Source organism: Anomaloglossus baeobatrachus, chromosome 9 (assembly GCF_048569485.1).
Source record: "Anomaloglossus baeobatrachus isolate aAnoBae1 chromosome 9, aAnoBae1.hap1, whole genome shotgun sequence".
Classification (NCBI taxonomy): Eukaryota; Metazoa; Chordata; class Amphibia; order Anura; family Aromobatidae; genus Anomaloglossus; species Anomaloglossus baeobatrachus.
Genome location: NC_134361.1, coordinates 47,225,472 through 47,489,460, shown reverse-complemented (window position 1 = coordinate 47,489,460; position 263,989 = coordinate 47,225,472). Strand labels below are relative to the sequence as shown.

Here is a 263,989-nt window from a genome sequence, read left to right as displayed (position 1 = left end):
AAAGGGACATGGATGGTCTTTTCCAAAAAAAAAAAACCACTGGACTGTTACTGGTTCTAGGGAAATCTGCAAATGAGGGCTGCTGCGGACTAATAAAGTGACCCTCCCGATTGCCCACACTCAGCGGAACGTCCATTCGTCTACATTATACATCATATTAAGGATTTTCAGCCTTCTAAACATCCCACTGCTTGAGTTACACGTATGGATACAGAATTCACTACATTACTCACGGCACAATAGCCCCCTCCGGGGAATCAAACAGGCGGACTGTATTAAAAAAATACAAAAACAAAAAAAAATCATTATGGCCGGGACATTCTAGGGTGATATAGGGGTTTATGCATATAGGGGTGGAAGCTTCCGAACTAATGACTATCCGGTCTGCTTGCTTCAAGCCATGTGATGTTACTAGGGCCGAATCAGTGACTGATGGAACCAATCTCCTATTTATTCCATTCGATTGAGGTTTGTTTTTTTTAGTACTTTTCCCCTTACAATCCTCTGGTCGGTTTTGCTTTCGACCCCCAAAGCATGTTCTGTCCTCCATCCTCTTTCTATGGACCATAACCACCATCCTCCACCAGATGTACAATGATAAAATCTTTGTATTACTTGTTTGCCTCCAGCCCTGGTACAGTCTTGGTCACCTTTTTTCTTTTCTTTTTTTTTCCATGTTGTCAGTCAGTCCCATTCCCTGAAAATAAAAACACTTCGACCTCCTGGATCTTGAATCATTTAAAGGGATTGTCCAGAATTAGAAAAACAAAACCGCACCACACTTGTCTACAGGTTGTGCGCGGTATTGCAGCTCCACAACGTTCTCTTCTATGGAATTTGGCTGCAATACCAGACGTAACCCATGACCACAGGTGGCGCTGTATTTGGAACAAAGTAGAAGTCCTTTTTTATTTTTTATTTTTTTTTTCTATCTCTGAACAGTCCCTTTAATATATCTGTGAATGTGAGGTCCTTTTTTACAAAAAAACAAATACAGCACCATTCCTTTTATTCTTGGGGGAAACAAAATGTAATGTTTTAGCCAGAATCCTTGTAAATCCGGGAGAAAACGCCTCAATGAAGGATCAGCTATCGACATGAATGCGTCCTGATGTTTTCTCATTACACTTTTTACTTTTTAGGATTTTAGGGGTTTTGTTTTTTGTTTTTTTTTTACTTTTTCTATTTATTTTTTTTGTCAATTTTGTTTTTTTATGTTGGTAATTAAAAAGGAAAAAAAAGGTTTTGGAGAACAGAAGTAACCAGTGACATCTACCGTTTGGCATGCTGGGAGTTGTAGTTTTGCAGTGCGAGAGCATATATAAATGGAGAGGAGTTTTTAGTTGCAAATTCTGAATTTTTCCCACCGTTGGAATATGAGGAGTGACTCGATGTCACATCTTGGGCTTTGCATTCGGCAAACACCGCGGCGGCTAAAGTGTCATTGTGTTCCATGGACTGGTTTGCAAATTGGAGAATTTATATGAAGAATATGAAGAACTGGGCAACGCGCTGCGATGCCACCCATCAGGGCTGAATTATTCTCCATGCTCACTGGTTTTGTTTCATATGTCTGTGTAATGTGTGTTTGTTTTGTTTTTTTGTTTTGTGGGGGGTTTTTTGTTTTTGTTTTTTTTTTTTTTTTTTTCTTTTATGCAATGTTCCGGAGCCAGCGGATGAGTGTGTCCCCACTTGCTCCATTCCCGGCCAGGTAAGATGAATAATGCACTTCTGTGGTTTGTCCTGTCCGGCCCCGTCATGTCTGCAGACGAGTCGCATACACACCCGGATGGTTCGGCCTCCACAGTATATTGTCGTGATGTCGCCTACGTCCTTAGATTTGTGTCGGCACAATACACATTTTGTGTTGAAACTTTGCAGATTTTTTTTTTTCTTCATCCGGCATTAGATGAGAACATTATTATTCCAAACTGAGGCAGATTGACATTTATTATAGCTGGTGGGTACAGATGCATGCACCGGATAAAGGGCATTTCCAGCTTTTCAGCAAATATCAAACGCTCAGGTGCTGTGTACTCGTAACTAGTGATGAGCGGGCACTACCATGCTCGGGTGCTCAGTACTCGTAACTAGTGATGAGCGGGCACTACCATGCTCGGGTGCTCAGTACTCGTAACTAGTGATGAGCGGGCACTACCATGCTCGGGTGCTCTGTACTCGTAACTAGTGATGAGCGGGCACTACAATGCTCGGGTGCTCAGTACTCGTAACTAGTGATGAGCGGGCACTACCATGCTCGGGTGCTCTGTACTCGTAACTAGTGATGAGCGGGCACTACCATGCTCGGTTGCTCAGTACTCGTAGCTAGTGATGAGAGGGCACTGCCATGCTCGGGGGCTCTGTACTCGTAACTAGTGATGAGCGGGCACTGCCATGCTCGGGTGCTCAGTACTGGTTACTAGTGATGAGTGGGCACTGCCATGCTCGGGGGCTCTGTACTCGTAACTAGTGATGAGCGGGCACTACCATGCTCGGGTACCCGTAACTAGTGATGAGCGGGCACTACCATGCTCGGGTGCTCAGTACTCGTAACTAGTGATGAGTGGGCACTGCCATGCTCGGGGGCTCTGTACTCGTAACTAGTGATGAGCGGGCACTACCATGCTCGGGTGTTCGTTACTCGTAACTAGTGATGAGCGGACACTACCATGCTCGGGTGCTCTGTACTCGTAACTAGTGATGAGAGGGCACTGCCATGCTCGGGGGCTCTGTACTCGTAACTAGTGATGAGCGGGCACTGCCATGCTCGGGTGCTCAGTACTGGTTACTAGTGATGAGTGGGCACTGCCATGCTCGGGGGCTCTGTACTCGTAACTAGTGATGAGCGGGCACTACCATGCTCGGGTGCTCTGTACTCGTAACTAGTGATGAGCGGGCACTACCATGCTCGGGTGTTCGTTACTCGTAACTAGTGATGAGCGGACACTACCATGCTCGGGTGCTCTGTACTCGTAACTAGTGATGAGCGGGTACTACCATGCTCGGGTGCTCAGTACTCGTAACTAGTGATGAGTGGGCACTACCATGCTCGGGTGCTCAGTACTCGTAACTAGTGATGAGCAGGCACTACCATGCTCGGGTACCCGTAACTAGTGATGAGCGGGCACTACCATGCTCGGGTGCTCAGTACTCGTAACTAGTGATGAGCGGGCACTACCATGCTCGGGTGCTCAGTACTCGTAACTAGTGATGAGCGGGCACTACCATGCTCGGGTGCTCAGTACTCGTAACTAGTGATGAGCGGGCACTACCATGCTCGGGTGCTCAGTACTCGTAACTAGTGATGAGCGGGCACTACCATGCTCGGATGCTCAGTACTCGTAACTAGTGATGAGCGGGCACTACCATGCTCGGATGCTCAGTACTCGTAACTAGTGATGAGCGGGCACTACCATGCTCGGGTGCTCAGTACTCGTAACTAGTGATGAGCGGGCACTACCATGCTCGGATGCTCAGTACTCGTAACTAGTGATGAGCGGGCACTACCATGCTCGGGTGCTCTGTACTCGTAACTAGTGATGAGCGGGCACTACCATGCTCGGTTGCTCAGTACTCGTAGCTAGTGATGAGAGGGCACTGCCATGCTCGGGTGCTCAGTACTCGTAACTAGTGATGAGCGGGCACTACCATGCTCGGGTACCCGTAACTAGTGATGAGCGGGCACTACCATGCTCGGGTGCTCAGTACTCGTAACTAGTGATGAGCGGGCACTACCATGCTCGGGTGCTCAGTACTCGTAACTAGTGATGAGCGAGCACTGCCATGCTCGGGTGCTCAGTACTTGTTACTAGTGATGAGTGGGCACTGCCATGCTCGGGGGCTCTGTACTCGTAACTAGTGATGAGTGGGCACTGCCATGCTCGGTTGCTCAGTACTCGTAGCTAGTGATGAGAGGGCACTGCCATGCTCGGGTGCTCAGTACTCGTAACTAGTGATGAGCGGGCACTACCATGCTCGGGTACCCGTAACTAGTGATGAGCGGGCACTACCATGCTCGGGTGCTCAGTACTCGTAACTAGTGATGAGCGGGCACTACCATGCTCGGGTACCCGTAACTAGTGATGAGCGAGCACTGCCATGCTCGGGTGCTCAGTACTTGTTACTAGTGATGAGTGGGCACTGCCATGCTCGGGGGCTCTGTACTCGTAACTAGTGATGAGCGGGCACTACCATGCTCGGGTGCTCAGTACTCGTAACTAGTGATGAGTGAGCACTACCATGCTCGGGTGCTCAGTACTCGTAACTAGTGATGAGCGGGCACTACCATGCTCGGGTGCTCGGTACTCGTAACTAGTGATGAGCGGGCACTACCATGCTCGGGTGCTCAGTACTCGTAACTAGTGATGAGCGGGCACTACCATGCTCAGGTGCTCAGTACTCGTAACTAGTGATGAGCGGGCACTGCCAATTCCCAAATGCTCTAGTTCCCCATGACTTCCATTATACTCGTGTACTTGAGTTGCGCCCATCCGAGTGTGCGACTGCTGGTTATGAGTATTGAACACCCCAGCATGGTAATGCTCGCTCATCACTAATAACTATATGATCCAGCGTCTGAGTCAACCCGTCCCCCACCCTTACCAAAAGCTGGGAGGCCAACAATGTCTCCTCGATAATGAGCACGTGCGACCACCATTCCTATAAACCGTGAATGGACGCACACGCTCCTTATTATTGCATATATACAGCAGTTACTAAGACCCCCTATTCTCGCGGCTGGTGGGTGTCCCTGCAATTCTTACATCCTGTGAAGTTATCTTTATAATATCTTAAGATGGATGTTTAAGAAACCGTGCCACTTGTGTCTGGTATTGCAGATCATCCCTATAAAAGGGTTATTCCCAGTTTCATAAAGGAGTAATAGTGGTTATTTGCTAGCAATTTACTGCTTAAAATATCAGTCTGAGCTATTAACACTTTTGTTTATAGCTCGTTGCCTTGGAGACCGACCACTGCTGCCAAACAGCAAAACATTCTCATTGCTCACAGGCTGTTTTCTGCTGACAGTGTAAGGACAGTTCTGCAGCTGCCGGTATGTGCAGTGCACCGTTACCTCCTAATCTCGGCCCGCTTCATTACATTGCTTGCTTGCTAGACAACGTTAGTGGTCGGTCTCCAAGGCAACGAGCTGTAAACAATTTAATATCTCAAGAACATCTGCAAATTTTAATAATTTAGTAAATTGCAAAAGTGCTTGTAAAAACCAGCACAGATGACAATATCCATCTATGAAAATGGCAGTACCCCTTTAAGTAAGTTGGTGGTGACCTGCAAGACATAACGTAAGCACTGCGGATTCTGAAAATAAGCATCAATTTTTTGTTTCCTTTATCTCTTACATCCCCATTTTTAAAGGGTTTTCACCTATGTGATTGGTAGGAGTCTGACTGATGCCATGGGTTGAGGCTCTGCATGGCTTTGAATGGAGTCCTGGCCAGTCGTGCACACCTCCGCTCCATTCATTGTCTATGGGACTGTTGGACGTTAGAATGCAGCATTCGGATTTATTCGGCTCTCCCATAGGAATGGAATGGAGGCTACTACCCCATTCACACTGGGCTATGTTGAGCCCCATTCTTGGCATCTGTCAGGGTAACAGCATTCTGCTACCCATGAATAGTCAAGGTTTCCCCTACCCAAGGATAGAGGATACCTTTAAAGTCTGGAATATCTTTATCTTTTTTTAAGGCTGGATATACACATCCATCTTTTCAAAGAAAAGAAGGGATCTCAGTGCTAAAAAGATGGCAAATCTTTTATTTTTGGGAGATGTTTCCCAATAGAAGTTTTTGGGGATACATTGTACTGGAGATCAAAAAAAACCACATACGGGAGAACAGATGCAACCTGACGTTTGGACCCTGGGAGAAGTCTGTGGAATGGGGGCCATTACTCCCGTCTCTTATTACTTTCGTGTATTTTTATGTTCTTTTAAGCAGCGGTTCTCTGACATTGATCGGGTTCGGTTTCCATCGATCTGGATATAGATATTTAATTTTTGTACAAAGTGAAGTCCCCTGCGCTCTCCGAAGTGAACCCTCAAGGAATCGGCGTTGTCTACACTGGGTAGAAGCTGCCCTTTCCTTGCACTGTATCTAAGACTCCGGCCCCGTCTTCTCCGGCATCACTCTGTACTCGATCCCGTACAGGCTCCATCCACACACGCATGGTCCGAGAATGGCGTCTTCCGTCCGGCGTAACGGTCAGGTACATGGGAGAAGCCGGCATGTTTACACAAAGTAATTTTATTCCTAATTTATTGTAAAGAATTTATGCAAAGCCTACGTGTACGAATCGATTAAAGAACGCACACGTTCATCTGTTTTTATCCATCTCCTTTTATTACCGGCCAACATATTGGAAATGCGAAATAATCTGATCCTAAAGGTGCGATATGAGAAATGCAAACCAAAAAATGATGTGCAATACAGCTCCCTCCGAATCCTGAACACTACATGTTGCTTTGCACACCTCTTCTTACCTATATGGTCACCCCTTATATACACCCTACAATTATGTGCTGTGTTTTAAAAGGGTTTTCTTCCTATTGTCAAATAAACTGATTTCTTATATGTGTCATTGCTTCTCTTTAATCCTGGAGCTGGATTGGCGTAAACCATAATTAGTGATGGTGGATCATGGTCCAAGGAGGTAAGAGGGGGAGGGGGTAATTACACTGTTTATGCTAAATTGTGACTTATCAGCCACCACTAGAGGGAGCTCACTGCATTTGTATTTATTCAGGTCTCATAGTCATTAGGAGCTACCGGTCTATGGAATAAGTGAGCCTAACTTAGTGATTTCTCCTGTTGCTTTTCAATTTGGATTATACAGGCAAAACCCCATACACTGCTCTTCAGTTCCTTTTCAGTAGTTCCTAATTTTTCTTGTAATTTCAGCAGAAACAACACTGAGGTCTAAACCCAAAACAACCAGCGCCCCAATCCTTCATACAAAGATTAGTGTACAAATGCTGCAGTTTTTGTCTTGAATATTCCAGTGTGGGGGCCTTCAGAAAAAATATTCCACCCTTAAACCCCCATTGTTACTTCTTTTTTTTCTTCTTCACTTTCGCACCAATTCTACCCTATAGGCATGGTTACAAGTCTATGATTTTTTTTTTTTTGCAAACTACATTGGGGGGGGGGACTGTTTTGATCTTGACCCAATTAATGTATCATATTCGCCAATGGGCCTCTAAAGGAAAACTGCATGGATGGAATTGGAGTTTCCTGCAGGTGCTGTTTGTGGTTTAATGAGTAGGAGAAACTTGGTAATGTTTTTTTTTTCCTTCTTTTTCCATTTAAGAAAAATATGCCACAACACGATGGTAAAAAATGGATGAAAATACCATGCGGCACAGATGAAAACTTTTTTTTCTCGTGAAAAAAAAAAATTGGCACCTGAATGATTCTTTAATGAAGCTGCAGGCCTTGAAGAAGCTGACCTTAGGGGTATATTAACTTTTGACTCTAGGTGGCAGCATCATCTACCCAAAAGATATGATGCACAAATGAGTCTGACACATGCTTCACCCTGCAGTAGGCCATCTTCTTGTCAGTATGGGAGTCCTTCCCTGTCCTCCAGTCACGTGTCCGACAGCGATTGATGGGAGCTATGGTCCATGGATTCTGACTGGTGGCATATTATTGATCCAAAATGAACAATGTTCATTACTTCTCTAGACACCTACTGGTTCTATGGGGCCAGGTCATTTGTTTTTCCCAAAACTGTTTGAAACGTCACAATTTTTTATATTTTTTTGTTTTGTTCAACTCTGCTAAAAAGAAAAAGTACGATTTTTTTCATTTTTACGGAGTACATTTCTTGCACATGGCAGCTAAACGATGTTCTGAATTCATTAAGAGGTGCACCCTTCATCAAGACTGGTGTGCAAAAGGCTGGTCTTGATGAATGGGGCACCATTTATGTGCAAATAGTTAAAAGTGATCTAAATGTCCCCGGAATAAGCAGCCTGGTACCATATGGAGTACAGGAGAGCGTAAACCTGTGGGAAATAGTCACTGCTGTCTCCTGAACTGTGTACAGCAGCATCAGCCGGTCACAATGGAGCGTGTAACACCAGCATCTGCTCCCTGGAGTGGGGTCTGGTGCCTATTATTTCAGCTGATTAGGTCTTAACTGAAATCTAGCTTTATTCAATGAGACCTAATGAGGCTTGAAGCTGCCGTACAGAGCGCTCTTGGCTCATACTCCTCTCATATTTTATTTCATTACAGGTTGCTGCTTGGCTGCAGTTTACCTCGGCTTGATTAGGATGCAGCTATAATCACTGATTGCATTGTTTATAGGGCACCTAAACTGGGGAGTCTTAAAAGGGTACCTTCAATCAATCACCCCGTCCTGTCTGACACAGCATATACCCAAACTTCGCCAGGAGACGCGGTTTATTTTTCTTAGCCTGGTTTCACACATCCGGTTTTTGCCGTCAGGCACAATCCGGTGAAAAAACTGATGCGACGGATCCAGCACATCAGTTTTCCATTCGGACCTTCCGTTTTTGACGGATCAGTTGTGATACTGAGCATGCGCAGTTCAAAAAAACGGGTCTGCCGTTGGGTTCCGTCATATGACGGATCTGGTGACCATTGACTTCCATTATACAACATTCCGGATCCGATGTGGTCCGGTTTTTTGCCACAGACAAAAAACGCTGCATGCTGCGTCTTTTCCAGCAGACGGATGAAGACATTTCGCCAGATCCGGCAGACTCCGTATGCAAACAAAGCCATCGGGCACAATCCGGTGCTAATACAAGTCTATGGGGAATAAAACTAATCTGACGCCGGATCTGTTTTATCCATTTTGTTTGCTGGATTGTGCCTGACGGCAAAAAACGGATGTGTGAAAGCCTTAGGAAGTATCCAAACATTTAAGAAAAAGACTAATGGCACATCTTATCTTTCTAATGTGAACAGGTGCAAACTGAATATGAAACATAGTAACACAAAGGAGACAGTTGCACTCTGTAATGCTAAGATATGTGGAACAATGAATATGGGAATATAGACATCAATTACTGCTATGAAAAACATGCAAAAATTGAGATACTTAGCACACAAAAATGGCCAGTTTAATGTGAGCCCAACAGCCAACGGCAAGGCAACCTCTTTTGTTGGGTCACTACCAAACTAATGCCTCTCTTTGGATTAAAAAAACCCTACCATTTCAGAGTCAGACCTTTTAGAAAAAGAAAAAAAAATGGTTCCGTTCCTCTTGTGTGGTAGCACATAGACAGACATGTTCTGGTGACTCTAAAGAGGACCTGTCACCAGGTCAAAAGTGACCAGCTTTTGCATTTATTTTACTCCTGCTGTTCCCCTTAGTATTCTGCTATTTTTAAATCTGCCAAATGATTGAAAAGATATGGGTTTTTTCATTTAGAACTTTTTTTGATGGTCTTTTTCAAGAGGGTGGTGCTCACAGGGTAATAATGGAAAGCATCCTAAAGACATGCCCCCGAGGATCCTGTTAACCACACCCTCTTGTAAAGTCAGTAAAAATTATCACCTAACAAAAAGGCCCATATCTTTGGAACCATATGTTAGATTTACATAAAACAGTAATCAGAATGCTCTGGAGCAGTGGGAGGAAAAGCTGGTCATGTTTAACATGCTGATACGTCCTTTTTTAGGACAAGTCCAAATGTAACAAAGCAGAAAACGAGATGTTTGCTGCACCTCAGTTGAAATCCTTCATAAGGAAAAATAGACGCAGGTCTATAAACCAAGGGATCCTCTTGGCAATCAGCATATAATACAGTGTGTCCACCCATATCCTGTCCACCGCCATTAACTTGAAAACGGCAGTAGCTATAGGCATAGAAATGGTATCTAGGTATAGTAAAGTAGCCATGCACTATGCAATGAAACCACCTATAGCGCCACCTGGTGGAAAACAACGGAGTTAGGATTTTTATCTCAAACGGAATGAGATAGAGAAAAAAAGTGAATTACAAAGTTGTAGGGCATCATCAATTCAATACGAATCGACACCTTGCATACAGAAATGCTATGATTAGAATGTGTAAAACTCACAAGGCTGCGGACGTGAAGCGATGCCTCATGGAGACCTTCCTACAAGTCATTGGGTATGGTGGCTGCGTGGAGTGGCCTCCACACTCACCTGACCTGACCCCATTGGACTTCTTTCTGTGAGGTCACATCAAACAGCAGGTGTATGCGACCCCTCCACCAACATTGTAGGACCTACGACGACGTATCACAGATGCTTGTGCAAACATGTCACCTACCATATTGCACAACGTGCAGCAAGATACAGTATGCTGTGCAGAGTCCAGATGTGCATTGCAGCTGACGATAGCCACTTTGAGCATTAAAGTTAAATGAGCACCATATGTGTGACCAGCATTCAATGTTTGTTTGGGTTTTTTTTTTTGGGGGGGGGGGTGTCATGGGTTTCATATAGTATTTCTGTATGCAAGGTGTAGATTTGTATTGAATTGATGTTGCCCTACAATTTTTTAATTCACTTTTTTTCTCTAGCTCGCTCCGTTTTCGAGATAAAAATGCTAACTCCGTTGTTTTCCACCAGGTGGCGCTATAGGTGCTTTAATTGTGTAGCACATGGCTACTTTACTATACCTAGACACCACTTCTATGCCTATAGCTGCCACCGTTCTCAAGTTAATGGCAGTGGACAGGATATGGGTGGACACTATATTGAAAGACAGCGTTCCAGGGGTAATCTTCAAAAGAATATTTATTCCATCCAGACAGAAGACAGCAACGTTTCACCCTACAGTAGGGCTTTATCAATCAAGTCCAAATAATTCGTCGTCCTGATAGCACCGTTGCCTGAGGTCACACAGCATAGAGGCTGTCAGTGAAGCAGAAGGAAGAGGCGGCGCTGGGCCAGGAATAGAGCTGGAGTGACGGAGGCTTCAGATCTACGAATAGCTCTTCAGTCTCATTTGCATATCAATTCAATCGCTGATTTCTCAGTAATGGAGGATCAGACCGGCCATGTAAAGGTATCGCTGAACTTTCCTTATAATATAATAGTTTGGCCAGTAATATTCTGCTGACAGATTCCCTGTAAACTTTTGATCTCTTGTACATCATGTGCTGGCACGGTAATGTAGACATTGTACTATTCTCACATCACTTCTTGTTCAGCTGTACTCATGTGATACCAGGTTATGTACAGTGTCATACTGAATACTCCAGGGTCAGAGAACTAAAGTATGTATGGTAGATGTCTAATGTGCACGGGGCTTAACAAAGCGTTACTCCCGTGTTCTTGCATGGAAATGAGAGGAAAAAAAAAAAAAAGAATGCAAAGTGCTGGTAAAAACAAGCATCTTCGCAATTTACTTGTTATATAAACTCTTCATTCCAGACAGATTTTTAATTTTGTTTATTGCTCATTGTTTTGGTTACTGAACATGCACTATTCTTTTCAGGAGTTAAAAAAATGTATCATTTTCAAGCAGAAATTGCTTCAGGAAACTTTTTTATTTTTGCAGACTTTTTTTTGCCTCATGGTTTTTGTTTGTTTTTTTTATCCCTTGAAGCCTATCAGATTGGAAAGTAAGTAGTTTGGATGCCATTACTGTCAGGATACATCTTAAAAAGATTCCTGCACATCTGCAGGTTTTTCCCTCCGCTCTCTATAGACACACATCTGCAGGTTTTCCCCTCTGCTCTCTATATAGACACATTTGCAGGTTTTTCCTTCCGCTCTCTATAAAGCCATCTGCAGTTTTTTCCTTCCGCTCTCTATAAAGACACATCTGCAGGTTTTTCCTTCCGCTCTCTATATAGACAAATCTGCAGGTTTTTCTCACTATCTGACATGAAATCAGAATAAACCTTTCCCGTTTTAGGTCAATTGGGAACCAAAATTATTTATATTTGCCAAATGCCAGAATAATGAGAGAGAGAATGTTTTAAAGCATTTTTATTACTTTTTGCAATGCCAAAGGTGTACATTAACTAAGAGTACTATACCTTTAAACAATATGGTACAGCCCATATGATGATGTCATGTCTTTGGAAGCTTCTGATAGGTTTATTGCCAACATCTGAGTTAATTAGAGGCACACCTGTGGATGTATTTTAATGCACACTTGAAACACACTGCTTCTTTGTGCAGCATCATGGAAAAGTCAAAAGAAATCTGCCAAGATCTCAGGAAGAGAATTGTGGACTTGCACAAGTCTGGTTCATCCTTGGGTGCAATTTCCAGATACCTGAAGGTGCCTTGTTCATCTGTACAAACAATTATATGCAAGAACAAACAAGATGGGAATGTCCAGCCATCATACTGCTCAGGAAGGAGACAGGTTCTGTGTACCAGAGATGAACGTTTTTTGGTCAGACGTGTATATCAACCAAAGAACAAAAGCAAAAGACCTTGTGAAGATGCTGGCGGAAGAAGGTAAAGTTGTCATTATTCACAGTGAAACGAGTACTGTATTAACATGGGCTGAAAGGTCACTTTGCCAGGAAGAAGTCATTACTCCAAAAGAAACATAAAAAAAGCCAGATTCATGTTTGAAAAATGCACACAGGAACAAATCATAATTTTTGGAGACATGTGATGTGGTCTGATGAAACTAAAATTGAGCTGTTTGGACATAATGACCATTGTTCTGTTTGGAAGAAAAAGGGAGAAGCTTTGAAACCTAAGAACACCATCCCGACTGTGAAACACGGGGGTGGCAGCATCATGTTGTGGGGTTGCTTTGCTGCAGGAGGGTCTGGTGCGCTTCACAAAGGAGATGGCATCACGAGGAAAGAAGATGATGTGGCAATACTGAAGAAACATCTCAAGACATCAGCCAGGAACTTAAAGCTTGGGTGCAAATGGGACTTCCAAATGGACAATGACCCAAAGCTACTGCCAAACTGGTTGCAAAGTGGCTTAAGGATAACAGTCAATGTTTTGGAGTGGCCATCATAAAACCCTGATCTCAATCCTATTGACAATTTATGGACAAAGCTGAAAAGGCCGGTGCAAGCAAGACGACCAACAAACATGGCTCAGTTACACCAATTCTGTCAGGAGGAATGGGCCCAAATTCCTACCAACTATTATGAGAAGCTTGTGGAAGGAGATCAAAAATGTTTCACCCAAGTCATACGGTGTAAGGGCAATGCCACCAAATACTAATGAAATGGACGGAGACTTTTGACTTTGTAGAATGTTATATAAATGCCTTGAAGCATTCTCTCTCGCGCGCACCCCCCCCCCCCCCCTCGCACCTCCTCTCTCCTGTCCTGGGTTTTTCTTATCCTGTGCTCCAAACCCCCCTGCATAGCCATACCTTCAAAAATATATCCCACAGCCTACCACTAGAGGGAGCGTTGGACTCAATAATGACACCGTATACAGTGAGCTCCCCCTAGTGGTGACTACTGGCAGACAAAACTTTATTTTTTAACTTTTTGGATTTGCTCTTGATTTGGAGCTTTACGGTTTTATTAATGAACACAGAATATTGTGGACTTATACAATCTCTACTGATAAAAGTTGGAAATTCACATTAAGGACAGAACACTTTCTACAGCTGGCTTTACTAGTTTACTCGTCATGTATATAACTTTTCAAAACGTTTGACATTTTTTTTCCTCTATTTTTTGTATGTTGTACGGCTGGGTGCTGTAATATTACAGCAATGTGTGCATTATGCGGCTATGGTAAATGATTAAATCAAGCAGGAATAGAAGTGCTTCTAATACCACGAGCACAAAGCTCCAAGGTGACATGAAATACCCCGATAATCTCACAGCGGGGGGCACTTTAATCTTCACAATGCACAACTTCATTTATAAAAAAAACGCAGAATTATTACAGGAAGGGTCATTATATAGGAATGCTTAGAAGGATTTTGGTGGGAAAAAAAGGACCTTTTCATCTCCAAAGTAAGATCCACATAGAATAATTTCAGAACTTTTTAAGGTTTTAATGTCACCCATAGCCCATTGTGAATAAACTGAAATTATTTTAAGGGGGAAAATAAAACTAAAACAATAAAATAATGAGGTTGCATAAGTCTGAACACCCTCTTATAATTGATAATGTGGTTGTGTTCAAATTAGCTAGTCATGTTACATAGGAGTCCGTGTACGGCCACCATCATTTTCATGATTCGGATTAGTCTCATATAAAGTTTAGCTGTGCTAGTTGGATTTTCCTGATGTTATATGCATGTTATAGAAATAGCCACGGTCTGTAAACAGCTGACAATACAGCAAAGGGATCTCATTGCTGAAACCTATCATTCAGGGAAAATTTCCCAAGTATTAGATAAACCATGGAACACTGTGAAGACAAATCAAGACACAACAGTGACATTATCTAGAACTGGACATCCCTCAGAATTTGATGAAACTACAAGAAGAAAATTGGTCCAAGAGACCTACAACAACATTAAAGGAGCTGCAGGAATTTCTAGTAAGTACTGGTTGTGTATTGCATGTGATAATCTCCCGTTTTCTTCATATGCCTGTTCTGCTGGGTAAGGGCAGTAGACTGAAACCTTTTCATACACAGAATAAAAAACCAAGTCCGGCTATGTTTTGCTAAATCCTACATCAAGTCTGCCACAAGCATGTGTGAAAACATGTTATGGTCTGATGAAAGCAAGGTGGAACTTTTTGGTTATAATTCCAAAAGATATGTGTCACGTGAGGTACGGGAAAGTACCAAGCGCACGGCAAAAGGGAAGGGAAACCCTGTGTCTAAGGAGAGGGAAGTTGGTGATCCCTGACCGAGCCTACTGCTGGTCTCTGAGGTCCCTCACCACCCTAGATAGGTTCTGCACCCATGCAGCTGGATACCTGATCCTAGGTGTCACTATTGCTCGGCCCTAAATAGGGAACGGATGGGATGAGCTCTTCGTTAACCCCACTAAACACACATAGAAGACACAGGGGGAAAAGCATGAACTACTTATCATTAGATGACTTGAGTAGAAGTTCAGCAGAGCTATCAGCAACGATACCACAGAGTACAAGCCACCTGCTTGCAACTTGCTTGAAGGAATGGAAAATATCACCAGCACCAGTCAAAAAAGAAGGAAGGGGTATTTAAACATCAAGGGAATACTGACGATCAACAGCTGGGTGGAAGTCGAGCTCATGCTGGGTCCAAAAGAGGGAGAGATGAATCCAGCAGGAAAGCTACCTATACCAATGAATACTGACAACAGGAACAATGAAAAGTCAAAGAGCATTCTGTGCAGCCAAACGCTGTGACCTTCAATGCCCAGAAACCACATGACTGTCTGTCACACGTGACAATATGTTTGGCACAAAGTCAATACTGCGCATCACCAAAAGAACACCATACCCACAGTGAAGCATGATGGAGGCTGCTGTTTTTCAGCAGCTGGAATTGGGGCATTAGTCAAGATGGAGGGAAATATGTACACTTCCAAATATCAGTCAAGTTTGCAAACCTCTGTTAAAAAGATGGAAATTCACCTCACAGAACGACAATCACCCTCCCTATGCATATCTCCAAAGCAACAAAAGCATGGCTTCAATAGAAGATCAAAGTTTTGGAATGGCCAGGCAGACCCCAGACCTGAATCCAACTAAAAATCTGTGGGTGACCTGAAGAGGGGGCTGTACTCAAAAGATGCCCTGACAGGTGTGGAGCTCCTGCAGGGACGGGTGGGCCAATTATAGATGTGCAAAGCTGATAAACCCCTACCTAAAAAGACTAAATTTAAAGGATACATCAACAAAAGTATTACTTTAAGGGTGTGCAGTTTTATGCAACCAAGGCATTTTGTTCATTTTTTTTTTCCACCCTAAAATATTTATTTTTCAATTGCATTGTACAGGTTATGGGTGACATTAAAGGTGGAAAAAGCTCTGAAATGATCCTTCTTGACATAATAACTACATTCAGTATGTAATGTACATTCTGCATTCTCCCTGGATCTCCCCACACAAATGGTATCTCCCAACTCACAAACAGGAAGTCTCACACAGCTGTCAAATAGTGAGACAGCCAACTTCAGTCTCTTCTTAAAGGGCCAGATATTTTATCACTAAATTTTGTAAGGAAATACTTTAATTTTTCAAATTGTATATATTTAGAGAAAAAGTGTATATTTGGTCTTCTTTAACTTTATGAGTGTTTCCTGTAAGGTGGCGGATCCCCTTTTAGCAGGTCATCACTTTACATTGCTGTGTACAATACAATGACTGGTAAGAAGGGCTGACGAGACAGAAATCGGTGTCCTAGAACAGCTGAAGGTCGATAAGACGCAACTCCTGGTAATTTATCAATCATGCAGACACAGGGAAGGAAACTTTATGGCTAGTATGAGGTGCTAGAGTTCATTTTATGCTTCGGCACCAGGTCATTAGATATTCTTCCCCTCCGCATCGCGGTGTATAAATGGCCATTGTTGTAGGTCAGTGTCAGCTGAGCAAGGGATTGCATGGACTGGGAGGGGGGGGGAGAAGGGGCTTAAAGAGGGGGAGATATGATTGAAAAAGCAACTAATGGACTAGGAGGGAACCAGGCACATGGTCAGCTACAGCTGGGAGGAAAGACCCAAGAAGTGAGGGGTGGAGGAACCCCACAGACAGCGACCCAGAGACATCACGCCAAAGGGGAGTGTGACCAGCACATGATCCATGGAGGGGGGCGCCGCAGACTCAAGGAAGAAGCAGACACTGGAAGAAGGTGGGAAAGGTAAGAGAATGCAAGACATGGGACAGGTGAGGGGCTCCCAGCAATCCTGGGAGACAGCAGTGCATGGAGGACACAGACGTGACAGCAATGAGAAGAAGGATCAGCTGCTGTAAAGCCCCCTGTGTCTCCCCTCACTCAGGAATGTGCCTCCATTCTTTTCACTGAGATCCTAGCAACCAGCGATTCTCTGCCCGCTGTAGTACTACAAATTGCAGCAAGCCTTGCAGTAATTAGTAAAGCACTGGTTGCATTCTGCTGGATTTGCCACATCTGCAGTATTCTGCTTCCTTTCCTCAGTATGCCCCAGACAAGCATTATGTGGCTTATAAGTCTCCTTACACAGACTTAGAGCTCCTTACCCATTAGTCTTCCCTCAGACAGGCAAGTAGCAGCCATGGGACCTTCCAGGAGGAGATATGGAAATGGAATATTCAGTGTTAATATATAGAACTTGCCAAAGGCATTACTGAGGATGTCCCAGAGGAGCATTGCGGGGCTCGTAAGTCTCCTTACACTTACTTTGAGTTTTGACTAATAGGTAAACAGCTCTAACAGGCATGTAGCGGTCATTGGACCTTCCAGGAGGAGCAGCTGAGGTTTCACTGTATTTGGAAATGGAATGTTCAGTGTTAATATATAGAACTTGTCAAGTCACAAGCTGCAAAATCCTGGCGTTACTGGGAATGCCCCAGAGGAGCATTGTATGGCTTATATGTCTCCTTAGAGCTCTTTAGATATTAGTCTTCCCTCAGACAGGAATGTAGCAGCCATTGGACCTTCAAGGAGGAGCAGCTGAGGGTTCAATGTATTTGGAAATGGAATATTCAGTGTTAATATATAGAACTTCTCAAGTCACAAGCTGCACCGTCCTGGCATTACTGGGGATGTCCCAGAGGAGCATTGTGTGGCTTATAAGTCCTCTTACACTTACTTAGAGCTCTTTACCTATTAGTCAAAACTCAAACAGACATGTAGTGGCCATTGGACCTTCCAGGAGGAGCAGCTGAGGGTTCACTGTATTTGGAAATGGAAAGTTGTTAATATATAGAGTGTTAATATATAGTTAATATACAGTGTATACTAATATATAGTTAATATAATAACTAATATATAGTTAATATACAGTGTTAATATATAGAACTTCTCAAGTCACAATCTGACACTGTCCTGGTGATACTGGGTTCCTGCCGTCATGTCTCCCGTAATTCCCTGTGTAGCAAATGGCATTTACTCATTGATGCAGATTTCCAAACTGAAATCTGTGGCATTTCTGCATAGAAAATCTGTGCTTATTTCTGCGCTTATTTATGCACTTTTTTGGAAAAGGAAAGAAAAAAAAAATGTCAGGAAGTTTTTAAAACTGCAGACTTAGGGTCCTCATTGAAATTAATGAATACAATTTACAACTTAAAAGGTTTCACTTTTTCTAACAGAAATTGACATCTTGGAATTAAAAAAAAAAAAATAAATAAATAATGGAAACAAAATCCAATTTATGCTGTGATTTTGCAACAAAAATAACACGAAATGTGGGTTAAAGTGTTAAAACTCCAACTTTGCTGATATTGTAAAATGCTTACGGTTGTAAAATCCACACCAGATACACAGGGTGTGAACACATTCCACATATTTACTCAACTTTCCCAAACCCTGAATGACAAAAGTCCCTTGTAGCGTAGTAATCCCCTCCACATTCTGGAGTTCAGAAAAAAGAAAATTCATGGTGCTGGGTAAGCGCTGCTCAAAGAGGTGATGAATGTATATGTAAGTGAAGATTTAATATAATTTTTCATATAAAGATAGAAGCCACAACGCGTTTCGGGGGCATTCCCTCCCCCTTCCTCAGGTAGCCCTCTTTTCTTTTCCCTCCACATTCTGGAACGGAATATTAAAGCGCAATTTGTATGGAATAATGTCGTCACAGCTATGAAGTATACCAATATGAGTCGCCCAAAAATACTGTGACCATAAAAAAAAGACACGGCTGCAGACGCACAGCACATAAAAAGGTCGTACAACTCTTCCTTGTAAGCTGAGAGTACTGTTAATTCCTTATAAGCATAGCTCAGCTGCTGCAGAACCTCTTTATAAATCTTTATTCACATCTGTGATTTTTCACATACAAAAAAAAAAAAAAAAAGCAAAAATCATTTTGGGTAATCAGTGCTGCATCTGATTTCCACCCATTTTTGGTCCGACCCTTGTGCCATCGGTTTTACTGGTATGTAAAAAAAAAAAAACAAAAAACAAAAAACTGAGGTTTTCCAAGCTTCTCTAAGAAATGGGCATAAGGATATGTTCACACAAGGCAATTTTTTTTCTGCAGTAAAACTGTAGCAAAACCTCAACTCGCAGGAAATAACGTGGTTTTAGTGCCGATTTTCTGTTTTTGTTTTTTTTTTTGCTGCGTTTTTACAGCATTTTTGCACTTTCTCATTGTTTTGTATGGGTGAAAACAAAAACGCTGAAAGAATGGACATGCTGATTCTTTCAAAAACGCTGATCACTATGTAAATTGCTTTGTTACCCTATATAACCCTATATAACCATGACCCTTTTTTTCCTACTGTTACCCCATTCAGACCTCCTGATTTTAACTTGCAAATTAATACAAACAATTGCAACAAATGCAGCAACAACCAGGAAAAAAATTGCAAGTGTTTGTGTATGAGATTTGTTTAATGATGAAAAAAATATGCAAAAAAATGCTGTGTGCGAACAGAGCTCTAAACTGCTTAAAAAGTTGCAAAGGTTTTGCATCTTTTGGCGTTTTGCCATCTTTTAGAAAAGTTGGCTGAGCTTGATTAAGAATGGTCAGCTGCGCCAGGTTTGATGCCACCAACTGGCGTATATTCGCACAGAGGTGCGCTCAGAGCCCCTGATGCTGCACGGCCGGCGAAACATGCACTGCATGAGCTTCTTAGTTCAGTTTTGCTTTTGGCTGTTATTTGCATCAAATTTATAAGTGTTTGATATATTGGCATACCTGATACTACTCTTCTCTCTAAAAAATATTACTTTTTTATTGTGTCTTGTCTCTCTTTTCATGACTTTTTGTTGACTCTTCCTCCTCCCCCGGCTTTCCGCGCAGCTGCCGCCATGGTGTCACACGTCCTGCTCTTTGCAGTCTCGTTCGCGGTCTTCCTTACGCAGATCGTACTTAGCAGACTGTCAGACTCGCTGCTGACGCTGGCGGACGCCGCTCACACACTCGCTCTTCTCATTGCTCTTTGTCCCAGTTTCATCCTTACTCACTTACCCTCATCCTTACCCGCACACGCCAGGGTCCGGCTCCCCGCTCTCTTCTCGCTACTCTCCCCGCTATTTCTTTCTTCCTTTTGTCTGTCTCTCACTCTAGGGTCGCTCGGACATCTCGTGAATCCGCACCACTCTCACCGTCCCGCTCTCATCTTTGTGGCCGGAGTCCTCGGTCTGTTGTTCAACTTTACTTATATGGCCGTTACTGGAACTTTCCAAGGTAAGGTTGGTTCTAGGAGATCATAATTGGGTGGGTATGGTACCTCGGTACAGTAGAGCCCCCCTGTACACACCAGACAGACGATAGTCTCCCCGGACTCACCTATAGGCTGGTGTCACACTTGCGAGTGACTCGTGCAAGGATCGCATCACATCACCCGGGCTGGCCGCCAGCTCTCCTGACAGGAGCATGCAGCTTCATGTATTTCTTTGCAGCCGACCTGCTCCTGTCCAGAGAGCCGGTGGCCGGTCCGGGCAGTGTAATTCGATCCTTGCGTGAGTCACTCGCAAGTGTCACTCCAGCTATAGCAGAGTGTTCCTGTGTTCTCTGAGAGTCGCTGCGAAAATCATCTGATGGGTCAAATTCAACATGCCACATCCATCTGTCCCTGACATCATGTGTCAGAAGCCACCATACACATTGGCCCGTTAGTCAATCCCCATTATATCAGCTGGTTTGGCCGAACTGTGGTGTAATATTTATGGGGGCCTTTATTTGTAGGATTTGAGACACTAAATGGCCAGATATACTCTGCTGAGCCTATACACCTTCAAAGCAGATCTGGCCCAAACATCATAGTACAAACTGTGCACATTATTAAATATATCTTAGACCTGTTGAGACTGGTGTGCTTACTTTGAAAATCCAAGTCAAAATGGTTCCGTAATCCAAAGGCTTGTCCACTTCATAATAACGTGAGCAAAGCGAAGCTCTAGCAACCATTTCAACTTGGATTATTAACGGAAGTACATCCGCCTCAACAGGACTAAGATGTATTAAAAAAATATTTTTGCAATTTGTCGTGCGAGAGCTGGTGACAGACTTGCTTTTACACCATTTGCTTCTGGAGTATCTGATTAGTTTCTGTGTTGATTTATCTAGTATATTTTTATAGAGGTGCTGTTTAGATACAGTGGTTAATTTTTTTTTTATCTGCCTCAGCCACCACTGGAGGGCGCTTACTGTATACTAGTATACATTTTAAAGGGAATCTGGCAGCAAGATCAACCCTCCTAAGCCGGCTATATGGGCATGTAGATCATAGGAAGCTGAATAAAATTATTTCTTGATATTTGGGATCCGATGTCTCATTCCAAAGAAATCCACTGTAATTATATAATCACACATAAAAACACACACAGTGTTTTTTCCAAAAATAACACACTGTCTTAAGCTATGTGCCCACGGGCGCTCGTACCTGCGGATGTATCTGCAGGTACGGCCGCATATTTCCCGCAGCTGCCCGCCGGCGCTGCGAGATTCCAGTGGAATAACTGCGGGAAACATGCGGACTTTCACGCGATTTACCTGCGGACGTCCTGGCCTCTATCTCCATAGTGGAGGGCCAGGATCTCCGCAAGTAAATCCGCATGAATAATTGACATGCAGTTAGGTGCGGCTGCGGGATTTCCGCAGCGTGGACACCGCACTCCCCATGTCCCATAGGATAACATGGGGAGTGAATTTACATGCTAAAACCTGCAGATTTATCTGTAAAATCCAGAAAAGTCCGCAGGTTTTCCACGGCAAAATCTGCAGTAAAAAGCTCCCGTGGGCACATAGTCTAATACTTTTTTTGCTCCCCCCAAAAAAAGCATTTCTTAATTTTGTAGGTCTTACTTTTGGAGAAACATGGTTGAGGGGTAAGTTCCCCCCCCCCCCAAAAAAAAACAGCCCCTCCCCCACTTCCCAGGAGACTCATACTTACCAGACCCAGACGTCTGTGTGGCTCCCAGGTCCTCCCTGTGATCTCCGGTGGGTGGTGCACACCACCCTCCCCTGCTGCTGGCTGAAATAAACACACACACACACACACACATACAGGGAATGATGGGAGGAATCACGTGTGTCCGCAGGTCCTGTTGCGGCAGGTCCTTGCACTCCACCACACAGCCTCTCAGGATTCTGCCAGCCAGAAGAGATCTGTGTCACTGGATGTGGGTGGTATGTGTGCGATCCGGTGTGTGTGTGTGTGTGTGTGTGAGATATCTGATTGTGTGATATCGGATGTGTGTGGGATGCCATCATGACAGGTCCTCTGCTGGGCGTCGGGTGAGTGTGATTGTGGGGTCTCCGCTGTCTATAATGAAGTGTCCTTCAGTATCTTTAATTTTTTTAGCTGTACGGACACTTCATTATTGATCCGCGTCTAGGGCTTATTTTCGGGGGAGGGCTTATAATTTAAGCCTTGCTCCAAAAATTGTGAAAATCCCTGCTAGGTCTTATTTTTGGAAAAACACGGTATATTAATTCTCAGGCAAATATATGTCCGGCCCATAGATCTTAACAACACATTTACACACATTTTATTTATTTATTTATATATAAATTGTGTATATATAAATATATATACACATATATACATACATAGTGTGCGTGTGCGTGTGCGTGTGTGAATATCTATGGGCCGGACATATATCTCCCTGAGAATCTGCTTCAGGGCTTGAAAAGATGAAACCAGTGCGAGACATGTAATGACTGATAGTCTGCATTTTAATCTTTTATGCATACATATGCTAACCATTTTGACTAGTCATTGTGGCGTGTACTTTTACTGAGAAGTCCAGCCTAGCCAGCATGTTTGCCAGGTTCCCTTTAGGCTGCTTTCACACCTCCGGTTTCTGCAATGCGGCACAATACGGCACTTTGCAGGAAAATCGCAACCGTTTTTTTTTGCTGCCGGTTGCTTTTTTTCTGCATAGACTTTAATTAGTGCCGCATGGGCTCGCGTTCGGTCCGGTTTTTGCCGCATGAGGCAGATTTAGCCGATGCGGCGGCCGGATGGAACGTTGCCTGGCACGTTTTTTCGTGCGGCAAAAAAAACCGCATCGCGCCGCATTCGGCCAATGCGGCGCAATTTTCAATGCATGCCTATGGCGGCCGGATGCGGCGCGATGCGGCAAAAACCGCATCCGGCCGCCGCATGCGGTTTTTGCCACTGCGCATGCTCAGTAGCATGCCGCAAGCGGCAAAAACCGGACGGGCCGCATGGGAAGAACTTATGCAAAGGATGCGGTGTTTTCACCGCATCCGTTGCATAGCTTGCACAGCCGGATTGAGCCGCAGAGCTCAAGCCGGATGTGTGAAAGTAGCCTTAGGCTTTCTCTAGGCTTGACCGCAGGCAGCTAGAGTTTGAGTCCGAGGCCAGATTTTCTGATACAACGCTCTACTTGCTATATAGTCTAGGGATTCACGCTCTTAGGTAGGCATTAGGTAGTGTTCACACAGGGAAAGGAAGTTTGCTCCAAACGTGCCGTTTTATTGCTTTCATAAAACCTCAAGGAATTCAAGACAAAACACAGTCTCCTCTGGGCACAGGGGGATAACCGCAAATAAACAGTTAATTCAGCAGGTACATTTATCAGTGCGGGCTCAGTCAGTTTTCCTAGAGCAGACTTTCCATCAAAAAGGGGGTACGGTCCTACCAGTCTCTGTGTCCCCGGCAGCTTCCAGCACCAAACAGGAGAATCCAAAACTGCCCACACACTGCGCTCTGCTCAATCTCCGTAGAAGAGTGAGAGGCCCAAAGTGAACACATGCCCTGGCCTTTAGTTAAAGCTAGCAGGTGTGTGTAATCAGCCCTGCAGTACTAGGATTTAACCCAGTCCTACCTGACGTTTCAACAAAAGATATATTATGAGAAAATATGGGCGAACCCGCAGATGTTCTGGTTTGGAGACTATAGCCCAACTTTGACACCGAACCCCTAATAAGTCTAAGGGACCCAAACCTTTAGGTGTTATAGAATGGTGTTAGTAAGGGCTAGGGAGATGTAAAAGGAATCAAAATGAGGATTAAAGCAGGACAATTACACTTATCGAGCTACCACACATAGCTGTCACACTGTTTCCGGGTCCACTCATTAAATCTCATGAATATTCACTGCTTCCCCGCCCACCCTCTGACAGTGTCTGTGATTGGTTGTCCTCACAGAAGGTGTCTGGGGCCTGAAGTGGAGTATAAAAATAAATGAAAAATTGGAAAAGCGGGGTAGGGTTCCCCGTATTTTGATACCTAGAGCAGATAAAGCAGACCGCTGATGACTGCAGCCTTCTTATAGCCTCGGCCATCTTTATGTAGAGCAACAATTCTTTTTTTCAGATCCTCAGGGAATTCTTTGCCATGAGGAGCCATGTTGAATTTCCAGTGACCAGTATGAGAGAGTGTGAGAGGGATAACACCAAATGTAACACACTGGCTCCCCATTCACACCTGAGACCTTGTAACGATTATATGTTACATGGCCCTGTACATTGCGGACCAGTTACATCTCTGAATGTTACATGTAAAGTCGTTGTCTGTGTTGTCACTTGCTTGTGTTCAATCATGTGACCGTATTTTCTCTTTTCTAAAACCAGGTCTGTGCCTAGCGGGACTGCAACGCTATCAGCCCCAGTGGTATCTGGTCCTACGGATGCTCTGCTCCCTTGCACCATCATCGCTCCTCCTCGCCAGCAGCTTGCTGCTTCACCTATTCAGTCACCCGGCCGTGCACTACCTGGATCCCGCTCTCTCCTTGCTTTCTATAGCAATCATGATTGCTTCAGTCTACTCCGACATCATCCAAAATAGCTGCATTCTCCTCCAAGCTGTGCCTCCCTCCGCTAAATTACAGAGGCTGAAGCAAGATCTAGACTCAATCTGTGGCCACTGTGGACATCATGAGCTTCATGTTTGGTCTCTTGCCCCAGACCATGGAGTGGCATCTCTTCACGTTCATTGTTCGGGGTTGGAGGAATACAAGACCATTGTAGCCCAGGCCAAAGTACTGTTTAAACATCATGGCATAAGAGAGCTGACCTTACAACCAGAGTTTGGTAGCCCAGGAACATGCTCTCTGGCTTGTGGTCCTACTTGTGCCCACCACTCCTGCTGCAGTTCTCCACATACATTATGTAATGATTTAGTCTTGGCCAACATCTGCACCTGAATGTAACGGCTGAGGTTCCCAGCTTGGTAATAGACGTTTGTGGAAACCTATGGAATGTGAAAAACTTGAACCCATAGAGTTGAGCATTAAGATTCGCAAGACACTGGATCAGTGGCCATGTCGGTAGTCTAATGGCCTCCAAAGACCTACAAACCTCCTACTAACTACAGCATTCATCACGCCTCTTTAGATTAGAAGGTCCCTGCAACGTAATGTGATGTCAATCATAACGTAAAGATGTTGCAAAGCTCTTGTCTGGTGAACCCTGGACCAGAACCATATGAAGCTACTACTTTTGGCATCCCCAGCACCTCTTCTGATTAGTAGTCCCCAGTCATTATGTTTGGGTGCAATGAACACATTGTCTAATAATCAGACATGGCGCTGGGGATGTGTAATGCTGGCGTCCCTGCGCTCCCCTCCTCCCGCAGGGTTGCGTGCTACTCACTGCCGCGGCCAGCTCTCACGTGTCCCAGTGTCTCTTCACTCCTCCACATGTACACTCCCTGCTTCCTCCTCCCAGGGCCTGAGAGGCACTGCGTACATAAGGCTCTCTCCCACTAGGGAAGGAGCCTGATCAACATGGTTAGTTAGCTAGTGTTTCTGTGCCCTAGCCAGCTAGTTTGTCAGGTCCCCTTGTACACTGTGCTTTTCTTGCAGTGCATTATTTCCCTGCCTGTTCATCCCGGCCATGCCTTCAGTCTCAGCTACCCTGGTAGTCCTTGCTACACCAGAGACTGTGCCTGTCTATCCCGACCATGCCTTCAGCCTCAGCTACCCCGGTCGTCCTTACTACACCACAAACTGTGCCTGTATCACGGCCATGCCTTCAGCCTCAGCTACCCCGGTAGTCCTTGCTACACCAGAGACTGTGCCTGTCTATCCCGGCCATGCCTTCAGCCTCAGCTACCCCGGTAGTCCTTGCTACACCAGAGACTGTGCCTGTCTATCCCGGCCGTGCCTTCAGCCTCAGCTACCTTGGTAGTCCTTGCTACACCAGAGACTGTGCCTGTCCAACCCAGCTGTACCTTCAGCCTCAGCTACCTTGGTAGTCCTTGCTACACCAGAGACTGTGCCTGTCTATCCCGGCCATGCCTTCAGCCTCAGCTACCCTGGTAGTCCTTGCTACACCAGAGACTGTGCAGGTCTATCCCGGCCGTGCCTTCAGCCTCAGCTACCTTGGTAGTCCTTGCTACACCAGAGACTGTGCCTGTCCAACCCAGCTGTACCTTCAGCCTCAACTACCTTGGTAGTCCTTGCTACACCAGAGACTGTGCCTGTCTATCCCGGCCATGCCTTCAGCCTCAGCTACCCTGGTAGTCCTTGTTACACCAGAGACTGTGCAGGTCTATCCCGGCCGTGCCTTCAGCCTCAGCTACCTTGGTAGTCCTTGCTACACCAGAGACTGTGCCTGTCCAACCCAGCTGTACCTTCAGCCTCAGCTACCTTGGTAGTCCTTGCTACACCAGAGACTGTGCCTGTCTATCCCGGCCATGCCTTCAGCCTCAGCTACCCTGGTAGTCCTTGCTACACCAGAGACTGTGCAGGTCTATCCCGGCCGTGCCTTCAGCCTCAGCTACTCCGGTAGTCCTTGCTAACCAGAGACTGTGCCAGTCCAACCCAGCTGTGCCTTAACTCTCAGCCACCCTGTGACCCTTGCTATACCAGTGACTGTGCCGGTCCATCCTGGCCGTGCCACCAGCCTTAACCGGTCTACTCTTGAGTCTGCCCTTGCCCTGGGCATCAGCTGCCACAATCCCGGTCTCTCTCCTCCCACGTAAAGGGTAAGCCTGGGGTCCCCCCTAAGGTCCAGTGGGTCGACTTTATCTTGCCACTTTACCATCTCCAGTACTGAGCGCGACAGGATGACACAGTAAGTAGGAAGTTCACCGTGCTCTAATCTAACAGCCATGAACTACCGGACATAGCTCAAACTTTTTTCCCCCCTAATCTGGAGTTTGCCGTCTGCCGCATGGGGTTTTTTTTTGCCTTCCTCTGGACCAACATCTTCAGTTCGGTCATGGGTTGAACTTGATAGACCCAAGTCAACCTTCAACCTTAAACACTAAGAAATTCTAATAACCAACCTTAACAAGGTCTGAAGAGCGACGTCCATTTTTCACAAGGACAATAGATCTTCACCCTCAAACCACACGCGTGTAACACAAAATGTTTTTTAAAAAATATGATTTTTAATATCTACATTAAAATTTAGTGCATTATCTGCTGCTTTTTTCCCCATTTTCAATTGCTACTTACAAGATCTCCGATATAAAACCCCATTTCCCAACACAAAACCACTTTGCAGCCATATTGTTAGATAGCATAGGGTAAATGAATAAAGTGCACCCCCATCATCCTCCCTCACCATGACCCCAGCATTGTACTGTGGTTTAGACTCGCCCAGTCCAATTTTTTTTGCCCAAAGGAAAGCTGTAGTGGGATGTTAATGCCATTACGATGGTGGATATACCATTATCTACATTATGATAAAAAATATATAATCTTCTAAGACCAAGCCAAGGTTGTCCAAAGCTCCTTCAGAATATCTCAAGTCAGATCTCAATTGGGGGTCCAAAATTCGAGTCCATTCATGAAAATTTAGTGTCTCCCGAGAGGTCAACACCCACCCATTCTGGAGTCTTCTGGGTATGCAACATCTGGGAAATGTCGCCCATGTTCCCCGGTGAGGGCAAGGCTGACACCCACCAGGCTGGCTGTGGCATCGTCGTCATGATCAGGCTGCACATTTTCAAAGTCGATTGATTCATTGTATCCTCCAGGAATCCACGACATCATGGTATTGAAGTTGCTAGTAGTATCTTCAATAAATGTCTCATGGAGCATGGGTTCATTGGTGCCCATCAGGTTCAAATGCATATAATCGAGCTCAGAGAAGGGTTCATGAATGGGAAATAAATCTTAAAAATACAATGAAAACAGACAAAAATATTAATAAAGTATATAAAATATATTCTGCAATAATATATACAGTTATATTGGCCTTACCATGTGAAGATCACTATAATAAAGAGTTATTCCCAACGTCAAAAGTTATCACCTATCAACACCTTGCAGATCCGTGGGGGCCTGACAGCTGAGACGCCAGAGATTTGAAAAACTGAACTCCAAAATACCCGATCAGAATGGAGAGAGGGCCACACATCTAAACCTTTATAGAGGACCTTTCACGGTTTATTTTTTTTCCTCCAATTGTTGCTGTTCCACTGATTTTGGAACAGTTTTTCTTTTTCTTCTACGACCCTCCGTTCCAAAGTTATGTCCCCTGGTAATAAAAGTGTAAATTTTCCCTTTAGCCGACTGGGCGTGTACCACAGAACTTTTGTTTTTTTTGATTGGCCAGAAGAAAAATCCCACGCCCACTGAGAAGTTTTGTGGTCTACGCCCAGTTGGTTGAAGGGAAAATTGGTCACTATTTCTGGAACAGAGGGGCACAGAAGAAAAAGAAAAAAACTGTTCCATAATCAATGGAGCAGAAGCAACTGGAAGAGGTGCTAAAATATCCAGTGAATGGTCTTCTTCAAGCGCTGTTCACATTTGTTCCACTGCAGCTTTCATCATATTTTTACAAAGCAGTGGGTAGTGCTATTTTATTTTTTTGTATAATGAGATGCCATGAAGGATGCTGGAGAACCCTATTGAAAGTCAACAGGGTCCATTGGGTGGGGTTGGTGTCTGCCATGTGGTGGATGTACAGTGTTACTGAACTAAGTTCCAAAACTGTAACCTCCTCAGCCCCCTCTAGTGGTGGCTGTAGGCAGAAAGAATAGGAATTAAAATGCTTGTCTTAATTTTCATCTGCAGGAGTGCACCGCTCCTCTTCCTACCGGCTTCGTGCTTGCCAGGAAGTGCTCTTGAAGATTGACTGTCCAGACCAAACAGCACGATTGCCCATCTGGTCTGAGCTCTGCGCTGCTGCGAGCAGATGCAGCTTTGTTTCTGCAGCATCGATGGTGTACAAAACTAAAGCTACATCTGAACCTGCCTGGATCGTGTGCTGCGGGGATGTATGCAGGGCTTACAAGCTCTCTAGAAAAGATTAGTGCTCATGATTATCTACCGCTGCAACGCTGCGAAAGTAACCGCTAACCAGGGACGTAACAGGGTGCAGGGGTTGTATTTGCACCAAGTCCATGGAGCCTAGAGGGTCCAAAAAATCCCTTTACCCTATATGAAAAGGCCAATGCTACTGAAGACTTGCCTTCATTAGGGCCCTGTTGGAGATTTTGCATTGAAGCCACTGCCGATAACCTAGACAATGAACATTCTAAAATAAAATCCCTTTATTCTGGAGAACAGAGAGGATTTTTATTCTTAATAATAATAATTAATTATTAATTATTAATTATTATTATTATTATTATTATTATTAATAATAATAATAATAATAATAATAATAATAATAAAAACTAATTAAAAAAAAAATTGCTTATATTCACAATACAAAAATGGCGCTTCAAACTTCCAAATATCAGGTGTCACCCACGGATAAGTTCTTACAACAAATGCCACATGACAAACACATAATGCCCCATTTCTGCCATAAAGTGAAATAAGATCTAACGGTTCGAAAAATTACATCAAAGTCAGTATGACTTCACAATAAAAGATAGAAAGGACAGAAAGGATTCCGTTATTTGCCAATCCTTCCATTTCTTTAACCTCTAGGTGGCAGTGCTCATGCATGTAATGTGAAAACCTGTGCCATTACCATAGGCTTTAGGACAAGGTCTGGATGAGGCTTTCATATCACAGCCGAAAGCTGCAGCAATTATTTGATTTTTATTATTTAGAATTATGAACTAATAGATGAAAAGAAGGGAATTTTGTTTACTTACCGTAAATTCCTTTTCTTCTAGCTCCAATTGGGAGACCCAGACAATTGGGTGTATAGCTATTGCCTCTGGAGGCCACACAAAGTATTACACTTAAAAGTGTAAGGCCCCTCCCCTTCTGGCTATACACCCCCAGTGGGATCACTGGCTCACCAGTTTTAGTGCCAAAGCAAGAAGGAGGAAAGCCAATAACTGGTTTAAAGACCAATTCAATCCGAGGAAACATCGGAGAACTGAACCATACCACATGAACAACATGTGTACCCGAAAAAACAGAAAAACCCCGAGAAAACAGGGCGGGTGCTGGGTCTCCCAATTGGAGCTAGAAGAAAAGGAATTTACGGTAAGTAAACAAAATTCCCTTCTTCTTTGTCGCTCCATTGGGAGACCCAGACAATTGGGATGTCCAAAAGCAATCCCTGGGTGGGTAAAAGAATACCTCATGATAGGGCCGTCAAACGGCCCTCTCCTACAGGTGGCCAACCGCCGCCTGAATGACTTATCTACCTAGGCTGGCGTCTGCCGAAGCGTAGGTATGCATCTGATAATGCTTGGTAAAAGTAAGTAGACTCGACCAGGTGGGTGCCTGACACACCTGCTGAGCCGTAGCCTGGTGCCGTAATGCCCAGGATGCACCCACGGCTCTGGTAGAATGGGCCTTCGGCCTTGAGAGAACCAGAAGCCCAGTAGAACTGTAGGTTTCAAGAATTGGTTCCTCGAGCCCCCGAGCAAGGGTGGATCTGGAAGCTTGCGACTGTTTACGCCGACCAGCGACAAGGACAAAGAGTGCATCCGGGTGGCGCAGGAGCGCCATGCGGGAAGTAGAACCTGAGTGCTCTCACCAGAACCAACAGATGCAAATCTTTCTGAAATTGATGGACTGGACGAGGACACAAAGAAGGTGAGGTGATATCCTGATTGATATGAAAATGGGATACCACCTTAGGGAGAAATTCCGGAACCGGACGCAGAACTACCCTGTCCTGGTGAAGGACCAGGAAGGGAGTTTGTATGAGAGCGTTGCTAGCTCGGAAACTCTCCTAAGAGAAGGCCACTTCCCGTGAAAAACGGGAAGGGAGACATCCTTCAAAGGCTCGAAAGGCGGCATCTGGAGAGCAATTAGAACCTTGTTCAGATCTCAGGGCTCAAACGGCCGCTTGTACGGAGTGCTGAGAAGACAAACTCCCCGTAGGAACGTGCGTACCTGAGGAAGTCGTCGTTTCTGAAAAAATACAGATAGCGCTGAGACTTGTCCCTAAAGGGAACTGAGCGACAACCCATTTTCCTACCTAGATTGCAGGAAGGAAGGAAACATAGACGATGCAACCGGCCAGGGAGAAACACCCTGCGCCGAGCACCGAGATAAGAACATCTTCCACGTCCTGTGGTCAATCTTGGCGGACGTTGGTATGCTAGCCTGTCTCATGGTGGCAACCACGTCCTGAGGTAATCCTGACGACACTAGGTTCCAGGACTCAATGCCACACCATCCGGTTGAGGGCCGTAGAATTCAAATGGAAGAATGGCCCTTGAGACAGCTAGTCTGATTGGTCTGGTAGTGCCCCCGGTTAGCCTACCGTGAGGCACCACAGAACCGAGTACCACAACATCCTCGGCCAATTTGTAGCGACGAGGATGGCGCGGCCGCAGTCGGTCTTGATCTAGCGCAGTACTCTGGGCAACAATGCCAGAGGTGGCACCTAAGGTAGCTGGAACTGCGACCAATGCTGAACTAAGGCGTTTGCCGCCAGAGCTCGATGATTGTGAAACCGTGCCATGAAGCTGGCACATTGTTGTTGTGCCGTGACGCCATTAGATCGACGTCCGGCCTCTGTCAGCGGCGCCAGATCTCCTGAAACCCGTCCGGGTGAGGAGACCATACTCTTTCGGCCACACCTCAGCGACTTAGGAAGTCAGCTTCCTAGTTTCCACACTTGGGATGTGAATTGTGGATATGGTGGATGCCGTGTCTTCCACCCACATCAGAACCTGCCGGACTTCCTGGAAGGCTTGCCGGTTGCGCGTTCTTCCTTGGTGGTTGATGTATGCCACCGCTGTGGAGCTGTCCGACTGAAGTCGGATATGCTTGCTTTCCAGCCGCTGTTGGAAGGATTGTAGGGCAAGATACACTGCTCTGTGTTCAAGAACATTGATCTGAAGAGTGGACTCTTGCTGAGTCCACGTACCCTGAGCGCTGTAGTGGAGAAAAACTGCTCCCCACCCTGATAGACTCGCGTCTGTCGTAACTATCGCCCAGGACGGGGATAGGAAGGATCTTCTTTTTGACCAAGAGGTGAGAAGAAGCCACCACCGTAGAGATTCCTTGGCCGCCTGAGAAAGAACGACGACTCTGTTGAGGGACGTCGACTCCTCGTCCCATTGGCGGAGAATGTCCCATTGTAGTGGACGCAGTAAAACTGCGCGAAAGGAACTGCCTCCATTGCTACCATCTTACGTAGGAAGTGCATGAGGCGTCTCAATGTGTGCGACTGGTTCTTAAAGAAGAGCTTGCAGCCCGTAGTGAATGCTGTTTGTCTAGCGGCAGCTTCACTATCGCTGAGAGAGTAAGAAACTCTATGCCTAGATATGTTATCGATAGGGTCGGGGTCGGATCTGACTTTAAAAAGTTGATGATCCACCCAAAACTCTAGAGAGTCTCCAGCGCAACGTTCGGGCAGTGTTGGCATGTTTCCTAAGAGAGTGCCTTGACAAGTAGATCGTCTAAATACGGGACCACAGAGTGACCCTGAGAGTGCAGGACTGTGACTACTGCTGCCCTGACCTTGGCGAAGACCAGTTGGACTGTCGCTAGCCGGAAGGTAGAGCTACGAACAGAGGGTGTTCGTCTCCTATAACGAAGCGTAGAAACGCTAGTGCTCTGGATCAATCGGCACGTGTGGATAAGCATCCTTGATGCCTAATGATGCTAGGAAAAATCCTTGGGACCTTGAGGCGATGACATGGCGGAGGGATTCCATCCGGAACCGCCTGGTGTCCACGAGCTTGCTGAGCATTTTTAGATCCAGAACGGGACGGAACGGCCCGTTGTTATAGGTACCGCAAAGAATTTGGGGTAAAAACCCGTGACCTTGTTCCTGAAGAGGAACGGGGGTCATCACTCTTTCTGCCTATAGAGTGCACCCTGTTTGCAGAAGAGCAGCGGCCCGGCCGGGAGGTGAGAAATTCTGAAGAATCGAGTTGGAGGACGAGAAGTGAGCTCTATCCTGTACCCGTGAGACAGAATGTCTCACACTCAATGGTCATTGACCTATGGCAGCTAAATATCGCCAAGGCGGGAGAGCCTGCTACCGACCGAGGCCGCAAGTCATGAGGAAGCCGCCTTGGAAGCGGGTTTTCAGACTGTCGCTTTTTTGGGCGAGACTGAGCCCGCTAAGAATCTTAGCTCCTCTGATCCTTTTGAGTCCACATTGGACGAGGAAAAATGGGACCTGCCCGAGCCTCGAAAAGGCCGAAAACCCCGACTGCCTCTTGCTCTGTTGGGGTTTGTTGTGTCCGGGCTGAGGAAAGGATGAATCCTTACCCCTGGACTGTTTGATGGTTACATCCAACGCTCACCAAACAGTCGGTCAGCAGAAAAAGGCAACTGGTTAGGCAACCTTTTTTGGAAGCAGAATCAGCCTTCCATTCACTTAACGAGCAGACCAGGCTCTGCTTAAAAACACGGAGTAGCGGAGGCTACCGCCGCACGGTTCGCAGAGTCCAGGACAACCTGAATCGCGTAAGAAACAAATGCAGACATTTGAGAGGTTAAGGATGCCACCTGCGGCACAGATGTACGTGTAACCGTGTCAATCTGTGTAAGACAAGCTGAAATAGCTTGGAGTGCCCCAAGGGAGAGAATGCCGGAGCCAACGGTGCGCCGACAGCCTCATAGATGGCTTTCGACCAGAGATCCATCTGTCTGTCAGTGGCATCTTTGAGTTTGCAGTTCCATCTCCCACTGCAACTATGGATCTAGCTACAAGCCTGGAGATTGGAGGATGCCGCTCGGGACATTGGGTCCAGTCCTTGACCAAGTCAGGGGACAGGGATAACGTGTATCCTAAGCCGTTTGGAGAAGCGTATATCTGGATAAGCGTGGTGTTCCTGGACTGCCTCTCTGAAGGCAGAGTGGTCCAGAAAAATACGTGAAGCTGACTCCTCCACTGGAGGAGCTGTGAGAAATAACCCACATTCTATAGATGGACGCTATAAGATTATTTACTATGGCGTCACAATCAGGTGTATCCAGATTGAGAGCGGTCTCAGGATCAGAATCCTGAGCCGCTACTTCCGCCTCATTACACAGCGAGTCCTTCTGTTAGGACCCTGATGAAACCGAGGCCGCTCATAGCGAGCCCACCACAGCGAGTCCTGTCTGGGACTGACGTCCGTGCAGAGCCGTGACTCTGGGATGCGTGTGACATTCCCGGAGCTGTTAGTTATTCACACTGAGGGGGGCCATGGATCAATGATTCAACAGTGCCCATATTGTGAGAGACATGTCCGGACTGCTAGGCTTCTAGTATCATAGCCATAGTCTCAGAAAAACTGTCAGTAAATACTGCAGACACCGTCCTCATCCCCTGGCCATTAGTGCATACAATGGGAGTCTATGTACCTGCCGGCCTTATAGCCGTACATGCTGTACCAGCTGTATAGAAAAACATGTGGTTCTGCACCTTTGTTTTACACAGAGAATATGCTGATAACTCCTCCGCATAATCCAGGAGGGTATATACAACGTGCGACCAAACAGTGCAATGTATATAGTACAAGCATATCTATAAGTGCACTTCTGCACTAGTGGGGTTAGCACCACAGGTGCTGCTTAACGCCTGTTACAGCGATTGTGTGACTATCAGAATGCCAGGGTCTTCCACACTTGTCTCTGTATCGTACAGAAACTGACACTAATGGCTGCCGGTGTCCTTGTAGAGAAGGAAGCCGTGGGCGTGCCTGAGAAAGTGCGGGAATCCGGATTCACAGTGCACACAGTGAGAGGGGTGGAGTATGCAAAACATACTCCAGCTCTCAGCTCTGCTCTATGCAGCGTCACGCCCCTACCCTGACTGTCAGGGCTGTGGGCGGTAACGAAGGGAGACTAGGCCCAGAAGCCGGGGACTCGAGTTAACAGCGCGGCCGCCGTAAAAGCGCGGGCCGCGCTGAAGTCCCCGGCGCACCACAAGTGCCAGCCGCGCCGCAGTTCCAGCGGCCGGCGCGACCGATTCATAGAAGTGGCTAGCGTCCCGCCCCTCTCCTGACTGGCAGGTCTGGGGGCGGGAACGAACGGAAGCAGGCCGCAAAAGCCGGGGACTCTAGTTATCAGCGCGGCCGCCGTAAAAGCGCGGGCCGCGCTGAAGTCCCCGGCGCACCACAAGTGCCAGCCGCGCCGCTGCCAGCGGCCGGCGCGACCGATTCCTGGAAGTGGCCAGCGTCCCGCCCCTCTCCTGACTGGCAGGTCTGGGGGCGGGAACGAACGGAAGCAGGCCGCAAAAGCCGGGGACTCTAGTTATCAGCGCGGCCGCCGTAAAAGCGCAGGCCGCGCTGAAGTCCCCGGCGCACTACAAGTGCCAGCCGCGCCGCAGTCCCAGCGGCCGGCGCGACCAATTCCCATAAGTGAGCCTGCTTCAGCAAGGCTGAATGAGGCCATGGCACAGGCGCCGCAGCGCTGATGTCCCCCGGCGCACTACAACACCCAGCATGCTGCGGTGTGAGCGCCAAATGCACGGGGACACAGAGTACCTTGAGGAAGCAGGGCCATGTCCCTGATGTACTCCGCTCCATCCAGCATCTTCTCCAGGGGCTGTAGATGGAGCACGGTCTCAGTGCCTGGAGACCGGTAAATCCCACTTCACCCAGAGCCCTGTAAAAAGGGATGGGGAAGGAATCAGCATGTGGGCTCCTGCCGCCGTACCCGCAATGGGTACCTCAACCTTACAAACACCTCCGACATACAGTGGGGTGAGAAGGGAGCATGCTGGGGACACTATATGTGTCCTCTTTTCTTCCATCCGACATAGTCAGCAGCTGCTGCTGACTAAAAAGTGGAGCTATGCGTGGATGTGTTGCCTCCTTCGCACAAAGCACAAAACTGGTGAGCCAGTGATCCCACTGGGGGTGTATAGCCAGAAGGGGAGGGGCCTTACACTTTTAAGTGTAATACTTTGTGTGGCCTCCAGAGGCAATAGCTATACACCCAATTGTCTGGGTCTCCCAATGGAGCGACAAAGAAATTAAACTATTCTCCTCATTAAATTATTATCTGTCCCCAGTTTATTGCTGGGGGCTCAGGCAGGGAATCTTCATATTGTCAAGAAACCCTTCCAAAAGACACATTAGACATTTGTGGTCACTAACAAATTGGCCACATGGAAATTTCTGGTGTGTGTGTGTGTGTGTGTGTGTGTGTGTGTGTGTGTGTGATGGCACAAAAGGGGACCAGGATGGGACATTGCTACAAGAGGATCAGTACAGGGGACATTACTACAAGATGGGTACCTGCTTGAGCACATTAGTAAAAGAAGTCGAGTATGAGTACATTACTACAGGATGGGGACAAAGGTGGGGCACATTAGTAAAAGGGGACAAGGAGGGGGCACATGACTACAGGATGGGGTTAAGGAGGGGGCACATTACAATAGGATGGGAAGATTACTACAAGAAGGGGACAAGGATGAGGCACATTAGTTAAAGGGGACAAGGCTGGGGCACGTTACTATAGGATGGGGACAAGACTGGGGCACGTTACTACAGGATGAGCACATTACTATAGGATGGGGACAAGGATGGGGCACATTAGTTAAAGGGGACAAGGCTGGGGCACGATACTACAGGATGAGCACATTACTACAGGATGGGGACAAGGATGGTTCACATTAGTAAAAGGGGACAAGGCTGGGCACATTACTACAGGAGGGGGCACATGACTACAGGTTAGGGATAAGTATGGGATACATCTGTAAAAAGGGACAAGGATGGGCACATTACTTCAACAAGGGGAACATTACTAAAAGATGTTGGCCAAAATTACTATATGGTGCGAATTGGAAAACTATATTACTTACAAGAAAAGGATAAAATGTAAACAAAAATAACAGAAACAACAATAAAAAACATGGTACCAATAAAAATGTCACTTTCTCCTGCAATCAATGCGGCCCCTCAAATTATTTTTTTCTATGTGCGACCTATACACCCAGCCGTGTTTGAGATGCCTGGTCTATATGGTAGAACGTACCTGCCATGGGGTTGCAGTGGTCCGTATACTCTGGTATGACCTGCTGCTTCCTTTTACTCTCAATCCCATGTGGATCTGCAAATAGAAAATTCTGTCATTTCCCTGTGCCATCGCTCCGACTTGTCGCCTTGCCAATAAATCCCCCACGATGATACACACCCGGGCCGATGAGATCCTCAAAGGGAGGCGAGAGCCGTTGACGCTTTTTGCCTAATCCATATGAGTCTGTAGAAAAGATTAGTAGCTATGAGGAGATGCACAAACGGTCTGCGAGACTTGGACGTTTAAAAGGGATTAAAAAAAATTAAGACATTTTTAATATTTGCCTGCAGTGCTGATGTCATGTCGTCAGTGCTGCAGCCAATCAGGGAGCTCAGCGGCTCTGCACAGGTTGGCGTCGCGAGCCGTTGAGTTCATCGATTGGCTACGGCGCTGTCGATGTGACCAACTAAAGTGAATTTTAGCCTTGTATTAATAAAGTCTGTCGTCTTAAAAGGAATAACAGATTCACTCTCATCAACAATAACAAGAAAAAATTCCTGCACAAAATCTACAGGAAAAATTGACAAATCTACCTACAAATGGTGCAGAATTTGGGGTGGATCCTGCCTTATATTAAATTGCAGGGAATCGAGAAAGTCAAAATTCGACATCAAACCTCAATTGTAGATTTTCATTTTCTCGTTAAACTGATGGGAAAAAAAATATGCACCACCCCCGCCACCGCTCCACAACAAACTGACAAGCTGCAAATTTAAAATATACTCTGCATGTCAATTTACAGGAGGGTGTGTATATGTATATATACAGTACAGACCAAAAGTTTGGACACACCTTTTCATCTCTAGAACAACTATTAAGAGGAGACTATGTGCAGCAGCCTTCATGGTAAAATAGCTGCTAGGAAACCACAGGCAACAAGCAGAAGAGACTTGTTTGGGCCAAAGAACACAAGGAATGGACATTAGACCAGTGGAAATCCGTGCTTTGGTCTGATGAGTCCAAATTTGAGATCTTTGGATCCAGCCACCGTGTCTTTGTAGAAAAGGTGAACGGATGGATTCTACATGGCTGGTTCCCACCGTGAAGCATGGAGGAGGAGGTGTGATGGTGTGGGGGGGCTTTGCTGGTGACACTATTGGGGATTTATTCAACATTGAAGGCATACAGAACCAGCATGACTACCACAGCATCTTGCAGCGGCGTGCTATTCCATCTGGTTTGCGTTTAGTTGGACCATCATTTATTTTCAACAGGACAATGACCCCAAACACACCTCCAGGCTGTGTAAGGGCTATTTGACTATGAAGGAGAGTGATGGGGTGCTACGCCAGATGACCTGGCCTCCACAGTCACCAGACCTGAACCCAATCGAGATGGATTGGGGTGAGCTGGTCCGCAGAGTGAAGGCAAAAGGGCCAACAAGTGCTAAGCATTTCTGGGAACTCCTTCAAGACTGTTGGAAAACCATTTCCGGTGACTACCTCTTGAAGCTCATCAAGAGAATGCCAAGAGTGTGCAAAGCAGTAATCAAAGCAAAAGGTGGCTACTTTGAAGAATGTAGAATATAAGACTTAAAAAAGTGTGAAACAACTGAAAATAAGTATTTCATTCCACATGTGTTAATTCATAGTTTTGATGCCTTCAATGTGAATCTACACTTTTTAAGAGTCCTGAAAATAAAGAAAACTCTTTGAATGCGAATGTGTGTGTCCAAACTTCCAAACTTTTGGTCTGTACTGTGTGTGTATATATAATATATATATATATATATATATATATATATATATATATATATATATATATATATATATATATATATATATATATATATATATATATATATATATATATATATATATATACATACACACATATATATACACATATATACACACACCTACACATTCATTTATTATTTTTTGCCGCTACTTTAATCCGCTGTGGAGCTTAGGTGGTGGAATAAATGGAGATATAATACAAATTGCTCAACGTTACTTACTGATTTCTCGGGGCATGTATGTGAAGATCATCGCCTCGCTGCGGATCTTGTCTCCCATCCTCTCCAGACACACATGGACAGGAGCCGGGTTCTTTATGTGCAGATCACGGTACGGCGGCGTCTTCAGGACAATGGCGATCTGTCTGTGAACATCGGCTTGAGAGAAATCTGCAAAAGCCTGCCATTCCCCTTCCAAGAACACAACCTTGATATCCTCTGGAGGAAGACACCAAACGTTACTGCAATATACACGAGCACCATATTGGACACAACAGCTACTGATCATCGGTTTGTTAGAGCTCCAGGCATAGAAATCTATGGACAAAGTCAAATGGGCCCAGGATCACAGATCTTATTACATGGACATAGAAGAGACCAGATCGGTCAGAACTGAAAATGTCAAGCAGCTTAAGAAACCCATACTGACAACCCAAGGATCTTCTGGGATCTGTGGTGATCTCTCACCTTTCTGCACTTTGTCGCATAGGATATAAAGCTCATCTCCGCCATCACAACGGCCGTGATCTTTATTCATCCGGCAGATCTTCAGCTCCGAAGTGTTAGTGGATTCTGTGATGATGAATGGAAGAGTTTAGCTCAGATACAAGATCGCATTTAATGACCTTCCCACCCTTATCCTTAGGATAGGTCATCAATGTCTGATCGCTAAGGGTCTGACACCCAGTACCCACCCCCGCTGATCAGCTATAACCAGTGACCGCGGCAGGAAATTATCAGTTCCGGAGCTCATCCATCTTCTGACAGTGGCCACGACTGGGTACTGCACATCCCCCTCCCATTCAAATCAACAGGAGGTGGATGTGCAGTATCCGGCCGCTATTAGAAGATAGAGCAACTCCGGAACGGAGCCGTCAATATCTGAGCAATGAGAAAACGAACACTTTTCTTTACATATAGTTGCCTAGGAGACCGACCACCACTGCTGCTGTGTATTGTGTGAGCACTGCACTGAAGCGGTCTGGGATTAGGAGGTAACCGGGCGCTCCAGCGATCCTGGCCAGCTTCAAAACAGCGCTCAATAGAATAGAGCTAACAAGCATTGAGCACATTCTACTGTCCAGCAGCAGTGGTCGGTCTCCAAGGCAACGATCTGTAAACAAAGGAAAAGTGTTAATATCTCAAGAATGGCTCAAAATTTTAATAAGCAGTAAATTGAAAAACTACTTATTTTTACAAGCTCTATCTGACGATCAACATGTATGAAGAAGGGAATAGCCCCTTTAATTATCAGGATACTTACTTTTATCATACACCGATTCTGACAGCACAGGCCCGATACATATTCGTTGTCCGGCTAGGGTAGTATACCAAGCCTGGAAGCAGAGCCTGACAACATTCAGATCCACCTCTTCATGGTGCCGCCACATGCCGGCTATTGGGAAGGAAAAAGTCGCCATGATACTATTCACTCAATATACAGTATATAGAGGCTACATGTACATATACTCCACATATATACATACATATATACATATATATACACATATATACATATAGATACATATATACACATATATACATATAGATACATATATATACACACATATACATATATACACATATATACACATACATATATATACACACATATACATATACACATATATACATATATATATACATATATACATATATATATACATATATATACATACATACATATATATACATACACTATATATATATACACTAATATATATATATATATATATATATACACACACACATACATACACATACACTGTTCATGCATTACCACAATATAACGTCACCTCTAGTCCAGACTCGGCAGTCAGCACTCACCATTGTATGGATCTATTCCCAAACTCAGCCTTTTCTTGACAGCCGACTCAATTTCCTTTTTGCGGACGCACTGGATCCCCAGATTACTGAAGCTGGAAAATAAAAAAAAAAAGCATAGTTCCGGGATCTGATCACACAAATACTCAACAACAATAATACCGTAGGGTTAAAGGGTAACTCCAACCCAAGGGCACAGATCCACCACTACTTAATATCTCCTGCTGCAGGGGGAAAGGGGAATAAACCTGCCTTTGGAGCGAATGGTTGGAGATGGGATGTTTTTTTTATTTAAAGGGGTTGTCCATTCAAAAAACGTACAATGCTACTAAGTAGTAAAAAAAAAAGTAATTAAAGGGATTTTCTATTGAAGTGTGGGAACCCCTTTAATGTTGGAATTTCTCTGCAGTTACAGATTTAGATTTATTAATAAATTAAATGGATTGTACCGTATTTTTCGTTTTATAAGATGCACTGGATTATAAGACGCACCCCAAATTTAGAGGAGAATAAAGGAAAAAAATTTAATGTTAAAATGAGGGTCCATCTTATAATCCTAGTGCCTCTTATATTGACTCACCAGGAGGGGAGCGGTGGTGGTGGAGAGGCTCAGGAAGATCACAGGAGGCAAAGTTGGTGAGGTTGCAGGATCGGAGGATAAGGTGTCGCGGTTCTGGATAGTCAGTGATACTGCAGGCTTGGGGTGTTGCGGCGGCGGGCGCCACTGATCTGCCGGTGGGCTCCATTGAAAATTGCCCGCAGTTGACGCGATGGACTTCAAGAAAATGGCCAAGTGTGCAGATTGGCCTCTATGGCCATTTTCTTGAAGTCCATTGTGTCAACTGTAGGTAATTCAATGGAGCCCACTGTCAGATCAATGGCACCCGCTACATCGCCAATCCTCCGTCCTGTGACCCTCCTGAGCCGCTCCACTGCAGTGACACCCCCTTTCCGAGCCCTCAGTGTAGCCGACCCTGCCTCCTGTGACCTTGCTCCACCACAGTCGCTCCGGTAAGCCATATCCGGATTATAAGATGCAGCCCCATTTTACCTCTAGTTTTGGGGGAAAAAAAGTGTGTCAAATAATCCGGAAAATAGGGTAAGTTCCTAATAAAAACTTTAACAAGGGCATTGATGGTATAACAGTAACAAACGGAGGTATACTCACCTTCCATCACCCCTGGGGATCAAACAGAGGCCAATCCGGTGGTCAGTAACATGGCATAACCGCTCTACTGTCACAAGACTGTTGAGGCTTATGATTGGCTGGAGCAATCAGGTGACTAGGAGAGCATCACATGTTTCAAGTCACAAGACTGCTGCAGCCAATCACAGGCTTGTGACAGAAGAACAGTAACATTGTGAACTCCAGTCCAGAGAAGCTTGTGCTGGACCCTCAGAAGGTAAAAAGCAAGAGACTACGGCTCAGTTTGTAAGTTTTCAGCCATTAATGCTCAAATTTAAAGTTTTTATTATGTCAACAGAATCCCTTTAAATTAACTACAGTCTAAATTTCCCTAATTTCTTAGTTACACATACAGTATAAGATCTGACCATGTTGCTCAGACCGTTCTATCATTATTACGTTGCCCCCTCTTCCTCGTCGCCGGCTCACCTATGCTGGGCTTGGCCTTTATCATCAGGATGCAGCGTAATCTCACAAATTCCTTTACTGCAGTCCTTGCCCACCAGTCCGTGAGGGTGGATCCGAAAAGGGGCATCCTTCCAAACAAGGCACACTTTGACTTCGACCTCGTGAATTCCTCCGCAGTTTAATAGCTGCAGGTGACAAGACCAGAAAGGTGACGGATCTGCTGAGGCGGGAAGGTGGAGAAATCTTAGGTACTTTCCACAGGAGGGTCAACGGTAAATATAATTACAGCACAATCCAAGCGAGTAACTGTGTACCCAAGAAATATAAACCAACCCTGCACGTGGCAACAACCTTAATAATACAACCTCTGGGACCATAAATCCAGAATGCTGGGACAAAAAAGGTCTGTGCCAGCTGTAAATGACTGCCGACACTGCTGGGGTAAGTGTACAGAGGAAGCATGACTGGCACCAAGGAGCCACCAGGGTGCCGAGGAGACACCGAGGTTCCGGGAAGCCAACGGGGTGTCGGGGAGACACAGAGGTGCCGGGAAGCCAACGGGGTGTCGGAGAGACACAGAAGTGCCGGGAAGCCAACAGGGTGTCGGGAAGCCAACGGGGTGTCGGGGAGACACAGAGGTGTCGGGAAGCCAACGGGGTGTCGGGGAGACACAGAGGTGCCGGGAAGACAACAAGGTGTCGGAGAGACACAGAGGTGCCGGGAAGCCAACGGGGTGTCGGGGAGACACAGAAGTGCCGGAGAGCCAACGGGGTGTCGGGGAGACACAGAAGTGCCGGAGAGCCAAAGGGGTGTCGGGGAGACACAGAGGTGCTGGGAAGCCAACGGGGTGTCGGGAAACCAGGTCAACATTCAAGCATTAACATGGTGGAAGTGAAAAACCAAGCTAAATCGGTGCTCAGACGTCTCCAACCTGACTCTGCAACTGTGTAAACACAATGCGTTTTTATAACGTTTTTTTTTTTATGCGTTTGAGTGCCAAAAAAACCGAAAGGTTTCATGATGGCAGAGAAGACAATGAGAATCCTGAAATCCCATGCACAAATTGAGTATTTGCTTCTTAAATTTGGTGAAGAAATAAATCTGCAGCAGGTCAATTCTTTCAGCCTTTTGCGGCCGTTTTCTGTGGCAGCCTCAATACAACAACATCTGGGACCAAAAATTCTTTCAGCATTTTTTGCGGCAGTTTATCCTGAAAACATGGCAAAAAGGCACAAAAATGTGGCAAAAAAAAAAAAAAATTAAATAAATAAAAAATGGTGGCAAAAAGGGTGGCACAAAAAAGGGTGGCACAAAAAAGGTACCGAAGATGTGGCAATAAGGCACAAAAAAGGTGGTAAAAAAAAGTGCCAAAATCGCACAGAAAACGCACCAAAAATATGGCAAAAAAGGCACCGAAAACATGGCAAAAACGCACGTTTTTTACAACTGTGATTCCTGCCAAGAGGTGCAGAAATTTCTGCACCAAATATTAACCGTACGCATATACCGCTGTTTTTATTCATACCATTATCCAGACACTGTTCATGACTTTCCTTAATGACATCAATAAACGCCGCACATATGCTCAGCCAACTGTGATGTAAGTCACACTGTAACCCTTAAATTTTTAATTTTTCCATGTTTTTAAATGGATAAAATTGCACAGTTCTTGTAAAAAATATATAAATGTTTATAATATATATATATTATATATATATATATATATATATATATATATATATATATATATATATAAATATAATGAACTTTGCAATTTATTTGTTAAAAAAAAACTCTTGTTTCTTATTGTTTATGGCTCATATGCACCATGCTTACAAGGTCTTATCCATTGAGCTTGTAAGGGCTGCTCTGCTCCCGGCTGGATTGCTAGTCTTCAATGTTAGCTTCTTATCCGGCAGGTTAACCCTTAAAATGATAAAACTTACTGAAATTCAGAAATATTATCCTAGTCTGTAAAGTATTTCACTTGTTAAGGCAGAAGTTTGTTCTCCAGAGCTGCTCTTCCTTCAGTAACTGAGACAAGAAGTTGCTTGGTTTTGTTTTTTCAGTCTCCGCTTTTTCCTCGTCACTGATTTTTGGGACTTTGAGGCAACATTGGCTGCACAATATGAAGATCACAAGATAACATCATGACTAACGACTGCCCAAATGGTCGCACCGCAGCACCAAACATAATGGGACCGTTGTAAAAACCCTCAATTTTGCTGGATTTTTGGTTCCAGGTCGGATGCAGCTTTTTCATTAGAGAGCACATATAAATCCCGAGCCACCGAGACTTGTTTACGATTCAGTTGAGGGTTGTTTTTTTTTCGTATCTACATGTCTGAGATTTGATGTTGCATAACCAAAATCGCCTGGTGCCTGATCGGATTAATGACAAAGCCGGGACACCAACTACACCCATATTGGTGATATTAATTTCAATGGAAGAGCAGCCACGAATCTGGGAAGAAAACTGCTCTAATATTTCATTTGAATGCAAAAAAGCAAAAACAAAAAACAAAACACAGCAGTAATAACAACAACACAATAGTAATAATAATATTTCATTACATCATTTTGATAAAATAATGGAAAATGTGTCTACAAACACAGGAGCAATGTCCTCACCGCAATAGCAGGAAGCGTCTTGCTGTTTTCGGTGCTGCCTTCCCCGAGGATACTGCCCGCTGACCTCCCCTCGCACTGGTACCGGAACCGCATCCCTCGCTGTTTTGGCTGCTCCGTAATAATTAATTGTGGTGCAGGAGTGTTCTGGCATGGGTTCCAGTTTGGGGTGACCGGCTCCACTGTGGATGTCCCTGGGGCAACAGTGACTGTGTTGAGGATGGAATCACACGCCCATGTGGGTCTGGATTCATCATAAATGAACTCCATGACGTCTTCTATGAAAATAGAGAGAAATAAAAAAAAAGAAATGCGCAAAAATTGGATGACGGGTTTAGAGGTGAGATCATACTACTTGGTACATTGGCTGGGAAATCCCATTTTCTCTGTTTTGTCACAGCTCGAAAACATTGTTGCCTGCGTGTAACAACTTATGACTCACAATGTCCAGGTGGCACACAACTTAATGCTCGCGAGCACCAACAGACAAGAGGACGTCACCGACCAGTAGTGCACGGCGCTGCACCTTCTATCATCTCCGCAGCAATGGCGGCCCACCTCCGAGTGTCATGTAATCAGAGGTTATACATATTTATTGTTATAGGAATTTTAGTCTCATATTAATAACTCAATATTATAAGTAAATTCTCTGTACTCATTCTGTATCTACTGATGTATGGAGAGAAGGAGAGTAAGCCATACCTGCAAACTCTGCTTATCTATGCTTCTCCTGTTTGGACAATATTGCAGGAGATGAAAAATGTATCCAAGGACAAACAACATAGTTTCTAAAGTAAATTATTGTTACAAGTTCCTTTTCTGGTGGGCTGGAAATTAACCCCTTCAACCCCAGGCGATTTTCCGTTTTTGCTCCCCTTCTTCCGAGAGCTGTATCTTTTTTTATTTTTTGTCAATCTTGCCACATGATGGCTTGTTTTTTTGCGGCACGAATTCTACTTTTAAATTAAACCATGGGTTGTACCATATAGTGTACTGGAAAACGGCAAAATAAAATTCCAAGTGCAGAAAAATTGCAAAAAAAAAGTGGGACTGCACGATTGTTTTGGGAGAATTTTATTCATGGTGTTCACTTTATGATAAAAGTGATGTGTCAGTGTGATGCCTCAGGTCGGTACGAGTTCATAGATACCAAACATGTATAGGTTTACTTTTAGCTAAGAGGTTAAAAAAAATTCAGACATTTGTCCAAAAAAGTGGCACATTTTTTGCGCCATTTTCCGCGACCCGAAGCGCTCTCATTTTTCGGGATGTAGGGCTCATTGTTGGCTTATTTTTTGCGTCTCAAGCTGACCTTTTTAACAGTACCATTTTTGCGCAAATGCTACGTTTTGATCGCCAGTTATTGCATTTTATGGTGACCAAAAAACTTAATTTTGGCGTTTGGAATTTTTTTTTTTACCACTACGCCATTTATCGATCATATTAATTGATTTTATATTTCCATACATCGGGCATTTCTGAACACGGCGATACCAAATGTGTTTATTTTTTTAACCCTTTCATTTTCAATGGGGGGCGATTTGAACTTTTAGGTTTTTTTCTTTTAGATTTATTAAAAATAATTTTTTAAAATTTTATTTTACTAGTTCCCCTAGGGGACTATAAGGATAAGCAGTCTGATCACTGATTCATTTCTCCTGATCAAAGCAGCACAGCAGAAATGCTGCTCTCCTATTACAGTTGCTGCTCTGCCAGCTGTAACAGGAATTGAGTCATCATAGTGAAAGGAGTCATCACATGACCCTGTGCTACCATGACAACCATCGGCTTCCCCATGACCGCGTCACGAGGCCTCCGATGGCAGTGAGGAAAGGCGATTTCCCTGCTACAGTGCTTTAAATCACGCTCATATTTGACAGCGCGATTTAAGGGGTTAACAGGCGCGGGTGAATCGCGGATCCACCTGCACCTGCGAGGCACACGTCTGCTGTTCAAATCAGCAGACATGTGCGAAGATCATCACCGGCTCAGCGCAGCAGCCGGGTGTGATCACCCCATCATGATTTAGGACGTACCGTTACGCCCTAGGTTGTGAAGGGGTAAAGAGACATTTTCAAGGTTAAGATGATACGTGATTTTTGCAGCTATTGCTTTGAAATATTACCATAAAAATAACAGATGTAATCCTAAAAGGTCAGACATTCTTGCATTTTGCTCCCGGGAGGTGCTTTTGAGCTGTCTCCTCATATATGAGAATAAAGTCTTCACGAGAGCAGATGTCTACAGCTTCCTTGATTGATAAATAATAAATTTCCCTGTCATTTATATGCAACGGAGCAAGCCCAAACGCTATGGGGTTCATAAACATATCCAGTGGGTCACCATTACGAAGTGCAGCGGTCATCACCATTTTCTATGGAAGTCCGAATGGACCAGGGATTTTGAACCGCAAGCACCCGGTTTGTTATTCTGCTGAATTTGCTTTGTGCACTACCAATTAAACCCTCTGCACAGTATTTGTAGAAAGCGTAGAAAGGGTTCATGAGAATATGAAAATAATCATTAAGGGTGTTGCCCTGGACAGTTATATCGATGATGTATTCTGAGGATTATGCGGGCGTCACACGAAACGATCTATCGTGTGATGCATCGTCGGGGTCACGGTTTTCGTGACGCACATCCGGCATCGTTTGTGACGTCGTTTCGTGCGACACCTCCGAGCGACGCAGAATCGCTCACAAATCGTAAGTCGTGTACTCGTTACTTATTTTAAAAAAATTGTTTATTTTTAATGGCGCCGATTGTTCATCGTACCCAAGGCAGCACACATTGCTCCGTGTGGCACCCCGGGAACAATGAACAGAGCTTACCTGCGTCCCGCAGCTCCCGCCGGCTTTGCGAAAGGAAGGAGGTGGGCGGAATGTTTACGTCCCGCTCATCTCCGCCCCTCCGCTTCTATTGGCCGGCCTCTGTGCGACATCGCTGTGACGCCGCCCTTCAGGAAGTGGATGTTCGCCGCCCACAGCGAGGTCGCACAGCAGGTAAGTACGTGTGACGGGGGGTTAATGACTTTGTGCGCCACGGGCAACTAATTACCCGTGACGCACAAACGACGGGGGTGGGTACAATCACTTGTGCAATCACACGATAGATCGTACCGTGTGAAGCCCGCATTAGTCATCAATATCACATCAGTGGGGCTCTGACATCCGGCAACTCTACCGATCAGCTGTAATCAGCAGGCAGATATAAGAATGTACGGTGCAGAAAAGCGCGTCTGTACACGGTGTAGAGATCATTCCTGGGTACTGCAGTTCAGAAAGTAATGGAAGCTCAGCTGCTGCGCCTGCGAACAGCCATTACACGATTTACAGAGCTGTGCTGTTCCAGCTCTACAAATGGTGCACCTTCAGTTGCAAACCTGAGTGGTGTTACACCTTCACTGATAGGAAACTGTCCTGGAAAACCTCTTTAAAGAGAACCTGTCATGCTGGTTAACACTCTTTACTTGCAGATACAGGATTCATTTGCATGAAAAAAGATCAAATCAATACTGGAGCAGCAGCCGCAGGGAGAAAATTAACTTCTATCCTCCCTTCAGCTGCTCGCTTTCAGTCATCAGGGAGCGGTAACAGTAACCGCTCATTATACATTGAGCGCTGCTGTAATCACTCATCAGTACATTGATTGACAACCTGGGTAGGCTATCAATCAATGTACCAGAATGGAATTACGGTCACACTCACAGTATAAAGAGAGGTTCCTGCACCGTCCCAACGACTAAGTGAGTGGCTGCCTGCGGGGATAAAAGTTAATTTCCTCCTAGTTACCACTGCTCCAATAATGAAGACACAGTTGTATCACCATTAACCCATAGAATAAACCTATATCTGCAGAGAAAGATCAAGTTCCTCTTCACTTGCTTGTTGCAGTACCTTGCAATGTGACCCCAATGAATTGCACTCTGCAGTAATGGAGCAGTGGCATACAGTGATCTTTGGGCTCGCATCCTATACTATGGCGTAAGTCGCCGTGTAGCCCCAACCTAAAATTTGCCTATAAATCTGGACTGTCCTGTACTCCAGAGCTGCATTCACACTTCTACTGACTCTAGAACTGGCATTTCCCAGCATAGCTTACCCACTCACACCACAGTTATTTGCATTCTGTGTAGTCTTTACTCTAAAAATCAACTTTACAAGTAATAGAAGTTCATATAGATCATTAGGGGGGGTATTTTGGAAACCTTGTCAACAGTTTTCAATTGCAATGCAGCTGTGAGAATACAGCTCTGGGGTATATTACAGCAAAACTCCGGAGAAGTACAAGTAATGCGATGGATTTGCAAAGTTACTCAACTTTTTGAATATAATTAGATGGAAAGGTGGACATGCTCTCCATTGAAGTCTATGGGAATTATGGAGTGACCTGTGCATGCAGCCAGGGCTTCAGTGACGGACAGGGTCCCTTAGGTGGCCCTTATGACATACCATGACATTTTAGTTTGGGAATACCCCTTTTCTTTACTTTCTATTCCCTTTTTCTAAAAGTGAGAAGTGAGAGTGGTGCAGAACTCGCAAGGATTTATTGACCAGATAATTCTCATGAACTCGTATCCTCTAACGAGAAGAAAAAGAGAATTCCCCTTTATTCCGACTCCATTCCAGATCTGCACACATCCGACTGCAGCCGTCATCTCTGCTAAAGTAATTTTACTTTTTCCACTGAGTCAGGATCGCCCTTCCAGGGACGGAGACATTTCCAGGACTCATATGGCTTTTACTGCGACTTAAGCCAGTAATGGAGATGATGTATATCACTAGAAGGGTGCCAAATCTGAAAAGAGGGGTTTCAGTAACACAAAAAGAATGCAGAACGTCCATTAAGTTAATCCAGTCACCAATCATACATAAGGGACCACTGATCAGCTTGTACAATGTTGTACTACAGCGCCACACCCGTGCGCAGGTGGTGTGTGGTATAGCAGCCTAGCTTCATTCACTGAACTGCGATACCATTCACATACTGTGGTCAGGTGTAGTGCTGTATTTGGGGGGGGAAAAAAATAAAAAATAAAAAAAAATTAACCATTCTGTACAACCCCTTTAAATTTAAAGTTTCCCCCCACAAACAAAGTATATTTTAAATTAATAAATCTTGGAATAATAATAATTTCCACAATTGGATGCGTTTAAAAAATATGTTCCTGTGCTGAGATATTCTGGAGACAAAGCCAAAATACTGACTCCTGTGATAAAACAGGCAGGGAAATATGTTAAGCAACACCTTCGAACCCCTGCTGCCCACAAAGTAGATTTTAATGAATAGATCTTGGAATAATAATAATTTTATTCATTTATATAGCGCTATTAATTCCACAGCGCTTTACATACATTGGCAACACTGTCCCCATTGGGGCTCACAATCTAGAGTCCCTATCTGTATGTCTTTGGAGTGCGGGAGGAAACCGGAGAACCCGGAGGAAACCCACGCAAACACGGGGAGAACATACAAACTCCTTGCAGACGGTGTCCTTGGTGGGATTTGAACCCAGGACCCCAGCGCTGTAAGGTTGCAGTGCTAACCACTGAGCCACCGTGAATAATAAGACGTTCAACAATTGGATGTGTTTAAAAAAATATGTCCTTGTTGTGAGATAATCTGGAGACAAAGCAGAAATATTCACTCCTGTGATAAAACAGGCAGGGAAAAGTGGGAGCTCAAAAAGCAGCCGCTGCAAATCCCTGCAGCCCACGAAGTACAATTTAATCACTAGATCTTGGAATAATAATAATTTCCACAATTGGATGTGTTTTTAATAAAAATGTTCTTGTGCTGAGATAATCTGGAGGCAAAGCCGAAACACTCACTCCTGTGATAACACAGGCAAGGAAATATGGTAGCTCAGAAAGCAGCACCTGTGAATCCCTGCTGCCCACAAAGTACAGTTTAATTAATACATCTTGGAATAATAAGTTCACCAATTGGATGTATTTAAAACAATTGTTCCTGTGCTGAGATAATCTGGAGACAAAGCAGAAACACTCACTCCTGTGATAAAACAGGTAGGGAAAAAGTGGTAGCTCAGACAGCAGCAGCTACGAATCCCTGCTGTCTTCTTCTCTGCAATCATAAGTGACTTCTGCTTTCTGTCTTGGCCAGAAACTGCGGTATGTGACCACCATGAATTGGATCTATTCATTAAAATGTACTTTGTGAATAATCCCTTTAAAAGTTATTCCCATCTTCATAGATGTTAACACTTTTCTTTTGTTTACAGATGGTTGCTTTGGAGACCGACCACCCTTACTATCTAATATGTAAGAACAGCTCTGAAGCCGGCCAGGATCAGGAAGCAACCGTGCGCTCCAGCGATGCTGGTCAGCTTCTAAACAGCGCTTACAAGCGCAATAGAAAAAAAAAGCTTGTATGGACTCAGCGTGTCTAGCAATGGTGGTCGGTTTCCAAGGCAACAAGGTGTAAGCAGACAAGAAAAGTGCCAATATCTAAAGAAGGGATGAAAATTTTAACAAGTAGTAAATGGCAAACTTGCTTGTATTTACACATATTATCCTAAACATATTTGATTATGAAGATGGGAATAACCCCTTTAACCCCTTGAAAATGTATATCTGAAGGCGTCTGCTGTTCAGTGATAATCCAGTCATGTGGCGAACAACAGTATCATTTAATATTGAAGCATCTTTTCTTAAAGCTCTAGGTTCTGTTGTTCCTCAGTTGTTCCTCCTGGAAATATCTGATAAGTGGGTAATTCCAAATTCCCTTTGTTTAAAGGGTTATGCGGAACTACACCATCCTTAGGATAGGTCATGAGTTTCAGATTAGTGGGGGTTCAACAGCCAGCACCCCAGCCTCCCCCTCAATCAGCTGTGTGCATATCCCATGGATACCGGAAACAGCATCGCTCCATACTCTACACTGATAATGCAGCTCATCTCCTATTGAAGTGAATGAGAGCTGAGCTGCAGTACCCAAGAATGGCCACTACACAGTGTGTGGCGCTGTGGTCTCCTCGCGCCATAAACTGTGTATTCCCAGCGGCTGCTGGAGCTGAAAACAGTGGGTGTCATGTATCGGACCCTCGGTGATCTGATATTGGTGACCCATCCTAATATCAGAGTTCTGGACGACCACCTTAAAGGATTTATAGAGGCCACAAGTGTCCAAAGATCAAAATATAAAGGGTTGTCCAGTGAAGGCTTACTGATTAGTGGCGTCTTCGCGTTGTATATGGTGTGTTCCCGGCAGCTGCAGGAACTGAAAACAGCGGGTGTCAAGTATCGGACCCCCCCGATCCGATATTGGTGGCTTATCCTAATATCATAGTTCTGGACGACCCCCTTAAAGGATTTATAATGGCCACAGGTGTCCAAAGATCCATATTTAAAGGGTTGTCCAGTGAAGGCTTACTGATTAGTAGGGTCCGACCGCTGGGACTTGTGTATTCCCGGCGGCTGCAGGAGCTGAAAACAGCGGGTGTCAAGTATCGGACCACTACTGATCGGATATTGGTGACCCAACCTTATATCATAGTTCTGGACGACCCCCTTAAAGGATCTATTATGGCCACAGGTGTTCAAAGATCAACATTTAAAGGGTTGTCCATAATGTCTTACTGATTAGTAGGGTCTGACCGCTTGGACCTGACGAACAGGGAATTTTTACCCCCGGTGGGGAACTTTTTTTTTCTCCCTTGCATTGCATTCCAGTCTCCAGGTCCCAGCGATCGGACCACCACTGATCAATAAGTTATCACTTATCCATCGGATAGGAAGTTACGCGCTTTCAGTAGACAACCCCTTCAAGAAGCATCACACCAAAAACCCATAATAAAAAAAAAACAAAAAAAAACAACACATCTGATACCACACGATCATTAAGTCCGTGGGCTACACCTTCCCAGTATCCGGGACCTTTGCCAGATCCCATGTACAGAAAATCCCCTTCCTGGCCTTCAGTAGCTATGTGACAAGTCAAGAACATACGAAGATCTGTGTTGTGTAGATGGTAAGTGCCGAAATCCCCTTTAATTATGTAACTGGAGCTTGTGACACAGAGTAATGGTCTGGAACGTAGGAAAGTCCCCCGGAGGTTCAGGTGCAGGTGAGGTGGATCTCCGCTCGTCATACATGAGAAAAGGCTGCAAAGAGCAGAACTAAGACACCACGGATGGGAGAAGTGATGCCGAGGTTTACATTTTTTGCCACTTTTGAAACAAATCAGGTAAAATTGGAAAAGTGGGAAAAGTTCCTTTCCAACTGCAAACTCAAAACTGGTGACCCAAAGAAGACCTCTGAAGGTAGATGGTGTATTCTGGATCAGAATACAGAGATGTTGATAATAGAAAAATCCGGCGTGGAATCAGATATCCTAAAGTTAAGAAAATCTGAACTATTATTTATCCATAAAAATACAAGGATAAGCAATGCCTGGCAAGACACCAGTTGGCGGTACAGACTACGCGTATCAGCTAAGGCGGCTTCACCATGGTCTAGATCAGGGGTCTCAAACACGCGGCCCGCGTGCCGCATGTGGCCCCTGAGGCTGTTTGTTGCGGCCCGCAGACCCCGTGACAAATCGCGGCTCTATGCTGAGGGTCGGCGCCGGCAGGAACTTTACTGCATTTGAATCCATCTGCGGTGCCGCGCAAGGAGCGGTCAGTTCTATCCCAGTTGCTGCTGCTGTCTGCCCATCAGATGCAAGGAGGTGACGTCATACAGCGACGTCACTTCCTTTCATCTGATTGGCAGGCAGCAGTCATTGGTCCAGACACAGCTCCTCTGTGCTGCACCGCCGTGAAGTTCCTGCCGGCGCCGACCCTCAGCACAGAGCCGCGATAAGCAGGTAAGGTACGTGCTCAAGTTCAGGACCCGCTGCGTGCTGGACACAGCGCGTCCTGATCGGCGGGGCCGCAAGTCTACTCCTTAGGAGACCGCAGCTGCCCGTGCCTGCGATGAGGGGTTCGGGCCGCTGCGGTCTCCTCGCTGTGCTCTGCCTAGGGAGGACGCTTCAGACGCCGCCAAGAAGGGTAATCCCGGCACACAGCATATGAAAAAATGGTAAGTCCAGGTATGGTATGCTTGAACAAAATTTCTTTATTTTTCAACAATTATTGTACTGCCCGCCCAACGTTTTGGCTCACGCAGGAGCCTTCATCAGGGGTCAAGAGCACCTAGTTATTACACTACCATGCCACTCTAGGCCTTTTCTTGGTGCTCTCACCCTTATCCAGAGGCCCCTAGTATCACGGATGTCATATTGCCCATCCATTTGTCATATTGCATATGATTGATAATCGCAGCACACATATGACTATGTCCCTTTGCATTCACCTTATATCCTATACTACAGTGTGAGCCCCTTCTCATTATATGCCTACCTCACCCTCCCTTTTTGGGTTTTCCTTGCCTACCTTATCGGTAGCAACCAATTCCTCCTGTTGGACTAATCCATCTGCTGACTTTACTAAGTCCTGCTGTACCTACATGATTCTTCATTATAACCATTATAACCATTTTCACGGTGCTCTTGACCCCTGATGAAGGCTCCTGCGTGAGCCAAAACGTTGGGCGGGCAGTACAATAATTGTTGAAAAATAAAGAAATTTTGTTCAAGCATACCATACCTGGACTTACCATTTTTTCATATGCTGTGTGCCGGGATTACCCTTCTTGATTGACTTATTTTTTTTCCCGAGCACCAGGTCATTGCAGTGAGCACAACTTATTCTTCATTGCTTCAGACGCCGCAGCATAAATTCACATGCTGCGGCCTCTGGAAGCGACACCGCAGTTCCGTTTTCACTGCGGGCTGTACACGCACAGTGGGCATGGGGTTTTTAGAAATCCCATGCCCACTGTGCTTTTACCATACATAGCAGGGTTTTGGATGCAGCTGAAGCATGCTGCATCCAAAACTCTGCAAGTACTGATCGTGGGCACACAGGGAACGAAGGAAAGGTGAGGAGAAATTTTTTTTTTGTTTGCGTATTACTAAAGGATGGGCAGAATACTACAGGGATGGCCACAATACTACAAGGGTGGGCAGAATACTACAGGGATGGCCACAATACTATAAGGGTGGGCAGAATACTACAGGGATAGGCAGAATACTACAGGGATGGCCACAATACTACAAGGGTGGGCAGAATATTACAGGGATGGCCACAATACTACAAGGGTGGGCAGAATACTACAGGGATGGCCACAATACTACAGGGATGGGCAGAATACTACAGGGATGGGCACAATACTACAAGGATGGGCAGAATACTACAGGGATGGCCACAATACTACAGGGATGGCCACAATACTACAGGGATGGCCACAATACTACAGGGATGGCCACAATACTACAGGGATGGGCACAATACTACAGGGATGGGCACAATACTACAGGGATGGGCACAATACTACAGGGATGGGCACAATACTACAGGGATGGGCACAATACTACAGGGATGGGCACAATACTACAGGGATGGGCACAATACTACAGGGATGGGCACAATACTACAGGGATGGGCACAATACTACAGGGATGGGCACAATACTACAGGGATGGGCACAATACTACAGGGATGGGCAGAATACTACAGGGATGGGCAGAATACTACAGGGATGGGCAGAATACTACAGGGATGGGCAGAATACTACAGGGATGGGCAGAATACTACAGGGATGGGCAGAATACTACAGGGATGGGCAGAATACTACAGGGATGGGCAGAATACTACAGGGATGGGCAGAATACTACAGGGATGGGCAGAATACTACAGGGATGGGCAGAATACTACAGGGATGGGCAGAATACTACAGGGATGGGCAGAATACTACAGGGATGGGCAGAATACTACAGGGATGGGCAGAATACTACAGGGATGGGCAGAATACTACAGGGATGGGCAGAATACTACAGGGATGGGCAGAATACTACAGGGATGGGCAGAATACTACAAGGATGGGCACAATACTACAAGGATGGGCAGAATATTAAGGGATTGCCACAATACTACAAGGGTGGGCAGAATACTACAGGGATGGCCACAATACTACAGGGATAGGCAGAATACTACAGGGATGGGCAGAATACTACAGGGATGGGCACAATACTACAAGGATGGGCAGAATATTACAGGGATTGCCACAATACTACAAGGGTGGGCAGAATACTACAGGGATGGCCACAATACTACAGGGATAGGCAGAATACTACAGGGATGGCCACAATACTACAAGGATGGGCAGAATATTACAGGGATGGCCACAATACTACAAGGGTGGGCAGAATATTACAGGGATGGCCACAATACTACAAGGGTGGGCAGAATACTACAGGGATAGGCAGAATACTACAGGGATGGCCACAATACTACAAGGGTGGGCAGAATATTACAGGGATGGCCACAATACTACAAGGGTGGGCAGAATACTACAGGGATGGCCACAATACTACAGGGATGGGCAGAATACTACAGGGATGGGCACAATACTACAAGGATGGGCAGAATACTACAGGGATGGCCACAATACTACAGGGATGGCCACAATACTACAGGGATGGCCACAATACTACAGGGATGGGCACAATACTACAGGGATGGGCACAATACTACAGGGATGGGCACAATACTACAGGGATGGGCACAATACTACAGGGATGGGCACAATACTACAGGGATGGGCACAATACTACAGGGATGGGCACAATACTACAGGGATGGGCACAATACTACAGGGATGGGCACAATACTACAGGGATGGGCACAATACTACAGGGATGGGCACAATACTACAGGGATGGGCAGAATACTACAGGGATGGGCAGAATACTACAGGGATGGGCAGAATACTACAGGGATGGGCAGAATACTACAGGGATGGGCAGAATACTACAGGGATGGGCAGAATACTACAGGGATGGGCAGAATACTACAGGGATGGGCAGAATACTACAGGGATGGGCAGAATACTACAGGGATGGGCAGAATACTACAGGGATGGGCAGAATACTACAGGGATGGGCAGAATACTACAGGGATGGGCAGAATACTACAGGGATGGGCAGAATACTACAGGGATGGGCAGAATACTACAGGGATGGGCAGAATACTACAGGGATGGGCAGAATACTACAGGGATGGGCAGAATACTACAGGGATGGGCAGAATACTACAAGGATGGGCACAATACTACAAGGATGGGCAGAATATTAAGGGATTGCCACAATACTACAAGGGTGGGCAGAATACTACAGGGATGGCCACAATACTACAGGGATAGGCAGAATACTACAGGGATGGGCAGAATACTACAGGGATGGGCACAATACTACAAGGATGGGCAGAATATTACAGGGATTGCCACAATACTACAAGGGTGGGCAGAATACTACAGGGATGGCCACAATACTACAGGGATAGGCAGAATACTACAGGGATGGCCACAATACTACAAGGATGGGCAGAATATTACAGGGATGGCCACAATACTACAAGGGTGGGCAGAATATTACAGGGATGGCCACAATACTACAAGGGTGGGCAGAATACTACAGGGATGGCCACAATACTACAGGGATGGGCAGAATACTACAGGGATGGGCACAATACTACACGAATGGGCACAATACTACAAGGATGGGCAGAATATTAAGGGATTGCCACAATACTACAAGGGTGGGCAGAATACTACAGGGATGGCCACAATACTACAGGGATAGGCAGAATACTACAGGGATGGGCAGAATACTACAGGGATGGGCACAATACTACAAGGATGGGCAGAATATTACAGGGATTGCCACAATACTACAAGGGTGGGCAGAATACTACAGGGATGGCCACAATACTACAGGGATAGGCAGAATACTACAGGGATGGCCACAATACTACAAGGATGGGCAGAATATTACAGGGATGGGCAGAATATTACAGGGATGGCCACAATACTACAAGGGTGGGCAGAATACTACAGGGATGGCCACAATACTACAGGGATGGCCACAATACTACAGGGATGGCCACAATACTACAGGGATGGCCACAATACTACAGGGATGGCCACAATACTACAGGGATGGCCACAATACTACAGGGATGGCCACAATACTACAGGGATGGCCACAATACTACAGGGATGGCCACAATACTACAGGGATGGCCACAATACTACAGGGATGGCCACAATACTACAGGGATGGCCACAATACTACAGGGATGGCCACAATACTACAGGGATGGGCCACAATACTACAGGGATGGCCACAATACTACAGGGATGGGCAGAATACTACAGGGATGGGCAGAATACTACAGGGATGGGCAGAATACTACAGGGATGGGCAGAATACTACAGGGATGGGCAGAATACTACAGGGATGGGCAGAATACTACAGGGATGGGCAGAATACTACAGGGATGGGCAGAATACTACAGGGATGGGCAGAATACTACAGGGATGGGCAGAATACTACAGGGATGGGCAGAATACTACAGGGATGGGCAGAATACTACAGGGATGGGCAGAATACTACAGGGATGGGCAGAATACTACAGGGATGGGCAGAATACTACAGGGATGGGCAGAATACTACAGGGATGGGCAGAATACTACAGGGATGGGCAGAATACTACAGGGATGGGCAGAATACTACAGGGATGGGCAGAATACTACAGGGATGGGCAGAATACTACAGGGATGGGCAGAATACTACAGGGATGGGCAGAATACTACAGGGATGGGCAGAATACTACAGGGATGGGCAGAATACTACAGGGATGGGCAGAATACTACAGGGATGGGCAGAATACTACAGGGATGGGCAGAATACTACAGGGATGGGCAGAATACTACAGGGATGGGCAGAATACTACAGGGATGGGCAGAATACTACAGGGATGGGCAGAATACTACAGGGATGGGCAGAATACTACAGGGATGGGCAGAATACTACAGGGATGGGCAGAATACTACAGGGATGGGCAGAATACTACAGGGATGGGCAGAATACTACAGGGATGGGCAGAATACTACAGGGATGGGCAGAATACTACAGGGATGGGCAGAATACTACAGGGATGGGCAGAATACTACAGGGATGGGCAGAATACTACAGGGATGGCCACAATACTACGGGGATGGCCACAATACTACGGGACTTGGCAGAATACTACAGAGCACAATACTACCAGGATGAGCACAATACTACAAGGATGGGCACAATACTACAAGGATGGGCACAATACTACAAGGATGGGCACAATACTACAAGGATTGGAACAATATTACTGGGCACAATACTACAGAGCACAAGGATGGGCACTATACTACTGGGCACTACCACAAGGATGAGCACCTTACTACAGGGCACACGGATGGGGACATTACTGCAGCATGGGCACATTACTACAAGATTTTGGCTAAGATTACTATATGATGCTGCTAATTGTAAAACAATTACAAGAAGGTGATAAAATGTAAAAAAACTATATATATATATATAAACTTAACAAAAAAAGTGCACGTTTGTTATAATAAACAAGCGAAAAATGTTTACAAAAGTGATCCAAGATATATAGAAAAAGAAACATGGATTCATTAAAAATGTTCACTTTGTCCTGCAAATAATGCGGCCCCCCTCATTTTTTTTTTTCTATATGCGGCCCATACACCCAGCTGAGTTTGAGACCCCTGGTCTAGATGTTGGTGACCATGATGAAGCCTTCTTAGCTGAAACGTGTAGTCTGTTCCGCCGACTGTTTTTTTTGTGCTTGTCCTTGTATTTTTATGGATAAATAATAAAGGTTATCTTTAAACTTTGGAATATGTGGTTCCACACTGGATTTTTCTATAATTAGGGCATCACAGTGACTCAGAGCTATGGTCCTGGGTTCAAATCCCACCAAGGACAACATCGGCAGGGAGTTTGAATGTTTTCCTCTGGGTTCTCCGGTTTCCTCCCACACTCCAGAGACATAATGATAGGGAATTTAGATTGTGAGCCCCAATGGGGACAGGGTTTCTGATGTATGTAAAGTGCTGTGGAATTAATGCGCTTGTATAAAAAAAGTGCTAAAAAAACAAAAAAAACTACGCAAAAAATAGACAATGCACAGCAAAGTCAAAATGACTCACTGTGGACATTTTCCACCATTTGTCGCTTTTTTTAACAGTTTTTCAGGCTTTAAAAGTCGGAAAGAAATGATGGATCCATGAAGCCAACACTATTTTATATATAGAATGTAGGAAAGAAAAAAAAAAAAAAAAGTCACAAAATACACTCAAGGAAAATTACCACCATCGTTTTCCCCAAGCGTCTTCTGCTTCAAAACTAATGCCGGTAAGCCAACATCGAAAACCCGCGGTGTCCACATACCTATTGCTTACACAGAATGAGTTTTTGGAAAAAAAACAAACATTCTCAAGAACTTGAGTGTTTCTGCTCAGTTTTTATTCCACAAACGCAGCAAAAAGACCTAGTCCCATATGACTTTTGCGGTGACACCGGTCTCACTAGCGATGACTGTGGTATACCCCTATCACGTTGCAGCATCATACAAGTGAATGCAGTGATATTGCAATTTGCAAGATTCCAAGACAAGAATGTCACAAAAATTTAGAAAGTCACCAAAGTAATTGTCAACAGATTTCCATTGAAAGTAAAAAAGAAAAAAAATAATTATATATATATATTATATATATATATATATATATATATATATATATATATATATATATATATATATATATATATATATATATATATATATATATACATATATATATATATATACATATATATATACATACACACACACACACACACACACACACACATGTACACACATACACACACACACACACTCTCTATATATGTTAAATTGGAAATTAAGCTTTACACTTCATTAAAAAAATGTTGAGACTCTAATATCAATAACTGTCACGATTCTCATGCTCTAACTTGCCATCTATACTTTTATAGGGTGGTGCCTCTCCAGTATTCTGCCAGTACTATAGGTGCAGGAACACATTTGAGAATGGTTTGCGCCTGTTATTATTTAATGGCTTGCCTGCTTCTACTTGTTAAAAAAAGGATCTTTTGTTCTACAGAACAAAATTGTTTGAGGTTCAACAACTAGAACCCCACTGATCACCTGATTGAGGATGCCATAGAGCACTGGTAGCGGCACAGCTCCGCTTATTGTGTAGTGGTTATGGGTGGTACTCCATATATGTAAAGTGGAGAGAGCTGCAGTACCAATTGCGGCCACTACACAACGTGTAGATCTTTGCCAGTTCCGATGCAACGAAACCCTAAAAATCAGCTGATCGTGGGGTTTCCAGAACTGGGACCACCACCAGGGCTGTGGAGTCGGTAAGCCAAACCTTCGACTCAGACTCCTTAATTTCCCTTGCACCGATTCCGACTCCTACATATATTGCTTATATTTAAGTGAAAACTTTATTGTAGTACAATGTGACCATCAGACATTTAATCATTGTTATGATACAATAAATCAAGGTATTTAGATAGAACACAAAAGATAGAACATAAAATATATTTATTGGAATACAACTTTAGAACACAAAAAACTGTAATAAATTGTAAATATGTAATACAATATGTAATATATATATATATATATCATACACACACAAGATATACAGTATATGTAATCTATGTTACATATTTACAATTTATTACAGTTTTTTTATGTTCTAAAGTTGTATTCCAATAAATATATTTTATGTTCTAAATATCGTGATTATTGTATCATAAAAATTATTAAATGTCTGATGTTCAAATTGTGCCACAATACATTTTTCACTTAAATATAAGCAATATACTAAATGTTATTTAGTATGTTTTTGTTGAAAACTGTTGTTTGCCACTTACATAGTGTATATATATATATATATATATATATATATATATATATATATATATATATATATATATATATATATATATATATATATATATATATATATATATATATATATATATACACACACACACACACACACACACTATGTAAATATATATATATGTAATAAACTATGTAAGTGGCAAACAACAGTTTGCAACAAAAACCTACTAAATTACATTTGTGCAGTCTATGAATTTGTTGTAAGAAATAGAATTGCTTCCATCAGATCCTCCTTCGCAGATGACCTCAAATCTGACCTAATAATTTTAAGGCTGGAGAACAACCTCTCTACAGTAACTTGGGTTGGAGGCAATGCCGTAACCACATGGGCAACATCTCTAACAATTTCCGGGTATAAAGGAATGGCCTCATGCACACTCAGTTTTGATGAACGGTTGAATTTTTCTATTATTTGAGAGCAAGTGAAAAATGTTACTGAAATCTGGTCAATCTGCTGCTATAGGAGACGGAGTGAAATCTTTTTCCTTGCGGCAACGCTTTGCCTGCTCCATGTCATCCAACTACTTGTCAAAGTTAAACTCCTCATCTGATGAGGATGAAGATGCGGCAGCAGTAGCACTGTCAGGACCCAAGTCCTCTTGCGCCTGGCAGTCCTGTAGCCGCTCATCCTAACTGCTACCTCACTCAAAGCTTCTTTTCCTTTAGTAAGCTGTTGATCATCAAGCAGTATAGATGACTTGGGTCCACATAAACAGCTGCCAGAAAAATTTTATTTTCCAATAGCTGTGTCTCTCTCCGTTTCATTGAAGCAGAAATGCCATCTGCGATTAAACCTCCTCTTTGGGACAGGCAAAACAGCAAGTTCTTCCACTCCCTTATGAAAATGCCAGGAGTTAAATCCTCAGCTTGTAATTTTTTAGTCACGGTAAATGGGTGATAAAGCAATTCCTTCAATTCAGCCACCTGTGTCCATTGACCTTCATTTAGGGTTACCTGAGGGTTCACCATATCTATAAGAAACGATTTTAGTTCAAGCAATCGCTCAATCATTAAAGAAGTGATCCACCACCGAGTGGCTTGATCAACAATTGCCCCTTTCCCAGCACGTCTCTTCAAGATGGAATCAATTTTAAGGGTTCTGGCGGCAATAACCAATTTCCTCACTTTTCCAAACAGATTTCCAGCATGTCCCTCTTGCAGACTATCTCTTATTGCTAGCTGCAGCGTGTGCACAACACAGCGCATGTGATGAATATGAAAGTGTTTTGAAGCAGCTTCAACAAGATCATCTAATTCTAAAGTAGCATTTTGCTGTTCTTCTGTTGTAATATCTGTTTGTTCCTCAGTTACATGAACAGCGCTGTGGTCTTCTCTCTCTAACATACTGAATCCTAAATTTTCTTCTAGCTGTTGTTCATTACTCTTATTCATGAGTTTAATTGTACTTATGTATGAAGCATTGTCCGTTACAATAGCAAGGACCTGTTCTTTTTTGAGTTCGTAATCTTGCAGAACTTTTTCCACTAAGTCCTGGAGAAACTGGCTGCTGTGATGAGCTTTAGTATCTTTTACTGCCAGTGTCTTGGTAACAATTTCTTGTCACAAACATATTGAACATTGATGGCAAAATAATTCAGTGAAATGCAGTGACTCTTGGCATCCAGCAAAGGCAATGGGTGAAAAGATAGGACATTCAGACACAGCGTTCTGTGAGGATCCTCACAAAGAATGAGCAGTCAGTTTGTGGTGTTTTTCTAATCTGCTTTTGCTATTGAAAGCATTATTTATGAGCTCAATAACCTTTCAGGTGATGCGGTTTTTTAAAAAGCTGATCTGCTTTTGCAGCTGACAAACGTATCCTCAAAAAAACGCAGCAAAAACGCAGTGTGTGAATGTAGCCTTAGATCAGACATTTATAGGACATTTCATAACTTTCCCAAATTCTTATGAAAAAATATTCAGCACATTCTGCTTTGCACTCCTGTCCCCAATTTATTATATATTTTAGGAGTCGGTGCATTTTATACCGACTGACTCCACAGCCCTGACCACCACTTAACCGATACTGATGGCTTATCAATATTAACCCCTTCTTAACCCCCACGGTCTAGGGAATAGTTTATTGAGCTACATGCCTCTGCAGTCTGCAGAATGAGGATGTCTTTCCCTTTTGTGTTGCAATCACTTTTGGCTCAGACCTCTCCGTCCTCTGAGGGTAACTCCCCGGCTAATTTAAGCAGCGCACACTATTGCTTTCCCAACAGGTTGTTATGTTTTGATTCCTGCCATATCACATAGCTAAATCTTTCCATCATGGCCGTCTCTGATGCGTCATCTGTCCGTCATCGGCAGGTCTCATATGGCCGGCTGTGTGATCTAGCGGAGACCCAAAGAATTAGCCGGGCATTGATTTCCAGTGCCGTGGTTGTGGCACCCATCTTAGCCAGCCACGGTTAATAAGCCAGAAACGCGGCCCACTGTTAGGGTTGTATCTGTCAACAAATGATGGACTGCTTCCAGCAGATTTCTGAATTTACCTCTAGAAGTACCTGTCCTTTCACAAAAAACCTGTAGCAAAGCATAATCGTGTCTTCATCAATCACATCAAGTTAAATCTGCTTTAAGTGCACATACCAGTCTAACATGTTCAAAAACTGCCCCGATCATCATGCCCTATAACCTGTCATCATCTCTTTTTTGAGTAACCGGTTCTTACACATCAGTATTCTACCAGCACTATATGTGCAGGAATCACCTTTTCCTCCTCAAGTCCCAACATTTGCCGGCCACTGTCTACTGTCCCATGTATTTAAATGGGAGTCAACTGCAATACCAAATATCGCCACTACAGAATGTACAGAGCTGGACTTCTTAAGAAACAAAGTCCTATCTCGGAGTTCATCATGAAACCACAGGTAGAACCCTCCACTAATCTGATAGTCATGATTCATCATAAATAGTGATGAGTGAGTACTAAAAAGCTCGGGTGCTCGAAGCTTGGGCCGAGCCTCCCAAGATACTCGTGTACTCGGCCCGAGCAACAAGCCCAATGTTATCCTATGGGAGACCCGAGTATTTTTGTGAAATGACCCCCCGGCAGCATGGAGAAACCCTAAAAATGTCACAAAAGTCTCAGAAGAGTGCTCAAATGACATGGCAACAGCATGGGGAAGACCCCTTGAAGCATTTATCACTCAAAAGTCACAGCTGTGAACAATTTTGTCCGCGTTTCACGCCATTTTTACGGACTCACCAGAAAACCTTCCAAAATGACCCCAAAATGATTTTTCATGGCAGAAATGTTAAGGGCACATACCCAATAGTGAGATAGAGCTGGTGTATGTTACTTTTTGAGATTAATACATGAAAGATTTTACGTGAAAACATTGTGTGGCACTCCGATGTCCCTGAGAAGAGACGTACATGAAGGCCTCTTGAGTCTAATGTGCCCATTTTGAGGAAGTGAGTCTTTGTAGTATTTTCCTTTGCCAGGGCAGCCAAAAATTGGGAGGCTCCACGTTGTCCCTGGATAGAGACGTGCATGAGGGCCTGTAAACCTGAAGTGCCCATTGGAAGGAAGTGGGTCTATTGTAGTATAGCCCTTAGGCAGGGCAGCCAAAAATTGGGAGGCTCCACGTTGTCCCTGGATAGAGACGTGCATGAGGGCCTGTAAACCTGAAGTGCCCATTGGAAGGAAGTGGGTCTATTGTAGTATAGCCCTTAGGCAGGGCAGCCAAAAATTGGGAGGCTCAACGTTGTCCCTGGATAGAGACGTGCATGATGGCCTGTAAACCTGAAGTGCCCATTGGAAGGAAGTGGGTCTATTGTAGTATAGCCCTTAGGCAGGGCAGCCAAAAATTGGGAGGCTCCACGTTGTCCCTGGATAGAGACCTGTTAGGTTCTTAGTGCCTCCGTGCTTGCATTTAAAAACCGCACGTGTGTGCCTGTTGGTGGCAGCTTTCCGCTGCATTTGTGTGAGTTTTGCAAAAACTTGGATATAACGCACAAGTCTAGTGAATACACATCAGCACAGCATTGCAAAATGCGCAAGGGCGTTGTCAACTAACAAGGAAGTGGACGTGATGGTGGTGCAGGCAGAGACCGAGGTTGTGTGCAAGCTCTAATTTCGCCACAACAAAGGGCCACATCTAGTCGCTCGCACGTCCTGTCCCAAATTCTTGGGGACCGCAGCAGTACACTGCTCTTGAACCAAGACCAGTGTCAACAGGTTGTTAGTTGGATAGCGGATAATGCTTCCAGTCAGATTGGCACCACCACAAACACTCTGTCTTCCACACGGTCAAGTGTCAGTAGCCGTGATACTGCACCGCACATTTCAGAACCTGATCCTCCTTCCTACCACCAGGCCGAGTACACGTCCACGGACATTACTGATCCCACACTTGGACACTCGGAAGAGCTGTTCGTTCACGTTTCCATTCACAAATTCTGGCCTCTCGCCAGCTCCTGTTGAAGTGGGCCATGACGAGATTGTATGTACAGATGCCCAAATATTTGAGCAGCCACGTTCTCACGAAGTTGGCAACGTGTCTCAACAAGGGGTGGACGATGATGAGACACAATTGTCAGGAAGTCAGGAGGAGGAGCAGGGTGCGGAAGAGGAAGACGACGTGGTGGATGATCCAGTAACTGACCCAACCTGGCAGGAGGATATGCAGAGCGAGGACAGCAGTGCACAGGGGGAGGGAGGCGTAGCATCACAACAGGCAGTAAGAAGCAGAGTGGTGGCCCCAGGCAGACGTCAGGCAACTGTTCCCCGGAACAACACGACACAAGGTGCCTGTACAAATGTTAGGTCTTCCCGAGTCTGGCTGTAATACTATTGTATGTATTGAGGATTTCGATTGCGTTAGGGCAATGACAACCAGAGACGAGTTCTTGGTGCAAGACATTTATAATATGCAACCATCAAATATGTACATAAACGGAACAAAAACACAGTAGAACATAAATACAGGAAATACCTTCCAGGGACTGAGCGAAAGGGAATTCCCAGGACCGCGCACCGGACTCCCCCAGGGAGACCACCAAGAGCGAACCCCTATACAGGGACTGTCTGGCAATCACCCCAGAAGCCCTAAATGCGCAGCAGCCGGGACACAAAAGGGCAATAGGTAAGTCGAAAAATGTCCGTACGTGATGTGAGTCCAGAGTGGTATTAAACGGAAGGAACCGGGCAGAAGTGCCGACCAAAGACGGCAAATGGAGTCCAGGCACAGCTAGATGATACCAGATGAAGTCCAGAGTCGGTGTCGGTTGTTTTCCAAGAGGATCCGAATAACAATCAGGAACCAAAAGCAGCAGGGCAGGAGCACACAGGAAGCAGTATACTCAGGCACTGGACTAAGCTTTAGGGGCGGCTTTTAAACAGATGGACAGGAAGTAGGGCAACAGAACAGAAAACTCCATGTTAACAAAGGGCAAGCTCTTTCAAAAGAAAACTGGAAAACCCGGAACTCTGACACTGGCAGTTTTTTAAGTTGGCTCCAGATGATTCTAAAAAGGCCATTTGCAACACCTGCCGTGCCAGCATCAGCAGGGGTACCAAAACTAGCAGCCAACCACCACCAGCATGATCAGGCACATGTCAGCCAAGCACCCGACTTTGTGGGAAGTACAACAGAGTCGAGGAGCAGTGCTTGCTGATGTCACTGCTACGTCTTCGCTGGTTGTGCATGCGAGCCAATCCCCTGTCCATGCTGCCTGCGAACAAGCCTCCTCCACTCCTGCACCTGCAGTTGCCTACGCAGAAAGAACACCATCATCAAGCACGTCCTTGTCCCAGCGCAACGTTCAGTTATCCATTCAGCAAACCTTTGAACGCAGGCGCAAATACACTGCCAACACCCCACATGCCACAGTTCTAAATGCTAACATTTCGCGACTGCTTGCGCTGGAAATGTTGCCTTTTAGGCTGGTTGAGACAGAAGCATTCCGCGACCTGATGGTGGCAGCTGTCCCACGTTACTCGGTCCACAGCCGCCACTATTTCTCCCGGTGTGCCGTCCCCGCATTGCATAACTAACCACGTGTCACAAAACATCACACGTGCCCTGAACAACGCTGTTTCAGCCAAAGTCCACCTAACCACAGACACGTGGACAAGTGCATGTGGGCAAGGCCGCTACATCTCGTTGACGTCACACTGGGTTAATATTGTGCAAGCTGGGACCCAGTCTGAGCGAGGGACGGAACACGTCCTTCACACACCAAGTTTTGCAGGCCCTACCTCAGTCAGGGTTTCACACACACTCTACAGCTCCGGAATGTCATGCTCCTCAGCCTCCTCCTCCTCCTGCGCATCCTGATCCACTTTACCCTCCACACCAGTCCCAAGCTGGAAGTGTCGCGGGCGGAGGAGGGGACGGTGCGCTCTCCCACTGCTCGGGTCCGGCTGACGCAGCTCTACGGCTGCTGCTGCTCGTTGGCTCGAGCGATGGCCGGATCCCGGGGACTCGAGCGGCGCTACTCGCCCGTGAGTGAAAAGGGGTGGTTTGGGTTTTGGGGATATTGTCCGTGACGCCACCCACGGTTGTGGTGATTGTGTGGACACCACCGCTGCTCTGGACGGGGATCCCGGGAGCCTGTGACAGGGAGCAGCTTTGTTGTTATTTCTCCCCTCCGTGGGTAGGGGGGTTGGTTGTCCCGGGGCCTGGTGATGGGGTAGAGATGGATGACAGGCGGGTTGCGGGGCCTGATGAAGTGCAGGGTCGCAGGGGCAGCGCTGTGCCGCACGGCACGGAGGTACTCACTCAGCCCAATGATGATGAAACAGTTCACGGTAAAACAAGTGGCTGGATGGACGGGTCACTCGGACGGCTGCGGTTGTTCCTCCCTGCAGGTTAGTGATGACTGTCTCTCCCTGCACCTAAGTTAAGTGTTGGTAGTGATGGTTTCCCAACGGTAACCCGCTCCCTGACCTGGATATGGGCCGGAGGAGCCCCTTTTGCCCACAGGCGATGGCACTGGGAGACGGTTGCCCTTGGCGGTGGCTGTGTCTCCCCTTCACGGTTGTACGGTTGCCTTCTATCTGGACTTGGCTGTTTGGAAACCCTGAGGTCCCCTTCACTAACGGATTTGGCAAATTCACGGCGACACCAAGCCTTGCCGGGATCCGAAAGTCCTCTGCCAATGGTGCTGGCTTCTCTTTGTATACCGGGCCGGTACGGCCGGGTCACCACCCGTCCACGGTCCTTACGGCAGACTCCAATCGGCCTCCACTGCAGACGGTCACCACATCCTGCCAACCTTGCTGTCCTGTCCAGGCCACACACCCGGACCAACTTCAGGCTCTTTGCTGTCACTTTTCTCCTCTCTACTACTTTCCTCCTTCCACTTCCTTAGCTTAACTCTCACTGCCTGTGTTTTCCCTCCTCCTCGGTGGGTGGAGACCAACCGCCTGGCTCCACACCCTGGTGTGGACAACAGCCCCTGGGGAAGGCAACAAGGATTTTGTGTTTTGACTATGATATGCCTGCAGGGAGTGTGGGGTGTTTAAGTGTTGTGCTCTGTGGCCCCTGGCTTGTCCAGGGCGACACAGAAGCACTGCAGCACTGCCTCGGCGAAGCGGCAACAGGCAGTGCTGAAGCTAATCTGCATAGGTGACAAACCCCATAATGCAGAAGAGGTGTGGACAGCTCTGAAACAGCAGGCAGATCACTGGCTCACAACTCTGAACCTAAAGCCAGGAAAGGTCGTGTGTGACAATGGCCGGAACCTGGTGGCGGCTTTGAGGCGAGGCCAGCTGACACATGTTCCATGCGTGGCCCATGTGCTCAACCTCGTGGTTCAGCGGTTTCTAAAGTCATACTCAGAGCTGTCTGATCTGCTGGTAAAAGTTCGCCGCCTGTCTGCACATTTTCGAAAGTCACCTACTGCTTCAGCCGGCCTTGCCGGCTTAAGACGCCGTTTGCATCTTCCGGCACACAGACTGGTGTGTGATGTCCCCACGCGTTGGAATTCAACTCTGCACATGTTGGTCAGGATATGTGAGCAGAAGAGGGCAGTTGTTGAGTACCTGCATCACCTAAGCCGTAGGGAAATGGGTCAAACTCCACACATAACACCTGAGGAGTGGAGATGGATGTCCGACCTATGCACCATCCGCCAAAACTTTGAGGACTCCACCAAGATGGTGAGCGGCGATGACGACATTATTAGCGTCACCATACCGCTTCTCTGCCTTCTAAAATGGTCTCTGCTCAAAAAACAACCATGATGCATTGCAGGCGGAGCGCGATGAGTTTGAGCAAGAAACAGTAGTGGGTGTGGGTGATGATAACACACAGCCCAGCCTCGTCTCATCACAACGTGCAGTGGAGGACTATGACGAGGAGGAGGATGAAGACATGGAGCAACTCTCTGGCCAAATTGAGGATATGACATGCAGTCATATCCTCGGTTCAGCGTGGCTGGCCAGAGGACAGGGTAGATGATGAGGAGGAGGAGGAGGAGGACAGCATGTTCAGTCATCGTGTTGGTCAGGATACTGAAGTGATGGCTGTTAAGAGTCTGGCACACATGGCTGACTTTATGGTAAGCTGCCTGTCTCGTGACCCTCGCGTTAAGAACATCTTGGCCGACAATCATTACTGGTTGGTAACACTGTTAGACCCACGCTAAAAGGAGAACTTTATGTCTCTTATTTCCGAGGCGGAGAGTTCAGGCAAAATGCAGCAGTTCCAGAAGGCCATAGTCACGGAAGTAGGCAAAGCATTCCCCTCACAAAACGCTAGCGGCATAGGTCATGAATCAGTGGACAACCGAGGCGTACAGCCGAGAGAGGCACAAGTCCAATCCGCCAGAGGTAGGGGAACAGTCTTTAAGATGTGGGACAGTTTTCTCAGCCCCTCACGTACCACAGCCCCTGAGGTGCGAGGTAGTGCCACAAGAAATCCTAAGTTTGCCCAGATGCTCAAGGAGTACCTTGCAGATCGAACAACTGTACTCCGACATTCCTCTGTGCCTTACAATTATTGGGTATCCAAGCTGGACACGTGGCATGAATTGGCTCTCTACGCCTTGGAAGTCCTGGCCTGCCCTGCTGCTAGCGTTTTGTCAGAGCGTGTTTTTAGTGCCGCAGGTGGAATCATTACAGATAAACGCACCCGCCTGTCAACTGAAAATGCTGACAGGCTGACTCTGATCAAGATGAACAAGGGTTGGATTGGGCCAGACTTCACCACACACCAACAGCAAATGAGAGCGGAATTTAAAGTTTGCCATGTACCTCCACTCACCCATGGGTACACACTTCTGGACTTTGGATAATCGCTGGACTGCTCCTCCTTCTCCTCATGCGCCACCATGATGATGACCGTTACAAATTGCAATACTTAGGCCTTTGTTTCAGGTATACCCCCAGTGGTAAATTTTTTCGCCCATTCTTTGCAGAATGGACATTACAACGACAGGAGACCCGCTCCTTTGCAATGGGAACAATGTTTTGAGGCCCTCATGCACGTCTCTACCCAGGGACAACGTGGAGCCTCCCAATTTTTGGCTGCCCTGCCTAAGGGCTATACTACAATAGACCCACTTCCTTCCAATGGGCACTTCATGTTTACAGGCCATCATGCACGTCTCTATCCAGGGACAATATGGAGCCTGACGCTGCCACCGACTGCCACACACGTGCTGTTTTTAAATGCAAGCACGGACGCAATAAGAACCTAACAGGTTTTTAGGAGCGACAATTACTGAGAAGTCTGACACTATCAGGCACTGCTGACTGACGTGTATTATACACTAGACTTGTGCGTTATATAATAGTTTGTGCAAAACGCGCACCTGTACGCTGCCACTGACTGCCACACACGTGCTGTTTTTAAATGCAAGCACGGACGCAATAAGAACCTAACTGGTTTTTAGGAGCGACAATTACTGAGAAGTCTGACACTATCTGGACTGTTTTACACTGTGTACACCAGCCCCAGATATGATGAAGGCTGGTATACGGTCACCACTAGGAATGGCTATATACCCTGCCTGCCTGCCTGTATACTGCTACAATAGTCCTGACAAGGACTCTTCTGGTCACTAGCCTGTATTCCGACCTGGCTATACCCTGCCTGTATATAGCAACAATAGTCTTGAGAAGGACTCTGCTACTGTACTCCGACCTGGCTATTCCCTGCCTGCCTGTATACAACTAGAATAGTCCTGAGAAGGACTTCTGGTCACACTGTTTGCAGCCCTGCTCCGGAACTAACTATAAAGGGCCGCAAAGCTTTCCCTGAATCAGCGACACTCTCCCTGCACTGACTGTCTGGATAGTTGTGAGCAGAGCACAGCGCGCCGGCCTATATAAAGGCTCGGTCACGCTGTGCAGGCCGGCCAATCACTGCAATTCCACAACTAACAGGGCTGTGGCATTGCAGTGGTCTGCCAGCCAATCCCTGCATGAGGGCTGGCTCTCAAAAGAGCGCCAACATGCAGAAATGAAGACCACGAGTACAGCACGAGTATCGCGAGATTACTCGGTCCCCGCCGAGCAGCCCGAGTACAGCGATACTCGTGCGAGTACCGAGTAGTGACAAGCATACTCGCTCATCACTAATCATAAACCATCCCTGCATCCATTTACCATAAACAGGACATCAGATTTACATAGTCTCAATTTGCCGGTCCTGTTGGAAAAAACATACAGCTCCTGACTAGTGATGAGCGGGCACTACCATGCTCAGGTGCTCAGTACTCGTAACTAGTGATGAGCGGGCACTACCATGCTCAGTACTCGTAACTAGTGATGAGCGGGCACTACCATGCTCAGGTGCTCAGTACTCGTAACTAGTGATGAGCGGGCACTACCATGCTCAGTACTCGTAACTAGTGATGAGCGGGCACTACCATGCTCGGGTGCTCTGTACTCGTAACTAGTGATGAGCGGGCACTACCATGCTCGGGTGCTCTGTACTTGTAACTAGTGATGAGCGGGCACTACCATGCTCAGGTGCTCAGTACTCGTAACTAATGATGAGCGGGCACTACCATGCTCAGGTGCTCAGTATTCATAACTAGTGATGAGCGAGCACTACCATGCTCGGGTGCTCGTAACTAGGGATGAGTGGGCACTACCATGCTCGGGTGCTCAGTACTCGTAACTAGTGATGAGCGGGCACTACCATGCTCGGGTACTCGTAACTAGGGATGAGCGGGCACTACCATGCTCGGGTGCTCAGTACTCGTAACTAGTGATGAGCAGGCACTACCATGCTCGGGTACCCGTAACTAGTGATGAGCGGGCACTACCATGCTCGGGTGCTCAGTACTCGTAACTAGTGATGAGTGGGCACTACCATGCTCAGGTGCTCAGTACTCGTAACTAGTGATGAGCGGGCACTACCATGGTCAGGTGCTCAGTACTCGTAACTAGTGATGAGCGGGCACTACCATGCTCAGTACTCGTAACTAGTGATGAGCGGGCACTACCATGCTCGGGTGCTCTGTACTTGTAACTAGTGATGAGCGGGCACTACCATGCTCAGGTGCTCAGTACTCGTAACTAATGATGAGCGGGCACTACCATGCTCAGGTGCTCAGTATTCATAACTAGTGATGAGCGAGCACTACCATGCTCGGGTGCTCGTAACTAGGGATGAGTGGGCACTACCATGCTCGGGTGCTCAGTACTCGTAACTAGTGATGAGCGGGCACTACCATGCTCGGGTACTCGTAACTAGGGATGAGCGGGCACTACCATGCTCGGGTGCTCAGTACTCGTAACTAGTGATGAGCAGGCACTACCATGCTCGGGTACCCGTAACTAGTGATGAGCGGGCACTACCATGCTCGGGTGCTCAGTACTCGTAACTAGTGATGAGCGGGCACTGCCATGCTCGGTACTCGTAACTAGTGATGAGCGGGCACTACCATGCTTGGGTGCTCTGTACTCACAACAAGCAATTTGATGCTCAAATGGGCTCAACTTGAGTGTAATGAAAGTCATTAGGAAACCTGAGCATTTTTCCAGAATTTTTTCTCAAAAAAAATGTTGGAGTTTCCCATTGATTTCCATTATACTCAGTGATTGGGCTGCGCTCGTCTGAGCATCCAACTGTTCATTACGAGTACTGAGCACCCGAGCATGGTAGTGCCCGCTCATCACTAGTTACGAGTACTGAGCACCCGAGCATGGTAGTGCCCGCTCATCACTAGTTACGAATACTGAGCACCCGAGCATGGTAGTGCCTGCTCATCACTAGTTACGAGAACTGAGCATCCGAGCATGGTAGTGCCCGCTCATCACTAGTTACGAGTACAGAGCACCCGAGCATGGTAGTGCCCGCTCATCACTAGTTACGAGACCTGAGCATCCGAGCATGGTAGTGCCCGCTCATCACTAGTTACGAGTACAGAGCACCCGAGCATGGTAGTGCCCGCTCATCACTAGTTACGAGCACCCGAGCATGGTAGTGCCCGCTCATCACTAGTTACGAGCACCCGAGCATGGTAGTGCCTGCTCATCACTTGTTACGAGTACTGAGCACCCGAGCATGGTAGTGCCCGCTCATCACTTGTTACGAGTACTGAGCACCTGAGCATGGTAGTGCCCGCTCATCACTAGTTACGAGTACTGAGCACCTGAGCATGGTAGTGCCCGCTCATCACTAGTTACGAGTACTGAGCACCTGAGCATGGTAGTGCCCGCTCATCACTTGTTACGAGTACTGAGCACCCGAGCATGGTACTGCCCGCTCATCACTAGTTACGAGTACAGAGCACCCGAGCATTGTAGTGCCCGCTCATCACTAGTTACGAGTACCGAGCACCCGAGCATGGTAGTGCCCGCTCATCACTAGTTACGAGCACCCGAGCATGGTAGTGCTCGCTCATCACTAGTTACAAGTATAGAGCACCCGAGCATGGTAGTGCCCGCTCATCACTAGTTACGAGCACCCGAGCATGGTAGTGCCTGCTCATCACTTGTTACGAGTACTGAGCACCCGAGCATGGTAGTGCCTGCTCATCACTTGTTACGAGTACTGAGCACCCGAGCATGGTAGTGCCCGCTCATCACTAGTTACGAGTATTGAGCACCCGAGCATGGTAGTGCCCGCTCATCACTAGTTACGAGTACAGAGCACCCGAGCATGGTAGTGCCCGCTCATCACTAGTTACGAGTACCGAGCACCCGAGCATGGTAGTGCCCGCTCATCACTAGTTACGAGCACCCGAGCATGGTAGTGCTCGCTCATCACTAGTTACAAATATAGAGCACCCGATCATGGTAGTGCCCGCTCATCACTAGTTACGAGCACCCGAGCATGGTAGTGCCTGCTCATCACTTGTTACGAGTACTGAGCACCCGAGCATGGTAGTGCCCGCTCATCACTAGTTACGAGTATTGAGCACCCGAGCATGGTAGTGCCCGCTCATCACTAGTTACGAGTACAGAGCACCCGAGCATGGTAGTGCCCGCTCATCACTAGTTACGAGTACCGAGCACCCGAGCATGGTAGTGCCCGCTCATCACTAGTTACGAGTACCGAGCACCCGAGCATGGTAGTGCCCGCTCATCACTAGTTACGAGTATTGAGCACCCGAGCATGGTAGTGCCCGCTCATCACTAGTTACGAGTACAGAGCACCCGAGCATGGTAGTGCCCGCTCATCACTAGTTACGAGTACCGAGCACCCGAGCATGGTAGTGCCCGCTCATCACTAGTTACGAGTACCGAGCACCCGAGCATGGTAGTGCCCGCTCATCACTAGTTACGAGCACCCGAGCATGGTAGTGCTCGCTCATCACTAGTTACGAGCACCCGAGCATGGTAGTGCCTGCTCATCACTTGTTACGAGTACTGAGCACCCGAGCATGGTAGTGCCTGCTCATCACTTGTTACGAGTATTGAGCACCCGAGCATGGTAGTGCCTGCTCATCACTTGTTACCAGTACTGAGCACCCGAGCATGGTAGTGCCCGCTCATCACTAGTTACGAGCACCCGAGCATGGTAGTGCCTGCTCATCAATTGTTACAAGTACTGAGCACCCGAGCATGGTAGTGCCCGCTCATCACTAGTTACGAGTACTGAGCACCTGAGCATGGTAGTGCTCGCTCATCACTAGTTACGAGTACTGAGCACCTGAGCATGGTAGTGCCCGCTCATCACTAGTTACGAGTACTGAGCACCCGAGCATGGTAGTGCCCGCTCATCACTAGTTATGAGTACTGAGCACCTGAGCATGGTAGTGCTCGCTCATCACTAGTTACGAGTACTGAGCACCCGAGCATGGTAGTGCCCGCTCATCACTAGTTACGAGTACTGAGCACCCGAGCATGGTAGTGCCCACTCATCACTAGTTACAAGTACTGAGCACCCGAGCATGGTAGTGCCCACTCATCACTAGTTACGAGTACTGAGCACCTGAGCATGGTAGTGCCCACTCATCACTAGTTACAAGTACTGAACACACAAGCATGGTAGTGCCCGCTCATCACTATTCCTGACAAAAAGATACTTGATGGAAGCCGCACCGGAAAAAAATGTTTTGTGAACACAGCCTAGGTTCCCCAAGTACCCACTAGGGATACGGCGTGTACCTCCTGGGATACATGTCCAACAGATTGGACATTGGGGGCCCAGACCTAAGACATTACCTTACAATCATGGTAGGACAGATATATATATACAGAGTGAATATATAGGGTCATATGACACTTACCTAGTGTTGTGGATTGTTGGGTGAGGCCATTAGAGCCTGAAATAAATGGAGAATATTAGCAATGAATATTAATAATGTGCAGAAAATAAATCATTATATTTATGTCCCTGGTCCTGAAACTTGAATATGGGGCCTGGTGGATACATCACAGCGCAAAGTATAAAGACAGGCCTCAGGAGATCCCACCTATTCTGACAAGAATCTCCCTGATAATGGCCATGACACCCAATATAGGATGGCTCCAGGGCGGCTTCGGTCATGTGTCTGACAACCACTGATCTCTTATGTCTGATGGATCCAATGGTCTGATACGCGGCACTTTGGGGTCAATTTACCTTGAAAAATAAATTCCTATTAATGGAGAAGCAGCAGGATATCATCATTTAGGGCTGTAGATAATTCCATGAATCAGTAACTTTGGTGAGAAGACCCCAGGGGCTGAGAAGTTGTGGCCCCAGTGTGTCCGAAAACCAGTTTTGTGGTTTGCCTCCCAAAATTGTGCGATCTTCAACAATTAATAATCAGTATGAAGACTGTAGGGGCTATAAACATATTGGTTTACGGCCCCCTTTGGGTGGTTTTACACACAATACTTTTAGGAAACACAATATTTTTTTCTGTTTTTTTTCGTAGCATATTTTTTTCTGGCGTTTTTTGCAGCATTTATTAACAAAAACTAAATACTGAAATCAGATGTTAGTTGTTAGTCAGGAAAAAAAAAAAAATACATATATATACATATATATATATATATATATATACACACACACACACACACACACACATTGCAGACCAAACGTTTGGATACACCTCCTCATTCAAAGAGTTCTCTTTATTTTCATGACTCTAAAAATTGTAGATTCACATTGAAGGCATCAAAACTATGAATTATCACATGTGGAATGAAATACTTAAAAAAAAAAAAAAAAAAAAAAAAAGAGTGAGACATCTGAAAATATGTCTTATATTCTAGGTTCTTCAAAGTAGCCACCTTTTGCTTTGATTACTGCTTTGCACACTCTTGGCATTCTCTTGATGAGCTTCAAGAGGAAGTCACCGGAAATGGTTTTCCAACAGTCTTTAAGAGTTCCCAGAGATGCTTAGCACTTGTTGGCCCTTTTGCCTTCACTCTGCGGTCCAGCTCACCCCAAACCATCTCGATTGGGTTCAGGTCTGGTGACTGTGGAGGACAGGTCATCTGGCGTAGCACCCCATCACTCTCCTTCTTAGTCAAATAGCCCTTACACAGCCTGGAGGTGTGTTTGGGGTCAATGTCCTGTTGAAAAATAAATGATGGTCCAACTAAATGCAAACCGGATGGAATAGCACGCCGCTGCAAGATGCTGTGGTTGCCATGCTGGTTCTGTATGCCTTCAATTTTGAATAAATCCCCAACAGTGTCACTAGCAAAGCACCCCCACACCATCTCCTCCATGCTTCACGGTGGGAACCAGCCATGTAGAGTCCATCCGTTCACCTTTTCTACAAAGACACGGTGGTTGGATCCAAAGATCTCAAATTTGGACTCATCAGACCAAAGCACGGATTTCCACTGGTCTAATGTCCATTCTTTGTGTTCTTTAGCCCAAACACGTATCTTCTGCTTGTTGCTTGTCCTTAGCAGGGGTTTCCTAGCAGCTATTTTACCATGAAGGCCTGCTGCACAAAGTCTCATCTTAACAATTGTTCTAGAGATGAAGTGTGTCCAAACTTTTGGTCTGTACTGTGTGTGTATTATAATATATTATATATATAAAAAAAAAATAGGTCTCACTCACATGTTCGTTTTCATCAATTGAACATGTGCATATTGCCTGAGGGATCGTCATCATCTCCGTGTTTTTCTCTTTTCGTGGGGTGAGAAAAGAGAAGAAAAAAAAAAAAAGACTGCCTTCATTTTTGGTTTGAGTCATGGATCAAAGAAGCCCATTCAAATCAATGGGTCCGTAAAAAAAGGACATTATACAAATACCATCCATGTGTCATCCAAGTGCTGTTAATTTTACATTTAATGGGGATTTTGGATTTTTTTTTTTTCAAAAGAGAAAATAGGAGTTAAACTACTACCACTACCACTACCAATAATAATAATAATAATTTTATTCATTTATATAGCGCTATTAATTCCACAGCGCTTTACATACATTGACTGATGGTCATAATGGACCAAAAATAGTGATAATTGGATCCAGAACACTGATGTGAACCTAGGTTTCTTTATCATATGAATAAAAAAAATCTCCAACGTCTGAACGAGGCCTTACAGAATTTTTGGGTAATTTAAATTTTTTTTTTTTTTATTCAACTTTATGATCTTGGAGTTGAATTTTTATAGCATTTTCTCAGTTCTATAGGACTGGCAACTTTGCTTGTAATGAAAAAAAAAATGCATGTGTATAAAAAAATTAAAAAAAAAAACATTTGTAAAAGACAAAAAAAATAAAACAAATATGAAACTAGTCTTGCCAAATAGCTTGCAAAAAACCTCTGAAGAAAGCTTGAAGCTCTTTGATGACTTGTACTTTGGAGTTCCCCCTTTTCCTAAGTACAGGAACGTTCCTCCCGATTCTTGTAAGAACACACGTGTGTAGAATCATCCGGCCCTTGATATTGGAGCTTGCACTGGGTTTCTGTCCACCAGATGGACCGGGAGCAGCAATATGGACCCCTATGTGTCCCCCCCCCTTATTGCTCTGTACAGACTCATTCAGTTGTTAGTAATTTTTCTGGTACGCAAAAAAAACCCTGAAACAATTTCCATCAGTTTTAATCATTAGTGGAGAATCAGCTTTTCCTGTAAGAGCTAAAAATAAGCGTATATTCAGTATCCTGGAGAATAACCCTAAATTAAATCATATACCGCCATTATTGGTGAAGAAAGCTCTGGCCAACCATGTAATAAATGGACGGCTGGGTCCCTGAGAGCAGACCGCATTCTCACTATCCTTGGAGGGTCACAAGCAGAAAATGCCGCTATTGGATCCAATCCCTGTAAAGAGGTTGCCCACTACTTGGATATCCCCTTTATTTGGCAGTCAGCCGCTAATTGTCATGCCACACGAGCACTGCGCCAAAAGGGTGCTTGTTTTTATTTTACATAGTGGACAACTGCATTAAGAGGAGGTTTTCTAAAATGTGAACATCCCCTTTAAATTATTTTTTAATATATATTTTTGGATTATGACAAAGTTGAGGGGTTGCCCACTACTCGGAAAACCAATTCCCAATCACTCTGTTCCCCCCTTAAAAAATACTAACCCCTAATACTCCCCCTCCAGTGCCAGCATCATTGCAGCATTGTCAGCACTGGCTCTCCTATGGCTTGTGTGACATTATATCGCGAGAGCCCTGCAGCCAAACAGTGGCCACTTCCCTCGCTTCTTCGGACAAATTTGACATACAGAGGAAGGGAGAGGGAAGCTCTGACTTCCTCCAGATATTAGTTGTATTCGGAAGGGGAGAGAGGGAAGTGCTCATTGATTGGCTGCAGGGTTCCCACAACATCATGTCACACAAGCCACAGGAGAGCCAGTGCCGACACTGCTGGAATGACGCCAACCCTTGCGGCTGAGTATAGGCATTATTTTATAAAGGGAGGGGGGACACAAAGATGTCCAAGTAGTGGACAACCCCTTTAAAAGGTTCAGCACTCGTCTGTGTTAAAGGAAACTTGACAGGTGATATATGCTGCCTGTGTATCAGGCTGCATGTATGGGAAGCTGGGTGTCTGATTTCAGCCTGAAACGCTGCGCTGCTTCCTAGATAAAGTTTAAAATCCGTTCCCCGCCCCCTGCCGGTGACTGACAGGTCTCTCTCTGCGTATAAACAATATCTGACTGAAGTCATGAGCCAGTGTCTGATACATGCTGCCCCTGTATCACCTTGGAAGTTCCCTTTAAATACTGGCAATGTTTATGAAACAGCCAAAAAACTCATTTCCCACAATCTGGGCATCACATTCCTAACAGTACTGAAAGGTCTCTGCCTGTGGAACATAGGTAAATATGTAACTTTAAAGGGAATCTGTCACCAGGTTTTTGCCACCAAATCTGAGACGAGCATAGAGTCGGGGCAGAGATCCTGATTCCAGTGATGTGTCACTTACTGGGCATCTTAGTATAGTTTTTATAAAATCACTGTTTAATCAGCAGGAGATTATCATTACAGGACTACTTGTCGTGCTGCAGGTAGTCCAGCATATTCATGCTAGATCTGCAGCACACAAAACACTGACTTTATCAAAAGGACAGCAAACAGCTCAGTAAGTGACACATCGCCGGAATCAGGGTCTCTGTTTCTATAGATGGGGGGGGGGAGCAAAAACCTGCTGACAGATTCCCTTTAATAATAATAACCCTTGTATGTATACATTGGCTTTACCCTCTTTGCAGTTTCAGATGTTTGTAACATTTACATATACAACGTGTCTCTCACAAATAAGAAACAGCTGCTGCTTCTCAAGGGAAACCTGGAGTCTCAGTTACAACCACAAACACAGCAAGCGTCTTGACATGAAGGGGCGGACAGACATTGTGCAGGGGCGGACAGACATTGTGCAGGAGAATCAGAGTCACCAGGAGACTGCACGGACGATCCGGTCTAGGAACAGACACATGGAATAAGATCTGTTGCTTCACTTGTGCAAACGGAAGCAGAGGGGCCCCCATTGATTATTAGGGGGGTCCATTTCCAATATATTATATCATAATTACACATTTGTGTCCAAACTTTTGGTCTGTACTGTATATATATATATATATATATATAACTCATCACATGCAGAACTTTTTTAATACATTCCAAATACAGAATCTAGATGGTCCCCATAGTAATCCCTGGGGCAAATCTGCTTCCATACGCCCGACTGATGCAATGTATCACTCATTCCGCTCCTGAAACTGACCAAAGAAATAAAACGTCTGAACACCGGAGCGATCATTCTAAAAAGAGCAGAATACATTGTGTACACAGGCCGCCATAAAATACTATATTTTGCAGGAGGATCTGCGGGTCATCAGTTCTATGCAGTGACATCCGCAACTGGAAAAACCACACCAAACTGATCACTTATTTTTGAGAGCTTTTGATGCAGATTTGCCCGGTTTTCACCCTTGGAGGATCTAAAATCCACTCCGCAGATCAGATTATATTTTTTGGGGCAGTTTGTAAATTAGGTTTTCCGTTTGCAGGTATTGTATTAGATCCGACTCAAGGGGCCTATAACATGCAGCCGGCATAAGGAGCCGGGTTAGGGTATGTCCGCAAGTTGCAGTTTTGTCATAACCCCAAAAAAATGCACCCTGTGGCCAAAAAAAAAAAAAATAAAAAAAAATATATACAATACAGACTAATTTTATAAGTATGAGCAATGGTTCATAATTTTCCTAAAAAAATAAGATATATATATATATATATATATATATATATATATATATATATATATATATATATATATATATACACATACATACACACACATACATACAGTACAGACCAAAGTTTTGGACACACCTTCTCATCTCTAGAACAACTGTTAAGAGGAGACTTTGTGCAGCAGCCTTCATGGTAAAATAGCTGCTAGGAAACCACTGCTAAGGACAGGCAACAAGCAGAAGAGACTTGTTTGGGCTAAAGAACACAAGGAATGGACATTAGACCAGTGGAAATCTGTGCTTTGGTCTGATGAGTCCAAATTTGAGATCTTTGGATCCAACCACCGTGTCTTTATAGAAAAGGTGAACGGATGGACTCTACATGGCTGGTTCCCACCGTGAAGCATGGAGGAGGAGGTGTGATGGTGTGGGGGGGGCTTTGCTGGTGACACTGTTGGGGATTTATTCAACATTGAAGGCATACAGAACCAGCATGGCTACCACAGCATCTTGCAGCAGCGTGCTATTCCATCTGGTTTGCGTTTAGTTGGACCATCATTTATTTTTCAACAGGACAATGGCCCCAAACACCTCCAGGCTGTGTAAGGGCTATTTGACTAAGAAGGAGAGTGATGGGGTGCTACGCCAGATGACCTGGCCTCCACAGTCACCAGACCTGAACCCAATCGAGATGGTTTGGGGTGAGCTGGACCGCAGAGTGAAGGCAAAAGACCAACAAGTGCTAAGCATCTCTGGGAACTCCTTCAAGACTGTTGGAAAACCATTTCCGGTGACTACCTCTTGAAGCTCATCAAGAGAATGCCAAGAGTGTGCAAAGCAGTAATCAAAGCAAAAGGTGGCTACTTTGAAGAACCTAGAATATAAGACATATTTTCAGTTGTGTCACACTTTTTGTTAAGTATTTCATTCCACATGTGTTAATTCATAGCTTTGATGCCTTCAATGTGAATCTACAATTTTCAGAGTCCTGAAAATAAAGAAAACTCTTTGAATGAGAAGGTGTGTCCAAACTTTGTGTTTTTTGCAAGTTTTTCTGCCACAAGGCGAGTTTTTGGTGCAATTTCTGCACTAAAACTGCAGCGTGTGCACATATCCTTAATGAGGGATTCAGTCTGGGATACGATTTTTTACGCACCCATAATCTCATCCGATATATGGCAGAGAATGCGCATGCTCCGATCATTTTCACATGGACTCGCAACCCCATAAGATTACATTGTCTGCAGCAGCGGCTGATTGTTACTCAGATTGCACAGGTCTGTAGGAGACACTGGACCGAGTGAGCCCTAAACAATTAAATGTATGGTTTGGGGGGGGGGGGGGTTTGGGGTTTTTTTTTTTTTTTACAAAACAGAAAAAAAAAAAAAGAAGAAGATGTAAAGTAACCTCGGCATAGCTTCCCATGAGACCTTTATGTTGTATATTTAGTGGAAAACTGCAAACAGAGACGACTTTCCAACAGGATTTTCCCCACTGAAATTCCTCTGGTATCTGCGATCTGCTGATCAACTACAACTCCCAGCATTGCCATAACATCTGCAGACCCTCGGGACCCTTAACCCTTCATCATGTCTATTTTCTCACATGCGATCCTTGTTTATATCATCACGGATGGCACGCCGTCACCTTACAGCCCGCAGCGCTCCTCACACATCCTTTTTTTGTTGCTTGCTGCATAAAGACATATAGGTCCTGGAGCCTAGAGGGTCCAAAAAGTGCCTATATAAAAAGTCCAATGCAGTAATTGGGGGTCCCGCTGGGGATTTTGCATTGGGGCCCATGAGTGTTAGGTTACACCACTTTCTGCTACAAATGCGTTCAGATATTGAGGATTTGCCGGGGACAAATCACACATTTTGTGGGCAGAAATAGTCCCATTGGGGGGCTGCGCCGTGGATCCACTTATCTCTAGAGGAGCTGTTTTTGTGAATAATCCACTACAATAATGGACGCTCATTACGTATTCTATTCTCTATTTACTTGCACTGGATGCACCATGTCGGCAAATTTAAGTCTGAACTGGGAGATGAATCCCGCTAGTGGTCCCCGGCCCCCCCCAGTCTCACATTGCTGTCTGTCCTAGGAGATCAGTTTTCAGTCCCCAATGCAAAATCTGCAACAGGTCCCCATCCTCCCCCGACTATCACAGGAGTCCTCCCCACCAAGGGCAACATCAGCAAGGAGTTTGTATGTCCTCCCCATGTTTGCGTGGGTTTCCTCCGGGTTCTCCGGTTTCCTCCCACACTCCAAAGACATCATACAGATAGGGACTCTAGATTGTGAGCCCCAATGGGGACAGTGTTGCCGATGTATGTAAAGCGCTGTGGAATTAATAACCTTTTGGCCCCCAGGCTCCAGGTGCAATGACAACTCCGGCCTCCAGTATAGTAACACCGTGTATGGATTATTCTGAAGCCTGATGACTCCTCCGTCTACAGGAACGCACTGGATCTATAAGAATAGGGCTACACAAGAAGACGGGAGCACCATAATGGGGGGGGGTATGTCTGGTGTGGTCATGGCCGGAGATCTGCATCCAAGAGAACCTGAATCCCCCAAACAAATACTACTGAGGATGATAGAAATGTTCTGGGATCAGCAACTAAAGGTCAATATTTATACAATGAAAAGTGACAATTTTCCAATATACTCCATAGAGCAATTCCTCACAGTTATCAGATCTCTGCTTGCTGGCAACTTATAAGGTGACCCACAGACACAGACGACGCGCAGATGACTCAAACACGGATGACGCACGAGCGCAGGTGATCCACAGACACAGACGACGCACGGGCGCAAATGACCCGCAGACACAGACGACGCACGGGCGCAAATGACCCACAGACACAGACGACGCACGGGCGCAAATGACATGCAGACACAGACGACGCACAGGCGCAAATGACCCACAGACACAGACGACGCACAGGCGCAGGTAACCCACGGACACGGACGACGCACGGGCGCAAATGACGTGCAGACACAGACGACGCACGGGCGCAGATGCACAGACGATGCACCTGCTGTCATCACACTCCTTCGTCTATTACACGACACGTTCACAGAAAGTCAGCCATGACAGTTCTCGGATCCCAGCAGCAGAGATTGTGAAAATATTCAAGGAATTGAACGATAAAATACACAGGAGAATTATAACTTTCCATTCTACACAGACTCGGCTGCAGAGAGAAGCCGCCTCCCCCCACACAGGGGCTCCTGCAGGTGACGCCATTACCTCGCTGGGACTTGTAGTTGTACAGTAGAAGACATTGCCTGCACTGACCCCCGGTGTGTCTGCGCTGCCGTATGGCGCCTCCTACCTGTCCTGTCCGGGTGCCTCATGCTGCGCGGTGTCGGGGCGCTGGGTGCGGGCAGTGGGGGCAGAGGGCGCGGCGCCCCCGGAGCACAAGCCACAACTCCAACAAAACTTCTCTCGATTTCTTCCTCTCCGAAGCCTGGAATTCCCCGGTTCCGTGGCCAAGGCTCGGATTGGTGGAGATTCCAGGAGACGTCACCGAAAAGGGGAGGAGGAGGCGGAGCCAGGAATTCCCCCTCCGAGTGCGGGAGACCACGTGACTTCCCGTATTTGTTACCACATGGGATAAAAGATGTGAAGTGCGGACGGGACAGCGCATTGGGGGCGGGGCACGGGGCGGAGCCTGCAGCTGAGCACTCCGGAGTCCGGACCTGTCTGCCCCTGAGTAGATAGCAATCATTTTTTTCCCCCATTCACTTTTCTATAGATATACTCATATAAGTATTTTGGTTTTTTTTTTTTTTTTAGGGAGGTGGATTTGAGGCTTTGTGAGCAGTGTAACTAGTGTTTGATGGGCCCCAGTGCAAAGTGTGGACATTGCCCTCCTCCTCAGCTCCACAGACACTCGGGATACAGGATAGTCTCGGTGACACTTGGCTCTTTCCCTCAGCAGCCAGGTTTCCCATGATCTGAAGTCCCTCTTTCTATAGGCACCCAGCTTTCCTATGCTCTGATATTCAAATTGTCTCTCCAGTAAAGGAGACAAACTCTAGCACAGCGCCACCTATTGGAAGTAGCGATCCTAAAAGTCACAAGTGGATTTTTGACAATCCTTTGCAATATGACTCAGGATATATAAGCCAGATCAGAATCCCAATTTGCAGACACGGTGTTTCGGGGTGCTTGCCCCTCGTCACTTTCCCTCAGCACCCAACTTTCCCATCTCAGAGCATAGGAAAGCTGGGAACTGAGGGAAAGAGCCTCTTTTCATCAGCACAAAACGTTCCCATCCCATGCTTGTATCTTTGTCCCCCCTCGTATATAGCTCTCCAAATACTATAATGGCCCCCACATAGCCTTCCATATAAAGGGTCCCACAATTTCTATATATTAAAATGTACCCCCCATAGTCCTCCATGTATTATAATGCAGTTCCCATAGTCCTACATGTATAAAGTAGCCCTCCAATTATTAAATCAACTCTCAGATAATATAATGCACCCCATAGTCCTCCATATAGTATATACTGCAACCCATAGTCCTCCATATATTATAATGAAGCCCCAAAAACCTTCATATTGTATTATGCAGCCCCATACTCCTCCATGTATAATGCAGCCCTATATTCCATGTATAAGGTGTCCTTCATATTGTATTATGCAGCCCCATACTCCTCCATGTATAATGCAGCCCTATATTCCATGCATAAGGTGTCCTTCATATTGTATTATGCAGCCCCACACTCCTCCATGTATAATGCAGCCCTATATTCCATGTATAAGGTGTCCTTCATATTGTATTATGCAGCCCCACACTCCTCCATGTATAATGCAGCCCTATATTCCATGTATAAGGTGTCCTTCATATTGTATTATGCAGCCCCATACTTCTCCATGTATAATGCAGCCCTATATTCCATGTATAAGGTGTCCTTCATATTGTATTATGCAGCCCCGTACTCCTCCATGTATAATGCAGCCCTATATTCCATGTATAAGGTGTCCTTCATATTGTATTATGCAGCCCCATACTCCTCCATGTATAATGCAGCCCTATATTCCATGTATAAGGTGTCCTTCATATTGTATTATGCAGCCCCATACTCCTCCATGTATAATGCAGCCCTATATTCCATGTATAAGGTGTCCTTCATATTGTATTATGCAGCCCCCATACTCCTCCATGTATAATGCAGCCCTATATTCCATGTATAAGGTGTCCTTCATATTGTATTATGCAGCCCCATACTCCTCCATGTATAATGCAGCCCTATATTCCATGTATAAGGTGTCCTTCATATTGTATTATGCAGCTGCATACTCCTCCATGTATAATGCAGCCCTATATTCCATGTATAAGGTGTCCTTCATATTGTATTATGCAGCCCCATACTCCTCCATGTATAATGCAGCCCTATATTCCATGTATAAGGTGTCCTTCATATTGTATTATGCAGCCCCCATACTCCTCCATGTATAATGCAGCCCTATATTCCATGTATAAGGTGTCCTTCATATTGTATTATGCAGCCCCATACTCCTCCATGTATAATGCAGCCCTATATTCCATGTATAAGGTGTCCTTCATATTGTATTATGCAGCTGCATACTCCTCCATGTATAATGCAGCCCTATATTCCATGTATAAGGTGTCCTTCATATTGTATTATGCAGCCCCATACTCCTCCATGTATAATGCAGCCCTATATTCCATGTATAAGGTGTCCTTCATATTGTATTATGCAGCCCCATACTCCTCCATGTATAATGCAGCCCTATATTCCATGTATAAGGTGTCCTTCATATTGTATTATGCAGCCCCATACTCCTCCATGTATAATGCAGCCCTATATTCCATGCATAAGGTGTCCTTCATATTGTATTATGCAGCCCCACACTCCTCCATGTATAATGCAGCCCTATATTCCATGTATAAGGTGTCCTTCATATTGTATTATGCAGCCCCACACTCCTCCATGTATAATGCAGCCCTATATTCCATGTATAAGGTGTCCTTCATATTGTATTATGCAGCCCCATACTTCTCCATGTATAATGCAGCCCTATATTCCATGTATAAGGTGTCCTTCATATTGTATTATGCAGCCCCGTACTCCTCCATGTATAATGCAGCCCTATATTCCATGTATAAGGTGTCCTTCATATTGTATTATGCAGCCCCATACTCCTCCATGTATAATGCAGCCCTATATTCCATGTATAAGGTGTCCTTCATATTGTATTATGCAGCCCCATACTCCTCCATGTATAATGCAGCCCTATATTCCATGTATAAGGTGTCCTTCATATTGTATTATGCAGCCCCCATACTCCTCCATGTATAATGCAGCCCTATATTCCATGTATAAGGTGTCCTTCATATTGTATTATGCAGCCCCATACTCCTCCATGTATAATGCAGCCCTATATTCCATGTATAAGGTGTCCTTCATATTGTATTATGCAGCTGCATACTCCTCCATGTATAATGCAGCCCTATATTCCATGTATAAGGTGTCCTTCATATTGTATTATGCAGCCCCATACTCCTCCATGTATAATGCAGCCCTATATTCCATGTATAAGGTGTCCTTCATATTGTATTATGCAGCCCCCATACTCCTCCATGTATAATGCAGCCCTATATTCCATGTATAAGGTGTCCTTCATATTGTATTATGCAGCCCCATACTCCTCCATGTATAATGCAGCCCTATATTCCATGTATAAGGTGTCCTTCATATTGTATTATGCAGCTGCATACTCCTCCATGTATAATGCAGCCCTATATTCCATGTATAAGGTGTCCTTCATATTGTATTATGCAGCCCCATACTCCTCCATGTATAATGCAGCCCTATATTCCATGTATAAGGTGTCCTTCATATTGTATTATGCAGCCCCATACTCCTCCATGTATAATGCAGCCCTATATTCCATGTATAAGGTGTCCTTCATATTGTATTATGCAGCCCCATACTCCTCCATGTATAATGCAGCCCTATATTCCATGTATAAGGTGTCCTTCATATTGTATTATGCAGCCCCATAGACCCCCATGTATAATGCAGCCCTATAGGTCTCTGGCCACTGTGTACTCACTGATTAAATAAAAAAAAAAAACGCTCTGCTGCACTGAGAAGTCAAGCGCAGGCACAGGGGGGAGAATGACGAAGCATGGAGCGGAGCGCACCACTCCATGCTTCATCATTGCTGTGTGTGATGACAGGTGAGGGGTGCCCGGTGCCGCGGCTGACAGCGGGCCCTCCGAGACTCACGGGTCCCATAGCAGCCGCCTGGTCCACCACAGAACAGCGCAGAGAGGAGCCGGTTGCTTCTCTGCAGGATGGATACAATGACGACCTCCGCGACCGTGGTCGTTACGTCCCTGTATGTGAGGTCTTATCTTTTGTGCCCTGAGCTGACATTTTTACTGACACCATTTTGGGGTAAATATGTATTGATTGGATCTTCTTGTATCTTATTGTAATGTTGCAGTCACCAAAAGAACGTATTTCTGGCGTTAATTTTTTTCTCCTCATTACACTGTTTGCCAATCAGATTACGTTATTTTATATTTTGATAGGTTGGACATTTCTGAACCCAGCGATATCAAATACGTTTTTTTTTTAATTATTGTTTTATTTTCAATGTGGCAAAAGGGGGGCGATTTTAAATTTTGTATTCTTTATTTCCCATATTTTAAAACATTTTCCACTTTTTATTGTATTTACAAATCCTCTTAAAGGGAATCCGTCACCAGGTTTTTGCTCCCCCCTCTGAGACAGAGACTCTGATTCCAGTGATGTGTCATTTACTGAGCTGTTTGCTGTCATTTTGATACAAACAATGTTTTCTCTGCTGCAGATCTAGCAGTTATACAGAGCTCATGAATATGCTGGACTACCTGCAGCACACCAAGTAGTCCTGTAATGATAATCTACTGCTGATTAAACAATGATTTTATCAAAACTATACTAAGCAGCCCAGTAAGTGACATATCGCTGGAACCAGGATCTCTGCACCTGCATTATACTGCTATCAGATTAGGTGGCAAAAAACCTGGTGAAAGATTCTCTTAGAGGCACATGATGGCTAATAAGATCAGCCGATATGTGCCAGGGAAGATGCAGGCTCAGCGAGCAAGCCCGCATCAAAGGCAGGGACACAACCTAGGACATACCAGTACATTCTAGGCCAGTAAGAGGTTAATGTACAGAATGTTTTTTCATTTTTTTTAAGTTTTGATTTTACATACTGCATTTTCCGGTTTGTAAAACACACATTTTTCCCCAAAAAACTAGGAGAAAAATGGGGATATGTCTTATAATCCCAATATGGCTTACAGGGGCGGCAGTGGTGGCGCAGGGTCGGCTGTAGGAGGTGTCACTGCAGTGGATCAACTCAGGCGGGTCAGTGTGCAGCAGCGAAGGGTCAGCGATACTGCGGGCTCCTGCAGTGTTGTGGCGGCGGGCGCCATTGATCTGCAGGCTGCTTTGAATCGCCGTCAGTTGATGCAATGGACTTCAAGAAAATGGCCGCAGAGGCCAATCTGCGCACGCTCCGCCTTCGAGACCATTCTCTTGAAGTCCATCGCGTCAACGGCTGGCGATTCAATGGAGCGCACAGCCCACCGGCAGTTCAATAGCTATCGCCACTGTGACAGCACACGAGCCCACAGTATCAGAGTCCCTCCACTGCCGCACACTCACCCTGTTGAGCCATGACACCCCCTCCTCAGAGCCCAACGGCAGATCAATGGCACCCGCCGCCATGACACCCCACGAGCCCACAGTATTACTGACCCTCCGCACACTGACTCTCTTGAGCCGCGACACCCCCTCCTCCGTGCCAGCAGCATCGCTGAACCTCCTGAGCCGCGACACAGTTTCCTCCTAGTCCGCAGCGTCGCTGACCCTCCTTAGCCACGACACCCTCTCTTCCAAGCCCTTAGCATCACTGACCTGCAACACCCTCTCCTCCAAGCCTGCAGCATTGCTTACCCTCCTGATCCGTGACACCTTCTCCTCCAAGCCGGCAGCATTGCTGACCCTCCTGAGCCACGACACCTTCTCCTCCAAGCCCGCAGCATCGCTGACCCTCCTGAGCCGCGACACCCTCTCCTCCAAACCCACAGCATTGCTGACCCTCCTGAGCCGCGACACCTTCTCCTTCAAGCCCGCAGCATCGCTGACCCTCCTGAGCTGCGACACCCTCTCCTCCAAACCCACAGCATTGCTGACCCTCCTGAGCTGCGACACCCTCTCCTCCAAGCCCGCAGCATTGCTGACCCTCCTGAGCCACGACACCCTCTCCTCCAAGCCCGCAGCATTGCTGACCCTCCTGAGCCACGACACCCTCTCCTCCAAGCCCGCAGCATTGCTGACCCTCCTGAGCAGCGACACCCTCTCCTCAAAACCCACAGTATTGCTGACCCTCCTGAGCCGCGACACCCTCTCCTCCAAGCCCGCAGCATTGCTGGCCCTCCTGAGCCGCGACACCCTCTCCTCCAAGCCCGCAGCATTGCTGGCCCTCCTGAGCCGCGACACCCTCTCCTCCAAGCCCGCAGCATTGCTGGCCCTCCTGAGCCGCGACACCCTCTCCTCCAAGCCCGCAACATTGCTGGCCCTCCTGAGCCGTGATACCCTCTCCTCCAAGCCCGCAGTATTGCTGGCCCTCCTGAGCCGGTACGCCCTCTCCTCCAAGCCCGCAGCATAGCTGGGCCTCCTGAGCCGTGACACCATCTCCTCCAAGCCAGCAACATTGCTGACCTTCCTGAGCCACGACACCCTCTCCTCCAAGCCCGCAGTATTGCTGGCCCTCCTGAGCCGGTACGCCCTCTCCTCCAAGCCCGCAGCATAGCTGGGCCTCCTGAGCCGTGACACCATCTCCTCCAAGCCAGCAACATTGCTGACCTTCCTGAGCCACGACACCCTCTCCTCCAAGCCCGCAGCATTGCTGGCCCTCCTGAGCCGCGACACCCTCTCCTCCAAGCCCGCAGCATTGATGGCCCTCCTGAACCTCGACACTCTCTCCTCCAAGCCCGCAGCATTGCTGGCCCTCCTGAACCTCGACACCCTCTCCTCCAAGCCCGCAGCATTGCTGGCCCTCCTGAGCCGCGACACCCTCTCTTCCAAGCCCACAGCATTGCTGGCCCTCCTGAGCCTCAACACCCTCTCCTCCAAGCCCGCAGCATTGCTGGCCCTCCTGAGCCGCGACACCCTCTCCTCCAAGCCCGCAGCATAGTACTCTGCGGATCAGTACAGTAATATTTATACCAATTATGTTTTTGTTTTTTTCTATTTTATGTTTGCATAATTTTTTTTTTTTATTTAAATATTCACACTAGGCTTGCCATGTACAGTACATCGTAGCACTGTGTACTCGTGTTTCGAGGCAGCATGCTTCTTAAACATAATTATAGTTATGACAAAGATGCATGCTGCCTCGAAACGTGTAAACCGTAATCACGGTGGAATTTTATTCGTCCACTTGCTTTTATTTTTGTAATTTTTTAAAAAATGAAAAAAGTTTTTATAGCGCTGGATTCTTACTTGAACTTTTTTGTACTTGTTGGAATTTTGGACCCGAGCAATCGACAGACAGGGGAGCCGGATTTTCTTTTTTTTTTTTTTTTTAAATACGCGTGTGAAATTTCCAGATTTTAGTGGAACGTGAAACTTTTTGTGGTAAACAGTTACAGAACTGATTAAAGCCAAAAATAAGAAGCATTTTTATTTTGTGCAAAATTCATAAACCGCGTGAAATATGGTAAAGAATACAAACCATAAATAAATAAAAAAATGTGGCTTTGAAAGGTCGCAAATAATGAAGCGGAGCCATAGCCCTTAAAGGGAACCTGTCACCAGATTTTTCATTATTAAACTAAAAGTCTCCCCTTCTGCAGCTCCTGGGCTGCATTCTATAAAGGTGCACCTTGGCTCTGACTCCCCTTCCAGACCCCAAAAATAACTGCATAAATCCTGGCCGTTAGGTATGCTAATTACCTGTGTGGCTCAGATGGGCGGGGTCATTTTCTGCTCCTGTCCCCCCTCCTGCCGCTGATCGCCGTCCTCCTTTCTTGATTGACGTGATGACACCTCCGTCATCATCCTCGTTGCATTTTCACATCTTGCGCCTGTGCAGTTATATCCGCTCCCGCAGGTGCAGTTCGCTCTGCCATATCGCGGACAGAGCAGAAACATAGGTGCCCTCGCACACGCTGGTAGAGCTAGATGTGCAGGCGCGAGCTTATGGTCGGGTGTGAGGATGACGTAGTGACGCCATGCACAGCGCCGACGCCATGCACAGCGCCGACCATAATCTCGCGCCTGCGCATTTAGCTCACCGGTGCGTGCAAGGGCAGCTATGTTTTCTGTTTTGCCCATGATATGGCAGCGCGAACAGCACCTGCGCGAGCGGACATAACTGCACGGGCGCGGGTTTTGAAAATGCAACGAGAATGATGACGGAGTCATCATCACGTCAATCAAGAAAGGAGGACGGCGAACAGCAGCAGGAGGGGGAGACAGGAGCAGAAAATGAGGACACCCATCTGGGCCAACCAAGGTAATTAGCATACCTAACGGCCAGGTTTTATAAAGTTATTTTGGGGTCTGGAAGGAGAGTCAGAGCCAAGGTGCACCTTCATAGAATGCAGCCCAGGAGCTGCAGAAGGGGAGACTTTTAGTTTAATAGTGAAAAATTTGGTGACAGGTTCCCTTTAAAATCTTTTGGTTTTTGAGAACGGAGCAGATTTTTAATAACAGGGATATTTCAAAGTTGTTTGCTTTTACTAGCACTTTGTAATTTCACCCATTTAAATGGATTGTCTAGCTTTGGGACACAAGTCTGCTGTCATACTATATGACTGCTGGACAACTCATTTAGGAAGATGACACAATCCCTTTAAAGGGGATGTCTGACGACCTGGATGGATCAGCCGACACATTCACAGATCAGCTCATTTCTGCAGCTGGATTTAAAGTGCACCAATCCCCTCCCCCTGTTATGTATGCTAATTCTATTATAGAATTGATTTACTTTGTGACTAAAAGGACCTGTACTGATGTCATACCCATGTGACCAGAAAGGGAGGGGCCTCAGCCAACAGAAAAATGTTGCTTCCTGGTATCAGCTATGTCGGCTGAGCCTCCGCCCCTTGTGGTCACATGGGTATGACATCAGCACAGGTCCTTTTAGTCACAAAGTAAATCAATTCTATAATAGAATTAGCATACATAACAGGGGGAAGGGATAACTATGAATACCCACCCCAGCTATCAGCTGATCGGCAGCTGCTGTCATTCAAAAAGCTGCTGATTTTACAAACTTTACTTGCTTGTGTCTCAGAATCTATACATCCGCGCTGACAAATAAAGGTATGTATAGAATCAGTCTGATAGTGCCAGTATAGCACTGCTTTAGAGTATATAGGAAAATCCTGGTAATTGGTGCGCTTTAAGCTTGGAATGGAGCTGAACTCCACAGCTGCTGCCAAAATCTGCAGATCAGCTCCTGTTCAAAGCAGCCGATTGGTGTCAGACCTCCTAATGTGATAGTGATGACCTATTGTAAGGGTTCACTCACACAAGAGTATATATTGTATGAGTGCAACGCAAGAAAAAATATATATTGCACTTGGGCCAATGTTATTCAATGAGGCAGAGCACTTGGACCGCTGCTGTCAGCGATGTGGTACATGATGGTGGGTCTGACTCACTTGTTAGTGGACAGAGCACTTGGACCGCTACTGTGGTCAGCAATGTTGTTCGTGCTAGGAGATGGTAGTGACTCACTTTGGCTAGTGGACAAGCTACCAGGCGGTTGTCAGATAGGTAGACACTCTACAGTTGTGGTCCAGACGCCATGGATAGAGGAGACCCAGCTCTGAATAGAGTAGTGGGCCGAGAAGGAAGGGATACTTCAGAACCTGGCTGCAGAATCTCCCGAGTTAGAGGCGAGGGAGTGGGGTAGGAGCACGCAGAAATGTATAAGATGGAGGATCCAATTGGCTCCGGGATGCGAATGGAGCCCCAGGGGCGGATCGAGAAATAGGCAGACGCTCCATGACCAAGACCAAGGTCTTAGAAACCTTGTTTAGGTCCATCACCCACTGTGATAGCGCTGCGGCCCACTCAGGAGGCGCCAGGGGGGCTCCTGTGTGTCCAACATAGAGGGATTGTTACAAACGGAGCAGGGTGACGTGTGCTGACCTGATGGCAAACGTTTCTTACAAGATGACCAGATATAATGCAAAACTACTGGAGCGGAGGGATGAGAGCATTCTCCCTAAGCAAAGGTAAATGGGGAGGGCCAATGAGAACCCCAAAATGACAGAGCCTACCCCATTCCTGAAGTGTAGAGGCAATCCTTAAATCAAACCGGAGCCCACTGCGGATGCTGGAGCCGGAGGAATGAAGCTGCACACATGGGGGTCAGATTGGTGAGTCAACAACTCTACACCCAGCGAGAGCTGCGCACAGTAATTGCTGGGCGTTGTTTAATTCCCTCCACACTCCGACCACCCAGGGTGCAGATATGTCTTTCCACACCCAATATCATATTGAGTCAAAGAGTATGCCCCTTTAACTTACCTGCTGCTTCGGCTATCTCGGTCCTGGGAGCCCTCACTCATCTATGGTCTGTTTCCAATGACCTGCCATACATGCAGTCAGCGCAGCTGCAGTCAGTGATTGGTTGCAGCGGTGACATGACAGCGCAGCACCTCCTTATTAATATAACGATGTAAACAGAGATCACAGGACTGGAGAGAGAATTACAATGCGAGTACTTGCCCTGTTCTTATTTTAGCCCATAAGCAACTGCCAGATTTTTCTTTTTTTTTTTCCCCAAGCTGGAAAACCCCTTTAAGATAAAAGATAAAGCAATAAGTTCTATGCAATGGACTGGAAGGAAAGGCCTATCCTGGGCATGCTCCTACTACATTCCCGTTCCGTAGGTGGTTTCCACTCCTCTCTGGCCTCAATTAATTGACATTTGCAGTATGCTCCCTGTATCAAATGTCAGTGAAAACTGCCGACGTTGCTAGATTGTAGAAGAGGCCATATCTCGGATGGCTCGAATGTCTTGCAAAATGACAACTGGGCCCATCGATTGATCCCTGAGCAATTGTCCTTATCTTAAAAGCTTAGAACCCTCTTTAAGGTGCACAGCTGAGGTCCGGCGACCTCATTCCCAGCTGGAGGTCCGACGACCTCATCCCAGCTGAAGGACCGGCGACCTCATCCCAGCTGAAGGACCGGCGACCTCATCCCAGCTGAAGGTTCGGAGACCTCATCCCAGCTGAAAGACCGGCGACCTCATCCCAGCTGAAGGTTCGGAGACCTCATCCCAGCTGAAGGCCCGGCGACCTCATCCCAGCTGAAGGTTCGGAGACCTCATCCCAGCTGAAGGTTCGGAGACCTCATCCCAGCTGAAGGTTCGGAGACCTCATCCCAGCTGAAGGTTCGGAGACCTCATCCCAGCTGAAGGTTCGGAGACCTCATCCCAGCTGAAGGTTCGGTGATATCATCAAGGCTGCATGTTGTGATGTCACTAGCCATCATTTACAAGCTTATAGCCAATTATCATCATGGTTTTACTGCTTTTTTTTGTTTATCTTCCCATTATCTTCCCATGTATTCGCATAAGTGATGGCGCATAATGGAAATGGAAAACAGATGTGACTGCAAAAGTGATCTGCAGGTTGAGATACAAAGTACAGCTGTCATTCTGCTCCAGACGGTGCACAATTACATTTGCCATTGCTGCTGACATTATATACCAAGGCCAGAAACTGGTGGCAAAGTGTCACTGTGTTCAGCCTCATCCAGACGTTGTTCTCGTACGTGTTGTATTCATATTTTTTCACGGCTCGAACACGTACCCGTTACATTCTATGGAATGTCCGATATTTTTTATTAATCCGATTGTCCATTTTTGATCTACAGTGGAACCTTGGATTACGAATAACACAGTTTGCAAACATTTTGAAAGACTAGCAAAACTTTACAAATTTGTAACTTGGTTTACCAGCAGTAATTTGGAATACGAGCAAATGCTCAGCGTGCACACTTCCTGTTCTGTACTTTCACCGCGCTCTGACCCCCTCTGGCTGCTTCTTTCGGCCCGCAAGCATGTGGACCCGGTACCAATTGCAGGTGGTGCAGGGATAACTGCCATCTTTGCTCTATTACAGATAAACGTCTTGCCGGCGCTGCGTAGAGTCAAGCTCTCTCTGCAACACTGCTGTATACCCAAAGGCAGTAACTGGCCAATCAGAGGCAAGCAGCTAATGCGTATGACGTCAGCTGCTGAAGCGCTGCATCGGCCGTGATAGTTACCAGATCCACATGCCTGCTGACTGCAAGCAGGGAAGAGGACGCTGAGGAACCGGAGGACAGGTGAGAAAAGTGTGTGTGTCCGTGTGTGTAAAGAATGGCACAATTGGGGACCAGGATGGGACATTACAGGGACCTGCATGGGCACATTAGTAAAAGGGGACAAGGATGGGCACATTACTACAGGATAAGGACAAGGATGGGGTATACAGTAAACATTTTTGGTTTGTGCAATGGATTGTCTATATTTCAATTATTTCCTATGGGAAAATTTGCTTTGATATAAGAGTAACTTAGAATACGAGCACACTCACAGAACTAATTATGCTCGGAATCCAAGGTTATATTGTAATTGAAAATCAAGGTCATCCATTCAAGTAAATGGGTGCATGAAAAACTAAAGGCCACGTCTCACTAAGCAACATCGCTGCTGAGGCACGACGTTTGTGACGTAGCAGCGATGTTGCTTAGTGTGACATCCAGCAACAACCTAGCCCCTGCTGTGAGGTCGCTGGTTGTTGCTGAATGTCATGGGCCATTTTTTAGTTGTTGCTGTCCCGCTGTGAAGCGCACATCGCTGTGTGTGACAGCGAAAGAGCAACAACTGAATGTGCAGGCAGCAGGAGCCGGCTTCTGCGGACACTGGTAACCAATGTAAATATCGGGTAACCAAGAAGCCCTTTCCTTGGTTACCCGATATTTACCTTCGTTACCAGCGTCCACCGCTCTCACGCTGTCAGTGCCGGCTCCTTGCTCCCTGCACACATAGCCAGACTACACATCGGGTAATTAACCCGATGTGTACTCTGGCTAGGAGTGCAGGGAGCCAGCGCTAAGCGGTGTGCGCTGGTAACCAAGGTAAATATCGGGTTGGTTACCCGATATTTACCTTAGTTACCAAGCGCAGCATGCTTCCACGTGTCGCTGGGGGCTGGTCACTGGTTGCTGGTGAGATCTGCCTGTGTGACAGCTCACCAGCAACCCATGTAGCGACGCTCCAGCGATCCCTGCCAGGTCAGGTTGCTGGTGGGATCGCTGGAGCGTCGCTTAGTGTGACGGTACCTTAACGTATGAGGGAAAAACAAATTGTAAAAGTTGACAAGTGGACCAAAAATGGAACCAGCACCCTAAAACCAAAATGCACAGGTGTGAAATCCTCATGTGATGACATTACAGTTCTGCGACATGAGAGGGTACAGCGTGTGGCATATGGACCAGAATGGTATTTCCCGATGGCTGCTCATGTGGTCATTTTCCTATTCCATTACGGTTAGATCATAGCAAGTAAATAGAAATGTACTGTGTCAGGAAGATGTAGATGATGGACATTACATGTAGTGACACCAGAGATTGTAACTTGTGCCTATGTGTGGTGCAAGCCTTTCCCATCCATTTTACAATGCATACATTTTTCTTTTTGCTAATCCTTGCACTTTCTCCCCTCTCACAGCATGCAATCTTAGCATATAGCAGATAATGCTACTAATACTCAATCTATATTTGCAGGTGGAAAATCTGTGGAATACGGAAATCCAATAGTGCATGAAATGTTATCAAATCTCATCCATGTTCATTTAACAAAAAAAATCAGGAGTAGAAAAGAAAATCTTGAGTTCTCACGTAGAATGTTTTTCTCAGAGCCTCAATTGGAGGACATGGAAACTATGGGTGTATGCTGCCACTATGCTAGAAAGAAAGAAAAAAAGGTTATCTCCTTTTCACTTGTATACACCCACCAACCATTGACAAGCTGATTAGTTAGTGTGAAAACAGTAGGAGATATAACTGGAGATAAAATACAGACTGGCCCAACGGAGAATCCACAAAGGGCGGGTGCGGTGTCCCCCAATGAAGGCTCCAAGAGATTGTACGGTGCATACTCAAAATGTTCTTCTCTCTCTTGCTTCGTTGGGGTATTCTGGAAACCATGGGACGTCCCAAAACAAGCCCAAGTGTTGGAATAGAAAGGAGTAGAAGAATGAAAGTAGAGGTGAGATTTTCGGGATAGAAACCGGCCACTGTAATTTGCAAGATCTAACTGAACAGGCTCGAACCTGCCAAGACAAATGGGTAAGGTGTGTACTCTCTAGAATTTGGAAAGGGTAAGTAGAGATACGCTAGAAAAACTGCCTACAGGGCTGCATAATAGAGCCCTGACAACGAATGGTCCTGGAGGCTCCAGTCACAGGTGAAGAGAGCTGGAACCCCAGAGAAGGCCCTCTGCCCCTTGCCCAATATGCGCCCATGATGGTGGAGCGGAACCAAATCGGAAGATCAGTAAGATGAATCTCCAGGTCACCGGGCATCTAAGGAAGTTGTCCTAGACATATCAAGATGCTGAGACACTCTGACCAGGAACAATGTATCTTAGAGGTCAGTCAGAAGGACGAGAAGAAAAGAAAAACTGAACGAGGGGAGACTATTTCACAAAAGGGTAGAAACAAGTAAACCTTCTCTTAGGAGCATGGTGAAACTCAGAAGCAGTACAACCTTGTTCAGGTGAAGATCAGGTAGGAAGTGCAACAAGACGGGACTGCTAGTTCTGAGACTCGCCCCCAAAAGAGATCATTGACACAAACATTTCCGCGGAGCAAGGAAAATAAGACTATAGTGGATGCAAACAAAGAGGCTCTAGAGCGTTCAACACCAGATGATATCCCAGAGATGCACGGGAGGGGTTTACCAAGCATGCTTGCCTTACGGGACTCTACATCCGAGAACGGGAATTATATTCCTTCAAAAAGGATTAAGGGCAGAGACCTGACCTAGAAAAAAAATAAAACAACTGAGGAACAGAGCAGACTCAAGGCCGGACAGCAAGAAAGAAAGGGAAGAAGAGGGCTTCCCGCTTTGACAAACATCTGTTTGGAGAAACTGAAAACTCTTGGGGAAAAAAGGGAGGGCCCAGGAAAACATATGGAAGTTTCCACAAGGTGTCTTCGAGAAAGTGGACTACCTCCTTGTGATGGGAGGCTACCTTGAAAGACGCAAATTATTTAATCATTCCAGATCTAGAGGATGGACAGAAAAGGGGAGGATGAGTACTCCAGGGGATTGCCAGTGTCTGAACCAATCGATGAGTGATGCATGATCTAGAAACAAACGGGGGGACTGTCATGCACTTTGGATGCCATCAGACCAATCAGAATGGTTCTCCACCATAAATTAATAAGGATGAAAACAGTCTGATGGGGCATTCACTTCCTGTGTCGAAGGTCTCTCGCAGGTTAGGAAGATTGCAGTACAGAGCTTATTCCGGGGATGGAAACTGCTGAAAGCATCTGCACACACTGTTAGTCCAGATCAGACACCTTTGCCATAACTGATTGGGACAGGGTTCCTCCTTGGTAAATGAGGAATGTCTTGGTGATGTCAATAGATGCGGAGGATAGCTGACAGAAGATCCTACCAAGGCAGGAGATGCAAACGAATAGTTGTAAGTTCCAGATGCAGAAGGGGGAGAAGGCTTGCTGAGCCCAGCAATTGTCCTGAACAGCGACATTTGTATAAAATTCCCCAATTAGTATCCAGCCTTATGAGCCTCCAACGACCGAAAGGGTTTCATATATAAAAAGCAAGGTCTTCGACAAAGCGCAGAATGGTGTCAGAGTGATTGAATTCCAAAAAGAAGAATAGCGGATTGGAAAAGGAGACGACTTCAACCTGTAGAAGGTCAACCCCGAATGACAAGTGTGCTCCGAGAAGCATGGAACACACTCCGAGAGAGCGAAGAGTGGAGCCTTGAACCATATGGGATACAGGTAAGGCAAACCATGATCTCTCTAGAGCAAAAGAAGAAAGTCTACGCCACTGATTTGATCCTCGTTGGGGCACTGCGGAGTGGCTAAGTCAAAGGAAACTCTGTGAGCCAACGGAAAGAAAACTAGAACTCTGGCAATCCGGAAAAGTCTGCAGAGGGGACAAAACCTGTAAGTTCCATGAATCCCCAGTAGTGAAGATTCCATCCTAGAGGGCGTAGTGGAACCTACCGATATGTGAGCTTGAGAACCATGCAAGAGCCGCCCTACAATAGACCTAAAAGAGATCCAAAGACAAAAACCCTGAGGAATTGGTCTTAGCCAGGCATTCTGTATGCTGGTATGAGCTCATCGGAATAAACATCGCTAAATAAGAGAGTTGTGATCTAGTCACCATGAGGAAGAAACTAGAATATGACTAGAAATACTGAAAAGAATACAATTATTGTAGGAGAGGTTCGACTTCCAAGTTGGACTAGATGACCCAGTTCTAGATGACTAGAAGTTGAGCAGGGGGTTGGACTAGATGACCCAGGAGGTCCATTCCAACGCTACCATTCTATGATTCTATGAAGTTCAGGAAATGGTTATTGGGCTGAAGAAGCTGTCAAACCTTGTAGATGGCGAAGGACATGCTATAGTCCAAATTCTGTAAGAAAGAAAAGGTAAGTGCCAAATAATAGACATGGAGGCTGAGGCAATGACATTCCCTAAGGCCACTGTAACCACACTGCCATCAGCCATGTTGTTCATGGTAGGTGGTGGCTCTGAGTCCCTCCATAGTGGACAGATCGCATGGATCACTTTTGCAATCAGACATATGGTTTGCGGTAGATTGTGAGACTGATATAGTGGACCATGCCCTTGAACCGTTGCTACGGTCTTTCATGTGGTAGATGGTGAGTCTGACTTACTAGGTAGTGGACAAAACACTTTAACTTTTGCTATGATCAGTCAAGGGTTCATGGTAGCTTGGTCTGACTCACTGGATAGTTGGCAGAGAACGGACCGCTGCTGTAATGAGTCATACGGTAGTTTAAGGGTCTGACTCTCCTGTTAGTGGATTGAGCACATGGCCCGCTGTTGTTCTCAACGATGTGGTTAATAGTAGGTGATGTGACTGACTCACTCTAGAGAGGACAGGGTACCAAGGCGGTTGTCAGATTAGGTAGACACTCCATAGTTGCGTTCGAGGTCTGGATAGCATGGACGGATCAGACATAGATCTGAATAATGTAGGAGCCTGATAGGGAAGGGACATACTCCAGAATCTGTCTGCAGAAGCTCCTGAGCTAGAGGTGAGAGAGCAGGGTAGTGTAGGAGCATGTGGGAGTGTATGACCTGGAGCGTCAGATTCACCCTGGGAAGCAAATGGAGCCCCAGGGACAGATGGAAAAACAGGCAGATGCTCCATGACAGACCAAGGGTTGAGAAACCTTGGTTAGGTCCACCACCAACTGCGATAGCGCTACAGCCCATTTAGGAAGCGCAGGGAGGCTCTCGTTGTGGTAGATGATGGGCTCCTGTATGTCCAATAGGGAGGTGTTCCTACAAATGGAGCAGAGTGCTGTGGGCTTATTTTATGGCAATCTTTTCTTACAGGAGGAGCAGATATAATGCAAAACTTCAGGAACGTTGGGACGAAAGCGATTCTCCCTAAAATTAGGCATTAATTGCAGAGGTAAATGGAGAGGGCTAGTGAAATCTACCACAATGACAGAGCCTCCCCCGTTCCTGAAGTGTAGAGGCAATACTGAAAGCAATAGTAGGCCAAGAAACCGGAGCTCACTGCAGATGCTAGAACTGAAGGAAAGATCCCGAGTGCAGTTATTCGCTTGGAGAGAGGGAGGCCATAAATCGAGGAGAGGTGAGCGTATTGTGGGTGCCTAACGTAACGACTAGGCCTCAATGAAGCTGGGATTAAATTTAGGATAGGGTCGCCAGTGGTAGCGGGTCAGGATGGAGGGAACTGAAAAGAAGGGAATTTTGTTTACTTACCGTAAATTCCTTTTCTTCTAGCTCCAATTGGGAGACCCAGACAATTGGGTGTATAGCTTATGCCTCCGGAGGCCACACAAAGTATTACACTAAAAGTGTAAAGCCCCTCCCCTTCAGCCTATACACCCCCCGTACTGCTACGGGCTCATCAGTTTTGGTGCAAAAGCCCGAAGGAGGAAAAAATTATAAACTGGTTTAAAGTAAATTCAATCCGAAGGAATATCGGAGAACTGAAACCATTTAACATGAACAACATGTGTTATACAAAAACAGGGGCGGGTGCTGGGTCTCCCAATTGGAGCTAGAAGAAAAGGAATTTACGGTAAGTAAACAAAATTCCCTTCTTCTTTGTCGCTCCTTATTGGGAGACCCAGACAATTGGGACGTCCAAAAGCAGTCCCTGGGTGGGTAAATAATACCTCATAATAGAGCCGTAACGGCTCCGTCCTACAGGTGGGCAACTGCCGCCTGAAGGACTCGCCTACCTAGGCTGGCATCTGCCGAAGCATAGGTATGCACCTGATAGTGCTTCGTGAAAGTGTGCAGGCTCGACCAGGTAGCTGCCTGACACACCTGCTGAGCCGTAGCCTGGTGTCGCAAGGCCCAGGACGCTCCCACGGCCCTGGTAGAATGGGCCTTCAGTCCTGAGGGAACCGGAAGCCCCGAGGAACGGTAAGCTTCGAGAATTGGTTCCTTGATCCACCGAGCCAGGGTTGACTTGGAAGCTTGTGTCCCTTTACGCTGACCAGCGACAAGGACAAAGAGTGCATCCGAGCGGCGCAGTGGCGCCGTTCGAGAAATGTAGATCTTGGCGGACGTAGGTTTCCTAGCCTGTCTCATAGTGGCAATGACCTCTTGAGATAATCCTGAAGACGCTAGGATCCAGGACTCAATGGCCACACAGTCAGGTTGAGGGCCGCAGAATTCAGATGGAAAAACGGCCCTTGAGACAGCAAATCTGGTCGGTCTGGCAGTGCCCACGGTTGGCCGACCGTGAGATGCCACAGATCCGGGTACCACGACCTCCTCGGCCAGTCTGGAGCGACGAGGATGACGCGGCGGCAGTCGGCCCTGATCTTGCGTAACACTCTGGGCAACAGTGCCAGAGGAGGAAACACATAAGGAAGCCGAAACTGCGACCAATCCTGAAGTAAGGCGTCTGCCGCCAGAGCTCTGTGATCTTGAGATCGAGCCATGAATGTTGGGACCTTGTTGTGCCGTGACGCCATTAGGTCGACGTCCGGCATCCCCCAGCGGCAACAGATCTCCTGAAACACGTCCGGGTGAAGGGACCATTCCCCTGCGTCCATGCCCTGGCGACTGAGAAAGTCTGCTTCCCAGTTTTCTACGCCCGGGATGTGAACTGCGGATATGGTGGATGCTGTGGCTTCCACCCACAGCAGAATCCGCCGGACTTCCTGAAAGGCTTGCCGACTGCGTGTCCCACCTTGGTGGTTGATGTAAGCCACCGCTGTGGAGTTGTCCGACTGAATTCGGATCTGTTTGCCTTCCAGCCACTGCTGGAACGCTTTTAGGGCAAGATACACTGCCCTGATCTCCAGAACATTGATCTGAAGTGAGGACTCTTGCTGAGTCCACGTACCCTGAGCCCTGTGGTGGAGAAAAACTGCTCCCCACCCTGACAGACTCACGTCCGTCGTGACCACCGCCCAGGATGGGGGTAGGAAGGATTTCCCCTTCGATAATGAAGTGGGAAGAAGCCACCACCGAAGGGAAGCTTTGGTTGCCTGAGAGAGGGAAACGTTCCTGTCTAGGGACGTCGGCCTGTCCCACTTGCGTAGGATGTCCCATTGAAGTGGACGCAGGTGAAACTGCGCGAAAGGGACTGCTTCCATTGCTGCCACCATCTTCCCCAGGAAGTGCATGAGGCGCCTCAAGGGGTGTGACCGACCTTGAAGGAGAGATTGCACCCCTGTCTGTAGTGAACGCTGTTTGTCCAGCGGAAGCTTCACTATTGCTGGAAGAGTATGAAACTCCATGCCAAGATATGTCAGCGATTGGACCGGTGTCAGATTTGACTTTGGAAAATTGATGATCCACCCGAAACTCTGGAGAATCTCCAGAGTAACGTTGAGGCTGTGTTGGCATGCCTCTTGAGAGGGTGCCTTGACCAGCAGATCGTCTAAGTAAGGTATCACTGAGTGACCCTGAGAGTGGAGGACCGCAACTACTGTAGCAATGACCTTGGTGAAAACCCTTGGGGCTGTCGCCAGGCCGAACGGCAGTGCCGCGAACTGAAGGTGTTCGTCTCCTATGGCGAAGCGCAAGAAGCGCTGATGCTCTGGAGCAATTGGTACGTGGAGATAAGCATCCTTGATATCGATCGATGCTAGGAAATCTCCTTGGGACATTGAGGCGATGACGGAGCGGAGGGATTCCATCCGGAACCGCCTGGTCCTTACGTGTTTGTTGAGCAGTTTTAGGTCCAAAACAGGACGGAAGGACCCGTCCTTCTTTGGAACCACAAACAGGTTGGAGTAGAAACTGTGGCCCTGTTGCTGAAGAGGAACCGGGACCACCACTCCTTCTGCCTTCAGAATGCCCACTGCCTGCAGAAGAGCCTCGGCTTGCTCGGGAGGCGGAGATGTTCTGAAGAATCGAGACGGAGGACGAGAGCTGAACTCTATCCTGTAACCGTGAGACAAAATGTCTCTCACCCAACGGTCTTTTACTTGTGGCAGCCAGGTGTCGCAAAAGCGGGAGAGCCTGCCACCGACCGAGGATGCGGTGTGAGGAGGCCGTAAGTCATGAGGAAGCCGCCTTAGTAGCGGCACCTCCGGCGGTCTTTTTAGGGCGTGATTTAGACCGCCATGCGTCGGAGTTCCTCTGATCCTTCTGAGGCCTTTTGGACGAGGAGAATTGGGACCTGCCCGCACCCCGAAAGGACCGAAACCTCGACTGTCCCCTCCTCTGTTGGGGTGTTTTTGGTTTGGCCTGGGGTAAGGATGTTTCCTTTCCCTTGGATTGTTTGATGATTTCATCCAATCTCTCACCAAACAAACGGTTGCCAGAAAATGGCAATCCAGTTAAGCACTTTTTGGAAGCCGAATCTGCCTTCCATTCCCGCAGCCACAAGGTCCTGCGTATTGCCACCGAATTGTCGGCTGCAACCGCCGTACGGCTCGCAGAGTCCAGGACAGCATTAATAGCGTAGGACGCAAATGCCGACGTTTGAGAGGTTATAGACGCCACCTGCGGCGCAGACGTACGTGTGAGTGCGTCAATTTGCGCCTGACCAGCTGAGATAGCTTGGAGTGCCCATACGGCTGCGAATGCTGGAGCAAAAGACGCGCCGATAGCTTCATAGATGGATTTCAACCAGAGCTCCATCTGTCTGTCAGTGGCATCCTTGAGTGAAGCTCCATCTTCCACTGCAACTATGGATCTAGCCGCAAGTCTGGAGATTGGAGGATCCACCTTGGGACACTGAGTCCAGCCCTTGACCACGTCAGGGGGGAAAGGGTAACGTGTATCCTTAAGGCGCTTGGAAAAACGCTTATCTGGACAAGCTCGGTGTTTCTGGACTGCCTCTCTGAAGTCAGAGTGGTCCAGAAACATACTCTTTGTACGCTTGGGAAACCTGAAACGGAATTTCTCCTGCTGAGAAGCTGACTCCTCCACTGGAGGAGCTGAGGGAGAAATATCCAACATTTCATTGATGGACGCAATAAGATCATTCACTATGGCGTCCCCATCAGGAGTATCAAGGTTGAGAGCGGCTTCAGGATCAGAATCCTGATCAGCTACCTCCGCTTCATCATACAGAGAGTCCTCTCGCTGAGACCCTGAACATTGTGATGATGTCGAGGGGATATCATAGCGAGCTCGCTTAATCGGTCTGGGACTGCGGTCCGTGTCAGAGACCTCACCCTGGGATCCATGAGACACCCCGGGAGGACATTGCTGTTCCAACTGAGGGGGACCAGGGGGCAATGATTACACAGTGCCCCTGGCTTGAGATGCCGGCCTGGACTGCAAGGCTTCTAATATCTTAGCCATAGTCTCAGAAAGTCTTTCAGTAAAAACTGCAAACTCCGTCCCTGTCACCTGGACAGTGTTAACAGGTGGTTCTCCCTGGGCCGCCCTTAGCAGAGGCTCCGGCTGAGAAAGTGCCACAGAGGCCGAGCATTGCACACAATGAGGGTCAGTGGAACCTGCCGGCAGTATAGCCGTACATGCTGCACAGGCAGCATAGTAAGTCTGTGCTTTGGCACCCTTGCTATTTGTGGACGACATGCTGTTGTCTCCTCTGAGCAATACAGGAGGGTATATAGACAAAAATCAACAGTGCACCATACAGTGTAAAGTATAGTCTATAATCATGTAATCTATAAGTACACTTCTGCACTAGTGGGGCCAGCACCACAGGTGCTGCTTACCGCCTTCGCAAAGCGGTTGTGTGGGCACCAGAAATCCTGCCTGGGTCTCCCTGAGCTTGTCTCTCCTCTCCAGCGTTAGCAGAGGAATGGCTGCCGGCGTCCTGAGGAGAGGAGGGAGCCGTGGGCGTGACCCAGAAAAGTGCGGGAACTGGTGCCCCACTGTGCAGAGTGAGGGGGGTGGAGTATGCAAAGCATGCTCCAGCCCTCAGTGCTGCCGTCCTGTACAGCATCCCGCCCTTCCCCTGACTGGCAGGGCTGGGGGCGGGAAGAAAACGAGACTAGGCCGCAAAAGCCGGGGACTCGAGTTATAAGCGCGGCCGCCGTATAAGCACGGTCGGCGCGGAAGTCCCCGGCGCACTAACAGTCCCAGCCGCGCCGTAGTGATAACCATGGCAGCGGCGGTCATCGCGGCAGTCTCCCTACACGAACACACTCAGCGACGCTGAAGTGTGTAATGGCACAAACGCAGTCAGCGCTGCTGTCCCCGGTGCACTAGCACACCCAGCAATGCTGGAGTGTTGCTGTGCGCGGTCCCCACGGGGACACAGAGTACCTCAAAGTAGCAGGGCCATGTCCCTGAACGATACTCGGCTCCTATCCAGCATGGTCCTCAGGAGCTGTGGATGGAGCACGGTCTCCTGTGCCTGGAGACCGAAAGGATCCCACTTCACCCAGAGCCCTAATTGAGGGATGGGGAAGGAAAGCAGCATGTGGGCTCCAGACTCCGTACCCGCAATGGATACCTCAACCTTAACAACACCGCCGACAAGAGTGGGGTGAGAAGGGAGCATGCTGGGGGCCCTGTTATGGGCCCTCTTTTCTTCCATCCGACATAGTCAGCAGCTGCTGCTGACTAAGCTGTGGAGCTATGCGTGCATGTCTGACCTCCTTCGCACAAAGCATAAAAACTGATGAGCCCGTAGCAGTACGGGGGGTGTATAGGCTGAAGGGGAGGGGCTTTACACTTTTAGTGTAATACTTTGTGTGGCCTCCGGAGGCAGAAGCTATACACCCAATTGTCTGGGTCTCCCAATAAGGAGCGACAAAGAAAAGGTCAAAAAGTCCTGAAAACGCAGCCTGCTTGTCTATAGCCATAACGAGAGCCTCCACTGCCAAAAGTGACCTGGTAGAAGAGCACAAGTACCTTTTCCTGGAGATGAAACCGGCTCCTTCTTCAGATTTGGAAGATGGTCTTCAGGACTGTGGAGAGGAGTCACTGGTACAGGTCCATCCTCCCTCCCTGCACCATCTCACTCCGGTAGTGAAGAGTGCTGGAGATGGATGGTACACCTGGATGCTGCTGCCCACTGAAGTGTTAGGACAGTGGGTCCTGCCATACAGACCAGAGAGGGTACAATGTAGATCAGACCACACCGTTCTATTGGTCTCTTATAGGGTGACAGAGTGGCTCTCCCATTCGGTCTACCCAATAACAGGCTGAGCCTGAAAGACTAAAAAGCGAGAAACTAAACGAAAACAAAACTTAAGGTAGAAACGGGTCCAAGGGCAACCAGTGTCTGCCTCCTACGGACACTAAGCTAAAACTGACCAGCTAGGCTCTGGTTGTTGAGTGTATACTACTGAGGAGGAGCAAACGTTTATTTTTTTCTTGCTTAATTGCAAACTCCAAGTGGTTACAGCATACATCCCATGTTTACCAGTGTCACCCAAATGAAGCGATAGTGATATATTCAGTGCAAATCTTACCCTGTGCAATCTGCAGTCAGTGTGCCAAGTGTGTATGTCCCCTTAGATTATATTCAAATTTATTTTGGACTGTAACTTGCAGATCTTCTATCATTCATGCCATTGTATATAAATCAGTGACCCAAAAGTTGATGTGTTTTGTTTTTTTGAGTGGGAGGATGTCTCTAGATAGTATAACCCCATACAACAATGTATTCTAAAGGGGGCTTTACACGCAGCGGTGTCGCTGGTGAAAGCACCCGCCCCCGTTGGTTGTCCATCACGAGCAAATCGCTGCCCGTGGCGCACAACATCGCTCACACCTGCCACACGGACTTACCTGCTGAGCAATGTCGCGGTTGCCAGCAAACCGCCTCATTTCTCAGGGGGCGGTTCGTGCGGCGTCACAAAGCGGCCGCCCAATAGAAGTGGAGGGGTGGAGATGAGCGGGACATAACATCCCGCCCACCTCCTTCCTTCCGCATTGCCGGCGGCCGCAGGTAAGCTGTAGTTCATCGTTCCCGAGGTGTCACACATAGCGATGTGTGCTGCCTTGGGAACGACGAACAACCTGCGAGCTCAACAATCAACGATTTTTTGAAAAGGAACGACGTGTCAATGATGGACGATAAGGTGAGTATTTTCCATCGTTAATATTAGAAGCCTTGCTGTCACACGCAACGACGACGCTAACGATGCCGGATATGCGTCACGGAATCCGTGACCCTGGCGATATATCGTTAGATACATTGTTGCGTGTAACGGGGCCTTAAGACTGGTTTCACACATCCATGCTTTGTGGACTCCGTATGGACCAGCCACAGGTAGACACATACGAGTTCAGGTCAGGAGACCTGCGGCCGGTTGATACCAAGACCACAAAGCACAGATGTGTGAAACTAACCAAAAGGATAGTAAACCGCTGAAAGTTAAACCCCCTCCCCCCTCCAAAAAAAATACCCCAAAAACAATACGTTGCAGCATTTTTAGATGACCTGGACCCAAGGGAAAACTTTCACCATATACCCACAAAATAAAATTAGGGAAAGTGTACCATCTTCCTCCTATGTTACAATGCACAGCATATTTCTGCTGAGTTATTTTGTTGGGGGGAGGAGGTTAATTTTGCAAATTACAGAATGTCTGCAAGGAAAGGGGAAGTACAGGTTAACTAAGTAATCCTAAAAAAAAAAAGTGCATGAATACAAGTCAGAAATCCGCCATGCCTAGAGTAGGGGGTCATTTAGAGGTGCAGAATAGTAAATTTGTGAACACACACATACAGGACAGCGGCACATCCTACTAGGTGTAGTCTTCATACTCCACAGACTCAGGTGTGACATTAAATCTGAAATTTACTCCAGTTTTTTACAAATCAAATGAGTCCGGGTTAAAAGAAAGAAAAGTCCACCGTATGATATGGTACAACCTGTGACGTCATCTGGAATCAGTGCAATGAAAGACATTTTTGTTTGTCGTTTCTAGTTAATTTAAAATACTTTTTTTTTTCTTCATTTAAATTTAATCTCTTTTTTTTTTATTTTATTTTATTTTTTTTTTTTTTTTAAGCGGGTTGTTCACTTTTGACAATTCCTAAGATTTTCTACAAAGGTTTACAAATATCTTAAAAGGAGTATAATATGTTACAGCTCATCTCTCCACCATCTTTTTTCCCATCATCGTGCTCCGTATCTCCATACTCTTAACTCTCGGAGGTCACTGCCTGTCGTAAGGTCACAACATCAAGGCATACATCAAGACCTTATCATTCACCATGACATCCAGGGATCAGATGCAGACCACAGTAAAGAGGCAGGAGATGTGGCGTGCAACAGCGTAAAGGAGAGGACCGCACAGCAGAGATCGAGGCAGCCGGAGAGGAAAGCAATGAAGTATAAAGGGGGGGGGGGGGGGAACCCAAAAAAACCACCTCTCTAGCCGCTTTGCTGCTCTCTGACCACCATCCAGTCCTTGTTACCACCATTGTAAGGAACATCTCCGGCCTCTTCATTATAGGTCAGAACTTCTTGGCGGTCACCGCTTTCTATAAGGACGTGGTGAATGTCTTGAATTCACGATGTTGCAATTTTACAACACAGTGACCTTAGATGCCTGGACGCCATCGGAAATCCCGGCCTACAAAGAGGAGGGAGGCTGGAGATGAAGCAGAAAGAGAAGGACTGGACGGCAGGCGGAGAGGTTTTTGGTGGCCCCATTCCAAATTAGATACAAATTCAGGTTGCAAACCAGTCTACAGAATTTCTCGTTTGTAGCCTTGGCACTGTCTAGCCCTGTATTTAAAGGGGGAAAAAAAAGTACCATAAGCAAATTTTCAGGTTTCTTCTGCGTAAATTTACAGTGCTAATGCAATACATTATAGACTGACGTCAGGTATGGATATTAGGGAGCTGTCGGCTGATCGATCATTCAGCTCAGTTCTCTCTCCCGACATCCCCATATAGAGGCAGATTCCCTTTATTCTCTAAGAATCAAGGAGAACCAAAGGATCGGACTATTGAATTACAACTATCCTTATGTTCTCAAACATCTGTCTGGGGAAAAAATTGGAAGGCCCTCATACCCATTAGATGGTTGGCCGATCCCATCGAACTATATGTGCACGGATGACTTTTTTCCTACCATGGATGGTTGCTTCCATTGTTGAAGATTATCCAAGACTAAGGGGTACTTCACACACAGCGAGATCGCTGCTGAGATCGCTGCTGAGTCACGGTTTTTGTGACCTCATTAGCGATCTCGCTGTGTGTGACACTGAGCAGCGATCTGGCCCCTGCTGTGAGATCGCTGCTCGTTACACACAGTGCTGGTTCGTTTTTTTATTGTTGCTCTCCCGCTGATAAGCACACATCGCTGTGTGTGACAGCGAGAGAGCAACAATCCTGAACGTGCAGGGAGCAGGAGCCGGCGTCTGACAGCCTGCGGTAAGCTGTAACCAAGGTAAACATCGGGTAAGCAAGGTGGTTACCCGATATTTACCTTCGTTACCAGCCTCCGCAGCTCTCACGCTGCCAGTGCCGGCTCCTGCTCCCTGCACACGTTAAGCTAAGCGGTGTGCGCTGGTAACTAAGGTAAACATCGGGTAACCATACCCGATGTTTACCTTAGCTACCAGTGTGCGCAGCTTCCAGACGCCAGCTCCGTGCAAGCGCAGCGTCACTTGCACGTGGCTGCTGGCTGGTCACTGGTGAGATCTGCCTGTTTGACAGCTCACCAGCAACCATGTAGCGACGCAGCAGCGATCCTGACCAGGTCAGATCGCTGGTGGGATTGCTGCTGCGTCGCTAAAGTGTGAAGGTACCCCCCTAAGGGAACAAGGCTTTAATAATCTCACACAGAGTCAAGATCAGCAGCATTGGTCAAAAAGTTAACAACCCAAATAAAAAAAAAATATATATGTATATATTGCAATAGACTATTACTATGCTTCTGAACATCCTTGCAGGCATTACACCGGTCGTGCAGCGCTGGATGTTATGGGTCTACAACAGTGCATTATTATTACAGAACTTGATTTTTTTTTTTTTTCGACCTAATACAACAAGATTAAAAAACGAAACAAAGGAAAACCATATAGTACAACAGGAGAGATAACATCGCCTTCCTCCATCTTTTAACAGGATGAATGTGATCAGTAAAACAGACAAGAGAAGAATCGGAGAAGCCACTATCGCTCGGGACGAGTCACCCTCACCCCCTGTAGGTGTCTCATTAATATCAATGCAAACAGATCTGAATTTCTAAAAATAAAAAGCATTAATCCTAAAATAAGGGGAAAAAAGGCAACCTCAAGTGGTCCTCCAGCTGCTACGAGTGGAAAAAGTGGGGTAACAACCAATATAGCCGACACTTAAAGGGGTATTCCCGTCTTAGGGGTCAGTATTTGCAGCAGAAAAGTCTACTACAAATACAGGAGTGTTGGCAGGAAAAATGATGTGTAAAATATTTTTGGATGTGGTTTTTTTTTTCCCTTCTTCACTTGAAGGACTGTAAAACACTGCAAAAAATGCTGAAAGAATTGAAAGGAAAATATGAACACGAGAATTCAGAAATCTCACTTTGCTGGTACTGTATAACATCATGTATAAAACATGTAAAAGAGCATGTGAACAAGGCTTTAGGGCCCTCTGACACTGCATTATTACCTATGTTCACCGGTCCTGTCAGGGCCTCTGTCAGAACCCCCTTTCCCCTACAAAACGGGTTTCGGAAGCATGCACTGACGTGGCCATCGAGTTTAATGGAGCAGACTGAGTCACACTGTCTTGCACCATTTTCGGGAGTATACGCTTTCTGCAGGCGAACACCCAGATGCAGGCTACTACCTGCAGAAATCTTATGTGCCCGAATATGGTGCAAGACAGCACATAACAGGGACTCCGTCTGCTCCATTACAGTCAATAGCCCCGACGGCGCATGTGTCCGAAACTCATTTTGTTGGGGGGTTTGGACGGAAGCCTCAACGAGACCACTGAACGCAAGGAAAAAAGCAATGTGAAGCAGCCTTAGACATTTCTGGCATATGCACAGATCAAGTCATAACTATGTAATGTAGATGCCGCACCTGGCACAAAAACAGGGTCTCGGTCTCACTTTTGCAGGTGGAGCGGTAAGCTCTGCCCATGAGGTTCTCTCCATTCACTTCTATGGGAGTTTAGAAAATACCCATGTAAAAGGTGCACGCTATTGACTTCTTCTATCGGAGTACAGAAAATACCCAAGCAACTGTGAATAACTAATTTTTGCTCTTCTAATAACGAATCACATGTGCAGCCACAGTAATGTAAGACAGAAGGATGCGTTCCCACCTCTGTGACTTAAGACATTTATGGCATATCTGAAGAATATGCAATGTCTCAGATGGGAATATCCCTTTAAGCCCCCACAACAGTCATTTCTTGAGATTGGCCATCCAGGACTTTAAGAAAACTGTCTAATAACCCTATACTGGCAGACGTCGACCATTACATTTTGACGTCACATAATGGGGACATATAAGAAATGCTCCTTAGGTTTGAGCTTTAGCGGGACTACCATCACATAGCACTGACTGGTCAGAGAAAACCCACCCGTCCCACAATCGCGTACAAGATTTCTCCCGTGCATCCCCCATACTCTGGAACGCTCTACCTCAGCACATCAGACTCTCCCCTACCGTGGAAAGCTTCAAGAGGAACCTCAAGACCCAACTCCTCCAACAAGCCTACAACCTGCAGTCACCCTCAGTCCAGTAGACCACTGCGCAACCAGCTCTGTCCTCACCTATTGTACCATCACCCATTCCCTGTAGACTGTGAGCCCTCGCGGGCAGGGTCCTCTCTTCTCCTGTACCAGTCTGTCTTGTACTGTTAATGATTGTTGTACGTATACCCTCTTTCACTTGTAAAGCGCCATGGAATAAATGGCGCTATAATAATAAATAATAATAATAATACAGCTCAGTCTGACACTATGATCTAGAATGGCTCCATTGGTGTAAAACAAGCTTGAAACATCTTGAACTATACTGCCGCACAAACCGCAGGAAGATAAGGAGCGGCCATATTTATTAAACCCAATTTGAGCATGTTGATCCCACGGAGGAGTCATAATTAAAGAGGCAGAAGAAAGGGGCACAGCACAATGGAAATATATCAGAGAGAGGGGAGAAAGGAGGGCGAGTGGGCGAGACAAGAGGGGCGAGGGACAGCGAGTGAAAGAGAGAGAACAGACCGGACAGAAAGACGGACAGGATGACCGAATACGACAGGGTGGGCAGAGAAAGACCAACTTCACCAGTCCCATATACATAATAACAGACGGGGAAACGCCGTCTCAACAAAAGGGGGGGGGGTCAGGGACAGAGGGGATTTATATATAAAACAGCAGCCGATCTCCCCCCTGCGGGGGCTTAACAGTTCATGTACAATGGGAACAAGAAAAAAAAAATAAAAATAAAATAATAATCAGTCTTTCTTTTTGTCTTCTGCTGGTTTTGGTGGGGATGTGTCTTCGGGGTTGGAGGAATTGAGTGCTGGCTGATCCTGGCCCGGAAGAGGAGCGGGGGTCTCTCCGCTGGTCCCAAACTCATTCATCCGCGTGGGGTCCACTCTGTAAATCCAGCGCTGATACAGATAGATGAAGAATACCACGTCTGGAAAAGTAAAAGGAAGCAAATAAGAAACTGCAGCTCGTATTTAACCCTTTATGACCAGGCTTTTTATTTTGCTGTTAGAGGCATATGCTGGCTGTATAAAACAGCCAGCTCCCAGCAAAAAAGGTCCTGAGCAGGGTGCCGTTTCTCTAAAATGTCCGAAAATGCAAAATGTAAATTGGAACAATAAAGCCCCCCCCATAAACAATAAACAGCGGTCGTTCGGCTGACACCCCATCATTTTTCAGTGAAAAGTAGGAAGGCCCCCCCATACACATTAAACTGTAGACCAATCCCGCAAAATTAGTCAGGATCGGCTGACGTTAGGCTAACGTGTATGGTGGCCGTAAAGGAGGCAACCCCTTAAAATAAGAAAACGCAGGCCTTACCATCTCGCAGACACCCGATCCTATACATCATGGGCATCTTGATGACAAAAGCGAACAGGTCATCGATGAAGGTGTTCAGAGCTTTATAGGTCAACATCCTCCATGGGAGGTGAGCAACTGACTTCAGTTTATAGTTAATGAACAGCTGTGGAGTCATTGTGATAAATCCTGCAAAATAACACAAAGCGTTAAACAGTTTGGCCGTTGAGGAAACTATTTAGCCTAGAAAATAGCAAAAAGTTCTCCTTTTAAAGCGAAGTATAAATGCTGCACATCTAGAGGAGATTTTGCAGCACAGTAGCTGCAGTAAAAACATGTGCACGTTCCATCCGGATTTTGCACAGATTTCACTTTTTCTATTGTAAAAAAGAATCTGCACGAAAAATGGATGTGGTGTGGACTTAGACATTTGCAAGTCAATGTGCGCACAGAAAATATTCACGATGTGTACTGTATTACATAGTGGATTTTCTGCATGCAAATCCACGCAGAAAATCCTCACCAGCTCACAAACTGAATTTTCCCTAATGCTTACCGAATGTGAGGAGGAAGCCATATAACATGCTCAGTACCCAGGAATACCAGCCCTTGTGCTCCATGTACAACAAGCTGTATACTGCGTAACATCCGAGCAATGGGAAGAGGATCCAGGACAGGTACCGGAAAGCCATCTGAAAAACAGGAATCATACAGGTGTTTAATTCCCAGGATCACAGGACGACGTCCTCAATGCAATGTAATTTACATTATAATATATACCGTATTTTCCAGATTATAAGACGCATGTTTTTACCCCAAAAGTGGGGAGAAAAAAAATGGGGGTGCGTTATACAATCCGGATAAGGCTAGCCAGGGTGGAGGTGGTGGAGTGGGAACACAGAAGGCATGGTTGGCGATACTGTGGACTCAGAGGAGGGGTGTCACTGCAGTGGAGTGGGTTCGGAGGTGTCGCGGCAGCAGGCGCCATTAATCTACCAGCAGGCTATGGGCTCCATTGAACCACGGTCTGCTGCTGACACGATTGACTTCAAGAAAATGGCCTCCACGACCAAACACCGCCTCTGCAGCCATTTTCTTGAAGTCCATCACATCAACCATCGGCAATTCAATGGAGCCCGTAGCACGCCGGCAGATCAATACCCTCGAATCTACAGTATCGCCAACCCTCCTAAGGCCGTGACACCCCCTCCTGAGTCCACAGAATTGCGGACCCTCGGTCCACTGACCCTCCTACGCTGTCACACCCCCTCCTCTGACCCAGCAGCATCGCGGACCCTGCCTCCTGTGACCTTCCAGGGCCGCTCCACCACCGCCGCTCCCACCTGGTGAGATATTTTAGATACACTAGGATTATAAGCCGATTTTCCTGCAGAAAACCTGCGGATTTATTTGGATTTTCTAGATAAATCCGCAGGTTTTAGCAAGTATAGACACTCCCCATGTTACCCTATGGGACATGGGAAGTGCTGTGTCCATGCTGCAGTATATGCGGCTGCAGAATATGCTGCGGATGTCCCGCAGCCGCACGTAACTGCATGACAATTATTCCTGCAGAAATCCCGGCCCTCCACTATGGAGATAGAGGCAGAGACTTCCGCAGGTAAGTCGCATGAATGTCCGCAGGTTTACCGCAGATATTTCGCTGGAATCCCGCAGTAATGGATAGCTGCGGAAAACCTGCGGACGTACCTGCGGATATATCCACGGGTACACAGCCTAAGACTGACTCTCATTTTAACATTAAAAATTGTTTTCTTCATCGTTCCTATGGGAGACCCAGACCATGGGTGTATAGCTTCTGCCTCCGGAGGACACACAAAGTACTACACTAAAAAGTGTAGCTCCTCCCTCCGAGCATATACACCCCCTGGATAACCAAATATAGCCAGTTTAATGCTTTGTGTTCAGGAGGCACACATCCACACATGCATTCTCATCTGATTTTTGGAAAGAGTTTGAAGAAAAGTGGGTCCAAGCCTGGACCCCCGGCATGTCCCTTCTCACCCCACTGTGTCGGCGGTGTTGTTAAGGTTGATTTCAGGGCTGGAGCCTTACATGCCGCGCTCCTTCACCATCCCTCGGGCTCTGGCTTGAAGTGGGAGCCAGCACGGTTTTCACTGCCTTGCAGGAGACCGGTCTCCATCCGCAGCCCTTTCAGGACCCTGCCGGACGGAGCACTCATCCCTCAGGGACCTGGCCCTGCGTATCACAAGCTAAGTATCTGAGACGTTATTGTCGGGGGGTCCCTTGTACTTTATTGTTGGGGAGAGTGTGCTGTGTAACTTTTGTGACATTTCCGGCCGGTTCTCTGGTTTTCACTGGAGAACCGCGCTGATGGTGCCTGCGCGCCAGCCGCATCGTTAAATTTAGGCCCCGGCTTCGCCTGAGGCCTAGTTTCGATTTCACTGCCCCTGCATGTCAGTCATGCAGAGGGACAGTGCGGCTCCGCCCAGCGGCCGTTCGGCACAGGGGAGGGACACTCCTCTCTGAGGCAATATTCCCTCCCCTGTAAATCTCCTTGGCCCTCCGGATCCCGCTCTTAGAGTAGGCCCCGCCCCCTCTCCTCGCTCCGGCGCCATTTTATCGGCGTTCCTATGCCATGTCTGCACAGCGATCGGCGCTGGCTGCAGCATCTCTCAGGGGATCCGGGCTGTGGGATCTGTAGGGCACAGAGACGTCCCAATGTCAAACGGTCTGGCAAGCCAGAACCTCCGGTTGTGGACCTGCTTATATACCCTGCTTATATACCCTGCTTATATACCCTGCTTATATACCCTGCTTATATACCCTGCTTATATACCCTGCTTATATACCCTGCTTATATACCCTGCTTATATACCCTGCTTATATACCCTGCTTATATACTCTGCTTATATACTCTGCTTATATACTCTGCTTATATACTCTGCTGCGGGTCATTCCGGCTCAGAGCCTCCACTTCAGCAGCATGTCTCACAAAAAGAGGAGCAAGGCTGCAAGCCTGTACTATGCACTGCATGTAGGCTCGTACTGCCTGTACCGAGCACATAACCACATTGTGATGTCTGCTCTAACATGGGGTGCCTCAGCCTGGAGGCTCATCCCCAGTGGTCCCTCCGGCTGCTCCGGCTCCGGTGGCTGAACCCCCGGCTTGGGCAGAGTCCTTCTCTCTATGGGACAGCTGTCCCGGACTCCGCTGAGCATGCATCAGCCCCCTCCTCAGGGCGCTTCTGCTGCTACGGCTCGCTCAGCAAAGTTCACAGAGGATTCTTCATCTGGTCTCAGACCCCGTCCTCCTAAAAGGAGACGCAGGGTCCCCTCTCCTTCCTCGTCCCGCGGCTCTGATTCACGAGCTGACTTGCACGACGAGGAGGATGCCTTCACTGGGGGCTCGGACGCTACCTCCATGTACCCCATTGATCTGTCCGAAAGTGACGCAGATGCTAGGGTTTTGTTTGTGTCCATTAATTTTGTACTGGACCTCAATCCGCCTGTATCAGGGGAGCAACCCTCTCTGGCAGAAAAGCAGAGATGGTCAAGGACCAGTTTACCTTGCCTAAGAGAACAAGGAGTGTGTTTCTTAACCACTCCAGTTTTCAGGCCACTGTGACCAAGCCTAGGGCCTGTCCTGACAGACGCTTCCACAAAGCGTGGTTCTGATGACCGTTTTCCGTTTCCACCAGAGGTGGAAAAGGAGTGGGCTCATTCACAGCCCGGACAGTTGTATCAGTGGCTGCTGGCACCTCACTTAAGGGTTCCACTGACCGCCATCTGTATATGAGGCGGCAGGGGCCTCGTTCGCCCCACCTTTTGCAGCAGTGTGGGCTCTCAAAGCCATCTCTGTTTCTCTAGGGAGATGCATTCCCTCACCAGGGATTCTATGCCCGAAATGGTTGCCTTAACTTCCAGGCTTCAGCCTTTTCATCCTATGCCATGTCTGCCATGCTGGAGGCTTTTCACCGCACTGCGGTGACTTCGGCTAATTCTCTCGCTTTCCGCAGGATCTTGTGGCTTCGAGAGTGGAAGGCAGACTGTTCTGTCTCCTATTCATTAAATAGGATAAGGGTAATATCGTTTGTTGCCCACAAGAGGTCACTGTTGGCTTTCTTATGTTTTCCTTATACATCTCCATAGTATTTCTGTGGTTGGAGCCTGTTGCTTTAAGGAAGAGATACTTCCTTGGACCACCCTTTTTTCCCTGCCCTTCCTGAGTTGGAGACCAGATGTCTTGGTGCCTCCATAGGATTCAGAGGTGCTATTAGCTGGCTCCAGTTCCTTCTCTTCAATCGTTCCTCCTGACTAGTGGATCCCGGTAGGAATCATTGTACTAAACTACATATTTATGTTAGAATATGTGTACAGTTGTTATGTAGGTACTGTGAAGTAACAGTGGCTCTACTCAGATTACATAGGCCGTGATACATGCAGAGCAGGTGTAGGGCAGCTTCAGCAGTGTAAATGTTGTGTTCAGTCATATGCATTGCTCTCTATGTTATGCAGATTCTGTAAATACCAGTACTACTATGTATGTCATTCTGTTATTTGTGATATGCCTGTACTGATGTGGATTTGTATCTTTTGTTATAGTTTTTACCAATCAATCATCCATTTCTTATGATCATCCACCTATCCATCATCATTTAATAAATAAAGACTTAAAGGCAACACAGTCTGTTTATTGAAACAGTGGATGAAGGTTAGCTGTATGCCGGAGTCCACACAGCTCACACGTGGACGAAGGCAGAACAGTAAAAACGGGCTGCTGGTCGCAGGCAGCGATTGTACGAACTGTACGGGACAGCTAACACCCACGCTACACGGCACACGGGTATTACAGCAGCCGCCATACAGCTACATAGAACAAGAGCGCAGTCCAGCTCCAGTAAAGATAGCCGGTCGCAGGCTGTAGTACGGGACCGCTAACATCCACGCTGTACCGCATATGAATGTCGCAGCAGCCACCATACACCCGCAGTGACTAGACCGCAGTACGCCAGAAACCACCATTACACTCTCCACCACGCGGAAGGCCGTCCGCAAATAGACTCTGTTTCCCGCTAAAGTAGTCTGCAGCCAAGTGCACAATGTCTGTCAGCCGAGCGTCTTCCCTGAAGACAAGGTCACGGGCAAGCTCTACTAAGTCCTCAATTAGGGAGCTTGCTGCCGTCGCACGCGCTGAGGCCGAAGCAGCTAAAGTGAGGTCCTCCTTCGCTGAACGGGAAATGCAACTCAAACTAAAACAGACAGAGTGCACGTCTGCAAGCGGAGCTAGAAGCAGAGAGTGCGCGTCTGCAAGCGGAACAAGAAGCAGAGAATGCACGTCTGCAACTGACTCTAGAAAGACTTGCCGTAGAAAAGGAGACAGCGGCCGCAATAGCCAAGGCAGAGTTCCTGTAAGCAGCAGAGCAACCCGAAGAAAGACGTAGCGATGTTCTTGGGCCGGACCTAAACCAGCAGGATCCAGCACAGGGCGTCGCAGAATACGTCTACCAATACTCCAGGATAGATGACAGCTCAGATGTGCTTCACCGAACAGACTACGCAGACGGCCAGCCATCCAACCTCGAATTACACCGCTTCAAGCAAGAGAGTGTACAGCACGAGGAGGTTCACCAAAACTACTATTCCACAGAGCGGAAGGTACAACCACCATCTTACCACAAAGAGACACCTTCCTCTCCGGGGAGGTACTATGCTGACTTTCCGAAGGTGGAAACACCCTACAGGTATGGTGATACACCACACAATAGACACGACCATACACCGGCTCGCACCAGCACTGACCAAGCCACCATGGACTTTGCAAAGTTCTTTGCTCGTCAAGATCTGGTCACAAAAGGACTTGTAAAGTTCAATGATCGTGCCGAGAATTATAGGTCGTGGTGAGCCTCGTTCCAGAACACCATAAGAGGTTTGGACCTTTCTTGTAATGAGGAGTTAGACCTCCTGGTAAAATGGCTTGGTAGTGAATCGGTAGAACACGCCAAAAGATTAAGAGACATTAACATTAAAAACCCACCCAAAGGTCTACACTTGGCGTGGAAGAGACTTGATGAATGCTATGGGTCCATAGAAGTTATTGAAAATGCTTTGTTTAAAAGAATTGATGACTTCCCTAAGACCCAAAGGCTTTCAAAGGCTAAGAGAGCTAAGTGATCTGTTAGTAGAGTTACGGGTTGCCCAAGAGGAAGGAGATTTGCCCGGATTGGCATTCTTGGATACCGCTAGGGGTGTCAATCCGATAGTGCAAAAACTTCCTTACAATCTACAAGAAAAGTGGGTCTCACACGGTTCACGGTATAAGCAAACACATAACGTGCCATTCCCTCCTTTTGTTGTATTTGTAGATTTTGTAGCTGGGCAAGCTAAAATCAGAAATGACCCTAGTTTTGATTTTACTCTGTCGTGTACCACTGCCCCCGGTGTCAAACCCAGTAGGACACCCGTGGCGGTCCACAAAACTAACATTGTCTCCTCAGGTCCTGCTCACAAAGAGTAAGCATCCTCCAGAAGAGAACAAACCCCAGGATATCAGTAAACAGTGTCCTTTACACCGGAAACCACATCCTCTACTAAAATGCAGAGTCTTCAGGGAGAAGTCTCTAGAGGATCGCAAAGGCTTCCTCAAGGAACACAACATCTGCTTCAAATGCTGTGCTGCAACATCGCACATGGCCAGGAACTGCGAAGCTAGCGTGAAATGTGCAGAATGTGACAGCACGGATCACAATACAGCCTTACACCCTGGACCACCTACACGAGTGTTGCCGCAAGCAGAAGAACACGATGGAAAACAGAAGAACACTGATGAAGACACCACGGTGGTTACCTCTCAATGTACGGAGATCTGTAAAGGACTCACAGGAGGAAGGTCCTGTTCGAAAATCTGCCTTGTCAGAGTCTACCCAGCAGGCCGTAGGGACAAAGCAATTAAGGTCTATGCGATCTTGGACGACCAGAGCAACAGATCTCTTGCCAAGTCCATCTTCTTCAGCAGTTTCAACATTGCGGGCCCCGGTTCTCCCTACTCCTTGAAGACCTGTTCAGGCACCGTTGAGACGGCGGGGAGGAAGGCAACCGGATACAAGGTGGAATCCATAGATGGCCAGGCCTGCCTATCATTACCTACCATACTGGAGTGCAACCAGATTCCTGACAACAGGTCCGAGATACCTTCACCAGAGGTAGCAGCTCATCACCCCCATCTGAAGCGTATAGCTCACCTGATTCCAGAACTGGACTCAGAAGCTCCAATAGCCTTACTCCTTGGAAGAGACATGCTACGCGTGCATAAGGCTAGAGAGTCCATTAACGGCTTCCAGAACGCTCCATATGCGCAGAGACTTGACCTAGGATGGGTCAAAGTAGGAGATGTCTGTCTAGGAGGAGCACACAAGCCAGCCTCAGTCAATAGTATGCTCACCAACACACTAGAAAATGGACGTCCGTCTTTCTTCCGACCATGTCACAACAGTCTGTTGGTAAAGGAATTACCAAGCAGTACTCCTCTGCCATGTCGTTTCGCAGTTCCTTCCAACGAAGACCACGCTTGTGAGGGCGAACAAGACCACATAGGCTGTACAGTCTTCCACAGGACCAAAGAGGACAACAAAACAGCAATGTCCATAGAAGACAGGATGTTCTTGGATATCATGGACCAAGAAATAACCAAAGACAAGTCGAACAGCTGGGTGGCACCCTTACCATTCCGACCACGAAGACAACGCCTACCCAACAACAGGGAACAGGTCTACAGTCGATTTGTCTCCCTCAGACACAAGCTCAAGAAGTCTCCAGAGATGAGAGAACATTTCTTTACCTTCATGGAGAAGATATTCCGAAATAACCATGCAGAGATCGCACCTACACTACGGGACTCTGAGGAACGCTGGTACTTACCCATCTTCGGAGTGTACCATCCTAAAAAGCCAGGCCAAATAAGAGTGGTGTTCGACTCAAGTGCCAAGTGCGAAGACGTCTCGTTGAATGATGTCCTACTATCTGGCCCAAACCTCAACAACAGACTCCTAGAAGTTCTACTCTGTTTCCGCAGAGATACGGTGGCATTTATGGCTGACATCCAACAGATGTTTCACTGCTTTCTCGTCAAAAAGGAACACAGAAACTACCTGAGGTTCTTCTGGTACCGTGACAACGACCCAGATAAAGACATCATAGAGTACCGGATGAGGGTACACATCTTCGGGAATAGTCCTTCCCCCGCAGTGGCTATCTACGGTCTCAGGAATTCCGCCAAAGAAGGTGAAGAGAAGTACGGGTCGGATGTCAGATCCTTTGTGGAAAAGGATTTCTACGTAGACGACTGCTTAAAATCCACACCCACAAACGAGGCAGCAATCAGTTTTCTAAAAAGAGCTCAAGAAATGCTCGCTCAGTCCAACTTAAGGTTGCATAAGATTGCATCCAATAGCCGAGAACTGATGGAAGCCTTTCCCTCTTAAGACTATTCCAGTGATCTGAAGGGCATAGACCTGAGCATCGACTCTCTTCCCATGCAACGGAGCCTAGGACTACTTTGGGACTTGAAGACAGATGCCTTCACCTTTCAGATCAACAAAGAAGAAAAATCATTCACACGTAGAGGTGTCCTTTCCTTTGTGAATAGTTTGTACGATCCTCTGGGATTCGTAGCTCCAGTTACCGTCCAAGGTAAAATGATGCTAAGAGACTTCACCCAAGAGACATCCGATTGGGATGATCCACTTCCGGCAGAAAAAGCAGACCTGTGGGCAGAGTGGAGGAAGTCTCTCGAGGCCTTGACCGATCTTCATGTGAACCAACCATACGCTCCTGTGCCATCCACAGAAGTCAAATCTCAAAGACTTTGTATCTTCTGCGATGCATCAGTCAAAGCAATCGCAGCAGTAGTATACCTTAAAACCACCGATGTGAATGAACAGATCCATATTGGGTTCGTCATGAGTCGGACAAAATTGGCGCCACTCCGTGAACACACGATACCTAGACTGGAACTCTGTGCTGCCGTCCTTGCAATAGAGCTGGCTGAACTTAGCTCAGGTGGAATGAATCAGGAGATCAAAGATGCAGAGTTCTACACTGACAGCAAGGTGGTACTAGGATACATCTGCAACGAAACACGACGCTTCTATGTCTACGTCAGCAACCGGGTATTGAGAATAAGAAAATCAACTTGCCCTGATCAGTGGCATTACGTATCTACTCATCACAATCCCGCCGACCATGCGACTAGATCCGTTGCACCAAGTCACCTTAAGGACACTACATGGTTCACAGGTCCTGCCTTCCTGTACCGAACAACATCCTACATCAGCAGGCCCGATACATTCGAACTGGTGGATCCAAATGTCGATGAAGACCTTCGTCCTCAAGTGTCAGCTCTTCATACAGTGGTTTCAGGACGTCACCTCGGATCTCATCGGTTCAGTAGATTCTCAGCCTGGAACTCACTTGTTAGGGCCATCGCCTTTTTACTACACGTGACTCAGTTTTACAAGTCCAAACTACCAACAAATCAGAGATGCAGTAAAGGTTGGCATCACTGCAAGCATGCGTTTACTGCTCCCAACCTAGAGAAAGCCAAGATTACAATACTCCATGTTGTACAAAATGAAGCCTACAACAAGGAGATAGACAATCTCGACAAAGGACTACCCATTCCTAGAGACAGTGCGTTGAGGAAACTCGACCCGTTCATTGACAAAGATGGGCTGCTGAGAATAGGTGGCCGCATTCAAGAAGCTAAGGTAGAAGTCTCAGAGAAACACCCGGTAATAATTCCCGGACGTCATCACGTCACAACCTTGCTCATTCAACATCATCACATCTTGGTGAGACATCAAGGTCGTTTGTTTACCGAAGGGAGTCTACGAGCGGCTGGACTATGGATAGTCGGAGCGAAGAGAAGCGTGAGCAAACTCATCTTCAACTGCGTTACGCGTCGCAAACTTCGTGGCATGTTTCAAAACCAGAAGATGGCCAATCTTCCACCTGACAGGCTCAGTACTGAACCCCCCTTCACCAACATTGGACTGGATGTGTTCGGCCCCTGGTCCGTAGCTACAAGACGCACTAGGAAGGTCCATGTCGAAGCAAAGTGTTGGGCAGTTCTATTCACCTGTTTGTCTGTCAGAGCTGTTCATATCGAAGTAATAGAATCTATGGACACTTCAAGTTTCATAAATGCACTTCGACGCTTCATCGCTATCAGAGGCCCTGTGAAGCACATTCGTTCTGATAGAGGCACAAACTTTATTGGAGCAGCAAGAGAACTCCAAATCCCTTCCAATCTAGACATTACAAATGTAGAGAGGTGCCTAGGTGAGCAAGGATGCACCTGGACCTTAAACCCGCCACACGCTTCGCACATGGGAGGCACCTGGGAAAGAATGATAGGAATTGCATGCAAGATTCTAGATTCTATCCTCTTGCAAGCAAACACCAGACTTTCCCACGAAAGCTTGACTACGTTCTTGGCCGAAGTTACAGCTATCATGAATGCTAGGCCATTGACAGCTCTTTCTGGAGATTCTGGAGACTCAACAGTTCTTACTCCTGCCATGTTACTTACACAGAAAACCTGTGTCCCAGGAGCTCCACCTGGAGAATTCACTGAGAAAGACCTCTACAGAAGACAATGGAGGCAAGTACAAAACGTGTCCAATGCCTTTTGGGACAGATGGAGGAAACAATATCTCTCCACTCTGCAAACCAGAACAAAATGGCAGAAAGACCATCCAAACATCAGACTTGGCGATGTGGTACTTGTAAAGGACAGTCAATCACACCGAAATGAGTGGCCACTTGGCCTAGTCACCAAACCCTTTCCCAGCAAGGATGGGAGAGTACGCAAGGTAGAGGTCAGAGTGAGCAAGCTCGGAGAGAACAAACTGTTCACCAGACCAGTCACTGAACTTGTGTTGTTGTTATCCCCTCAGGAGTCCAATAGTGGCATTGGTTAACGCCAAGCGGGGAGTGTTCTGTCTCCTATTCATTAAATAGGATGAGGGTAATATCGTTTGTTGCCCACAAGAGGTCACTGTTGGCTTTCTTATGTTTTCCTTATACATCTCCATAGTATTTCGGTGGTTGGAGCCTGTTGCTTTAAGGAAGAGATACTTCCTTGGACCGCCCTTTTTTCCCTGCCCTTCCTGAGTTGGAGACGCAGATGTCTTGGTGTCTCCATAGGATTCAGAGGTGCTATTAGCTGGCTCCAGTTCCTTCTCTTCAATCGTTCCTCCTGACTAGTGGATCCCGGTAGGAATCATTGTACTAAACTACATATTTATGTTAGAATATGTGTACAGTTGTTATGTAGGTACTGTGAAGTAACAGTGGCTCTACTCAGATTACATAGGCCGTGATACATGCAGAGCAGGTGTAGGGCAGCTTCAGCAGTGTAAATGTTGTGTTCAGTCATATGCATTGCTCTCTATGTTATGCAGATTCTGTAAATACCAGTACTACTATGTATGTCATTCTGTTATTTGTGATATGCCTGTACTGATGTGGATTTGTATCTTTTGTTATAGTTTTTACCAATCAATCATCCATTTCTTATGATCATCCACCTATCCATCATCATTTAATAAATAAAGACTTAAAGGCAACACAGTCTGTTTATTGAAACAGTGGATGAAGGTTAGCTGTATGCCGGAGTCCACACAGCTCACACGTGGACGAAGGCAGAACACAGACACTTCTTCAAAGAAGTACCTTGCTGGGCTCCCATTTGCTGGGCCCAGGCTGTTCGGTGAACAACTGGATGAAATTATTCAGCTACTGGCGGGAAGAGTACTTCCATGCCACAAACCAAAACCAGAATCCTGTCCAGGGCAGGAACCAGTCGAGGTTTCGTTCCTTTCGTTCCTCCAACTGGTCGTCCTCTAAGCCCTCGGCCTCGTCCTCTAGCTCAGCCAAGGACCAAAAACCCAACTGGCGCACGAAGTCGCGTCCTAGACCGCAGGAGCTGCTGCCTCTAAGGCAGCCTCCTCTTGACTATCTGGCCCCGCCAGAAACGTCCTTGGTCGGTGGCAGGCTCTTCCACTTTGGCGACGTGCGGTTTCAACACGCCTCCGATCAGTGGGGGCGGGATATCATCTCCCACGGCTACAAGATAGAATTCTATCCAGCCCGCCAAACAGATTTTTTTCTGTCAACTCCCCCCTGCTCCAAGGCCGCCGCCTTCTCACAGGCCGTGGCATCCTTGCAGGCCAACGGAGTAAGGGTACCAGTTCCCGCCTGGGAACGGTTCAGAGGTTTCTACAAAAACTCTCTTCCTAGTCCCCGAAAAGGACTGTTCCTTCCGGCCCATCCTGGATCTCAAGCTTCTCAAAAAGCATGTTCGGGTGCGGCATTTTCGCATGGAGTCTCTGCGATCAGTCATGGCCTCAATGACCCAAGGAGATTTCCTAGCATCCATCGACATCAGTGATGCCTATCTGCATGTACCAATTGCAGTTTCACACCAGTGTTGGCTACGTTTTGCAATCGGAGAGGAACATTTCCAATTCGTAGCTCTTCCCTTCGGGTTAGCCACGGTCCCTCGAGTATTCACCAAGGTCATGGCAGCAGTGGTTGCGGTTCTGCACCTCCAGGGGTTGGCAGTGATCCCTTTTCCTGGTCGGCCTTCTAGTCAAGGCTTCATCCAGTGCAGACTGTCAGCGGAGTGCCTCGCTCACTCTCGCCACTCTAGTCCAATTCGGGTGGCTTGTCATTCTGCCCAAGTCCACTCTGACTCCGACCCAGAAGCTCACGTACCTAGGGATGCAATTCGAGACTCTGCCGGCACTTATGAAGCTGCCCTTAGTCAAACAGCAGTCCCTCCATTGGCGGTGCGCTCTTTGCTGAGGCCCCGCCGTCATTCCATCAGGCGTCTGATGCAGGTGCTGGGTCAGATGGTGGTGTCAATGGAAGCGGTTCCCTTTGCCCAGTTCCATCTGCGTCCTCTGCAGCTGGACATACTCCGCTGTTGGGACAAGCGGACTTCCTCCTTGCACAGATTAGTGGCTCTGTCGCCACAGACCAGGGGCTCCCTTCAGAGGTGGCTTCGGCCCCTCTCTCTTCAGGGACGCTCCTTCCTGGCCCCGTCTTGGGTGATCCTCACCACGGATGCCAGTCTATCCGGCTGGGGAGCAGTATATCTCTACCACTGAGCGCAGGGCACTTGGACTCCGTCCGAATCAGCCCTCTCGATCAATGTGCTGGAAATCAGAGCTGTCCTTCTAGCTCTCTTAGCCTTTCACCACCTGTTGGCGGGCAAGCACATTCGAGTTCAGTCAGACAACGCGACAGCGGTTGCCTACATCAACCACCAGGGCGGGACACTCACCGCCTGGCAATGTTGGAGGTTCAACGCATCCTTCAGTGGACGGAGGACTCCAAGTCCACCATTTCCGCAGTCCACAGCCCAGGCGTGGAAAGCTGGGAGGCAGATTATCTCAGCCGTCATACCGTGGACAGCGGCAAGTGGATTCTGCATTCGGCAGTGTTTCGGTCACTCTGCCGCAAGTGGGGCACCCCGGAAGTGGATCTACGCTCCCACGATCCTCAGGTCTTTGCAGCGGACGCGCTGGTTCAAGATTGGCCCCAGTTTCGTCTCTCTTACGTGTTTCCCCCTCTAGTTCTTGCCCAGAGTCCTGCGCAAGATCAGTATGGAGGGCCGTCGGGTCATTCTCATTGCTCCAGACTGGCCCAGACGAGCTTGGTACCCAGACCTGCTCCATCTGTCCGTGGAGGCGCCGTGGCATCTCCCGGACCGTCCAGACCTTCTCTCACAAGGTCTGTTTTTCCGCCAGAATTCTGCGGCTCTCAGATTGACGGGGTGGTTCTTGAGTCCTGGATCTTGACGACTTCTGGTATCCCTCCTGAAGTCATCTCCACTATGACTCGGGCTCGGAAGTATTCCTTGGCCAAGATCTATCACAGGACCTGGAGAATTTTCCTGTCCTGGTGTCGCTCTTCCGGCCATGTTTCTTGCCGACCCTCCTGTCCTTTCTACAGTCCGGTCTACAGCTAGGACTATCCCTCAAGGGACAGGTCTCGGCTCTGTCAGTGTTGTTCCAGCGGCGTATCGCCCGGCTGGCTCAGGTGCGCTCCTTCATGCAGGGCGCATCCCACGTCATTCCGCCTTACCGGTGGCCTTTGGATCCCTGGGACCTTAATCTGGTCCTCACGGCTTTCCAGAAACCCCCCTTTGAGCCTCTTAGGGAGGTTTCTTTGTCTCGTCTTTCACAGAAAGTAGTCTTTCTAGTGGCCATAGCTTTCCTCAGGAGAGTCTCTGATTTGACTGCGCTCTCTTCGGAGTCACCTTTTTTGGTTTTTCATCAAGACAAGGTGGTTCTCCGTCCGACTCCGGACTTTCTCCCTAAGGTGGTTTCTCCTTTCCACCTTAACCAGGACATTTCCCTGCCTTCCTTTTGTCCGGCTCCTATTCATCGCTTTGTAAAAGCGTTGCATACTCTGGATCTGGTGCGGGCGCTCCGGATCTATGTGTCTCGCACCGCTGTTCTTAGGCGGTGCACCTCTCTTTTTGTGCTGACCACAGGTCGGCGTAAGGGCCTCTCGGTTTCTAAGCCGACCCTAGCTCGTTGGATTAGGTCGGCCATTTTCTGATGCCTACCAGTGTACTCAAGTGCCTCCCCCGCCGGGGATCAAGGCACACTCGACCAGAGCTATCGGTGCCTCTTGGGCTTTCAGGCACCAGGCTACGGCTCAGTAGGTCGGTCAGGCTGCCACTTGGACTAGTCTACATACCTTTTCGAAGCACTACCAAGTGCATGCTCATGCTTTGGCAGATGCGAGCTTGGGCAGACGCACCCTTCAGGCGGCTGTCACCCATTTGTGAAGTTAGGTTTCGCCTACTTCTCAATTTTCTGTTTATTCCCACCCATGGACTGCTTTGAGACGTCCCATGGTCTGGGTCTCACATAGGAACGATGAAGAAAAAGAGAATTTTGTTTACTTACCGTAAATTCTTTTTCTTATAGTTCCGACATGTAAGACCCAGCACCCTCCCTGTTGCCTGTTGGCAGTTTCTTGTTCCGCGTGTTATCACCGGCTATTGTTGTAGACAGAGGCTCCGGTTGTTCCGGTTCTTGCTCTCTCTCTACTTGTGGGTGGCTACTCTCCTTCAGCTTTTGCACTAAACTGGCTATATTTGGTTATCCAGGGGGTGTATATGCTCGGAGGGAGGAGCTACACTTTTTAGTGTAGTACTTTGTGTGTCCTCCGGAGGCAGAAGCTATACACCCATGGTCTGGGTCTCCCATTACGGAACTATAAGAAAAAGAATTTACGGTAAGTAAACAAAATTCTCTTTTTTTCCTATTTTCCTCCTTCAAATGTGGGGTGCTGCTTATAATCCAGTGTGTCTTCTAAAACAAAAAATACGGTATATAAAATGTATTATTATTAAATTGCACAGCATTGAGTATGTCGCCTTGTGACCTTCGCCTCCTGTGCTCACCTACCAGTAAGGCAGCAAGGAATGTATGTCATTTCAAGAACGCAAAACTTACATCATCATACACCTTTGTAGCAGATTCAACGTATGTGGACTTATCCTTCACGGTCACTCTGGGGAAGATACCAGCCACTTTATTCTCTCTGTCCAACTGCAAAGCAAAAACAACAAAGGGTTAAAAATCTTAAAGGCCATTTCCACAGAGCAAATATTCACCCAAAGCTGCAATAACAATCAAAAGTTTACGACACCAAACTTTAATACATATTACAAATGAGCAAAATGCTGTTTTTTTTAACCTGGTCCCGATGTTTAGTAAGGCTAGTTTCACACTTGCGTTGGACTGGATCCGTAGCATTGCGTTGTGTGACGCATGCAACGGATGCGTTGCATATAGTGGCACAACGCAATGCTATGGATCGTACAAAATAACGCTATTAGTTTTCCTTGACTTTACACATCTGGGCATGCGCAGTTGTGTAAAAACAGCTGCGTTAACGGAATCCGTCAAATGACGCATTCTAACGGAATCCGCCACCATAGGCGTCCATTATAAAAACAACGGACGCCAAACGGATTCCTGCAGGTTGCGGTTTTTTTTACAATCCGCCAAGCGCAGAAAAGAAGGGAATTTTGTTTACTTACCGTAAATTCCTTTTCTTCTAGCTCCTATTGGGAGACCCAGACAATTGGGTGTATAGCTTCTGCCTCCGGAGGCAACACAAAGTATTACACTTAAAAGTGTAAACCCCTCCCCTCTGCCTATACACCCCCCGTGCATCACGGGCTCCTCAGTTTTGGTGCAAAAGCAGGAAGGAGGAAACTTATAAATTGGTCTAAGGTAAATTCAATCCGAAGGATGTTCGGAGAACTGAAACCATGAACCCAGAACAATTCAACATGAACAACATGTGTACACAAAAGAACAACAGCCCGAAGGGAACAGGGGCGGGTGCTGGGTCTCCCAATAGGAGCTAGAAGAAAAGGAATTTACGGTAAGTAAACAAAATTCCCTTCTTCTTTGTCGCTCCATTGGGAGACCCAGACAATTGGGACGTCCAAAAGCAGTCCCTGGGTGGGTAAAAGAATACCTCGGTAATAGAGCCGTAAAACGGCCCCTTCCTACAGGTGGGCAACCGCCGCCTGAAGGACTCGCCTACCTAGGCTGGCATCTGCCGAAGCGTAGGTATGCACCTGATAGTGTTTCGTGAAAGTGTGCAGACTCGACCAGGTAGCCGCCTGACACACCTGCTGAGCCGTAGCCTGGTGCCGCAATGCCCAGGACGCACCCACGGCTCTGATAGAATGGGCTTTCAGCCCTGAAGGAACCTGAAGCCCAGAAGAACGGTAGGCTTCAAGAATTGGTTCCTTGATCCACCGAGCCAAAATTGACTTGGAAGCCTGCGACCCTTTACGCTGGCCAGCGACAAGGACAAAGAGCGCATCCGAGCGGCGCAGGGGCGCCGTACGAGAAATGTAGAGTCTAAGTGCTCTCACAAGATCTAACAAGTGCAAATCCTTTTCACATTGGTGAACTGGATGAGGGCAAAAAGAAGGTAAGGAGATATCCTGATTGAGATGAAAAGGGGATACCACCTTAGGGAGAAATTCCGGAACCGGACGCAGAACCACCTTATCCTGGTGAAACACCAGGAAGGGGGCTTTGCATGACAATGCAGCTAGCTCAGACACTCTCCGAAGTGATGTGACTGCCACTAGGAAGACCACCTTCTGCGAAAGGCGTGAAAGAGAAGAAGGGAATTTTGTTTACTTACCGTAAATTCCTTTTCTTCTAGCTCTAATTGGGAGACCCAGACAATTGGGTGTATAGGCTATGCCTCCGGAGGCTGCACAAAGTATTACACTCAAAAGTGTTAAGCCCCTCCCCTTCTGCCTATACACCCCCCGTGCTCTCACGGGATTCCCAGTTTTGGTGCAAAAGCAAGAAGGAGGAAAAAATTATAAACTGGTTTAAAGTAGTTTCAATCCGAAGGAATATCGGAGAACTGAAACCATTCAACATGAACAACATGTGTACACAAAAAAACAGGGGCGGGTGCTGGGTCTCCCAATTAGAGCTAGAAGAAAAGGAATTTACGGTAAGTAAACAAAATTCCCTTCTTCTTTGTCGCTCTATTGGGAGACCCAGACAATTGGGATGTCCAAAAGCAATCCCTGGGTGGGTAAAATAATACCTCGTAATAGAGCCGAAAAAACGGCCCCTTCCTACAGGTGGGCAACCGCCGCCTGAAGGACACGTCTGCCTATGCTGGCATCCGCCGAAGCATAGGTATGAACCTGATAGTGTTTCGTGAAAGTGTGCAGGCTCGACCAGGTAGCCGCCTGACACACCTGCTGAGCCGTAGCCTGGTGCCTCAAAGCCCAGGACGCGTCCACGGCTCTGGTAGAATGGGCCTTCAGCCCTGAGAGAACCGGAAGCCCAGCCGAACGGTAGGCTTCGAAAATTGGCTCTTTGATCCACCGAGTCAAGGTTGATTTGGAAGCCTGTGACCCTTTACGCTGGCCAGCGACAAGGACAAAGAGTGCATCCGAGCGGCGCAGAGGCGCCGTACGAGAAATGTAGGGTCTGAGTGCTCTCACCAGATCTAACAAGTGCAAATCCTTTTCACATTGGTGAACTGGATGAGGACAAAAAGAAGGTAAGGAGATATCCTGATTGAGATGAAAGGGGGATACCACCTTAGGGAGAAATTCCGGAACCGGACGCAGAACCACCTTGTCCTGGTGAAAACCAGGAAAGGGGCCTTGCATGACAGCGCTGCTAGCTCAGACACTCTCCGAAGTGAAGTGACTGGTACTAGAAAAAACCACTTTCTGCGAAAGGCGTGAGAGAGAGAAATATCTCTCATTGGCTCGAATGGTGATTTCTAAAGAACCAGCAGCACCCTGTTCAGAATCCAGGGTTCTAACGTCAGCTTGTAAGAAAGAACGATGTGACAAACCCCCTGCAGGAACGTGCGTACCTGTGGAAGTCTGGCTAGGCGCTTCTGGAAAAAACACAGAGAGCGCTGAGACTTGTCCCTTAAGGGAGTTGAGCGACAAACCCTTTTCCAGTCCAGATTGAAGAAAGGACAGAAAAAATGGGCAAGGCAAAGTGCTAGGGAGAAGAACCCTGAGCAGAGCACCACGACAGGAAAATTTTCCACGTCCTGTAGTAGATCTTGGCGGACGTTGGTTTCCTAGCCTGTCTCATAGTGGCAATGACGTCTTGAGATAATCCTGAAGACGCTAGGATCCAGGACTCAATGGTCACACAGTCAGGTTGAGTGCCACAGAATTGAGATGGAAAAAACGGCCCTTGAGATAACAAGTCTGGTCGGTCTGGTAGTGCCCACGGTTGGCCGACCGTGAGATGCCACAGATCCGGGTACCACGACCTCCTCGGCCAGACTGGAGCGACGAGGATGACGCGGCGGCAGTCGGCCCTGATCTTGCGTAACACACTGGGCAACAGTGCCAGCGGAGGAACACATAAGGGAGCTGAAACTGCGACCAATCCTGAACTAAGGCGTCTGCCGCCAGAGCTCTGGGATCTTGAGACCGTGCCATGAACGTCGGTACCTTGTTATTGTGCCGGGACGCCATGAAGTCGACGTCCGGCACCCCCCAGCGGCAACAGATCTCCTGAAACACGCCCGGGTGAAGGGACCATTCCCCTGTGTCCATGCCCTGGCGACTGAGATAATCCGCTTCCCAGTTTTCCACGCCTGGAATGTGAACTGCAGAGATGGTGGAGGCCGTGGCTTCCACCCACATCAAAATCCGCCGGACTTCCTGGGAGGCTTGCCGACTGCGTGTGCCGCCTTGGTGGTTGATGTATGCCACCACTGTGGAATTGTCCGACTGAATTCGGATCTGCTTGCCTTCCAGCCACTGCTGGAACGCTTTCAGGGCAAGGTACACTGCCCGTATTTCCAGAACATTGATCTGAAGCGATGACTCTTGCTGGGTCCACGTACCCGAAGCCCTGTGGTGGAGAAAAACCGCTCCCCACCCTGACAGACTCTCGTCCGTCGTGACTACTTCCCAGGATGGGGGAAGGAAAGATTTCCCCTTTGCTAATGAAGTGGGAATAAGCCACCACCGAAGGGAAGCTTTGGTCGTCTGAGAGAGGGAGACGGTCCTGACGAGGGACGTCGGCTTCCTGTCCCATTTGCATAGGATGTCCCATTGAAGGGGACGCAGGTGAAATTGCGCGAAAGGGACTGCCTCCATTGCTGTCACCCTCTTCCCCAGGAAGTGCGTGAGGCGCCTCCCGGGATGTGACTGGCCTTGAAGGAGAGATTGTACCCCTTTCCGTAGTGACTGCTGTTTGATCAGCGGAAGCTTCACTATCGCTGAAGTATGAAACTTCGTGCCAAGATATGTCAGCGATTGGGCCGGTGTCAGATTTGACTTTGGAGAATTGATGATCCACCCGAAACCCTGGAGAGTCTCCAGGGTAGCGTCAAGGCTGCGTTGGCATGCCTCTATAGAGGGTGTCTTGATCAGCAGATCGTCCAAATACTGGATCACCGAGTGACCCAGGAAGTGTAGAAGCGCTACTATAGTAGCCATAACCTTGGTAAAAACCCGTGGGGCTGTTGCCAGGCCGAACGGCAGTGCCACGAATTGCAGGTATTCGTGTCCTATGGCGAAGCGCAAGAAGCGCTGGTGCTCTGGAGCAATCGGTACATGGGGATAAGCATTTTTGATATCGATTGATGCAAGGAAATCTCCTTGGGACATTGAGGCGATGACGGAGCGGAGGGATTCCATCCGGAACCGCCTGGTTTTTACCCGTCTGTTGAGCAGTTTCAGGTCCAGGACCGGGCGGAAAGACCCGTCCTTCTTTGAGACCACCAACAAGTTGGAGTAAAAACCGTGGCTCTGTTGCTGAAGAGGAACAGGGATCACCACTCCTTCAGCCGTCAGAGTGCGCCGCGTCTGCAGAGGAGCCTCGGCTCGCTCGGGAGGCGGGGATGACCTGAAGAATCGAGTCGGGGGACGAGAGTTGAACTCTATCTTGTAACCGTGAGACAGAATGTCTCTCACCCAGCGGTCTTTTATTTGTGGCAGCCAGGTGTCGCAAAAGCGGGAGAGCCTGCCACCGACCGAGGATGCTACTAGCGGAGGCCGAAAGTCATGAGGAAGCCGCTTTGTTAGCGGCGCCCCCGGTGGTCTGTTTAGGACGTGACTTAGACCGCCCTTCGCTCCTTTGTCTTTCTGAGACCTTGTGGACGAGGAGAATTGGGACCTGCCCGCGCCCCGAGAGGAGCGAAACCTCGACTGCCCTCTCCTCTGTTGGGATATGTTTGGTTGGGACTGGGGTAAGTATGTATCCTTTCCCTTGGATTGTTTGATGACTTCATCCAGACGCTCGCCAAACAACCTGTCGCCACAAATTGGCAAACTGGTTAAGCGCTTTTTTGGAAGCAGAATCTGCCTTCCATTCCCGTAGCAATAAGGCCCTGCGGAGTACCACCGAATTGGCGGCCGCAACCGCCGTACAGCTCGCAGAGTCCAGGACAGCACTAATAGCGTTGCCGAGGTTTGGGAGGTAATGGATGCCACTTGTGGCGCGGCCGTGCATGTGGCTGCTTCAATTTGCGCTTGACCTGCTGAGATAGCCTGTAGCGCCCATACGGCTGCGAATGCTGGGACAAAAGAAGCTCCGATAGCTTCATATATGGATTTCAACCAGAGCTCCATCTGCCTGTCAGTGGCATCTTTGAGCGAGGCTCCATCTTCCACTGCAAGTAATGATCTAGCCGCCAGTCTGTGAGATTGGAGGGTCCACTCTGAGACACTGAGTCCAACCTTTAACCACGTCAGGTGGAAAAGGACAACGTGTATCCTTAAGGCGCTAAGAAAAAACGCTTATCTGGACAAGCATGGTGATTCTGGACTGCCTCTCTGGAATCAGAATGGTCTAGAAACATACTCGGTGTACGCTTGGGGAACCTGAAGCGGAATTACTCCTGCTGATAATCTGACTCCTCCGCCGGAGGAGCTGAGGGAGAAATGAAGGGAATTTTGTTACTTACCGTAAATTCCTTTTCTTCTAGCTCCTATTGGGAGACCCAGACGATTGGGTGTATAGCACTGCCTCCGGAGGCCACACAAAGCAATTACACTAAAAAGTGTAAGGCCCCTCCCCTTCTGGCTATACACCCCCAGTGGGATCACTGGCTCACCAGTTTTAGTGCAAAAGCAAGAAGGAGGAAAGCCAATAACTGGTTTAAACAAATTCACTCCGAGAACATCGGAGAACTGAAAACCGTTCAACATGAACAACATGTGTACCCGCAAGAAACCAAAAATCCCGAAGGACAACAGGGCGGGTGCTGGGTCTCCCAATAGGAGCTAGAAGAAAAGGAATTTACGGTAAGTAACAAAATTCCCTTCTTCTTCGGCGCTCCATTGGGAGACCCAGACGATTGGGACGTCCAAAAGCTGTCCCTGGGTGGGTAAAGAATACCTCATGTTAGAGCTGCAAGACAGCCCTCCCCTATAGGGAGGCAACTGCCGCCTGCAGGACTCTTCTACCTAGGCTGGCGTCCGCCGAAGCATAGGTATGCACCTGATAATGTTTGGTGAAAGTGTGCAGACTCGACCAGGTAGCTGCCTGGCACACCTGTTGAGCCGTAGCCTGGTGTCGCAATGCCCAGGACGCACCCACGGCTCTGGTAGAATGGGCCTTCAGCCCTGATGGAACCGGAAGCCCAGCAGAACGGTAGGCTTCAAGAATTGGTTCTTTGATCCATCGAGCCAGGGTTGCCTTAGAAGCCTGCGACCCTTTGCGCTTACCAGCGACAAGGACAGAGTGCATCCGAACGGCGCAGTGGCGCCGTGCGGGAAATGTAGATTCTGAGTGCTCTCACCAGATCTAACAAATGTAAATCCTTCTCATACCGATGTACTGCATGAGGACAAAACGAAGGCAAAGAGATATCCTGATTAAGATGAAAGGAGGATACCACCTTCGGGAGAAACTCCTGAATGGGACGCAGCACTACCTTGTCCTGGTGGAAGACCAGGAAGGGAGCCTTGGAAGACAGCGCTGCTAGCTCAGACACTCTCCGAAGAGATGTGATCGCTACCAGAAAAGCCACTTTCTGTGAAAGTCTAGAAAATGAAACCTCCCTCAGAGGCTCGAAGGGCGGCTTCTGGAGGGCAACTAGTACTCTGTTCAGATCCCATGGATCTAACGGCCGCTTGTACGGGGGAACGATATGACAAACCCCCTGTAGGAACGTGCGCACCTTAGAGAGTCGTGCTAGACGCTTCTGAAAAAAGACGGATAGCGCCGAGACTTGCCCTTTAAGGGAGCCGAGCGACAAACCTTTTTCTAACCCTGCTTGCAGGAAAGAAAGAAGGGTAGGTAATGCAAATGGCCAGGGAGAGACTCCCTGAGCCGAGCACCAGGATAAGAATATCCTCCACGTTCTGTGGTAGATCTTAGCAGACGTGGGCTTCCTAGCCTGTCTCATGGTGGCAACGACCCCTTGGGATAAGCCTGAAGACGCTAGTATCCAGGACTCAATGGCCACACAGTCAGGTTCAGGGCCGCAGAATTCCGATGGAAAAACGGCCCTTGGGACAGTAAGTCTGGTCGGTCTGGTAGTGCCCATGGTTGGCCGACCGTGAGATGCCACAGATCCGGATACCACGCCCTCCTCGGCCAGTCTGGAGCGACGAGTATGACGCGGCTGCAGTCGGATCTGATCTTGCGTAGCACTCTGGGCAAGAGTGCCAGAGGTGGAAACACATAAGGGAGCCGGAACTGCGACCAATCTTGCACTAGGGCGTCTGCTGCTAGAGCTCTTTGATCGCGAGACCGTGCCATGAAGGTTGGGACCTTGTTGTTGTGCCTGGACGCCATTAGGTCGACGTCCGGCCTTCCCCATCGGCGACAGATTTCCTGAAACACGTCCGGGTGAAGGGACCATTCCCCTGCGTCCATGCCCTGGCGACTGAGGAAGTCTGCTTCCCAGTTTTCTACGCCGGGGATGTGAACTGCTGATATGGTGGAGGCCGTGGCTTCCACCCACATCAGAATCCGCCGGACTTCCTGGAAGGCTTGCCGACTGCGTGTCCCCCCTTGGTGGTTGATGTATGCCACCGCTGTGGAGTTGTCCGACTGAATTCGGATCTGCTTCCCTGCCAGCCACTGCTGGAAGGCTAGTAGGGCAAGAAACACTGCTCTGATTTCCAGAACATTGATCTGAAGGATGGACTCCTGCTGAGTCCACGTACCCTGAGCCCTGTGGTGAAGAAACACTGCTCCCCACCCTGACAGACTCGCGTCTGTCGTGACCACCGCCCAGGACGGTGGTAGGAAGGATCTTCCCTGTGATAATGAGGTGGGAAGAAGCCACCACTGCAGGGAGTCCTTGGCCGTCTGGGAAAGGGAGACTTTCCTGTCCAGGGATGTTGACTTCCCGTCCCATTGGCGGAGGATGTCCCATTGAAGTGGACGCAGATGAAACTGCGCAAACGGAACCGCCTCCATTGCTGCCACCATCTTCCCGAGGAAGTGCATGAGGCGTCTTAAGGAGTGCGACTGACTTTGAAGGAGAGTCTGCACCCCAGTCTGTAGAGACCGCTGCTTGTCCAGCGGAAGCTTCACTATCGCTGAGAGAGTATGAAACTCCATGCCAAGATACGTTAGTGATTGGGTCGGTGACAGATTTGACTTTGGGAAGTTGATGATCCACCCGAACGCCTGGAGAGTCTCCAGTGCAAAATTCAGGCTGAGTTGGCATGCCTCCTGAGAGGGTGCCTTGACCAGCAGATCGTCCAAATAAGGGATCACAGAGTGTCCGTGAGAGTGCAAGACTGCTACCACTGCTGCCATGATCTTGGTGAACACCCGAGGGGCTGTCGCCAGACCAAATGGCAGAGCCACGAACTGAAGAGGTCGTCTCCTATCACGAAGCGTAGAAAGCGTTGGTGCTCCGTAGCAATCGGCACGTGGAGATAAGCATCTTTGAGGTCTATTGATGCTAGGAAATCTCCTTGGGACATTGAGGCAATGACTGAGCGGAGGGATTCCATCCGGAACCGCCTGGCGTTCACATGCTTGTTGAGCAGTTTTAGGTCCAGAACAGGACGGAAGGAGCCGTCCTTTTTTGGAACCACAAAGAGATTGGAGTAAAATCCTCGCCCTCGTTCCTGAGGGGGGACAGGGATCACGACTCCTTCTGCTCTTAGAGAGTCCACCGCCTGTAGCAGGGCATCTGCTCGGTTGGGGTGTGGGGAGGTTCTGAAGAACCGAAGTGGAGGCCGAGAACTGAACTCGATTCTGTACCCGCGAGACAAAATGTCTGTTACCCACCGGTCTTTGACCTGTGACAGCCAAATGTCGCAAAAGCGGGAGAGCCTGCCACCGACCGAGGATGCGGAGGGAGGAGGCCGAAAGTCATGAGGTAGCCGCCTTGGAAGCGGTTCCTCCATTTGCCTTCCTGGGGCGTGAGTGAGCCCGCCAGGAATCTGAGCTGCCTTGTCCTTTCTGAGTCCTTTTGGACGAGGAGAATTGGGCCTTGCCCGAGCCTCGAAAGGACCGAAACCTCGACTGCCACTTTTTCTGTTGAGGTTTACTTGCTCTGGGCTGTGGTAAGGAAGAGTCCTTACCCTTGGACTGTTTTATGATTTCAGCCAATGGCTCACCAAACAGTCTGTCTCTGGATAAGGCAAGCTGGTTAAGCATTTTTTGGAACCAGCATCTGCTTTCCAGTCCTTTAACCATAATGCTCTGCGCAAAACCACAGAATTGGCGGCCGCCATAGAGGTACGGCTCGTAGATTCTAGGACAGCATTGATAGCATAGGTCGCAAACGCAGACATTTGCGACGTTAGGGACGCCACCTGCGGTACTGCTGGATGCATGATAGCATCCACCTGTGCTAAACCAGCTGAAATAGCTTGGAGTGCCCACACGGCCGCGAATGCTGGAGCAAACGACGCGCCGATAGCTTCATAGACAGATTTCAACCAAAGGTCCATCTGTCTGTCGTTGGCATCTTTAAGTGAAGCGCCATCCTCTACTGCGACTATGGATCTAGCCGCAAGCTTGGAAATTGGGGGATCCACTTTTGGACACTGGGTCCAGCGTTTGGCCACTTCAGCGGGAAAAGGATAACGGGTATCCTTAGAACGTTTAGAGAAACGCTTGTCTGGATGAGCGTCGTGCTTCTGGATAGATTCTCTGAAGTCAGAGTGGTCCAAAAAAGCACTTAGTTTACGCTTGGGATACAGGAAATGGAACTTCTCCTGCTGTGCAGCTGCCTCCTCTGCTGAAGGGGCTGGGGGAGAAATATCCAACAGTCTGTTAATTGCCGATATAAGGTCATTAACCATGGCGTCACCGTCAGGGGCATCCAGATTGAGAGGGGCCTCAGGATCAGAATTCTGAGCACCGTCCTCAGTCTCATCACAGAGAGACTCTTCTCGCTGAGACCCTGAGCAGTGAGATGACGTCGAGGGTCTTTCCCAGCGAGCTCGCTTAGGCTGCCTGGGACTGTCATCTGAGTCAGAGACTTCAGCCTGTGATGCTTGAGACCCCCCTGAAGTACGGATTAGATCCAACTGAGGGGGACCGGAGAGCATAGACACAGCAGTGTCCATGGTCTGAGTAACTGGCCTGGCCTGCAAGGTCTCCAGGATTTTTGTCATAGTCACAGACATTTTATCAGCAAACACTGCAAAGTCTGTCCCCGTCACCGGGGCAGGGTTCGCAGGCGACTCTGCCTGGGCTACCACCACAATAGGCTCTGGCTGACGTAGTGCCACTGGGACTGAACATTGCACACAATGTGTGTCATTGGAGCCTGCCGGTAGATTAGCCCCACATGCTGTACAAACAGTGTACACAGCCCGTGCCTTGGCAGCCTTGCGTTTTGCGGATGACATGTTGCTGCCTCCTCAGAGCAGTACAGGGTGTCCAGCCAAGAAGCGACCTTACAGTGCACTGTATAAAAATATATATATATATATGGTACCCAGAAAAAGTACACTAATATAGCACTGAGGCACTAGAGGGGCCAGCACTACTGTGCTGCTTACCGCCCACTTAGGAGCGGTGTGTGGTCGCCAGAAGTCCGTCCAGTCTGGGTCTCCCAGAGCCTGCTGCCTTTCCCCAGCCAGACCGCATGTATAATGGCTGCCGGCGTCCTTGTGGAGAGGGGGGGCGGGCCCTGGGCGTACACCGACGAAGAGCGGGAAGTCTGCTTCCCTCTGTGCCTAGTGAGAGGGCTGGAGCATGTAAATAAGGCTCCAGCCCTCGGCGCTGCCGATTACACAGCGCCTCTCCCCTACCCTGATTGACAGGGTGGGGGCGGGAACGAAGCGGCGCTAGGCCGCAGAAGCCGGGGGCTATAGTTAGAAGCGCCGCCGCCGTAAAAGCGCGGTCGGCGCAAAGTCCCCGGTGCACTACAAGTCGCAGCTGCGCCGCCGCTCCAGGAGCGGTCGGCGCAGCAGTTCCCAACATATAACGTCACTCAGCAAAGCTGCAGTGACCTAACCCCAGCGCACAGCGCTACTGTCCCCGGCGCACTACAACGCTCAGCAAGCCCTGAGAGTGTCCGTGCCTGCCGGGGACACAGAGTACCTGAAAGCTGCAGGGCCTTGTCCCTGAACGGCACTCCCGCTCCAAATCCAGCAGGTTCTCTGGGTCTGTGGATGGAGCCCGGCCCCAGGGCTTGGGGGCCGGTAAGATCCCACTTCCACAGAGCCCTCCAGGGGATGTGGAAGGAAAACAGCATGTGGGCTCCAGCCTCCGTACCAGCAATAGGTACCTCAACCTTACAAGCACCACCACGGGTGAGAAGGGAGCATGCTGGGGGCCCCATATGGGCCCTCTTTTCTTCCATCCGATATAGTCAGCAGCTACTGCTGACTACAAACAGTGGAGCTATGCGTGGATGTCTGACCTCCTTCGCACAAAGCAGAAAACTGGTGAGCCAGTGATCCCACTGGGGGTGTATAGCCAGAAGGGGAGGGGCCTTACACTTTTTAGTGTAATTGCTTTGTGTGGCCTCCGGAGGCAGTGCTATACACCCAATCGTCTGGGTCTCCCAATGGAGCGCCGAAGAAATCCAGCATTTGATTGATGGACGCAATGAGATCGTTCACTATGGCGTCCCCGTCTGGAGTATTACGATTGAGAGCGCCCTCAGGATCAGAATCCTGATCAGCTGTCTCCGCATCATCAACCGGAGATTCCCCCCGCTGAGACCCTGAACAACATGATGTCGAGGGAAATTCTAAGCGAGCCCGCTTAGTCGGTCTGGGGCTGGGGTCTAAGTCAGAACCCTCAGCCTGGAATGTATCCCGGGAGGACATTGTTGGTCCAATTGAGGGGGGCCAGGGAACAATGATTCAACAGAGTCCCTTTGCTGAGATACCGGCCTGGACTGCCAGGCTTCTAGTATCTCAGCCATAGTCTCAGAGAGTTTTGCAAACTCCATCCCCGTCACTAAGGACCGTGTCAACAGGTGTCTCCCCCTGGGCCCCTCTTAGCAGATGCTCTGGCTGAAGAAGAGAGTCACAGGGGCCACACATTGCACACAATGAGGGTCAATGGGACCTGCCGGCTGTTGGGTCGTACAAGCGGCGCAGGCAGCATAATAATCCAGTTTTTTTGGCACCCCTGTCTTTGTGGGCGCCATGCTATTGTTTTCCCTGATTAACACAAAAGGGTAAATAGCCATAATGAACTGTGCTCATACAGTGTAAAGTATATAGTAATAACACAGAATGTATCAATACACTACAGCACCATAGGGTTAACACCACAGGTGCTGCTTACCAGCCGCCTAAAGTGGTTGTGAGGCCACCAGAGACCGTGTCTGGGTCTCCCAGGGTTAATCCCTCTCTGCAGCGTCGGAGGAGCTGACAGGAAATGGCTGCGGCGTCCTGACGAGAGGAGGGAGCCGTGGGCGTCTCACACAGTGCACAGTAAGGGGAGTGGAGTATGCAAAGCATGCTCCAGCCCTCATGCTGCTCGTTTGTCCCCTCTTCCGTGCAGCGTCCCGCCCTTCCCCCTGCCTGTCAGGGCTGAGGGCGGGAAAAAGGAAGCTAGGCCGCAAGAAAGCCGGGGACTCGAGTATAAGCGTCGCCGCCGTAAAAGCGCGGCCGACGCCGAAGTCCCCGGCGAACTACAAGTCCCAGCCGCGCCGCAGTTTCACATGGCAGCGGCGGTTAGCGCGGTAGCCCCTACATATAAACACACTCAGCGACGCTGAGTGTGTAATGGCACATATAGACCCGGTCAGCGCCGCGGTCCCCGGTGCACTAGCACACCCAGCAAAGCTGAGGTGTTGCCGTGCACGGTCCCTACAGGAATACAGAGTACCTTCAAGATGCAGGGCCATGTCCCTGAACGGAACCCGGCTCCTATCCAGCAGTCTCCACAGGAGTTGTGGATGAAGCACGGTCTCAGTGCCTGGAGACCGATAGGATCCCACTTCACCCAGAGCCCTGAGGGGGATGGGGAAGGAAAGCAGCATGTGGGCTCCAGCCTCCGTACCCGCAATGGGTACCTCAACCTTAACAAACACCGCCGACAAAAGTGGGGTGAGAAGGGAGCATGCTGGGAGCCCTATATGGGCCCACTTTTCTTCCATCCGACCTGGTCAGCAGCTGCTGCTGACCAATCTGTGGAGCTGTGCTGTGCATGTCTGCCTCCTTCGCACAAAGCATAAAACTGGGAATCCCGTGAGAGCACGGGGGGTGTATAGGCAGAAGGGGAGGGGCTTAACACTTTTGAGTGTAATACTTTGTGCAGCCTCCGGAGGCATAGCCTATACACCCAATTGTCTGGGTCTCCCAATAGAGCGACAAAGAAATATCTCTCATTGGCTCGAAAGGTGGTTCCTGAAGAGCCGTTAGCACCCTGTTCAGATCCCAGGGTTCTAGCGGACGCTTGTAAGGAGGGACTATGTGGCAAACTCCCTGCAGGAACGTGCGGACCTGCGGAAGCCTGGCTAGACGCTTTTGAAAAAACACAGAGCGCCGAGACTTGTCCCTTAATAGAGCCGAGAGACAAACCCTTTTCCATTCCGGATTGAAGGAAGGACAGAAAAGTGGGCAAGGCAAATGGCCAGGGAGTAAAACCCTGATCAGAGCACCAGGATAAGAAGATCCTCCACGTCCTGTGGTAGATCTTGGCGGACGTTGGTTTCCTGGCCTGTCTCATAGTGGCAAGGACCTCTTGAGATAACCCTGAAGACGCTAGGATCCAGGACTCAATGGCCACACAGTCAGGTTGAGGGCCGCAGAATTCAGATGGAAAAATGGCCCTTGAGACAGTAAGTCTGGACGGTCTGGTAGTGCCCACGGTTGACCCACCGTGAGATGCCACAGATCCGGATACCACGACCTCCTTGGCCAGTCTGGGGCGATGAGGATGGCGCGGCGGCAGTCGGACCTGATCTTGCGTAATACTCTGGGCAGTAGTGCCAGAGGAGGGAATACATACGGCAGCCGAAACTGCGACCAATCCTGAACTAATGCGTCTGCCGCCAGCGCTCTGTGATCTTGAGACCGTGCCCTGAATGCCGGGACCTTGTTGTTGTGCCGGGACGCCATTAGGTCGACGTCCGGCTTCCCCCAGCGGCAACAGATCTCTTGAAACACGTCCGGGTGAAGAGACCATTCCCCTGCGTCCATGCCCTGGCGACTGAGAAAGTCTGCTTCCCAGTTTTCTACGCCCGGGATGTGAACTGCGGAGATGGTGGAGGCTGTGGCTTCCACCCACAGCAGAATCCGCCGAACTTCCTGGAAGGCTTGCCGACTGCGTGTGCCGCCTTGGTGGTTGATGTATGCCACCGCCGTGGCGTTGTCCGACTGAATTCGGATCTGCCTGCCTTCCAGCCACTGCTGGAACGCCTTTAGGGCTAGATACACTGCCCTTATCTCCAGAACATTGATCTGAAGGGAGGACTCTGGCTGAGTCCAGGTACCCTGAGCCCTGTGGTGGAGGAAGACCGCTCCCCACCCTGACAGACTCGCGTCCGTCGTGACCACAGCCCAGGATGGGGGTAGGAATGATTTCCCCTTCGACAAAGAAGTGGGAAGAAGCCACCACTGAAGGGAGGCCTTGGCTGCCCGAGAAAGGGAGACGTTCCTGTCGAGGGACGTCGACTTCCTGTCCCATTTGCGGAGAATGTCCCATTGAAGTGGATGCAGATGAAACTGCGCAAATGGAACTGCCTCCATTGCTGCCACCATCTTCCCTAGGAAGTGCATGAGGCGCCTCAAGGGGTGCGACTGGGCTCGAAGGAGAGATTGCACCCCTGTCCGTAGTGAACGCTGTTTGTCCAGCGGAAGCTTCACTATCGCTGAGAGAGTATGAAACTCCATCCCGAGATATGTCAGCGATTGGGTCGGTGTCAATTTTGACTTTGGGAAATTGATGATCCACCCGAATCTCTGGAGAGTCTCCAGAGCAATGTTCAGGCTGTGTTGGCATGCCACCCGAGAGGGGGCCTTGACAAGGAGATCGTCTAAGTAAGGGATCACCGAGTGTCCCTGAGAGTGTAGGACTGCTACCACTGTTGCCATGACCTTGGTGAAGACCCGTGGGGCTGTCGCCAGGCCGAAAGGCAGCGCCACGAACTGAAGGTGTTCGTCCCCGATGGCGAAACGCAGGAAGCGCTGATGCTCTGGTGCAATCGGTACGTGGAGATAAGCATCCCTGATGTCGATTGATGCTAGGAAGTCTCCTTGGGACATCGAGGTGATGACGGAGCGGAGAGATTCCATCCGGAACCGCCTGGTTTTCACGTGTTTGTTGAGCAGTTTGAGGTCGAGAACGGGACGGAAAGATCCGTCCTTTTTTGGCACCACAAACAAGTTGGAGTAAAAACCGTGACCCAATTGCTGAAGGGGAACAGGGATCACCACTCCTTCTGCCTTCAGAGTGCTCACCGCCTGAAGAAGAGCGTCGGCTCGCTCGGGGGCGGAGATGTTCTGAAAAAAACGAATCGGAGGACGAGAGCAGAACTCTATCCTGTAACCGTGAGACAGAATGTCTCTCACCCATCGGTCTTGGACATGTGGCAACCAGGCGTCGCAAAAGCAGGAGAGCCTGCCACCGACCGAGGATGCGGTTTGGGGAGGCCGAAAGTCATGAGGAGGCCGCTTTGGGAGCGGTTCCTCCGGCGGTCTTTTTAGGATGTGACTTAGACCGCCATGAATCAGAGTTCCTCTGACCCTTCTGTGGCCTGTTGGACGAGGAGAATTGAGACCTGGCTGAGGGCCGAAAGGACCGAAATCTCGATTGTACCTTCCGTTGTTGAGGTCTGTTTGGTTTGGACTGGGGTAAGGACGAGTCCTTTCCCTTGGATTGTTTAATGATTTCATCCAATTGCTCGCCAAACAGGCGTTTGCCAGAAAATGGCAAACCGGTTAAGAACTTTTTGGAAGCAGAGTCTGCCTTCCATTCACGTAGCCACATGGCCCTGCGGACTGCCACCGAATTGGCGGATGCTACCGCCGTACGGCTCGCAGAGTCCAGGACAGCATTCATGGCGTAGGACGCAAACGCCGACGCCTGAGAGGTTAAGGACACAACCTGCGGAGTAGAGGCACGTGTGACTGCATTAATCTCAGACTGACAAGCTGAGATAGCTTGGAGTGCCCATACGGCTGCGAATGCCGGAGCAAAGGACGCGCCGATAGCTTCATAGATGGATTTCATCAGGAGCTCTATCTGCCTGTCAGTGGCATCCTTGAGTGATGCACCGTCTGCCACTGCAACTATGGATCTAGCCGCCAGTCTAGAGACTGGAGGATCCACCTTGGGACACTGAGCCCAACCCTTGACAACGTCAGGGGGGAAGGGATAACGTGTGTCATTAAGGCGCTTAGTAAAGCGCTTATCTGGAAAAGCTCGGTGTTTCTGGACTGTATCTCTGAAGTCGGAGTGATCAAGAAACGCACTCCGTGTACGTTTGGGAAACCTAAAATGGAATTTCTCCTGCTGAGAAGCTGACTCCTCAATCTGAGGAGTTGGGGGAGAAAGATCCAACACCTGATTGATGGACGCTATAAGGTCGTTTACTATGGCGTCCCCTTCAGGTGTATCAAGGTTGAGAGCGACGTCAGAATCAGAGCCCTGATCTGCCACCTCCGCTTCATCCTCCAGAGAGTCCTCATGCTGAGACCCTGAACACTGTGATGAAGTCGAGGGAAGCTCCCGGCGAGCCCGCTTAGCCGGTCTGGGACTGCGGTCCGTGTCAGAGTCCTCCCCGTGGGACCTATGAGTCGCCCCAGGAGCACTTTGCTGCGCCGACCGAGGGGGGACTGAGGGCAATGATTCAACAGTGCCCGGGGCCTGTGTTACAGGTCTGGACTGCAAAGCTTCTAGTATTTTAGCAGACCATCTATCCATAGACTCAGAAAGTTTGTCAGCGAATACTGCAAACTCTGTCCCTGTCACCTGGACAGTGGCAGCAGGTGGTTACACCTGGGCCGAGGGTCCCACCAGTGGCAGAGGCTCCGGCTGAGTGAGTGTCACAGGGGCCGAGCATTGCACACAATGAGGGTAGGTGGAACCTGCAGGTAGCATAGCCGCACATGAGGTACAGGTTGCAAAGTAAGCCTGTGCCTTGGCACCCTTGCTTTTTGCGGACGACATGCTGTTGTCTCCTCTTAGAGCAATCAGAGAGGGTATATAGCCAAAGCACTAGTGCGGCCGTACAGAGTAAATGTATACAATATAAGCATATAAATATACACTTCGGCACCCAGTGGCGCAAACACCTAGTAACAGGTGCTGCTTACCGACCGCCCTCAGCGTTTGTGTGACCACCAGATTCCCTGCCTGTGCCTCCCAGAGCTGTAGGAGCTCTTCTCTGAAGTTCTCCAGCGTCAGAAGTGCTGATAGGAATGGCTGCCAGCGTTCTGAGAGGAGGAGGGAGTCGTGGGCGTGCCTTAGAAAGTGCGGGAATCTGGTGCCCCACGGTGCTCAGTGAGGGGGGAGGAGGATACTAAGTATGCTCCAGCCCTCAGTGCTGACGTCCAGTGCAGCGTCCCGCCCTTACCCCTGACTGGCAGGCCCGGGGGCGGGAATATGCGGTACTAGGCCGCAAAAGCCGGGGACTAAAGTTATAAGCGCGGCCGGCAAACAAGCGCGGTCAGCGCGGTAGTCCCGGCGCACAAACACAACCAGCAGCTGCTGCAGCGTCCATTAGACAGGCGCTCTATGCGCCGTCCCCAAGGGGACACAGAGTACCTCAGAGGAGCAGGGCCTGTCCCTGACGATACCCGGTCTCCTGTCCAGCAGATTCCCTCAGGGGCTGCGGAGGGAGCACGGTCCCAGTGACTGGTGACCGATTAGGATCCCACTTCACCCAGAGCCCCTAAGGGATGGGGAAGGAAAACAGCATGTGGCTCCAGCCTTTGTACCCGCAATGGGTACCTCAACCTTAACAACACCGCCGACCAGAGTGGGGTGAGAAGGGAGCATGCCTGGGGCCCTGTTATGGGCCCTCTTTTCTTCCATCCGATATAGTCAGCAGCTGCTGCTGACCAAATTGTGGAGCTTGCGTGCATGTGTGCCTCCTTCAACATAAAGCATAAAAACTGAGGAGCCCGTGATGCACGGGGGGGTGTATAGGCAGAGGGGAGGGGTTTACACTTTTAAGTGTAATACTTTGTGTGGCCTCCGGAGGCAGAAGCTATACACCCAATTGTCTGGGTCTCCCAATGGAGCGACAAAGAAACGCTACATGCAGCGTTCCATCCGCCCGACGCAGCGTCAAAATAACGACGCTGCGTCGTCCAGCAGATGCAACACAGACACTTGCGTTACAGTGCGTCGTCCATACAACTCTATGGAGAATAGCGCAGTCCGTTAACGGACTGCGCTATTCTCCATAGTGACGAAATGCGCTGAACGCAAGTGTGAAACTAGCCTAAGCCCGATGTGACATCCAGAGTACATCATGCCACAATGTAATGATGTTGTGCGGTCTTACTAATGAGAAGAAGAGTTGAGGATGCCATAGGTAATTAATAGTAGGAGGTTCTGGACTAGCGACGTAGCCACTGGATCAGGATCCTGCAAATCTTTTTGCTCCATGCTAGTGATGAGCGGGCAAAACCATGCTCGGGTCTCGTAACAAGCAGTCGGACAATTGGACGGGCTCAACTTGTGTATCGAGTATGATGGAAGTCAATATTTTTCTCAAAGATTTTCTGGGAAAATGTTCGAGTTTCCCATTTTCTTCGTCTTTATTCGGTAAACGTGTTGAGCCGGTCGGAAAGTCTGACTACCCGTTATAACTACCGATCGTGGTTGTGCTCGCTCATCACTACTCAATGCTTATGAGATTTCAAAAGTGGTAAATGGACCACCGAGTCTGTAAGGGTTTGTGATACCTTGATGGTTCATTACTTTGGCTACAAAAGCTTTAAGGTGGCCTAAATCAATGATCAGCAGCCAGCGGAACCTCAACTGTTCTGAAACTACAATTCCCAGCATGCCATGAAGTGGCACAGGCTGCAGACCCCAGCATATCATACAGGGGCCCGAACCTATGCTATAGAAATTAGTCCTTACCTTGACATCCATGACCTTGGTAATCTTCCAGAAATCAATCAGCAGACCAATGCCCACGCTGACCTGCACCACAAAGTTGGTCTCGTTGTCCAAGATATAAAGCAAGACCACGAGGGACTGGAAGACACCAAAGATGACAGATCGGACAGAAAGACCCTCCAGAGACTGACGGCTGTTCCAGAACTGGATATCTGAGGGAGACACAAATAAATAAATGTAGTTGTGCTACAAGTAAGCAGAGTGATGGAGCATCTTCTCTGATGACGTCAGCTAGGAATGACTTACCATTCTTGAAAGCCAAAAACTCGAAGATGCTGTGTATAATGGAGACGGTGATGGTTAGCGCTAGGAGGTAGGGGTTTGTCTCCAAAAGAGCCACCTGGAAGAACCAAAAAAAGACCACTAATAGTAAGACCGACTGGCGATGCAACATTTTGAGATGAAACCTTATTGATGATTATCATCACTTTAAGGCTAGTTTCACACTTGCGTTGTGCGGCATCCGTTGCATTGCGTTGTGTGACGAATGCAATGGATCGTACAAAACAACGGAAAGCTATTTTTTTTTTCTTTTTTATAGTTTTACCGACAGCAGACTATTGTGAACGATCAGCTGATCGCCCTCACATGCCGGCTGCTCAGCTGATCGCCCTCACATGCCGGCTGCCGGGCGCTCAGCTGATCGCCCTCACATGCCGGCTGCCGGGCGCTCAGCTGATCGCCCTCACATGCCGGCTGCTCAGCTGATCGCCCTCACATGCCGGCTGCCGGGCGCTCAGCTGATCGCCCTCACATGCCGGCTGCCGGGCGCTCAGCTGATCGCCCTCACATGCCGGCTGCCGGGCGCTCAGCTGATCGCCCTCACATGCCGGCTGCTGGGCGCTCAGCTGATCGCCCTCACATGCCGGCTGCTCAGCTGATCGCCCTCACATGCCGGCTGCCGGGCGCTCAGCTGATCGCCCTCACATGCCGGCTGCCGGGCGCTCAGCTGATCGCCCTCACATGCCGGCTGCCGGGCGCTCAGCTGATCGCCCTCACATGCCGGCTGCCGGGCGCTCAGCTGATCGCCCTCACATGCCGGCTGCCGGGCGCTCAGCTGATCGCCCTCACATGCCGGCTGCCGGGCGCTCAGCTGATCGCCCTCACATGCCGGCTGCCGGGCGCTCAGCTGATCGCCCTCACATGCCGGCTGCCGGGCGCTCAGCTGATCGCCCTCACATGCCGGCTGCCGGGCGCTCAGCTGATCGCTCTCACATGCCGGCTGCCGGGCGCTCAGCTGATCGCTCTCACATGCCGGCTGCTCAGCTGAGCGCTCTCACATGCCGGCTGCTCAGCTGAGCGCTCTCACATGCCGGCTGCTCAGCTGAGCGCTCTCACATGCCGGCTGCTCAGCTGAGCGCTCTCACATGCCGGCTGCTCAGCTGAGCGCTCTCACATGCCGGCTGCTCAGCTGAGCGCTCTCACATGCCGGCTGCCGGGCGCTCAGCTGATCGCCCTCACATGCCGGCTGCCGGGCGCTCAGCTGATCGCCCTCACATGCCGGCTGCCGGGCGCTCAGCTGATCGCCCTCACATGCCGGCTGCTCAGCTGATCGCCCTCACATGCCGGCTGCCGGGCGCTCAGCTGATCGCCCTCACATGCCGGCTGCCGGGCGCTCAGCTGATCGCCCTCACATGCCGGCTGCCGGGCGCTCAGCTGATCGCCCTCACATGCCGGCTGCTGGGCGCTCAGCTGATCGCCCTCACATGCCGGCTGCTGGGCGCTCAGCTGATCGCCCTCACATGCCGGCTGCCGGGCGCTCAGCTGATCGCCCTCACATGCCGGCTGCCGGGCGCTCAGCTGATCGCCCTCACATGCCGGCTGCCGGGCGCTCAGCTGATCGCCCTCACATGCCGGCTGCCGGGCGCTCAGCTGATCGCCCTCACATGCCGGCTGCCGGGCGCTCAGCTGATCGCCCTCACATGCCGGCTGCCGGGCGCTCAGCTGATCGCCCTCACATGCCGGCTGCCGGGCGCTCAGCTGATCGCCCTCACATGCCGGCTGCCGGGCGCTCAGCTGATCGCCCTCACATGCCGGCTGCCGGGCGCTCAGCTGATCGCCCTCACATGCCGGCTGCCGGGCGCTCAGCTGATCGCTCTCACATGCCGGCTGCCGGGCGCTCAGCTGATCGCTCTCACATGCCGGCTGCTCAGCTGAGCGCTCTCACATGCCGGCTGCTCAGCTGAGCGCTCTCACATGCCGGCTGCTCAGCTGAGCGCTCTCACATGCCGGCTGCTCAGCTGAGCGCTCTCACATGCCGGCTGCTCAGCTGAGCGCTCTCACATGCCGGCTGCTCAGCTGAGCGCTCTCACATGCCGGCTGCTCAGCTGAGCGCTCTCACATGCCGGCTGCTCAGCTGAGCGCTGTCACATGCCGGCTGCTCAGCTGAGCGCTCTCACATGCCGGCTGCTCAGCTGAGCGCTCTCACATGCCGGCTGCTCAGCTGAGCGCTCTCACATGCCGGCTGCTCAGCTGAGCACTCTCACATGCCGGCGGCATAAAAAAAAAAAAAGATGAGCATGCGCAGTGAAAAATAGAGGATTCCCCGGCTCAAAAAAATGTTACATGCTGCGTTCCTTCCGCCCGGTCGGACGCAACGCAGCGTCAGCTAGCGGAAGCAACGCAGGTACTGTTGGCACAATCAGTCATCCATACAAGTCTATGGGACACAGCGGAATCCGTTAACGGATTCCGCTGTTTTCCAAAAGGGCGGATTGTGACAGAAGGAAATTAACCCAAGTGTGAAAGTACCCTAAGGTGAGGGGCGCTCGATATGTTTGAAGTGATGTAAAAGCTTTTTCCTTTTTTTGGTCACAGAGCAATTGCCCTCACCTTAATGGAGTCCTGCTCCTCATCAGACTGCTCATACATGTCTTCTCCAAGGAAGCTCCAGGGGCTGCGTGAGCTCTGAGCTGCATAAAGCTGCCACCGCCACAGGGACAGGGGACAAAACGACAGCCGCAAGGGCAGGCTTGTTACACTGGCATTGACCGGCATGTAGTCCTTCTGTAGGTTCCAGTAATCATTGAAGTATACGATGGGATAGTAATCACCGCTGACCGCGTCAAACTTCACATCTGTGGAGAAGACATAACTGGTATTGCAACATTGTGTCACACAGCTACGGTATTACACAGAGTAAACTGAGCACAGAACAGGGGTTGCCAGCAGAGAGGTGGGCACCTGAATGTGTGGGCACTCTCCATTACAGTCAATACGTATTGGATGACCACTTTTCTAGTCGTACAATCAGGATTGTGTGGTCCCAGAGATTTGACCACCTAACATTAAAGGGAACCTGTCAGGTGCAATATGCGCCCAGAACCACGAGCAGTGGGTCCATATTTCTATTCTCTGTATCTAGTAGCATACATAAAGAGAGCTCTAAAAAAAGTATTTCTAAAGATCTTTTATGATATGCTAATGAGCGCAGGGACTAGTCGCAAGGGCGTTATTTTACGCCTACTAGTCCACCCTCTTAGCATGTTATGACACCCCCAGGGGCATGCTAACATGCTAGTCAATGCCTATTGCCCAACGTCGTTAGCAGTAAAGCACATACCTGTGTCCGTTGTCACCGCCTCTGATGCTGGGATTAGGCCAAGTGTGCTTTCCCCGACGCTTCCAGTCATGCGCACTATGAAGCCGGCTGTACGTGTCCCGGCTTCAGAGAGGTCTAGTGCGCCTGACCGGAAGTGCCGGGGACTTCTGATTATGCGCACTGACCCTAAACCCGGCGTCTGAGGCCGTGTCAACAAACACAGGTACGTGCCTCACCACCAATGACGCTGGGCAATAAGCATTGAATAGCACGTTAGCACACCAATGTGGGCATGCTAAGAGGGCGGACGAGTCAGGGGATATACCTTGCGACTAGTCTCTGCGCTCATTAGCATATCATAAAGGATCTTTAGAAATATTTTTTCTAAAGATCTCTTGATCTATGCTACTAGATACAGGGACAGGTAGGCAGGGATTAGCAATATACACCCAGAACTGCTCGTGGGTCTGGGTTCATATATTGCATCTGACAGGTTCACTTTAAATCGAAGACATAGTCTAGTGATATAATCAATTAATGAGCCGTAAATATCCCTTTAGGACCCTGTAAGAATAACTTCTGCTGCACACAAACATAATAATAATAATAATAATAATAATAATAATAATGAAAACTAAAATGAAGGGAATTTTGTTTACTTACCGTAAATTCCTTTTCTTCTAGCTCCAATTGGGAGACCCAGACAATTGGGTGTATAGCTACTGCCTCCGGAGGCCACACAAAGTATTACACTTAAAAGTGTAAAGCCCCTCCCCTTCTGCCTATACACCCCCCGTGGGATCACGGGCTCCTCAGTTTTAGTGCAAAAGCAAGAAGGAGGAAAGCCAATAACTGGTTTAAAAACAAATTCAATCCGAAGAAACATCGGAGAACTGAAACCATTCAACATGAACAACATGTGTACCCGAAAAAACCAAAAATCCCTAAGGAAACAGGGCGGGTGCTGGGTCTCCCAATTGGAGCTAGAAGAAAAGGAATTTACGGTAAGTAAACAAAATTCCCTTCTTTGTCGCTCCATTGGGAGACCCAGACAATTGGGACGTCCAAAAGCAGTCCCTGGGTGGGTAAAATAACACCTCGTGATAGGGCCGTAAAACAGCCCTTTCCTACAGGTGAGCAACCGCCGCCTGAAGGACTTGTCTACCTAGGCTGGCGTCCGCCGAAGCGTAGGTATGCACCTGATAATGCTTGGTGAAAGTGTGCAGACTCGACCAGGTAGCCGCCTGGCACACCTGCTGAGCTGTAGCCTGGTGCCGTAATGCCCAGGACGCACCCACGGCTCTGGTAGAATGGGCCTTCAGCCCTGAGGGAACCGGAAGCCCGGCAGAACGATAGGCTTCCAGAATTGGTTCCTTGATCCACCGAGCCAGGGTGGATTTTGAAGCTTGCGACCCTTTACGCTGACCAGCGACAAGGACAAAGAGTGCATCCGAGTGGCGCAGGGGCGCCGTGCGGGAAATGTAGATTCTGAGCGCTCTCACCAGATCCAACAGATGCAAATCCTTTTCACATTGATGAACTGGATGAGGACAAAAAGAAGGTAAGGAGATATCCTGATTGAGATGAAAGGGGGATACCACCTTAGGAAGAAACTCGGGAATCGGGCGCAGAACCACCTTGTCCTGGTGAAATACCAGGAAGGGAGCTTTGCATGACAGCGCTGCTAGCTCGGACACTCTCCGAAGAGACGTGACCGCTACTAGAAAGGCCACTTTCTGTGAAAGGCGAGAAAGGGGAACATCCCTCATAGGCTCGAAAGGCGGCTTCTGGAGAGCAATTCGAACTCTGTTCAGATCCCAAGCTTCTAATGGCCGCTTGTAAGGAGGGACTAAGTGACAAACCCCCTGCAGGAACGTGCGTACCTGAGGAAGTCGGGCTAGGCGCTTCTGAAAAAATACAGATAGCGCTGAGACCTGTCCTTTAAGGGAGCCTAGCGACAAACCTTTTTCCAAACCGGATTGCACGAAGGAAAGAAAAGTAGGTAATGCAAATGGCCAGGGAGAAACTCCCTGAGTAGAGCACCAAGATAAGAAAATCTTCCACGTCCTGTGGTAGATTTTGGCGGACGTTGGTTTCCTAGCCTGTCTCATGGTAGCAATGACCTCTTGAGATAATCCTGACGACGCTAGGATCCAGGACTCAATGGCCACACAGTCAGGTTCAGGGCCGCAGAATTCAGATGGAAAAACGGTCCTTGAGACAGCAAGTCTGGCCGGTCTGGTAGTGCCCACGGTTGGCCTACCGCGAGATGCCACAGATCCGGATACCACGACCTCCTCGGCCAGTCTGGAGCGACGAGGATGGCGCGGCGGCAGTCGGACCTGATCTTGCGTAGCACTCTGGGCAACAGTGCCAGAGGTGGAAACACATAAGGTAGCCGGAACTGTGACCAATCCTGAACTAAGGCGTCTGCCGCCAGAGCTCTGTGATCGTGAGACCGTGCCATGAAAGCCGGGACCTTGTTGTTGTGCCGGGACGCCATTAGGTCGACGTCCGGCATCCCCCAGCGGCGACAGATCTCCTGAAACACGTCCGGGTGAAGAGACCATTCCCCTGCGTCCATACCCTGGCGACTGAGGAAGTCTGCTTCCCAGTTTTCTACGCCCGGGATGTGAACTGCGGATATGGTGGAGGCCGTGTCTTCCACCCACCTCAGAATCCGCCGGACTTCCTGGAAGGCTTGTCGACTGCGTGTTCCGCCTTGGTGGTTGATGTATGCCACCGCTGTGGAGTTGTCCGACTGAATTCGGATCTGCTTGCCTTCCAGCCACTGCTGGAAGGCCTGTAGGGCAAGATACACTGCCCTGATCTCCAGAACATTGATCTGAAGGGTGGACTCTTGCTGAGTCCACGTACCTTGAGCCCTGTGGTGGAGAAAGACTGCTCCCCACCCTGACAGACTCGCATCTGTCGTGACCACCGCCCAGGATGGGGGTAGAAAGGATTTCCCTTTCGACAATGAGTTGGGAAGCAGCCACCACCGAAGAGAATCCTTGGCCGCCTGAGAAAGGGAGACGTTCCTGTCGAGGGACGTCGACCTCCCGTCCCATTGGCGGAGAATGTCCCATTGTAGTGGACGCAGATGAAACTGCGCGAAAGGGACTGCCTCCATTGCTGCTACCATCTTCCCTAGGAAGTGCATGAGGCGCCTCAAGGGGTGCAACTGGCCTTGAAGGAGAGATTGCACCCCTATCTGTAGTGAACGTTGTTTGTCCAGCGGAAGCTTCACTATCGCTGATAGAGTATGAAACTCCATGCCAAGATATGTCAGCGATTGGGCCGGGGTCAGATTTGACTTTGAAAAGTTGATGATCCACCCGAAACTCTGGAGAGTCTCCAGCGCAACGTTCAGGCTGTGTTGGCATGCCTCTTGAGAGGGCGCCTTGACCAGCAGATCGTCTAAGTAAGGGATCACAGAGTGTCCCTGAGAGTGCAGGACTGCTACTACTGCTGCCATGACCTTGGTGAAGACCCGTGGGGCTGTCGCCAGACCGAAAGGCAGAGCTACGAACTGAAGGTGTTCGTCTCCTATAACGAAGCGTAGAAAACGCTGATGCTCTGGAGCAATCGGCACGTGGAGATAAGCATCCTTGATGTCTATTGATGCTAGGAAATCTCCTTGAGACATTGCGGCGATGACGGAGCGGAGGGATTCCATCCGGAACCGCCTGGTTTTCACGTGCTTGTTGAGCAGTTTTAGGTCCAGAACGGGACGGAAAGACACGTCCTTTTTTGGCACCACAAACAAATTGGAGTAAAAACCGTGACCTTGCTGCTGAAGAGGAACAGGGATCACCACTCCTTCTGCCTTTAGAGTGCACACCGCCTGCAGAAGAGCATCGGCTCGGTCGGGAGGCGGAGACGTTCTGAAGAATCGAGTCAGAGGACGAGAACTGAACTCTATCCTGTACCCGTGAGACAGAATGTCTCTCACCCAACGGTCTAGGACCTGTGGCAGCCAAATGTCGCCAAAGCGGGAGAGCCTGCCACCGACCGAGGATGCGGAGAGAGGGGGCCGAAAGTCATGAGGAAGCCGCCTTGGTAGCGGTTCCTCCGGCTGTCTTTTTTGGGCGTGACTGAGCCCGCCAAGAATCTGAGCTCCTCTGATCCTTTTGAGACCTTTTGGACGAGGAGAATTGGGACCTGCCCGAGCCTCGAAAGGACCGAAACCTCGACTGTCCCCTCCTCTGTTGGGGTTTGTTTGGTCTGGGCTGAGGTAAGGATGAATCCTTACCCTTGGATTGTTTAATGATTTCATCCAATCGCTCACCAAACAGTCGGTCACCAGAAAATGGCAAACTGGTTAAACACTTTTTGGAAGCAGAATCTGCCTTCCATTCCCTTAACCACAAGGCTCTGCGTAAAACCACGGAGTTGGCGGACGCCACTGCCGTACGGCTCGTAGAGTCCAGGACAGCATTAATAGCGTAAGACGCAAATGCCGACATTTGAGAGGTTAAGGATGCCACTTGCGGAACAGATGTACGTGTGACAGTGTCAATCTGCGCCAGACCAGCTGAAATAGCTTGGAGTGCCCACACGGCTGCGAATGCTGGAGCAAACGACGCGCCGATAGCTTCATAGATGGATTTCAACCAGAGCTCCATCTGTCTGTCAGTGGAATCGTTAAGTGAAACCCCATCTTCCACTGCAACTACGGATCTAGCCGCAAGCCTGGAGATTGGAGGATCCACCTTGGGACACTGGGTCCAGCCCTTGACCACGTCAGGAGGGAAGGGATAACGTGTATCCTTAAGGCGTTTGGAGAAACGCTTATCTGGATAAGCGTGGTGTTTCTGGACTGCCTCCCTGAAGTCAGAGTGGTCCAGAAAAGTACTCAATTTACGCTTGGGATACCTGAAGAAGGGAATTTTGTTGCTTACCGTAAATTCCTTTTCTTCTAGCTCTTATTGGGAGACCCAGACGATTGGGGTATAGCTACTGCCCTCTGGAGGCCACACAAAGCACTACACTAAAAGTGCAAGGCCCCTCCCTCTCTGGCTATACCCCCCCGTGGTATCACGGGTACTCCAGTTTTAGTGCCAAAGCAAGAAGGAGGAAGCCAACAACTGGTTTAAACAAATTAACTCCGAGTAACATCGGAGAACTGAAAAACCGTTCAACATGAACAACATGTGTACCCGCAAACAGCAAAAAACAATCCCGAAGGACAACAGGGCGGGTGCTGGGTCTCCCAATAAGAGCTAGAAGAAAAGGAATTTACGGTAAGCAACAAAATTCCCTTCTTCTTCAGCGCTCTATTGGGAGACCCAGACGATTGGGACGTCCAAAAGCTGTCCCTGGGTGGGTAAAGAAATACCTCATGTTAGAGCTGCAAAACAGCCCCCCCCTACGGGGATGTCACTGCCGCCTGCAGGACTCTTCTACCTAAGCTGGCATCCGCCGAAGCATAGGTATGCACCTGATAATGCTTGGTGAACGTGTGCAGACTCGACCAGGTAGCCGCCTGACACACCTGTTGAGCCGAAGCCTGGTGCCGTAATGCCCAGGACGCACCTACGGCTCTGGTTGAGTGGGCTTTTAGCCCTGAAGGAACCGGAAGCCCAGCAGAACGGTAGGCCTCTATAATTGGTTCTTTGATCCATCGAGCCAAGGTGGCTTTAGAAGCCTGCAACCCCTTGCGCGGACCGGCGACAAGGACAAAAAGTGCATCGGAACGGCGCATGGGCGCCGTGCGGGAAATGTAGATCCTGAGTGCTCTCACCAGATCTAGCAAACGCAAGTCCCTTTCATACCGGTGAACCGGATGAGGATAAAAGGAAGGCAATGATATATCCTGATTAAGATGAAACGAGGATACGACCTTAGGGAGAAACTCCGGAATGGGGCGCAGCACAACCTTGTCCTGGTGGAACACCAAGAAGGGAGCCTTGGATGACAGAGCAGCCAGCTCAGACACTCGCCGAAGCGATGTGATCGCAACAAGAAACGCCACTTTCTGTGACAGGCGAGAAAAAGAAACTTCTTTGAGAGGCTCGAAGGGCGGCTTCTGGAGAGCCACTAGTACCCTGTTCAGATCCCATGGATCCAACGGCCGCTTGTACGGGGGCACAATATGACAGACCCCCTGCAGGAACGTGCGCACCTTAGGAAGACGTGCTAGACGCTTCTGAAAAAACACGGATAGTGCCGAGACTTGCCCTTTAAGGGAGCCGAGCGACAAGCCCTTTTCCAACCCTGATTGCAGGAAAGATAGAAAAGTGGGCAATGCAAATGGCCAGGGAGACACTCCCTGAGCAGAGCACCAGGTTAAGAAAATCTTCCACGTTCTGTGGTAGATCTTAGCAGAAGTTGACTTCCTAGCTTGTCTCATTGTGGCTACCACTCCCTGGGATAATCCTGTTGACGATAGGATCCAGGACTCAATGGCCACACAGTCAGGTTCAGGGCCGCAGAATTCTGATGGAAAAACGGCCCTTGAGACAGCAGGTCTGGACGGTCTGGAAGCGACCACGGTCGGCCGACCGTGAGATGCCACAGATCCGGATACCACGATCTCCTCGGCCAGTCTGGGGCGACGAGTATGATGCGGCTGCAATCGGATCTGATCTTGCGTAGTACTCTGGGCAAGAGTGCCAGAGGCGGGAATACATATGGGAGGCGGAAGTGCGACCAATCTTGCACCAAGGCGTCTGCCGCCAGCGCTCTTTGATCTCGCGACCGCGCCATGAATGCCGGGACCTTGTTGTTGTGCCGAGACGCCATTAGGTCGACGTCCGGCACTCCCCATCGGCGACAGATTTCCTGAAACACGTCCGGGTGAAGGGACCATTCCCCTGCGTCCATGCCCTGGCGACTGAGGAAGTCTGCTTCCCAGTTTTCTACGCCCGGGATGTGAACCGCGGATATGGTGGATGCTGTGTCCTCCACCCAATTCAGAATGCGCCGGACTTCCTGAAAGGCTTGCCGGCTGCGCGTCCCTCCTTGGTGGTTGATGTATGCCACCGCTGTGGAGTTGTCCGATTGGATTCGGATCTGCTTTCCTTCCAGCCACTGTTGGAAGGCCAGTAGGGCAAGATACACTGCCCTGATTTCCAGAACATTGATCTGAAGGGTGGACTCCTGCTGAGTCCACGTCCCCTGAGCCCTGTGGTGTAGAAACACTGCTCCCCACCCCGACAGACTCGCATCTGTCGTGACTACTGCCCAGGATGGGGGCAGGAAGGATCTTCCCTGAGACAATGAGGTGGGAAGGAGCCATCATTGCAGAGAGTCCTTGGCCGTCTGGGAAAGAGAGACTTTCCTGTCTAGGGAAGTCGTCTTCCCGTCCCATTGGCGGAGAATGTCCCATTGAAGTGGACGCAGATGAAACTGCGCAAAGGGAACTGCTTCCATGGCTGCCACCATCTTCCCTAGGAAGTGCATGAGGCGCCGTAAGGGGTGCGACTGGCCCTGAAGGAGCGATTGCACCCCTGTCTGTAGGGACCGCTGCTTGTTTAGCGGAAGCTTCACTCTCGCTGCTCGAGTATGAAACTCCATGCCAAGATACGTTAGTGACTGTGTCGGTGACAGATTTGACTTTGGAAAGTTGATGATCCATCCAAAAGTCTGGAGAGTCTCCAGCGTAGCCTGTAGACTGAGTTGGCATGCCTCTTGAGAGGGTGCCTTGACAAGTAGATCGTCTAGGTAAGGGATCACCGAGTGTCCCTGAGAGTGCAAGACTGCTACCACCGCCGCCATGACCTTGGTGAAGACCCGTGGGGCTGTCGCCAGACCAAATGGCAGAGCTACGAACTGAAAATGGTCGTCTCCTATCACAAAACGTAGAAAACGTTGATGTTCTGTAGCAATTGGCACGTGGAGATAAGCATCCTTGATGTCTATTGAGGCAAGGAAGTCTCCTTGAGACATTGAGGCAATGACAGGACGGAGGGTTTCCATCCGGAACCTCCTGGCGTGCACATGTTTGTTGAGCAGTTTTAGGTCCAGAACAGGACGGAATGAGCCGTCCTTTTTTGGCACCACAAAGAGATTGGAGTAAAACCCTCTCCCTTGTTCCTGAAACGGTACAGGAACCACTACTCCCTCCGCTCTTAGGGAGTCCACCGCCTGCCGCAGGACATCTACACGGTCTGGGTGTGGGGAGGTTCTGAAGAACCGAGCTGGAGGATGAGAACTGAACTCGATTCTGTACCCGCGCGACAAAATGTCCGTCACCCACCGGTCTTTGACCTGTGACATCCAAGTGTCGTAAAAGCGGGAGAGCCTGCCCCCGACCGGAGATGCGGAGGGAGGGGACTGGAAGTCATGAGGTAGCCGCTTTGGAAGCGGTTCCTCCATTTGCTTTCTTGGGGCGTGAATGAGCCCTCCAGGAATCTGAGTTTCTTTGCGTCCTCTGAGTCCCTTTGGACGAGGAGAATTGTGTTTTGCCCGAACCTCGAAAGGACTGAAACTTCTGCTGCCACTTTCTCTGCTGAGGTTTGCTTGATCTGGGCTGGGGTAAAGAGGAGTCTTTACCCTTGGACTGTTTAATGATGTCAGCCAATGGCTCGCCAAACAGTCTTTCTCTAGACAAAGGCAAGCTGGTTAAACATTTTTTGGAACCAGCATCTGCTTTCCAGTCCTTTAACCACAATGCCCTGCGCAAAACTACCGAATTGGCAGACGCCATTGAGGTGCGGCTGGTAGATTCTAGGACCGCGTTGATAGCGTAAGACGCAAACGCGGACATCTGCGAGGTAAGGGACGCCACTTGCGGCACCGCTGGATGTAAGATAGCATCCACTTTCGCTAAACCAGCTGAAATAGCTTGTAGCGCCCATACGGCTGCGAATGCTGGAGCAAACGACGCGCCGATAGCTTCATAGACAGATTTTAACCAAAGGTCCATCTGTCTGTCATTGGCATCCTTAAGTGAAGCGCCATCCTCCACTGCAACTATGGATCTAGCTGCAAGTTTGGAAATCGGGGGATCCACCTTTGGACACTGGGTCCAGCGCTTGACCACCTCAGGGGGGAAAGGATAACGTGTATCCTTAGAACGTTTAGAGAAACGCTTTTCTGGATGAGCATCGTGTTTCTGGATTGATTCTCTGAAGTCAGAGTGATCCAACAGAGCACTTAATTTACGCTTGGGATAGAGGAAACGAAATTTCTCCTGCTCTGCCGCTGCCTCTTCTGCTGAAGGGGTTGGGGGAGAAATATCTAACAGCCTATTGATGGCTGAGATAAGATCGTTTACCATGGCGTCCCCATCCGGGGTATCCAGATTGAGAGGGGTTCCAGGATTAGACTCCTGATCACTCTCTTCAGACACATCACAGGGAGACTGATTGCGCTGAGACCCTGAGCAGTGTGATGACGTTGAGGGTCTTTCCCAGCGAGCCCGCTTGGGGTGGCTGGGGCAATCATCTGAGTCATCATACTCATCCTGAGAGGCCGGGGACCCCCTTGCAGTCTGGATTAAATCCAACTGCGGAGGGTTAGAGGACATAGACCTCGCCGTGTCCATAGACTGAGCCCCAGGCATGGATTGCAAAGTTTCCAGGATTTTTGCCATAGTCACCGACATATTAACCGCAAAAACTGCAAAGTCTGACCCTGACACCGGGGCAGGACTTACAGGCGTCTCAGCCTGGGTCACTATCTCTCCTGACTCCGGCTGGCGAAGCAGCACCGGATCTGAGCATTGCACACAATGGGGGTCTTTGGAACCTGCTGGTAGAGCAGTCCCACAAGCAGCACACACAGTGCACACAGCCCTAGCCTTGGCAGCTTTGCGTCTTGTGGATGACATGCTGCTGCTTCCTCAGAGCGATCTGGGGTATTCAGCCAGGAAGCGACCTCACAGTGCAAGAAATCAATAAATCTCTATGTCCAGTGACACAATACACTAACATACACTGAGGCACTAGAGGGGCCAGCTGAAAAGCCGCTTACCGCCCGCTAAAGAGCGGGTGTGTGGTCTTCCAAAGCCCCTCAGTCTAGGTCTCCCAGAGCCTTGCGTCCTTCTTCCAGCCAGCCATGCATGTAATGGCTGCCGGCGTCCTGAGGGAAGAAGGGGGGCGGGCCCTGGGCGTTCCTGACCAAGAGCGGGAAGCCTGCTCCCTCTGTGCCTAGTGTGAGGGCTGGAGCATGTAAATCAGGCTCCAGCCCTCCTCGCTGCCGTGAAACAGCGTCTCTCCCCTACCCTGATTGACAGGGTGGGGGCGGGAACGATCGGAGCTGCCGGCGTCCTAGGCCCAAAAGCCGGGGACTAGAGTTATAAACGCCGCCGCCGTAAAAGCGCGGTCGGCGTATCCCCGGCGCACCACAAGTCACAGCAGCGCCGCCCGGTCCAGTGAGGGTCGGCGCTGCGTTCCCAGAACACAAAGTCCCCCAGATGACTGTAGGAACACCAGCTCAGTGTACGGTCCCCGGCGCACTACAACACCCAGCCAGCCCGGAGTGTGTCTGTGCCTGCCGGGGACACAGAGTACCTGTAAGATGCAGGGCCCGGTCCCTGATGGTACTCCTGCTCCGTATCCATCAGGTTCTGATGGGTCTGTGGATGGAGCCCGGCGACAGAGCTTTGAGGCCGGCAGGATCCCACTTCCACAGAACCCCCAAGGGGATGTGGAAGGAAAAACAGCATGTGGGGCTCCAGCCCTGTACCAGCAATAGGTACCTCAACCTTACAACACCATCCAGGGGTGAGAAGGGAGCATGCTGGGAACACTATATGTGTCCTCTTTTCTTCCATCCGAACTAGTCAGCAGCTACTGCTGACTAAAATCTGTGGAGCTATGCATGGAATGTCTGACCTCCTTCGCACACGAAGCTAAAACTGGAGTACCCGTGATACCACGGGGGGGTATAGCCAGAGAGGGAGGGGCCTTGCACTTTTAGTGTAGTGCTTTGTGTGGCCTCCAGAGGGCAGTAGCTATACCCCAATCGTCTGGGTCTCCCAATAGAGCGCTGAAGAAATGGAATTTCTCCTGCTGTGAAGCTGACTCCTCCACTGGAGGAGCTGAGGGAGAAATATCCAACATTCGATTGATGGACGCTATAAGATCATTCACTATGGCGTCACCCTCAGGTGTATCCAGATTGAGAGCGGTCTCAGGATCAGAATCCTGATCAGCTACCTCCGCTTCATCATACAGAAAGTCCTCCTGCTGGGACCCTGACCAGTATGATGATGTCGAGGGCCGTTCCCAGCGAGCTCGCTTAGGCCGTCTGGGACTGTCGTCCGTGTCAGAGCCTTCACCCTGGGATGCATGGGACATCCCCGGAGCCCGGAGTTGATCCAACTGAGGGGGACCAGGGGGCAATGATTCAACAGTACCCATGATCTGAGGTACCGGTCTGGACTGCAAAGTTTCTAGAATTTTAGTCATAGTCACAGACAATCTATCAGCAAAAACTGCAAACTCCGTCCCCGTCACCTGGACAGTGTTCACAGGTGGTTCTCCCTGGGTCACCTCTAGCAGAGACCCCGGCTGAGCAAGTGCCACAGGGGCCGAACATTGCACACAATGGGGATCAGTGGAACCTGCCGGTAGAACAGCCTCACAAGCAGTACAAGCAGCATAGAAAGCCTGTGCCTTGGCACCCTTGCTTTTTGCGGACGACATGCTGTCCTCTGAGCAATCTAGGAGGGTATATAGCCAAGAATAGCGACCGTACAGTGCAATGTATAGAATACAAGCATAAAAGTACAAATGAACACTTCGGCGCTAGTGGGGTCAGCACTTCAGGTGCTGCTTACCGCCCGCTGAAAAGCGGGTGTGTGGTCGCCAGAATCCCGTGTCTGGGTCCCCCAGAGCTTGTCTCCCCTCTCCAGCTCCGACTGCACACAGGAATGGCTGCCGGCGTCCTGTGAAGAGGGGCGTACCGTGGGCGTGCCTCAGACAAAGTGCGGGAAACTGGCGTCCCACTGTGTTCAGTGAGTGGGCTGGAGTATGCAAGCAGACTCCAGCCCTTGGCGCTGACGTCCGGCACAGCGTTCTGCCCCTCCCCTGACTGGCAGGCCTGGGGGCGGGAAAGCAACGAGACTAGGCCGCAAAAGCCGGGGACTCAAGTAATAAGCGCGGCCGTCCAGAGGCACGGCCAGCGCGGAAGTCCCCGGCGCACTACAAGTCCCAGCCGCGCCGCAGTGTAAAACTGACAGCAGCGGCCGGCGCGGCAGTCCCCAATACATTAACTAACTCAGCAAAGCTGTAGTGAGTAGTGGCACAAGCGCGCAGCGCTGTTGTCCCCAGCGCACTAACACACCCAGCAATGCTGCGGTGTGTCTGCGCGCGGTCTGTACGGGGACACAGAGTACCTTGACGTAGCAGGGCCATGTCCCTGACGATACTCAGCTCCATATCCAGCAGATACCCCAGTGGCAGTGGATGGAGCACGGTCTCCTGTGCCTGGAGACCGGTAGGATCCCACTTCACCCAGAGCCCTAAGGGGGATGGGGAAGGAAAGCAGCATGTGAGCTCCAGCCTCCGTACCCGCAATGGATACCTCAACCTTAACAAACACCGCCAAGAGTGGGGTGAGAAGGGAGCATGCTGGGGGCCCTAGTATGGGCCCTCTTTTCTTCCATCCGACATAGTCAGCAGCTACTGCTGACTAAACAGTGGAGCTATGCGTGGATGTCTGACCTCCTTCGCACAAAGCTTGAAAACTGAGGAGCCCGTGATCCCACGGGGGGTGTATAGGCAGAAGGGAAGGGGCTTTACACTTTTAAGTGTAATACTTTGTGTGGCCTCCGGAGGCAGTAGCTATACACCCAATTGTCTGGGTCTCCCAATGGAGCGACAAAGAAAAATATTTTATTAATAACAAATAATAAAAAAATATGAAAAATAAATAAATTATATTAATAAAAAAATAATAATGAAAACTAAATAATATTTTATTAATAATAATAATAATAATAAAATAACTTTTAAGGCCACTGTAAATTACTTTATAGCCACAATCTACATTACTTTAGTCCACTAGTTCCCAGCCAATGCATACAGTCCGTAATAATCAGAAGAAATGACCGCCTCCACTTACATTGGTCGAGAGGAGGTGGGACGCTGCCTTGTACCCACGGAGTGTGATCGTCCACAATATTAATGGTTAAATTAGGATGCCAGTGGGATATAATCTCTATAGGACCAAAGTCCTCTGCTCTCTGAAATAAGAAGACAAGGTAAGCGTCTCCCTGTATAAAGTCGATGTGATACGGCTACTTGATTGGACACCCACCTTTATTATCTCCGGATCAACTTCTGTTTCTCCCGTCAACAGGTTTTTGGTCTTAAGGAATCGCTTTCGTTTGTATTTATTAAGCACTGCAAGAAAAAAAAAAAAAAAGAGGGGTAACGAGAGGCAGGAATCGGAAGGGTGAAAGAGGGGGAATGGGGAAATGCAAAGGATAAACAAAGAGACCGGCACAGTGAGGGATGGACCATAATAAAGAAAATGCAATCCTTACTGCGAGATGTAGAAACTGTGGCCAGCCTCCGATGTACAGCCTTCCGGCTGGGATCTGGGTGGAAGCCGCTCTTGGTCAGATATATGTGAATGTAGAAGGTGCCATTGTTCTGGACGCCCTAAGACCAAGACATTAAATTCAATAATTGCAAAAGTCCATCTATAATATTATGGAGGTCATCTGAGCTATAGCTTGCTTGTTTAAACGTAATAAGAATATCTGTGTATATAAATAGTCAAAAAAGAGAATTTTGTTTACTTACCGTAAATTCTTTTTCTTATAGTTCCGACATGGGAGACCCAGACCATGGGTGTATAGCTTCTGCCTCCGGAGGACACACAAAGTACTACACTAAAAAGTGTAGCTCCTCCCTCCGAGCATATACACCCCCTGGATGACCAAATCTAGCCAGTTTAGTGCAAAAGCTGAAGGAGGGCATCCACCCATAAGTAGAGATAGAGTAAAACCCGGAATAACCGGAACCTCTGTCTACAACAGCCGGTGAAAACACACGGAACAAGAACTGCCAACAGGCAACAGGGAGGGAGCTGGGTCTCCCATGTCGGAACTATAAGAAAAAATTTACAGTAAGTAAACAAAGAAGGGAATTTTGTTACTTACCGTAAATTCCTTTTCTTCTAGCTCCTATTGGGAGACCCAGACGATTGGGTGTATAGCTACTGCCTCCGGAGGCCACACAAAGCATTACACTAAAAAGTGTAAGGCCCCTCCCCTTCTGGCTATACACCCCCAGTGGGATCACTGGCTCACCAGTTTTAGTGCAAAAGCAAGAAGGAGGAAAGCCAATAACTTGGTTAAACAAATTCACTCCGAGTAACATCGGAGAACTGAAAAACCGTTCAACATGAACAACATGTGTACCCGAAAAAAACCCAAAAATCCCGAAGGACAACAGGGCGGGTGCTGGGTCTCCCAATAGGAGCTAGAAGAAAAGGAATTTACGGTAAGTAACAAAATTCCCTTCTTCTTCGGCGCTCCATTGGGAGACCCAGACGATTGGGACGTCCAAAAGCTGTCCCTGGGTGGGTAAAGAATACCTCATGTTAGAGCTGCGAAGACAGCCCTCCCCTACGGGGAGGCAACTGCCGCCTGCAGGACTCTTCTACCTAGGCTGGCGTCCGCCGAAGCATAGGTATGCACCTGATAATGTTTGGTGAAAGTGTGCAGACTCGACCAGGTAGCTGCCTGGCACACCTGTTGAGCCGTAGCCTGGTGTCGCAATGCCCAGGACGCACCCACGGCTCTGGTAGAATGGGCCTTCAGCCCTGATGGAACCGGAAGCCCAGCAGAACGGTAGGCTTCAAGAATTGGTTCTTTGATCCATCGAGCCAGGGTGGCCTTAGAAGCCTGCGACCCTTTGCGCTTACCAGCGACAAGGACAAAGAGTGCATCCGAACGGCGCAAGGGCGCCGTGCGGGAAATGTAGACTCTGAGTGCTCTCACCAGATCTAACAAATGTAAATCCTTCTCATACCGATGAACTGCATGAGGACAAAACGAAGGCAAAGAGATATCCTGATTAAGATGAAAAGAGGATACCACCTTCGGGAGAAACTCCTGAATGGGACGCAGCACTACCTTGTCCTGGTGGAAGACCAGGAAAGGAGCCTTGGATGACAGCGCTGCTAGCTCAGACACTCTCCGAAGAGATGTGATTGCTACCAGAAAAGCCACTTTCTGTGATAGTCTAGAAAGTGAAACCTCCCTCAGAGGCTGGAAGGGCGGCTTCTGGAGGGCAACTAGTACCCTGTTCAGATCCCATGGATCTAACGGCCGCTTGTACGGGGGTACGATATGGCAAACCCCCTGTAGGAACGTACGCACCCTAGTAAGTCGTGCCAGACGCTTCTGAAAAAAGACGGATAGCGCCGAGACCTGTCCTTTAAGGGAGCCGAGCGACAAACCTTTTTCTAACCCAGATTGCAGGAAAGAAAGAAAGGTAGGCAATGCAAATGGCCAGGGAGACACTCCCTGAGCAGAGCACCAGGATAAGAGTATCCTCCACGTTCTGTGGTAGATCTTAGCGGACGTGGGCTTCCTAGCCTGTCTCATGGTGGCAACGACCCCTTGGGATAATCCTGAAGACGCTAGGATCCAGGACTCAATGGCCACACAGTCAGGTTCAGGGCCGCAGAATTCCGATGGAAAAACGGCCCTTGGGACAGTAAGTCTGGTCGGTCTGGTAGTGCCCACGGTTGGCCGACCGTGAGATGCCACAGATCCGGATACCACGCCCTCCTTGGCCAGTCTGGGGCGACGAGTATGACGCGGCTGCAGTCGGATCTGATCTTGCGTAGCACTCTGGGCAAGAGTGCCAGAGGTGGAAACACATAAGGGAGCCGGAACTGCGACCAATCTTGCACTAAGGCGTCTGCCGCCAGAGCTCTGTGATCGCGAGACCGTGCCATGAAGGTTGGGACCTTGTGGTTGTGCCGGGACGCCAATAGGTCGACGTCCGGCCTTCCCCAACGGCGACAGATTTCCTGAAACACGTCCGGGTGAAGGGACCATTCCCCTGCGTCCATGCCCTGGCAACTGAGGAAGTCTGCTTCCTAGTTTTCTACGCCGGGGATGTGAACTGCGGATATGGTGGAGGCCGTGGCTTCCACCCACATCAGAATCCGCCGGACTTCCTGGAAGGCTTGCCGACTGCGTGTCCCCCCTTGGTGGTTGATGTATGCCACAGCTGTGGAGGTGTCCGATTGAATTCGGATCTGCCTTCCTTCCAGCCACTGCTGGAAGGCTAGTAGGGCAAGATACACTGCTCTGATTACCAGAACATTGATCTGAAGGGTGGACTCCTGCTGAGTCCACGTACCCTGAGCCCTGTGGTGGAGAAAAACTGCTCCCCACCCTGACAGACTCGCGTCTGTCGTGACCACCGCCCAAGACGGTGGTAGGAAGGATCTTCCCTGTGATAATGAGGTGGGAAGAAGCCACCATTGCAGAGAGTCCTTGCCGTCTGTGAAAGGGATACTTTCCTGATCAGGGATGTTGACTTCCCGTCCCATTGGCGGAGAATGTCCCATTGAAGTGGACGCAGATGAAACTGCGCAAACGGAACCGCCTCCATTGCCGCCACCATCTTCCCGAGGAAGTGCATGAGGCGTCTTAAGGAGTGCGACTGACCTAGAAGGAGAGTCTGCACCCCAGTCTGTAGTGACCGCTGCTTGTCCAGCGGAAGCTTCACTATCGCTGAGAGGGTATGAAACTCCATGCCAAGATACGTTAGTGAATGGGTCGTGACAGGTTTGACTTAGAGAAGTTGATGATCCACCCGAACGTCTGGAGAGTCTCCAGCGCAACATTCAGTCTGAGTTGGCATGCCTCTTGAGAGGGTGCCTGAACAAGTAGATCGTCCAAGTAAGGGATCACAGAGTGTCCCTGTGAGCGCAAGACTGCTACCACTGCCGCCATGACCTTGGTGAACACCCGTGAGGCTGTCGCCAGACCGAATGGCAGAGCTACGAACTGAAGATGGTCGCTCTGTAGCAATCGGCACATGGAGATAAGCATCTTTGATGTCTATTGATGCTAGGAAATTTCCTTGAGACATTGAGGCAATGACGGAGCGGAGGGTATCATCCGGAACCGCCTGGCCTCCACGTGCTTGTTGAGCAGTTTTAGGTCCAGAACGGAACAGAAAGAGCCATCCTTTTTTGGCACCACAACCAGATTGGAGGAAAACCGTGTCTTGTTCCTGAAGAGGAACAGGGATTACCACTCCTTCTGCCTGCAGAAGAGCATCGGCTCGGTGGGGAGGTGGGGACGTTCTGAAGAATCGAGTCGGAGGACGAGAACAGAACTCTGTCCTGTGCACGTGGGCACACTGTCCCTCACCCACCGGTCTGTGACCTGTGGCAGCTAAATGTCGCCAAAGGCGAGCGAGTCTGCCATCAACCGCGGATGCGGAGAGATGAGAGAGCTGAGAGTCATGAGGAGACCGCCTTGATAGCGGTTCCTCCGGCTGCCTTCCTTGGGCGTGATTGAGCCCGGCCGGAAGCTGAGCCCCTCTGAGGCTTTTCAGCCCTTTTGGACGAGGACAATTGGGACCTGCCCGAGCCTGGGAAGGACCGAAACCTCGACTGTCCTTCCAGGACAGCATTAATAGGGTAAGTCGCAATGCAGACATTGCGAGGTTACGGACGCCCCTGCGGCACAGATGTACATGTGCTCAAGACCAGCTGCGCAAGAACAGCTGAAAAGCTTAGGGTGCCCATACGGCTGTGAATGCCGGAGCAACCGACACGCCGATAGCCTCATAGACAGATTTCAACCAGAGTCCATCTGTCTGTCAATGGCATCTTTAAGTGAAGTCCCATCTCCTACTGCAACTATGGCTCTAGCCGCAAGCCTGGAGATTGGAGAATCCACCTTTGGACCCTGGGTCCAGCGCTTTACCACGTCAGGGGGGAAGGGATAACGTGTATCCTTAATACGTTTGGAGAAAACGCTTCTCTGGGAAGCGTGGTGTTCCTGGACTGCTTCTCTGAAGTCAGCGTGGCCAGAACAATACTCAATATACGTTTGAGCTACTGAAATGGGACTTCTCCTGCTGTGAAGCTGACTCCTCCGCTGGGGGAGCTGAGGGAGAACGATCCAACATTCCATTGATGGACGCTATAGGATCATCCCTTATGGCGTCACCATCCGGTGTATCCGGATTGAGAGCGGTGTCAGGATCAAAGTCCTGATGAGCTACGTCTGCCTCATCATACAGAGAGTCTTCCTGGGACCCCCCCGGAGCACAGATTTTATTCCAAATGAGGGTGGCCAGGGAGCAATGATCCAGATTGCCCATGGCCTGTCCGGACTGCAAGTCTCTATCCCATTGCAACTCCGTCCCTGTCCTTGGACAGGGTTGAGAGGTGGTTCCTTTGGCCACGTCAAGTAGAGACCCCGGCTGACCAAGTGCTACAGGGGAGCATTGCACACAATGGGGTTCAGTGCCGTGGAACAGTATCACATGCAGTAAAAACAGCAACGAAAGCCTGTGTTGCTTATATGCTGCTGCCGACTAGCCATCTAGGAGTATAGAGCCAAGAATGGCGACCGTACAGTGCAATGTATAGCATACAAGCATAAAGTACAAATGAACACTGCAGCACATGTAATACAAGCAGCATAGAAAGCCTGTGCCTTGGCACCCCTGCTTTTCTGCTGCTGTAGACTAGCCATCTAGGGGAATATCGCCCAGAATAGCGACCATACAGTGCAATGTATAGCATACAAGCATAAGTACAAATGAACACTGCAACACCTGCAATACAAGCAGCATAGAAAAAAACCTGTGCCTCAGCACCCTTGCTTTTCTGCTGCTGTAGTCTAGCCATTCTATGGCGAATATAGCCAAGACTAGCGACCGTACAGTGGAGTGTATAGCATACAAGCATAAATACACATGAACACTTCAGTACGTGCAATACAAGCAGCATAGAAAGCCTGTGCCTTAGCACCCCTGCTTTCCTGCTGCTGATGTGTCGCCATCTAAGAGGGCATATAGCCAAAAATAGCGACCTATGCAGTGTAAGCATAAAATACAAATGGACAAATGCGGTATTTAGTGTCAGCACTTCAGGTGCCGCTTACCGCCCGCCTATAAGCGGGTGTGTGGTCGCCCTAGTCCTGTGCCTGGTTGCCCAGAGTCCGTTCTCTCAGCTCGGACTGCAGTAATGGCCGCCGGCGTCCTTCTCCAGCTCGTGTGAGTAGGGGCGGGCCGTGGGCGTGCCCCAAGTCAGAGCGGGAATCCGGCGTCCCACAGTGTCCAGTGAGAGGGCTGGAGCATGTAAATAAGGCTCCAGCCCTCGGCGCTGCTGATTGTACAGCGTCTCTCCCCTACCCTGATTGACAGGGTGGGGGCGGGAACGAAGCGGAGCTAGGCCGCAAAAGCCGGGGACTGGATTTATAAGCGCCGCCGCCGTAAAAGCGCGGTCGGCGCTAAGTCCCCGGCGCACTACAAGTCCCAGCCGCGCCGCCGCTCCCGGAGCGTCCGGCGCGGTAGTTCCCAATACATAAAGTCACTCAGCTAGGCTGCAGTGACTGTAACCCTTTACTGTCCCCGGCGCACTAGCACACCCAGCAAGTCTGGAGTGTGCTGTGCCTGAGTGTACGGGGACACAGAGTACCTGAATGGTGCAGGGCCATGTCCCTGAACGGTACCCAGCTCCGTATCCAGCAGGTTCAATGGGTCTGTGGATGGAGCCCGGCCTCAGGGCTTTGGGGCCGGTAAGATCCCACTTCCTCAGAGCCCCTCAGGGGGATGGGAAAGGAAAACAGCATGTGGGCTCCAGCCTCCGTACCAGCAATAGGTACCTCAACCTTACAACCCACAAGCGGGGTGAGAAGGGAGCATGCTGGGGACCCTATATGGGCCCTCTTTTCTTCCATCCGATACAGTCAGCAGCTACTGCTGACTAAACAGTGGAGCTATGCGTGGATGTCTGACCTCCTTCGCACAAAGCAGAAAACTGGTGAGCCAGTGATCCCACTGGGGGTGTATAGCCAGAAGGGGAGGGGCCTTACACTTTTTAGTGTAATGCTTTGTGTGGCCTCCGGAGGCAGTAGCTATACACCCAATCGTCTGGGTCTCCCAATGGAGCGCCGAAGAAATTCTCTTTTTCTTCATCGTTCCTTATGGGAGACCCAGACCATGGGACGTCTCAAAGCAGTCCATGGGTGGGAAATAAACAGAAAACTGAGAAGTAGGCGGAACCTAACTTCACAAATGGGCGACAGCCGCCTGAAGGATGCGTCTGCCCAAGCTCGCATCTACCGAAGCATGAGCATGCACTTGGTAGTGCTTCGAAAAGGTATGCAGGCTAGACCAAGTGGCAGCCTGACAGACCTGCTGAGCCGTAGCCTGGTGCCTGAAAGCCGAAGAGACACCGACAGCTCTGGTCGAGTGCGCCCTAATCCCCGGCGGGGGAGACACCTGAGTACATTGGTAGGCATCGGATATGGCCGACCTAATCCAATGAGCTAGGGTCGGTTTAGAAGCCGAGAGACCCTTGCGCTGACCTGTGGTCAGCATAAAAAGAGAGGTGCACCGCCTAAGAGCAGCGGTGCGTGACACATAGATCCGGAGCGCCCGCACCAAATCTAAAGTATGCAACGCTTTCTCAAAGCGATGCACAGGGGCCGGACAAAGGGAAGGCAATGAAATGTCCTGGTTAAGGTGGAAAGGAGACACCACCTTAGGGAGAAAGTCCGGAGTCGGACGGAGAACCACCTTGTCTTGGTGAAAAACCAAAAAGGGTGACTCCGAAGAGAGCGCAGCCAAATCAGAGACTCTCCTGAGAGAGGTTATGGCCACCAGAAAGAAGGGAATTTTGTTTACTTACCGTAAATTCCTTTTCTTCTAGCTCTAATTGGGAGACCCAGACAATTGGGTGTATAGGCTATGCCTCCGGAGGCCGCACAAAGTATTACACTCAAAAGTGTTAAGCCCCTCCCCTTCTGCCTATACACTCCCCGTGCTCCCACGGGCTCCTCAGTTTTGGTGCAAAAGCAAGAAGGAGGAAAAAGAATTATAAACTGGTTTAAAGTAACTTCAATCCGAAGGAATATCGGAGAACTGAAACCATTCAACATGAACAAACATGTGTACACAAAAAAACAGGGGCGGGTGCTGGGTCTCCCAATTAGAGCTAGAAGAAAAGGAATTTACGGTAAGTAAACAAAATTCCCTTCTTCTTTGTCGCTCTATTGGGAGACCCAGACAATTGGGACGTCCAAAAGCAGTCCCTGGGTGGGTAAAATAATACCTCGTAAGAGAGCCGTAAAACGGCCTCTTCCTACAGGTGGGCAACCGCCGCCTGAAGGACTCGTCTACCTAGGCTGGCATCCGCCGAAGCATAGGTATGCACCTGATAGTGCTTCGTGAAAGTGTGCAGGCTCGACCAGGTAGCCGCCTGACACACCTGCTGAGCCGTAGCCTGGTGTCTCAAAGCCCAGGACGCGCCCACGGCTCTGGTAGAATGGGCCTTCAGCCCTGAGGGAACCGGAAGCCCAGCCGAACGGTAAGCTTCGATAATTGGCTCCTTGATCCACCGAGCCAGGGTTGATTTGGAAGCCTGTGACCCTTTACGCTGGCCAGCGACAAGGACAAAGAGTGCATCCGAGCGGCGCAGGGGCGCCGTATGAGAAATGTAGAGTCTGAGTGCTCTCACCAGATCTAACAAGTGCAAATCCTTTTCACATTGGTGAACTGGATGAGGACAAAAAGAAGGTAAGGAGATATCCTGATTGAGATGAAAGGGGGATACCACCTTAGGGAGAAATTCCGGAACCGGACGCAGAACCACCTTGTCCTGGTGAAACACCAGGAAAGGGGCTTTGCATGACAGCGCTGCTAGCTCAGACACTCTCCTAAGTGAAGTGACTGCAACTAGGAAAACCACTTTCTGCGAAAGGCGTGAGAGAGAAATATCCCTCATTGGCTCGAATGGTGGTTTCTGAAGAACCGTCAGCACCCTGTTCAGATCCCAGGGTTCTAACGGCCGCTTGTATGGAGGGACGATGTGACAAACCCCCTGCAGGAACGTGCGTACCTGTGGAAGTCTGGCTAGGCGCTTCTGGAAAAACACAGAGAGCGCCAAGACTTGTCCCTTAAGGGAGCCGAGCGACAAACCCTTTTCCAGTCCAGATTGAAGGAAGGACAGAAAAGTGGGCAAGGCAAAAGGCCAGGGAGAAATACCCTGAGCAGAGCACCACGACAGGAAAATTTTCCACGTCCTGTGGTAGATCTTGGCGGACGTTGGTTTCCTAGCTTGTCTCATAGTGGCAATGACGTCTTGAGATAACCCTGAAGACGCTAGGATCCAGCACTCAATGGCCAAACAGTCAGGTTGAGGGCCGCAGAATTCAGATGGAAAAACGGCCCTTGAGATAGCAAGTCTGGTCGGTCTGGTAGTGCCCACGGTTGGCCGACCGTGAGATGCCACAGATCCGTGTACCACGACCGCCTCGGCCAGTCTGGAGCGACGAGGATGACGCGGCTGCAGTCGGCCCTGATCTTGCGTAACACTCTGGGCAACAGTGCCAGCGGAGGAAACACATAAGGGAGCTGAAACTGCGACCAATCCTGAACTAAGGTGTCTGCCGCCAGAGCTCTGGGATCTTGAGACCGTGCCATGAACGCTGGTACCTTGTTGTTGTGCCGGGACGCCATGAGATCGACGTCCGGCACCCCCCAGCGGCAACAGATCTCCTGAAACACGTCCGGGTGAAGGGACCATTCCCCTGCGTCCATGCCCTGGCGACTGAGATAATCTGCTTCCCAGTTTTCCACGCCTGGAATGTGAACTGCGGAGATGGTGGAGGCCGTGGCTTCCACCCACAGTAGAATCCGCCGGACTTCCTGGAAGGCTTGCCGACTGCGTGTGCCGCCTTGGTGGTTGATTGGAATTGTCTGACTGAATTCTGATCTGCTTGCCTTCCAGCCACTGCTGAAACGCTTTCAGGGCAAGATACACTGCCCGTATTTCCGGAACATTGATCTGAAGCGAGGACTCTTGCTGGGTCCACGTACCCAGAGCCCTGTGGTGGAGAAAAACCGCTCCCCACCCTGACAGACTCGCGTCCGTCGTGACCACCTCCCAGGATGGGGGTAGGAAGGATTTCCCTTTCGATAATGAAGTGGGAAGAAGCCACCACCGAAGGGAAGCTTTGGTCGCCTGCGAGAGGGAGACGTTCCTGTCGAGGGACGTCGGCTTCCTGTCCCATTTGCGAAGGATGTCCCATTGAAGAGGACGCAGGTGAAACTGCGCGAAAGGAACTGCCTCCATTGCTGCCACCATCTTCCCCAGGAAGTGCATGAGGCGTCTCAAGGTGTGTGACCGACCTTGAAGGCGAGATTGTACCCCTGTCTGTAGTGACCGCTGCTTGATCAGCGGAAGCTTCACTATCGCTGAGAGGGTATGAAACTCCATGCCAAGGTATGTCAGCGATTGGGCCGGTGTCAGATTTCACTTTGGAAAATTGATGATCCACCCGAAACTCTGGAGAGTCTCCAGGGTAGCGTCGAGGCTGTGTTGGCATGCCTCTAGAGAGGGTGCCTTGATCAACAGATCGTCCAAGTACGGGATCACCGAGTGACCCTGAGAGTGGAGGACCGCTACTACAGTAGCCATAACCTTGGTGAAAACCCGTGGGGCTGTTGCCAGGCCGAACGGCAGTGCCACGAACTGCAGGTGTTCGTTCCCTATGGCGAAGCGCAAGAAGCGCTGGTGCTCTGGAGCAATCGGTACGTGGAGATAAGCATCCTTGATATCGATCGATGCAAGGAAATCTCCCTGGGACATTGAGGCGATGACGGAGCGGAGGGATTCCATCCGGAACCGCCTGGTCTTTACGTGTTTGTTGAGAAGTTTCAGGTCCAGGACAGGTCGAAAAGACCCGTCCTTCTTTGGGACCACAAACAAGTTGGAGTAAAAACCGTGGCCCTGTTGCTGAAGAGGAACAGGGACCACCACTCCTTCTGCCTTCAGAATGCCCAGCGCCTGCAGAAGAGCCTCGGCTCGTTCGGGAGGCGGGGATGACCTGAAGAATCGAGTCGGGGGACGAGAGGTGAACTCTATCTTGTAACCGTGAGACAGAATGTCTCTCACCCAGCGGTCTTTTATTCGTGGCAGCCAGGTGTCGCAAAAGCGGGAGAGCCTGCCACCGACCGAGGATGCGGAATGAGGAGGTCGAAAGTCATGAGGAAGCCGCTTTGTTAGCTGCCCCTCCGGTGGTCTTTTTAGGACGTGACTTAGACCGCCATGCATCAGAGTTCCTTAGCTCTTTCTGAGGCCTTTTGGACGAGGAGAATTGGGACCTGCCCGCGCCCCGAAAGGACCGAAACCTCGACTGCCCTCTCCTCTTTTGGGGTATGTTCGGTTTGGGCTGGGGTAAGGATGTATCCTTTCCCTTGGATTGTTTGATGATTTCATCCAAACGCTCGCCAAACAATCTGTCGCCAGAAATTGGCAAACTGGTTAAGCGCTTTTTGGAAGCAGAATCTGCCTTCCATTCCCGTAGCCACAAGGCCCTGCGGAGTACCACCGAATTGGCGGCTGCCACCGCCGTACGGCTCGCAGAGTCCAGGACAGCATTAATAGCGTAAGACGCAAATGCCGAGGTCTGAGTGGTAATGGACGCCACTTGTGGCGCGGAGGCGTGACCCAGAAAGAGCGGGAACTGGTGCCTGCACTGTGCACAGTGAGGGGAGTGGAGTATGCAAAGCATGCTCCAGCCCTCAGTGCTGCTCGTTCTGTGCAGCGTCCCGCCCTTCCCCTGCCTGTCAGGGCTGAGGGCGGGAGGAAAAGGAAACTAGGCCGCAAAAAGCCGGGGACTCTAGTAATAAACGCGGCCGCCGTAAAAGCGCGACCGGCGTGGAAGTCCCCGGCGCACTACAAGTCCCAGCCGCGCCGCAGTGTTTCCAAGGCAGCGGCGGTCAATGCGGCAGTCCCTATACATTCTGGAGATTGGAGGATCCACTTTGGGACACTGACTCCAACCTTTAACCACGTCAGGTGGAAAGGGATAACGTGTATCCTTAAGGCGCTTAGAAAAACGCTTATCTGGACAAGCATGGTGATTCTGGACTGCCTCTCTGAAATCGGAGTGGTCCAGAAACATACTCCCGAGGAGCTGACAGGAATGCGTCCTGAGGAGAGGAGGGACAAAGCAAAAAACTGAGGAGCCCGTGGGAGCACGGGGAGTGTATAGGCAGAAGGGGAGGGGCTTAACACTTTTGAGTGTAATACTTTGTGCGGCCTCCGGAGGCATAGCCTATACACCCAATTGTCTGGGTCTCCCAATAGAGCGACAAAGAAAACCACTTTCTGTGAAAGTCGAAACAAAGAAACCTCCCTAAGAGGCTCAAAGGGGGTTTCTGTAAGGCCGTGAGGACCAGATTAAGGTCCCAGGGATCCAAGGTCCGCCGATAAGGAGGAATGATGTGAGATGCGCCCTGCATGAAGGTGCGCACCTGGGCCAGTCGGGCGATACACCGCTGGAACAACACTGACAGAGCAGAGACCTGTCCCTTGAGGGAATTGAGGGATAGTCCTAGCTGCAGACCGGACTGTAGAAAGGACAGGATGGTCGGCAAGGAAAAAGGCCAAGGAGCATGGCCGGAAGAGCGACACCAGGACAGGAAAATTCTCCAAGTCCTGTGGTAAATCCTGGCCGAGGAAGACTTCCGAGCCTGAGTCATAGTGAAGATGACCTCGGAAGGAATGCCTGAAGCCGTCAGGATCCAGGACTCAAGAGCCACACCGTCAATCTGAGAGCCGCAGAATTCTGGCGGAAAAACGGACCTTGTGAGAGAAGGTCTGGGCGGTCCGGGAGATGCCACGGCACCTCTACGGACAGACGGAGCAGGTCTGGGTACCAAGCTCGCCTGGGCCAGTCTGGAGCAATGATTATGACCCGACGGCCCTCCATTCTGATCTTGCGCAGGACTCTGGGCAAGAGAGCTAGAGGGGGAAACACGTAGGCCAGACGGAACTGGGACCAATCCTGAACCAGCGCGTCCGCTGCCAAGGCCTGAGGATCGTGGGAGCGAGCCACGTAAACCGGGACCTTGTTGTTGTGCCGGGATGCCATGAGATCCACTTCCGGAGTGCCCCACTTGCGGCAGATTGACCGGAACACTGCCGGATGCAGGGCCCACTCGCCGTTGTCCACGGTTTGACGGCTGAGATAATCTGCCTCCCAGTTTTCTACGCCTGGGATGTGGACTGCGGATATGGTGGACTTGGAGTCCTCCGTCCACTGAAGGATACGTTGAACCTCCAACATTGCTAGGCGGCTGCGAGTCCCGCCCTGGTGACTGATGTAGGCAACTGCTGTCGCGTTGTCTGACTGGACTCGAATGTGCTTGCCCGCCAACAGGTGGTGAAAGGCTACGAGAGCTAGGAGCACAGCTCTGATTTCCAGCACATTGATCGAGAGGGCTGATTCGGACGGAGTCCAAGTGCCCTGTGCTCGGTGGTGGAGAAACACTGCTCCCCAGCCGGATAGACTGGCATCCGTGGTGAGAATCACCCAAGACGGGATCAGAAAGGAGCGTCCCTGGGATAGAGAGTGGGGCCGAAGCCACCACTGAAGAGAGCTCCTGGTCTGTGGCGACAGAGCCACTAGCCTGTGCAAGGAAGAGGTCCGCTTGTCCCAACAGCGGAGAATGTCCAGCTGCAGGGGACGCAGATGGAACTGGGCAAAGGGAACCGCTTCCATTGACGCCACCATCTGACCCAGCACCTGCATGAGGTGCCTGATGGAATGACGGCGGGGCTCAACAGAGAGCGCACCGCCAGATGAAGGGACTGCTGTTTGATTAAGGGCAGCTTCACAAGTGCCGGCAGAGTCTCGAATTGCATCCCTAGGTACGTAAGTTTCTGGGTCGGGGTCAGAGTGGACTTGGGCAGATTGACAAGCCACCCGAATTAAACAAGCGTGGCGAGAGTGAGCGAGACACTCCGCTGACAGTCTGCACTGGATGAAGCCTTGACTAGAAGGTCGTCCAGGTAAGGAATCACTGCCAACCCCTGGAGGTGCAGAACCGCAACCACTGCTGCCATGACCTTGGTGAATACTCGAGGGGCCGTGGCTAACCCGAAGGGGAGAGCCACGAATTGGAAATGTTCCTCTCCGATTGCAAAACGTAGCCAACGCTGGTGTGAAACTGCAATTGGCACATGCAAATAGGCACCTCTGATGTCGATGGATGCCAGAAAATCTCCTTGGGTCATTGAGGCAATGACTGATCGCAGAGATTCCATGAGAAAGTGCCGCACCTGAACATGCTTGTTGAGAAGCTTGAGATCCAGGATGGGCCGGAAGGAACCGTCCTTCTTGGGGACTAGGAAGAGATTTGAGTAGAAACCTCTGAACCGTTCCCGGGCGGGAACCGGTACAACTACTCCGTTGGCCTGCAAGGATGCCACGGCCTGAGAGAAGGCGGCGGCTTTGGAGCAGGGGGGAGTGGACAGAAAAAATCTGTTTGGCGGGCTGGAAGAGAATTCTATCCTGTAGCCGTTGGAGATGATATCCCGCACCCACTGATCGGAGACGTGTTGAAACTACACGTCGCCAAAGTGGGAGAGCCTGCCACCGACCAAGGATGTTGCTGGCGCGGCCAGATAGTCAAGAGGAGGCTGCCTTAGTGGCAGCGGCTCCTCCGTTCTTCTGAGGACGCGGCTTCGTGCGCCAGCTGGGTTTTCGATCCTTGGCTGAGTTAGTGGACGAGGCTGAGGGCTTAGAGGATGACCAGTTAAAGGAACGAAAGGAACGAAACCTCGACTGGTTCCTGCCCTGGACAGGTTTCCTGGTTTTAGTTTGTGGCAAGGAAGTACTCTTCCCGCCAGTAGCTTCCTTAATAATTTCATCCAGTTGTTCACCGAACAGCCGGGACCCAGCAAAAGGGAGCCCAGCAAGGTACTTCTTGGAAGAAGCGTCTGCTTTCCACTCTCGAAGCCACAAGATCCTGCGGATCGCGAGGGAATTTGCGGAAGCCACCGCCGTGCGGTGAGAAGCCTCCAGAATGGCAGACATAGCATAGGATGAAAAAGCCGAAGCCTGGGAAGTTAAGGCAACCAGTTCGGGCATAGAGTCCCTGGTGAGGGAATGTATCTCCGCCAGAGAAGCAGAGACTGCCTTAAGAGCCCACACTGCTGCAAAAGACGGGGAGAACGAGGCCCCTGCCGCTTCATATACAGATTTGGCCAGAAGGTCAACCTGGCGGTCAGTGGAATCCTTAAGTGAGGTGCCATCCGCCACAGACACAACTGTCCGGGCTGAGATTCTAGACACCGGAGGATCTACCTTTGGTGAATGAGCCCACTCCTTGACCACCTCTGGTGGAAAAGGAAAACGGTCATCAGAACTACGCTTTGGAAAGCGTTTGTCAGGACAGGCCCTGGGTTTGGTCACAGTGGCCTGAAAACTGGAGTGGTTAAAGAACATACTCCTTGCTCTCTTAGGTGAGGTAAACTGGTGTTTTTCTACCAGAGAAGCTTGTTCCTCTGACACTGGTGGATTGAGGTCCAGTACGGAATTAATGGACGCAATCAAATCACTAACATCTGCATCACCTTCGGTTAGATCAATGGGGTACATAGAGGTAGCGTCTGAGCCCACAGTAAAGGCATCCTCCTCGCCCTGCGATTCAGCTCGTGAATCAGAGCCGTGGGACGAGGAAGGAGAAGAGTCCCTGCGTCTCCGTTTAGGAGGACGGGGTCTGGGAACAGATGAAAAATCCTCTGTGAGCTCTGCAGAGCGAGTCGGAGCAGCAGAGGCGCCCTGAGAAGGGGGCTGATGCATGGTCAGCAGAGTCCGGGACAGCTGTCCCATGGAGTCGGCAAAGGACTGGGAAATAGCTTTAGAAAACGATGCTACCCAAGCCGGGGGTTCAGCCACCGGGGCTGGAGCAGCCGGAGGGACCCCTGGGGAGACTCCAGGCTGAGGCACCACCATGTTAGAGCAGGCATCACAATGTGGATATGTGCTCGGTTCAGGCAGTATGAGCTTACATGCAGTGCATATAGAGTAAAGCCTTGCAGCCTTGCTCCTAGTGACAGACATGCTGCTGAGGTGGAGGCTCTGCAGTAAAGAACACACTCCTTCAGAATGACCCCCAGAGAGTGTATAAGAAAGTCCACAACCAGAGGTTGTGGCTTACCAGACCGTTTTGTGTGCCCTCCGGATTCCCAGCTTGGACCCCCAGACAGATTGCAGAGCTGCAGCAGCCAGCGCCGATCAGTGTGTGAACGCTGATAAAATGGCGCCGGAGTGAGGAGGGGGGGCGGGGTTTAATCCAAGAGCGGGAACCGGAGGGCCAAGGAGAAATACAGGGGAGGGAAACATCTCCTCAGAGAGGAGTGTCCTCCCCTGTGCTGAACGGCCGGTGGGCAGCGCCGCACTGTCCCCCTGCATGACTGACATGCAGGGGCAGTGAAAACGAAAGTAGGCCGCAGCCGAAGCCGGGGCCTAAATTTTTCCATGCGGCCGACGAGCAGGCACCCTCGGCGCGGTTCTCAGGAAAAAAACAGAGAACCGGCCGGAAATTACAGCAAAGTTAAATAACACACTCTCCCCACAATAAATGTACAAGGGACCCCTCAATAACGTCTCAATACTTAGCTTGTGAGACGCAGGGCCAGGTCCCTGAGGGATGAGCGCTCCGTCCGGCAGGGTCCTGAAAGGGCTGCGGATGGAGACCGGTGTCCTGAAAAGCAGTGAGAACCGTGATGGCTCCCACTTCAAGCCAGAGCCCGAGGGATGGTGAAGGAGCGCAGCATGTAAGGCTCCAGCCTTGTAAAATCAACCTTAACAGCACCGCCGACACAGTGGGGTGAGAAGGGACATGCCGGGAGTCCAGGTTGGACCCGCTTTTCTTCCAACTCTTTAAAATCAAAAATCAAAAGAGAATGCATGTGTGTGTGACCTCCTGAACACAAAGCATTGAACTGGCTAGATTTGGTCATCCAGGGGGTGTATATGCTCAGAGGGAGGAGCTACACTTTTTAGTGTAGTACTTTGGGTGTCCTCCGGAGGCAGAAGCTATACACCCATGGTCTGGGTCTCCCATAAGGAACGATGAAGAAATGTAGATGTAGTTACATAATTATCTGTCTGTCTATGTAGCCATCGCATAGACCCATAATATAATTCTAAGCTGTATAAGTCATGAAGGAGTTAACCAAAGATAATAAAGCCAGAATGTGAAGCTGCAAAAGTGTTATCAGTAATGTTCACACAGAAAGAATGTACAAGAAACAAACTGCGCTGTAAGAAATTAAGGGATAAAAGTACTCCCTGTTTAGCTTCAAGGCCGAAGTAGCTTTTCTGTATAATTGGGTGTCTTGCAATACACGAGTTCAGTTGATGACGCTAGCTCAAGGAGAAAGCATGTCTGTGTGTTTATTGTCTAATACATTGATATATCGGCACTGATATACAGCTAATACGGCACCGTCTCTGCATATCCCAAACGACAACTCCATTAGCAGTCTTCACCCAAATTCCTCCCTTGACAGTATGTAGCCAAGAAACTGGAGAATTAGGCTGGGGCTACATGACGGCGAGTGTTGTGTGACAGCAAGCCCCAGAAAAGTTGCGCAACCAAGAACATTTGCACAATTTTTCTGTGACTATGTTAGAGCTGTGATTTTGCGGGGTTAAAAAACAAACAAAAAAAAAACTGAATTGCAAACAAGTTACACTGAAATAAGATTTTTGTTTTTTCTGCCACCTAATTTATTTTTCTGATGACTGAGCTGCGAGGGAAGGCTCGCGTTTTTCAGAATGAGCCGACGTCTTCATAAGGCTACAAAAAATCTGCAAATTGTTTTTGCAGCTTTCAATGTACAAGTTACCGTATTTTCCAGGTTATAAAACGCACTTTTTTCCCTGCAAGCTGGGGGTAAACTGGGGGTGCGACTTTTAATCCGGATATGGCTTACCGAGGCAGTGGCGCTGGGCCAGCGATACTGAGGGCTTGGAGGAAGGGGGTGTCACTGCAATGGAGTAGCTCAGGAGGGTCCGCGATACTGCAGACTAAGGGGGTGTCATGACCGCGGCAGGCACAATGGACTTCAAGAAAATGGCGGCGGACAATCTGCGCAGGCGCCGCTTCAGCGGCCATTTTCTTGACGTCCATTGGGTCAACCGCCGGCGATTCAAAAGGAGTCTGCAGATCAATGGCACCAGCCGCCGTGACACCCCCGAGCCCGCAGTATCACTGACCCTCCTGAGCCTCTTCTGAGCCCGCAGCATTGCTGACCCTGCCTCCTTTGACCCTACTGAGCTGCTCCACCACCGCCGCTCCCCTCCGGTGAGCTAATAAAAGATGCACTAGGATTATAAGACGAACCCTCATTTCTTCGGCGCTCCATTGGGAGACCCAGACGATTGGGTGTATAGCTACTGCCTCCGGAGGCCACACAAAGCATTACACTAAAAAGTGTAAGGCCCCTCCCCTTCTGGCTATACACCCCCCGTGAGATCACGGCTGCTCAGTTTTCAAGCTTTGTGCGAAGGAGGTCAGACATCCACGCATAGCTCCACTGTTTAGTCAGCAGTAGCTGCTGACTATATCGGATGGAAGAAAAGAGGGCCCATATGGGGCCCCCAGCATGCTCCCTTCTCACCCCACTTGCGGTTTGTTAAGGTTGAGGTACCCATTGCGGGTACGGAGGCTGGAGCCCACATGCTGCTTTCCTTCCCCATCCCCCTGAGGGGCTCTGTGGAAGTGGGATCTTACCGGCCCCCAAACCCTGAGGCCGGGCTCCATCCACAGACCCAGAGACCCTGCTGGAGGAGCTGAGTACCGTCAGGGACAAGGCCCTGCAACAGTCAGGTACTCTGTGTCCCCGCACAGACAAGCCACGCACACTCCAGACTTGCTGGGTGTGCTAGTGCGCCGGGGACAGTAGTGCTGCGCGCTGGGGTTAGAGTCACTGCAGCTTAGCTGAGTGACTTTATGTGTTGGGAACTACTGCGCCGGCCGCTCCGGGAGCGGCGGCGTGGCTGGGACTTGTAGTGCGCCGGGGACTTAGCGCCGACCGTGCTTTTACGACGGCGGCGCTTATAAATCTAGTCCCCGGCTTTTGCGGCCTAGCTCCGCTTCGTTCCCGCCCCCACCCTGTCAATCAGGGAAAGGGAGAGACGCTGTTCTATAGTCAGCGCCGAGGGCTGGAGTCTTATTTACATACTCCAGCCCTTTCACTGGGCACAGTGGGGACGCAAGTTTCCCGCTCTTGGTCTGAACACGCCCAGGGCCTGCCCCTCTCCACAGGACGCCGGCAGCCATTCCTGCATGCAGTCTGGCTGGAGAACGGACATAGGCTCTGGGGGACCCAGACAGGGGATTCTGGCGACCACACACCCGCGTTTATGCGGGCGGTAAGCTGCACATAAGTGCTGGCCCCACTAGTGCCACAATGTTATTTGGTGTACTTTTTCCCTGTACCAAATATATATATATTGCACTGTACGGTCGCTTCTTGGCTTATACCCTATATTGCTCTGAGGAGACAACAACATGTCATCCGCAAAACGCAAGGGTGCCAAGGCACAGGCTGTACGCGCTACTTGTGCCGCATGTGGGGCTGATCTACCGGCAGGTTCCAATGACCCCCATTGTGTGCAATGTTCAATCCCTGTGCCACTTCGTCAGCCGGAGTCTATGGTAGTAGTGGCCCAGGCAGAGACGCCTGTGAACCCTGCCCCGGTGACGGGGACAGAATTTGCAGTTTTTGCTGATAAGATGTCTGTGACTATGTCAAAAATCCTGGAGACCTTGCAGTCCAGGCCAGTTACTCAGACCATGGACACTGCTGTGTCTATGCTCCCCGGTCCCCCTCAGTTGGAACTAATCCGTACTTCAAGGGGGTCCCAGGCATCACAGGCTGAAGGCTCTGACTCGGATGACAGTCCCAGGCAGCCTAAGCGAGCTCGCTGGGAAAGACCCTCGACGTCATCACACTGGTCAGGGTCTCAGCGAGAGGAGTCTCTGTATGATAAGACAGAGGTGGGTGATCAGGAGTCTAATCCTGACACCGCTCTCAATTTAGATACCCCTGATGGTGACGCTATGGTAAATGACCTTATAGCGGCCATCAATAGACTGTTGGATATTTCTCCCCCAGCCCCTTCAACAGAGGAGGCAGCTGCCCAGCAGGAGAAGTTCCATTTCCGGTATCCCAAGCGTAAATTGAGTACTTTTCTGGACCACTCTGACTTCAGAGAATCAGTCCAGAAACACCATGCTTATCCAGACAAGCGTTTCTCCAAACGTCTTAAGGATACACGTTATCCCTTTCCCCCTGACGTGGTCAAACGCTGGACCCAGTGTCCAAAGGTGGATCCCCCAATATCCAGGCTTGCGGCTAGATCCATAGTTGCAGTGGAGGATGGGGCTTCACTTAAAGATGCCAATGACAGACAGATGGACCTTTGGTTGAAATCTGTCTATGAAGCTATCGGCGCGTCGTTTGCTCCAGCATTCGCAGCCGTGTGGGCACTCCAAGCTATTTCCGCTGGTCTGGCACAGGTGGACTCTATCATACGTCCAGCAGTGCCGCAAGTGGCGTCCTTAACTACGCAAATGTCTGCGTTTGCGACCTACGCTATCAATGCGGTACTGGACTCTACGAGCCGTACCTCAATGGCGTCCGCCAACTCTGTGGTTTTGCGCAGAGCCTTGTGGTTAAAGGAATGGAAAGCAGATTCTGCTTCCAAGAAATGTTTAACCAGCTTGCCACTATCTGGAGACAGACTGTTTGGTGAGCAATTGGCTGAAATCATTAAACAGTCCAAGGGTAAGGACTCCTCCTTACCCCAGCCCAGATCAAGCAAACCCCAACAGAGGAAGTGGCAGTCGAGGTTTCGGTCCTTTCGAGGCTCGGGCAAGCCCCATTTCTCCTCGTCCAAAGGGACTCAGAAAGAGCAAAGGAGCGCTGATTCCTGGCGGGCTCACTCGCGCCCCAAGAAAGCAACCGGAGGAACCGCTTCCAAGCCGGCTGCCTCATGACTTTCGGCCTCCTCTCTCCGCATCCTCGGTCGGTGGCAGGCTCTCCCGCTTTTCCGACATTTGGCTGCCACAGGTCAAGGACCGGTGGGTCACAGACATTTTGTCTCACGGGTACAGGATAGAGTTCAGTTCTCGTCCTCCGCCTCGGTTCTTCAGAACTTCCCCACATTCCGACCGAGCAGATGCCCTTCTGCAGGCGGTGGGCTCTCTAAGAGCAGAAGGAGTGGTGATCCCTGTTCCTCTTCAGGAACAAGGGCAAGGTTTTTACTCCAATCTCTTTGTGGTGCCAAAAAAGGACGGCTCATTCCGTCCTGTTCTGGACCTAAAACTGCTCAACAAGCATGTGAAAACCAGGCGGTTCCGGATGGAATCCCTCCGCTCCGTCATTGCCTCAATGTCTCAAGGAGATTTCCTGGCATCAATAGACATCAAAGATGCTTATCTCCACGTGCCGATTGCTACCGAGCACCAACGTTTTCTACGTTTCGTGATAGGAGACGACCATCTTCAGTTCGTAGCTCTGCCATTTGGTCTGGCGACAGCCCCACGGGTTTTCACCAAAGTCATGGCGGCAGTGGTAGCAGTCTTGCACTCTCAGGGACACTCGGTGATCCCTTACTTGGACGATCTGCTTGTCAAAGCACCCTCTCAAGAGGCATGCCAACTCAGCCTGAATGTGGCGCTGGAGACTCTCCAGACTTTCGGGTGGATCATCAACTTTTCAAAGTCAAATCTGTCACCGACTCAATCACTAACGTATCTTGGCATGGAGTTTCATACTCTCTCAGCGATAGTGAAGCTTCCGCTGGACAAGCAGCGGTCACTACAGATAGGGGTGCAGTCTCTCCTTCATGGTCAGTCGCACCCCTTAAGGCGCCTCATGCACTTCCTAGGGAAGATGGTGGCAGCAATGGAGGCAGTCCCGTTTGCGCAGTTTCATCTGCGCCCACTTCAATGGGACATTCTCCGCCAATGGGACGGGAAGTCAACTTCCCTGGACAGGAAAGTCTCCCTTTCCCAGACGGCCAAGGACTCTCTGCAATGGTGGCTTCTTCCCACCTCATTATCACAGGGAAGATCATTCCTGCCCCCATCCTGGGCAGTGGTCACGACAGACGCGAGTCTGTCAGGGTGGGGAGCAGTTTTTCTCCACCACAGGGCTCAGGGGACGTGGACTCAGCAGGAGTCCACCCTTCAGATCAATGTCCTGGAAATCAGGGCAGTGTATCTTGCCCTACTAGCCTTCCAGCAGTGGCTGGAAGGAAAGCAGATCCGAATTCAGTCGGACAACTCCACAGCGGTGGCATACATCAACCACCAAGGAGGGACACGCAGTCGACAAGCCTTCCAGGAAGTCCGGCGGATTCTGATGTGGGTGGAGGACAGAGCATCCACCATATCCGCGGTTCACATCCCGGGCGTAGAAAACTGGGAAGCAGACTTCCTCAGTCGCCAGGGTATGGACGCAGGGGAATGGTCCCTTCACCCGGACGTGTTTCAGGAAATCTGTCGCCGCTGGGGGGTGCCGGACGTCGACCTAATGGCGTCTCGGCACAACAACAAGGTCCCGGCCTTCATGGCGCGGTCTCGCGATCAAAGAGCTCTGGCGGCAGACGCCTTAGTCCAAGATTGGTCGCAGTTCCGGCTCCCTTATGTGTTTCCACCTCTGGCACTCTTGCCCAGAGTGCTACGCAAGATCAGATCCGATTGCAGCCGCGTCATACTCGTCGCTCCAGACTGGCCGAGAAGGTCGTGGTACCCGGATCTGTGGCATCTCACGGTCGGCCGACCGTGGACACTACCAGACCGAGCAGACTTACTGTCCCAAGGGCCGTTTTTCCATCAGAATTCTGCGGCCCTGAACCTGACTGTGTGGCCATTGAGTCCTGGATCCTAGCGTCTTCAGGATTATCTCAAGAGGTCGTTGCCACCATGAGACAGGCTAGGAAGTCCACTTCTGCTAAGATCTACCACAGAACGTGGAGGATTTTCTTATCCTGGTGCTCTGCACAAGGGGTATCCCCCTGGCCATTCGCGCTACCTACTTTTCTTTCCTTCCTGCAATCTGGGTTGGAAAAGGGCTTGTCGCTCGGCTCCCTTAAAGGGCAAGTCTCGGCACTATCCGTGTTTTTTCAGAAGCGTCTAGCACGACTTTCTCAGGTGCGCACGTTCCTGCAGGGGGTTTGTCATATCGTCCCTCCGTACAGACGGCCGTTAGATCCATGGGATCTAAACAGGGTACTAGTTGCTCTCCAGAAGCCGCCCTTCGAGCCTCTGAGGGATGTTTCACTTTCTCGGCTCTCACAGAAAGTGGCTTTTCTGGTAGCGGTCACGTCTCTTCGGAGAGTGTCTGAGCTAGCAGCGCTGTCATCCAAGGCTCCCTTCCTGGTGTTCCACCAGGACAAGGTAGTGCTGCGCCCCATTCAGGAGTTTCTCCCTAAGGTGGTATCCTCGTTTCATCTTAATCAGGATATTTCCTTACCTTCCTTTTATCCTTATCCAGTTCATGGGTATGAAAAGGATTTGCATTTGCTAGATCTGGTGAGAGCACTCAGAATCTACATTTCCCGCACGGCGCCCCTCCGCCGCTCGGATGCACTCTTTGTCCTTGTCGCTGGTAAGCGCAAAGGGTCGCAGGCTTCCAAAGCCACCCTGGCTCGATGGATCAAAGAACCAATTCTTGAAGCCTACCGTTCTGCTGGGCTTCCGGTTCCATCGGGGCTGAAGGCCCACTCAACCAGAGCCGTGGGTGCGTCCTGGGCATTACGACACCAGGCTACGGCTCAACAGGTGTGTCAGGCAGCTACCTGGTCGAGTCTGCACACTTTCACCAAACATTATCAGGTGCATACCTATGCTTCGGCGGACGCCAGCCTAGGTAGAAGAGTCCTGCAGGCGGCAGTTGCCTCCCCGTAGGGGAGGGCTGTCTTGCAGCTCTAACATGAGGTATTTCTTTACCCACCCAGGGACTGCTTTTGGACGTCCCAATCGTCTGGGTCTCCCAATGGAGCGCCGAAGAAGAAGGGAATTTTGTTACTTACCGTAAATTCCTTTTCTTCTAGCTCCTATTGGGAGACCCAGCACCCGCCCTGTTGTCCTTCGGGATTTTTGGTTGTTTTCGGGTACACATGTTGTTCATGTTGAACGGTTTTCAGTTCTCCGATGTTACTTCGGAGTGAATTTGTTTAAACCAGTTATTGGCTTTCCTCCTTCTTGCTTTAGCACTAAAACTGAGCAGCCGTGATCTCACGGGGGGTGTATAGCCAGAAGGGGAGGGGCCTTACACTTTTTAGTGTAATGCTTTGTGTGGCCTCCGGAGGCAGTAGCTATACACCCAATCGTCTGGGTCTCCCAATAGGAGCTAGAAGAAAAGGAATTTACGGTAAGTAACAAAATTCCCTTCTTTTACAGCAATAATATTTTTTTTCCTATCTTCCTGCTCTAAAGATTTTCTTTTTTGTTTTTTTTATTCAAAATATATAGTTATTTTTTCCATTTTTTGTTTTAGTCTAACATGAACATAGCCCGGTCACTCATAGTACAGTGCGGTGGATTATGCATCCGATTAGTTTCTGGCAGGGTAGTGGTCCTGGTTAGGTCCCTGGCTGCCATTACAAAATATTGGCACCCCATGATTGCTTCACAAGGTGGCTGATGGGGATTAAAGCTGAGCAGCAATACCAGATGAACCGGCCATTATTTGTGGAATATGCAGCCACCATGTGTTTCTAATCTCACAAATCCCCCTTAAGAATGTAACTACTTGAAGGAAGGGGGGGGGGGGACACACAAACAAATCAGCAACAGAAATTTAGCAAGGAATCTAGGAAGCTTTTTTATTTGCTGACAGCAGCCCCTCACTCCAAGAAAGCCCCTTACCTCAGGAATACTAATTTCAGAGTACTGATCGTAGCAGCCGTCTCCATTTTCACCGCTGCTCCAGTCCCCGTAAACCAAATCTCGCTGCTCCCAGAAGAGAGCCGTGGAGGAATTAAACTCTGTGAAATGTTCGCTCTCTGAAAGGAACACATAGAGGTCCTGCAGGGAAGAAAAAAAAACAAAAAAAAAAAATGGATCATAAATGGAGAACTACAGATGAGAACGCTGCCAAAGACAGAACCGACCAGCTACATAGTGTAAGGCCACGTGCCCACGGGACTACATACCTGCAGATATATCCGCAGGGTTCCCGCAGCGGCTCCCCGGAATCTGCAGCTATCCATTGCTCCGGGATTCCAGCAAAATATCTGCGGGAAACCTGCGGACATTCTGTGCGACTTACCAGCGGAAGTCCTGGCCTCTATCTCCATAGTGGAAGATCGGGAATTCCACAGGTATTTCCACAGGAATAATTGACATGCAGTTACGTGCGGCTGCGAGACAGCCGCAGAAAATTGCGCAGCCGCATATACCGCAGCATGGACACACACTCCCCATGTCCCATAGGATAACATGGAGAGTGACTGTAGTTGCTAAAACCTGCGGATTTATCTAGAAAGAAGGGAATTTTGTTTACTTACCGTAAATTCCTTTTCTTCTAGCTCCTATTGGGAGACCCAGACAATTGGGTGTATAACTTCTGCCTCCGGAGGCCACATAAAGTATTACATTTTAAAAAGTGTAACCCCTCCCCTCTGCCTATACACCCTCCCGTGGATCACGGGCTCCTCAGTTTTGGTGCAAAAGCAGGAAGGAGAAAACTTATAAATTGGTCTAGGGTAAATTCAATCCGAAGGATGTTCGGAGAACTGAAGATCATGAACCAAAAGAACAATTCAACATGAACAACAATGTGTACACCAAAGAAAAACCAGCCCGAAGGGAACAGGGGCGGGTGCTGGGTCTCCCAATAGGAGCTAGAAGAAAAGGAATTTACGGTAAGTAAACAAAATTCCCTTCTTCTTTGTCGCTCCATTGGGAGACCCAGACAATTGGGACGTCCAAGAGCAGTCCCTGGGTGGGTAAAAGAATACCTCAATAAAAAGAGCCGAAAAACGGCCCCCTCTTACAGGTGGGCAACCGCCGCCTGAAGGACTCGCCTACCTAGACTGGCATCTGCCGAAGCATAGGTATGCACTTGATAGTGTTTCGTGAAAGTGTGCAGACTAGACCACGTAGCTGCCTGACACACCTGCTGAGCCGTAGCCCGGTGCCGCAATGCCCAGGACGCACCCACGGCTCTGGTAGAATGGGCTTTCAGCCCTGAAGGAAGCGGAAGCCCAGAAGAACGGTAGGCTTCGAGAATCTGTTCCTTGATCCACCGAGCCAAGGTTGACTTGGAAGCCTGCGAGCCCTTACGCTGGCCAGCGACAAGGACAAAGAGCGCATCTGAACGACGCAGGGGCGCGGTGCGAGACACGTAGAACCGGAGTGCTCTCACTAGATCCAAAGAGTGCAAATCCTTTTCACACTGGTGAATTGGATTAGGGCAAAATGAAGGCAAGGAGATATCCTGATTGAGATGAAAAGGGGATACCACCTCAGGGAGAAATTCCGGGACCGGACGCAGAACCACCTTATCCTGGTGAAACACCAGGAAGGGGGCTTTGCATGACAGCGCTGCGAGCTCAGACACTCTCCGAAGTGATGTGACTGCCACTAGGAAGGCCACCTTCTGCGAAAGACGTGATAGAGAGACATCCCGCAGCGGCTCGAAAGGTGGTTTCTGAAGAGCCGTTAGAACCCTGTTAAGATCCCAGGGTTCCAGCGGACGCTTGTAAGGTGGGACTATGTGGCAAACTCCCTGCAGGAACGTGCGGACCTGCGGAAGCCTGGCTAGACGCTTTTGAAAAAACACGGAGAGCGCCGATACTTGGCCCTTGAGAGAGCCGAGTGACAAACCCTTGTCTATTCCAGATTGAAGGAATGAAAGAAAAGTGGGTAAGGCAAACGGCCATGGAGGAAAACCGTTATTAGCGCACCAGGATAGGAAGATTTGCCAAGACCTGTAATAGATCTTGGCGGACGTAGGCATCCTGGCCTGTCTCATGGTGGCAATGACATCCTGAGATAACCCTGAAGACGCTAGGAGCCAGGACTCAATGGCCACACAGTCAGGTTGAGGGCCACAGAATTCAGATGGAAAAACGGGCCTTGTGACAGCAAGTCTGGGCGGTCTGGAAGCGCCCACGGTTGTCCCACCGTGAGATGCCACAGATCCGGGTACCACGACCGCCTCGGCCAGTCTGGAGCGACGAGAATGGCGCGACGGCAGTCGGACCTGATCTTGCGTAACACTCTGGGCAGCATCGCCAGAGGAGGAAACACATAAGGCAGTCGAAACTGCGACCAATCCTGGACTAACGCGTCCGCCGCCAGAGCTCTGTGATCCTGAGACCGTGCCATGAATGCCGGGACCTTGTTGTTGTGCCGTGACGCCATGAGATCGACGTCCGGCGTTCCCCAGCGGCGACAGATCTCTCGAAACACGTCTGGGTGCAGAGACCATTCCCCCGCGTCCATGCCCTGACGATTGAGAAAATCTGCTTCCCAGTTTTCTACGCCCGGGATGTGAACTGCGGAGATGGTGGAGGCTGTGGCTTCCACCCACTGCAGAATCCGTCGGACTTCCTGGAAGGCTAGACGACTGCGAGTGCCGCCTTGGTGGTTGATGTAGGCGACGGCAGTGGCGTTGTCCGACTGGATACGGATCTGCCTGCCCTCCAGCCACCGATGAAAAGCCAATAGGGCTAGATACACTGCCCTTATCTCCAGAACATTGATCTGAAGGGAGGACTCTGTCGGAGTCCAGGTTCCCTGAGCCCTGTGGTGGAGAAAAACCGCTCCCCAACCTGACAGGCTCGCGTCCGTGGTGACCACTGCCCAGGTTGGGGGTAGGAAGGATTTTCCCTGCGACAGAGATTTGGGAAGGAGCCACCACTGAAGTGACGTCTTGGTTGCAAGGGAAAGAGAGACGTTCCTGTCGAGGGAAGCCGCACTCCTGTCCCATTTGCGGAGAATGTCCCATTGGAGTGGCCGAAGATGGAATTGCTCGAACGGGACTGCCTCTATAGCTGCCACCATCTTCCCCAGGAAGTGCATGAGGCGCCTTAAGGGGTGTGACTGACTCCGAAGAAGGGATTGCACCCCTGCCTGCAGAGAAAGCCGTTTGTCGCTCGGAAGCTTGACTAACGCTTGCTGGGTATGAAACTCCATCCCAAGGTACGTCAGTGATTGGGTCGGTGTCAACTTGGATTTCGGGAAGTTGATGATCCACCCGAACCGCTGGAGAGTCGCCAGTGCGACGGATAGACTTTGTTGACACACCACCCGAGACGGGGCCCTGACTAGGAGATCGTCCAAGTAGGGAATCACCGAGTGGCCCTGAGAATGCAGGACCGCCACAACGGATGCCATGACTTTGGTGAAAACCCGTGGGGCTGTCGCCAAGCCGAAAGGCAATGCCACGAACTGAAGGTGTTCGTCCCCGATGGCGAAACGCAGGAAACGTTGATGTTCGGGTGCGATCGGTACATGGAGATAAGCATCCTTGATGTCGATTGATGCTAGGAAGTCTCCTTGTGACATCGAGGCGATGACCGAGCGGAGAGATTCCATCCGAAACCGTCTGGTTCTCACATGTCTGTTGAGTAGCTCGAGGTCCAGAACGGGACGGAATGACTCGTCCTTTTTTGGCACCACGAACAAGTTGGAGTAAAATCCGCAACCACGTTCCTGAAGGGGAACGGGGATCACAACTCCTTCCATCTTTAGAGCGGCCACTGCCTGAAAAAGTGCGTCGGCCTGAGCGGGGGGCGGAGAGGTTCTGAAGAAACGAGCCGCAGGACGAGAGCTGAACTCTATCCTGTAACCATGAGACAGAATGTCTCTCACCCATCGGTCTTGAACATGTGGCCACCAGGCGTCGCCAAAGCGGGAGAGCCTGCCACCGACCGAGGATGCGGCCAGGGGAGGCCGAGAGTCATGAGGAAGCAGTCTTGGAGGCAGTGCCTCCTGCGGCCTTTTGCGGGCGTGATTTGGATCGCCACGCATAGGAGTTCCTCTGGCCTTTCTCCGGCCTGTTGGATGAAGAGGATTGGGATTTGGCGGAGGGACGAAAGGACCGAAATCTCGATTGAACCTTTCTCTGTTGAGGTCTCTTAGGTTTGGCCTGGGGTAAGGAGGAATCCTTTCCTTTGGATTCCTTAATAATCTCATCCAATCGTTCGCCAAACAAACGGTCGCCAGAAAACGGCAAACCGGTTAAGAACCTCTTGGAAGCAGAGTCTGCCTTCGATTCGCGCAGCCACATGGCCCTGCGGACTGCCACGGAGTTAGCAGATGCTACCGCCGTACGGCTAGCGGAGTCCAGGACGACGTTCATGGCGTAGGACGAAAAGGCTGACGCCTGAGAGGTCAAAGACGCAACTTGCGGAGCAGAATTACGTGTGACAGCATTAATCTCAGTCAGACAAGCCGAGATTGCTTGGAGTGCCCACACGGCTGCAAAGGCCGGGGCAAAAGACGCGCCCGTGGCCTCATAGATGGACTTCACCAGGAGCTCTGTCTGGCTGTCAGTGGCATCCTTCAGGGATGAGCCATCTGCAACAGACACCATGGACCTAGCCGCCAATCTGGAGACTAGAGGATCCACCTTGGGACAGTGAGCCCAACCCTTAACGACTTCAGATGGGAAGGGGTAACGCGTGTCAGTGAGGCGTTTAGCAAAGCGCTTGTCCGGGACCGCTCTGGGATTCTGGTCAGCGTCCCTGAAGTTAGAGTGATCAAAAAACGTATTGCGCGTACGTTTGGGGAACCGAAACTGGTGTTTCTCCTGCCGAGAGGAAGTCGGGGAAGAGTCCCAGCAAGCCCGCTTAGCGACTGCGGTCCGGGCAGGAGTCCTCCGCCTGAGACCGAGGGGCCAACCTGGGAGCGCGCTGCGGCGCGGACCGAGAGGGGCCTGGAGGCGACGAGCTAACAGGGGCCGGGGCCTGTGAAAGGTCCGGTCTGGACTGCAAAGCCTCAAGCAGCTTAGAAGACCATTTGTCCATAGACAGTGCAATGGATTGAGAAAGAGACTCAGAGAGTTTCTCAGCAAAAGAGGCGAACTCTGTCCCTGCAGCCTGGTCAGGGGGAGCAGGGGGGTCTACATGAGCTGAGGGGCCCACCAGTGTCCGAGGCTCCTGCTGAGCAAGCGAGGCAGGAGTCTAGCATTGCTCACAGTGAGGGTAGGTGGAACCCGCAGGTAACATAGCCCCACAAGAGGTACAGGCCGCGAAAAAAACCTGTGCCTTAGCAGCTTTGCTCCTTGTGGACGACATGCTGTTGTCTCCTAGGAGAGTGATCACTGAGGGTATATGGGAAGGGGTATACAGCCCGACCGAACAGATATATATATATATATATATATGTGTATCTATTCCGGCACCCTAGGGGGACCAGCACCGGGTGACCGGTGTGGCTTACCGACCGCTAACGGGCGGAGTGTGTCCTCCAGATTCCCTGCCTTGGACCCCCCGGAGCTGTAGAGCTGTTCACTGAGAAGCCTCCACCGGCAGAATGCCAGAAAATGGCTGCCGGAGCTCTCAGGGGAGGAGTGGAGCCGTGGGCGGCGCCAGCAAAGTGCGGGAATCTGGGGTCCCCACAGTGATCAGTGAGGGGGGAGGAAGACATGCAGGATGCTCCAGCCCTCACATCCGACGTCATGTCGGTAATCCCGCCCTTACCCCTGACAGGCAGGCCCGGGATTTTTGCGACTAGGCCGCGATGAAGCCGGGAACTAAATTTGAGACCGCGCCCGACAAGCAGGCACGGTCGGCGCGGAAGTCCACCGGCCTCCTCAATTCAGCAGCTGCCGCGGCTTCCGGGAAGAAGGTGCGCTCCCTGCACAGTCCCCTATGGGGACACAGAGTACCTTTGAGTTGCAGGGCCCAGTCCCTGAGGTTGAAGAGGCTCCGGTCCGGCAGGTTCCCACAGGGGCTGCGGATGGAGCACGGTCCCAGCAAATGGATGACCGCTTAGGATCCCACTTCTCCCAGAGCCGCATAAGGGATGGTGAAGGAGACGGCATGTGGCTCCAGCCTCTGTACCCGCAATGGGTACTTCAACCTTAACAGCACCGCCGACATAGTGGGGTGAGAAGGGAACATGCCGGGGGCCCCGTGGGGGCCCTCTTTTCTTCCAACCGACATAACTAAGTATGAGAATGCATGAGTGGATGTGTGCCTCCTTCCACACAAAGCATAAAACTGAGGAGCCCATGATCCACGGGAGGGTGTATAGGCAGAGGGAAGGGGTTACACTTTTTAAAGTGTAATACTTTGTGTGGCCTCTGGAGGCAGAAGCTATACACCCAATTGTCTGGGTCTCCCAATGGAGCGACAAAGTAATCCAGATAAATCCGCAGGTTTGCCAGGGGTACATTGTCCTGTGGGCATATAGCCTTACAGTGTCAGGAACGCTCTAAATTTTTGCTACTTTGGCACCAGAAGCTGGCAATGATGACATCAGTTTGTTTTGCGGTTCAGTGGGGAGAAACAATAAACAAAATAATCATACCATTAAAGTGTCTTTAGGAAAGAGATTGCGGCTGGGGGGCCGGGGAGCCCCAGCGGATGTGGTTTGGTCCTGAGGAGCCGATCCTCTGCGGAACCAGCTGCTGATGGCCCATATGATGAAGATCCTGTAAAAGACGTCAACATAACATCACCCATTCCTATAAGAAAAGCCTTGATCCCCATTTCTTTGGCAGTAACTCTTCCCTAATGGAATAATCCGACATCTCAGTAGATGATTATTTCAGCACTTTAAAATTGATGACCTATCTATAGGAATGATGGCAACGCTGCCGATCATGGGTAACAAGACACGGCAATGCCCTAGATGTGCCAAAAGCGCCCATAATGGTGGTGAATGGTACTGTCCGCTCAGCTGTATGAGGGTCCGACTCCTAGCACCACCAGTGATGTGATACTGATCAACTACAGAGTTGGTGTAAATCGATTCAAAGTACCCGGTCCAGTAATCTGCAGCACAGGAGTCCGGTGACCGCCTCCTACCTGCCGGCATCCAGACTCCTCTTTTGATTACTTGGCCTGGAGAGCCTTGATGGACAGGTGACGTCAAGCTAGGGTGGCTAATCAAAAGAAGAGCCCCGGATGCTGGCAGGTAAGAAGCGGCTCGCTCGGCTTCTTTACGGCAGTCGCATAATACGGACGTGGATGCTGGATTGGGTCCTGCAAATCAATTTGTACCCTCTCGAGTGAGCTCTCGGTGGTGCCCTCTCGAGTGAGCTCTCGGTGGTGCCCTCTCGAGTGAGCTCTCGGTGGTGCCCTCTCGAGTGAGCTCTCGGTGGTGCCCTCTCGAGTGAGCTCTCGGTGGTGCCCTCTCGAGTGAGCTCTCGGTGGTGCCCTCTCGAGTGAGCTCTCGGTGGTGCCCTCTCGAGTGAGCTCTCGGTGGTGCCCTCTCGAGTGAGCTCTCGGTGGTGCCCTCTCGAATGAGCTCTCGGTGGTGCCCTCTCGAATGAGCTCTCGGTGGTGCCCTCTCGAATGAGCTCTCGGTGGTGCCCTCTCGAATGAGCTCTCGGTGGTGCCCTCTCGAATGAGCTCTCGGTGGTGCCCTCTCGAATGAGCTCTCGGTGGTGCCCTCTCGAATGAGCTCTCGGTGGTGCCCTCTCGAATGAGCTCTCGGTTGTACCCTCTCGAATGAGCTCTCGGTTGTACCCTCTCGAATGAGCTCTCGGTTGTACCCTCTCGAATGAGCTCTCGGTTGTACCCTCTCGAATGAGCTCTCGGTTGTACCCTCTCGAATGAGCTCTCGGTTGTACCCTCTCGAATGAGCTCTCGGTTGTACCCTCTCGAATGAGCTCTCGGTTGTACCCTCTCGAATGAGCTCTCGGTTGTACCCTCTCGAATGAGCTCTCGGTTGTACCCTCTCGAATGAGCTCTCGGTTGTACCCTCTCGAATGAGCTCTCGGTTGTACCCTCTCGAATGAGCTCTCGGTTGTACCCTCTCGAATGAGCTCTCGGTTGTACCCTCTCGAATGAGCTCTCGGTTGTACCCTCTCGAATGAGCTCTCGGTTGTACCCTCTCGAATGAGCTCTCGGTTGTACCCTCTCGAATGAGCTCTCGGTTGTACCCTCTCGAATGAGCTCTCGGTTGTACCCTCTCGAATGAGCTCTCGGTTGTACCCTCTCGAATGAGCTCTCGGTTGTACCCTCTCGAATGAGCTCTCGGTTGTACCCTCTCGAATGAGCTCTCGGTTGTACCCTCTCGAATGAGCTCTCGGTTGTACCCTCTCGAATGAGCTCTCGGTTGTACCCTCTCGAATGAGCTCTCGGTTGTACCCTCTCGAATGAGCTCTCGGTTGTACCCTCTCGAATGAGCTCTCGGTTGTACCCTCTCGAATGAGCTCTCGGTTGTACCCTCTCGAATGAGCTCTCGGTTGTACCCTCTCGAATGAGCTCTCGGTTGTACCCTCTCGAATGAGCTCTCGGTTGTACCCTCTCGAATGAGCTCTCGGTTGTACCCTCTCGAATGAGCTCTCGGTTGTACCCTCTCGAATGAACTCTCGGTTGTACCCTCTCGAATGAACTCTCGGTTGTACCCTCTCGAATGAACTCTCGGTTGTACCCTCTCGAATGAGCTCTCGGTTGTACCCTCTCGAATGAACTCTCGGTTGTACCCTCTCGAATGAGCTCTCGGTTGTACCCTCTCGAATGAGCTCTCGGTTGTACCCTGTCGAATGAGCTCTCGGTTGTACCCTGTCGAATGAGCTCTCGGTTGTACCCTCTCGAATGAGCTCTCGGTTGTACCCTCTCGAATGAGCTCTCGGTTGTACCCTCTCGAATGAGCTCTCGGTTGTACCCTCTCGAATGAGCTCTCGGTTGTACCCTCTCGAATGAGCTCTCGGTTGTACCCTCTCGAATGAGCTCTCGGTTGTACCCTCTCGAATGAGCTCTCGGTTGTACCCTCTCGAATGAGCTCTCGGTTGTACCCTCTCGAATGAGCTCTCGGTTGTACCCTCTCGAATGAGCTCTCGGTTGTACCCTCTCGAATGAGCTCTCGGTTGTACCCTCTCGAATGAGCTCTCGGTTGTACCCTCTCGAATGAGCTCTCGGTTGTACCCTCTCGAATGAGCTCTCGGTTGTACCCTCTCGAATGAGCTCTCGGTTGTACCCTCTCGAATGAGCTCTCGGTTGTACCCTCTCGAATGAGCTCTCGGTTGTACCCTCTCGAATGAGCTCTCGGTTGTACCCTCTCGAATGAGCTCTCGGTTGTACCCTCTCGAATGAGCTCTCGGTTGTACCCTCTCGAATGAGCTCTCGGTTGTACTCTCTCGAATGAGCTTTTGTTGGTCACTCCCCAAGCTTTATGTGACTTGATCAGTACAAATGGATTATTGGTACATCATTATTCTGTTCACCCTTGGCTCAATAGTGCCACCTGTTGTTCATATGTGGGTAACACAAAATGCACTCTGACGGGGCTTTCTATTCTATGTGATCCTTACAAATAAGACATCCATTTATCTCTTTATCTGCAACATAGCCTTCATGCCTCCTGTGGGAATTATCAATATGTAATATAAAGGAGGTCTGACGGATATAACCTAGAAAGTGGTCGTATGCCAATACGAACTGCCATTAACAACCAAAAGGTGGCGTCACACTGCAAATATGGCACAGGTCCAATACACAACCCAGACCTATGGGTGATGCCTATACTGGTCTCAATGCCCGAGTGCAATACCTGGTGGTGTGTGCTGTAATGGTAGGTACACAGGGAGCACTCACCTGAAGAGGACGCCTTTAATCACCTGCCATGCATTAGGCGGCGGCTGCTGTTGCTGCTGTTGCCCGTTTTGTTGGTCAGGAGCGATGGCTGCTTCAGTCCCGACAGAGCCGTTCAGGCTGGCCTGCAAAAGAGCACAAAGACAGAGGATGAGGCACAGAGAAATGGCACGTCCGGCGGAGGGCGAGGAGACTTCCACAAAGTCACGCTTAGGTGGCAGATGGGTCATTGGGACAGTTACTGATGAACATGAAACAGAACTGGTACTTCTATACACTTCCTAAAATAGTGAACCCTTAAAAAGGGGTTGTGCACAATCTGGACAACCCTTTTTTTAATTAAAGTAGCCCCCCCTTGTAAAATAAAAATACAATCCCCTCCCGTGCCGGCTTCAGAAAAGTAGTGAGGGCAGAGACCCTGGAATGGAGAGAGTGCGGGAGGGAACTATTATGTTTTTTTTACAAGGGAGAAGTGTTTTATTTAAGAAAAGGTCATCCAGACAGTGGACAACCCCTTTAATGTCATATTTCTTCATCCGGTGCTCTGCAGAGATAGGCCTGAGCTCTGGCAGTGAAGGGTTAAGCAGCTGTATGTTGCAATACGTCAGTAAGAACAGTCCTATGGAAGCAACGAGGTCCCTTGGGGACAACAGCATACATGGGAAATATATACAGTGCTACCATATCCCCGTATACCTGTATCTGTGATGTGCATGGGGTTGTTCGAGCACAGGTATTGATGATCAATCCATGGGATCAGATCAGTGGGGGTCCGACATCCAACACCCCCAACAATCAGATGATAGATGCTTGGGTGGTCGCTGGATGTAAATACAGGCAGCAATATTGATAACCTAAGTAACTATATACTCACAAATCCTGGCATTCCTGATCCTCCACGCTGGTTATCTGCTTATATTTGCAGCATCAGGCACATACCAAACAGCACAAGACCGCTGCAGCCAATCAATAGCCTCTTCAAGTGCAAACCTGCTGAAGTCAGTGATTGGCTGCAGTGTTCATGAGGGATATATGGGCTATGAACACTGCGGCCAATCAATAGCCTAGTCAGTGCAAGACTGTTGAGGGTAAGTGCTTGGCTGCAGTGTTCATGAGGGATATTACCACTGCAGTCAATCAATAGCCTATTCAGTGCAAGACTGCTGAGGTGAGTGAGGTACACGTCAATGCTTTTCCAAGCTTGTATAGTTTTTTATATTAGTGGTTTGAAAAATAATAATAATAATAATAATAATAATAAAAAATTACTTTGTTACTTAGGTTAAAAAAATACCTAGGTCTATCTAGTTCCCCCTTCCTCCACCAGTTCTACATTTTGTTTTTAAGTCACTTATAACCAACAATGTTATGTACTGAGGAAATCATCCAGCCCTGATATAAAAGCTGTAGTAATGGCAGATAGTATAACCTCTTGTGGTCGGCATTCCACAGTCTGACTGCTCTAACTGTAAAGAACCCTTTCCTATTTAGGCTGCTTTCACACTATGTTTTTTTTAACATGCGTCATGAATGTTTTTTTAACGCAAAAACGGATCCAGTGCAAATGCGTTTTCATTTCAATGCTTTTGGAATGGACTCTCGTCAACATGCGTTCACATGCGTTTGCGTGCGTTATAGTGAGGATCCAGCGAGTTGCAGTTTTTTTATTTTTTTCAAAAACGCTACTTGTAGCGTTTTTGAGCTGCGTCCAAATACTATTTTTCACTGGATCCTGACTATACTGCACGCAAACGCATGTGAACGCTGTCATGCTGATAGACAGGATCCTGCTTGCTCTACTGAGCATGCCCAGAAACCAGTCTGGCGTGATCAGTCTCTCTCTCCCCCTCCCTCTCCTCCGCCTGAGAGTGGCAGACGACCATAACCAATGTAAATATCGGGTAACCAAGCAAAGCGCTTCGCTTAGTTACTCGATGTTTACCTTGGTTACGTGTGCAGGGAGCAGGCAGCCTGGCTCCTAGCAGCTACGGATGCTCGTAACCAAGGTAAATATTGGGTATCCAAGCAAAGCACTTCGCTTAGTTACCCGATGTTTACCTTAGTTACCAGCGTCCGCAGCTGTCAGATGCCGGCTCCCAGTCTATCATGTTCAGTTCCCCTCACTCCTGATCACATGACTTGAATGCCCGCCCATAAACTTCAAGTGGCAGGATCCTGCAAAATAACACTTGCGTTTGCATGCGTTTTTCTTTGTAAAAACTGGATCCACTTTTACAGCAAAAAAAGTTCATGACGCATTTTAAAAAAACGTTGTGTGAAAGCAGCCTTAGCTGCCGGAATCTCTTTTCTTCCACTCGCAGTGAGTGCCCCCTGGTCCTTAGTATTGTCTTTGGAAGAAATAAGTCATGTACCAGTCCTTTATATTGACCACACATGTGACTCATACATATAAATGAGATCTCCTCTGAGAGATCTTTTTTCTAAGGCTAGGTTCACATTTCTGTTTTCCATCAGTCACATGCGTTGCTTGACGCATGTGACTGATGCGTTGTACAACGGATGACAAAGAACAGAATTCATTCTCAGACTTCGTTGTGAGCAGGGGGCGGAGTGCGAGGTGGGTGGAGCCGAGCGGGGCCATGGCGCTGACGTGTGTGTGTGTGTGTACATGTGTGTGTGTACATGTGTGTGTGTACATGTGTGTGTACATGTGTGTGTACATGTGTGTGTGTGTGTGTGTGTACATGTGTGTGTGTGTACGTGTGTGTGTGTGTACGTGTGTGTGTGTGTACGTGTGTGTGTACATGTGTGTGTGTACATGCGGAGTGCGGGAGGGGGCGGAGCCAAGCGGGGAAGTGTCGGGCTCCCTGCACAGGTAGCCATGGTAAATATCGGGTAAAAACTAAGCAAAGCACTTTGTTTGGTTACCCAATATTTACCTTGGTTACCAGCGTACACCGCTTAGCGCTGGCTCCTTGCACACGTAACCAGGGTAAATATCGGGTAACTAGGCAAAGCGCATTGCTTGTTAACCCGATGTGTATCCTGGTTACGTGTGCAGGGAGCCAGAGAGAGCATGCGCTGTGAAATCCTACGGATTGCGCTGCTCAAAAAACGTTACAAGCTGCGTTCCTTCCGCCCCACGGTCAGTCGTTCCACGACTGATCAGTCAGGCGGAGGATGCAAAGCAGCATCATTAGTCACAATCCGCCACTCATACAAGTCTATGGGAACAACGGAATCCACCAAACGGATTCCGTTGATTGTGACTGATACAATTTAACGGAAGGGTGAACCTAGCCTCTTTTCCATCTCTCATCATACGGGCGGCCTCCATTCCTTGTAATAATCTAGTTGCCCGCCTTTGAACTGATTCTAACTTCTGAATGTCCTTTTTAAAATGTGGAGCCCAAAACTGGATCCCATATTCCAGATGCGGCCTTACAAGTGATTTATAGAGGGGTAACAATACGTTTCTCTCGCTTTTTATACACCCCAAAATCTTGTTGGCTTTAGCAGCTGCTGCCTGACATTGAGTGCTGCTGCTCAACTTATTTGTAACCAGAATCCCCAAGTCCTTCTCCTGTTCTGTAGTCCCGAGTTTACTTCCATTTAATGTATACGCAGCTATAGGATTACTCCGTCCTAGGTGCATTACTTTACATTTATCAACATTAAATCTCATAATAATGATAAATAATTTAGAAAAATAAATAAATAATTGGTGTTGCCATTTTCTGAGAACCAAAATTTTATGGAGCCGTGTGAGGGTTTGTTTTTAGTGTGGTGAGCGTTTAATTTCTTAGCCTTTTAAATTAATATTTTTGGGTATATACAACATATAGATCCCTTTTTTTCCCCAGCAAAGTCTAGTGACTTAATGAACGGCAATTCAATTTCTCTTTGTGATATAAAATTGATTAATTTGTATTTTGATCGACTTTTATAGATGCAGCGTTATAAATCTGCTTTGCTTTTTTTGTCTTAATTTTTTGCTTGAGAAGAAGGGAATTTTGTTTACTTACCGTAAATTCCTTTTCTTCTAGCTCTAATTGGGAGACCCAGACAATTGGGTGTATAGGCTATGCCTCCGGAGGCTGCACAAAGTATTACACTCAAAAGTGTTAAGCCCCTCCCCTTCTGCCTATACACCCCCCGTGCTCTCACGGGATTCCCAGTTTTGGTGCAAAAGCAAGAAGGAGGAAAAAATTATAAACTGGTTTAAAGTAGTTTCAATCCGAAGGAATATCGGAGAACTGAAACCATTCAACATGAACAACATGTGTACACAAAAAAACAGGGGCGGGTGCTGGGTCTCCCAATTAGAGCTAGAAGAAAAGGAATTTACGGTAAGTAAACAAAATTCCCTTCTTTGTCGCTCTATTGGGAGACCCAGACAATTGGGATGTCCAAAAGCAATCCCTGGGTGGGTAAAATAATACCTCGTAATAGAGCCGAAAAAACGGCCCCTTCCTACAGGTGGGCAACCGCCGCCTGAAGGACACGTCTGCCTATGCTGGCATCCGCCGAAGCATAGGTATGAACCTGATAGTGTTTCGTGAAAGTGTGCAGGCTCGACCAGGTAGCCGCCTGACACACCTGCTGAGCCGTAGCCTGGTGCCTCAAAGCCCAGGACGCGTCCACGGCTCTGGTAGAATGGGCCTTCAGCCCTGAGAGAACCGGAAGCCCAGCCGAACGGTAGGCTTCGAAAATTGGCTCTTTGATCCACCGAGTCAAGGTTGATTTGGAAGCCTGTGACCCTTTACGCTGGCCAGCGACAAGGACAAAGAGTGCATCCGAGCGGCGCAGAGGCGCCGTACGAGAAATGTAGGGTCTGAGTGCTCTCACCAGATCTAACAAGTGCAAATCCTTTTCACATTGGTGAACTGGATGAGGACAAAAAGAAGGTAAGGAGATATCCTGATTGAGATGAAAGGGGGATACCACCTTAGGGAGAAATTCCGGAACCGGACGCAGAACCACCTTGTCCTGGTGAAAACCAGGAAAGGGGCCTTGCATGACAGCGCTGCTAGCTCAGACACTCTCCGAAGTGAAGTGACTGGTACTAGAAAGAAGGGAATTTTGTTACTTACCGTAAATTCCTTTTCTTCTAGCTCCTATTGGGAGACCCAGACGATTGGGTGTATAGCTACTGCCTCCGGAGGCCACACAAAGCATTACACTAAAAAGTGTAAGGCCCCTCCCCTTCTGGCTATACACCCCCCGTGAGATCACGGTTGCTCAGTTTTAGTGCTAAAGCAAGAAGGAGGAAAGCCAATAACTGGTTTAAACAAATTCACTCCGAAGTAACATCGGAGAACTGAAAACCGTTGAACATGAACAACATGTGTACCCGAAAACAACCAAAAATCCCGAAGGACAACAGGGCGGGTGCTGGGTCTCCCAATAGGAGCTAGAAGAAAAGGAATTTACGGTAAGTAACAAAATTCCCTTCTTCTTCGGCGCTCCATTGGGAGACCCAGACGATTGGGACGTCCAAAAGCAGTCCCTGGGTGGGTAAAGAAATACCTCATGTTAGAGCTGCAAAGACAGCCCTCCCCTACGGGGAGGCAACTGCAGGACTCTTCTACCTAGGCTGGCGTCCGCCGAAGCATAGGTATGCACCTGATAATGTTTGGTGAAAGTGTGCAGACTCGACCAGGTAGCTGCCTGGCACACCTGTTGAGCCGTAGCCTGGTGTCGTAATGCCCAGGACGCACCCACGGCTCTGGTTGAGTGGGCCTTCAGCCCCGATGGAACCGGAAGCCCAGCAGAACGGTAGGCTTCAAGAATTGGTTCTTTGATCCATCGAGCCAGGGTGGCTTTGGAAGCCTGCGACCCTTTGCGCTTACCAGCGACAAGGACAAAGAGTGCATCCGAGCGGCGGAGGGGCGCCGTGCGGGAAATGTAGATTCTGAGTGCTCTCACCAGATCTAGCAAATGCAAATCCTTTTCATACCCATGAACTGGATAAGGATAAAAGGAAGGTAAGGAAATATCCTGATTAAGATGAAACGAGGATACCACCTTAGGGAGAAACTCCTGAATGGGGCGCAGCACTACCTTGTCCTGGTGGAACACCAGGAAGGGAGCCTTGGATGACAGCGCTGCTAGCTCAGACACTCTCCGAAGAGACGTGACCGCTACCAGAAAAGCCACTTTCTGTGAGAGCCGAGAAAGTGAAACATCCCTCAGAGGCTCGAAGGGCGGCTTCTGGAGAGCAACTAGTACCCTGTTTAGATCCCATGGATCTAACGGCCGTCTGTACGGAGGGACGATATGACAAACCCCCTGCAGGAACGTGCGCACCTGAGAAAGTCGTGCTAGACGCTTCTGAAAAAACACGGATAGTGCCGAGACTTGCCCTTTAAGGGAGCCGAGCGACAAGCCCTTTTCCAACCCAGATTGCAGGAAGGAAAGAAAAGTAGGTAGCGCGAATGGCCAGGGGGATACCCCTTGTGCAGAGCACCAGGATAAGAAAATCCTCCACGTTCTGTGGTAGATCTTAGCAGAAGTGGACTTCCTAGCCTGTCTCATGGTGGCAACGACCTCTTGAGATAATCCTGAAGACGCTAGGATCCAGGACTCAATGGCCACACAGTCAGGTTCAGGGCCGCAGAATTCTGATGGAAAAACGGCCCTTGGGACAGTAAGTCTGCTCGGTCTGGTAGTGTCCACGGTCGGCCGACCGTGAGATGCCACAGATCCGGGTACCACGACCTTCTCGGCCAGTCTGGAGCGACGAGTATGACGCGGCTGCAATCGGATCTGATCTTGCGTAGCACTCTGGGCAAGAGTGCCAGAGGTGGAAACACATAAGGGAGCCGGAACTGCGACCAATCTTGGACTAAGGCGTCTGCCGCCAGAGCTCTTTGATCGCGAGACCGCGCCATGAAGGCCGGGACCTTGTTGTTGTGCCGAGACGCCATTAGGTCGACGTCCGGCACCCCCCAGCGGCGACAGATTTCCTGAAACACGTCCGGGTGAAGGGACCATTCCCCTGCGTCCATACCCTGGCGACTGAGGAAGTCTGCTTCCCAGTTTTCTACGCCCGGGATGTGAACCGCGGATATGGTGGATGCTCTGTCCTCCACCCACATCAGAATCCGCCGGACTTCCTGGAAGGCTTGTCGACTGCGTGTCCCTCCTTGGTGGTTGATGTATGCCACCGCTGTGGAGTTGTCCGACTGAATTCGGATCTGCTTTCCTTCCAGCCACTGCTGGAAGGCTAGTAGGGCAAGATACACTGCCCTGATTTCCAGGACATTGATCTGAAGGGTGGACTCCTGCTGAGTCCACGTCCCCTGAGCCCTGTGGTGGAGAAAAACTGCTCCCCACCCTGACAGACTCGCGTCTGTCGTGACCACTGCCCAGGATGGGGGCAGGAATGATCTTCCCTGTGATAATGAGGTGGGAAGAAGCCACCATTGCAGAGAGTCCTTGGCCGTCTGGGAAAGGGAGACTTTCCTGTCCAGGGAAGTTGACTTCCCGTCCCATTGGCGGAGAATGTCCCATTGAAGTGGGCGCAGATGAAACTGCGCAAACGGGACTGCCTCCATTGCTGCCACCATCTTCCCTAGGAAGTGCATGAGGCGCCTTAAGGGGTGCGACTGACCATGAAGGAGAGACTGCACCCCTATCTGTAGTGACCGCTGCTTGTCCAGCGGAAGCTTCACTATCGCTGAGAGAGTATGAAACTCCATGCCAAGATACGTTAGTGATTGAGTCGGTGACAGATTTGACTTTGAAAAGTTGATGATCCACCCGAAAGTCTGGAGAGTCTCCAGCGCCACATTCAGGCTGAGTTGGCATGCCTCTTGAGAGGGTGCTTTGACAAGCAGATCGTCCAAGTAAGGGATCACCGAGTGTCCCTGAGAGTGCAAGACTGCTACCACTGCCGCCATGACTTTGGTGAAAACCCGTGGGGCTGTCGCCAGACCAAATGGCAGAGCTACGAACTGAAGATGGTCGTCTCCTATCACGAAACGTAGAAAACGTTGGTGCTCGGTAGCAATCGGCACGTGGAGATAAGCATCTTTGATGTCTATTGATGCCAGGAAATCTCCTTGAGACATTGAGGCAATGACGGAGCGGAGGGATTCCATCCGGAACCGCCTGGTTTTCACATGCTTGTTGAGCAGTTTTAGGTCCAGAACAGGACGGAATGAGCCGTCCTTTTTTGGCACCACAAAGAGATTGGAGTAAAAACCTTGCCCTTGTTCCTGAAGAGGAACAGGGATCACCACTCCTTCTGCTCTTAGAGAGCCCACCGCCTGCAGAAGGGCATCTGCTCGGTCGGAATGTGGGGAAGTTCTGAAGAACCGAGGCGGAGGACGAGAACTGAACTCTATCCTGTACCCGTGAGACAAAATGTCTGTGACCCACCGGTCCTTGACCTGTGGCAGCCAAATGTCGGAAAAGCGGGAGAGCCTGCCACCGACCGAGGATGCGGAGAGAGGAGGCCGAAAGTCATGAGGCAGCCGGCTTGGAAGCGGTTCCTCCGGTTGCTTTCTTGGGGCGCGAGTGAGCCCGCCAGGAATCAGCGCTCCTTTGCTCTTTCTGAGTCCCTTTGGACGAGGAGAAATGGGGCTTGCCCGAGCCTCGAAAGGACCGAAACCTCGACTGCCACTTCCTCTGTTGGGGTTTGCTTGATCTGGGCTGGGGTAAGGAGGAGTCCTTACCCTTGGACTGTTTAATGATTTCAGCCAATTGCTCACCAAACAGTCTGTCTCCAGATAGTGGCAAGCTGGTTAAACATTTCTTGGAAGCAGAATCTGCTTTCCATTCCTTTAACCACAAGGCTCTGCGCAAAACCACAGAGTTGGCGGACGCCATTGAGGTACGGCTCGTAGAGTCCAGTACCGCATTGATAGCGTAGGTCGCAAACGCAGACATTTGCGTAGTTAAGGACGCCACTTGCGGCACTGCTGGACGTATGATAGAGTCCACCTGTGCCAGACCAGCGGAAATAGCTTGGAGTGCCCACACGGCTGCGAATGCTGGAGCAAACGACGCGCCGATAGCTTCATAGACAGATTTCAACCAAAGGTCCATCTGTCTGTCATTGGCATCTTTAAGTGAAGCCCCATCCTCCACTGCAACTATGGATCTAGCCGCAAGCCTGGATATTGGGGGATCCACCTTTGGACACTGGGTCCAGCGTTTGACCACGTCAGGGGGAAAGGGATAACGTGTATCCTTAAGACGTTTGGAGAAACGCTTGTCTGGATAAGCATGGTGTTTCTGGACTGATTCTCTGAAGTCAGAGTGGTCCAGAAAAGTACTCAATTTACGCTTGGGATACCGGAAATGGAACTTCTCCTGCTGGGCAGCTGCCTCCTCTGTTGAAGGGGCTGGGGGAGAAATATCCAACAGTCTATTGATGGCCGCTATAAGGTCATTTACCATAGCGTCACCATCAGGGGTATCTAAATTGAGAGCGGTGTCAGGATTAGACTCCTGATCACCCACCTCTGTCTTATCATACAGAGACTCCTCTCGCTGAGACCCTGACCAGTGTGATGACGTCGAGGGTCTTTCCCAGCGAGCTCGCTTAGGCTGCCTGGGACTGTCATCCGAGTCAGAGCCTTCAGCCTGTGATGCCTGGGACCCCCTTGAAGTACGGATTAGTTCCAACTGAGGGGGACCGGGGAGCATAGACACAGCAGTGTCCATGGTCTGAGTAACTGGCCTGGACTGCAAGGTCTCCAGGATTTTTGACATAGTCACAGACATCTTATCAGCAAAAACTGCAAATTCTGTCCCCGTCACCGGGGCAGGGTTCACAGGCGTCTCTGCCTGGGCCACTACTACCATAGACTCCGGCTGACGAAGTGGCACAGGGATTGAACATTGCACACAATGGGGGTCATTGGAACCTGCCGGTAGATCAGCCCCACATGCGGCACAAGTAGCGCGTACAGCCTGTGCCTTGGCACCCTTGCGTTTTGCGGATGACATGTTGTTGTCTCCTCAGAGCAATATAGGGTATAAGCCAAGAAGCGACCGTACAGTGCAATATATATATATTTGGTACAGGGAAAAAGTACACCAAATAACATTGTGGCACTAGTGGGCCCAGCACTTATGTGCAGCTTACCGCCCGCATAAGCGCGGGTGTGTGGTCGCCAGAATCCCCTGTCTGGGTCCCCCAGAGCCTATGTCCGTTCTCCAGCCAGACTGCATGCAGGAATGGCTGCCGGCGTCCTGTGGAGAGGGGCAGGCCCTGGGCGTGTTCAGACCAAGAGCGGGAAACCTGCGTCCCCACTGTGCCCAGTGAAAGGGCTGGAGTATGTAAATAAGACTCCAGCCCTCGGCGCTGACTATAGAACAGCGTCTCTCCCTTTCCCTGATTGACAGGGTGGGGGCGGGAACGAAGCGGAGCTAGGCCGCAAAAGCCGGGGACTAGATTTATAAGCGCCGCCGTCGTAAAAGCACGGTCGGCGCTAAGTCCCCGGCGCACTACAAGTCCCAGCCGCGCCGCCGCTCCCGGAGCGGCCGGCGCAGTAGTTCCCAACACATAAAGTCACTCAGCTAAGCTGCAGTGACTCTAACCCCAGCGCGCAGCGCTACTGTCCCCGGCGCACTAGCACACCCAGCAAGTCTGGAGTGTGCGTGGCTTGTCTGTGCGGGGACACAGAGTACCTGACTGTTGCAGGGCCTTGTCCCTGACGGTACTCAGCTCCTCCAGCAGGGTCTCTGGGTCTGTGGATGGAGCCCGGCCTCAGGGTTTGGGGGCCGGTAAGATCCCACTTCCACAGAGCCCCTCAGGGGGATGGGGAAGGAAAGCAGCATGTGGGCTCCAGCCTCCGTACCCGCAATGGGTACCTCAACCTTAACAAACCGCAAGTGGGGTGAGAAGGGAGCATGCTGGGGGCCCCATATGGGCCCTCTTTTCTTCCATCCGATATAGTCAGCAGCTACTGCTGACTAAACAGTGGAGCTATGCGTGGATGTCTGACCTCCTTCGCACAAAGCTTGAAAACTGAGCAACCGTGATCTCACGGGGGGTGTATAGCCAGAAGGGGAGGGGCCTTACACTTTTTAGTGTAATGCTTTGTGTGGCCTCCGGAGGCAGTAGCTATACACCCAATCGTCTGGGTCTCCCAATGGAGCGCCGAAGAAAACCACTTTCTGCGAAAGGCGTGAGAGAGAAATATCTCTCATTGGCTCGAATGGTGGTTTCTGAAGAACATCAGCACCCTGTTCAGATCCGAAGGTTGTAACGGCCGCTTGTAAAAAGGAACGATGTGACAAACCCCCTGCAGGAACGTGCGTACCTGTGGAAGTCTGGCTAGGCACTTCTGGAAAAAACACAGAGCGCTGAGACTTGTCCCTTAAGGGAGCCGAGCGACGAACCCTTTTCCAGTCCAAATTGAAGGAAGGACAGGGAAGAGGGCAAGGCAAATGGCCAGGGAGAAAAAACCCTGAGCAGAGCACCACGACAGGAATATTTTCCGCGTCCTGTGGTTAGACCTTGGCGGACGTTTGTTTACAAGCCTGTCTCATAGTGGCAATGGCTTCTTGAGATAATCCTGAAGACGCTAGAATCCAGGACTCAATGGCCACACAGCCAGGTTGAGGGCCCCAGAATTCAGATGGAAAAAACGGCCCTTGAGACAGCAATTCTGGTCGGTCTGGCAGTGCCCCCGGTTGGCCGACCGTGAGATGCCACAGATCCGGGACCACGACCTCCTCGGCCAGTCTGGAGCGACGGGGATGACGCGGCGGCAGCCGCGGCAGTCTGCCGTGATCTTGCGTAACACTCTGGGCAACAGTGCCAACGGTGGGAGCACGCAAGTAAGCTGAAACTGCGACCAGTGTTGAACGAAGGCGTCTGTCGCCATAGCTCTGGGATCTTGAGACTGTGCCATGAACGTCGGAACCTTGTTGTGGTGCCGGAACGCAATTAGGTCGACGTCCGGCATGCCCTAGTGGCAACATATCTCGTGAAACCCGTCCTGGTGAAGGGACCCTTGCTCTGCGTCCATGCCCTGGCGACTGAGAAAGTCTGCCCCAAGTATTCCACGCCTGGGATGTAAACTGCGGATATGGTGGAGGCTGTGGCTTCCATCCACAGCAGAAGCCGCCGGACTGTAAGCCACCGCTGTGGAGTTGTCCGACTGAACTCGGATCTTCTTACCTTCCAGCCACTGCTGGAACGCTTTTAGGACGAGATACACTGCTCTGATCTCCAGAACATTGATCAGAAGCGAGGACTCAATGGTGAGTCCACGTACCTTGAGCCCTGTGGTGGAGAAAAATTGCTCCCCACGGAAACCTACTCACGTCCGTCGTGACCACTGCCCAGGATGGGAGAAGGAAGGAATTTCCCCTCGACAATGAAGTGGTATGCCTGAGAGAGGGAGACGTTCCTGTTGAGGAATGTCGGTTTCCTGTCTCCTTGCGTAGGAGTCCCTTTAGGACGCTGATGAACACTGCGTGAAAGGGACTGCCCCCATTGCTGCCACCATCTTCCCGAGGAAGTGCGTGGGGCGCCTCAAGGGGAGTGACTGACCTAGAGATTGCACCCCCGTCTGTAGTGAACGGTGTTTGTTCAGCGGAAGCTTCACTATCGCTGAGAGGGTATGACAACTCCATGTCAAGATATGTCAGCGATTGGGCCGGTGTCAGAATTGACTTTGGAAAATTGATGATCCACCCGAAAGTCTGGAGAGTATCCAGAGTAGCGGTGAGGCTGTGCTGGCATGCCTCTTGAGAGGGAGCCTTGACCAGCAGATCGTCTAAGTAAGGGATCACCGAGTGACCCTGAGAGTGTAGGATCGCAAGTACTGCAGCCATGATCTTGGTGAAAACCTGTGGGGCTGTCGCCAGGCCGAACGGCAGTGCCACGAACTTCAGGTGTTCATCTCCGATGGCGAAGCGCTGATGCTCTGGAGCAATAAGTACGTGGAGATAAGCCTCCTTGATATCGATCGATGCAAGGAAATTTCCTTGGGACATTGAGGCGATGACGGAGCGGAGGGATTCCATCCTGAACCGCTTGGCTTTTACATGTTTGTGGAGCAGTTTTAGGTCCAGGACAGGACGGAAAGATCCGTCCTTCTTTGGGACCACAAACAGGTTGGAGTAAAAACCGTGACCCTGTTGCTGAAGAGGAACCGGGATCACCACTCCTTCTGTCTTCAGAGTGCCCAGCGCCTGTAGCAGAGCATCGGCTCGCCCGGGAGGCGGGGATGTTCTGAAAAATCAAGTCGGAGGACGAGAGTTGACTCTATCCTGTGACCGTGAGACAGAATGTCTCTCACCCAACGGTCCTTAACCTGTGGCAGCGAAATGTCTGAAAGGCGGGAGAGCCTGTCTCCGACCGAGGATGGGGTGTGAGGGCCGTAGGTCATGAGGAAGCCGACTTGGTGGCGGCACCTCCGGCGGTCTTTTAAGGGCGTGCCTTAGACCGCCATGGATCGGAGTTCCTCTGACCCTTCTGAGGACGTTTGGGCGAGGAGAATTGGGACCTGCCCGCGCCCGGAAAGGACCGAAACCTCGACTGTCCCATTCTTCTGTTGGGGTAATCTTGGTTTGGTCTGGGGTAAGGATGTTTCCTTTCCCAGGATTGGTTGATGATTTCATCCAGCCTCTCACCAAACAAACGGTCGCCAGAAAATGGCAAACCGGTTAAGCACTTTTTTGGAAGCTGAGTCTGCCTTCCATTCCCGAAGCCACAAGGCCCTGCGTATTGCCACCGAATTGTCGGCTGCAACCGCCGTACGGCTCGCAGAGTCCAGGACAGCATTAATAGCGTAGGACGCAATGCCGAAGTTTGAGAGGTTACAGACGCCACTTGCGGCGCAGACGTACGTGCAAGTGCGTCAATTTGCGCCTGACCCGCTGCAATAGCTTGGAGCGCCCATAGGGCTGCGAATGCTGGAGCAAAAGGCGCGCCGATGGCTTCATAGATGGATTTCAACCAGAGCTCCATCTGTCTGTCAGTGGCATCCCTGAGCGAATCCCCATCTTCAACTGCCACTATGGATCTAGCCGCCAGTCTAGAGATTGGAGAATCCACCTTGGGACACTGAGTCCAGCCCTGACCACGTCAGGGGGGAAGGGATAAAGTGTATCCTTAAAGCGCTTGGAAGAAACGCTTATCCGGACAAACTCGGCGTGTCTGGACTGCCTCCGAGACGTCAGAGTGATCCAGAAACCTACTCGATGTACTCTTGGGGGACCTTGAGAAGGTGACCCTTCTGCTGGATGAGCCTGAGAGAGAAACATCCAGCATCATTTTTATGGACGCAATAAGAGCATTCACTATGGCGTCCGCCTCAGGGATATCAAGGTAGAGAGCGGCATCAGGATCAGAATCCTGATCAGCCACCTCCTCTTCTGATACAGAGAGTCATTTCTCTGAGACCCTGAACAATGTGATGAGGTCGAGGGGGTGTCTAAGCGAGCTCGCCTAGGCGGTCTGGGACTGCAGTCCGTGTCAGAGCTTCACCCTGGGACCTCTGAGACACCCCGGGGGAACATTGTTGTTCCAACTGAGGGGAATAGAGGGCAGTGATTGTACAGTGCCCATGGTCTGAGATACCAGTCTGGACTGCCAGCTTCTAGTATTTTAGCCATAGTCTCAGAAAGTCTGTCAGTAAAAACTGCAAACTCCCTCCCTGTCACCTGGATCTGTTTGGTTGTTGTCCCTGGGACCCCTTGAGCAGAGGCCAGAACAAATGCCACAGGGGTCCACCATGAGGGTCAATGGAACCTGCCGGTTTGCACATGCAGCGCTGGCAGCTCAGTAAGCCTGTGTTTTGTTGCCCCTTGAGCCACACCACAGGGTATATGACCAGAAAATTGACTGTGCACCATACAGTGTAAAGTATAGCAAAGATATAAACTCTAAACACACTACTACACCAGTGAAATCAGCACCTCAGGTGCTGCTTACCGCCCGCTGAAAGCGGTTGTGTGGCCCCCTGAACTCGTGCCTGGGTCCCCCAGAGTTTGTCTCCCCTCTGCAGCGTCCTAGGAGCTGACAGTAATGGCTGCCGGCGTCCTGAGGAGATGAGGGAGTCGTGGGCGTGACCGAGAAAGTGCGGGAGTTGGAGTCACAGTGTGCACAGTGAGGGGGGTGGAGTATGCAAAGCATGCTCCAGCCCTCAGTGCTGCTCGTCCTGTGCAGCGTCCCGCCCTTCCCCTGACTGGCAGGGCTGAGGGCGGGAAGAACGGAGACTAGGCCCAAAAAGCCGGGGACTCTAGTTATAAGCGCGGCCGCCGTAAAAGCGCGGCCAGCGCAGAGTCCCCGGCGCACTACAAGTCCCAGCCGCGCCTCAGTAAAAACAATGGCGGCGGCGGTCAGCGCGGCCGTCCCCATACACAAATACACTCAGCACCGCTGCAGTGTATAATGGCACCAAAGGCGGTCAGCGCCGCAGTCCAATTGTCAACTGGGAATCCCGTGAGAGCACGGGGGGTGTATAGGCAGAAGGGGAGGGGCTTAACACTTTTAAGTGTAATACTTTGTGCAGCCTCCGGAGGCACAGCCTATACACCCAATTGTCTGGGTCTCCCAATAGAGCGACAAAGAAAAGCGGGTTGTTTTAAAGTTTTGGGATATTTGTAACCTATTTTTTGCAAATGTTATTAGTCTATGATTTTGTAATATACACCAAGCCCACCAGCCGGATATCAGAGGGGCGCCAATATGGCACCTACCATTTCAGTCTATGAGGACGTCATGTTCGGGCTAGGAACCCGCATCTGGTCTATCTATAGTGGTCCGTATGGGGCTTAAGGGTGAGAGTCCCCAGATTAGGGGCTACTCTTCACAGACTTTTTCTAGTCGAGAAGGGTCTTAAGACACGTGTATATCTGAATGGACAAATATCAGTTTATCCTATGGGTGTCTGTTTCTACAGAGATCAGAGACGAGCTGTAATTGCAGACAGTGCCTTCAGGCAAGAAAGGCGCAATTTTGTCCACCGTAATTTCCACTGTCATCTAAAAAAAAAGCCCAATATGTTTCCAGCCAAAACACGACCTGACTAGACTCTTGTATTATACACAGAAGAAATGTTTCCACCACAGAGGGAAAAAAACAAAAAACCTGCTGACACCACAAACACTGGGCAGATAGGGTCAGGAGTCTGAAAACCATAGTAACACCTCGCAAAAACCAATATAATGGGAAGGTAACGTGGCCTCCAACACCCCAGAGCCAGAAACACCTCAGCTTCTGCACTTTCTATATAATATGTCCGTCATGGCTACGTTCTGACAGGAATACCTGCGCCACCAAGCCTGGACGATGGGAAATACCCACAAATGTGAAAATCTGAGGTAACATGATATGTGCGGGTGTTTTATAACAGATAGCAAGTGACTTTCTCCTCAGATCTTACAGGCTCTCCATTTTATAATGGCTCTGTCCAATCAGTGATTCGCCAGCGGCTGTGATACTACAACTCCCAGCATGGCATGAGCCTCCTCCACATTTTCCACACCACCTAAAATATTTATCACTAAAAAATACAGCAAGTCTCTAAAAATAAACACAATAGCAGAGCAGGTTATTACAACAATAGGGCGGTGGATTCATAAAGACCGGCGTTTCGTGCACCAAAGAAGGGAGCGCTGAGGTAAAATGCGACAATTCACCAAACCGAGAGCATTCCTCTCACCAAACTTAGCGAGTCTTTCAATTGCAGAGCGCCGGCATTTCTGTATATCAGAAACATGCCATAACTTAAAGATGGCTGAGGGTCTGACATTTGGGGCCCCCATACCGATCCTCGGAACAGAGGGCACCGCTGCAGTTTTTCCTCTTCACAGGGGTAATCCCGTCTACCGCTGCAGCGCATCTCAATATGGCTGACTGCACTCAGGTGGCCGATCCTGAGAGCGTACCCTCGGTTTTAAGATTCAATTTTGGGATCCCAAAATTCAAACACCCGAAATAATAAAAGGGTTATTCCCATCATTAAAAGTTTTCATAAATAGCATAAGTAATAATGTGCATAACAGGGGTGGGGGTGCAATCACTGGGACCCCAACTGGTAAAAAAAAAAAAAAACAAGGTTCTGGCGTGCCCTATCGAAGACACAGCACCATCCTCTACAAGAATATACGGAGAGGTGAGGTGATGTGTATGCATGGACATGGCACCATCCTCTACAGTACTGCTAATATATACTATACACTGCTCCTGACAGTCCTGTAAAGAATATACAGAGAGGTGAGGTGATGTGTATGCATGGACATGGCACCATCCTCTACAGTACCGCTAATATATACTATACACTGCTCCTGACAGTCCTGTAAAGAATATACAGAGAGGTGAGGTGATGTGTATGCATGGACATGGCACCATCCTCTACAGTACCGCTAATATATACTATACACTGCTCCTGACCGTCCTGTAAAGAATATACAGAGAGGTGAGGTGATGTGTATGCACGGACATGGCACCATCCTCTACAGTACCGCTAATATATACTATACACTGCTCCTGACAGTCCTGTAAAGAATATACGGTGAGGTGATGTGCATGCGCGGACATGACACCATCCTCTACAGTACTGCTAATATATACTATACACTGCTCCTGACAGTCCTGTAAAGAATATACGGTGAGGTGAGGTGATGTGCATGCGCGGACATGACACCATCCTCTACAGTACCGCTAATATTATACTATACACTGCTCCTGACAGTCCTGTAAATATACGGCGAGGTGAGGTGATGTGTATGCACGGACATGGCACCCTCCTCTACTGTACCGCTAATATATACTATACACTGCTCCTGACAGTCCTGTAAAGAATATACAGAGAGGTGAGGTGATGTGCATGCACGGACATGGCACCATCCTCTACAGTACCGCTAATATATACTATACACTGCTCCTGACAGTCCTGTAAAGAATATACAGAGAGGTGAGGTGATGTGTATGCACGGACATGGCACCATCCTCTACAGTACCGCTAATATATACTATACACTGCTCCTGACAGTCCTGTAAAGAATATACGGTGAGGTGAGGTGCATGCGCGGACATGACACCATCCTCTACAGTACTGCTAATATATACTATACACTGCTCCTGACAGTCCTGTAAAGAATATACGGTGAGGTGAGGTGATGTGCATGCGCGGACATGACACCATCCTCTACAGTACTGCTAATATTATACTATACACTGCTCCTGACAGTCCTGTAAATATACGGCGAGGTGAGGTGATGTGTATGCACGGACATGGCACCCTCCTCTACTGTACCGCTAATATATACTATACACTGCTCCTGACAGTCCTGTAAAGAATATACAGAGAGGTGAGGTGATGTGCATGCACGGACATGGCACCATCCTCTACAGTACCGCTAATATATACTATACACTGCTCCTGACAGTCCTGTAAAGAATATACGGTGAGGTGAGGTGATGTGCATGCGCGGACATGACACCATCCTCTACAGTACTGCTAATATTATACTATACACTGCTCCTGACAGTCCTGTAAATATACGGCGAGGTGAGGTGATGTGTATGCACGGACATGGCACCCTCCTCTACTGTACCGCTAATATATACTATACACTGCTCCTGACAGTCCTGTAAATAATATACAGAGAGGTGATGTTCACACACTAACACGGCTCCATTCTCTACAGTACTGCCAGTATATACCGTACGCTGCTCCTGACAGTCCTGTAAAGAATATACAGCGAGGTGAGGTGCATGTGAGGACACGGTTCCATTCCAACAGAACCTTTTAGAACCTTGTTCGAGATTGGCGAGACTCCCATAGATGTACTAGAGATCAACCACTCTTTGAATAGGTGATAACTGTTAATAATGGCAGTACCCCTTCAAATAATGGCATATCCTAGAGATAGCAAACCAGACATTGCTAGTCATTTGAAGGAAATGGACGGCGCATGGGGATTCTTCACACCGGGGATAAGGTGGACCACCACTTCTAAGTACGGAGCAGTCCTATAGGACATTTCATTCCAAACACACGAAACCATAGAGATGTCTGCATTGTGTCTGTAGGAAGTTACAACATCACTCAAAATAAAAACTGGGGATTCTAGTTTTTTGACTTCTCAACCAATTGTGCAAGAATTTATGTAACACCGCCCCTGAAGTCATGTTTGGGCACCCACGTGACCCAACAAGCCCAAAATAAAATGACTGCAGCAGCCCCCACTTTTCTAAACACACAATAACCCTTTAAAGCGACTGCAGACTGGTCCACACATGTGGCCGATATAATAATATTTATTCATATATACTGTATAGCGCTATTAATTCCAGAGCGCTTTACATACATTGGCAACACTGTCCCCATTGGGGCTCACAATCTAAATTCCCTATCAGTATGTTTTTGGAGTGTGGGAGGAAACCGGAGACCCTGGAGGAAACCCACGCAAACACGGGGAGAACATACAGACTCCTTGCAGATGTTGTCCTTAGTGGGACTAGAACCCAGGACCCCAGCGCTGCAAGACTGCAATGCTAACCACTGAGCCACCATGGCGCCCATGTAGTAATGTGTATGCTTCACCAACCTACCAACTATCAGCTATCCAGTGGATTTTTGGAAACTGGAATACCCCCTAAATTATGAAGTGTCTGGATAATTTTTGGACATGCAAATCTTAATGGTCTAAACCTAGAGGCATAATAGCTTTTACCATGATCTGATGCACTTTCTGCATGATATTTACAGCACAACAATGGGCCTACCGTAGTGTGCAGCGCTGCAGAACTGTCAGATGACGGAGCCAGAACACGGCAGGATTACTTACTAGTTATGTCTGGCCCAGATACAGATAAAGTAGAACTATAGAACTGTAGTGATAGGGCAGCCATAGACGTCAACCATCCCAGCCCCAGCATGGTGAGGAGTCCGACCATCATGGCGGAGGTAATGTCACCTGATCGGTGTCACTCATAAGTTTTGGGAAGTCCAAAGGAAGAGGATCACGACTTTTTTTTTTTTTTTTTTTAAAAAGGTACCAGAATTTTTTTTTCAACAGTATAAATGGCAATCAAGCTCGAAATGATGACGTTATAACCACCATCGTGAATCCGCACAAAATTCTGGTGAAGTTCAGTGCTTTATCTCGGGGAGGTTTAGCAGAACGTTAGTGTTCCTGGCCAGAAGCAAAAACGCACATGAATTCTGGCCGTGTGATATGAAATAACACATATTACACAAGTAATTATAACCCTTTTAAAAGGAGTCTGTCACCAGATTTTTGCTCCCCTATTTGAGAACAGCATAATGTAGAGACAGATCCCCTGATTCCAGTGATATGTCACTTACTGAGCTGTTTGCTGTTATTTTGATAAAATCAATGTTTTCTCTGCTGCAGATCTAGCAATTACAGTGCCTACAAGTAGTATTCAACCCCCTGCAGATTTAGCAGGTTTACACATTCGGAATTAACTTGGCATTGTGACATTTGGACTGTAGATCAGCCTGGAAGTGTGAAATGCACTGCCGCAAAAAAGAATGTTATTTCTTTTTTTTTTTTTAAATTGTGAAAAGTTTATTCAGAGGGTCATTTATTATTCAACCCCTCAAACCACCAGAATTCTGTTTGGTTCCCCTAAAGTATTAAGAAGTATTTCAGGCACAAAGAACAATGAGCTTCACATGTTTGGATTAATTATCTCTTTTTCCAGACTTTTCTGACTAATTAAGACCCTCCCCAAACTTGTGAACAGCACTCATACTTGGTCAACATGGGAAAGACAAAGGAGCATTCCAAGACCATCAGAGACAAGATCGTGGAGGGTCACAAGGCTGGCAAGGGGTACAAAACCCTTTCCAAGGAGTTGGGCCTACCTGTCTCCACTGTTGGGAGCATCATCCGGAAGTGGAAGGCTTATGGAACTACTGTTAGCCTTCCACGGCCTGGACAGCCTTTGAAAGTTTCCACCCGTGCCGAGGCCAGTCTTGCCCGAAGAGTCAAGGCTAACCCAAGGACAACAAGGAAGGAGCTCCGGGAAGATCTCATGGCAGTGGGGACATTGGTTTCAGTCAATACCATAAGTAACGTACTCCACCGCAATTTTCTCCGTTCCAGACGAGCCCGTAAGGTACCTTTACTTTCAAAGCGTCATGTCAAGGCTCGTCTACAGTTTGCTCATGATCACTTGGAGGACTCTGAGACAGACTGGTTCAAGGTTCTCTGGTCTGATGAGACCAAGACGAGATCTTTGGTGCCAACCACACACGTGACGTTTGGAGACTGGATGGCACTGCATACAACCCCAAGAATACCATCCCTACAGTCAAGCATGGTGGTGGCAGCATCATGCTGTGGGGCTGTTTCTCAGCCAAGGGGCCTGGCCATCTGGTCCGCATCCATGGTAAGATGGATAGCACGGCCTACCTGGAGATTTTGGCCAAGAACCTCCGCTCCTCCATCAAGGATCTTAAGATGGGTCGTCATTTCATCTTACAACAAGACAACGACCCAAAGCACACAGCAAAGAAAACCAAGGCCTGGTTCAAGAGGGAAAAAATCAAGGTGTTGCAGTGGCCTAGTCAGTCTCCTGACCTTAACCCAATTGAAAACTTGTGGAAGGAGCTCAAAATTAAAGTCCACATGAGACACCCAAAGAACCTAGATAACTTGGAGAAGATCTGCATGGAGGAGTGGGCCAAGATAACTCCAGAGACCTGTGCCGGCCTGATCAGGTCTTATAAAAGACGATTATTAGCTGTAATTGCAAACAAGGGTTATTCCACAAAATATTAAACCTAGGGGTTGAATAATAATTGACCCACACTTTTATGTTGACAATTTATTAAAATTTAACTGAGCAACATAACTTGTTGGTTTGTAAGATTTATGCATCTGTTAATAAATCCTGCTCTTGTTTGAAGTTTGCAGGCTCTAACTTATTTGAATCTTATCAAACCTGCTAAATCTGCAGGGGGTTGAATACTTCTTGTAGGCACTGTATACAGAGCTCATGAATAGGCTGGACTACCTGCAGCATGCCAAGTAGTCCTGTAATGATAATCTACTGCTGATTAATCAGTGATTATCAAAACTACACTTAGCAGCCCAGTAAGTGACATATCACTGGAATCAGGATCTCTGTCTATACATTATGCTGCTCTCAGATTAGGTGGCAAAAACCTAGTGATAGATTCCCTTTCATACAAGTATTTATTTGGGGGAAGAAAAAAAACAAAAAAAAAAAAAACCCACTTATGCCAAAAAAGTGCACATTAGAAAATCTAGCCAAAGTGGCAACCTACATCTTTAGGTTGAAATCAGTCTCGAGTATGGACGACTGAGTACAGATTGGGTTCAAGATGTCGGACCCATAACACCTTACTATCACCTGAGTGATAGTGCATGGTGTGTAAAAATATTTCAGCCCAATGTGTATGTACCCGGACTAGTCCTGGAGCGCCAAAACATGGATAGGGACTGGCTCAACTGCTAACAAGAAGGTGCTTGGAGAAAGGGACTACGTTAATATAAAAGAATAGCTCCAGCACACAAAGGAGCAAAAAGCACTAAATAATGCAAACAGTGTTTTTATTAATTTTCTGCAAAAAGACAGGACACCTCAAAGCCAACGTTTCGCCCTGACAGAAACTTTGCATACTGATGCAAGAGTCAAAAGTGAAGTGGGTAGGGTGGGAAGAGCGCCTTATAACAGCCAGTGGGGATGAGGACAGGGTCCCAGGAGTCAATGGTGGCAGCGGCATGTAGCTACACACCGCTGCCACCATTGCTTCTTTGGACCCTGTCCTCATCATCAGTATGCAAAGTTTCTGCAACTACGGGCACCTTACCTGAGATGTGGTCTAGAGATGACAAACCCGCCGAATTTCCCTCACCCTTATGATACGCGAATCCTTGATAAAGGCTGTCACAGGCCGAAACATTGGCTTTGAGGTGTCCTGTCTTTTTGCAGAAAATTAAAAACACTGTTTGCATTATTTATTGCGTTTTGTCCCTTTGTGTGCTGGAGCTATACTTTCATAATAACGTAGTCCTGGAGCGCCGTCACTTATCACCCGGCCATGATCGCCATATGACCACTGCAATAGTAGCCACTTTAGCTATTGACTCGTAGCATGGTCTAGTGTTGGGTGAGAGAACCAACTCCTGCCATTTAATACCAATAAGTAGAAAATGCAGCCTTAGGGTACCGTCACACTTTAGCGACGCTCCAGCGATCCCACCAGCGATCTGACCTGGTCAGGATAGCTGGTGCATCGCTACATGGTCGCTGGTGAGCTGTCAATCAGGCAGATCTCACCAGCGACCAGTGACCAGCCACCAGCGACGCGTGGAAGCGATGCTGCGCTTGGTAACTAAGGTAATTATTGGGTAACCAAGCGCTTGGTTACCCGATATTTACCTTGGTTACCAGTGCACACCTTAGCGCTGGCTCCCTGCAATCGTAGCCAGAGTACACATCGGGTTAATAAGCAAACCGCTTTGCTTATTTACCCGATGTGTACTCCGGCTACGTGTGCAGGGAGCCGCCACTGGCAGCCTGAGATCGGCGGACGCTAGTAACCAAGGTAAATATCGGGTAACCAAGCAAAGCACTTCACTTGGTTACCCGATATTTACCTTGGTTACAGCTTACCGCAGGCTGCCAGACGCCGGCTCCCTGCACATTCAGATCGTTGCTCTCTCGCTGTCAAACACAGCGATGTGTGCTTCACAGCGGGAGAGCAACGTCCAAAAAATGAACCAGCACTGTCTGTAACGAGCATCGATTTCACAGCAGGGGCCAGATCGCTGCTCAGTGCCACACACAGCGAGATCGCTGATGGGGTCACTGCTGCGTCACAAAAACCGTGACTCAGCAGCGATCTCGCTATGAAAAGTACCCCTTAGTTGGACTGAAAGTGACCACTATCATTAATGAGTAATCAGTTCCAAAAACACAAACCCTGGGGGAGGGGGCGGTCACACCTCCATTAATTACAAAAGATTGTGAATCCGCCAGTAAACTGGTTAATAATAAGTGAAAGCCATAAAAATTCCTGATTAAGGTGCAAGCAGACAAACATTTCAGTACAAAGGAATATCTGGTGCAGCGGAGAACAGACAACACTGTGGTTAATGGCTCGGCCGAAATTCACCAGCAAGATGCAAATTCCCTGGTAAAAGCCTAGGGTGGGAATTCCAGCTGCCTGGCACTGCTTTGTGAAAGGCGGTAGAAAGTTCAGTGCCATCTTTAAGGCTATGTGCCCACGGGACTATGTAACCGCGGATATATCAGCAAGTTTCCCGCAGCAGCTCCCCAGAATCCGCAGCTATCCATTGCTGCGGGATTCCAGCTAAATAGCTGCGGTAAACCTGCGGACATTCATGCAACTTACCTGTGGAAGTCCTGACCTATCTCCATAGTGGAGAAGCGGGAGATCCGCAGCCAATTCCACAGGAATAATTGACATGCAGTTACGTGCGGCTGCGGGACATCCGCAGCATGGTCCGCAGCCGCACATACCGCAGCATTGATACAGCGCTCCCCAAATCCAATAGGGTAACATGGGGAGTGTCTGTACTTGCTAAAACCTGCAGATTTATCTAGAAAATCCAGATAAATCTGCAGGTTTTCCGCGGCAAAATCCGTGGGTAAATAGTCCCGTGGGCACAAAGCCTAAGGGCCCCGTCACACACACAGATAAATCTTTGGCAGATCTGTGGTTGCAGTGAAATCATGGACATATTGTTCCATTTGTACACAGCCGCAAACCTGGCACTGATTGTCCACAATTTCACTGCAACCACAGATCTGCCGCAGATTTATCTCTGTGTGTGACAGGGCCTTAACAGTCTACAGCTGCCCCTTCATATCATATATAGATCAGAACGTGGCTAATCAGTCATCTGCAGGATGAGTCATACAATTTACTTCCCCGAGCAAAGCTGGCACATAAGAGGCTCTCCGATGCAATCTCTGGTGCATCCTGAGGATTAGCCACGCCAATGAAGGTGTGACTGCGGAGAGTTGATGATCGGCGGGTACATGCAGAAGTGAGGGCTGACGGACAGTCCACTAAGGGATGCCAAAAAGACAAGTGCAGTGCACCTGTGCAAAATAGCAAAAAAGTCAGCAGGAAATGCCAGTGATTTCAACTTACGATGGAAATATTACAACATAACAGATTGGTCACGTAACAGAAAAAAAAACACCCCATGCCCTGTATGTGCGAGGCTCTGTTTGGGCACTGATATGGAGTTTGAAGAACGCCTGTCTGGACCCAGTACATGGCTGCAGGGCGGCTCCGTCTCTGCGAGACTTGGCACAACCATCTACTCCATTGTGAATGATTACAGGGGCCATTCTCTGCCTTCTTCACTGGGGGCCAAAAAGACGCTGCTGATGGTCCAGTGATGGATGCCTGCCAGGAATCACTCACCGGTCCCTTTAAGTAGGAAAGATGCAAAATAAGACACAGAGCCGGGACACTGCGATCCACACCCTGATAATAGCCCACTGGTGGGTTGATTGGTTTTGCCCACAACAGAAATGTATTGCATATACTCACAGTAGGATCGCCAGGACCCAAATGATCACAGGAAAGGGGTCTTATGCCTCCAGTACAGGGGAGAGTGGATGAAGTAGAAGCTTGAGGGCTGCCATATTATATCACCAGATCAAGCGTGTGTGTGCGCACGTGTGTGTCAGGAAACAATGTCCCAGTGATTGAAGGGTGGGGGAGGGAAAACGATCATGTTTTTCCTGTTATCAATAGGCAAAGGATGGTGGTGAGGTGGCTTCATCTCTCCAGTGATTGAGGAATGAAAAGGATGGGGGCGGGGTTAGTGTTCACCATCTTTCCAACAGTTACTGGGGAAGGATCTTGATCATCTTTATGATTTGGGGGGAGTCGTCTTAAATAATCTTTCCAGTGACTGGAGGGGTCTAGCTTTCCAGTTACAAAAAATAAGTGGGGTTGGAGGGGTGGTCATGATCACCTTTCTAGTTACTGGGGAGGGGGGGGGTCCATCTTTCTAGTTACTGGGGAGGGGGGGTGTCCATCTTTCTAGCTACTGGGGAGGGGGGGGTCCATCTTTCTAGCTACTGGGGAGGGGGGGTCCATCTTTCTAGTTACTGGGGAGGTCCATCTTTCTAGTTACTGGGGAGGGGGGGTCCATCTTTCTAGTTACTGGGGAGAGGGGGGGGTCCATCTTTCTAGTTACTGGGGAGAGGGGGGGGTCCATCTTTCTAGTTACTGGGGAGGGGGGGTGTCCATCTTTCTAGTTACTGGGGAGGGGGGGGTCCATCTTTCTAGTTACTGGGGAGGGGGTGTCCATCTTTCTAGTTACTGGGGAGGGGGTGTCCATCTTTCTAGTTACTGGGGAGGGGGTGTCCATCTTTCTAGTTACTGGGGAGGGGGTGTCCATCTTTCTAGTTACTGGGGAGGGGGTGTCCATCTTTCTAGTTACTGGGGAGGGGGTCCATCTTTCTAGTTACTGGGGAGGGGGTCCATCTTTCTAGTTACTGGGGAGGGGGTCCATCTTTCTAGTTACTGGGGAGAGGGGGGGTGTCTATCTAGTTACTGGGGAGAGGGGGGGTGTCTATCTAGTTACTGGGGAGAGGGGGGGTGTCTATCTTTCTAGTTACTGGGGAGAGGGGGGGGGTCTATCTTTCTAGTTACTGGGGAGAGGGGGGGGGGTCTATCTTTCTAGTTACTGGGGAGAGGGGGGGGGTCTAGCTTTCTAGTTACTGGGGAGAGGGGGGGGGGTCTATCTTTCTAGTTACTGGGGAGAGGGGGGGGGGTCTAGCTTTCTAGTTACTGGGGGCGGGTGTCGATCATCTTAACATTTACCGGGAGGGGGGTGTCAATCATCATTCCAGCTACAGAAGGGGGGGGTGGTCTTGATCACCTTTTTAATTTCGGGTGGGGGGGGGTCGATCAGCTTTCCGGTTACCGGGGTGGGGGTACCTCAATCTCAACATTTACTGGGAGGGGGATGTCTTATCATTCCAGTTACAGGTGGGGGGAGGGTGTCCATCATCCTTCCAGTTATTGGGGGTGTCGATCATCTTTCCAGTTACTGGGGGAGGGGGTGGGGGTTGTTGACCATCCTTCCAGTGGGGGTGAGGGGTCCCCTTTCTATTAGCTGGGAGGCCGTGTCCGGGTCCCTGCACTCGGGGTGGGTGGGCTGCAGTTTGCAGCACGGGCGGCCGCTCATCACACGTGACATAGGGAGGAATTTGGAAACTCGGTGATGGAGGCGGCGGTGCCGGGCATGGAGCTCAGCCCAGTGCTGGGGACGGCTCCACACTCACCCGGCATCTACACGTTACTCTGCTCTTCCCCTCCGCTCCCCGTGGATGTATAGGCCGAGGCGCGGAATACATTCACTTACCTGAGTCTCACCTCCCGGCGCCGCCATCTTGCTCTTTGCTCTGTCACTGCACTCGCCGGATCTCGGGAGAAGCAGCCGGGAAACACAGTCGCACGCACTACCGCAATCTCCACCAATGGCGGCTCGGAACGTCATCAGAAAGCGACGCGACGCGTGAGCTTCTGGGTCACCTTGCCGATGTCTTCCGGCGCTTGACGCAGCAGACGACATGTCCGTGAAGGGCAGCACAGGGGATGACTTGACGTGACGCCATGTTTGTAAAGGGCATGTTCACAGATGATCGTAGGCGAACGAGACTCCTCCCCTGGACACGCACGCACGGAAGTCGCAGCCATATTTGCGTAGAGCGCCGCACACTCTATAGTCGCCATGCTTCATAAGGGCGGAAGCGTCCTGCCCGACTGTGGGCTATGGGGCAGGAGCACTTGTTGCCAGGTTACATGGCTGACACTAGCCTGCAACACATTTATAGGAATATTTGGGATTTTTTCTGAGCCTATTATTTAATTATGAATAGACAATACTGGAGAATCTCTCCAGCCCATTCATTACCCAAAAAAAAAAAAAAATTCTGAAACCCCTGACCCCTTTTCCTCTGTTAATGGCGATGTATGGGGGCAACTTGATATTTGTGTAGAAAGCGGACATGTAATGATCCCCACTTGGGTTTTCAGACAACCCTCTGATTGCTTTTTATTGCATTTTTCTGGAGAAATACAGAAACGATTACAAAAAAAAAAATCTACAAAAAATATATTTTTTGACATTTAAGGAATGGGATGAATAATTATATATGATAACAATTGGACTAAATATACTACTAAATATATAGAGTTTTTGATTAGAAAAAGGGAGTAAATGTTAAACTTTTAGAATTATTATTTTTTTTTAAATAATCTAAAACTTTTTTTTTTCTAACCAATCACTGATGATAGGCCGCACTCACATCAGCGGTATTTATGCCGCAAAACCGGATCCGTCACAGATGCATTCATTTCCTATGGAATCGTGGCAAGATGCGGTTGTGTATAACTCACGCTACCGGTATGTGACCACATCTTGCCGCGGTTCCATAGGAAATTAATGGAGCTGAAACGCATCTGTGACGGATCCGGTTTTGAACGCGGCCATAGACTGCACAAGGTAGCAATTTTGGTACTAACCTTCACCAGATAAAGAAATAAACTTTGAGCAAGAAACACCAAGATTAGAGATGAGCAGATCCATCCAAGTTGGGTTCAGCAGGTTCACTCTGACTTTTGAAAACATTTGATTTGGGACCCAAACTTGACCTGATCCCCCAATGGAAGTCACTAATTGGGCAGTTTGGGTCTCGGCCTACATGCAGCCAGCCATAAACAGATCATTTCTGGGGCAGGTTGGCTGGGTTATTCCATTTTTTTGTTTGGTGCACACTACATCCGATCACACTGTTGTAACCCCCAGTGTGGGCTGATCAAATACTGCAAGCGGCTCGTACTTCCCTGAACACCAAGCGTGCCTGAGCACAGCGATGCTAGCACGAGTGTTTTGTATAAATAAAGCACCCGGACTCCAAATTCAAACTCTGATTTTTTTTTTGTAAAGTCTGTGTTCGGTACAAACACCAAACCTCGGGTTCACTCATCTCTAGGGCTGAGCAGATCTGAACTGTATAAATCCGGATCCGCGCAGCTGCGGGCCGAAATACCAGCCCCCAGCTGGCTTTATCATGGCTGGGGATCAAAATTGGGGGTGACAGCTTGTTGTTTTGGGGGTTTTTTTAAATAAAAAAAAAAAGCCGCATCACCAACACAGCCGCACACTTCTGACATGAGCGTGCATGTGCTTCTAGGTACATGCACGCTTATGCTCAGACAGCGCAGGCTGTGCTGGCTGATGTCATGCCAGACTTGTACGAGTCTGACAGCGCATCACCGGCACAGCCGCACACTTCTGACAGGAGCGTGTATGTGTTTCTGAAAGACATGCACGTTCACCATACGGACCCGCAGATGCTTGCACTGCTTTCCCCGCCCACCGGCCGTCCTGCCGCCTGTGATTGGTTGTAGTCAGCTGACACGCTGCCACTCAGGGTGGGGGCACGTATAGCTGCAACCAATTAGACGTGCCAGTGGGTGGGGAACCAATGAATATTGAATTGTTGGCTCCGAAAGGGAAAAGCGTGACCCAGAAGGAGTTTGCTGCCATGACACAGCCTCGGGAAAGTATACCGTGCTCGCTTCTACCCACTATCCATCCCTTCCATCAACGTTTTTAATCTCCGGATTCTGGTCCCCATAGACTTATATGGGCACCGGAATCCGGAGCGGATCCGGATTTTTTTTCTTTCAATACGGCAGTGATACGCCGGTCCTGGATTTTGGCAGATTCAATCAACTCTACTCATCTCCAACCAAGCTATTTTTCTTCAGCGCTCTATTGGGAGACCCAGACGATTGGGGTATAGCTACTGCCCTCTGGAGGCCACACAAAGCACTACATTAAAAGTGCAAGGCCCCTCCCCCTCTGGCTATACCCCCCCGTGGTATCACGGGTTCTCCAGTTTTAGCTTTGTGTGCGAAGGAGGTCAGACATCCACGCATAGCTCCACAGATTTTAGTCAGCAGTAGCTGCTGACTATTTCGGATGGAAGAAAAGAGGACACATATAGTGTCCCCAGCATGCTCCCTTCTCACCCCTGGATGGTGTTGTAAGGTTGAGGTACCTATTGCTGGTACGGAGGCTGGAGCCCACATGCTGCTTTCCTTCCACATCCCCCTGAGGGGCTCTGAGGAAGTGGGATCCTGCCGGCCTCAAAGCTCTGACGCCGGGCTCCATCCACAGACCCATTTGAACCTGCTGGATACGGAGCTGGAGTACCGTTCAGGGACATGGCCCTGCACCATTACAGGTACTCTGTGTCCCCGTACACACAGGCACAGCACACTCCAGACTTGCTGGGTGTGCTAGTGCGCCGGGGACAGTAAAGGGTTACAGTCACTGCAGCTTTGCTGAGTGACTTTGTGTTTTGGGGAACTACCGCGCCGGACGCTCCGGGAGCGGCGGCGCGGCTGGGACTTGTAGTTCGCCGGGGACTGGGCGCCGACCGCGCTTTTACGGCGGCGGCGCTTATAACTCCAGTCCCCGGCTTCTGCGGCCTAGTGCCGCTTCGTTCCCGCCCCCTCCCTGTCACTCAGGGAAGGGGACAGGCGCTGAGCAATCAGCAGCGCCGAGGGCTGGAGCCTTATTTACATGCTCCAGCCCTCTCACTGCACACTGTCGGACGCCGGATTCCCGCTCTGCCTTGGGGGCACGCCCACGGCCCGCCCCTCCTCACACGAGCTGGGGAAGAAGCCGGCAGCCATTACTGCACCGAGATCGGACTTTCAGCACCAAGGCAGGACGGTGGCGATCATACACCCGCTTATAGGCGGGCGGTAAGAGGCACACATAGTGCTGACCACAGATAACTGCAGTGTGTACATGTGTTGTTTTTAACTGCAAGCGACACATCAGCAGCAGGAAAGCAGGTGTGCTAAGGCACAGGCTTTCTAGGCTGCTTGTTTTGCACGACTGAGGTGTTCATTTGTGTTTATGCTGATATGCTATACATTGCACTGTACAGTCGCTAGTCTTAGCTATATTCTCCTGGAATGGCTAGACTACAGCAGCAGAAAACCAAGGGTGCTGGGGCACAGGTTTTTTTCTATGCTGCTTGTATTGCATGGGCTGCAGTGTGCATTTGTACTTGTGCTTGTATGCTATACATCGCACTGTATGGTCACTCTTCTGGGCTATATTCCCCTAGATGACTAGTCTACAGCAGCAGAAGAGCAGAGGTGCCAGGGCACAGGCTTCTATGCTGCTTGTATTGCATGTGCTGCTGGGTTCATGTGTACTTGTGCTTGTATGCTATACATTGCACTGTAGGGTCACTCTTCTGGGCTATATTCCCCTAGATGACTAGTATACAGCAGCAGAAGAGCAGGGGTGCCAGGGCACAGGCTTCTATGCTGCTTGCATTGCTTGTGCTGCAGTGGTCTTTTGTACTTTATGCCTGTATGCTATACATTGCAATGTACGGTCACCAATCTTGGCTATATACTTCTAGATAGCTAGTCGGCAGCGGCAAAAAAGCAACACAGATTTCAGTGCTGTTTTTCCTACATGGGATGCTGTTCATGACACCGTCCCATTGTGTGCATGCTCCCCTGTAGCACGTCGTCTGCCGGGGTCTCTAGCACTTCGTCTGCCGGGGCTCTACTAGTTGTGGCCAAAGAAACCTCCTGTCAACCCTGTCCATGGACAGGGACGGAGTAGTCATAATATAGAGACTTGCACCCATGGGCAATCTACTTGACCAAAAGGCAGCTCTTCAGGGTTTTGATACTGACATCGCTCTCAATCCGGATACACCGGGTGGTAACGCCATACGGAATGATCCTATACCGTCCACCAATGGAAGGTTGGATCTTTCTCCCTCAGCTCCCCCAGTGGAGATAGGAGACGAACAGGAGAAGTTCCTTTTCAGTATCTCACGCAGATATTGAGTATTTTTCTGGCCACGCTGACTTCAGAGAAGCAGTCCAGGAATACCACGCTTACCAGATAAGCGTCTTCTCCAAACGTTTTTAGGATACACGTTATCCCTTTCCCCCTGACGTGGTCAAGCGCTGGACCCAGGGTCCAAAGGTGGATTCTCCAATCGCCAGGCTTGCATCTAGAGACATAGTTGCACTGGAGATGGGGCATCACTTAAAGATGCCATTCACAGACAGATGGACTCTGGTTGAAATCTGTCTAGGAGGCTATCGGCGTGTCGGTTGCTCCGGCATCCACAGCCGTATTGGCAACCTAACCTTTTCAGCTGTTCTTGCGCAGCTGACCTTGAGCAGGGACATCTGTACCGCAGAGGCGTCCGTAACCCCGCAATGTCTGCACTGCGGCTTACCCTGTTAATACTGTCCTAAAAGTACAGTCGAGGTTTCGGTCCTTCCCAAGCTCCGGCAGGTCCCAATTGTCCTCGTGCAAAAGGGCTACAAAACCTCAGACGGGCGCAGATTCCGGCCGGGCTCAATCTCGCCCAAGGAAGGCAGTCGGAGGAACCGCTACCAAGGCGGTCTCCTCAGGACTCTCAGCTCTCTCTCTCTCTCTCCGCATCCGCGGTTGATGGCAGACTCCCCCGCCTTTGGCGACATTTAGCTGCCACAGGTCACAGACCGGTGGGTGACGGACATTGTGCTCACGTGCACAGGACAGTGTTCTGTTCTCGTCCTCCGACTCCATTCTTCAGAATGGCCCCACCTCTCCACCGAGCAGATGCCCTGCTGCAGGTGGTGGACGCTCTAAGAGCAGAAGGAGTGGTGATCCCTGTCCCCCCTCAGGAACGAGGGCGAGGGTTTGTACTCCAATCTCTTTGTGGCTCCAAAAATGGACGGTTCCTTCCGTCCTGTTCTGGTTCTGAAACTGCTCAACGAGCATGCGAACGCCAGGCGGTTCCGGATGGGATCCCTCCGATCCGTCATTGCCTCAATGTCTTGAGGAAACTTCCTTGCATCAACAGACAGCAAAGATGCCTATCTCCACGTGCCAATTGCTACGGAGCACCAACGTCTTCTACGTTTTGTGATAGGAGACGAACATCTTCAGTTCGTAGCTCTGCCATTCAGTCTGGCGACACCCCCACGGGTGTTCACCAAGGTCATGGCAGCAGTGGTAGCAGTCTTGCACTCTCAGGGACACCCGGTGATCCCGTACTTGGACGATCTACTCGTCAAAGCACCCTCCCTCGAGGCATGCCAACGCAGCCTGAATGTTACGCTGGAGGCTCTCCAGACTTTCGGGTGGATCATCAATTTGGCAAGGTCAAATCTGTCTCCGACTCAATCACTAACGTATCTCGGCATGGAGTTTCATACTCTATCAGCCATAGTTAAGCTTCCGCTGAACCAGCAGCGTTCACTGCAGACAGAGGTGCAGTCTCTCCTTCAAGGCCAGTCGCACCCCTTAAGGCGCCTCATGCACTTCCTAAGGAAGATGGTGGCAGCCATCGAGGCAGTTCTTTTTGCGCAGTTTCATCTGCGCCAACGGCAATGGGACATTCTCCGCCAATGGGATGGGCAGTCAACCTCCCTGGACGGGAAGTCTCCCTTTCCCTGACGGCCGAGGACTCTCTGCAATGGTGGCTCCTTCCCACCTCATTGTCTCAGGGAAGATCCTTCCTGCCCCCATCCTGGGCAGTAGTCACGACAGATGCGAGTCTGTCAGGGTGGGGAGCAGTTTTTCTCCACCACAGGGCTCAGGGGACGTGGACTCCGCAGGAGTCCACCCGTCAGATCAATGTTCTGGAGATCAGGGAAGTGTATCTTGCTCTTCTGGCCTTCCAACAGTGGCTGGAAGGAAAGCAGATACGAATCCAATCGGACAACTCCACAGTGGTGGCATACATCAACCACCAAGGAGGGACGCGCAGTCGGCAAGCCTTCCAAGAAGTCCGGCGCATTCTAATGTGGGTGGAGGACAGAGCATCCACCATATCCGCGGTTCACATCCCAGGCGTAGAAAACTGGGAAGCAGACTTCCTCAGTCGCCAGGGCATGGTCGCAGGGGAATGGTCCCTTCACCCGGACGTGTTTCAGGAAATCTGTCGCCGCTGGGGAGTGCCGGACGTCGACCTAATGGCATCCCGGCACAACAACAAGGTCCCGGCATTCATGGCGAGGTCGCGCGATCAAAGAGCTCTGGCGGCAGACGCCTTGGTTCAAGATTGGTCGCAGTTTCAGCTCCCATACGTGTTTCCGCCTCTGGCGCTCTTGCCCAGAGTGCTACGCAAGATCAGATCCGAGTGCAGCCGCGTCATACTCGTCGCTCCAGACTGGCCGAGGAGGTCGTGGTATCCGGATCTGTGGCATCTCGCGATCGGTCGACCGTGGTCACTGCCAGACCGACCAGACTTACTGTCCCAAGGGCCGTTTTTCCATCAGAATTCTGCGGCCCTGAACCTGACTGTGTGGCCATTGAGTCCTGGATCCTAGCATCTGCAGGATTGTCTCAAGGAGTCGTTGCCACAATGAGACAAGCTAGAAAGTCGAATTCGGCTAAGATCTACCACAGAACGTGGAAGATTTTCTTATCCTGGTGCTCTGCTCAGGGAGTGTCTCCCTGGCCATTTGCATTGCCCAAGTTTCTTTCCTTCCTGCAATCGGGGTTAGAAAAGGGCTTGTCGCTCAGCTCCCTTAAAGGGCAAGTTTCGGTACTATCCGTGTTTTTTTCAGAAACGTCTAGCACGTCTTTCTAAGGTGCGCACGTTCCTGCAGGGGGTCTGTCATATTGTGCCCCCGTACAAGCGGCCGTTAGATCCATGGGATCTGAACAGGGTACTAGTTACTCTCCAGAAGCCGCCCTTCGAGCCTCTAAAGGAAGTTTCCTTTTCTCGGCTGTCACAGAAAGTGGCGTTTCTTGTTGCGATCACATCGCTTCGGCGAGTGTCTGAGCTGGCAGCTCTGTCATCCAAGGCTCCCTTCCTGGTGTGCCACCAGGACAAGGTAGTGCTGCGCCCTATTCCGGAGTTTCTCCCTAAGGTCGTATCCTCTTTTCATCTTAATCAGGATATATCCTTGCCTTCTTTTTGTCCTCATCCGGTTCACCGGTATGAAAAGGACTTACGTTTGCTAGATCTGGTGAGAGCACTCAGAATCTACATTTCCCGCACGGCGCCCATGCGCCGTGCCGATGCACTTTTTGTCCTTGTCGCTGGTCCGCGCAAGGGGTTGCAGGCTTCTAAAGCCACCCTGGCTCGATGGATCAAAGAACCAATTCTAGAGGCCTACCGTTCTGCGGGGCTTCCGGTTTCTTCAGGGCTAAAAGCCCACTCAACCAGAGCCGTGGGTGCGTCCTGGGCATTACGTCACCAGGCTTCGGCTCAACAGGTGTGCCAGGCAGCTACCTGGTCCAGTCTGCACACTTTCACCAAGCATTATCAGGTGCATACCTATGCTTCGGCGGATGCCAGCTTAGGTAGAAGAGTCCTGCAGGCGGCAGTGACACCCCCGTAGGGGAGGGCTGTTTTGCAGCTCTAACATGAGGTATTTCTTTACCCACCCAGGGACAGCTTTTGGACGTCCCAATCGTCTGGGTCTCCCAATAGAGCGCTGAAGAAGAAGGGAATTTTGTTACTTACCGTAAATTCCTTTTCTTCTAGCTCTTATTGGGAGACCCAGCACCCGCCCTGTTGTCCTTCGGGATGTTTTTTTGTTGTTTGCGGGTACACATGTTGTTCATGTTGAACGGTTTTTCAGTTCTCCGATGTTATTCGGAGTTAATTTGTTTAAACCAGTTATTGGCTTCCTCCTTCTTGCTTTGGCACTAAAACTGGAGAACCCGTGATACCACGGGGGGGTATAGCCAGAGGGGGAGGGGCCTTGCACTTTTAATGTAGTGCTTTGTGTGGCCTCCAGAGGGCAGTAGCTATACCCCAATCGTCTGGGTCTCCCAATAAGAGCTAGAAGAAAAGGAATTTACGGTAAGTAACAAAATTCCCTTCACTTGATCAACTTCGCGCTATGAACTTGCATTGAGGGCGCCAAAAACAGTCTAGTTGGCTTGTGGGCAGGAGTATACATATCGCATATTTGCGGTCTTGTGACCGCCACTGGAAAATCCTCACAAAGCACAGTGCAGAGCGCACGTAATGTGAGGATTCACCAGTCTGCAGTCACAGAGTGCCTTGTGAAAGAATTCACCCCCTTGGTTTTTTACATTACAAGTTTTCCTCAAGACTATCCCTTTATTTCGCACCACCCATCTTCTCCTCGACATGGACCATTTTTGCTGTCCCTGCCGCTGAAAAACATCCCCAAAGCATGATGCTGCCACCACATAGCTGGGGCATAAGTGTAATTTCTATAAGGTTACCTCTCCCAATAATCGACAGTGGAAGACGACACCAGACATCAATTTTGGTCTGAATTTTCACCAGATTATTTAGAAATATATTTTCGGCAAAATACACAAAGATACTTGATCATCTTGATTTACTTGATCAACCTTGTGCAATGAACTTGCCTTGAGCGCGCCGGAAACAGTCTAGTTGGATTCTGACCAGAAAGTATATGTACTGCCCCGGTGTTAGTCAGGCTGCTCGGATCCGGGATCGTGTCTCGAGAGGGGGCCGGACCTGGCTTGGCGGACAGTTTGATCCGTTAAAGGGGGGATATTTACAGGGGAGAAGTTTGTGACTTCACCTGTGGGTTGCGGTAATGGGAGTACCGCCGCTGCTGGAGGGAGTACCGGGGCAGATGGTGGGGAGCAGCAAGGCGTCAGTCCCTCCACAGGTAGGGAAGGCCACTGACTCAGGGTGTTGGTAGTTATTTGGGAGGACAGGGTACTCACTGTGGGTAGTCGTGGTGGTGGATGAGGTTTGTAAAGTAGACACACACACTGTAGGTAAACCAAGGTCTCCGAGTGCCACTGCGGGGAGCCCGTCCAAGTACCCGGTCCCACCGGTGTCACTTAATGATCCGAGCCTGCCTCCGTACACAGTTTTATGTCCGTGTGGGTGCCTATACCTTGAAGCTGTAAGGTCCCGTTCTTCAGTTTTTAAGTGAAGTCTTGCTCCTAAGGGCTGGCACTTGAGACTTCAGTGGGTTGCTTTTCTGGAAAACCCTGTCCCCCGCGTTGTGCTGATGCCCTCAGTCTCTGAGCTCTGGGGAGCTCCCTGAAGGTCCCCTTCCTCTGCAGGTTAATTGTCAGGCTGTTGAATCGCTCCTGACCTAGGGTCCTGTACCCCATCGTGCTCGGTACTGGGTTAGCTCTGTGGGTCCCTCTCTGGTGCCTGCAGTCCCTCCTAGACCACGTCTGTTGCACCCCAGACCGACGTCCCTAAACCCGGTCACCGACTCCTCTGGTCCCGGACCACTGTCTGCGACCCATCTTCGGTCCTGCTAGCTCCCCGGGAGATAACACTCCCAGCTCCATCTTTATTTGAGGGCTCTCTTCTAGACTCACTTCGTCCTTCCCAGCAGTCTGCCTGACCCCTAGGTGGGTGGCCCTGTTCCAGCTAGACCAACCCACTGGTGTGTCTGACAGGTCATGATGTGAGGTGTTGGTTGGGGTTTGTGGTGCTGATGGAAGTGACACTGGTTTCTGGGAACTTGGAACCATGGGGGGGTAGGTGCTGCACCCTGGAGAAAAGGATGCAGTTCCCTGTAGCACCCTGATGTATTCAGGGGTGCTACATATACATAATGCATATTCGCAGTCATATATTATATATAACATATGTTTACTATGGGCCTACGAAGTAACAGGCAGGTAGTTGATAACTGCCTGTCTATTCTGCCCGAAGCTGATCTCTGCCACCAGAGACAGCTCTTGCCGGCGGTTCAGTGGCTTCCGTTGACATCACTTTGACAGTGCAACGGTTTCTCGTTTGCTCTCCTTTGTTGATGGGGTGTGACTGCCGATATCATACTGACTGACAGCTGCCTAATGGCATGGAGCCGGCTGACAATCAGAATGACATCGGCAGTCACACCCCGCTGACAGAGCAGCCGGGAAGAAGAGCTGGTCTTGTGATGTGGAGCAGCTGAATCGTCAACAGGAGCGGTGACTGACCACTCTAAGCCAACACTGGGTACAACAAGCAGTTTAGGCCCAAAGTGAGAAAAAAAATAGTCCAGGACAACCCCTCTACCTTAGAGTATGCTCACACGAGCATATGAATCAGACGAGTGCTATGCGAGAAAATCTCACATTGCACTCAGTCCAATGCTATTTAATGGGGGAGAGCAGATGGTCCACCTTTTTCTCATCCAGATTCTGGATGAGCGAATGTGGCGATTGTCAGTGAGAGATGTGTCACTCGCACCCATACAAGTCTATGGGTGCGAGTGAAACTCTGGACTGCACTCGGATGATATCCGAGTACAGTGCGATAATCAAATTAGCTGACAATGGAGGAGATTAATCCCTCCCTCTCCTCCACAGTGCCCACCCCCTCCTGCGCAGCTACAGGATCGAGTCACAGTCGCATGACACTCGGCTCACGCTAACAGCACAGCATGAGTCGACGGTCATTAGCATATACATCCCATGCACTCGTATCGGATGCCATACGATCGTGTGAATCCAGCCTTAACCTGTGTATTTAAAGGATGAGATTTATAGGGGCTACTTCCCATATATAAAGGTCTATGCAGTTTAGTTGGCTTTTGGGGGGTGACGGACTTCCTTTTAGGCTGCTTTCACACATCCGGCTTTTGCAATGCGGCACAATCCGGCACTTTGCAGGAAAACCGCAACCGTTTTTTTTTGCTGCCGGTTGCGTTTTTCCTGCATAGACTTTAATTAGTGCCGCATTGTGCCGCATGGGCTTGTGTTCGGTCCGGTTTTTGCCGCATGCGGCAGATTTAGCCGATGCGGCGGCCGGATGGAACGTTCCCTGGCACGTTTTTTTGCTCCGGCAAAAAAAAACCGCATCGCATGTGGCGCTTTTTCCAATGCATCCCTATGGATGCCGGATGCGGCGCAATGCGGCAAAAACCGCATCCGGCCGCCGCATGCGGTTTTTGCCACTGCGCATGCTCAGTAGCATGCCGCAAGCGGCAAAAACCGGACCGGCCGCATGTAAAAAACTTATGCAAAGGATGCGGTGTTTTCACCGCATCCGTTGCATAGGCTTCACAGCCGGATTGAGCCGCACAGCTCAAACCGGATGTGTGAAAGCAGCCTAAGGCTAAGTTCACACATCCTGTGTTTTGCATCAGTCACAATCCGTCGCCTTGGGGAATTACGGTATCCTGCAAAATATTTTGCAGGAATCCTGTATTTCCCCATAGACTTCTATTAGCGACGGATTGCGACTGATGACCCTGCGTTGCATCCGCTGCGCCGCGGTCCGTCGTTTTTGACTGACCGCCGAGCGGGGAGCAACGCAGAATGTAACGTTTTTCGGGCCGTCAAAATTAACGCGCCGCGCAGGAATCAGTCGCCATCCGTCAAGCTTGTAATGCATGTCTATGGTGCTGGATTCCGTCGTAATCCGTCTTACAACGGAATCCAGCGCAGGATTCCGTCATGCTCTACTGAGCATGCCCAGCATGCTTGGCACGCCCACTGGGCTGTCCCAAACACAGACGGATCATGACTGATCCGTCAAAAAATGGACGCACAGCGGATGTAACGGACGCAACTGATCCGTTTTTTCACAGGATTCCTGTGAAAGGAATCCTGTGAAAAACACATCAGTTGCATCAGTTGACATCTTGAAAATGACTGATCCGTTGCTGACGGACCTGACGGATTGAAAACACAGGATGTGTGAACTTAGCCTAAGAGGGTGAATGTCTAATTACCGCTCTCTGTGTCACATTCTTCCCCAGACAAACAGGTGCAATGTGTATCAACCAGAAGGAAAACAATCACAACAATACCAGACAGACGTCTACAGCACAGCTGGGGCCGGGGTTATGCAGAAGTCATAGTCCCCAAAACCAATGCTGGGTGCCAATGTATAGAACCCCGACACTGATAAGGCCAGGTTCACACTTCCGTTGTTTTGCATCAGTCACAATCCGTCGCCTTGAGGAATTACGGTATCCTGCAAAATATTTTGCAGGAATCCTGTATTTCCCCATAGACTTCTATTAGCGACGGATTGCGACTGATGACCCTGCGTTGCATCCGCTGCGCCGCGGTCCGTCGTTTTTGACTGACCGCCGAGCGGGGAGCAACGCAGAATGTAACGTTTTTCGGGCCGTCAAAATTAACGCGCCGCGCAGGAATCAGTCGCCATCCGTCAAGCTTGTAATGCATGTCTATGGTGCTGGATTCCGTCGTAATCCGTCTTACAACGGAATCCAGCGCAGGATTCCGTCATGCTCTACTGAGCATGCCCAGCATGCTTGGCACGCCCACTGGGCTGTCCCAAACACAGACGGATCATGACTGATCCGTCAAAAAATGGACGCACAGCGGATGTAACGGACGCAACTGATCCGTTTTTTCACAGGATTCCTGTGAAAGGAATCCTGTGAAAAACACATCAGTTGCATCAGTTGACATCTTGAAAATGACTGATCCGTTGCTGACGGACCTGACGGATTGAAAACACAGGATGTGTGAACTTAGCCTAAGAGGGTGAATGTCTAATTACCGCTCTCTGTGTCACATTCTTCCCCAGACAAACAGGTGCAATGTGTATCAACCAGAAGGAAAACAATCACAACAATACCAGACAGACGTCTACAGCACAGCTGGGGCCGGGGTTATGCAGAAGTCATAGTCCCCAAAACCAATGCTGGGTGCCAATGTATAGAACCCCGACACTGATAAGGCCAGGTTCACACTTCCGTTGTTTTGCATCAGTCACAATCCGTCGCCTTGAGGAATTACGGTATCCTGCAAAATATTTTTCAGGAATCCAGTTTTTCCCCATAGACTTGTATTAGTGGCGGATTGAGACTGATGACCTTGCGTTGCATCCGCTACGTCGCGGTCAGTCGTTTTTTGACTGACCGCCGGGCGGGAGCAACGCAGAATGTAACGTTTTTCTGGCCGTCAAAATCGACGCACCGCACAGGAATCCGCCGCAATCCGTCAAGCTTGTTATGTTTGTCTATGGTGCTGGATTCTGTCGTAATCCGTCTTACGACGGAATCCAGTGCCGGATTCTGTCATGCTCTACTGAGCATGCCCAGCATGTCTGGCACACCCACTGGGCTGTCCCAAACACAAACGGATCATGACTGATCCGTCAAAAAATGGACGCACAGCGGATGCAACGGATCAGTTTTTTTCACAGGATTCCTGTGAAAGGAATCCTGTGAAAAACACATCCGTTGTATCAGTTGACATCTAAAAAATGACTGATCCGTTGCTGATGGACCTGACGGATTTTAACCAACGGAAGTGTGAACCTAGCCTTAGTTGGCTTTTGGGGGGTGACTGACTTCCTGCTAAGCCACACGGCGAGAAAATCGGTGCGAGTGGAGTGCGATAAAACATCGCATTCCCCTCGGACCAATTCTAGCCTGTGTGTCAGCACACATGGGCGATTATTTTCTCAGCCCTAATCGGACTGAGAAAACAATCGCAGCATGCTGCGATTGTAATCCGAGACTCTTTCTCTCGCACCCATTCAAGTGAATGGGGCGAGAGAAAAATCGCACTGCACTCGCAGTACACCGGTGTACTGCCAGTGCAATGCGAGAATGGCTATAGCTGACTTCGCAGGAGAGAGGGAGATAAATCCCTCACTCCCCTCCTGAGTGCCGGCCCGCCCCCCGCAGCTGAGGTCTGCTCGCACGAACGGACCTCAGTTGCAAGGACACACGCATGACACTCGGCTCTGCTGTACTGCCAGCACGAGCCGAGTCATGCAAGGGGATCGCAGTAATCCCCGTGTGGCCCCAGCCTAAGAGGGCGAATGTCTAATCACCGCTCTCTGTGTCACATTCTTCCCCAGACAAACAGGTGCAATGTGTATCAACCAGAAGGAAAACAATCACAATACCAGACAGACGTCTACAGCACAGCTGGGGCCGGGGTTATGCAGAAGTCATAGTCCCCAAAACCAATGCTGAGGGCCAATGTATAGAACCCAGACACTGATGATAGTGGATATTGTTGAATATTTAACTCTTTCACATTGCAGGACTGACGCGCTGCGGATTTAAGATTTGCGAATCTAGGTGGAAAAATCAACAAATATCTGCAACAAGTGAAAATCCCTTAGGCCCAGTGCCCATGCTGTGTAGTTTTGACGCGTATCTTCAGAAATCTGCCGCAAAATCTGCATGTCCATTGTGAAGCCAGCAAAGTCTATGAGAATTCAGAGGTGCTGTGCCCACGTTGCTTATTTTTCCCTTGCAGATTTGGTGCAGAAAAAAAAGAAATCTGCACCAAATATGCAAGGGAAAAATACTGAACGCCGGCGCAGCACTTCTGAATTCTCATAGACTTTGCTGGCTTCACAATGGACATGCAGATTTTGTGGCAGATTTTTGAAAATCTGCGTCAAAATCCACAGCATGGGCACAGGGCCTTAAGATTTGCGAATCTAGGTGGAAAAATCAACAAATATCTGCAACATGTGAAAATCCCTTAGGCCCAGTGCCCACGCTGTGTAGTTTTGACGCGTATTTTCATAAATCTTCAGCAAAATCTGCATGTCCACTGTGAAGCCAGTAAAGTCTATGAGAATTCAGAAGTCTTGTGCCCATGTTGATTATTTTTCCCTTGCAGATTTGGTGCAGAAAAAAAAGAAATCTGCACCAAATATGCAAGGGAAAAATACTCAACGTGGGCACAGAACTTCTGAATTCTCATAGACTTTGCTGACTTCACAATGGACATGCAGATTTTGCTGTAGGTTTCTGAAAATGTGTGTCAAAATACGCAGCGTGGGCACTGGGCCTTAAACTTTGCATTGCCAGCTACGGCATAGATGCTACAGCTTTAACCAAACCCTTGGATTTGGTCCATTTTTATTTTTGCACCCTCGAAAAAGCTAAAACAAGAAGGCAGCGAGGAAGCATTAAAAATATATAGAGAAAAAAATAAAATGTGTAAAAAACAAATATATTTAGCAAAAGTAGAAACTGAGAGACTCATTGCTAAGGAAAGCAAAACAAATCCCAAACTATTCTTTAATTATATAAACAGAAAAAAGATTAAAATTGATGGTGTTGGCCCTTTAAAGAATAATGAGGGTAAAATCATAGAAAGCGATGTGGGAAAAGCAAATGTTTTAAATACTTTTTTCTCAACTGTGTTCACACAGGAAAAGCATATGCCAGGGGAAATGCAGAGTGATCATGTAAATGCCCCATTAAGTATGACCTGCCTAACCCAGGAAGAAGTGCAGAACCGACTTAGTAACATTAAAATTGACAAATCACCAGGCCCTGATGGCATTCACCCTCGGGTATTAAGGGAGTTAAGTAATGTGATAGACAGGCCTCTATTCCTTTTATTTAAAGACTCTATAGAAACTGGGTCTGTTCCACTGGATTGGCGGCTAGCAAATGTGGTACCAATATTCAAAAAAGGGTGCAAAAGGGAACCTGGAAACTATAGGCCGGTAAGCTTAACATCTGTTGTGGGTAAAATGTTTGAAGGGTTTTTAAGGGATACTATTATGGAATGTCTCAATGTTAATAACTGTTTAACTCCATATCAACATGGATTTATGAAGGATCGCTCCTGTCAAACTAACCTGATCAGCTTCTATGAGGATGTAAGCTCTCACATGGACCGAGGAGAATCATTGGATGTCATTTATCTTGACTTCGGTAAAGCATTTGACACTGTCCCACATAAAAGACTGCTAAGTAAAATGAGAAAGCTTGGGCTCGGGGAAAATGTGTGTAGATGGGTAGGTAGCTGGCTTAGTGGTAGAAAACAAAGAGTGGTTATTAATGGTGCATACTCAGATTGGGCCAGGGTTACTAGTGGGGTGCCACAGGGGTCTGTATTGGGCCCCCTACTATTTAATATATTTATTAATGATCTGGTGGATGGTTTACAGAGTAAAATATCAGTATTTGCAGATGATACAAAACTATGTAAGGTAGTTAACACAAAGGAGGACAGTTTGCAACTACAGATGGACTTGAGTAAATTGGAGAATTGGGCTGAAAAATGGCAAATGAGGTTTAACACAGATAAGTGTAAGGTTATGCACATGGGAAGGAGAAACAGATGCTACGATTACTTACTAAATGGGAAACTGCTGGGGAAATCAGACATGGAAAAAGACTTAGGCATCTTAGTGAATAAGAATCTAAATTGGAGTGCCCAGTGTCAGGCAGCAGCCACCAAAGCTTATAGGGTGATGGGATGCATTAGAAGAGGTCTGGGGGCACGAGATGATAACATCATTCTCCCTCTGTACAAATCACTAGTCAGACCACACTTGGAGTATTGTGTGCAATTTTGGGCGCCGGTGCTGAAGAAAGACATTACTGAACTTGAAAGGGTTCAGAGGCGGGCTACTAAAATAATAAATGGAATGGGTGCATTACAATACACGGAAAGGTTATCAAAATTAGGTCTATTTTCTCTAGAAAAGAGAAGACTTAGGGGAGACCTAATAAATATGTACAAATATATCAGAGGGCCATATAGAGATCTCTCCCATGATCTGTTTGTACCAAGGACTATGACAAGAACAAGGGGGCATTCTTTTCGATTGGAGGAAAGAAAATTCCTACATCAGCATAGAAGAGGGTTCTTCACGGTAAGAGCAGTGAGGCTCTGGAACTCTCTTCCTGAGGAAGTGGTGATGGCCAACTCACTGAATGAATTTAAGAGAGGAATGGATGCATTTCTTGTTAGCAAAAGTATAGAAGGTTATAAATAGCATAATCTTACAGGTAGATAGAAGAGCGACCAAGATTATTAGAGGAATGGGTGGGCTGCAATACCAAGACAGGTTATTAAACTTGGGGTTAGTTAGTTAGGAAAAACAAAGGCTTAGGGGGATCTAATCACAATGTATAAATATATGAGGGGACAGTACAGAGACCTTTCCAAAGATCTCTTTACACCTAGGCCTGCGACTGGAACACGGGGGCATCCGCTACGTCTTGAGGAAAGAATGTTTAATCATAATCACAGATGAGGACTCTTTACTGTACGAGCAGTGAGACTATGGAGCTCTCTGCCGTATGATGTTGTATTGAGGGATTCACAAGTAAAATTTAAGCAGAGCCTGATCGCATTAATTGAAAAATATAATATTACCAGTTATGTATATTGGATTTTATGACAGGGTGTTGATCCAGGGAACTAGTCTGATTGCCGTATGTGGAGTCAGGAAGGAATTTTTTTCCCCATTGGAGCTTATTTGACACATTGGGGTTTTTTTTGCCTTCCTCTGGATCAACATGTTAGGCTACGGGTTGAACTAGATGGACTTAGAGTCTCCCTTCAACCTTAGAAACTATGAAACTATGAAACTATGAAACTATGAAACTATGATTCTCTTCTTCAATGAGCCATAACTTTTTTTTTCTGTCAATGTATTATGTATGAGGATTTGTTTTTCTATTTTGTTGTTGCACATGCTTTAGTTTTGAATTGCAAAATGTAATATACAATGTACTAAAAAAAAAAAATCCAAACTAGGTGTGTTAGGAAAAACAAAACAAAACAACAATGCAATGCCACCATTGTTTTGGGGGGCTTTCGTTGTCATATTATTCACTGTGCAGTGAAAATGGTCTGGCACCGTGATTCACCAGATCGGCGCTAAAGATCAAACTTGTTAGGTTGACCAATAGGTTACAACAGTTGCCAGCGATGACCAAATGCGGAGGGAGTCCCGGGGCCCCCCCCTCAGCTTTCCTCAGCCCCAATGAGATACAGACAGACGCTGATATCCACACAGAAGGCAAGGGCTGTGCGCTCCAAAGAAGACTAATTTATTTTCACACATACAGGGTTTATCAAACTAATAGGGGCGTAACTGTGTCGTGTACAAAGGCATTTGTTTCGTTTCTCGTCATAAACATAAGTTTCCATTTCTCAGTAAAAGCATAAATGAGTTTCGATTCCTGGCGTAAGCGTAAAACACAACTCTTATTGTCTTAAACCAGGCTGCGGGTCTTATCGCTCTGTCCTTGGGTCTCAGCGTCTAGAGTCCTGGAATGCGCTCTCAGAGTCTGTTACGTAAACAAGTCTGGTCGTGCTCTTTGCAAAGGAGAATTAATTTCTATTATTTTTCTAACCATTAACAAAAGTTAACTCTTTCCTCACAAACGTATTATTATTATTTTAGTTTTTAAAAAAAATTATGGAGCTTTCTACAAAAAGTAAAACAAAATGGGTTTGTGCCTCAATTTTCTAAGACCATAACTTATTTAATTTGGATTTATAACATTTTGGGTACATATCACGCTTTGTTTTGATCACTTCTTATTGTATTTTTCCTGAAAGGTGGGCGGCGACTAAAAAAAACAACAATTCTAAACAAACAACAATTCTGGCGTTCCATTTTATTTTTCTTTATGGCATTTACCTTATTGGTTAAATATTTTTTTTTATTTTGATAGCTTAGACTTGTATAAACTTGTCAGTAATAAATATACTTTGGAGAAGAGGGAAATGAAAGGAGTCAGATTTTAATATTTGTTGTTTTTATTTATATTTCTAAAAACATTTTACATACATAACACAAATCATGGTCTCGGATGAAGCTCAGGCGGTGTCTTGGCTTTACAGGAACACCAAGATGGTGGTGACAGGGGCCTTCAGCAAGCGCCAGGCTGCCATGGCAGATGATCCCCCTTGATCCGCTGAAATTTCGCTGTCAAAGGCAATTAAAGGGAACCGGTCACCAGTTTTGGGGCCTATAAGCTGCGGCCACCACCAGTAACATGCTGTATATAAGAGCCCAGGCCACGTTGTTTTCCACCAGGTGGCGCTCTAGGTGGTTTCATTGTGTAGCGCATGGCTACTTTACTATACCTAGACACCACTTCTATGCCTATAGCTGCCGACATTCTCAAGTTAATGGCGGTGGACAGGATATGGGTGGACACACTGTATATACAGCCTTCTAACATGCTGTATATAAGAGCCCAGGCCGCTGTGTAGAACGTAAAAATCACTTTATAATACTCACCTAAACAGTCGCTGCGGTGGAGTTAGGTCATATGGGTGTCTTCGTTCTCCGGTGCCGGCGTCTCCTCTTTCGCCCAGCTTCGTCCTACTTCTGAAACCTGGGTGGCATGATGCGTCCTACATCATCCACACTCGCGCAGGACCTCAATGCCGGCGAGTGTGGATGACGTAGGATGCGTCATGCACACAGACTTCAGAAGAAGGAGGACAAATATGGCCGAAAGAGGAGGCGCCGTGTTAAAAAATATACTCTTAAATATATTTTTCTTCAAATACGTAAAGCCGCATGAAAGAAAAGACCTCAAAAATGTAAAAAATAAATGTATTTTATCTATTTAAAAATGGTTGCCAAGGTTCAGTTACAGAAAGGAAAAAAATAATATACTTTGATAGCTTATGTAAAAAGAGTTCATTTAGTCCATATTGAACAATGGGAAGTCTTTACCCATCTCTCTTTGGCTCCTGAACGGCAATGCTGGGGATGTCATCTCTTAGCCTGGACAACGTGTCATATCTTGCAGCACTGGAGTCTTCTCACCGCAGGCAGTGTGGAGAGCGCCCCGTAGCCCCCTCCATCGTGTATTATATACCAGCTGTTCAAACCATATAGGGCATTCTAGTGTAACACAGTTGAATATAGTTCCATATTACGTAAGCTTCTAGAAGCTTCGAGAAGCTTCGGGAAGGATTTAAATATATCCCTCCATGCTCAGCACTCAAGTATATTCAATATGGGCATATTTACCCTTATAAACTTTATTAATAACCTATGCCCTCCAACATAAACAGAACTATGAACGTATATGTCTTACTATGAAATATTTGATAACTAGATGTATTAATTTTAATCATTTTACAATTCCCCCTTGAAGTGGGTGGAGCAACCCCGAAAATTAATTAATACATCATTAAAACAACAAATCTTCTTTCCTTATTTGGCGATAATGGATTAATATCAATAATAATGATGAAGAATAATTAATTTGTAAATTCAATAATATAATAATGTGGATTTATGTTATGACAGGCTGTGACTGATCAATCATATAAAAATGTATATAACTATACTTCGCTAGACCTAAAAAGAAATGCAAAAACCAAATCCGGTCACCATATGATGTCCTCTGAGTTGATGTCTTCTTATCTCCGATGTAATCCGGCATAAACACAGTCTCTTAGAAATAAATCCTTTGATAAAAATGAATGGTTACCGATTTAGTACAGTCCCGTATTGCGTTTATCATTGTTAGATCAAAGTCCATAAACTTTATTCTTTATTACAAAGTCCATAGCCAATGTTGATAAACCACAGTTCATGAGTGTAGAAGAAGAATAGCAAAAGTCTTTGATGTCTGTGCAGTGCAATTTACATTAGTCACCTTTTATCCTCCATGCTGCCTGTTGTCGAATAACAGATGTTAAGACGTTCTTGGTCAGCACGACAGGGGTTAACTTTAACACGTCATTGCTCTTCTTAGTAACTTTAGGGAGGTCTTAATGCACAGACCATGTGTCATTGTCCATCCTGAAATCATAGGACTATTGTGTTTCTGAGATGCAAGCACAGTAAGTGTATTTTGTATGTTACACAGTCTTATTTGAGACGTTACCTTTTGGACCTTTTTGCAAAATCCCTTTTAACTTTAGGAAAAAATATAAAGTCTTTTTATCTTCTCTAATCTTGATTGAAGACTGATTCATTCCCTAATCTAGATACCAAATATGGCAATAACTATCACTAATAAATGTCACAGCGTACCATAACTCTAATACTATAATACCATGTCATTATTATTATTATCGTAAAAGTATTAATATAATTGATACTCAGAATGATAAAATATTGCATAATGGTATAGACAATAGTATTTTCTTGTAATGACCTTTTTTGTCATTGGTGCATTACCCTTCCAAACCCATAGGTGGCAATGTGTTGAATGTAACCAAAATATAATATAAAGTATGAAACAATATAATGTGTACCTATAACATGTATCATATTATAAATATGAAAGCAACAATGTGGCTTTTAGTTAGATCATTTGTAAATTATAAATCAAAGCAAATAACCTTTTAGAAAAGACTGGATGATACCATCAAAACACAATAATACCTATTATAAATTATTATTGATTAAAAATATAATATATATTATTTGTAAATATAGGAAGGTAAACCTAGATGTACCTTAATCTTCCATCTTTATTACTCTAATTTAATTTATTTGATTTGTCTATTATTTATTAAATAACCTACTATAAGAAAATGTGTAACTATAAGTAATATTTCACCCTTAATGTGTTAACATACTAATATAAAAATAATGTATTACCAGAAAGTAAACAATTGTATGTATTGATGAAGGAAGTATCTTTTCTTCCAAAAAAAAAAAAAAAATGGAACTTTTCCCCTTTTCATATGATTCATATTTAATAAAGTAATATTCTTATATTAGATATTACTGAACTAAATATTGAAGTGTTTTCTCAATTGAGATATTTAAAATCTGAAGAAAAAAATAAAATTGTAGAATTAAGATTTTAATTTAAAAATGTGAATATTAAAATAATTAATATAAAAAATATGAATAAAAAGAAAAATGAAAATCGGAATAAAAATAAAACTTGAAATAAAAATAAGGCCTTCTATGTATATAACACCTATGTCTTTAATAATACATAACCTTAATGTTACCAGTATCTTATAAAATTACCAAGCCTATCAATAACCAATAAAAATAATTAAGTCATGTAACCTTGCAAATAATACACTTCTCTTAGTATATAAATGCATTATGATATACTTCAAATATATATATTTTTTTTCCAATTCTTCCTTTGTACTTGAAATATTAATTATTAAAGTATCCTGTAAACACATATATTTATCAAATATAAATGTGTGTGATTGAGACCAAACCTCCCCCTTTCAATATCATGAAATATGATATTATAAAAATTAATATGTTTAGATTAAATTAAATTAAAATTTGTGTGGTATATCTTCAAGACCATATTATCAATATCACTTCCATATTTGAAAAGAAAAAATGATTACCAATCTGTGTATCAGTAAAAGAAGTGACTAACACAAAAAGATATAAGAAAATCAAAACGTTATAACCTTATTCTAGAATGTAACTATTCAGAATAAACCCTTAATAAAAAATCCTAATATCTCTATACTAAAGAACTATGTCTAAGAATTAAAATATATATCTTGTATAAATTCCTTATGTACTATAACTTATTTATTCTATATAGTATACATACATATCTTATAACTTCTAAGTTAAAACAAAAATTCTCTTTTTTTTTTTTTTCTCTCTGGATCCAAATACTTTGACTTTAGCAGCTGCTCAAACAATCAATCATTCATTGACACATCTATGCACACAAGACTGTAACATACTTTCACATAAAAACATTGACGGACTCAAATCCCTGTATTCCCAATTATTCTATGCGCATTTCAAAGATTATGTTACTAATTTGAAGTACTTCTCGAAAAAAACAAATTCCAATGTATTACACACTGTACATATGACCATGGAACAAACATTTATTTTTAGCTTTTAGTATCAAGTCATGCTCTGGTCACGTGCAAGGAACACCATTCCAAGACAGCAAGCAGTTTTACTACATTCCAAAGCTCAGATTACATTTCTAATAACTCTAAAGGAGATATATATATTCATAAAAAAAACGTTCAAGTATACTTCTCTGACCATTGGTACCTGAGAAAATAATAATTATTATTCAATCATGCTTTCGCGAATTAACCTTACACAAGAAAATATATGTTACCTGATTGAAGACAAGAACATATGTAAAAATAAAAAGTTAATACTTCATCAATCTGTTTTACTGATAAATTCTGAGGGAAATAAAAGAATAAAATTATTATCATATTTATGATAAAAATGAAACACTTAAAATCCGTTACTTTCTCTTATTATTTTATTTTAAATATTATTATTCATATACAGAGATCAAATTATTAAATTTATAACATTAAACTATCATTTGACTAAATGAAAATATGACCTTGATTTACTATCACTACTTCTAATATATAAATATATTCACTGTATATGAAAAATTATGATTATCAAATAGCAAAATTAATTTATCCAGAAATCCCCTTTTATCCAGCTAAAAACCAAACCTCAATTTTTGCAAGATTCGATTTATTACAGTAATTTCCAGAAAATTGGAATTGAAGTTATTTTGTAACTCAATTTTTTTCCTTAAATGAGGAAAAATATCTTTCTCTGGAAAACCACCCAGCTGTCGCTGCCTATCAAATTCTCTGGACGACTTTTTTCCTTTCACTAGTGACCAGGGGAGAGAATCCGCACAAGACACCTGTTTCTGTCTTTCAGGGCTTTTAAAAATCGCTTGTCTGAGATAATCGGTATCAGATTTTGTGACAATTTTCTCTTTCATTGAAGGTGACAAGGAAAGAGGGGGGGTGTATGACTTATAATTCACATGAAATTTCCTGCGAATTTCATAAATTTTGTCACAAAAATATTTGGATCTGGGAGACACTGTTGGTTTTTCACAAAAACTCACCCTTTTTTGTGTTGGTTTTTCAGAATTAATTAATTTCTGTTTTGATTGACTTTGGCGATTTCTAACAAAATCGATAAATGTCGTACATTCGAATAGGGACTTTTTATTTAATGCCACCGCACAGGCTGCATTGTCAAGGAAATTAAATTTCTTGATGAATAAACGTATCATTCCATCCAATCCGACATTTGGAATAACCGCCCTATATAAACGTTCAAAAACGGACATAAATGAGAACGTACTCTCATTCTGTTCAATTTGTAATTCCTTCAACATCTCATAGTTTGGATCAGATTCATTCCTTGTACAGAATATGAGATTTTTCAGCCTTATGATGTCGTTATCATTTGAACAATCAAATGTCTCATTGTCAGAAGACTTTTTTAATGCCAATTGTCTAAAAAAATGCTGAGGTAACCACATACAGAATAACTGATTCGTCTCACTATTGGTTAAATTTAACTTCTCGATGGAACCTTCAAAAACCTCTGAATTTCTGCAAACATGTATTTTAGGATTATATGCGGGAATTAATTTGCATATGTCCAATAAATTTTTTCTAAGTGTAATCCCTAACTTAGCCTGTTCTATTTTTAGAAACTGATCGTCGCCATTTTCTCTCTCCACGTGTCTTTTCTGCACGTGTCCCATTCTGGCTCCTCCCCCTTCTGGCTTCACTACGTCATTTCCTGCTTCTTTCTCAGTATCTTGAAAGGCACCTTGATTACGTAGCACATGTCTGCCGCCATTATCAAAATTCTGATTTACAAAATTACAGCCAACATTACAGTCAGAATTCACAATATCACTGACTGACATTCCAGGTTCTAAGCAGTCTTTGGATCTCTCTGTCACTGACTCTCCTGACAATTCAGGTTGTCTATTTCCACCATTTTTACACTTTTCTACGATTAACTTGTGAAAATCATAGACTAAATGACAGACATTTCTGATTTTCTGTTTCTCTCTATTAAAAGACCTTGCACATTCTACACGTGAATTCTCAAGTTCACACTCCTCATAAAAGCGTAACCAAATCTCTTCTACATTAGAAATATCTGGATAAGTGAACTGAAGTTTACTTTGCTTCACATATGAAGAGATAAAATCCATTTTCTTACCTGAAATGATCAGATGATCTGATGGATGATCCTGTAAGACTTGATCCACCTTATTCAACACGTCCAATACTTCTTATGGACTGACTTTATCTTTCTTGCTCAAAAATACGTCGAAAGTTAACTCCTGTAACTTTGTAAAGACTTTAAAGTTCATTTAAAAAAAAAACAAAAACATTCATGCAACTTGACTTATACGTATTTCCTAGGTTCTACGTGATTTTTATAAATTGTTGATTCCTGATCCTTTGCAGGAGATACTTAAAATACTTATGACTTTGATAACTTCGACCCCCCTTATGCAAAGTGAAGGAACAACAAAAAAATATATATATAAAAAATCACGAATAGCTGACTCGCCAAATGTTAAAAAATATACTCTTAAATATATTTTTCTTCAAATACGTAAAGCCGCATGAAAGAAAAGACCTCAAAAATGTAAAAAATAAATGTATTTTATCTATTTAAAAATGGTTGCCAAGGTTCAGTTACAGAAAGGAAAAAAATAATATACTTTGATAGCTTATGTAAAAAGAGTTCATTTAGTCCATATTGAACAATGGGAAGTCTTTACCCATCTCTCTTTGGCTCCTGAACGGCAATGCTGGGGATGTCATCTCTTAGCCTGGACAACGTGTCATATCTTGCAGCACTGGAGTCTTCTCACCGCAGGCAGTGTGGAGAGCGCCCCGTAGCCCCCTCCATCGTGTATTATATACCAGCTGTTCAAACCATATAGGGCATTCTAGTGTAACACAGTTGAATATAGTTCCATATTACGTAAGCTTCTAGAAGCTTCGAGAAGCTTCGGGAAGGATTTAAATATATCCCTCCATGCTCAGCACTCAAGTATATTCAATATGGGCATATTTACCCTTATAAACTTTATTAATAACCTATGCCCTCCAACATAAACAGAACTATGAACGTATATGTCTTACTATGAAATATTTGATAACTAGATGTATTAATTTTAATCATTTTACACGCCGGTACCGGAGAACGAAGACGCCCATATGACCGAACTCCATCGCAGCGACCGGTTTAGGTGAATATTATAAAGTGATTTTTACGTTCTACACAGCGGCCTGGGCTCTTATATACAGCATGTTAGAAGGCTGTATATACAGTGTGTCCACCCATATCCTGTCCACCGCCATTAACTTGAGAACGGCGGCAGCTATAGGCATAGAAGTGGTGTCTAGGTATAGTAAAGTAGCCATGCGCTACTCAATGAAACCACCTATAGCGCCACCTGGTGGAAAACAACGGAATTAGCATTTTTATCTTGAAAACGGAACGCGACAGAGAAAAAAAAGTGAAGTTAAAAATTGTAGGGAATCAATTCAATGCGAATCGACACCTTGCATACAGAAATGCTATGATATGAAACCCATGACACCCCCCCCCCCCAAAACATTGAATGCTGGTCACGCATATGGCGCTCATATAACTTTGATGCTCAAAGTGGCCCCCGTCAGCTGCAATGCACATCTGGACTCTGCACAGCATACTGTATCTTGCTGCTCGTTGTGCAATATGGTAGGTGACACGTTTGCACAAGCATCTGTGATACGTCGTCGTAGGTCCTGCAATGTTGGTGGAGGGGTCGCATACACCTGCTGTTTGATGTGGCCTCACAGAAAGAAGTCCAATGGGGTCAGGTCAGGTGAGTGTGGAGGCCACTCCACACAGCCACCATACCCAATGACTTGTAGGAAGGTCTCCATGAGGTATCGCTTCATGTCCGCAGCCTTGTGAGTTTTACACGTTCTAATCATAGCATTTCTGTATGCAAGGTGTCGCTCCGTATTGAATTGATGATGCCCTACAACTTCGTAATTCATTTTTTTTCTATCTCATTCCGTTTTTGAGATAAAAATGCTAACTCCGTTGTTTTCCACCAGGTGGCGCTATAGGTGATTTCACTGCATAGCGCATGGCTACTTTACTACACCTAGACACCACTTCTATTCCTATAGCTGCCGCCATTCTCAAGTTAATGGCAGTGGACAGGATATGGGTGGACACACTGTATAACAGCCCACTGGTGGTGGTCGCAGCTTATAGGCCCCAAAACTAGTGACAAGGTCCCTTTAAAGGGACTCTGTCAGCACAGAATGACTGTTCAAACCAAGTGCACTCATTCACTTGCTTGTTTTCCCCTCTATCTTCATCCTTCCCTTTAATTTGATTGACAGCTATGACTTCACAGAGGCAGAGAAGGACCAAATAGATGGAAAACAATCAATTGGGAAAGTGAACTTAAATTATTGGCCCCATCCTGATGTACTGAGCGCCTGTACTGGGTTTGAACAGTCAATCTGTGCTGGCAGAGTCCCATTAACCGCCTCAAGACTGAAGACGTATATTTATGTCATTGGCAGCGTGTCTGCGTTTGATGCGGGCTCACACACCGAGCCTGCATCCTTCCCTGCACATAATGGATGATTTATTTAGTCATTATGTGCCTCTAAGAACTGCGGGTGGATCTGTTAACCAGTTGAATTCTGACAGCGGCATTTAACACGGGCACACAGAAAGCCCAGCACTGATCCTGTCACATAATCACGGGGATCTAATTGATTATCATGCCAGCTGGGGGGTAAGCTGATGACCCCTATGCCTGTCATTACGATCCTCCTGTGAACGCCGGCTGCGAGCGACATTCATAGGAGATGGTGATTTCTCCTGTACAATGCAGATGATGTTCTGCTCTGTACAGCAGAAGCGATAGGATGATCGCAGCTTCAAGTCATCTAAGGGGACAATTAAATCCAGCAAAAAATAAATAAATAAATAAATAAATGAAAAGGAAAAAAAAAAAAAACTCACTCTCCTATTTCCCCATTAAAAATAAAATAATATAATTTGAAAATACCTCATGGTACCTGCGGGAGGTCAATGGAGGGCACAACCCAATATCATAAAGATCTAGGTTTGGAGAGAGGACACGCAGAGGTGGGGGGGGGGGGGAGGTCGGGAGGGGAGGGGGGTTGGGATACGTTATCTGTAATTTTGTAGTTTAACATAATAATGTATTGTATTATATGATTATTGATTATCTGTTTTTTGTTATTAAAAACTAATAAAAAGAAAAAGGTTAAAAAAATAAAATAAAATAAAAAAAATCTGATTGGTAAACGGCATAAAGACAATAAAAAAATCAAACCACCATAATTACGTTATTTTGGTCGCCGCAACATTGTAATAAAAGGTTATAAAAGGAGATGAAAACATTGTATCTACCTCAATATAGTATCAATAAAAACGTCAGTTTAGGGCACAAAAATCCAAAAATCAGCCATCACAGCTCCAGATCCCAAAACAGAGAATGTTATGGGTCTCAGAAAAATGGCAACAAAAGTTACATTTTTTTTACACAAATTTCAGGTTTATTTTTTTTTTTCATCACAATTATAAAAAAAATATGCCAGTGCCTTGCAAAAGTATTCCCTCCCTTGGCATTTATGTGTTTTTTTACCTCACACCGTTTGTTTTTTTTAGGGTTTGCATCAGTTCATGCAAAGAACATGACAACCGTGAACATTTGTTTTTTTTTCTTTTTTATTGCGAAGCAAACAACAAATAGGACAACATGACTGAAAACTTCAGTGTGCAAAACTATTCACCCCCTAAAGTTAGTACTTTGTTGAGACTTCTTTTGCAGCAATTACAGCTGCAAGTCACTTTGGGTAAGGGCGGCTTTACACGTTGCGACATCGCAAGCCGATGCTGCGATGTCGCACGCGATAGTCCCCGCCCCCGTCGCAGGTATGATATCGTGTGATAGTTGGCGTAGCGAACATTATTGCTACGCCAGCTTCACATGCACTTACCTGCCCTGCGACCGTCGCTCTGGCCGGCGACCCGCCTCCTTCCTAAGGGGGCGGGTCGTGCGGCGTCATAGCGACGTCACACGGCAGGCGGCCAATAGCGGCGGAGGGGCGGAGATGAGCAGGATGTAAACATCCTGCCCACCTCCTTCCTTCCGCATATCCTACGGAAGCCGCGGTGACGCCGGTAGGAGATGTTCCTCGCTCCTGCGACTTCACACACAGCGATGTGTGCTGCCGCAGGAGCGAGGAACAACATCGGACCGTCGCGTCAGCGTAATTATGGATTACGCCGACGCTGCACCGATGATACGATTACGACGATTTTGCACTCGTTAATCGTATCATATAGGCTTTACACAGTACGATGTCGCATGCGATGCCGGAAGTGCGTCACTTTCAATTTGACCCCACCGACATCGCACCTGCGATGTCGTAGTGTGCAAATCCCGCCTAAGTCTCTGAGTTTTCCCACCTCTTGCCACTGGGATTTTTGCCCATTCCTCAAGGCAAAACTCCTCCAGCTCCTTCAAGTTAGATGGTTTCCTCTGGTCCAGTCTGACCACAGATTCTCCATTGGATTAAGGTCTGGGCTGTGACTAAGCCACTCCAATACATTTACGCATTTCCCCTTACACCACTCGAGTGTTGCTTTAGTAGTAGCTTTGGGTCATTGTCTTGTTGGAAGGTGAACCTCCATCCCAGTGTCAAATCACTGACAAACAGGTTTTGCTCAGGAATATCCTTGTACTCGCACCATCCATCTTCCCCTTGATTCGGACCATTTTCCCTGTCCCTGCTTTCGAAAAACATGTTCAGAGCATGATGCTTCCACCACCATGTCTCACTGTGGGGATGGTGTTCTTGGGGTGATGAGCTGTGCTGGTTTGGCGCCAGATATAGCATTTACCTTGGTGGCCAAAAAGTTACATTTTGGTCTCATCTAACCACAGCACCACCTTCCTCCATACATTTGGGGAGTCTCCCACATGTCTTTCGGCAAATTCTAAACAAGCCTTCCAATTTTTGGCTGTGAGTAAAGGCTTTTTTCTTTTTGGTGACTCTTCCATGAAGGGCAGTCTGGAGTGTACGGCTTAGGGTGCGCTCACACGAACAAACATATGACTTGCACGATTATCTGATCGCATCACTCGGTGCGGCCGTCTTCTCTCCTGACAGGAGCAGGTCTGCGGCATGTATTTCTATGCAGCTGATGTGCTCCTGTCCAGAGAGTGTGCGACCATACCGGATGATACCAATGTGACACTCGCCGAGTCACTCGCATGTGTGAGTCCGGCCTTACTGTGGTCGTATTGTGTCACACCCCGCTGACAGAGCAGCTGGGAAGAAGAAGAGGTGGTCTTTGACGTGGCGCAGCTGAATCTTCGGCAGCAGTGGTAATTGACCGCTCTGAGACAATGCTGGGTAGAACAGGCAGGTAGTTAGAAATTACCTGCCTGCTAGTTTTTAAGCCCAAAGTAAAAAAAAGAAGGATTTTTGTGTACTCACCGTAAAATCTCTTTCTCTGAGTCTTCATTGGGGGACACAGGACCATGGGTTATGCTGCTGTCACTAGGAGGCTGACACTAAGTAAACAGAAAAAGTTAGCTCCTCCCCAGCAGTATAACCCCTGAGCCGGAGGCGGGCTCAATCAGTTTAGTGCACAAGCAGTAGGAGGAGAATCAAACAATCCTGGATAAAACAAGATAAAAACTATAAACAGTAGTCGTGTGACCAGTGGTCTGGGGAAATGGCCACTGGGGCAACCGACAGGTAATATATAACAAATAACACAAGCAGGGTGGGTGCTGTGTCCCCCAATGAAGACTCAGAGAAAGAGATTTTACGGTGAGTACACAAAAATCCTTCTTTCTCTATCGTTTCATTGGGGGACACAGGACCATGGGACGTCCAAAAGCAGTCCCTGGGTGGGAAGAAAAACCATCACCGGAGATAGGAAGGCAACCGCTTCCCCCTGTCAGGCTTGCGCCAGACCTACAAGCACCTACGTTGTTACAGGTGTGCCACTGCCACCCGCAAACCTTACTCCAAGACTGGCCGCTGCCGAAGCTTGGGTGTGACCCTGGTAGAAACTAGTAAAGGTATGCCGACTAGATCGGGTGGCGGCCCAGGGAACCTGGACGGTCGACGTCTGGAGTCCAATCGTCCAAAGGGTACCCCTTGCTCGGTAGACCGCGGCAGAAGTCCGCCCTTCATGCGATAGTCTTCACATATGGAGTAATGGATCCATGCGAAAATTCTGGCCCCTGGCGCCGGCATGCGCCCCTTGGGAACGGGTGGAGGGGTGGACTGGTTGTCGGTGTAACCGAAAAGGGTGTCCTGCAGACATGTAAGACTGAGGGCTCGTACCAGTTTTGGAACGAACTAGGCCCCTTTCCGGCTGAGAGAGGAGACTAGAACCGAAAACCGAAAACTAAACACCTCTTCTGGAAGGAAACAGCGAGCTGCCTTGGACAGAACGAAGAGTTCTGGCCGGAGCCTCCCCTTGTCCTGCTGGAGGAGCTGGAAAACAAAAAGGGGGGGAAAGAACGACAAGAGGGCTGTCCGCCCTGATGCTGTCTGTAACAACGAGATGGCCACGAGGAGCCCACCTAACAAAAACAGGTGGAAGCCGGGAAAAAAGGGGTACCTTGAACGAACCCCGCACTGGAATAAGGACCCACGTTTTTAGTGAACGATGAAACAGCCGAGCCAGATGGACGCTTCTCTGAGCGAAGGCTCTGATTGGAGGACGGGAAGTGAAAAGACTCAGAAAAAAAAACGAAGCGAAACGGGCCGACACCTGGCCGATACAGGGACGCGCGAGAGGGCCGCATTCGGAACTGACTGGAAGAATGCCAGCAAGAAGGAGGGAAGATGTGGTCCTCACCCACCGGGGGAGCTCTTTCCTAGTAGAAATAAATCCTGGAGGAAACTGGATTCCCGGCCCTCAACGTTGTCTGTAATCCTCTTGTCAACAGACCTGACCGATGCAGCACCCGGGATCCACTGGTGAGGCCGTCGAACTTGGGACCTTTGAGTCCTGGTATAAGAGAGGGGCCCCGACACGGAGAACTTGGCGGTCGGGAAGGAGCCCCGGGGCCTCCGTGAGGAGTTGAGTAGGCTATGCGAACTATGCTCGCCTGGGTCACTCCAGAGGCATCGTTGCCTTGGTCCATGCTGAGAACCCTCGAGACCATGGGAAGCTGCGGGAAGATGCAGGAGAACCTGAACAGGCTACACGACCGGTCGAGGGCGTCGTCACCTAGTCCGGAGCAGGTGGCACACTCGAAGCACCATTGACTTGTAAGTTAGAACGGGAGAACAATAGGTCCACGACTGGAGGTCTTCCCTCGCCAGGGAACTGACTGGTGACTTCCCTGTTGAGGAGCCCTTTTCCTAAGGGAGGTCTTTCCTACCGAAAAAATCGGCCGTCCAAAACGTCCATGCTAGGGATGTACTGCCGAGATTAGCGAGTTAAGGGACCCGTCCCAGAGCAAGATCTTCTTGGCCTCTTCCCTTGCCATGACACTCTCTGCGTCTACCTGGTGGATGATGCACGTCACCGCTGTGGCATGGTCCGACTGGAACCTGACTGGGCAAACCTCGACCCAGAGAAGAAATTGTAGCCGTGCTAACCGGATGGCTCTGGTTTCCGGAATGCTGAAGGGGAGACAACGCTCTAGGGCTGTCCCTTGGGACCGTGCCGAGGAATGGTGGGGGTAGCATACCCTAGCACGGGAGACTGGTGACGGTTCATAATATCCTCCAGAGGAGGGAAGGGAAGCTTCCCAAGGGACGGTTTCGAAGACTGGTCCGCTATGAGGAGATTGGCGGATCACCCGCGAAGACGGAATCCTATTTGTCTCCGATCTTCAGTGTGGTCCACTGGAGAGTAAGGGATGAAATCTGGTACGTGCACCGTCGCTATCACCGCCACAGACTGCCGAGGGCTCGCATAGCCAAAACGGGAGCAGGTGGCAAGGGTACGCGGGACTCTGTGCCAGGAAGGAAAACTATTCCTGCGTGAGGAGTAGCTACCCCTGAACGGGCTCGAAAAAACCGTGCCTAAGGGATGATGGACCAAGCCGGGGTCTGGGAGGACTCCTTCCGGTATCTCAGCTACCCTAGTAGCGAAAAATGAGTATCACGGTCTAAACCTCAAGCGAGGATCCTTGAAGGGAGAACTCTGGGCCTCCCGGCCGTACTTGGGCGTAGAGAACCTAGCAGCCCTGTAGAGTAGGGTGCGCAGGGACAGTGATCCTTGCAAGCGCTCTTATAAAAAAATGGAACGGTCCACTGCCACGCAAGGCGGAGGGGCTGTTGGAGGGATAGAGGCTTCCTGATGGGTGCGGCGTGAACGGGCTGGGACCTAGTGTGAGGGGACGATCCTGATGCATCTGGGTCGATGCAGGAAAAAGGGATGAATCCTTCCCTTACGTAGTCTAGGGGAGAGAAGTACTCTACCCTGACGTAGCCAAGGGGGGCCACTGGACTCGCCTATCTCCAGAGGGGCGTTCCCTAAAGTCGGAAGGGAAGTCAGTGACCTCCTAGATGTCGAATCTGCGTTCCTGATCCCGAGTCAGAGGTCTCGACGGGTGGACACACTGATGGTAGAGGCTCAGGCCGAGCAGCAGGCAGGCCCCAGGTATGTGAAGAGAGGGTACTCACTGAAGATGATAACCAGTCCTGGGACGGCATAGGTGGAACTTGGTCCGCTGCGTATGGTGTTCGCTGATTCTCTGAGGGACGCCACGTTCGGGACGAGAAAACCGGAGGAACACAGGCGGGTCGACTACAGGGTGGGGTGCCCCTTCCTTTCGGAGCCCCTTTCTAGAAGGGGTAATGACAATAAAAGGACTTACCACTGGTAAAAATCGAGGCCTGGGATTATCCGTGATAACACAGTCACACGGCGAACTGGATTCCACTGAAACCGCAGGGGCCTGCCCTCTTCGTCTCTGCAAGGTGAACTGCCCCCTCTATCTAGAGCCCTTCGGGGGAATGATAATGACAAAAACACACGACTTACCGCTGGTAAACGCCGTGTCTGGTAGATGTCTGTGATCAATCAAACAATAACGAATAACGTTTGGAACACCATTCTAAGTCTGAACTGGGTGCAAAAAACCTAAAAACCTGGCCATTCTCTCCGAAAACCCCTTTGGAGAAGGGAATAATGACAATGACATGGCTTACCGCTGGTAAACGTCGTGTCTGGTGGTTGTCTGTGAACACGCGGTAACTCGGCGAACTCTGGATGTCCCCCGAGCACATCAAGGGTTTGCTCCAAACGCCCTAAAGGAGACCTGGGTGCACGGAGAGAA

General features: G+C 48.7%; 4 protein-coding genes across 7 annotated transcripts in view; 2 read left to right on the top strand and 2 right to left on the bottom strand.

Annotated features, from left to right (window-relative positions):
• PPP1R37 (protein phosphatase 1 regulatory subunit 37) overlaps positions 1 to 2,929 on the top strand; it is a 98,247-nt gene extending 95,318 nt beyond the window's left edge. For both annotated transcript variants that reach the window (XM_075323680.1, XM_075323681.1), the window contains one exon: positions 1 to 2,929. This exon is cut by the window's left edge and continues 300 nt beyond it. The gene's annotated coding sequence lies outside the window, so the exon portion shown is untranslated.
• A 13,618-nt stretch (positions 2,930 to 16,547) lies between these two features.
• On the top strand, positions 16,548 to 27,555 carry LOC142251149 (uncharacterized). The gene is made up of 3 exons (XM_075323679.1): positions 16,548 to 16,722; positions 19,814 to 20,200; positions 24,559 to 27,555. The coding sequence occupies exons 1-3, from the start codon at positions 16,665 to 16,667 to the stop codon at positions 25,128 to 25,130; spliced, it is 1,017 nt and encodes a 338-aa protein (XP_075179794.1). The 5' UTR covers positions 16,548 to 16,664; the 3' UTR covers positions 25,131 to 27,555.
• On the bottom strand, positions 27,270 to 85,716 carry RELB (RELB proto-oncogene, NF-kB subunit). 3 transcript variants are annotated; one of them, XM_075323678.1, is made up of 11 exons: positions 85,458 to 85,501; positions 76,830 to 76,865; positions 45,275 to 45,549; positions 42,665 to 42,828; positions 41,053 to 41,144; positions 40,490 to 40,621; positions 39,694 to 39,798; positions 39,229 to 39,444; positions 37,386 to 37,451; positions 37,227 to 37,301; positions 27,270 to 28,051 (listed from the first exon to the last, which is right to left on the bottom strand). In XM_075323678.1, the coding sequence occupies exons 3-11, from the start codon at positions 45,539 to 45,541 to the stop codon at positions 27,750 to 27,752; spliced, it is 1,419 nt and encodes a 472-aa protein (XP_075179793.1). In that variant the 5' UTR covers positions 45,542 to 45,549; positions 76,830 to 76,865; positions 85,458 to 85,501; the 3' UTR covers positions 27,270 to 27,749. The 3 variants fall into 3 exon arrangements, with proteins under 3 accessions (XP_075179793.1, XP_075179790.1, XP_075179791.1); XM_075323675.1 differs by lacking the exon at positions 85,458 to 85,501 and adding an exon at positions 85,543 to 85,716 and having other exon boundaries at positions 27,272 to 28,051; XM_075323676.1 differs by lacking the exon at positions 85,458 to 85,501 and adding an exon at positions 78,608 to 78,675 and having other exon boundaries at positions 27,273 to 28,051.
• A 29,179-nt stretch (positions 85,717 to 114,895) lies between these two features.
• CLPTM1 (CLPTM1 regulator of GABA type A receptor forward trafficking) lies at positions 114,896 to 229,738 on the bottom strand. Its single transcript, XM_075323674.1, has 14 exons — positions 229,524 to 229,738; positions 202,227 to 202,348; positions 198,991 to 199,114; positions 192,373 to 192,531; positions 167,955 to 168,072; positions 167,726 to 167,811; positions 167,531 to 167,651; positions 153,805 to 154,049; positions 151,219 to 151,312; positions 150,934 to 151,124; positions 131,419 to 131,514; positions 116,457 to 116,592; positions 115,922 to 116,089; positions 114,896 to 115,532 (listed from the first exon to the last, which is right to left on the bottom strand). The coding sequence occupies exons 1-14, from the start codon at positions 229,731 to 229,733 to the stop codon at positions 115,345 to 115,347; spliced, it is 2,058 nt and encodes a 685-aa protein (XP_075179789.1). The 5' UTR covers positions 229,734 to 229,738; the 3' UTR covers positions 114,896 to 115,344.
• Between the last annotated feature and the right edge of the window lie 34,251 nt (positions 229,739 to 263,989).

Bases quoted from the DNA above. Each gene is read 5' to 3' on its own strand.
- LOC142251149 (XM_075323679.1), top strand. From the start codon at position 16,665: ATGGAGGGGGGCGCCGCAGACTCAAGGAAGAAGCAGACACTGGAAGAA. The intron at 16,723-19,813 runs GTAAGAGAATGC...CTTTCCGCGCAG, and splicing joins ACTGGAAGAAGGTGGGAAAG to CTGCCGCCATGGTGTCACAC. The intron at 20,201-24,558 runs GTAAGGTTGGTT...TTCTAAAACCAG, and splicing joins CGTTACTGGAACTTTCCAAG to GTCTGTGCCTAGCGGGACTG.
- RELB (XM_075323675.1), bottom strand. From the start codon at position 85,564: ATGAGGCACCCGGACAGGACAG. The intron at 42,829-45,274 runs GTGAGGACATTG...TGTCACCTGCAG, and splicing joins AGACGCTTCCTGCTATTGCG to CTATTAAACTGCGGAGGAAT. The intron at 39,799-40,489 runs GTAAGTATCCTG...TCATCATCACAG, and splicing joins AGAATCGGTGTATGATAAAA to AATCCACTAACACTTCGGAG.
- CLPTM1 (XM_075323674.1), bottom strand. From the start codon at position 229,733: ATGTCGTCTGCTGCGTCAAGCGCCGGAAGACATCGGCAAGGTGACCCA. The intron at 167,652-167,725 runs GTGGGTGTCCAA...TTCTTATTTCAG, and splicing joins TTGATCCGGAGATAATAAAG to AGAGCAGAGGACTTTGGTCC. The intron at 116,593-131,418 runs GTAAGTTTTGCG...CCTGTTTTTCAG, and splicing joins CTACAAAGGTGTATGATGAT to ATGGCTTTCCGGTACCTGTC.